Source organism: Sminthopsis crassicaudata, chromosome 1 (assembly GCF_048593235.1).
Source record: "Sminthopsis crassicaudata isolate SCR6 chromosome 1, ASM4859323v1, whole genome shotgun sequence".
Lineage (NCBI taxonomy): Eukaryota > Metazoa > Chordata > Mammalia > Dasyuromorphia > Dasyuridae > Sminthopsis > Sminthopsis crassicaudata.
This window is the reverse complement of record NC_133617.1, coordinates 406,701,111-406,905,723: the sequence shown is the minus strand read 5'-3', so window position 1 is coordinate 406,905,723 and position 204,613 is coordinate 406,701,111. Positions and strand designations below refer to the sequence as shown.

Genomic DNA, 204,613 nt, shown 5'->3' with positions numbered 1-204,613 from the left:
GAAGAAGAAGAAGAAGAAGAAGAAGAAGAAGAAGAAACAGAAACACTATATTTAAAGATTCTATATGTAGATGCCTCTCTGCTCTTGCCTAGTAAGGGTCAAGCAGGGGCTGGAACCTGGGAATTTTCTACAGATATACCCATCTCTAGGGAATTCTCACCTCAGTGATTTCGAGTCCTACTTTACTACATACTGGTTTCATGGCACTAGACAAGTCCTTTAATCTCTCAGGGCTCTAAGTAACTGAAATCATAAATTGCAAAAAAGGTACTGACTTAAAATGGTAGAGAATGTTTCTTCTCCTGGAAGTTCCTTACAGGAAAGAAATCACAGGTGTGATCCTTATTTCTATCCTATCCATATTTACAAGACTAGACCCTATCCATTATTGCTCTTGCATGATTTTAAACAAATTACTAATCCACTTCTGAGTCTCAGTTTCCTAATGATTGGTCTTGCTGACCTTTAAGTTCCTTTCCAGCTCTAGATCTATGATCCTACTTTCCACCAAAGCCTGCTCTCTCTAGATTGTGGGATAGTGAAAAGAAATCAGCCAGAAATCCAAAAAGAAAAGATGATCAGATTTGGGAAGATATGGCTTTTAGGAAATAAATCAGTATGATACCAACTGCTTATAAAACACGGCAGGTGTCTAAGACAAAGAACAGTTTTCTTCAGAAGTTATTCTGACCTTTTCCTTCTACATAGAGGTAGGTATTGATTTTCTTTTAACAACTGAAAGCACAGTGTGGCTTTGGCACAGACTGGTTTATAATCACAGGGAATCAATTAACCTCTTAGTGTGTTAGGCAACCAACTATCTTAAATGTAATTTGCAGAGAAGTTGCAGATCTACATCTGTGAAGGGAGCTTTACACACTGAAGGAATCATCTGATCAGGAAAAGAAAGGAAGGAAGAAAAGGGAACACAACTTCAGTAAAGGGAACAGTTTCACAGGAAGGAAGGAAGGAAGGAAGGAAGGAAGGAAGGAAGGAAGGAAGGAAGGAAGGAAGGAAGGAAGGAAGGAAGGAAGGAAGGAAGGAAGGAAGGAAGGAAGGAAGGAAGGAAGGAAGGAAGGAAGGAAGGAAGGAAGGAAGGAAGGAAGGAAAAGAAAGAAAGGTGATGCAGTGGGAAGTACTCTTTGAGTCTATCACTCAACTACTTTCAGCTGCTGTTTCTCCATCTGTAAAATGAGGGGTTTGGATTTGATCATAAAAGAAACCAGAAAGATTTTAATTCAACTCTTTCATTTTCCACATGAGAAAACTGAGGCCAGAAAGATTAAGTGACTTTTTCAATATCAGACAGATAAGAAATGGAGCTGAGATTTTGAACCCATGTTATCCAATACAAATCCAATGCTTGTTCTACTGCTTGGTAATTTGTCAGATCCTTTCTGGCTCTTAATCTTAAAATAATTGACCAAAAAATAAAGAGACACATCTAGATACACATTTCTGCAAGTCAAATCAATATTTCATCATACTCCGAACAAGATATTTCTTTTTAACCTTCAAGATGTGACATGATGCTAAGTGGTTAATTTCCATATGCTAGAGTTTGGTAGCAAAATCCAGAACACATCTCTAGCAGCATACACTGAGCATGGAGTTGGAATTAGGCCACCTGGCCTGAAATAGTATTTGGCCTTCATAGTCAGTGATGCTATGTTTTCATTACCTACTGAAATAAAAAATTAAGTTATTTAAGTTCAGATGAACTCATCTTTGCCAGCCTGAAGTTGGATTTCTTTGCTATTTTTTTTAAACCAAAGCTACAAAAGAATAATACACATAGAATCTGTCTCTTTGGAATTTGTGAAACCTGTAGTTATTTTTGCTAAAGCAGACCTGTTTTTATGTATGTGTGTGTATATATCTATATCTATAAAGGGTTCCTCTGAAATCTCCAGTTATTTATGATGACAGATCCATATGTAGTATTAGGTAATACAGGTTAGCTCAAAGATTTCTGCTCTCAGTGAAAGGGAAATTTGAATGCCTCTGAGACAGAGTACTGATCACAGTCAGCTTTATGCTCCACTTGTTCTCTTTAGGCAGCAAAAAAAAAAAAGGAGAAAAATATGGCAGCTTAATTGGGAGCACCTGGCTCCCAGTTGGTTGGTACCCGGGAAACATTCAACAATCAAAGGGCAAAGTCTGTTTGCTCTTATTTAACTCTCAGACTATTTTCATTCTTTATTCCTTTCAATGACAGAGAGAATAGGGTTGAGTATCAAGCCCTTTTATTCTTGTGCTTGTCTCTGATTATTTTTCATCAAGATGGATAGAGGGCAGGGCAAGTCGTTCTTTGAGAAAATTACTTTTGATGGCACTGCCAAAAGAGGGGGACATTTATTTCTTTGTAGTTAAATACTAGGATTCAGTGAAAGAGAGCAATGATCATGCCCAAAGTTTTAACCTGTTATTTTTGTACCTGTGGCACCATGAAATACATCTTCAAACCTTTAGGGATTAATGGTGAGTCTACAAAGAATCCATCTGAAGTAAAGTTTCAGTGTGCCATTTGGCAGTTTCCTATTTTATATAATTATTCTTGCTAACTAGATGCTGAAAACCAGCAAATGCTTTTTAAAATGCCCTCTAAATGTTGATGTTCTTGGAGCTTTTTCTGTCCTACCATAGTTATGTCTCTGTTCCAAGGTAATTTTTAGAAATTCCCTTAATATTGCCTCATCATTACTTCCCCAGGGAAAAGGTCTAGTCAGTTAAAAAAAAAATAAAATAAAAAGCACCTGTTCAGAGTTAGAAGATCTAGATTTAAATCCTTATTTTGTATCTTTTCCCCTGTGTGATATGATGCTCTTCGATTTGCTTGCTGTAAGTTGGAATTGTAATTCAGACTGTACTGGAATGAAATGAGACTCATACACCATCCTACCTTTTACAAGAAGTTTATTTAACAACGGAATGCAAAGAATATAGCATTTCTTCAAGTTGTGTACCAAGTTAAAAGGATGTGTTTAATGAAGTACCATTATACACCTCTCAGACTGACTAAAATAACAGGAAAAAATAATGATGAATTTTGGTGGGGATGTGGGAAAATTGGGACACATACATTGTTGGTGGAATTGTGAACTGATCCAACCATTCTGGAGAGCAATTTGGAACTATGTCAAAAGGACTATTGAACTGTGATACCTTTTGATCCAGCAGTTTCTACTCGGACCTGTATGCCAAAGAGATCATAAAGGAGGGAAAACGATCCACATGTGAAAAAATGTTTGTGGCAGCCCTTTTTATGGTGACAAGAAATTGGAAATGGAGTGGATGCTCATCAGTTGGAGAATGGTTGAATAATTTGTGGTATATGAATTTTATGGAGTATTATTGTTCTATAAGAAATAATCAACAGGATGATTTCAGAAAGGTCAGGAGAGAGTTACATGAACTGATGTTAAGTGAAGTGATTAGAACCAGGAGATCATTGTACACAGCAACCGCAAGATTATACAATGATCATTTCTGATGGATGTCGTTCTGTTCAACAATGAGATGATTTAAGTCAGTTACAGTAGTCTTATAAAAAAGAGCTATCTGTATCCAGAGAAAGGACCGTAGGAACTGAGTGTAGATCATAACATAGTATTTTCACTTTTTTTGTTGTTGTTTGCTTGCATTTTGTTTTCTTTCTCACTTTTTGCCTTTTTGATCTGATTTTGTGTGTGTGTGTGTGTGTGTGTGTGTGTGTGTATGTGTGTGTGTGCAGCATGATAATTGTGGAAATGTTATGTTTAACATATATTGGATTACTTGCCTCTAGAGAAGGGGGAAGGAAGGGAAAAAAATTGAAACACAAGGTTTTGTAAGAGTAAATGTTGAAAACTATCTATGCATATGTTTTAAAAATAAAAAAGCTTTAATTAAAATTTTTGGATGTGCCAATACCAAGGAAACTACTACTCAAAGGGAGGGCTTTTATACTTAGAAGATAAGGAAGGAAGGAAGACCAACAGTTTGATCTTAGTTTTATGGTTAGGAAATTTCCTTGCATTTTAAGGGAAAACTAACCTATCCTCCATGATGCTGTTGCTTCTTCTAGAACTGAATAAAGAGTTCAATTTCACAGTAAAAATTTATGGAATACTGAGTTAGTTAAGTATATGGAACTGTCCAAAGCATAGATCTAAATTTGGTCAAAATATTTCAATTCTCAAAATTGTATACACAGTTATATGCAATCACTCCAAAAAATGTCTTTGCATAATTGATTTTTTTTGTCTCAAGGATGAAATTCAGTCTGGAAGGGGAAAAGTTAAAATGACTAGTATAAAGACAAAGAACATCAATAAAACATTTTTTAAAATGATACTTCCTTTCTCTAGGAGCATGTAATTGAGATTTAAATAATAATACTGAGAAAAAAAATCATATACAAAAGTATTGATTTCAAATAGATTATATGAAAAAGAGCTGAAGAAAGGACTAATAGCAGTTTATGATATGATATGGTAGACAAAATAGTTAATGTAGTTTTAAGCTATAATTAAGAAAAGTATAGTATCCAGAACTAGGGAGGTATTAGTCAATTAATTTTATTATTATTATTAATTTCATTGTTATTCTTTAGTCCTGCCATAATTTGCCTAGCTGAGACCTGACACACCTAATATATTATGTCCACTTCTAAGTGCTACATTTTAGAAGGGCATTAATGAATATTTATATTGGAGAGTATTCAAAAAACAATGGTCCAGGTTGGAGAGAGAACTTTGGATCATTTGAACACATGAATGTTCATTAGCTTAAAATAAACTAGACTTAGAGAAAATGTAATTGTCAAAATATTTGAATCACTGTCATATATATAATCAAGTATAACTTGATTTCCATCACCTCAGAGCCCCAAAAGAAGAGTAATGGTTCAAAGATACAGGAAGGCAGAGTGAGGATTCACGTAGAAAAAATTTTCTACTATTATAATTAGCACTATCTGAATGTAGAATGGCTCACTCAAGGAGGATATGGATTTACTGTTTAGAGGAGCTCTTCTAAGGGATCTCAGATGACTATTTGTTGAAAGTTCTGTGTATGCTTAATGGTTAGACCGGAGTTCAACTTAATGGTTACTGAGTTCACTTCCACCTATAAAAGTTTGTGATTCTATGAAATGTGGACAGACCATAGAAAATGCATTTTTAAATTAAGAACTTGTCAAAAAGAAATTGTATAGATTTTAGTCTATCTCAGGAGAAAGCTAGAAATATGGGATGGTATAGTCCTGAGATCCCTGGTAGCATGAGTACTGATTATAAATTGTGCATTTTTAAAAATATACACAATGCAAAACAATTTTCATGATGAGAGACTGCTAACAATTGGGAATGTAGGAAAGATTTTCTGCAGTAGAAGGCTCTTACATTGCAATTAGAGGGATTCCAAGAAGCAGAGTTAAAGAAGAGCATTTTCACATAGAATTGGGCAGTTCTAGAGTGCAAGAGGTATAATGATGTCACATATTGTGAAAAGGAAGTTGGCTAGTATCATTAGAATGAAGCATGTGTGTAGGGGACTAATGGAAAATAAGATTAAAAGGAAGATTGGTAGATTTTCGATTAAGATGGCTACATGAAATATCTTAATTTAGCCCAGCTAATGATTTTAAAGGGTGCCATGAAGAAGAAATTATTAATAAAATCAAAGGGGAACACAGTAAGTTCATCCATTTAATTCAGGACTGCAAAAAGTAGATGACCAGAAGTTTGCAGGTAGTATTATACAGAGGAGTTTTGGAGGTGGGTCTGAAGCAAGTTAAACTTACTGGATAATCTGAAATCAGCAGGAACTAACCCATTTCCAAATTAGGGAAGAAGCTAAAATATAATGGGTTACCCACTGGGGCTGAGTGGTGAGCATGCGTGCATCTTATTTATTTATTTATTTTTTAACACTATGTTCTTTTTTTTTTTTTCTTCTAAATATATTTCCACATTTGTCATGCTACACAATAAAAAATTTGCTAAAAATGAGAGAATAAAACAAGCAAGCAAACAACAACCACCACAAAAAAAAAGTGAAAATACTATGTAGTGATCCACTTTCAGTCCCCATAGTTCTCTCCCTGGATGTTGATGGCTCTCTCCATCACAGGTCTATTGGAGTTGCCTGAATCACCTCATTTTTAAAAAGAGCCACTTCCATCAGAGTTGATCATCACATGATCTTATTGTTGCTGTGTATAATGTTCTTTTGGTTCTACTCACTTCAGTTAGCATCACTTCATGAAAGTATCTCCAGGCCTTATTGAAATTATCCTGCTAATTGTTTCTTGTAGAACAATAATATTCCATAACATTTATATACTATAACTTATTCATCCATTCCCCAACATCCACTCAGTTTCCAGTTTCTTGCCACTACAAAAAGGATGCCACAAACACTTTTGTACATGTGGGTCTTTTCCCCTTTTTTATGATCTCTTTAGGATACAGACACAGTAGAGACACTGCTGGAGGAAAGGCTGTGTGCATCTTATTCTTGATAGATCCCAAGGAGATATCAGGGACTCCTGTTAACTCCTTTTATGTCCTTTGGTAGTCTGATAAAGTCCATAATCCCCTTCTCAGGCTAATTTAAAAAAAAATACAAAATGCATAGGATTATAAAGAAAATTAATTATATTTAAGTACAGTTATCAAAATATAATTCCATTATATAGATCAATGGTGTCAAAGTGAGGACTCTAGCATTACACTAAAGAGGCCCAATTCAACCAAGGCATGATTGATTAGTGGGGGTTGAAAAGTTCCACTCTTCCTGGAATACCCAAGCATAACCTCAGGGCATTCAATTATAAAAGGTATGTTCTTATCCCCTACCCCATATTATCTTATAGTTATAGGTTGGCATGCCCCAGAGAATTGGTTCTGCCCTGGGAGGCATTGAATTGTCAGTAAATAAAAGTGCTGCCTTCTCAACAGGTTTAGAGTGAGTCAAATGAGATAAGCAGACATGGCTGGACTGTGTTCTGGAAAAATTGTTAATCTGTCCTCTGAGTTAAATACAACATAAAATTGCCTACTACACATTTCAAACTGAAGATCCCAGAGACATGTCAAATTCAGTATGTCCAAAATAATTGTAGTAGTAATAGGAATATGGTAGTAATAATAGAAGTAGTAGCAGTAGAAGGGCTAGAAATATTAGTAATAGTAGAAGTAATGTTACTAGTAGCAGCAGTAGAAATAGTAGTAATAACAAAGAGAAATTTTAGTAATAGTAGCAGCAGTAGTAATAGTAATTGTTGTAGTTATAGCAATAGAAATAGTAGTAGTAGCAGTAGAAATAATAGTAGTAATGGTAGAATAGTAGTAGTAATGGTAGTAGCAGCAGTAGTAGTAGTGGTAGTAGCAGTAGCAGCAGTAGTTGTAGTTGTAATAATAGAAATAGTAGTACTATCAGTAGAAATAGTAATAGCACAGCAGCAGTAGCAGTAGTAGTAGTAGTAACAGTAGTAGTAGTAGTAGTATGTGGGATGAACTTCTCAGAGAACTGACTCTTTGCCATAGTTTGGGGCTACAGTTCCAGGAGAAAACCCCTTCCTAGTACCCTTGCTTAATCTTGCACAAATAGTTTTGTGATCTATAGTCCTCTTATTCCTCTACCCTGAGAATGGAGTGGATTCCTGTGGTAAGCTGTGAACCCTGATAAACCAGGGACAGCTGGGGCCCAAGAGGGAGTAAAAACAAAATGTGTTAGAGTATAAAAAAGTGCTTTGTTGCCTTTCCTTTGCCTCATTCCATTAGACTATGCTAATGGAGGCAATGTCCTTCTTTCTGCAGATATTGAATAAACTGCTTTCTGTTCTCTGAGAAATTTTTGAATTATTTTGGGTTTTGGTCACTGTCCCACACAGTCATAACAATAGTAGTAATAGTAGTCGTCGTCATCGTTGTCATAGCAGCAGCAGCAGCAGTAGCAGTAATATGAAAGGCACTGTGCTAAGCACTTTAAAAATATTATTTCATTTGATCTTCGAAACAACTCTGGAAGGTAAATGCTATTATCTTTTTATAGTAAAGGATACAGAGGTGACATAGCTTGAGGCTAGATTTGAACTTAAGTTTTCCTGACTTAAACTTATTTTTCTCCCTGTACCCTAGGTTTCAGGAGCTAGGTGGGTAACTAGGTAGAATAGTGTCATGCTGATGAGGTGTAGCTTCTAGGGAAAATGTCACAATGAACCTGAGGTTTCTTGGCCTTAAGAAATGCTATTGTTCTAAGGTTAAACATTTCTTCCCCTAGCTTTTAGGAAACAAAGTAGTAATCCTGAGGTCCCCTAGTTTTAGGAGTACTATAGTCTTTCAAACATTGCTGATTATCAGATAAACAATCTTTTGGTCAGTGATAAAGTTCTTGAAACAATAGTGAATAGACTACCTTTCAAACCTACCTGTAAGCCATAAAATTAGCAAATAAATAACATAGGGGCAGCTAGGTGGCATAGTAGATAGAGCACCAGCCCTGAAGTATGGAGGACCTGAGTTCACATCTAGTCTCAGACATTTACAAGCTATGTGACTTTGAGTAAGTCATTTAATTCTGTTTGCCTCAGTTTCCACATCTCTAAATTAGCTGGAGAAGGAAATGGCAAACCACTCCAGTGTCTTTGCCAAGAAAACCACAAATGGTTTCACAAAGGATCAGACACAACTGAAATGTGACAGTAACAACAAAAAATCACCTCTTTCCCCAAATTTCCTTATTTTTTTTTTTTTTACTGAAGATACCATTTTCTCAAATTCATTCTCATGTCTATCCTCACTTTCCCTCATCCCAAACAATTGCCTTTTATATTTATTCTTTAAATTTATTCTGCACATATTTATATAGATACTTATTGCCTCCATTTGATTGTAAATTCCTTGAGACTAGGGATCTAGTCTTTTGAATTTATATCATCAGCACCTAGCATAGCATGTTCTTTTTTTTTAAATTTTTTTATTAATTTTTATAATTATAACATTTTCTTTGACAGTACATATGCATAGGTAATTTTTTTTTTTTTACAACATTATCCCTTGTACTCCCTTCTGTTCCGAGTTTTTCTCCTCCTTCCCTCTACCCCCTCCCCTAGATGGCAGGCATTCCCATACATATTAAATATCTTATAGTATATCCTAGGTACAATATATATGTGCAGAACCAAATTTTGTTGTTGTTGTTGTTGCAAAGGAAGGATTGTATTCGAAAGGTAAAAATAATCTGGGAAGAGAAACAAAACAAAGCAAAACAAAACAAAACAAACAAAAAAACAATGCTCACAGTTTACACTCATTTCCCAGTGTTCCTTTTCTGGATGTAGCTGACTCTGTCCATCATTGAGCAATTGGAATTGGATTAGCTCTTCTCTATGTTGAAGATTTCCACTTCCATCAGAATACATCCTCATACAGTATCATTGTTGAAGTGTATAGTGATCTTCTGGTTCTGTTCATTTCACTCAGCATCAGTTGATGTAAGTCACTCCAAACCTCTCTGTATTTATCCTGCTGGTCATTTCTTACAGAGCAATAATATTCCATAACATTCATATACCATAATTTACCCAACCATTCTCCAATTGATGGACATCCATTCATTTTCCAGTTTCTAGCCACTACGAAAAGGGCTGCCACAAACATTTTGGCACATACAGGTCCCTTTCCCTTCTTTAGTATTTCCTTGGGATATAAGCCCAGTAGTAGTATGGCTGGGTCAAAGGGTATGCACATTTTGATAACTTTTTGGGCATAATTCCAGGTTGCTCTCCAGAATGGTTGGATTCTTTCACAACTCCACCAACAATGCATCAGTGTCCCAGTTTTCCCACAGCCCCTCCAACATTCATCGTTATTTGTTCCTGTCATCTTAGCCAATCTGACAGGTGTGTCAAATTGAGATATCTCAGAGTTGTCTTAATTTGCATTTCTCTGATCAATAGTGATTTGGAACACTCTTTCATATGAGTGGAAATAGTTTTAATTTCATCATCTGAAAATTGTCTGTTCATATCCTTTGACCATTTATCAATTGGAGAATGGCTTGATTTCTTATAAATTAAAGTCAATTCTCTGTATATTTTGGAGATGAGGCCTTTATCAGAACCTTTAACTGTAAAAATGTTTTCCCAATTTGTTACTTCCCTTCTAATCTTGTTTGCATTAGTTTTGTTTGTGCAGAAACTTTTTAATTTGGTGTAATCAAAATTTTCTATTTTGTGATCAATAATGGTCTCTAGTTCTCCCTTGGACACAAACTCCTTCCTCCTCCACAAGTCCAAGAGATAAACCATCCCATGTTCCTCCAATTTATTTATGATTTCGTTCTTTACACCTAAATCTTGGACCCATTTTGATCTAATCTTAGTATGTGGTGTTAAATGTGGGTCCATGCCTAGTTTCTGCCATACTAATTTCCAGTTTTCCCAGCAGTTTTTGTCAAATAATGAATTCTTATCCCAAAATTTGGGATCTTTGGGTTTGTCAAACACTAGATTGCTATTTTTATTCACTATCTTGCCCTGTGAAGCTAACCTATGCCACTGATCAACTAGTCTATTTCTTAGCCAATACCAAATGGTTTTGGTGACTGTTGCTTTATAATACAGTTCTAGATCAGGTACAGCTAGACTACTTTCATTTAATTTTTTTTTCATTACTTCCCTTGAAATTCTCGACCTTTTGTTGTTCCATATGAATTCTGTTGTTATTTTTTCTAGGTTATTAAAATAGTTTCTTGGGAGTCTGATTGGTATAGCACTAAATAAATACATTAGTTTAGGGAGTATTGTCATCTTAATTATATTCGCTCGTCCTATCCAAGAGCATTGAATGTCTTTCCAATTATTTAAATCTGACTTTATTTTTGTGGCAAGTGTTTTTTAATTTTGCTCATATAATTCCTGACTTTCCTTTGGTAGATATATTCCCAAATATTTTATACTATCGACCGTTATTTTGAATGGAATTTCTCTTTGTGTCTCTTGCTGTTGGATTGTGTTGGTAATATATAAAAATGCTGAGGATTTATGTGGATTTATTTTGTATCCTGCAACTTTGCTAAAATTCTGAAATATTTCTAATAGCTTTTTAGCAGAGTCTTTGGGGTTCTCTAAGTATACCATCATGTTATCTGCAAAGAGTGATAATTTGATTTCCTCATTTCCTACTCTAATTCCTTGAATCTCTTTCTCGGCTCTTATTGCAAACACAGACCTTTTCTGACGAATTTCAAGGATGGCTTCTGTTGGTGATTATTTGTGGGTTTCTTTTCTGGTCAAGCATTAACTCTGAGGCTTGTCATGAAGTAAGTCCTGAGAGAAAACACAGAGCTCAAGCAGCTGTCTGCCTCCACGCCGCCATCTTGGCCGGAAGTCTAGCATAGCATGTTCTAAGCAAGAAGTCATAACTGCTACCAGCAAGCAGTCTCCTTTAGTATGTTAATCCATCCACTTTCAGTAAGGCTACTTACTTTATTTGATTCCATGCAGTTTTTACTATGCTGTTGGTGAGTGAGATTCTTCTTGGTCTCTCAAGAAATTTAAGCTGAAAAATTCCTGATAAAACTTAGGTCCCCTGATTCTCAGTCTTCTTTCTACAACATTTTGCTGTCCTTAAGAGTAAAATTCTAGGGAATTTAATAAAATTCTGCCTCTAAATTCTACCTTTAACTATATTGGCAAAGATTCCTATCACTTTTGATCCTAAACAACTTATGGATCTTTTAAAGCAAGAATAATACTTGATTCTGAGACTATCCTCCTGCAATCCCTCTGCTGGTTTAATCCTTCCCATTCCCAGAGCCAGCCCCACCAACGCTGACCCTAATCTGCTGCTTGTGGCAGTCTGTCCCTTAAGGGCATCACTGCTTTTGCTATTAAACTACTTTTCCTAAATTTTCCCCAAATATTCAGTGGATGAAATGGTTCAAATTATAGAGAAGCTTATCCTTCTAATTTATTTTTTATTTATTTAATTTATTTTTTTATTTCTTTTTAATCTATGAAATAAAATAAGCATTTCCATAACATAGTACAATTTTAAAAAATGATTGCACATGGAACTACAAATCTATTATGTACAACTTGCTATTCTTAAAAATTTATAATGCATGTATACATATATTGTATTTAATTAATACTCTAACATATTTAACATGTATTGCTCGACCTTCTATCTGGGGGGGGGGAAGGAGGGGGAAAATTGGAACAAAAGTTTTGGCTATTGATGTTGTAAAATTACCCATGCATACATTTGGTAAATATATATATATATATATATATATATATATATATATATATATATATATATGTATATTGAAGGTATCATGTACATTTCTTTTTCTTCTTTTCACAGCTACCCCCCCCATGGCTATTATTAGACACAAATGTGTGTGTGTGTACAATACATACACACACATATTTATTCTTTCACTGAATGCATGTAACATCTTTCTATGTGTCCTTTGTAGTTAGCTAATTTGGGTATCCATAAGAGTCAAAATGACTTAATTACTCAAAGTTATTCTTAAAACAATATTGCATATTATGTATGATGTTTTCTTATTTCTGCTCATTTCATTCTTCACTGTTTTGTGCAAGACTTTCAATTTTTTAAAGATCACCAAGTTCCTCATTTCTTACAGCACAGTAGTATTCCATGGAACTATTACTCTTCATTTGTAATAAAAAATGGCAGCAGTCACACCCCGGTATACCCTCCCAGCAGACAGACTAAATCAGGTTGAAAGTAACCCATAGGCCTGAAATACATTGGTGAATTAGGGGAGTGGTTACCCCAAACACGTGAAGAATTCCCCCAGAGGAATGGCTAGATGGGAGCAATTTGTTCCAATGACCATAAGGAAGTTAAAGTAAATGGTATGGAATGGAGGTTGGTCAGAAATAAAAAATGCCAAGGTCAACTATTGCATCCTGAACTTTGCCTCATGTAAATATAATGCACTGGAGTCAAGACATCACCCTGTGATGTCTTTGGTCTTCTTCAAAAATAAAGGACAATTAAGTTAAAAAGTACTTGCATGGTAACTGTATGCTTCTTGAGCCCTGCCTCAAATCACATTTTCCTTGTTATTACACATAATGACCACAACAAATATCTTCCTACCCCAGGCACTTCTAGCTCCCCAACTCTCAACTGGTGGGCCTAACTGCCATTTTCCAAACTAGTTTAAACAGTTTATCTTTTCCACTCCATCCCCAAAGGGCAGCAACTCTGATGCAGTTATGGTGATAAAATTGCTGGGGCTGATTTTCCTTTCTCTTATCCATGAATTTGTTGCTATTGGCTCTAAGACAACATCAAATATAACAGTGTTTTGGTTTTGTTCTTCCCCCTCAGTTTTCATTCTCATTTTCTTTCATATTTTGTTTTATCCTTCCTCATTTCCTCATTTACATCTCATGCACTATGTAACCATTTGCTCCAACATCTCTGAAAGGAAACAGGTGGACCCTGACCCCCATACTTTGCATTATCTATAAATGGCTTAGTAAAGAATGTATCCAAGGACCTGGGAACTCACAACTTCTCTCCCTTCCATTATGTTCACCCTTCACCTCATGGGGAAAAAAGGCCACAACTGTGAAGTTAACCAGTACAGATATGGCATTCTCTTTTCTTTAAACTTCCCTCACTCCCAACTCATACACAGTAATTAAGCTGCCATGCTTTCTTGTTACATCAGTCATGTGGCTAAGTGTTGAGGAAAAGTACTGAGTTTGTAAATCTTCGGTTTCCTGAACAGATTTATTTTGTGTAGCTCAGGGGAAAATGAGCAGGAAGTTTTAATTCAGACTTAGCTTATATATATATATATATATATATATATAATATATATATATTTAATAAGGTACTATTTTCAAGAATCTGAATGAAACAAATAATATATCTTCTTTCTCATTTATTTCTGAACACTTAATACACATAAAATGAGATTATTTTTCCCCCAAAAGAGTTTATTGGTCAAGGTAAATTGCATTAATTGTTTGTTTTCTACCAAAATATTTTAGAGATGGAAGAAGTACTATCAGCTATGTGGTCATTCATTCCACTGACATAAAAGGACATGAAAAAATGATTAGGCAATCATAATTTGGAAATCATGGTGGGAACATTTTGCTTACTATGCCATAATGCTGCAATTAAATTTAGAAAGTTTAATGGAAGAAATGGTAAGAAATTGCTGGTAGATATTAATAGCTAGAGGTTGATCTGGAAGGAGCTTTCTAGTATAGTGCTTCCGGCATTATGTTTTCTTTATGCTATTAACATTTTTTGTCAATCTGAAAAATAGAAAATTGATGACTTGAGTTGATGCTTCCAGATCAAATGCATGTCTTGTTTTATCAATATATAAACTCCCTACTAAGCACAGACTCTTTATGCATAGTTAGCTGAAGCAATGTATTCAGAATACTTTATAAAAGCCATGTAGGCTCAAAATTAAATCAATCCATAATCAGAAATATAATGAGAAAGTCTAGGCTGAGAATAGGATAAATATGGAGCCATAGGGGAAGATGAAATGGGGGGGGGAGAGAAAGAAAGAGTGAAAGGAAGCAAGAGAAAAGGAGGAGAAGGAAGAGGAGGAGGAGGAGGAGAAGGAAGAGAAAAAGGAGGAGGAAGAAATAAAGAAGGAAGAAAACAAACAATGAAACAAAGGAAGATAGGAGAAATCACATTTTGTTTTGGTGTACTGGCCTTACCTCTTTTCTTCAATTTCTTCCTTCCCAAAGATAAAAAATGGCTGTGTCTTAATAGAAGTAAGATTTAAAGCATGGAGCTGGAATGTGGTAGACAGAAAGATTAGGAGAGAGAAATGAAGAGAATAAAATGGGAGCATTTTCAGAACTTAAATCATTGGATAACTTGCTGTATATTAATATATCTACAGTAGTTTGGTTTCAGTACACCCCAAGCAAGGTTACATGATATATGGAACCATACACATTGGACTCTCCTCCTCCTGATCCTGGCCATGATGTGAATGCACTGTCCTAAAGTAAACTCAGAGCATCTTTTGGGGAAGGAGAAGGAGGAAGGAGGATTCAGGGGAGAGGAGGAAATAGAGGCAGAAAATGCAGGTAGATGTTCTGGACTAGGAAGGCATGTTGGAGAAGAGGGCTGGGCCTGACCAGTTCTCCCTGATACAAATATCTTAATAGTATGCTATTTCAGCTTCTTTATTTGGGACAAGGAACATTTCATCTACCACCATATAAACTTAGTAGAAATTAAAAGTGAGGTCCATTTTATAGACAATATGAAAACATTTATTTAAGATATCCACAAAGTTGTGAATGATCTCTAGGTATGTTAAATTGTTGTCACAGGCATTCACAAAGCTCTTTGAAGAGATTGAGACTGGCATCAAGTCAGTATTACTAAATACTTTTGAAGTTCCAACTCCATAAAGTTGTGCTTAAAGTCCTAGACTATGATGATAGCAAGAAGTCCTCAATCAACTTCTCATCATCAAACCACAAGTATTACTTGGCTAGGCAAATCTTGCTTGACTAATTTTGATTAAGAACAAATTGGATTATGGTGATCCCTTGGCGCAGAGCCCATAATGACTCAGAGAGCATGAATATCCCTGAATCTCATCTAAGGATCAGTCCCCAACGAAATTTACTTGAGCCCAGAGTTAGGGAAGCTCCGGAGGAAAATAAATCCCCAACCCCTGACACAGGTATTTACAAAACAGATATGGTACTTTCCAGTGTGAAGACTAGGTGACAAAACTTCAGCTTCAAGTTGCTTTCTGAAGATAAAGTTTCCAAGAAGTGAAAGTGAGGGAAAAACAACAACATTCCAGATAAGAAACAAAAGCCTAGAGAAGTAGGTGACAGATGATAGCGTAATATGTTCAGAACATCCGAAGAATGGTAAAACATTGGAAATTCAGGCTATGTTGACTACTATGTATATGAAAGGAAATGATATTTAAACAGGGTGGAAAGATTTGTTAGAGCCAGAATGTAAAAGGCCAAACAAAAGAGTTTGTTATTTTATCCTAGAGGCAATAGAGCACCTCTCAAGCTTCTTGAACAGGGATGGGGAAGGTCAGATATGTGCTTTTAGACTACCAATTTGCAACAGGGTACATTCAAGAAGCTGGATATAAGAAGATCAATTAAGAAATAATGGCAATAGTCCAAGTGAGAGTTAATGAGAGCCTGATCTAGAGTGGCTATTGTATAAATGAAATGAGCAAAAATATAACATATTATAAAGATAGAACAGACAAAATATGGAAGTGAATGGCTATGGGAACAAGTGAATCTGAAGAGTAATAGATGACTCCTAGATTGCTAAACTGGGTTATTAGAGGTATGGTGGTACCCTCAAAAAAAAAAAAAAAAAAAGAAAAGAAAGGTTTGGGGGAAATAGTAAATTCAGTTCTGGATAAGTTGAGTTTCAGATATTGTTGGAACATCCAGCTGGATGTGTCTAGCAGTCATTTGGAGATGTGGAGATATTGGGTGGGAACTTAAGAGAGCAGTGAGGGCTGAATATATAGAGCTGGTAGTCATCTACATAGAAAAGATAATTGAAGCCCTTGCAGCTAATGGAATTATCAAGAAATAGCATATGTAGAGAGAAAAGAGAAAAGGACTGAGAGTAAAACCCTGGGGGATACTGAGTTAAGGAGAAGGATAAATGTGTTGCAAAGAAGATTGCTAATCTTAATAGTTTCCACAAAGAGTCAGCCATCATGGCTTCATCAAGAAGTGGTCATGACAATTTAACTTCATTTCCTTTTCTAAAATGCTAAGTAGGATGGTAAAACATTGGAGATTCAGAGAAGAGTACAAACAATGTATACTTACATTTTTAACACAACATTTGACCAAGCTTTTCATGCTATTCTTTTGCACAAAATGGAAAGACGTGGGCTAGATGGATCATAAAATTAGATGGATTTGGATGGCCAGACCCAAGGAGTAAACATTAATGGCTGGAGGTTGACTTGGAAGGAGATTACTAGTATAATACCTCAGGCATTGGTATAAACTTTGTGCTATTAATAATTTTTTGATCAATAACTTGGATAAAAGCATAGAAAGTATGCTTATCAAATGTATGAACAACACAAAATTAGAAAGGACCACAATCCTTGTTATATTTAACAGTGAGGATCCAAAAAGATTTCAAGAGTAGAACAATGGACCAACTCTACTAATGTGAAATTTAATTGAGATAAACATTTTATATTTTGTTTAGAAAATTCATCTTACATGTTCAAGGTAAGAAAGCAGATATAACTAGCAGTTGATCTAAAAAAAAATGAACTGGGAGTTTTAGTGGATAGCAAGTTCATCATATGTCAACAAAGTGTTAGCCAACAAAGAATCTAATGAGATCTTAGACTCCATTAAAATGATTGTTAATGTTCAAGATTAGAGAGACAATGATTTTTTGTAATCTGCCTCCTTGAGACCACATTTGGAGTATGATATTCCTTTGTAGGTGACACATTTAGTGAGGGAAAAAAGTATCCAGAGAAACATCAAATCAAAAAAAAATTGAGATGTTTAACCTGAAATGATATCTATTGCCAGGCATTTGAAGGGATATAATGTAGAAGAGGGATTAGATTTGTTCCTCCTAGTCTCAGAGGATAGAAAAAGGAACATGGGTGGAAGCTGCAGAGAAATAGTTTAGGTTTCAAGTAAGGAAAATGATTGCAAACAATTAGAACTATTCAGTGATAAAGTTGGCTGTTTCTGATGGTAGTTCATTCTCCCTCAAGAAAAACATTCTCCATTTAGGGGGTCTGTTTGAGAGGGAATTCTTGTTCAGTGTAGCATTTTCTGTCATTAAGACTGAATTGAGTATAACTGTGTTAATGAATCAGCAAGTATTTGGTATTGCCAAGTAATAGGGCACTGATAAATAGCAATGTTTCCCAAGTGGAGCAAGGAATGGTGCAAGGTTTTGAAGTTATTCATTTAAAGTAATTGGGGATGGTTAAGAGCTTGAAACTTGGGGAAAAAAGACTTAGAAGATGAAAGAATTGTCTTAAAGTATTTGAAAAGCTAAGTCATATAGGTAGGTTTAGAGACAGGTTTAGGCTTGATATAAACTTTCTAATGATTGGAATTATCCCAAAGGGGAAAAGGATGCTTTGTGATCTAGTGGGTTCTTCCTCAGTAGATCTCTTCAAACAAAGACTAGATAATCACTTGCCAGGGCAACAAATGAATATTTTAACAACCAGATAATTTTGGTGTATTCGTAATATGGGGAGACTTTAATAGTATTTTATTTTCCAAATACATACAAAAATAGTTTTCAACATTCATTTTTGTAAAACTTTGTGTTCTGAATTTTCCTTCCTCCCTCCCTTACCTCAACCTCCCCAAGACAGTAAGCAACCTGATATAGGTTAAATGTGTGCAATCCTTTTAGACATATTTTCATATGTGTCATGTGGACAAAAAGAGGAAAAACACCATCAGAATGGAAAAAAAAAGGTGAAAATACTATGCTTTGATCCATATTCAGTTTCCATAGTCCTGTCGCTGGATGTGATTAGCATTTTCCATCCATGGGGAGACTTTTTTTTTTTTTTAAGTGATATTGTAGAGCAGGTTCTTATTCAGATCTAAATTGTATTAGGTCAGAGTTGTCAACCTTTTTCTTTGTCACAGACTGCTTTCATAGTCTGGTGATACCTATAGACCTTTCCTCAGAATGTTTTTAAATGCATAAAGTGCATGATGCAAAAGAAAGCAAATTATGTTGAAATACAATTAACAAAATATTTTTGAGAAAATAAGTTCATAATATTGGGCATGGTGGGAGTAATCCCTGCTGCTATAGAGGCTGGCAAAGAGCTTGAATTTAAGGGTTCCAAGCTGAAGTATGCTAAGCTTATTGGGTATCCATACTAAGGCACCAAAATGTAGAGACCCTGGGAGGGGAGTGGCACAACACTGCTTAAGGAAGGGCAAAATGGCCCAGGTTAGAAATGGAGCATCCAATGAGCAGTGGATTATACCCCTGAATAGTCAGAGGCACAGTGGATAGAATTCTATGCCTGAAGTCTGAAAGACCTGAGCTGCACAAGTCATTTAACCTCTAGTTTGACTCAGTTTCTTCACCTGTAAAATGGGAATAAAAATAGCACCTACCTCCAGGATTGCTTTGAGGATCAAATGAAATAATATTTGTTAAAAAGGGAGGGGGAAGCACTTAGTACAGTCTTGGCACATAGTAGGCATTATATAAATGATTGTTTCCTGCCCATTCTACTTATAGCCTAGGGGTGATAGGACTCAACCTTAAAAACAAAATAAAATATAGTTCATAGTCTCTCAGGTTAAGAAATCCTGAATCAAAGGATTTAAATGTAGAAAACATCTCAGAGATCATCTCCTCTGATACTCCTTTTTTGCAAATGAACAAATTGAACAAAATGAACCGAGATCCAGCATAAGGAATTGACTTGCCAAAGATGACACAGATACTAAGTAGCAAAACTGGGATTAAAAATCTAGGTTCTCTGGCTCCAAATCAAGTTCCTTCTGCCACAGCAGGTAGCTTTCCAACTCTAAGATTTATTTCCTGGCTAGCATCAAGACTGGCTTTTAAACTGCTGCAAACCATATGACTAGGGAAACAGCTTTAAGCCCCTTCCTGCAGTCTTCAGTCTCCTTGAGCCAAGTGACTCCCACGTTTTGAGGTAATTGAAGAAAATGGATTCTGCTCCAAAAGGCAGCATCTGTTTTCTTTTTGAATGTATCTAATAGAAAAAAAAATTAAAAAAAAATCCCAACAACAAAAACAAAAACACATTTTCTTGGGACTTCCTAGAGTCATCTTTATTTTTATTTTTATTTGTTTGTTTGCTGAGGCAATTGGGGTTAAAGACTTGCCCAGGGTCACTAGCTAGGAAGTATTAAGTGTCTGAGGCCACATTTGAACTTAAGTTCTGACTTCAGGGTTGGTGCTCTATCCATTGCACCATCATCTTTATTTTTAAAATCATGAAAGTGTATAAGTTTTAGCAAAAAAAAAAAAATTAATTTTAAGCAAACAAGAAAAATGCATGTTGCAAATTGTCTCCTTGCACTGCAGAACAGCAGAGGTATCCTAAAATCCCAGAAGGCCACCCTGAACCTAAAGGATGACCCAAGTAACATATTTCTTTATACTAAGTAAGGTGGCTTTTAGTTTTCTATGGAGTTTAGCTACTAAAAAGGTTTCTCTTGTTACATATTATATTAAGGACACACTCACCCAAAACCTCTTCAGCCTATTTGGCACCAAAAATTGTAGGTCCAAACAACATAGAAGACAAGAGGCAAAGGAAGTCTCCAGTATCTGCCAGCAAACCAAGAGAGACAATCTTGGGATTCTTTTGCCCAAATAAACCAAACCCTACATGAAAATGGGGCAGCAAATGAACATATTGATAATTAGATTATTTTAGTGAGTTTTTGATGTGGGAAGGCTTTAAAAAATAAAGTGATTCTAGCTACTGAAAAAATGTTAAAATGTTAAATACTCTTTTTTGGTGAAATTAGGGGAATGGGAAAACTTTTAAAAAGATACTTTTTAAAAAAAAAAGGATTACACATATTTAATCTATCTCATATTGCTTGCTGTCTTGGGGAGAGGGGAGTTAAGGAAAAGGAGAAAAATTTGGAACATAAAGTTTTAGAAAAATGAACGTCAAAACTCTCTACATATATTTGGAAAAATAAAATACTATTGAGAAAAAAAACAAACAAAATACTTTCCTCCCTAATTATGATTTATTTTGATATTCTTAAGATATTTTTGAACTTTGCATAAAGAGAAAACAACTCGTACTTTGCACTAAATCCACTCACCCTCCAAACTTCCCAATTTCTCTTGTGGATATCAACATTCTTCCAGTCCCTCAAATTCTCAATATTGTGTTAATCCATAATGTTTTTCTCTTACTTGACTTTTCTGTGGTCATTAAAACAGGTCAATTCTAAGACAACCAACTGACATTAAGCTCTTATTTACGACAAGCACCATGCTAGACATTTGGGGAATAGCAAGAAAGACAGGTGATAATCCTTGCTCTCAAAAAACTTATTGTCTAATGGGGGAGATAGCATGTAAACAACTACATACAAATGAGATATACAAGATGAATTGGAGATAATCAGCAGAAGGCAATAGAATAAGACAAAACTGGAAAGACTTCCTGTACAAAGTGGAGTTTAGAAAGGACTTGAAGACAGCCAGGGAAGCCAGGAGATAGAGATAAAGAGGTATAGCATTCCACTCAAGGAAGAAGCCAGTGGAAATGCCCCATGTTAGGAAATAAGGTTTCTTGTTCAAGAAAACAGCAAGGAAGCCAGTGTTACCATATTATAAAGCAGATAGAGGAGAATAAGGTGTAAAAAGACTAGAAAGGTGGGAATTAAGAAGGGCTTTGAATACCAAACAGAAGATTTTATATTTGATACTGGAAGCAATGGGAAGTCTCTGAAGTTTGTTGGATTGGTGAAGGGATGTGACATGGTCAGCACTTTACTTTAGGAGATCACTTTGACAGCAGAGTGAAAAATGGATTGTAATGAGAAGGGACTCATGGTGGGCAGACCAACCAGCAAGGTATGGCAATAGACCAGATGTAATGTGATAGGAGTCTGCATTGGAGTGGTAGCAATGTCAGAGGAAAGAAGGGGGGGGGCATGTATGAGATTTTTAAAAAGGTTAGCTTAATAGTTATTAGTAACAAATTGGATATGGGAGAGGGAAAGTGAAAGATAATAAGGAGTTGAGGTTTTAAGCCTGGCTGACTGGGAGGATGATGTCCTCAAAAGTGTTAGTTCAGAAGAAAAAGAATGTTGGAAGGCAGCAGAAGATATTGAGTTCCATTTTAGACACATTGAGTTTAAAATACTTATGAGACATGGAGATATCTGATAGACAGTAGAAGATATGAGAGTGGAGGGCAGCAGAGAGATTAGGGCTGGATAAATAGATTTAAGAATCATTACTTTAGAGATTACAATTGAATCCATGGGAACCAATAAGATTAGGAAATGTAATAAAAGATAGAGAAAAGGATGCACACAAAGTCTTGTGGGATACCTATGGCTAGTGTTTATGGCTTGAATGAAGATCCAGGAAAAAAAAAAAAAAAAAAAAAAAAAAGTTAAGTCAGAAGGTGAACCAGGAGAAAGTTGTGACATGAAAATCTAGAGAGGAGTATCAAGGAGAAGAGAAAGATTACGTGTCAGAGATTCCAGAGAAATCAAGTGTGAGGACTGAGAAAATTAGTTTTAATAGTGAAAATTAGTTTTAATAGTGAGGCTATTAGTTTTGATCATCTCTCTTGAATCTTTCCCTTTCTCTCTACTCTGCAGATCCTCTAATTCAGGTCCTAATCATCACTCACCAGGACAATTGAAATAATTAATTATTGCCTTACAGTTAAAATTCCCACATTCTATTTTCTGATCACTTCCCCACTAAGCTGCCAAATTGATATTCCTAAAATACAGATTATACCCTTCTCCTGATTAAATTCCAATCCCATCAAAACATTCTTGATTGGGTCCCCTTTAAAATAAAACACAAAATTCTTTAACCTCTCATTTAAGGCCATTTGTAATCTTGGCTCCCACCTTTCTTTCCATTCTTATTTCATATTACTATTTACTCCTTTCTTGCAGTGAAACTCTCTTCCTAGCGGTTCCCTATACACTCTGTACACAGGTAATCCTCAAGTCTTTAATAATCTTCCTTCCTTACCTCTAGTAATCCCTAATTTCCTTTAAGATTCAGCTCAAATGCTCTCTTCAATGGAATATCTTTTCTGATCTCTCAGTAACTAATGCTGTCTTCTATTATGTTGTAAAAAACGATGAAGGAAATAGTTTGAGAGATGTCTAGGATGACTTGTATAAACTGATACTATGACAAGTGACAGAACCAGAACAATTGATGCAAAACAACATTGACATAAAGATGATCAACACTGAAAGACTTAGGAACTCAATAAAAAGACTACCACAATTCCAGAGGATTTATGATGAAGCAACCTACCCATGTCCAGAAGGAAAGATGATGGATTTGGGACATATTGAGATATCTATCTTTTTGGGGCAAGGACAATGCAAATGTTTTGCTTGATTGTACATTTTGTTGTTGTTGTTGTTGTTGTTTTTTTCCTGGTTTCCTCAGAAAGGAAATAGGAGCAAAAAAGAAAGAAGAGGTGAAAAAATTTTAAAGGTCCCAAAATATTCTCTTTATTTTGAATGATTGTTTTTATGTATATACATGTTATATCTTCCCCAACAGAATGTAAATCTTTGTGAATAAGAACTACTTAATTTTAGCTTTGCACATTAAAAGTACTAAATAATTGTTGAGTGGCTTGAAGCCCAAAGTGGCATGTTGTTATTCTTCCCTTAAAAAAAATGACTGGTCAATTTCTATACATTATCATTTCTTTACCGGTTTAATGCCCACATGTTAGCAATTGCTGGATAGATTTGAAGTTTTTAAGTGAAATGGGTATAAAACATGTGGAGATCATCTGTAAATTCCAAAATTAAGCATATTCAATAAGTACACGTATTTTCTTCCTTTCCAAAACAAAGTAAGTTGTGGAGAAACAACCTTTAAAACAATTTTCTGTCTTGTTTCTTATTCTTCAGAAAAAAAGCTTTACAAACAGATTGATATAGTATGTCTATCCTTCTTGTATAATCCTTGCAGCTTTAAGGACAGTTTCCTCTTTAAAGTAATTCCTTTGCCTCATATAAAACCATTGCAATTGTTTTGTATATACTTGGAGTTCTTTGGAGGAAACAGTGCTCAGAAATTTTAAATGAAACTTTTAGTTCCATTGGAATTTTACTACCTGCCATAATTGTAAGTCTCTCAAAAAAAAGATTTGACATAGTTTCTGGATAATTTAATCATTTTACTAATAAGGACAGTAAGTTATTAATAAAAAGGATGGTCATTTGGCCTTAGACCAGTGACAATCATTGCAATGGGAAGAACTCAGTTTATATACTCTTCAAAACAGTAGGTAGTCCATCAAACAGTAATCAAATCTAACTTTGCTTTATCTGATTAGAGATTAGCTATATTAAAATGAAGGGCTGAGTATCTCTTAGAGGGGGAAAAAAAAAATCTCTATACCAGACCACTCCCAGACTATCTAAACTGAATACAACCAAATTTGAGTAGAACATAATGAGCTTCCTCAATCTACATTGAATTCCTTACAAATTAAGTGGAATGTGACCAAGATGGAGGATAGGCAATGCAATCTCATTATCATTAACATCCTTCAAGAAAAACAGAACCTTTGAAAATGAGAAATTTTTTAAAAAGGAGAGCCTCTCATCTCCCCAATATAATAGTTATTAATAATCATTTTTTCTAATACAGGCTTTCAATCTACACATACTCCTGCTAAGAAAATGACGATAGTAACATTAATAATAACTAGCAATACTCAAACAGTTATTTCAATAAGAGGAAGTGGTTTATTTTTTCCTATAGTTTTTAGAAACCAAGAATGCATATTGGTCCCAGAAGTCCCTCCCCCCCCCACCCCGGAATACTTCATGCTGTCAAATTCCACAACAGGAAATGTGTTTTCTCATCTCACAGGGAAAACAGTTCAGAAACAACATATTTATTCGAATGATCTGCAAATCTTCATTTAATAGCAAAACTATGAAAATAAAACTGTATTCTCTACATTTGCATACCAGAATAGTGTTTAGGATATTACCCCACTTATTTTATCATATGCCATATTTTTTATTTCAAATAGTATTTGTCAAAGGCCATGAAAATAATTCCTGTAATAACTTAGGATACTAAAAGATCTCTGGGTTTAGCAACATAAGCTTATCAAATGTTGTTCATCCTTCATTTTTGAAGAGGACTAGGGATATTACAGCGATGTCTTTTCTTGTAAATGAATTGGATTTAAGTGAGGTAGAGTTACACAAAGTCTCTCTCTTCCAGAGTCATTGACAGTTGGTGAAGTAAGGACAACTGGCAATGCCCAGGATTCAATGGATGACCTGGTATCTTTGATGTCTGACCAAGCTTTAAGTTCTCCACAGCACCTGCTTCAGTGGCCTTCATGGCTGGTGGAACAAATTGTTTTTTTCTGTCCATTCTATTGGTGAAAGTCTTCAGATGCTTGGTATAGACATCCCCCTATCTCAATGATGGATTTCAGTTCCATCAGGTTCCCTCGATTTGGGTTTAGTCCATCTGCCACAAGGTTTCACCAGGGTGTGGCCATTGTGTATGCATGCTGCAGCTTCTTGAAACCTCAAGTGAGAGTTGGGTAATAGATGGACACCAAAGATGGATGAGCAATGCTGAAAAGGATTCAGCCAGCCTTTTTACCAGAGGTGCTAGATCTCCCTGAACACCTCATACTCTCATTTATCAAATATAATTAAGATGGAAATTGTATCATTCACTTTGGCATTAAATATGACTCAATTAAGACTGAAAATAGGACAAAACACTCCCTTTTGATTAAGTTGTTGATGTGAAAATTGGCCCTATTTGAGCCGTATATCTTGAGAAAGAACTACATTAATATGAATATTAAACCTGCTTATCCTAAATCTAAAATTTTCATCAGAAGTCTCAAGACTCCAAGACAGATTCAGAACTGTATCCCTATATAAACTGCTCTGCCAGATAGGGAGGAACACGTAGGACATACTTCCAGGTGATGGGAAACTAAAACAACAGTAAAAGAAGAAGAAATCTTTTGGGATATAAATTTCTAAGTAAGTAGTTTTGGTAGTTGGGGTGGAGGAAGGAGAGAGCAAGGTTGAGAGGCAGCAAAGTATAAAAAATATATATCAGGATTGGATCTTGATCTTGAAAGAAGATGTGGGTTGAAATTATACTTCAGAAACTTACATTTTATTATGTGACCCTGGAAAAATTATCTAACACTGAAGGTCTATTTCTTCATTTGTAAAAAGAAAAAAAAAAGGTTAACATATTTATTTCACACAGTGAGTGTAAGGATAAAAATGAAAATTTATATATTGCACTTTTCAAAAATTAATGGGATATATAAATGTTATTTATTATTAATTGTAGTATCATTCTTTGGCCATTTAAATCAGATAAGCATTTAATATTTACATTTAATATTATTTAGATACCAGAAAAACCTATTTCCCATGTTTTATTTTCTTTTAAAACTCTTCATTGTAGCAGTTAGAAACTGTGTACCTTTGCTATATATTTTTTTCTTTCTAATCTCCCCCCCCCCCATTTGGCCTTTTCTGTATTAGCATTTTTCAGGTGCCCTGATTACTGGCTAACAAATAAATTTTGATGTGTTATGAAAATTAGGTTTTCCTTATGCAAAGATCTAGTGATTAAGAGATACCTCACCATTTTTTGGGTGTCCTGAACCCCTTGGGCAGGCTGGTAAAGTCTCTGGACCTCTCCTTAGCATCATGTTTTTAAATGGATAAAATAAAATACGCAGCATTTTAAAGGAAACCAATTATACTGAAATAACCTTATTAAAATATTACTTGTTGTTCAAAGATACCAGCTTAAAAATCCCTGAAGTGGAGTATGTGCCAATTTTTAATTATTATTCTAGCTTATCTATTTTGTTTGAGACAAATCAACATATTTCAAAGATTTTAGAAACATGATCACTGATATCAGATGAACAAGGAATTAGCATTTTTTCTGAAAAAAATAAAATGAGTATTGAAATTAACTTAAAATATTACGTTAGAAATTCAGGCACTTGGCTTTTATGTCCCCTGAGAAGATATACATAAGAACATTGTATAATACAGAATTTTTCCAACTGAAATAGAAGCTTTGTTTCAAATGGTTCATTTGGAACAAACACCAAATTTCTATCACAATATATACACAAAATATTGTTAAAAGATAAATTGTATCCTTATGATTAGCTGTTGCTTTTAAGTTTAATTCAGTTCAAGAAAACATTCATACTCCAAAGTTTTCCCAATAGCTTCAATATTACTGAAATCTACAGAGTGAAAAATTTCTTATTTTTGGTCCCTGAGCTGAGTTTGCCTCTTTTATCTGCATCTTCTCCAGATCCTAAACCCTCATTCCCAATAATCTGTCCATCTTCACTCAGAATATATATAAAAATAACTTAACATTGTAGAAAGATATGCATACATACATATATACAAATATATATTTACTTCATTTATGCAAATCTTTTTGAAAAATAAGATCATTTTTAGATTATACTTATTAATAGGAAAGATCATGACTCCCTTCTTTCCTTCCCCAAACATACATTTTATTTAACTCCAACCTCAGTTTGATTTCAAAGTATTTCTAACCAAATGCATTCTGTAGAAAACTAGAAGTCAGTGAAAGACAGACAATTTATAATGTGATTTCTTCCATGTTTTTTTCCCCTGAAACACAGAAGACATTCTATACATCTTTGCTATTTTCACTTTTCTCTTACAATAAATACATTCAGTTTTCTATGTGATATAAAGCTTTATGTCTTAGATGCTCCTCTAAGCACTGGACTGCAAAAGAGTCAACATCAATATCAAATTTGTTGGCAAAGAAATGGTGCTGTTGTAGTATCCAGTTTAAATCTCCTACTCCAAATATACATATAGAACGGACATGAATTCCATTACATGGTGGATATGGAGCTCCCTTGAAAATGTCTCCCTCCAAATATTGCCATTTCACAAATCTAGCAACTGCATGCATGTCGGAAGTATCATACTTATTATTGGAAGAGAGCGCACCTGGAACTTCAGGAATTCTTTGAATTGTAGCCCACAAATATTCATCTGGGCTGTATGTATCTTTAGCCCATTCAATAAATTTCAGGATCTTCCCATTGGTTAGGACATACTCTACATACTTCCTACTAACAACAAAGTAGGCACTGCCTGAAAAAATTGGTATTTCAATAGGAGGAAGTGACTTATCTTTTCCTGTGTTTTTTATCTTGCCCTCAATAACTTCATAACGCTTCTTCCACCTTATTTCTTTATGGGAAGGCATTTTTTCAGTTTCTAAGCTGTTTCCATTCACTAAAGACTTCAGCTTCCTTATTATTTCCAGATTGGTTTTAATTGGGAAATCCATGCCACAGAGATTTATCAAATATTTCCATTCTGAACTCTGTCTGTAGAGATCTCTCATGCAGTTGATATCCGCTTGGACCCTACTCCATGATGCATACACAACACTCTCCAGTTGACTGGCAATGAAGACATTATTGAAACAAGATGCAATGCCCTTCACTGCTGCTAAAAAGGATTCAGGAGATTTTTTGTCAACATGAATGCAATAATAATTCTGAGGTGTGTAGATAATTCTTAGGAGCCTATCAAGCATTTCAATTTTGTGATAAACCACTATTGAATATGCAATGGGAAATTCTGCCTCTTCTTTGCTAAGGGGTTCCATGATATATTTGCGGTTCTTAATGAAAGTAGCACAATCTTTGGTCCTATTGATGTAATCATCATTTGTCCACCGAGGGAGATTTCTAAATTTCACCGTTAGCATTGTAAGCTTTGCATTTTGTATTTCTTCTTTGTTACCCAGTAAAATATTGGTACAATTAATGCTACTATATGGATTTTCACTAGTCAACTCTAAATGTCTGCGATTTAAAGAGTATGACTTTTCATGAATCGTTAAGATGGAAAAGCATATGATTAGGGTAAAAACAAGTAAAAGGAAGAATGGTTTGGTCTGACAAGGACCAAGTTTCCTTCTCAAAAGCCTCCTCACCATTTCAAACCAAAACCTGGGGTTCTTGTTTCCTTTGAACGTAAGTTTCTTGAGCTTTGATCACAATTTATTTCTTTTGTAGCCTGTAGAGTTGTTGGTGTACATTGATCAGCGGTGATAAATGATCATCTTGAAATAGCTGGAGAAAAACTCTAGGAAAAAAAAAAACAAACAAATTAATTTTATTGTTAATTGTTTTTAATTTTGATTAATTTAAAATTAAATTTAATTGTTAATTCTTTATTGCTTATTGCTATGTAAATCTTTTCTCAGATTCAGGAAGCTATGATAAGTCTAGGGGTTCTTTTGGTGATATTCAACTAATGTCACCAGCAAATAGCTCTGGAGAAAGATTCAGCTTGGGTCTCAGAGAAAGGGGCACCTCTGTTTTCTTGTTCTAGGAATTTGAGTCTCTGTTTACCAGATACATTTAGAGTTTGAGATTTACTTCCAGTGAAAAAAATCAATCTAAACAGTTTCTTTAAGAATAGTACTCCTTTGGAGACTTACATCAACTGATGATGAGTGAAATGAGCAGAACCAGAAGATCACTGTACACTTCAACAACAATACTGTATGAGGATGTATTCTGATGGAAGTGGAAATCTTCAACATAAAGAAGATCCAACTCACTTCCAGTTGATCGATGATGGACAGAGGTAGCTACACCCAGAGAAGGAACACTGGGAAGTGAATGTAAATTGTTAGCACTAATATCTGTCTGCCCAGGTTACATGTACCTTCGGAATCTAATGCTTATTGTGCAACAAGAAAATGATATTTACACACATGTATTGTATCTAGGTTATATTGTAACACATGTAAAATGTATGGGATTGCCTGTCATTGGGGGGGAGGGAGCATAGGGGGGAGGATAATTTGGAAAAATGAATACAAGGGATAATATTATTAAAAAAAAAAAAAAAAGAAAAGAATAGTACTCCTTTGAAGGGTCCTATTCAGATATAAGAAAAACAACAACAACAACAAAAACATAGATGAGCCTTCAAAATGAAACACATTGTACATGCTATTGCACTCATTATACCATTGATCACCTCAGGAAAAAATAACATATAAAATTTGCCAGGCAAGGAATTACCTCTTTCCTCTTATACTGGGCCCTCAGAGATCATTAGAATCCTACAAAAAGAAAATAACTATATACCTCTTTTGTCATTTACACAAAACCCTTCTCAATACCTTTAAATTTCAGAAACCCAAATCACTTTGTATTTTAAAAGAAAAAAATGTGTTTATTAATTTCAGAATTCAGTTTTACATGGTAATTATCAGATACATATCTGAGTGTCCAAGTGTTTGTTTCTTTTTAAAAAACATAGTTGTCACTAATCACATGCACCCTAAATATTTGAGACCCTGAGTTAATTACAGTGTAACATCAGGTTTTGCAATGGAATATCAAGTAGCTGTTCTATGGTGGGGAAGTTGGTGGGCAATTTTTGGTTCTGCATTTTATTTGTAAATACAAAGCAAGGTGAGATGTGTAAAGGCGATTACTTTAACTTGTCTTGCAAAAAGAAAAGTTAATCAGCTATTTGAGCCGTAGAATAGAGAGGTCTTTGAGAAATTATATGGATTTTAAGAAGGTACCTGCACTTCATGCCATTCCATGAGGAAGCTTTCATCGTAAAATTCGGTTCCAGTGGAAGCCAAGCCCATCGATGCTTATGATGCCAATGGCGGTTGACATGAAAGTTCAGTGTTTCTTTCTGGCAATCAGATTTCTTAAACATGCTGGGCAGCAAGCAACGATAATGTCACCATCAGGTTTTTTGAAACAAAGACCTATAAGTTTGTAAGACAAAATAATAGAAGAATATGGGCACATGGAAGGAAGGGCCTTTAACCTCCATCACCTTGATAAAGAGGGCAAAGTATCTATTTTAGGGAAGGGGAGGGACTATAGAATGCCTTGGAAAGAATCCTGTATCTAAAGCCAAAAAATTGAGGATGGGGTCCCTGTACTATCTTAACTGCTTTAGATCTTCTTTTACTCATGTGTAAAATGAAGGGGTTCAATTAATAACATCTTCAAAGTACTATCCAGCTCTGAATCTATGGCGGCCAGGTGGCAGAGTACATAAAACTTTGGACATGGAGTCAGCAAGACATGAATTTGAATGCTAACTCACAGACTTTGAAGATCAGTGACAATGAACAGTTAGTAATTTGACCTCCTTTCATCTTCAGTTTTCTCACCTATAAAATGGGCAAAATAATAGTGCTTGTATCATAAGGTTTTTTTGATGATCAATTGAGATAATACATTAAAAATTATTTGAAAACTTTTAAGGGTTATATAAATGCTAGCCATTAATTTTCCTATTGTTTGCAATTCTTAATTTTTTATATATGGAGCAAATGTCATAATATATACCTAGGCCTAGAGTCAGGAAGTCTTATTATCCTATTCTAGGTGACCCTAGGCAAGTCCTTCTTTCTTCAGTTTCCTCATCTGTAAAATGAGCTGGAGAAGGGAAGGGCAACCCACTCAGCACCTTTGCCAAGAAAACTCCAAAATGGAGTCACAAAGAATCAGACATAATTAAAAAATGACTGAGCAACAACTTCAAATGTTTTAAGTAAGACAAACAAAAAATTTCTAGATTGTAAATTGTTTTATCTTTTTGTAATAGAAAACTCTGGACTAGAAGGCAGGTTATCTGCTTCATTTGCTTTTAACTTGATGAATGTTAAAGATAAAGGCATTAGATTAGTTTATGTTTAAGGCCCTTTCCTTAACACTCTGTGAGTCTAGGGGAGAAAGCACTTTAGCTATCTAACAACTAAGAAAACATACATGGTTCCTAATAGCTGCCCTCCCAAAACATTTCTGAAATTATGTCCTTTATAAAATTTAGTTCATTTATTAAATAATTGGACCTATTAAGTAGTAAATTTGAAGATACAAAGGCAAAAGTGAAAAAAAGTTCCTGCCCTCAAGAAGCTTATACTCAATGAAGAACGATTCAATATGAATACAGATTAATCTATTAAAAAGGAGGGCATGAAAGAGAAAGAGTAGGAAAGAGAAAGGGAGGTAAGGGAGCATTCATTATGCATCTACATACCAAGTACTGTACTCAGGGTTTTACAAATATTTTCAAATTATTACAATCCTGTGAAGTAATTGTAATAACTACCCCCGTTTGACAGTTGAAGAAACTGAGGCAAAACAGAGGTTAAATACTTGTTCAGTACCACATCGCTACTAAGTAAGTGTCTGTGGATGGATTTGAATTCAAGTCTTTCTTACCTCAGACCAGAGTTTTATCCACTATGCCAGTTAGATGATTAGAGTTAAAAGAAACATCCAAATAAAATGTTCCAATAATATTTAAAATGGGAAAGTATGCTGTCAATATGAGAAGAGGTACAAAAAAGACTACATAGAATTTAACACTTAGAGATAATTTTTTCTCTTTTTTTCCTCAAGAATATTTTATTTTTTCAAATACTTGTAAAGATAATTTTTGACATTCATTTTTGTAAGACTTCATGTTCCAATTTTTTTCTTCCTCCCTCCCTTAGCTTCTCCATCCCCCCAAGACAGCATGTAGTCTGATATAGCTTAAACATGTGCAATCCTTTTAAACATATGCTCATATATGTCATGTTGTACAAGAAAAATCAGACCAAAAGGAGAAAAAAACCCACAAGAAAGGAAAACAAACAAATGAACAAAAAAAAATTATTACATTTTGTTCCACATTCAGTTTCTATAGTTCTGTCTCTGGATGTGAATGGCTTTTTCTATCCTAAGTCTACTGGAATCATCTTGAATTACCACATTGCTGACAAGAGCCAAGTCCATCACAGTTGATCATCACATAATCTTACTATTACTGTGTACAATGTTCTCCTGGTTCTGCTCATTTCACTCAATATTAGTGTCAGCTTATGTAAGTCTCCCTAGACTTTTCTGAAATCAGCCTGCTCATCATTTCTTATGGAAAAATAATATATCATTATATTCATATGCTATAACTTATTCAATCATTCCCCAAATGATGGACAGTCACTCAATTTCCAATTCCTTACCACTACAAAAAAGCTGCTACGAGCATTTTTGTACATAGGGGTTCTTTTCCCCTCTTTTATGATCTCTTTGGGATACAGACCCAGTAGTGAGACTGCTAGATTATAGGGTATTCATCTGGAGCTAAATCTTAAAGGAAGATAAAGATCTGAAAGGTGGTCAAATGAAGACATGTTTTGCAAGCAAGGAAGATCTCTTGTATGATAGAGGGTGGAAGGAAGTTTTAGACATTCTCAGTATTAGGACATTCATAAGGACATATATTTCATGAGGGCATGTGAGATTGGGGTGCAGAGAGAATGACTGCTGGGAGCCACATGCATGGAGCTGGTCACTGAACTACTTCTTTGGGAGCACATGAGGGCACCTGAGGAGGAAGAAGAATGCAGACCCAGATGAGAAAGAACCCTGGGCAATATCCATTGGAGATAGGCAGAAAATAGAGACTGATTCAGCAAAAGAGACTGAAAATAAGCAATTAGGCAAATAGAAAGAAAACCAGGAAAGAAGACTCACATAAAGTAGAAGGAGAAAAGAATACAAGAAAAGGGAGTGTTTAAATGTTGAAAGGTGTGAAAAGTCAAGGAAGAAGAAAGATAAAGTAAGGTGTCACTGCCTGTAATCATAGATATTTCAAACCCTGCTTTAAAGTTATCTGCATCATACTTTTATAATTATTTCATAACTCCTCAGGTAAAGTTAAAGTACTGCAGATATCATTTACCTGTTTTACAAACCATAGGCTCAAAGATTTTCAGTTGGAAGGGATCCAAAAGGTCATGTAGTTTGAGCCTCTCATTTTACAGATGAGGATATGTGAGCCCCAAGCTTGCCCATGAGCACAGAAGGAGCTGAAGGGACTTGCTTGGAGTTGTCAGATGACTTGCCTTTGATGACAAAAGTAGTTAGTATGAGTGGCTGCACTTATACATTGGTTTCTCTTGACCTTCTTACTATGTCATGCTTCTATCCTAAACATTTTTATAAGCAAGACTCAAGAGTTCACTGATGATGTTTGAGACAACTATTTCATTAAAAAGAGGGATTTACTATTACTTTCAGCACCTTAGAATATGTTTGAAAAGTGCCAATATCACAAGTCAGTTACTGGTGTGAAAGTAAGAAGTTTGTGATATGGAGGCAGTACTATTGTCATTTGATTTTACAATTATTCACTCCCATAAAAAAAAAAAAAAAGCACAACCCTGGCCCAAAAGAAAGATTTTTAAAAAATTATATTAAGATGAATAAAAATTAATTTTGTTTTGACAATTTTGCAAGTGATGGCATATACACAAAAGGAAGAATAGATCCAGATAGAAATATAAAATATATATCAAGAGTCTTCTTTAATAAAAACAGATGGGAGGAAAGTGTTAACTATCCTAAACTGTTACCTTTGGGAAAAAGTTAGATGGAATAAAACTCTCAAATATACACTATACAGTAGGGGATAAGGACGGTGATAATAATAGGGGCTAGCCTTGTTATTTCATTGGTAAAGGGAACATTAGAGTAAGGATATTCCATCTACAAATTCAAGGCAGCATTTTCTAGGCAATTCACTTGTTAGAGGGTTGTCTAGAGCACTGAGCCCCACAAGTGATTTCCCCAAGGTTGTGTAAAGTTTGTAACATGAGATTTGAATGTAGTCATTATAATACTTCAAGCATTAGTATTTTCATATTCAAACACATAGTGGTGTGGTAGTACCAGGGGTCCATTGTGATATTATAGCAAGAATAAGCAAGAAGACTGGATTTAGCATCAGAGGTCCAGTAAGTAAGAGACCCTGGTTCAAATATGGGCTCTACTACTTACTATTAGGCTGTGTCACTTCCCATCTCAGATACTCCATTTTCTCACCCTTAAATTAAGGGAGCTGGATTAGATGATCTCCTAAGTTCCTTTTCAATTTTAGATCTTATGAGTCAACAAAACTTTCAATTCTCATCCTTCTAATCAGTCTAGTGGGGGGGGGGAAGGAACGTTAAAATATTTAGAAAAATTAAAGAGAAAGAGAGAGAGAGAGAGAGAGAGAGAGAGAGAGAGAGAGAGAGAGAATATTAAAGGCAAGTAGTAATTTAAAACCAAAAACTACTGGGAAACCATTTAAATATTCAAATTTCTATGTTTGAAATAAAAGTAAGCCAAGTGAAAAATTATATCTCATTTATGCAACTGGGATCAGAAATGAAAAATGTTGAACGGGCAATGTTTTCTCAAATATTGTGGCTCCTAAATGCATGGAAACATTTTTATAAATAATATTTCCCTGCCAGTTGACAAAAAAAGAAAAAGGAAGGAAGGAAGGATGGAGGAAGGATGGAAGGAAGGAGGAAGGAAGGAGGAAGGAAGGAAGAAAGAAGGGGGAAGGGAAGGAAGGGGAGGGAGGAAGGAAGGCAGAGAGGAAGGAAGAGGGGGAAAGGGAAGAGGGAGGGAGGAAAGATGGAAGGGGAGGAGAGGGAGGGTGGAGGGAGGAAGGAAGGGAGGAAGGAAGGAAGAAAGGGGAGGGAGGGAAAGAGAGAGGAAAGGGGAATAGGGAGGGAAGGAAGGGAGGAAAGAAGGGAGAGAAAGAGGGAAAGAGGGAAGGAGGGAGGAAGGAAGGGGGGAGGGAAAGGAGGAAGTAAGGAAGGGAAGAAGGATGGGAGGAAGAGAGGGAGAGGGAAGGAGGAAGGGAGGGAAGGAGGAAGGGGGGAAGGAAGGAAGAAGGGAAGGAAGGAGGGAGAGAGGGTAAGAAAAAGGAGACAAATAGAGAAAAGAAATTCCAACCAGTATTAATACACAAAAAACCCCCAAACATTTCAAATAATAGTATGTTTTAGTTTTTTTGATCAAGGCTTATGATTTCATCAACAGAGGGAGCAGCTCCTTGATTAACATTTCATCTTCTATTTAAAATGTTAGAAAGTTTTCTGGGGGCAATGAGAGAAGAGGTTATCTAACTTGCGCATGACCATATAGTTAATGTTGTATTACTATTAGTTTAAGGCAAAACTTGAAGCCATCTTCTGAATCCAGTCAGCCTTTCATCCACTACAGCATGTTATATATATACATATATATCTATCTTATATAAGAATAAGTTAAGAGAGTGGAAAACTGAATGTGCCATACTATTTTACCACTACTCTTGATCACTCATTTATATAATGCTTTCAAGGTTTACAAAAGATATACTATGAAAGCTCATTCCAGATAAGTAGATCAGCAAATATTCCACAAACTACAACATTCAGGACTTCATGCCCACAAACAGCAACATTAAATTAAAAAAAGAATTCATGTAGACCATAAGAAAAATGCAAACAACAGCCTTAGGTCAGCTTAACTGGAACCGTTGTTCGCTGACCTTCAATTTCACCAAAGAAGTAAAATTTATGAAAAAAAATGGAGGAAGGAAGAAAAAAAGACAGGGTTGTTTAATGAAGTGGATAATTAAACAATGAGAAGTGTTGGAAAAATTCTCAAACATACAGAAAAATAGGCTCTTAAATAAAGATCATTATTAGCTTAACAAAGCTCACAGAAGCAGAATTTGACTTGGAAAGGACATTAGCAGCTATCTAGTCCAATGCAAACATGAAAAAAATAACCACTATCACATACTTGCCAAGTATTCATTCAGCTTCATCCTGATGACCTCCAAAGAGAGGGAACCCACAAAATCTCAAAGCAACGCATCCCACTTTTGGCTTTGTTCATTCCTGTCCCTCCCCTGGAAATTTAACCTAAATTTATAACTTTGTAGCTTTCAGTCATTGCTCAATTTGGCCCTCTAGGGTCAATGAGAGTCTCAATTTTCTTCTCCATGTGACATCCTTTCAAATACCAGAAGATAAGTGTCCCCATCCCTATCCCTACTCCAATCTCCTTTTCTTTAGGCTAAACAAGCCCAGCTCTCTCAACCAATCTTCACATGTTGATCAGTGAGCAAGTGCATCTGGGATGCTTTGTTAGGTATAAAAGAAAGGCAAAAAACGCCACCTCTGCTTTCAAGATTAATATTCTAATGCGGGGGAAAAAAGTACAAATAATTTTGTATATACAATGTAAATGGGGGGATATATATATGAGCAAGATCAAAACCTCACTAAGACTTTTGAGATACTTTGATCTCTCTCTCTCTTACACACACACAATGGAAAGTATCTTAGACAAAAGACACTAGAAGTAGTGGGATCAAGAAAGGCTGTTTTCAGAAGATAGGATCTTACATGAGTCTTGAAGAAGGCCAGAAAAACCAAAAAGTAGATGTAAGGAGGAAGAGTAGTCAAGTGAAAAGGCAGTCAGGATATGGAGCAAAATGCAAAGAATAGTGAGTAGAGCAATATAACTGATATTTTTGGGGAAAAGATCAGTTGTGGGAGGGATGCATATGGAGTAGTGAGGGATGTGCACAAGAATTATCTGGTAAAATCAGGTAGTGATGAGTGAATTCAATTGTAGTAATCAATTGAGTTACTTTCCATTTTCAGTGTGTGTGTGTGTGTGTGTATAAGACATATGTGGTGGCCAGATGGCTCTTCCATCCATGGATTTCATCACGTAATTCAAGCTATCTTTGGGATATTTAATAATTCAGAGTTTTTCAAATTAACATTTGACCAACACCAAAGATTTTTTAAAAAAATATGGAACCAAATACCCCCTTCCTTAACAGTTCCCCTCCCATCATAAATAAATACCATTCTATATTACAAATTGAGTTTACTGAGGATCAAATCATGTCAGATAATTCATCTTTCACAGAAAATTTATAAGACAAAGGACAAAATAAGGTAATATATGGATCACATAGTATACCTTCCTGTCATTTTGATAAGGACCAATTTCTAAGTCCTCATTTGCACAAAGTCAATCATCAAATCCTCCTGATGCCAACCTCTCACTAATTAACCTGTTAATGAAATATATATGTACATGTACACAGAATCTACCCATCCACCCATGCATATGTACATCCCATTACATACAGATGCCATTATTCATGCAGAATGTTAACTAAAAATATATAGAGAGATCTAAGTGGTAAGGGAAGGAGAAGACAATCATCATTTATTAAGTGCCTACTATGAGTCAGACACTGTGCTAAGGACTTTACAAATATCACCTTATTTGATCTTTGCAATAACTTTAAGAAGTAGGTGTTCTTACTCTCCCCATGCAGTTAAGGAAATTAAGGAAAAGTGAAGCTAAGTGATTTGCTTAGGATCACATGGCTACTAAATGTTGTCTGAGACCAAATTTGAACTCAGGTCTTCCTAAGGTCTTTCTAAGATGAAAGCTTGAAAGACTGATGAGTTGAGACTAATAAGAGAACTCAAAGAGACAATGTGAATCACCTTTATAATTAATATGTTGCTATTATCAATGGAAGATATATTGGGAGAATAAAAGAATAAAAGATTATTCAAGTAAAAGTCATACTTTTATGCCACAAGTCAACAAGAACAACACTATTCTAAATGAAATCAAAGAGCTCTCTCTGTTCCATTTTTGTGAATGCTCACCAATAGAATTTTAGCACAGGAATATTTATTCCTAAGAATAGAGCCTTCTTAATGCATAATCCTGGGAAAAATCACTTATTTATCTCAGTTTCCTTAATTGTAAAATGGGTGGTGGTGGGGTTTAATAACAGCACCTACCTGTAAGATTGTAGTAAGAATCAAATGAAATAATATTTGTAAAATGTGTCACACAGTGCCTAGCACATAGTAAGCACTTAACAAATGCTTGTTACCTTCTCCCCCTTTTACTGTTATTGTAAAAGCTTGTGCTTATTATTATTTTTTAATATCCACTAGAGATTTACATGAACTGATGATAAGCAAAATGAGCAAAGCCAGGAGATCATTATACACTTCAACAACAATATTGTATGAGGATGTATTTTGATGGACATGGCTCTCTTCAACAATGAGATGATCCAAACCAGTTCCAATTGTTCAGTAATGAAGAGAATCAGCTACACACTGAGAGAGAACTATGGGAAATGAGTGTGGACCACAACATAGCATTTCTACTCTTTCTGTTGTTTGCTTGCATTTTTGTTTTCCTTCTCAGGTTTTCTTTTAATCTTCTTTCTAGATCCTATCTTTCTTGAGCAGCAAGATAACTGTATAAATAAATAAATAAATAAATAAATAAATATATAAATAAATAAATAAATAAATAAATAAATAAATAAATATATATTGGATTTAACATATACTTTAACATATTTAACATGTATTGGACTATCTGCCATCTAGGGGAGGAGGTGGAAAGAAGGAGGGGAAAAGTTGGAAAAGAAGGTTTTGCAAGGGTCAATGTTCAAAAACTACCTGTGCATATGTTTTGTAAATAAAAAGCTATAATTTAAAAAAAAGAACAGAATTAAACCAATATAAATAAATTCAGCCTAAAAAAAAGAGTTTAAAAATTTAAAAATATCCATTGCAATTAATTTCCCCAGAAAACCTATGAGGTATTTCAAGAATTGCCATCCCCACTTCAAAAATGAAGAAACTTTGGCTTAGAGAGAGTAAGTGAATTTTATACTTATTCAAACATTTAAGTATCTACTTCCAATTGTATCGGATATGGAGGATGATTGAAACAAAAGAAAACAAAACTGAGTAAAACATAATCCATGTTCACAGAACTGCCAGACCAATGTCCAAAATAAATATAAGAATCCAAATTATTATTATTATAAAAAGACAACATGCTAACTATAGAAGAAAGGTACAAAGTATTCACCTACAATCAGAGCTCTAAGGAAACATGTTCTAAATCAGGTAGAGAATAGTTACAACATTTAAAAACTGTGTCTCTGTTTAGTATTCTACTCCTAAGGGAACCATGTGCATGAGAGATTCTACTTTAATTATGGCATACATGATTGGAGAGGGATGGGGAAAGGAGTGTCTAAATTTTCAGTTTCAAAAATCTTGCATTCACATTATAGAATCTGGCTGAGCCAGAATTTTCATGTGCTTGCCCAAGGTTCTAAATAGAGACAACAATCCTTAGAGAGACAGGGAATTAACCTGAAGATTAAAACTCAATTAATTAATTTTGATTATTATTCTCTAACGTTGATATTAGCTGAAGTTTAGTGTTTTCCATTAAAAATGAACAACTCAAATGACAATATAAGTTTAATGTACAAGCATGGTTATTAATTTTTTTTTGTAGTTTGTCTTTTTTCTCTTCTTTAAATTCCTTTAACTTTGGAAAATATCCTTCTGTGAAGTACCAAGGTCGTGGGGCAAAAGAAAGGCACAAGAAAGATGAAGGAAATAGGGCTGAAGGAAATAGGGCTAGAGAAAAGATTGGCTTCTACTCATAAAAGAAAGGAAAGAAAGAAGAAGGAAATATCCAGATTGGCTAAAATAGCATCCAGGAAGAAGAGAAGAGAGGACTCTTACTGAACTTGCTGATTGCCTTAACCTCCAATCTGACTGTTTCAGCATTAGGAAGAAGTCTGCAACAGCTTGAGCAATTAAAACTCATGTTTAAAAAACATTAATCTCCTCTATTTCTTTAAACAAACCTGATTTTAGGCACAGCTCAAAAAAGACCAGGAAAGGAAGAAGAGATGGGGACATCAAGATGCTGGTCAGAAATTGTAGCCACAAGATTTGTTCTTAAGAAAAAGAGTTTTGCTGATTTACTTTGAGGACTTTACCAAAAATAATTCCCAATCACTTAAATGTATTCCCTAACAAGTTGATAAGATCACTCACTTTTTAAAAGAAAGAACAGTAGTTGTATAGAATTTTATCCAAACTCTGGAAGGGTGTATTTGGATTTAAGATTACTACTTGACATTTCCTCCTTTTGACATATGATACAAATGCTAATTGAGTGTATCAGCATTTCACAAGAGCAACAGTTGGAAGATAAGTAGAGAAACAAACAAGTCTACCACGAAGCCAAATTCAGTAAGAGAGTGTGTTCCGTAGAATAACTGAGCTAGCAGAGAGAATTTACCTACAGTGTAAACAGTAAACAAGGCAGAGTCAGATAATTTCCACTCTTGTGCCTCTAACCACCTGAGATTTCCTTGGTGTAGCTGCTACCTCCACTGATACAGATCTCAAGTTTTAAGTAACTTTTAATATCTTCAAGGGGAGCTAAAAATAAGATGATGATCCTGAAACCAGCCCATTTAGAGATGAGATTTTCTGAACCTGGTTAGCCAGGTGCATACAATGTTTGACTCTAAGCTTTTCTTGCTCGGGAAGACCTGGAAGCTCCTATGATTCACTGGTTCCCAAATTGGTTCAACTTTAATATCCGGGGTCACCTGAATCCCCCCAACACACACACTCCCACACAATGAATCATCACAGGGGGTATTAGATGACCTCTCTCTACTACAACAGATCTCCTAAAGCGGGAGGGAGGGAGTAACTCAAAAGCAATACGTGAATTCAGGTAAGAGAATATATATTTCATTTTTCTTGCCTTTCTTCCCTCTTTGCTTCCGAGTTTTCAGCCAAAGTGACAGTCAATGGTACGAGAAATTAAACTATTAAAAAAGGCAGATTTTGAGAAAATAAGTTGGGTAAGTTTTCTATGGGAAGCTCCATTTCTCTGTAAGTAACTCGGAAACACACATTTCCACGTTTGGGTGAAGAGGGCGCTTTCTTTATCAAATCTCAGTCCCCAGTGCTTAGCAAAGTGTCTGGCTAAAATTAAGTGCTTAATGAGTGTTTGTTAACTGATGGGACCGACAAAAGAAAAAATAAAGATGCGGGAAAACACCCATCTCCGAGACAAGTTCCATCAGCTAAACCTTTCAAAGGGCTTCATCATTTCAGCTATAAAATAGGTTTTAAGCAGAAAACACTAGAAAGTGCACTTAGAAAAAGCAGCCTGAAGGTGAGATTCCGTTTGTACTGTGCATCACATAAAAGGCCGGGCAAGTGGGATTTCGCTACTCCGAGAGCGCCCAGAAAAACCCAGCAGAGCTAGAGAAAGCTGCAGGAAAGCTCCGACTTGCACTTTTTTCCAAGAAAGCAAAAACCCACTCTTCTCCCATCCCCCCAGGGAATGAAGGTTACCTGGGGTAAACACGTTGGCTTCATGGGGCGCAGAATGCGACCGAACCCTTTACCACCGCGCAGCTCTTGAGAACCCACTACAGTGCACACGCCGTGGGAAGGGGGCTTGCTGGTGCTGTGGCCACTGCTATCCTTTCCGCTGCCCGCTGTGTTTCATACAGGGAATCCTCCTTTTCCGAGATCCAGGCAACTTCCCTCAACACTCCACCTTTTTCCTTTTCTTTTTTTTTTCTTCTTCTTCCTCCTCCTCCTCCTCCTCCTTGCCTCTCCCACCTCTGAGGAGGGGCTAAGAGCCAGAGGCGAGACCTGGGGTGAGGGCGCCCTCTGGTATCACTAGAGCAAAGATAGATCTCTCATTCTTCCTGAAACTCCTCGCAACACAGAAGGGATATTTCACAACCGCCCGAGTACATCCGTTGTCTGCTGTAGTCATCGCCTCAGTTCTTCCTTCTCTTCCCTCTTTTCTCAGTTCCCTTTAGCTTTCATCCTCCCATAAGAGCCATCTAAATGTACAAGAGAAAATGGAATATTTTACCTCCCCCCGCTTAACAAATGTTTTTCCGTTTCCCCATCCAACTCCAGGTGCAAAAGGAGAAACCTAAATTCACACCAATTTTTGTCTTCTCTCCTCTTCTTAGGACAGTGGTGATAAGTGGCAACAGATCAAAGAACGAAATAATCAATACAAATAACTGAAAGGAAGCATTTCTGTGAAATCCAGGCAGCAGGTGTTTTAAATACCCTATATTAAATCAAACAGTATAGGCGATCCCCCAGATTTCAAAGCAAAAACCGGAAAGCCTTCATTCTCCTGACTATAAAGCAAAGATAGGTTTCACGGCTTTAAAAAGCATATAAATGCCCAGGAATTTTCTATAGATTGTTATCTTTTAGATGATTTACAAATATATATATATATATTCCCTCCTTAATACATGGAAATCTTATTCATCATATTTGGGCATTTAAAAACAACTTTTCCTTATGCAATCCGGAAAGAAAATGACACATTTTCACGATTACTATTAACTCTATATTAATGTGCCACAATTCTAGAAATGAGGTGGTCCAACAGATAGATCTTGGAATCATAAAGATCTGAATTTAGAGAAAACTAGCTTTGCGACTCTGGACAAGACACTTAGTATCACTCAACTTCAGTTTCCCTTTTTGTAAAAGGAGGATAATAATAGTATCTCTCTCACCAGGGCTATTATTAAGATTCAGGTGAGAAATAAGATGACAAAGTACCTTTCAAATCTTAAAGAGCTATGTAAATATTAGCTATTATTAAACCAGAAAAGCCTCATACTATTAAGACCTCAAGTGGATTTTTTAAGAGCAAGAGATACAATGTAATACTGCTTTTTATCTGTGGATTTTCCCATATCATTAAAATAAAAACCATATACCCCAAATAAACACAGGATATGCTGTACAGTTAAATAGCTATTTACAGTAATATTACTCAATCGGCATCTGACTATGCAAATTCTTTTTGAATTATTCTTAGTCCATGAACAATTTTTATTTCTACCTCCTTCCTCTACTATTCAGTATAATCTTAAGCTGAAAAGACTTAGAAATGATCTGATTTTAATTTATTTTTAACTGATTTTTAATTTATTAAGTAAAATAATCAAGAGGGTAAAATTATCATAAAAATATCTGTCCATGTATACATATATTGTATTTAACTTATACTTTAACATATTTAACATGTATTGGTCAACCTGCCATCTCGGGGAAGGGGTGGGGGGAAGGAGGGGAAAAGTTGGAACAAAAGGTTTTGCAATTGTCAATGCTGGAAAATTACCTATGCATAAATTTTTTGTTAAAATTAATTAATTAATTAAAAATATATCTGTCCATTTGAAGAGGTATTTTGGAAAGTTTCTAGGCCTAAAGTCAAAAGAAACTGGCCTAAAGTCCAGCTTTTCTACTTACTAGCTCTATGACCATGGATAAAATATTGAATTTCCATTTCCCCTTCTGTAAAATGGGCATAAGAAGTCATGTCATCAGTTCTCTTCAAAAATGAAGAACCACCACCAACTACAAAAACAACAGTAACAACAAAGTTGGGATAAGAATACTTGTTAGTTATATAAATGAGAATTGTTTTTTTTTTCTTATTTCCACGGGGAAAGAAACATGTTGGAGATGCATCATTCTGCTAATTAAAATGTATTAAAAATAGAGGGCAAAATGCTTTTGATGGGAGATAAATGCTTAATGTTCTTTGGTATTTCAAACTAGAATCAAAATTAATTTATAATTTATATATTTATACTGGCACCTTGACTCAGGGTATTGAATTTTAGGGGGAAATGTTTCTTCCCCAAGTTGTCAGAGACACTTTGAAGTGATCAGTAAGGCAATACTATTTTCATAATTATACTAACACATTTTAAGTTATAATACAGCAAATATTAATAATAGAACCCAAATAAACAAAAATTCTTTGGGATCCTCAATAATTTTGAAAAATGTAAAGGAGTCCTGAGACCAAAAAGTTTGGGAATCATTGGGCTAGCTATCATGACATTCCAACATATACAATTTGAAGTACACCTACCAGGCTACCTTGTCTAGGCCACTTATCTCTAAGTCAAGGAAGAAGGAGGATACTGCCGCCTCAACAACTTTCCCATTACTTCAACTCAATTCATTTTTCCTCCTTATTCCTTCTCTGAAAATGTGGGAGCAAAAAGAGCTGTATCTCAGATCTTTGGAGATTTAGGTTCAACCTTCTAGAAGACAAGGCTACTCATCCTTTAATACAATCCCATGTGACTAGGACAGATTGCACAAATCAGGGGCTTCCAAAAAAATCATCTGTAGCACAATGGGAAAACCAGTGCATGCTAGCCAAGGAAAGGTATTTGACAAGAATATTATGAAGGACTAAAATTATATAAAGAGAATCCTCTAGTCATAGTATATTTGAATTTCAATATTTGAGGAAGTTCTTCAAAATATACTTGTGGGCAAAATGGAGAAATGGAAATTGGCTAATGTGATATAGTTAGGCAGGATTCAGAATTGTTCTCAGAGAATACAGATATATTAGTCTGGGAAATGTTGAATAAAAGGACAAAAGATTCAGACTTTGACTCTGTTTTATCATCAACATCTTTATCAGTAACATGACTGGAGGCATATATGAAATACTTAATAGATTTGTGTTGAAAGGAACCTAGAAAGATAAGTTAACACTGGATGAAAGAATTATAGTCTACATGTTATTTTTGTTGTTATTGTCCTTTGTTTTCGAAGAGAACATCGGAGAAGTGATACCATGACATTTAGGTGAGTTGGACTTAAGTGAGAAAGTGTTGTGCAAAGCCACCTAACTCTGCTCTAGAGCCATCTGGGTCCCGTGGCCAGATATAGAAGAGGATAACTGGGGATGACTTTGGATGCAATAGGAGACTTTGGCCTTTTTAAGTTTAAGTCTTCAACTGGTCTTAGTATGATTGAGGTCACACCCATTCAGAGATTAAGTAGCAATTGAGGCAAATGGCCTCTTTCACCTAGTCAAAAAAAAAAAAAAAATCTAAATAATAATTAAATCTGGGAGGAGAAGTCCTTCAGCCTTTTTGGCCAAAACAGAAATGATTGCTGTTTACATTCACTCTGAGTCAATCAGAACTCAAGCAATGACCAAGGGGAGCTATACTACAACTGGATAGAATAATAGGCTGAAGTTAATAAAACAGTCAGTTAAATGTGAAAACCTACCCTCAGATTAAAAAATCAGCTGGACAAATATAGAGCAGGGTGAAATGGTAAAAGATTTAGTAAGATTATGATCTGTGACAGCCAAGAGAAGAAATGCAAAGTAAAGCTGAATTCATTTTTTTTTTTAAATTCAACTAGCATTTTATATAACACATTTAAGTTTCTAAAGCGCTGGATAGACATTTATCCTGTTTGAGCCTAACAACAATCATGTTGTGGAGCAGATATTCATATATATTATTATCCCCATTTTCTGGAAGAGGACACTGAGTCCCAGTGGCTCCTGGTAATATAACTAGTGAGTGTCAGTCTGAGTCTAGCTCTCTTGGGACTCCAAGGCCACTCTGCCTCTAATAATCTCAAATGTTGGAAGCAAAGTAAGCAATTCTCTTTCCATATTATGATCTCCTCAGACCACATGTGGAATGCTATATCTAATTCTGAGTGTCACATAAGAGGGATATTGATGAACTAGAGCACATTTAGAAGAAAACAATCAAGATGGGGAGGATTCCCAAAACCATGCTATGAGAAGAATCAGTTCAAGGGACCAAAGGTGTCTGTCCTGGAGAAGAGAAAACTTAATTAAGGGCTAATAGATATCAGTCTTTAAGAAAACAAAAAGTTGTCAAAGAAATGAGGAACTAATTTGTTATGCTCAACCAGAGAGCAGAAATAGTATTTGTGGGTGGAAATTGCTGGGAACTGGATTTTAACTCAACATAAAGAGAACAAATACAACTTCCTAAGAATTAAAACTATTTTGAAAGGGGATCTTTAAGGTAACAATAATAATAACTTAAAATTATAAAAGTGTTTTAAGATTGGTATAGTGGTTTACATTATCTCACAGTTGATCCTCACAATAACCCTATGAGATAGGTGTTTATTATTATCCCAATATTACAAATGAAGAAATTGAGGCTCAGGTAAAAATGACCTGGCTGGGGCCCTACAGCTCATGAGTGACAAAGAGGATCCTCTTGACTTCAAGTTCAATGATCTACCCACTATGCTACAGAGTTCATAAGATGTTTTCTCAGTGAATACTTTTGAGGTTTTGGAGAAGTAGTTGGTTTAATTGACCTTCCAGGTCACTTTGAACTCTACTCTAATTTTCTTTGTGAAGTAGCTATGAGGGGAGATAATTTATATTTGATTTTGCAGAAATGGTAAAGATGTGGCAACCTGAAAGAACGCACATGACCATACTTGCATTTTGAGGAAAAGAAGCATCAAATAGGGAACTAGGTAAAGAAATTGATAGACTGTTGGTTTGGAGTCAGAAAAACTCTTCTTTCTAACTTCAAATCTGGTTTCAGATACTTATTAGCTGTGTCACCCTGGAGAAGTCACTTAACTCTGCCTCAGTTTTATCATCTGTAAAATGAGCTGGAAAAAGGAAGAGCAAACCATTCCAGTACCTTTGCCAAGAAAATTCTAAATGGAGTCAAGAGAGTGAACAATTACAACATGAAAGACTGTTCAGACGTTTGATAGGTGCTATAACTTCCTTAATCTGCCTTTATGAGTGCCTGATTTGCAGATAATCATGTAGACAACCAGTGAGTATCCTTATTTTATTCCTGATCTTAATGGGAAAACTTTGAATGTATGTCCATAAATTATTCTAGCTTTTAGATTAATTTTTTCTGATTGATTCTAAAAGCATTTCTGGATCTTTCATTGTCTCAAGATTATTATTATAAACATTAATTACCATGAGACAATAAAAAGAGAATATCTTAATAGAAATAAGGCTTGTGCCTTTATCAGTATAGGGAATTATATAGATGAGGAAATTTGCTCTACTAATGCACATTGATACCTTCTCTCCACTTAACTTAATAAGTATCCCAAAACACTCAGGTTAAATAACTTGCCCAACATCACATAGAGAGTATGTATTAAAAGGTAGAACTTTGCTTAGGTCTTCATGACTCTAAGGCCAGCTCTTTATCCACTAAGCCACACTGGTTTTCATCATCTTAGTAAATTCACTAAGATTATATTTGGTTGCTTACCCCATTTTACCATAGAGTTATTATGGCTTCTCAAAGGCTATGCTAAAAGAATGTAAGTTCCTGTGGTTCCTAACCATTGCTAAAGACTTCAGTTACAACATATTGCTAAACTGTATGTATGTCTTTTGAGGAAGAGCTTAGATAAGCTTTGAGATAAGCAATGAGTTTATTCATTATACTAACAAATGATGAATATTTGGGGATATAGGCACTAATCAGCAACTGTGTACTAAAGCATGGATTAAAATCTTCATCACAATTACAGATCTTTCAGAGTATAAAATTAACAATGAGTTTTAATGATCAAATATGTCAATACTCCAAAGAGCTATGATTTTGTTAAAAGTGCATGTTTTCTTTCTGCATGTGCATATCATACTTCCATGATTTGATCAATGGCTTGCAAGAATTTTTGTGACTAGAAAATTCATCACTCTGTGGCCAGTTTGGTTACTAGACTATTTAATTTTAATTAGAATGGTTTCAGACAGAAGATGTTAAGGGCTGGTGCCAGGACTACACCTGCAATTTTTCCATGCTGATGAGAGCTGCCAGACTTTTTGTTCTCTTGATATAACTTTTGTGATCCCATAGTCACCTCTTTGCCATTTGACTTCATTGAAATAGCAATGGTAATGATTGATGCCTTAAAAATCAAAATAGAATACAGGAAATTTTAAATCATTCTAGAAATGTTTAACAAAATTTACAGTGAAATGGTTTATGACTGGAAGGTTAAGACCATTTCTTAAAAAGGAATTATGATAAGCACAAGATGGGAAATATGACTTCAGGAACAAATGGTAAAAATTCACTGGTAAAATCAATATTTGTACTACTGAGAAAAGTTTTATAAATAATTAGCCAGAAAGGAATTAGTGAGAAAATAAAACATTAACATAATATTAAATGAAAGAAAAGTTCTATGGAATAGTATCCAATAGTCATTAAGAATATAGAAGAACAACAGAAAAAACAAATCAAAAAGATCATGACTCAAACAGAAAACTATCTTAAATGACCACCACTATGTCATTTAGAAAGAGATTCAAATGCCAAATATATAAAATGCAAAAAAAGTTTTTGAACTTGAACATGCCATAGTGGTTAGATTTCTAGACTTGGAGCCAGAAAAGCCTAAATTCAATCCTGCCTCATGGACTTAGAGCTCTGTGTCACTAGATAAGTTATTTAACCTCTCTGAACCTCAATTTCCCCACATATCAAATAAAGTGATTAAGCTCAGGGGCTCTTACAATCCTTTTCCATTTCAAAATCTATGATCCTACCTTCAGTATTTTAAATTTTATTTTTATTAATATTATAATCAGAAGCTGAATGCCATCTTAAAATCATGGTATAAGGGAATTCTATAAGTTAAGTGCTAAGTTATGTGGAATAGATGATAAAGATGATAGTTCAGAGACTGTGATCTGAGTGATCAGGAAAGAGGGAGGGCTTAATTATTATAATATTAATCAATTATGTTAATTATCATTTTAATATATAATTATTATTACTATATTACTTTACTGCATGCCAAATACTATGCTAAATAATTTTAAAATATTTATATTATTTAATTTAATCCTCACAATCCTGAGAGATATGTGCAATTTTGCCCTATTTTACAATTGAGGACACTAAGCCAAACTGAGATTAAGTGACTTGCTCAGAGTTACATGGCTGAACCAGATTTGAATTCAGTCTTCCTTATTCCAGGGCTGTACATCCTATCCATTGTATCACCAATTTATCTCCCCTATGGGAGGATGTAAGACTTAAGATGGGTCTTGAAAAATAGGTAGGATTTTTTGTGAAGAGAGCGGGGAGGTGAATTTTCAAAGCCAGAGCAACAGAATGATCAAAAGTAAGAAATACATAGAGTGGCTATGTGGCCCCATGAATAGAGTAACAGTCATGGAATCTGAAAGACCTGTATTCAAATCTAGACTTAGAGACTTGATACTAGCTGTGTGATGCTGGACAAGTTACTTAATCCCAATTGTTTTGTTGAAAATAAAATAAAATAAAAAGTACAAAATTAGCAAAGAATTGTAGGGAGGGCAGTGAAGATTGCACCTAAATGGAAAGGAGGGCTCAAGTTGGAAAGTCCTAATATGGAGTACCTTGAAATATGGAATAAAGTTAGATTATGGAATATCTCAAAAGCTAAGCAGAAAAATTCAGACTTAATGAGTGTAGGGACTTGATTTTTAAAAAAAGAAGGTGCATTGTTCAAACTATAATAAGCTAGTGAGCTTTATTTGGATTTCCCAGTAAAATTATTAGGTATTGTAACAGATATGGTAAATGAGCATTTAAAAAGGGAAATAGTCATCACCAAGAGCTTATAAGATTTCACGAGTAGTAAGTCATGTTAGACTAGTTTTACTTTCATTTTTCCTTTATATTCCAATACTTATTCTTATATTTTATGTTGATATTGTCTCAATCACCATTGCTTCCCAGTTACTTGCTCTTTTTAGCTTCCATGACTTTTGTACCACCTTGGCCATGTATAGTATCACACCTTGAATCTCATCACCACAAAGGCTCACAATCAAGAATTCTAAAATTCCTTTATCTGACTGTGACCTCTCCGAAATTTTTATTCCTTCAAAATTCATTCTGCCAACAGTTCTGACAAAAATTGTGGCATTTAATGAACCGCAAGCTCAATATGAGTCAGCAGTACAATTTGGCAGCCAAAGAAGTGAATGCTATCTTTGCTTGCATACCAGGAATACGGAACTAATAGTGTCAGTGTACTCTGAATTCACGGGAACATTAAGCTGCATTATGGGCACCACAGTTTACAGAGGACATTGATAAATTGTAAAGTATACAGAGAAAATCAAGTTGTTTGGTAAAGGGGCTTGAATCCATAACATATGAGATTTGGGTGAAGAAATTGGGTATGTTTAGCTTGAAGAGGACTTCTTGAGAGGAAACAAGCATTTGAAGGATTTTTAACTGGAGAAGGGATTAGGTTTGTTCAGTTTGGAACATAGATGGCAGAATCAGCAATAATGAGTAGCAATTTTTTAAGGAACAGATTTAGTTTGTCCAAAAGTGGAACAGGCTACCTCAGAAGATTACACCCTTCTTGGAGGTCTTTGAGCAGAGACTGGATGACTACTTTTAAAAGTGTGTTATATTGGGGATTACTTACAAATTTAGGTTGTACATTTGGCTGCCGAGGTCACCTTCATTCTCAAATTCTGTCATTCCTCCTCAGTTTGATTTCTAGTCCCTCTACCTCTCAAGTATTATCCCAGGCCACTCTCCCTGCTCTGACTTCACTTTCCCACCTTTCCAGTCCTGACGTTAAAATTAAGCAGTTCGGTTATATATACTATACTATTTTTGACTTTTCAATTCCCTTGTCTTGCTTATACTTTTCCAAACCTCATCTCTGCCTTTATTCCTATCATAGCTAGGCTTAAACATACACACACACACACACCAGTTTCTACTACGTACTAGATACTGTATTAAGAGTTCAACCAATATTATCTCACTTAATCTTCACAATTACCCTTGGAGGTGGGTGATGTTATTATTCCTATTTTATAGACAGGAAAACTGAGGCAGACAGAGGTTAAGTTGCTGGCCTAGTGTCACACAACTAGCAAGTGTCAGAGGCTGGATTTGAACTCATATCTCCAGGACTTCAGACCTAGCACTCTGTCCATTGTTATATCTAACTGCCAATTATTTCTTGTTTCTCCTCATATGGTTATGAATACTAGTGAAAGGTATTGGAAGAAGTCATGTAACTTTTACTAACTGATTCTACTGCAAATTTCTAATACCTAATATCATTGTAGCAAGGAAATCCTTCAAGTCCTCCCTCATTGAGTTTCTATTTCATTCTGCACAGAGGCTGCTCCAAACCTTCTTCTTAGCTCCTTGGTCTTCAAAAACTACTTCTCCAACTACACAGCAGATGACCTTGCCTCATTACTTTACTGAGAAAACAAGCTATTTGGCCGAATTCCTTCTTGTCTCCAATTCTATATTTCAAAATCTCTTGACATGCTTTCGCATTCTCTTCTTTATTCTCTGATAGAGACTGCTCTTCTCACCAAAACCATCCCCTCTACTCATGTCTTTGATCCTATCACCACCTGTATCCTCCAGGAATTTGTTCCACAATTACCTCTCCTCCTAATTTTCAATCTCTCCCAATCTACACTATCATTCCTTTCTACAAATATACTCAGGTCTCCTCCATTCTTAAAATAATAGTGTGTGTGTGTGTGTGTGTGTGTGTGTGTGTGTGTGTGTGTATGTGTATTCTTATTTGACCCTACTATCTTCTCAAGCTATCTTTCTACATCTTTTTTTTCCTTTTGTTGAGGGATAAAGCACCCCCACAACATTTGGGGGTCCTCAGGTCGGTGTTGCAGATATGTGAACAAATTCGCAGACCCAGTCTCCAAGTTAAAGGGGCAAAGGATTTATTGGGCCAGATTCCAGAAGACATTAACAAGGGATCTAGGGAAAGGAGATAGCTGTATAGGGCAAAGTTGGTCATATTACTTCATATTACTAATTTGCTAATATTATGACTTTTACAAGTAGATTTGAGGGGTGGTCTATTCACTATTGTCTCAAGAACTTGCTTATCACTGACCAACGGATTCTCTATCTGACAGTCAGTAATGTTATAATGTTTTAAGTTATTGACAGACAAATTGTTAGAATAAGAGCATCTTAAGGTTAGAGAGTCTCAGGATCACTACTATATCTTCTCTAAAATCTAAGGGAAGAAATATTATTATATTCCCCTACAATTATTGACAGACAGGATTGTTAGAACAAGAGCACTCTTAGGTCAGAGAGCTTCAAAATCATTGCTGTCTCCCCTAGAAGCTATATTACATCTCTTTCACAGCCAAAAGCATAGAAAAATCCTTTTTCCTCTCTTAGTCACTTCAATTTCTTTGCAATCAAACTTCCAACCTTGTCACTAAACTGATTTCTCTAAAGTGATCTCTTTGGGGACTGCATGGCATGACTTTTCCCCAGCCCTTTTCCTTCTTGACCTCTGGGCAGCATCTGAGACTGTTGACCATTCTCCCCTCCTGGATTTTGTGACATACCTGTCAGTTCTTCTATTTGTTAACCCCTCCTTAACCTTAGTTCTCTTTGTTGTATCATCATCTATATTATGACTCTTCAATGGCAGTCAGTACCTATGAAAGTTCTGTCTTGGACTCTTTTCTCTCTCTCCACTTGCATATACACACATACACAGACATAGACAGACACACTGACACAGACACACACCCCTTCTCTGTGACCTCATCAGTTCCATGGGTTTAATTATTATCTTTATGCATCTTTATCTCAGATATTTGCATATCTAGTCCTAGTGATGTGACAGGTCTGGGACATGGTCTACCAGGTATTCCATTTGGCTCCTCTTTGAGTTCACTGATTTCCACTCTCTTTGGACCCCTCTCCCTCTTGAGTTCCTGACTTTACTTCCCTGAGAAACCCCAAAGTTGTATTTCCCTTATAAAAGCTCTGCTTATGATGAAGATGTTTTGCTAAGTTCTTTTTAGAACTAAACCCAGTATGAGGTTATTCTCTCCCCTTCCTATCCCCTCTCCCTCTCTCCTCTTTCCTTTTCCCTTTCTCTCTCTCTCTGGCTCTCTGTTTGTCTCTGTATCTCTCTGTCTCTAGCTTTCTCCCCCTCTCTCAATGCTTTCCTTCTAATGGTATCTGCTAAAATCCTCTATGAATCTAATCTGCCAGTCAGTAGCTACCTCATGGAGTATTTCATTTCTCCTATTCTTCATTTCATTGTGCATTCCACTGAGGAACTTGTATGTTCTCCTACTTTATTTTATATTTACCATTCTTGGTGTCTACTGTAACCTATTCCCCTAAATAAACATGCCTTTTGCCAAAGAGAATGGCTATTGTGAATTTGTCACATGTTTATTTCGAACTAGGAATTGCTACCCTGACCTCATCATTAGACTTACTCTGGAACTCAACTTCACATTACTGATATTTTGAATTGGATGTCTCTTAGGAATCTCAAACTCACATTTAGTAAATGAATGTACTACCTTTTACCACCCCCCTCCAAAATACTTTTCTTCTGAACTTTCCTACTTATATTGAAGGCAACACCATCATTCTAATCACCCAAATTAGCAAAACTAGAGTTAGTCCTTACCCCCTCTCCCAGTCAATCTTCAAGTTCTACCAATTCTATCTCCTCAACTTCTCTCAACTCATATGGTCACATCTCCCCAATTTCAGACCCTTCTCTCCCCTTAATTGAATTTTTTACAACAGCCTCTTAATTGTTCTCCTTGCCTCATCTCCTCTCTCTAGTATACCTTCCAGTTGCCAAGATCAGTTTCCTAATGTGTAAATCTGACAATACCATTTCCTTGCTCTGTAAACTCCACTGATTTTCTACTACCTCTAAAATCAAATATTAACTTCTTTTGACATTTAAAATATATTTCCTCCACAACAGAATTACCTCTAGGATCAGAAGCAATGCAGAACTACTCTGACTCTCATTGATTGGCCAAAAATAGGTCTCAGGCCAAACCCCAAGTGGTCATTATTTGAGTCCTGATTGACTCAGAGGATGTAAATACCAATCATTTCTGTTTTGGCCAGAAACCCCGAGGATCTTCCCCTCCCAGATTTAATTATTATTTATTTAGATTTTTTTTTTTTAAGTAGGTAAAAGAGGCCATTCTTTGCCTCAATTGCTACCTAGCCTTAGTCACTGAATATATGTGGCCTCTATCAAATGGAAACCCGTAAAAGACCTTCGCTTAAAAAGGCTAAGATTTCCCATTTCATCCAGGACCATCTCCTCTCCAGCCGATCTATATCTGGCCACTCATCCCCAGATGGCTCTGGGGATGGGGTGGGGGAAAGTGAGGTAGATAGGTGACCTTGCATAGCCCTCCCTATACTTCAGTCTAATTTATTTGCATGTCATAGAGGGTATCACCATCCTGATGTCATGGCCCTTTTGGGAATGAAGAACAAACAACAGGACCCTAAGAGAGTTTGAAGATAACCCTAATGAAAGAAACCTATCTGGTGACTTAGATCTAATAGTGTGAGAGAAGATTGGAGGTGTAGAAATATCCTGTGCAAGGGGTGAAATGGTATAGATATAAATATAGCTATGGATATGTCTAAAGATGTGGATATGGATATAAAATGGATGTATATATATATATATATGTAGATAGAGATAGAGTATGGATATGGATACAGATGTTCTGTGACATTGTGTTTCACTTCACAAAGAAGAATTAGAGTTCTATATAGATCTATAATGACCTGTGTAGATATTTATACCTCACTGTCTGCAGTCTCGCTGTGTTGCCATACTTACTGAATTACAAAAAGAATATTAAAATGATGCCCTGCTGTGAGGAAATATAATGATTGATACTGTAATGCAGTATTAAACTGAGGCAAGACAGAGATTGGTTTTAATCTTTTACTTATGGAGAGTTTAGGGTATAGCCAACTGGGATGGGACTCATGTCCAAAAATCATTGCAGCTCTGAGCAACTGAAACAGGGAACCTTTATAGCTAATTAGGGTATACAATCTTATAGGGGAAACAAAGGTAGATGGGGGGGTGGCAAGGACACTGGATGAGTGGACAAGCCATAATTCCGGGAAAGGATAATCACTTAGTCCTGACAGGATAAGGGTCAAGATAAGGTCCAGGGCAGGAAACAGTGAGGGGAGGGGTAATACTCAAATGGAGGGGGAATTATCCTAGCAAGGATTGAGCTAATGTACCTGTATTTTATGGTACAATGGAATGTAAAATGGCCAGAGCTTCAAGGTTTTTCTTGACTCAATTCTTCTAGTCCTAATGGCAAGGAAAAAGGGGGCTATAATTTTATTCAGAGCATAGCAATTCAGGGCATAACAATACTGGCCATAGAGAAAAGATGAGGAAATGTACCTTTCTTTCCAGTAGAGAGATATGGGAACAACGGGTTCAAAATGTTGCTATATTATGTTCAGCTATTATGTTAGGGTTTTTTTTTTTTTTCTTATCAGTTCTTTGTTTAAAAGGGAGACTATTTTAGGTGAGGAGGATACATATGTTTGACTGTGATATACAACAACATGCACAAATAAAGCTTTTTTTAAACAGACCTGTGACTTGTTTGGTCCTTCAGGGTTCTGTCCTGAGCTCTCTTCTCCCTCTATAAGACTTCAGTGTGATGTCATCAGCTCCCATGGATTTAATGACCATTTCTATGCTGATGATTTAAATCTATCTTTCTTGTTCCAATCTCTCTGTTAACCTCTGATCTCATGTCTTCAAATGATCTTCAAATGATTTTCAGACATCTCAAACTGGATGACTAGTAGATCTCGTAAATTCAGGTCTGCCAAAACAGGACTCTTTCCCCCAACCTCAAACCACCCCCACTTCCTTCCTTATTATACTAGAGGACAATACCATCCTCCCAGTCCTTCAGGATCTCCACTCAAGAATCATGCTGCAATCCTGTCTCCCCTAACCCCCAATCCACTATGTTGCCAAAGCCTGTCAATTTTACCCTTGCAACATCCTTCTCAAATATATTCAAAATATTCTTTCTTCTGACACTATTATTTACTTATTCTTTTCTTCCAAAAAAGACATAGCTCACTGTGACTTTTACCCAATTCCTTTCAGAATTTTATTATTAAAACTACTTAAAAAAAAAAAAAAAGCTGTCAACAGGATGATTTCAGAAAGGTCTGGAGAAACTTACCTGAACTGATGCTAAGTGAAGTGAGTAGGACCAAAAGAACATTGTATATATCAACAATAAGATTATGTGATGATCAACTGTGTCATGGACTTTGCTTTTTTCAACAATAAGGTGATTCAGACCAATTGCAATAGACTTCCATCTGCATTCAGAAAGAGGATTATAGAGATTGAATGTGGATCACAACACAGTATTTTCACTTTTTAGTTGTTGTTGTTTGCTTGCTTGTTTATTTTTTTCTCCCATTTTTTTCCTTTTTGATACGACTTTTGTTGTGCAGCAGGATAAATGTGTAAATATATTTAGAAGAATTGCACGAGTTTAACTTATATTGGATTACTTGATGTCTAAGGGAGAGGGAGGGAGGAAAGGAGAGAAAAAATATGGAATACAATATTTTGCAAGGGTAAATATTGAAAACTATTTTGCATATGTTTGGAAAATTAAAAAGCTATTATTAAAAAAAACCTTCAACAGATTAAAATTAGACTATCTGGCTTTTTGTAAAATACTATCCAGGGGAATGATACAATATTATAAGGAACATCCCCTCATGAAACAGTCAAACAGTTGAGGAAAATGAACCTGCAAAGATGGTTTTGTGTGATAGTTAAGCTATAATAGCTAAGCAATTTTATTCCCAAAGTATTTGCAAATTAAACTGAAAAGAGAAAATAAATCTGTATAAAATGGAATAGGACTGCTGGTGTTTTTGTATTGAGCTACTCTTATTGGAAATCATAGTAGGAGCACTGCATATATCCATATTAGGACCATTTCTGTAACCTCCCACCGAGGCTACTGATTGCCAGGGCCACACATACCAAACTTTCCCAGAAACACATAAAGACGAGCTGATGCTAAGGTGCCAAACAGCCTTTCTTTATTGGAGGGGTTAGCAGGAAGCAAGAGCAAGTGTATGTATGTCTCTGCCTCTCTCTACTTCTCTCCACATCCTTCTTCCCCTGTGGATTCAAAGCTGATTAGTTATATTTACTCTCCTCTGGGATTATCTCCTGCCTAACCCACTCAGCACTGTGTAGGTGGATCTGCAAAAGGGAATCACCTGGAGTTAGTGCTAAGTCTAAGAAAAGATCTAGCAAAAGGACACACCCCTCACCATCTCAAGGAAACACCTGTTAAGACACAACCTTCTGCCTCAGAGGCCAAGCCCTTTTTTACTTCCTCGGTCCACCGTACCAGCTGACATGGCATACATGGCAATTCTCTGAAGGTAAGTCCCTAACACATTTCCATACATCATATACTGAAATCAGGACCTGGATCTGATGTTCCTATATGTTCCAGAAGGAATCTATGCTAGGGGCAATACAATTCTAAAGAAATTCATTGAATCTCAAAGTATCTCAAAAATGGAAATATTCTAAAAGAACAGAATCAGTGACGGATGGTACTTTTACTTAAAATTAAAATGGTAACTGAACAAATTATCTGCTATAGTTCATCTGTTTTTTCATCTGAGTAAAATCTTTATTAGCCTTGTTTATTTAGAAACATAATTATTTGTCATAGTAAGAAAAGTATCAACAAAATATTTCTTCCATAACTTAGAGGCACATTCTCCCACAAATACACACACCATCCATAGGAAGAAGAGATATACAGAGAAAAGGAACATGCATGGGCAGGCATGTAGAGAGACCACTCCCTTTTTGGATAAAATGGGTTCTTGAGATCTTCAGTGATGCCATTATACTTTTCCTACTGAAGATTCTCCCTGCTGGTCTTATGTAGCATTCAGTCTGGCAGGCATTTTCTGCACTTTCTGCTAGGAGTCTTTGCCAGGGCATGGAATGCCATCTTTGCCACATACTGCTCCCTGCTAATCTTATATGATCACTGTTTGATATCATCAGTTGGCCCTACGGCTAAGCCTGGAAATGAGCCAATGGTGAATCTACTAGCACAAGGTAATGCAGCTTCTCTCTGCTTTTAGCATCAAAAGCAGGAAAAAAAAAAAAAAACTTCCACAATCTCATGTCCAGTTTCAGAACCACATTTTGTCAACAATCAGCAGAAACGATGAAATCAAAGGATTCCCAGAAGAGGCTGTTACACACCCCTCCCAAACTCCTAATAAAAATATAAATGCCACATAAGCCAAGGGAGAACATATCCAGCAGAATCAGCATGTGATACTGTGGCATAAAAGGAACGAGTTGGCCTCTCTATCTCTCTTCCCTATATACCTGCCTCTCCATATTCCTTACATGTATCTACTCTTCCTATTGATGGTGTGTATGTATAGGTGATCAGGTTTAATGGGAGAAATGTGTTATTATTGCTTTTCTATTATGGTATTTCTTAAATGCTTTTGTTTTTAATTAAATTCCTGGGTGACTAGAAAAAACAAGAAGATAAATGAGGACTCATGAGCTTCGTTTGGTTGTTGTTTTGTTATTGTTGTTATTTTGTTTTCTTTTGGAGTAAATCCAGATCGATGGAGTGCTTTGAACATGGAGTAACATTGTCAGGGGTACCTCTCAGACAAGTTAAGATACCCCTATTTGCTACTAAATAATGATCGAAATATATATGAAGTACTCATCTAACATTGAATATGTATTCTTGAAAAGTCAACTATCACACATACATTGATAGATATACATATATTGTCTATATATTAAATAGAAACAAATGAGATATTTATATACCAGAGACAGTTTTAGTACCAAATACTTTCTCTAGTAGTTTTATATATATATATATATATATATATATATATATATATAGAGAGAGAGAGAGAGAGAGAGAGAGAGAGAGACAGAGAGAGAGAGACAGAGAGAGAGAGACAGAGAGAGAGACAGAGAGAGAGAGACAGAGACAGAGAGAGAGAGACAGAGAGACAGAGAGACAGAGAGACAGAGAGACAGAGAGACAGAGAGACAGAGAGACAGAGACAGAGAGAGAGAGAGCTCGAGTGCACTGTGGGAACTTAGGGTGGATCACAACATAGCATTTTCACTCTTTTTGTTGTGGTTTGCTTGAATTTTGTTTTCTTTCTCATTTTTTTTTCACTTTTTGATCTGATTTTTCTTGTGCAGTAAGATAATTATATCAATATGTATGCCTATATTGGATTTAACATATATTTCTACCCTGTTTAACATGTATTGGATTACTTGCCATGTAGAGGAGGGGGGTAAAGGGAAGGGGGGAAAATTGAACACAAGGTTTTTCAAGGGTCAATGCTGAAAAATCATCCTTGCATATGTTTTGAAAATTAAAAAAAATTATTGTTGTTTCCCCTAGAAGCTATATTACATCCGTAGGAAGTGATTTGCCCAAAGATATCTAGATGGGATAAAATAGAAATGCCATTCAAACCTAAGGCTTCTGATCTCAGATCTAGTAGTTCTTCCTGTTTAATTAGGCAATGTATTTAGGCAATCTGATCTTAACAGCAACTATCCATGTTTTGATCTGAGTAACACTTCTGTAAGAGTCGATAGAAAGGTAGGACAAAGTGCTGGATTTGTTCTCAAGAAAGACTGAACTTTACTTCTGACATGTATGAACTGTGTGATATTGATATAATATAACTTCTAGGGGAGATAGCAATGATTTTGAAGTCCCCTGACCTTAGGGGACTTCTGTTCTAATGATAAATCAGTAATTCTAAATCTTCTGGCTTTGGAGTCTGCCTCAGGGAATTCCCACATTCAACCTAAGAATACAATTATTCTAACAATCTGTCTAACAAATATTACTGTCTGTTGGGTAGTGAAAATCAGATTCCAGAAACTACCCCTTGGTTCCACCTCTAGACCATAAATTTAGCATATCTGTAACATGAAGAACTAGATAAAGGTGTCTCCTTGCTTCTGTTTCTTTGCTAAATTCTCTTGGAATTTAGACCACTTGTAATGGCATTGTAATTACAATAAACTGTGCCCCTTGACCAGGAAATGGGTTCAAGCCTACAAATTTTTTTGAGATACCTTGCAATGCTGATCTGTGACCCCAATATTTTGGAATTCCCTTTCCAACCTCAACTATCCTTTGTTTTCTCTGTGTCTCAATGTACTCATATGTAAAATGGGAACAAAATTTCTATCATATTTAACTCAGAGATTCATTATATCAAATGAGAAAATGTGTATAAAGCACCATATAAATGTTACCTATGTCTTTGTATTTGTTCCAACAGGTGACATCTCTATAAAAACAAAATTATGACTTCTGAAACATATAGGTTTAGAGTATTGTCTGGAGGATCCTAAGAAGGCAGGAACCTCTAAGAAGCCTGGAATCAGAAAGACTCATCTTCCTGAGTTTAAATCTGGCCTCAGATACTAGCTATATGATTCTGGTCAAGTCACTTAATCCTGTTGGCTTCAGTTTTTTCATCTATAAAATCAGCTGGAGAAGGAATGGGAAAATTCCAGTGTCTTTGCTAAAAAATAAAAAACCTCAAATGGGTTCGTTAAGAGTAGAAATAACTGAATAACAACAATTGAGAAACTAGGTTATTTCTTCAGAGTCATACAACCATCAAATGAGGGTGTGGAAGACATGGTTAATGAACAAAATAGTTACTTGTGATTTCTTAGACATTTTTATAAAGAGAAACCAGAAATCTCTATTACAATTCCAGAAAACTGGGGATAGTCGGGGATATGATTTAAAAGAAAAAAAGTAATAAAATATTTTATATCTTAAAAATTATGAATTTAATATTAATTACCATTTTATTTTACTCACTAGTGAGTAAAACTTTTGTTTTAGTGATTGCAATGTCATCAATATAATTGTTGATATTAAAATCCTCCCACTTCTTGTATATTGTCTTCCCCCATTAGGAAGTAAAAAATGGTTACGTCCATCTCTCTTTCACTTAGTATGGTGCCTGGAACAAAACAAATGTCTAATGAAAATTTGGTGCCTTATCTTTTCATAATTTCTCAGGACCAAATTTTTATTCCTTCATAAAGCAAAGTGAATTTTGGAGTTCTGTTTTCATTGTTCATTTGTTAATAATGCTAAAGAAAGGGAAGTCAGAAATATAAAGTGGTAATACTCCACCTGGTGGATAATAGAGGAATGAATTGTTTTGGTTGTGGAAACACTATAAAATAGTTTGTTAAATAAGTTGTATTTGACTCTACATGACCCCATTTGAGATTTTCTTGGCAGAGATAATGTAATGGGTTGCCATTTCCTTCTCATTTTACAAATGAAGAAACTGTAGCCAAAAGGTTTAAGTGACTTGTTGAAGGTCTCCCTCCCTCCCTCCCTCCTTTCCCTCCCTTCCTCCCTTCCTCCCTCCCTTCCTCCCTTCCCTCCCTCCTTTCCCTCCCTTCCCTCCCTCCCTTCCTCCCTTCCCTCCCTCCTTTCCCTCCCTTCCCTCCCTCCTTTCCCTCCCTTCCCTCCCTCCCTTCCTCCCCTCCCTCCTTTCCCTCCCTTCCCTTCCCTCCCTCCCTCCTTTCCCTCCCTTCCCTCCCTCCCTCCCTCCTTTCCCTCCCTCCCTTCTTCCCTCCCTCCTTCCCTCCCTCTCCTACTTCAATTCTAACTGATATCTTTAACTTAAAAGAAATTTCCCTTGAAATAGATAACAATTTCAGCACCACAATTCACTAGCAGCTCAAAATTTCTCCCATGAGAATAATAAATTTCATTCCAGATAAATATGAATGAGATAAGCTGTGTAAAGATCTCTTATAAGAATGTGGCTTTGACCTATGCCTTAATTGTGACTTGAGACTTTGTAATAACAAGTTGAGCCACAGCTTAAAAAGCTGCAGGTGTTCAGTTATCTTGGATGAATATTCCCCTTCCCACCTCTTAATTAGCATTTAAGTACTTAGTGGGTAAAGAGTTTGTTATTTACTAATTTTTTTGTTGTTGTTGTTTCTGGGATAGATTTCTGCATTTAGAGAGTTAAGCCTGGACTCCTGCAGACAATGGAAGAAAAAGTTAAGGGAGAATGGGGGCTTCTTCATTTAAAGTCTATATAATCTTGTGTTTTGCAATTTGTGCTTTGTACTTCTCTACTGATACCTTGTCTGTTGGGAGTTGCCCTTTCTCCTGAGATTGCAATAAATCTTTTGTTGTTGTTGTTGTTGTTGTTTTTTACCTTGAGAGTCTCTTATTTTAATTTGGGTAAGGGTCACTGTCCCACACAAATGAAATTCAGAAGAGCCATTAGAAAATTATATAAATGTGAACTGTTCTTTTTTTTTTTTTTTAATATATTTTCCCCTAAAATGGTGAGATTATGACCATAAAAATGTTAAAATGGAGTTCCATGAGAAATGAAGATGAGAACAAAAAAAACTTCATAAGACTTTGCTCCTAATGTCTATAATTCTACACCAAAAGATTATCATTTAGTTAAACCAGTTTTGATTATATTGTTCCTGGGCAATCAAAAAACTAGACATAATATATCTTAGATGATTAAAGATTGTTATCAAACTAAAAACATTCTGACTTTATCAAACAGACCTTAGTTAAAACCACTGATAGAAATAGTTGGCTTTGAATCTTTTTTTTTTTTTTTTAATTAGAAATGCCACTTAAAAACATTAATAAATTGTAGTGGATTTGTTGAGTTTAACTGTAACTTTTGCATCAGAGGCTTTCACATGATATAAAGGACCTTGATAAATTTTAGGGAATTTTTTCCTTCTCTAGATCATTGTTGTTATTCGAAATCTTGGAATATCCCCCAATCTTGATGCAGTGTAGCCCCTATGGCATCTTATTGACATCTCAGGGAAAGTGAAAATAGGCAAGTGTTCCCTCAGACCAGGTGTCTCCAGTCAAATGAAGCATGCCAAAGGAGCTCACTGATTACCCCAATAAGTCTTTCTGTGGGCTTGGGGGTATCCCAGATATAGGAGAGAGGGGAAAAATGGGGGACTTATCTTGACAAGGAGAGGGAAAAACCAAGATAAATTAATAGAGAAAAGTGAGAGAGACCAAGTGCTTCCTGTCACTGATATGCTAATTTTATGGCTTAGAGGTAGCTTTGAAGAGTGGTCTGGTTCTGACTTTGTGAGCAGATGCAGTACCCATATTTCTAGGCAGAGCTGGGAGTGGGAGCCTCCCAGAGATGTGTTTTCAAAACTGAAACATCACTAGGATGAGTGGTGGACACTCAATTTGTTCTGTGACTTTGTTAACTTTAAGCACCTCATTATTATTTCTCATTAGTCTCAAAGAATCTGTCATCAGTGGCCAAAAGGTTATCTGACAATCAGTAATAATTGTGGTCATCCTGGTCATATAAAGTAAACTGGGGCAGGGTAGCCTAGAGAAAAAATAATTTCTAACTATATCATTTCCAAGGCCAGGTGGCTTTAGGGTTATTGCTACATCTTCTCTAGGAGCCTTACCACATCAATCTCAACCAGTTTCCAAAGCTATCTGAAGAAAACAAAGAGAATTTATAAATCTTCATGAGAAATACTGGCAGTCAACAAGGAATGATCCTTTCCTAGAAACTTGTAAAGCCTCAGCCACTTGTATCATGTGCAATGTATGGATTCAGGAAAATGCCATGAGGTGTCCCCTGTGGTCCCTGACATCTCTTAGAAGATGGCACCAGTTTTTGGTCCATGTTCTCAGTTCCCTTGTTGTTCTTCTCAGTTCCCACTAGACTCTCTGACAGTTTCTTTTTGTAGTTCTTCATGTTAAGTGGGATACCAACTAACCCCATATTCTCCTCCTGCAATTCTGCTTTCCTGCTGTTCTTCAAAGCTCCCCATCAAGTGAGATTTCTCAATTGTGTTGTTATTGTTGGATCAATTTATTTACATCTAATTTTTTGTGGTCCTATCTGGAATTTGTTGTTGTTTCTGTTTTTTATTTGGTTCTGGACGATTTTGTTTTTGTTTTTGTTTCTGCTAAGGTACTAGAAATGTTTACCATTTCCTTCTCTAGCTTATTTTACAGATAAAGAAACTGAGACAAACAGGGTTAAGTGACTTTTACAGGTTTACATAGCTAGTAAGTGTTGGGGACCAGATTTGAATTCAGGAATAAAAGTCTTCCTGATTCAGGCCTTGCGTTCTATCCACTGCGCCACATAACCACCCTTGTGGGTCCTATCCAAATACTAATAAGGATTGAAACTTTGGAATTTACTTTTGGATGGAACATGTATCTTCTTCCTGTGCAATGGTACAAGTGCCATTACAAGTGAAGGGAGTGTGAAACTGATGAGAGTTAGGGAAGGGAGAACCCCCTTTTGGGTCGGTGCAAAGATAGTCTCATGACAGCACAGAGTCCTCTGTAAAAGGAATTTACAGGCCCGAAAACCTAGATTGATAAAAAGGTTTATTTGGGGTTTGGAAGTAAAGTTAAAGGTAGAAAGACACTAGGGCCAGAGGTGGTCGTTGGGCGGGCAGGAACCCTTACATGGCCAGAAGGATACCATGTTTGGGGGGAAGGGCTCCTGCAAAGAGAGAGAACTCCAGTTTGGCTCTTTTATACCTAAAGGGGCTTGTGGGTGATGTCCCAAGTTAGCTCAGATGGGGGGGGGGGATGGGGAAAGCCCACTGACCAGGATTTGTAAATCAAAGGTCAGCCATGGGGGAAGGTTCTTAAAGGGACCTCAATATCCCCATCAAAACTGTGTTCCCTTTAAAATTATCACTCTTAAACTCCGTCCCCTTTGATCCCTCACCCCCAGACTCAAGAGAGTTTATGAGAGCAATTCCTCCTGGCTGGCCCTTTCTAAGGCAAATCACCCCCATTGATAGCCTGATAGCCAGATTCCCATTCAAATTCTTTTGGAAGACTTGGGCCAGATATTGATAAGCATCTAGGCCTGGGGACTTAGCCTCAAGATTCCTTTTTAAAGGGCAATTTCTAAACTCATTCTTTGCAGAATGTCCAAAGCAGGACTATGCCTTGTCCCTTGGTATAGCTGTCTGCTAGGACCCTGCCCACTGAGAAGGCATTTTCTTCTCAGTGCCAGTCTCCATTTCCCTAATAGGACTTTTCCACTGAAGAAGTCTGTTTTTCTAGCAAAGCGGACTTCTTTATCCAACAAAAAACTTCCATTTTTGCCCTCTAAAAGTCTTTGGGTTCATGAATTCTTTCACAAAAGAACTTCATTGACAAAAAACAGATTTCCACAATTCTCTGACTGCCACTAACCTCTTCACAAAGACCTCCACTCTTCTCCTTTACTCACAATGCAATTCTTGCTGAACTTTGGCTCTATGTCAGGAATGCATCTTTGGCTCCCTGTATCTAATCAGCAATGCTAAATTACAAAACAGTGATCCTAAAGTCTGATGCCTTCTTTTTATCTAAGTACCCCAAGTAAGTATTTCCTCAAGGTCTAGAAATTACTCTCTGTTACTCCCCCATTGTCTTTCAAGCCCCATGAACTTTTCTAATCTACTAGACAAGATTATTGAAATTACCTGGAATTACTGATCAGATCTAGAAGGATAGGTGAGTGGCAGGAAGCCAAGTATTCCCCTGGCATTACTAGGTACCAGGAGAGTATAGAAAGAAAAAAATAATTAAGCTCTCACTGCATAGTCATTTGGAGCAATGACAAATGGCAGATAACGCACTCACCCATAGTATGATTTTTGTCAGGGAGAATTGTGGATGGCTGGGTGGACCTTTCTCCCATGCTTTTTTCTTTGCTCTTTGGTTCATTCTACTTAATGCACTGTCAATTAGTGATCTGCCCCTGGTGTTCCACTTCCTCCTTAGCTCTTGAAACCCTGATTTCTCTTGTCATTTACCAAAACTAGTGCAGTTTTATACAAATGTGCAAAGGTCACTAATGACTTCTTTCTTGCCAAATAAAACGGCATCTTTTTAACGATTATTTTTCTTTGCCTCTCTGTGACACTGAAAACCACTAGTCATACATTTCTTACAATTCTTTCCTCCTTGACTCTAATTATTCTTTACCTTGTTAATTCTTTCCCATTGGTGCTTCTATATTTATAGTTGGCTTCTCTTCAGCCCTTAAATCTAGACATTCTTCAATGCTCACCTTCTAGGCTTTTGCCCTTCTCTTTTCACATTCTCTTTCTAAAGCCAGGGCCATCCCCAGTCATCTACGTTTATAACTTGTCACCTGACCATATGAATCCAATTCACTTGCATGTAATAGTATCATTACCCTGAGGTCATGGTCATCTTCCAGAACAAAGTAATAAGCATTGGGAGATGAAATCATAGTGGTGTTCTCTTTGCCAAAAGATATGTTTTTTTGTTTTTTTACATGAAAAGATCATGGACAAAATCCAAAGATGATTTTCTGACAAGCTTTTGAGAGGAATGACTAGCTACCACAGGCTCAAAGAGAGGAGGGGGGGAGGGCAGAGTCTAGGGAGTGACAAGATGTGTTGACAGTTAAGACTAAATGCTAGCAAGACAGTCTGGAAAAACTAATCTCCTTTTGTATAAGATTATGGTTGATGGAATTCACATTATGATTGTCTTAACTATGCTAATTAGTCTGGGAAAGTTAACCTTTTTGTTTGATGATTGTGATTGATAATAGGATCTGGATGGGCTCATTTTAGTGGGAATAGAATAATCTAGTTTAGAGTTCACATCAGAAGGACAAACAACAACATCTGTGAGGGGGTGAGGGGGCACTAAACACCTGGCAACAGCAGCTTCCTTTCTCTCTGTCTCTCTGTCTAGCATTCTTTCTCATTTTCTCTTTTCATTCCCCTTCCTGTGGGAGCTCTGACCAAAGGAAACCTCATAAGATATTTTAGGATTCTTACGCTAGATCTTTCTTAAGGACCATGCCTTAACCCAAAATTACTCTGATTCTCACTAATTAAACAACAAAAAGTCCCTGGACAAATGCAGCTTGTTCAGTCTTTGGGTTCTGAATGCCTCAGAGTGTATGTAAACAGCAATTGTTTCTGTTTTGGCTAGAAATCCTGAGGGCCATTTCCTCCCAGATTGATTCTTTGCCTCATTTCTTTCTTGCCTAGCTTTAATCCCTGAATGGGCAATTGCCTCCATCAAACAGAGACATGTTAAAAACTTTGGCTTAAAAAGACCAACCTTTCCTGCTGGATACATGGATCTGGAAAAAAAAAAAAAGGGCTGGTGACTTTAGACAGCCTTCCCTCCCTTAAATTCAATTCACTTGGCTTCATCTCCCTGATTATCTTTGAGAACAAAGGACAAATAACAACCTCTTCCTAAAGCAGTTCATCCATTAGCTCCTTGAAAGCAAGCCTCCATAGCTGTGGATCGTAAGATCCTGGTAAGACTTTTAGTTGGGGTAATTAAATGGCCCAACACATCAAAGGGCTGAACCAGGAAACTGATGAGAGACTTAAATGCACGTTCTGACGATAGTTCTCTTCTCTGTTTGAAAGTTTGCCTCCATGAGATCAACACCTGCTATAGCTCTCCAGAAGTGATAGTGCTTGCATTCCTCAGTGTGTGGACCATGCTATGGGGGGAAAATAACAGCAAAAACCCCCCAAAACCAGGGAATTGTTAAGGTGCAGGTCAACTCTCAGAGAGCCTTCACAGCTTTGGATCATAGAATCTGAAAGAGTTGCAAGGCAGCCTTTGCTGACACAGATATTATGGATTGGGAATGAGATAAATTGGAGGCAGAGGGAAGAGAAGAGAGGTCAGACAATTCAACGGCCTCTCAGTGGGGAGGTCAGAGAATAGCAACTGCCCCTCAGTCTCTTGTTATCATCCTCTCACAAGAGGAGATCCATTCTGCAGGTCTGGGTTGGATCTCCAGTAGCCACTGTCAAGTGGCTCCCATGTAGTCCAACAGCTCCTGTGTATTTTTTTTTTTTTTTTTTTTGCTGTTACTGGTTTTTTTATATTAATTTTATAATTATAACATTTTTTGACAGCTCATATGCATAGATAATTTTTATTTATTTATTTTTTACAACATTATCCCTTGTACTCCCTTCTGTTCCGAGTTTTTCCCCTCCTTCCCTCCATCCCCTCCCCTAGATGGCAGGCATTCCCATACATATTAAATATCTTATAGTATATCCTAGGTACAATATATATGTGCAGAACCGAATTTTGTTGTTGTTGCAAAGGAAGAATTGTATTCGGAAGGCAAAAATAATCTGGGAAGAAAAACAAAACAAAACAAAAATGCTTACAGTTTACACTCATTTCCCAGTGTTCCTTCTCTGGATGTAGCTGATTCTGTCCATCATTAATCAATTGGAATTGGATTATCTCTTCTCTATGTTGAAGATATCCGCTTCCATCAGAATACATCCTCATACAGTATCATTGTTGAAGTGTATAATGATCTCCTAGTTCTGCTCGTTTCATTCAGCATCAGTTGATGTAAGTCTCTCCAGGCCTCTCTGTATTCCTCCTGTTGGTCATTTCTTACAGAACAATAATATTCCATAACATTCATATACCATAATTTATCCAACCATTCTCCAATTGATGGACATCCATTCATCTTTCAGTTTCTAGCTACTACAAAAAGAGCTGCCACAAACATTTTGGCACATACAGGTCCCTTTCCCTTCTTTAGTATTTCCTTGGGATATAAGCCCAGTAGTAGCACTGCTGGATCAAAGGGTATGCACATTTTGATAACTTTTTAGCTCCTGTGTATTTTAACAATCATGTACCATTCTTTATATGCTACTTGACAGTTGAAGCACATAGTAGTCAGGTACTGGATTTGCCACCATCACTAGCCTCTGGATAGAGTTGCAAGATGAGGCTGAGGCATTTGCCTACTTTATAAGACCATAGGATTTAGACTAGATCTTGATATCTAACTATAGTTTAATAGTTACAGTGCCTTTCGTAAAGTGTTCAAAGAATATTTAATGCAATAACCAAATTATTGTAGTTTTAACTAAAGCCTTTATAAGCATTAGTCTACTTTTATATTATCAATTATCTACTAGAAATTTCCATATGGATATTTTATTGTTAATTCACAATGTCTTAATTCTGATTTATTAACTACCCTAGAAATTCAGCTATTCTTCCTAATTTCCTTCTTCTCAAGACTAGTTTTTAACTCTTTCTTGTTTATTCTCTTCACCTAAGTCTTTATCATAATCCTATCATTTTTCCCCAAACATCTTTCAGTTTTATTTCTTCTTTTCATTCACATTGCTGCTAACTCAGTCCAGGCTTTTATCATTCTATTATAACACCTTTCTAAATAGTCCCATCATCTCTGGTCTCTTTACACACTCAACTATTTTTCTCAGAGATAAATCTTCCTACAAAAAATATTTTCATTATGTCATGGCCCTCTTCTAAAACTTTAGAGACCCATAATATTGTTTTTAGGATGACTACCATGATACTCAAACAGAATTTAAGTAGTCACACTATAATGCCATTTAAGTACACTATTTAGGACCACTACACCACTACAAATGTGTTCTCTAGCCTCATCTGGGTCTTCTCCTACTGCATGTTCAAATGTTTATTCTTCTTTGATTGACTCTCTAAGCCATTCCTCTCCATAGCTAAGCCAGACCTTCATTTCTTTATTCAGATCCCACTTTTCTTACCTCCTTTACTCCTGCTGATGAGGTCCTGAGTAACTGGGTGCAGTTGGTAGAGAGGGACTCAAGTGTTGGCAGAATTGCTCCCTGGAGCAGTCAGGGAAGGGGGATCATTTTAGCCTCATAGTTCCATGCTCTATGGAAGTCATGAGTGGTCCCACCTTGCTATGTTCAAAAAGAAATCCAAACCCCTGAGGTTGAATTTCCCCTATAAACCTGTCTATGGCTTAATCATCTTTGTTGAATCCCTCTTAGAGTGATAGCTAACCACAGAATACTGCCTTGTTGTGTCTCTCCTCTCACCCTACTATGAAGCAAAGGGTCTTCTTCTTATAGCTAACTAGCTCTTTTAGGATGCTAATCTCCTCTATAGATCTAATGTGGGAAATGAGTGTGAATCATAACATAATCTTTTCATTCTTTTTGTTGTTGTTTGCTTGCATTTTGTTTTCTAATTTTTTCCTTTTTTTGATCTGATTTTTCTTGTTCAATATGATATTTGTACAAATATGTATAGAAGAATTGCACATGTTTAACATATTGGATTACTTGCCAGCTAGGGAAGGGGGTGGGGGAAAGGAAGAGAAAAAATTTTGGAACACAAGGCTTTGCAAAGGTGAATGTTGAAAATTATCCATGTATGTATTCAGAAAATAAAAAGCTTTAATTAGAAAAAAGAAATTTAGCCTGCCAGCTAAGGACATACTCCAACCTCTTGGGGTTTTCCCTTTCTCCTGGTTAATTTTGAATTTCATTAGCGAACTTGTATTTTTCCATCACTAATTATTAAAATTCATTTCCTTACTATGCCCTCTCCCAACTCTATTTCATATTTACCATTTCTGGTGTTTATAGTATCTTTTCATTTTGTCTGTAACCTTCTCTCCTAAATAAACTCTTTTGTCAAAGAGAACAGCCATTGTAAATTCATCACATGATCAAATCTCAACATTTGGTGCCTATAATCTCATCATTTGATGTTAAACCCCAAACACATCATTTAGAATCATCAGTTGCTCTCTTAAATCATACTAATGGGCTGCAGCTTCTAGGGGATATGTCTCAGTAACACTAAGGCTACTGGCCTTATCTCTAAGGCTACTTGACTTTGGGAGTGCTGTAGTTCACAAACAATGCTGGCTATAATAACAAAGTTTCTGAGACAATAATGAGAAGACCACTCTTCAACTCTACTTCTAAGACCACTCCTCAATTTTATCTCTAAGCCATAAAATTAGCATTTCAGTGACATGAAGCACTTGATCTCTCTAACTTTTTCATATAAATCTTTTTGCTCCTGGTTCTTTGCTAAATTTTTTTGGAACTTAGCCTGCTTCATTTGAAGTACAATTTTAATAAACTTTGCCCCTTGAGTTGGAGATGGGTTCAAGACTGCAGATTCTTGTGGGATGTTTTGTGACATCTGTCTGAAAACCTTAACTTTTTGGGGTCTCCTTTTGAACCTCAATATTTGGTGGCCCATATGGGAAGAGCCTGATATCCCCTGACTTCACCTCCTCCTTGTCAAAATAAACCTCTATTTTTTCTTTTCCTTCCTTTCTTTCTTTCTTTTTTCCTTTCTTTCTTTTTCTTTCTTTCTTTCTTTCTTTTTTCCTTTCTTTCTCTTTCTTCCTTTCTTTTCCCTTTCCCTTTCCCTTTCCCTTTTCTTTCCTTTCCTTTCCTTTCCTTTCCTTTCCTCTCCTCCTCCTCTCCTCTCCTCTCCTCTCCTCTCCTCTCCTCTCCTCTCCTTTCCTTTCCTTTCCTTTCCTTTCCTTTCCTTTCCTTTCCTTTCCTTTCCTTTCCTTCCTTTCCTTTCCTTTCCTTTCCTTTCCTTTCCTTTCCTTTCCTTTCCTTTCCTTTCCTTTCCTTTCCTTTCCTTTCCTTTCCTTTCCTTTCCTTTCCTTTCCTTTCCTTTCCTTTCCTTTCTTCCTTTCTTCCTTTCTTCCTTTCTTCCTTTCTTCCTTTCTTCCTTTCTTCCTTTCTTCCTTTCTTCCTTTCTTCCTTTCTTCCTTTCTTCCTTTCTTCCTTTCTTCCTTTCTTCCTTTCTTCCTTTCTTCCTTCCTTCCTTCCTTCCTTCCTTCCTTCCTTCCTTCCTTCCTTCCTTCCTTCCTTCCTTCCTTCCTTCCTTCCTTCCTTCCTTCCTTCCTTCCTTCCTTCCTTCCTTCCTTCCTTCCTTCCTTCCTTCCTTCCTTCCTTCCTTCCTTCCTTCCTTCCTTCCTTCCTTCCTTCCTTCCTTCCTTCCTTCCTTCCTTCCTTCCTTCCTTCCTTCCTTCCTTCCTTCCTTCCTTCCTTCCTTCCTTCCTTTCTTCTAAAGCTTTTTATTTTTCAAAACATATGCATAGATAATTCTGCAACATTAACCCTTGGAAAACTTGGTGTTCCAATTTTCCCCTGATTCCCCAGCCTCTTCCCCTAGATGGCAAGTAGTCCTATATATGTTAAACATGGTAAAAATATATGTTAAATCCAATATATTATACATATTTATAAAATTATCTTGCTGTACAAGAAAAATCAAATCAAACCAGAAAAGAAAATGATGAAGAAAATAAAATGAAAGCAAACAACAACAAAAAGAGTAAGAATGCTATGTTGTGAACCACACTCAGATCCCACAGTTCTCTCTCTGGTGCAGATGGCTCTTTTGATCACAGGATCATTGGAACTGGCCTGAATCATCTCATTGTTGAAAAGAGCCACATCCATCATAATTGGTTATTGTATAATATTGCTTTTGCGGTATACAATGATCTCCTAGTTCTTCTCATTTCACTTGGCATCGGTTCATGCAAGTTTCTCCAGGTTTCTCTAAAATCATCCTTAAGCACCTATTTTTTCCCTCAATGCTATAGCTGGAACATTACAGCTATAACTGGAATTTTAAGGCTTGTTTGGGTCATCTTGAGTTTTACAACTCAGCAAAGTTTTCTTGACTGGGGATGCCAGAACTTGGAAATTCTTACAATTTTTGACAAAGTTCCTAGGGAACCATTGCCAGGGAAGGTGAGGTGCTATAGGGTGGCTTTTAACAAAAACTTTGCCACTTTTTTCATGCTGAAGGTGCAAGAGATATTTTATAGCTTTTGGCAAAGATGGGACAGTCCTCTTCCATGTCATTTTTGTTTGGCTCTGTGTCTCTATGCAGATTGTCTGTGTCATGTTTCTGTGAGTTAGAACTTGTTAATATTGATTTATAATGCAGCCAGCAAGGAAAAAACTTCTATGCTGTAGTTAGAATTCTGAGAAAGATTTCTTAACATCCTTGACTCCCACCTTAAAAGAGGGAAAAAATCTGACTTTTTCCTGTGGATCCCAGTTATGGCTAAGCTGGGGGCTACAGAAATAAAGCTAGCTAATTAAAATTATAGAACCACTAAAATAACATCTTAGCAGATTCTCAAAGTTTTGTGAGCAATGATTAAGGAGTTTGGCGATTAGTCATTTTAAGATTCTAAGAAAAAATTCCTGAGACAGGGGACCACATTCTGAAATAAGAGAGTGAAAAAAACAAAACAAAACAAAACATACAAATAGGTGAATAGCAACTTTTTGCTAACCCTTCCTTGACTATTTTCTTGTTTGAAGTCCCCTTCTGTTCCACTGGGAAAGTACCCCAGAAGCTATTTAGAGATCCTCCTCACAGCACTGATCACTCAGCATGCTCCACTCCCTGTAGTCCTGAGTGCTTCTCAATTGTGGGAATTGCTAACAAGATCAATATAGTCCGTGTTCTTCTCACATAAGATCAGATTAAGAAAAGATCTTGCTATTTTCAATCTGAAAATATGTAGTCATTATATCTTAAATATTTAGGTTAAGGACTAGATATATATACCTGTATGAAATTAGAATTCTAAATTAATACACTGTCTATGGGACCTAACTTATTCTATTGATTATTGAAACAAAATCTGAAACATTTTCAGTATGGTTAGATCTTGTCACTCCATGAACCTGCCTCAAAGAAACAACTGCTTACTTTCCTGGGCATGGCTAGTAGCTATTCAAGACCCTAACACACTTTCCCTCCATTGGGGCTCTGATTAGGTCAAGGCTTTTTAACTTGATGTCCTCCTGCCTTAGAGCAGTGGCTGTCACAGTCCTTCTAATTGAGGAAGCCTCCAAGTTCACTCTAGGCCAAAAGTCATCAGTGGCTTACTAGGGGGAGGATTGCCAGATATCAGGCTCTCCTATTAGACACTCCTGACCTGACTCTCCAGGTGTGTCACACTATCAATCTGCCACCATGCTCCCTGACAGCATTCAGTTGGATGACGACATTCACAATTGTGAGGAAGCTTTAGATTCTGTCTATCTGACTTGAGGGGCATTCTTCTCACAGCTCAGATGGTGAATGGTTTACTGATGTGTCCAGTTTTCTTGAAAAAAGGGAAAGGCAGATTACGCCATAGTGAGCCTTAATAGTATCTTGGAAGCTAAACCACTACCTGCCCTCCCCTGAACCTCAGCTCAGGGACCATATTCATTGCATTCACCAGAATTGGGGTAACTAATTGGGTAAAAGTCTTTCCTTGAAGAACTGAAAAGACTGACTTTTTGCTAAGGATATAATGCCTCGTTTGGCCTATGATTCCTTTCAGCTCCAGTGAGTTTGTGAACCAGGGAGTGAGGTGGGGGTGGTCCCTACTGTCAATCATGCTCAGGAATACAAGAGGAGATGAGTTTGGGAACCACTGCCCCTACTACAAATTCTGATCGTTGTGCTAAGTTCCAGTATCTGAAACTAGTCCCTTTTCAGATCTCCAGGCAAGGGGGAATCGAAACCTACCTGAAGATCTAGTCCACACCTGCAGTTCCGTCCTTTCTGCTGGGCAACTGCTCCACCCTGGTTCTGAGAAGACCCAGGTGCAGAAGACGTCCATATTAATCCTTTCTACCCTGGAAAGCTACAAGTAAGACTTAAAGGATTGCCTCAAACAAGTGCGGTCAGTGACTTCTTTGGCCCAGATAGGAAGACATTTCTGTCCTTTTTCTCCCCTGAGGAAGCCTAAGTTCTGTCTGCTAGCAGCTAGGTGTAATTCTTTCTGATGCTGCTAGCTGCCTGGCTTTGCCCATCCTTCTCCTACAACACCCATCCCTCCTTTCTTTTGCCTCTGACAGAAACTTGCAATATCTAATGGCCAATTGACTGCACCTCAAGCATTATCTTGGTTCATCCCCTGCCTGCTGCTGGACCGATGGGAAGGCACTGTCCTAGTTGGAACACCAAAGCATTTGTTTTACTCTATGAGACCATAAAGACTTAACTCCTTTGTTTGATAAATGGGAAAATTGAAGCATATTAAGGCATATTAGTGACAAGGTTATACAACTAGTGTGTAGTAAAGCCAGGTTCCTATTCTCTTCCCCAGCTCCACATTTTTGCATTTATAAGGGAAAGGTATTTCCAGTAAAGGCCCTGTTTTCAGTGTGAACACCTCCCTACTGCCCTTGACATAATCTGATTTTTTCCAGTAAAAAGAGGTTGATAGGGGAAACTTTTACCTTATCTTTTTAGGGACCAGGCTTCTACCTTACTTCCCTGCTCTTTTCACAGTTCTATCAATCTTCTTCCTCTTTTCAATTCCTTTATGTACCTTCCTTCATTAGAATATAAATGAGAGGCTATAGATTTGTTTGATGTATGTGTACATATCCCCAGTGCTCAGTACCCGAATATGATTAATCCTTAAATGTTTTCTCTTTCTTGCCTGAATCCTGGAGAATAAAGAAAGACATTGTGAAGTAGTCCTGAATTCTGCTGAGGTTCAGAAGGAGATCCCAAAAGATTGATGGAGTGTTCTTGGCTGTTTTTCTGGAGATCTTGGACCAGCCTTTGTTTCAGTTCAGTAATCACTAGGAGAATAGCCAGGGATAAAGTTCAAATTCTTTATTGTCTCTTTGCCTTGGGCTGGGCAGCTTTCTGGAAAGCTTTTCAGACTGGCCTTGGTTCTCAGTGGGGGAAGTGCAGGAAGCCAGTCACCACAGTGGTTGAGATTAAGTGAATGAATCTGGCTCCGAATCTCCAAGGTTATGCTTCAGCCTCCAGCCACCACAAAGGTGGAAGATGGAATGAATCTGTCTCTGCCTCCTCTTGTCTGGCTGAATTTGTCCCAGCTTCTATGCTCTACACTGAGTATAAACCAATCATTATATCACTAGGAAACTATTATTTATTGTAAGAGTAAATCAATCATACCGAACTTAGAAAACATTAAGCACCATGCTAAACTAGATAGTCCATTGTATTAATCAATTCCACTGAATTAGCACCTTGTAAGAATCCTTTAAATACAAGAGTTCTGGTCCATAACAGATTGGGGTTTCAGACCTGTGTAGTGAGGTGTCTCAAAAGAATTTGCAGGCTTGAATCCATCTCCAAGTCAAGAGCAAAGTTTATTTTAATTGTAATGCCAAGTGAAGCAGGGCAAGTTCCAAAAGAATTTAGCAAAGAACCAAGAGCAAAAAGATAGATTTATAGGACAAGATTTGACCAGAGCTTACTGGGTAGGTTTGAGAGGTACCCTATTCACTATTGTCTCTGACCAAAAGATTATGTGATAGTGATAAATGTAGGACTATTCTAAGGCTAGAAGACTTTAGAATCATTGACAGATTGTCAGAACAATAGCATTCTAAAGTCAGAGAGTCTCAGGATCACTAATGTATCTTCCCTAAAGTCTAAGGAAAGAAATATTATTATATTCCTAGGTCAGAAGACTTTTACAATTGTAAGGGATTATGTGGTTTCTTATAAAATCACTAAGATAGACTGAACCTACCATTAAGATGTTAATGTATGAAATAAATTGGTGGGTTTGGGAAATGAAATCCTTTGTATAAATATCATGCTAAAGGACTTAAAATAGTATTATGACCAGCTAAGCTTGAGCAAACGTTTGTAATAAGTCAACCATATCAGTTTGTGCAAGCATTGTAGCAGACTGAAATGTAACAGTATTACACTTTATAACACTTTAACCATGGATGAAAGGAGAAACTGAGGATTTCTCAACACCAAGAGTTTAATTATAAGGCTCTGAAAAACAAAGACTCTCCAAGGGAAAACTTTTTTTTAATAGTTTTTATTTAACAGATATATGCATGGGTAATTTTGCAGCATTGACAATTCCCAAAAATTTTGTTTAAAGTTTCCCCTCCTTCCTCCACCCCCCCCCAGATGGCAGATTGACCAATACATGTTAAATACGTTAAAGTATAAATTAAATACAATATATGTATACATGACCAAACAGTTGTTTTGTTGTACAAAAAGAATCGGACTTTGAATAGTGTACAATTAGCCTGTGAAGGAAATCCAAAATGCAGGTGGACAAAATTAGAGGATTGGGAATTCTATGTAGTGGTTCATGGTCATCTCCAGAGTTCTTTTGCTAGGTATAGCTGGTTCAGTTCATTACTGCTCTATTGGAACTGATTTGGTTCATCTCATTGTTGAAGAAGGCCACGTCCATCAGAATTGATCATCTTATAGTATTGTTGTTGAAATATATAACGATCTCCTGGTCCTGCTCATTTCACTCAGCATCAGTTCATGTAAGTCTCTCCAGGCCTTTCTGAAATCATCCTGCTGGTCATTTCTTACAGAACAATAATATTCCATAACATTCATATACCACAATTTATTCAGCCATTTCTCCAATTGATGGACATCCACTCAGTTTCCAGTTTCTGGCCACTACAAAGAGGGCTGCCACAAACATTCTTGCACATTCAGGTCCCTTTCCAAGGGAAAACATTTGAGAGATAACTTTTTAGAAAAGAATCTGACTAGTTATTTAATGCCCTGGAGATATTTGAGAGGTCTATAAACTAGCTAATCTCTCTTTGTTGATTAGGCAAAACCAAGTCTCCTTAAACCATTTTAAGTGGTTAGAAATTAGAAGCAGAACAAACTCTTTCTTTCTTTTGGAACAAGTCTTACATAACCAAGACCCTAGAGCCACAAAAGCCCACCTATATTCCAGAAACAAAGGTCGAGTTTGCCAATGATTTTAGGACCATTTAAATCATCTCACAGCCTTTGTGAGACTGACCTTCTCCCTCTGAGACTTCAGTGAGAGGACCATCCATTTCTCCTGAGATCCCAATAAAAACTTCTGTTCTTCATTTTGAGATATCTCTAAGTATTTTTGAATTGGAGTTTGCCATACCACACACAATCCTTGATGGACAGATTGTTACAACAATAGCACTCTCTAAGGTAGAGGGAACCTCAAGATCACTGATTCTAAAGCCAGAAAGAAAACTTTAGCATTATTAACTTTGTTAGAACAGAAGCACTCTCAGGTCTGGGCCCCTTCCCATTATTGCTGTTTCCCTTAGAAGCTATACTCTGTCACATCCATGTGCTCTTTCAGTTTCAGGTTCACTTATGGGCCTCCTTTTCCATCAAGAGTTAGTTCAATGGACAGAGATATCTTCTCTTTCCCAGAGATTTCATGGCCATTTCATAAAATTTTAGTTTGAAAAGGATCTTCTTATATCATCTAAATACCTACCCAGGACTTTTAACAAATGTTGAGACTAAGGTACACTGGGTTGCAGATAGAAAAGGTAGGATGAAAGGGAAAACAGGTTTTATTTTATTTTATTTTTTTTGGGGGGGAGGCAGAATTGTATGATTTCCAGTTACTCAAATTGTAGAATGTTGTAGAACTAGGGTCATCTTGCCCCTGGGATTTAGCAACTATGTTTTCTGCCTATGATCCTCTTTGATCCAACTTGCAAAGCCATCCCTACCTAAGTGGCCTACCACCTGCCCTTTTTGTTTTGCTGACAGGAGGAATGTAACAATAAGCACTTGTAGTTTGTTCTTGTTCAACCCAGTTTTACTTCCTCATTTTTGTGGTTTCTACATTAATTACACACAATTTAGAAAATCTGTGAAGCCAGCAAATGGAACAGTTCTAGTCTCCGTGCTGCCAAAAGAATTATTTCTCAATTAGGATCTAGAGAGGTTGTAGACCAAAATCCTTCTACCTAGTCTTGGAACAGTAGGGCACAGTTCTAGGATTTGATTTTCCTCATGGTTATTATGACTATGTCAGAGACTGGAAATGGAATCCTAAATGTCATAAAATATCATAATTTATAGCTTATATGTTTCCTTTAAATCAGCAAATTCAGCAAATATTTATTAATTATTAAATACTTGTTATGTTCAATTCACAGCACTGGGAACTGAGGACATACAGATCAAAGAATGATAATTCCTGATCTAAAGCTTATATGGAAATATGGAATATGACATATAGATATGTGCCATATAGAGAGTTAAGCGGAAGACAAGGAAGAGTGTGTTGTGGGCATGTTACACAAATCACGTAGCCTTTTACATGAACATAGACTGGGGCAGGGTCTGGAGTTTGGCATTCATTCTGGATTCCATCAGGAAGGAAACAAGTGTGAAGCCTGTTTTTTATATCAATTTTCAAAGCTTGAAGAAATCTCAGTTCATGAGAAGTTCCCTCTCTAATCCTGACAAGTAGTCACAATTATCTTCTACTTGAGTCCCTCCAAAAACTTGAGGAATTGGCTGCTTCCCAAAGGAGCTCATATTAGTATATTCTTTCTTGGACTGAGCTAAATTTTTCCTTTTGGCAGTTTTTCCAAATTTTATCTTGTGAATGTTCAGAATAAATAATCCCTTTCCCAGATGACACTGATGGGATACAGCTTCTAGGGAAAACATGTCAGTAGCCCTGAGACCACCTGGCTTTGGCAGTACCTAGTTACACAGATAATGCTGGGTGCCAAATAACAGTGTGTTGGTCTGTTGATAACAGGGTTTCTGAGACAAATGGTGAGGGGCGTACCAGACCACTCCTCAGTTTTTTCTATCTCTGGGCCATAAAATTAATATATCAGTGACACGAAGAACCAAATTTCTCAGTCTTTTTCTATAAATTTATCTTCTTGCTCCTGGTTCTTTGCTAAATCCTTTTGGAACTTATCCTTCTTCAATTGGTGTGACGATTACAGTAAACTTTGCCCTTTGACTTGGAGATAGATTCAAGCCTACAAATTCTTTTGAGACATCTCATGACATGTCTGTGATCCCCACCTCTTGGGGTCTCTTCTGAATCTCAACATTTGATGGCCCTGTACAGGGAGAGTCTGCCCTCCCCTGGATTCATCCTCTCCTTGTCAAGGTAAGCCCCCCATTCTTTTCTCCCTCAATCCTACAGCTGGGACACTTCAAATTACTGGTAGAAAATTTGTTTTTGGTTGTCGTAAGCTTCATGTTCAGCAGATTTTTCCTTGACTGGGGACATCCAAACGTGGAAATTTTTGCAATGCTTGGCAAACTAAACTTTGCCACTTTCCCCCCTCTTTCTGGGACACCAGAGAAGAAGGTAATGTGTTGTAGGATGATTTTTGGCAAAAAACTAGAAATTTTATGACTTTTGGCAAAGATGGGACAGTCCTCTTCCATGTCATTTTTGCCTGTGTTTGCATCTCTGTGCAGAATGTCTGTGTCATGTTTGTTCTGTGAGCTGGATTTTGTGACCTGGAAAGAATTAAAATGTAGCTAGCAATTTTCTCCTATTTCTCTGATAATTAGATGGGCTATCAGACAAGCAGCCCACAGAAGGGACCTGTTGCATTTCTTGCTAAAGGCCCCATTCTACTGAATGTCACCGTCTCTACCCTGGATGACACTCCACTTTTAATCTGTTCTAGGCTTCACACTTTGGATTCTCATCTGGCCTTTCAGCCTGGGGAACATTGACTGGGGACAACTGACTGGGGACAACTGACCAGGACACCTCCTCGATGCCTTGCTGCCATCCCCCACACCTCACACCTCACCTCCTGGCATGAAACCCCAAATCTCTACGACCCTTGTCAGCTCGAAGCAGTTAAGAGGAGATCGATGCCCCTCTTCCCACATGCATCTGGATGTGATGGTTTGAGGGGGGGAACAAGACGAGAGGACCCCGCTACTCTGAAGATCTGTGGAAAAAATCTTCAACCTTGTCTTAAATGAAGGACACTGCCCCAAATTTTCTTTTTTTCTTAAATGAATTTAAGTCTCAAGTGGTTAAGGGGGGAAATGATGGGAGTTGAGATCCCTTTAAGATTCCTTTCTAATTGCCCAACCCAGGTTGACCTTGATTCACAAATCCTGGTCAAAGGCACCCTTTGAATATCCAGGCCCAGCCCCCACCGGATCTGAGCTATCTGAAAAGCCCACCAAGAACTTGGCACCACCCACAATCTTTTGGGTATAAAAGGGGTCAAGCCAGAGCCCTCTTTGTAGGAGCCCTCCCACCAACACATGGTATCCTTCCAGGCATGTAGGGGTTCCTGCCCGCCCAGCAGCCACCTCTGGCCCTGGCGTCTTTCTAACTGAGCTTTACTTCCAAATTTCTACAATAAACCTTTTATTTATCAATCCAAAAAAAAAAATGTATCTAGCAAGAAAAAAACTTTTATGCTATAATTATGCTAAAAAAAGATTTATTTCTTAATATCCTAGAATCCCACCTTAAAAGGGGAAAAAAAATCTGACTTTTTCCTGTGGACCCCTGTTTTGGCCAAGCTGAAGGTTACAAAAATAAAAGTTAGCTAATTAAAATTATAGCAATAATCTCTTAACAGATTCTCAAGGTTTTGAAAAGTATGATTAAGGAGTTTGGTAATTAGTCTTTTTAAGATTGCAAGAAAAAATTTCCTAAGACATTGGGAATAATTCCAGAAATTTAACCTTTTCTGAAAGAAAAAGAAAAAAAACTAGGTAAGTAGCAACTTTTTGCTAAATCTTTGATTCCTGTCTTGTCCAAAGTTCCCTTCTACTCCATTGGGAAAGCACCTCAGAAGCTATTAATAATGTTATATGGCTTCTAGGAGAGACAACAATGATTTTGAAGTCCCCTGACCTTAAGAGGCTTCTGTTCTAACAAATAAGTCAATAATTTTAAGTCCTCTGGCTTTGGAGTCTGGCCCTGGGAACTCCCATACCCAATCTATTATAAAGTTTCTGGCTTTAGGATAGTCCCACAAATCAAACTCCTGAGACCATAGTGAATAGACCACTCCTCAGTTCCTTGCTTACAGTCAGATAGACTTTTGTTTTTCCCCTGAGGCTGGGGTTAAGTGACTTGCCCAGGGTCACACAGCTAGGAAGTATTAAATTAAGTGTCTGAAAGCAGATTTGAACTCCGGTCCTCCTGAATTCAGGGCTTGTGCTCTATCCACTGCGCCACCTAGCTGCCCCTATCAGATAGACTATTAGTGAGAAACAATTTCCAGAGACCACTCCTTCACTCCTTAATTCTACCTCCAGGCCATAAAATTAGCATATCTATAACATGAAGATCTAGATAAATGTGCCTCCTTCTGTTTCTTTGCTAAATTCTCTTGGTATTTAGACTGCTTCAACTGGCATTACAATTACAATAAACTTTGCCCTTTGACTTGGGAATGGGTTCAAGCCTGCAAATTCTTTTGAGACACATGTGACCCCAACCTTCTGGGGTTTCCTTCCCAACTTTAATATTAAGGAACCCTCTCCACAATCCTGATCACTCAATATGTTCCACTCCCGAGAGTCCTGAGTATATCCCAGTTGTGGGGATTGCTAACAAGATCCTTAAAGCTCAAGTCTCTCTGTTTGCTAACCCCTCTCATCTCAGATCAGATTAAGAAAAGAGAATCCTGAAGAACTGTAGGGAAATTCAAATTCTGCCCCACTTGTAGACATGGGAGAAGCCACAACAGTAATGGGGACCTCATACACCTTGCCCAAATACCTCCCCAACTCAACTTGAGGGAGTGGGGATAGAGTGGAGATCAGCCTTTGTGGTCAGCATTCCTTGAGCACTGGCACCTGAAAATACCATCAAAGGGAGATCCTGGCACCAACCATCCCAGCCTTTAGCAGGTTCTGTCCAGCAACTGCCTGGGAAGAATTCAGATGACCTGGAAGCACCCAGCATGGCGGTGTGAGCTGAGAAAGTCGGTCAGCCTCTGTATTTGGTAAGTCCACTATTCTCTGTTTCAGTTATAGAAATGTACAAGCTACGTAATTTATGGCAAATTATTTTCTATCTGCCCTGTTTATTGAGTTGTAAAGAGAAATAATGATTGTTTTGTGAAGATTACTATTGCAGAAGTGCTTATCATAAAACAGATGCTATATGAATGTTAACTGCCTTATTTGATATAATTGCTTCATACTGGATAATTTTACATTGGTTTTTAGACATGACCTTTATCCCTTTGTCTCAAATTAATTTATGGTTCAAACTGCTGAGAGGGGAGTGAAGGGGGTACAGCTGCTAAAGGAAATATAGCAGTAAGTCTAAGGTCTCCTGACCTTAGAGTGCTATTATTTTACAATCTGTCAATGATTCCAAAGTCATCTGGCTTTAGGATACTTCTACAAACATTGCTAATTGTCAGGTAGATAATCTGCTAGTCAGTGATAACCAAGTTTGGGAAACAACAGTGAACAGATCACTCTCAGTTCTACCTCTGGGTCATAAAAATAGCATATCAGTGACATGAAGAACCAGATCTTTCTGACTTTTCCTACAAATTTGTTTTCTTGCTCCTAATTCTTTGCTAAATTCTTTTGGAATTTAGCCCACTTCAATTGGCATTACGATTACAATAAACTTTGCCCCTTGACTTGGAGATGGGTTCAAGTCTGCAGATTCTTTTGTGACTCCCAACCTTATGGGATTCCCTTCTGAACCTCAGCAGTACCATTTTTTTGGTACAGTTTACAACTGAGGAAAATAAGGTCCAGATAGTTAAATTATGGCCCATGGTTAAGTGCTATCCTGTCCCCACTAAGTCTTCTCTATGCTAAACAAAACCAGTGCTTTCAGCTGATCCTCTTCTGACATGTTTTCAGGTCTTCTCATTATCCTAGTTGCCATTCTCTGAATTAAGCAAACAACAAGTATTTATTAAGTATCTATTGTACTACAATAATTGTTGTTCTCTTTACTATTAATATTCCAAATAAGTCTTCTAGGCTTCTGCTTCCATTTCCACTTATTTAACTTCCTGCAATCTAGCTTTCATCTCTGCTACTTTATTAAAACTGTTTTCTTGAGGTCATCAGAAAACTAAGCCAAGTAGACTTTTCTCCATTTTTATTCTCTTTGGTGTCCATGTTGTGTTTGACTTTGTTGAGTAGCCCTCTTGCTTAGATTAATTTCCTTTCTGGGATCATTCTGTAACAATATATCATTTTGGTGGTTCACCTACCACTAAATGTTCTTCTTCAATTTACAGAATATTCTTTTCCCAGCCTTTCAGTAGGTAGTATAAGTAACGTTCTCTCCTTTTTGTAAATGAAGAAACAGAGACTCCAAAAAATTAAGGAATTTGCAGAAGAGGAAAGATGCTAACCCATATCTTCTGACTCAAAATTCAGTGTTTATCCCTTTCTCCTAAATTTATGTAGCGGGAAGCCAAATATCTAATATTTGAGAAAAGGAAATCCTCATATATATTTGTGTATATATGTGCACATATGTACATATGTTAAAAAGATGTTGAGAAAAAAAGAGAAATTTTCAATAATTTGAGTTATAGGTCTAGAGTTACTTGTTGCTTTGTTCTCAGAGAAGGGATACCCTTGGAGTAAAGGTGAAGGGAGGAAAGGAAGAGAGGATGTTTTCTATTTTTTATTTATGTTTCTGCTCCATGAGAAAACTCAATCCGTGAACCTCTGTTTTTCTCCTTCTACCTTATTTTTTTTTTTCTTAAAAAGCTTATCCATTTCCATGGCTTCTATTATCACCTCTATTCTGACATTTAAATATAATATCAATCCTGAATGCTCACTTGGGCTTCTGCTTTAGACTTCCAACTTTTCATAGATCCTATCCATATCTTATCCAAAACTGAACTTTACTTACTATGAATTTTACTGTTTACAATTTCCCTGAAGGTATAGAAAAATGAACATATTTGCTACTGCTAACTGAATTCACTTTCCAAAACTCAACATACTTAATATGTGCTTTGCAGATTCCGGCTTAAAATCTTTGAATCACTTTTGATGAAAACTGTCTTTTAATTTTTTTAAATTGTAAAATAGTCTTAATTTTTCTTTGGAAAAAAGAAACAATCCTTACTTTCCAAGAGCTTAGAGCAGAAATGTATAGAATGGTTGATAATTAAGTCCTTATTGATCTTCCATTCTCTGTATCTTGGTGGCAATTTGCAAGCCAGCCATTTACACCTACTGGCTCTGTGACAGCAGGCAAGACATTTCACCTCTCAGTGCTCCAGAGCAGTGGAGTCAAACTCAGGTAGAAATGGCTGTACATAAGAATCCCCACAGCACGTAGTGACTGAGAAAATGACATTAATATTGTGTTCTATTTTATTTTTATTTATCTGTTAAATATTTCCCAATTACATTTTAATCTTCTTCCAGCAGCACTTAGAAAACCACATTTTAACATTATGTTCTATCATATTTTTATTTATTCTGTTAAATATTTCCCAATTATTTTTTGATCTGTTTCCAATGATACTTGAGAGTAATTGACATTTCTTCTCTAGACAACTTCTAATTCTCTAAATTGCAGAGAAGTTGCTAACAGGGACTGACAGGAGGAGGTTCATCTCTATACCTAAGAAATCACAGGATCAACTCCCAGCCCCAACTCTATGTAGCTTTTATTCATATACTCTCATCATACTCTTCACTCCTTTATATATGTTATTGTTATACTCTTTACTACCAATGTTCCAAATCAGTCTTATTTCCCTCCAAGTAGACTGAAGATAGGAATCATTTTCCACAGTGTCTGGCAAATATTAAGTGCTTAATAAATGATTGTTGACTTCAAATTTTATCTGGTTTGCTCAGTGTAACTGAATGTCTATTGATACTTTGACTAAATCTTAAAGCCTATTTGATAATTACAAAGACTGCTTACTTTTTTATGAATGATACAGTATTCTTCAGAAGTTATTTTAATTATAAACATGCCTTATATGCATGCATTCACCTTCTCTCACTCTTGTCTTCTACTTATTCAGCTTTGTCTTTGGGAGATGCTCTTTCATTTGGTTTAGGAAAGAAACATTCTTGCTGGTTTCTCCATCTTCCTATCCATGCAGCAAGGAAAAGGGAGAGTTCTTCTTAAATAGCTGGATTAGCTATTGCTGTTTTCCTTTTGGCTGAATGCATAGAATTTTAGCAGCATTAGGAGCAAAGTTTGGCCACATCTGGAAAATGGTGTTCTGTATAATAACAACCAATCTCCCAAGCTTTAAGAACATCCATTCTGTGCTACCTCTTATTAGGAGCTGGTTCTTCTTGCCTTGTCCAACATGTGGTGGCTACAGATGGAAAAGATAAAATGAGGGACATTTTAAAATTCACAAAAATATGGCATTTCAGAAATATTATCTAAAATAAAGTAGTATTCACATAATTTCCAGACCCAACCAATATTGCAATACTAACTATATAAGTAAAAGATAATATTTTAAAATTTGTAAAAATTAGTGTTTTTATTACTAAATACAAGTATTAGATTATATTGTAACAATGATAGTTTATTTTTTCTAAAACAACAACAACAACAACAACTGTGGTACATCTATTAACTGGAATCAAGTGCTGCCTTTGACACATACTAGTTATCTGACCACAGATAAGTAACTTAAACTGTCAGTGCTCCAAAAAACTAAGATTATAAGTTACAGATTTGTTCTTATTTTTATCAATGGAAGTAGTCCCTAACAGCAATGCAATCTCAGGTCCACACCAACAAAATAAGCAAAGAACTCTAATAGATTAGCTATGCAATAAACATTACTGAAATACTGATTTATCACACAAGTTATTTAAAATCTGTGACTTCATCAGCAGAGAGAGTTCCCAATGAAGAACTAGCTTTACCAAGATCAAGTTTTGCAAAACATAGTCTTATAAAACTGCCTGGAAGTGACACGTAGATGATACAGTGGATAGAGTACCAGCCCTAAAGTCAAGAAGACTGAGTTAAAATCTGCTTTCAGACACTTAACACTTTCTTAATGTTAAGTGTCACCCAGACTCTGGGGAAGTCACTTAAACCCAATTGCCTCAGAAAAAAAAAAGGGGGGGGGGAGAAGAAGGAGAAAGAGGAGAAGAAGGATGAGGAAGAAGATTGCCTGGATCCACACACAGTGTATATGTTTCAGAAGTAGGACTTGAAGCCAGGTCTTTCTGACTCTGGGGACAACTCTCTATTTTAAAGGAGAATAAGGGCTTGTTAATATATACATATATATATATATATATATACATATGCATATATATATATTTGCTTTTGAGTATCATATTTAAGACCAGAATATTTTCCTTGTTATCATTTTTTTACCCTGAAATAAAAGAAATCCTGTCCTAGAATAAATATACTTCGAAACCTGGATTTCACCAAGTCATACATTTTCCCCTTAGATACCAAAGCAAACAGTTTATAAGCTAGAAGAAAAATGTATGTTTTATACAAATGGGCAGAGTTCCATATTCCTCAGGCTTACTAATAATCTTACAAAAATTTTATATATCTTGAAAGTTGTCAAATAAGTAATTTTTGGGAAAAGAGGAAAATAAACCAGACATTATGCCCCAAAGACCTCTGAAAAGCAGCCAAAAAAATTAGGATTGGAGAAGACGGCAGAGCTACTAGAGTCAGCATCAGTGACAATAATATTTCTGAGAAAAAGGAAACCATAAAAAGCAGACAGCTCAAATTGTGCTTTCAATAGCAACATAGGACTATTTAGTGTAGCAAACTCTGCTCTGAGTAACTTCTGAGGGCATAATTATATTGCTATATAGTCACTAATATTTTGGACACAAATATTCTAGAAAAGGTTAAATTATCTCAGCATACTCTGTTTAAGAAGGCAGAAGAGTCAGTAATACATTTCAGAAAGATTTCTAATAATTTTAATAGATTTTTATTTAAAGTTTTCAGTTCCAACTCTGAGATACCACTATACACCTGTCAGATTGGCTAAGATGACAGGAACAAATAATGATGAATGTTGGAGGGGATGTGGGAAAACTGGGACACTGATACATTGTTGGTGGAGTTGTGAAAGAATCCGGCCATTCTGGAGAGCAATCTGGAACTATGCATCAAACTGTGCATACCTTTTGATCCAGCAGTGCTACTACTGGGCTTATATCCCAAAGAAATACTAAAGAGCGGAAAGGGACCTGTATGTGCCAAAATGTTTGTGGCAGCTCTTTTTGTTGTAGCTAGAAACTGGAAGATGAATGGATGTCCATCAATTGGAGAATGGTTGGGTAAATTATGGTATATGAAGGCTATGGAATATTATTGCTCTGTAAGAAATGACCAGCAGGATGAATACAGAGAGGTTTGGAGAGACTTGCATGAACTGATGCTGAGTGAAACGAGCAGAACCAGAAGATCTCTGTACACTTCAACAACGATACTGTATGAAGATGTATTCTGATGGAAGTGGATATCTTCAACATAAAGAAGATCCAACTCACTTCCAGTTGATCAATGATGGACAGAAACAACTACACCCAGAGAAGGAACACTGGGAAGTGAATGTAAATTGTTAGTATTACTGTCTATCTACCCAGGTTACCTATACCTTCAGAATCCAATTCTTAACGTGCAACAAGAAAATTGGATTTACACACATATTGTATGTAGGTTATACTGTAACACATGTAAAAAGTATGGGATTGCCTGTCATCTAGGGGAGGGAGTAGAGGGAGGGAGGGGAAAATTTGGAAAAATGAATATAAGGGATAATGTTATAAAAAATTACTCATGCATATGTACTGTCAAAAATTATAATTATAAAATTAATAAAAAATAAAGTTTTCAGTTCCAAAAAAATTAAAAATAAAAGTAAAAGAAATAAAGTTTTCAGTTCCAAATATTACCTCTCTCTCCTCTTCTAAGACAGTAAGCAAAATAGGTTATACATGTGCAATTATGTAAAATATTTTCATTAGTCATTTTGTACAAAAAGATTCAAAAGGAAAAAATGAAATAAAGTGAAAAATAGTATTCTATGTAAGATTATTAGTTTTCAATATCAGTTCTTTCTCTGGAAGTGGATAGTATGCTTCATCATTAATTCATTGGGACTGTCTTGGATCATTATATTGCTGAGAAAAGTTAAGTCATTCCCAGTTCTTCACTGAAGAATATTGTTGTGATGGTGTACATGTTCCTGATTCTGTTTACTTAACTATATATCAATTCATGTAAGTCTTTTCAGATTTTTCTGAAATCATCCTGCTGCTGGGTTGCTGATGGCCAGCTCCAGGATGAGTCTTCACTATTGGTCAGCAATGGGATCAAGGTTTCACTAGTGGCTTTGTTAGAGGGGAGTAAAGTAACTGGGGTAGGGGAAGGGAGCAATGTCTTGATGTACTACATAGCCTGTTCATTTGACTAAGGGTCTTATTGATTTGCAGAAGGACAAAGCCTCACTAGTGGACTGTCCTAAGCTTGGAGCCTTGCTGTAGGTCCCTTGCTTTAGACTAGCTCCTGCTGTTTCTCTTAAATATTGTTCCCCTCCTACCTCAATGAGACAGATCTTACTTGGTAAGCTGCTTTCCTATTCCTAGATCAGTTCTGAAGCAGTTTTATAGTTGTTTGGAGGGGGAATATGGGAGGGCTTCAAAGGAATCCTTCCTCACCCTGCCATCTTGGCACCAGAAATTAAAATTATTTTAAAGGTTTATAATACATAAAGAGGCAAGCTTTTATTGTCTGGATAATGCAAATACTGGCAAATGCAGCTGAAGCTCAGAAAAGATAATCAATTTGCCCCATATCACACAGCTAGGAAGGATTGGAGTTGGTACTCCATATTCTATGTGCAGATTGCTACAGTGCTAAGGTACCACAGAAGTCAAATGAAAACTATATGCCCAAATTACAAAGTACTATAAAAGCATAGGCAGATTGTACAGTAAAATTTTGCCTGTTTTATTGTTATTATTAACGAAAATAATGCTATCTAACATTTCTGTATTACTTTAAGATTTGCACATTACTTTACAGTTATTACCTCATTTGATGTCACAACAATTCTGAAAGGTAAGTATTATTATTCTCCCTATTTTACAGATGAGGAAACTGAGAAGACAGAGGTTAAATGGTTTGCCTGGGGTCACACAAATAATAAGTGTTTGATCCTGGATTTGAATCTGCATCTTCCTGGCTTTAGATCCAATACTCCATTCATAGTGCTACCTAGCTGCTTCTAGTGGAAACATTATTTGTGTTCACTGTCTAAAATCAAAGCAGCCAGGAATATAAGAGAGTTTTGCGATGTCCAAACTGTCCATGTTCTTTGTTCTCATTTGTCTCTCTCTCATAATACCTAGAAGGTTTCTAAGTGCTAGTGTGTCAACCAAGGTATAGCAGAAGGATGGAGAAAAGAGTTAACTTTGTAAAGAAGTGGCTCATTTTAGTTCTCCTAGACAGTTAACAGTTTTGTACATTTTTCTTTTTGTAACTCTGAGACCTTTTTTTGAAAAATGAAATTTATGTGCATACTCTTTGATCCAGCAATGTTTCTACTGGGCCTGTATCCCAAAGAGACTTACAGGAAGGAAAAAACCCATATGTGCAAAAATGTTTGTGAAAGCCCTTTTTTTGGCAAGAAACTAAAAACTAGGTGGATGCCCATCAGTTGGAGAATGGCTGAATAACTGATGGTATATGAATGTTATGGAATATTATTGTTCTGTAAGGAATGATTAGCAGGATGATTTTGGAGAAATCTATAGAGACTTGTGTGGATTGATGTTAATTGAAATGAGCAGAATCAGGAGATCATTGTACATGGCAACAACATTATACGATATTCAATTCTAATGGATGTGGCTCTTTTCAACAATAAAATGATTAAGGCTAGTTCCAGTGATCTTGTGATGAAGAGAGCCATCTACACCCAGAGAAAGGACTGTGGGAACTGAGTGTGTATCACAACTTAGCATTTTCACTCTTTTTGTTATTGTTTGCTTGCATTTTATATTTTTTTCATTTTTTTTCCTTTTTGATCTGATTTTTCTTGTGCAACAAGATAATTGTGGAATTGTGTATGGAAGAATTGCACATGTTTAAGATATATTGGATTATTTGAAATCTAGGGAAAGGCATAGGGGGAAGAGGGGAAAAATTTAGAATACAAGGTTTTTCAAGGATCAATGTTGAAAAATTATCCATGCATATGTTTTGAAAATAAAAATCTTTAATAAGAAAAAGGGAAAATGAAGTTTATCACAATGTGAAAAATAAAATAAAAACAAGTCAGCCACTGGTTTTGAAAAGACTGAGTCACATAAGAAAATATAGTTGAACACCAAAGTGCAATCTCAGTTTTGAAGATCAAGATATTTGAAATATTAAGCCTACATTAAAGGGATATCAAATCCTTTTCACCAGCATGCACTGTTATTGTATCTTACTTTCATATTTTATAATAGCTAATAATAATATCTATTATTATTGCTATAGTACTTCAAGGTTTACAAAGAACTTTACACAGAGTAACTTATTTAATCTTCATAATAACTCTAGAGGTGGGTACTGTTATTATTCCATTTTCACATATGAGAAAACTGAAGCACATATTAGTTAAGTGATTTTCCCAGGTTCACATGGTTAATAAGTATATAAAGCTAAATTCAAAGTCTTCCTGACTCAAAATCCCACACGTTATATTTACTATGTCAGCTAGCCACCCAAAAATCCTGAGTAAATTTAGGAGTTCACATAAGCATACTTACACTGACAGTTCCCAGGAGATCTGGTATTGCTGGCACTGCTCTCAAAAGAAGAATGAAAGCTGTGAATGGTTTCCTGTAATATTTGCCTCTCACGTCCCTGCAAAGGAAATTAAAAACATTTAGAATTCATATTGGAAAGTCCACAAATGTCTTGGGAGAATAGGTTAATGAAGATAAAGAGTATCTGATTTAATAAAAACACAATGAAACAGTCTTGTTGTCTCTCTTGCTTCTGTGCCCAGAATCCTTATCTACTCACTCTACTGGGAACTCTGCACACAAGTGAGAGGAAGTCGACTTTTGCACGTGATGGGGCTGGGAGGAGGGAAGGTTCTTTTCACTATTACCTACTTCCTTCATCTAACCCTATTCCCTTATATTTTACTTGTTGAGTTTTTTCTGTTATTGAAAACATTTGCATTCCCCCCTTAAATTAATCACTACTCAATTGCCCTGTCTTTCACTTCTAAGATATGAAAGCAATGAAATAGGGATTTCCCCAAGTTGCTCCAGAGGTCTGTTTCAACTTGTCATAGCTGAAGAGGTTAATTAAAATTTTTTTTATTGATATCTTTTCTTTTTTACATAATCTCTATTTTTTGCTATATCTTTTCTATTCCTCTCTCCTACAGAGCCATCCTTTATAATGAAGAATTTTTAAAGAAAAGGAAGAGGAAGTATTCAACAAAATCAATAAATCAATAAATACAAAATCAACAAATACATTTTTAAAATGACATTACATGTAACAGTCTCCACTTGTGGATCCTGTTCTTTACCAAAGGATAGGGCACAGTTTGAAGAGGGTGGGGAAGGAACATGTTTTTGGGTTGTTCTTTATAATTATAAATTTTTTCTTTTTAAAATCAAAACACCCAGTTTCAGTTGTTTTGTTGTTGTTTTCCTTTATACTATTATAATCATTATGCATATTATTTTCCTGGCTCTGTTTATTTCATTTTCTATCAGTTCATGTAAGTCTGCATGCTTCTTTGTATTCATTATATTCATTATTTTTTACAGCACAATAATATACCCTGACATTTAAGAACTCCAATTTGTTTGCAGGTCCCTAATATACAGGCACCTATTTTCTTTGATCCCACAAAAAGTGCTGCGACAAATATTTTGGTCTACATAGAATCTTCCTTTTTACCAGTGAACTCCTTAGAGAATATACTGAGCAATGAACTGAGTAGATATGAATATTTTAGTCACTTTATTTGCATAATTCCAAACTGTTTTCCAGAAACAGTTGTGCCAATTCACAGCTCCACTAACAATGTTTTAGGATGCCTATCTTTTCTATAACCTCTCCAACTTTTTTCCATCTTTGCCAATTTTCTGGGAGTATGGAAAAACCTCAGTATTGTTCAAACTTTTAAAATTTGCTTATCTTTTTTATTCATGTGTTGGATTTTTCTTTCATATGGCTGCTAATAGTTTGTGATTCTATTTTGGAGAAGGTTTTGTTCAAATCCTTTGACCATTTTGGAGAGGATAAGATCTGCTTCTGAGCACCTAATGCTAATTTTGAGGAATGCCTGAACAGTGTGGAAAACTTGAGAAGACAAGACAAACCAAGTCATGATTGACAATTTTCAATCACATAAGAGTTGCCCTATAGATGAGCAAGTTGTCTTGCCTTCCACAGACAAAAATGTTTACTTAAAAAAAAAGTATCTTCTATTTGCAGAGCATTTTTCTAGGCTTGAGTTGGAATGATACTGGAGAAAGATTAGAGAAAAAACCAAAGAGAAGAAGGCCACAAGAAACCTTGGGGAATTCCTGAATTAAAGGATCAGAAAGAAAATATGCATGACAGTGAAGAATAAATTAGAAAAATTAGAAAAGAACTAGAAGAATTTCCTGTCTCTAAAGACAAGAGAAGAAGAAAGAGGTTGTAGGAGAGGGAGATCAATAGAAACAAACACTATAGGGTGGTCAAAAATAAAACTTTAAAAATTTTGGCTAATTGGTAACCTTAGTATGATTCCAGGAGTGTGGAAGGTTGAAAGTAAGTTTGATTACAAGAGGTTGAGAAGATAATGAGTAATGAGGAAGCAGAGCCATTGAGTGATTCCAACTTTTTTGAGATGTTTAGCAGTTTAGGACAGGAGAAAAATGGGACAAAAGGGTCAAAAGAAAGACTTTTTCTAACTGAGAAGCATTCCTTTCCAACAGCAGCTGGGAAGGAGTTAGAAGAATGAGAGAGCTTAAAGCTCACATTGGATTCCCTCAATTTTGCTGTAGTAAAAGGCTAAGTAATCCTGCTTTTGATAGTTACGTGTATTATAATGAGCAAATCATTATTACCTTCCTGTGAAGAAACTGAGGTTTCTTCATCTCTAAAATTAGAAATACTTCTGAGATCACTTCCAAATCTAGGTTATTTTTTAACAGATAATTAGGTGGTTCAGTGCTGGACTTAGAACAGGACAACATGAGTTCAAGTCCAGTTTTAGAAATTTACTATCTGTGCAATCCTGGACAAATCATTTTATTTCTGCACAGTTTTCTCATCTATAAGATGAAGATAGTTAGCTCCTAGTTTCTGGGGTAGTTATAAGGATAAAATACTTTAATATTTATAAAGAACTTGTAAAACTTTAGAGTACTATATAAATGCTAATATAATAATAATCTATGATTCTACCCACTTTAAGGCAAGACTTTTTAAATTTTTTCCACTCACGACCCCTTTTTGCATGAGGAATTTGTATGTGATCCTGGGTATATAGGTATGTAAAATAGGTATATATGTTTAATTTACTGATAATCACTAAGAGATTTATTTTAAAATAATTCTTTGGCATTTATAAAATTTTACCATTTATTTAAAATGAAAGCAAATTTGCATACTGAGATGGATGTGCTTGTTTATTTTTACATAAAGAATTAAATTTTGTTGGAATATTTGATCCTGCAGAACACAGAACATTCAGAAACCTTTTATTGTCGCCAACTTTTTTTTTTTGTAAGCCCTATATTCAGTTATGTGACATCATATGGGGTCATAGCCCATAGGTTAAGAAGCTTTGGTCGAAGGGAATATAGGAATACTTTTGGAAGTGAAAACAGAGATGAAAATTCTAAAGTACTTGCTATGGCGATGAAATAAGAAGATGATAATATAGAAGTACTTTTGAATAGCAGTGAAGGCCTAGCTAAGGTTATGTATCATATATCTCTAATGGGTAAAGAAACCAGTTTGAGTTTGTGATTTTTCTCAATGTCACTCAGCAAGCCAGAATCAGCAATAACAACAACAACAACAACAACAACAACAAAAGATAGACCTTACTCAAAGATAAGAATTCAGAATTTGGGGTTGGGAGTGGAGAGATAATTAAAAGATAATATCTAATAAAAAAAAAATTAAAGTGGCTATGACCATAAAGGTCAAGGCTGAGTAAGAAAGTAAATGAAACTACAGTTGGAAGGATAGATTGGAAGTTCACTGTCTGAGGTGCTGAAGTCTAAAATGGTCTCAATTTATATCCAGATATGGCTAATGAAGTGGTTTGGAGCAGATCACTAAAGTTCAGAAGACTGAGAAACTATGCAGTTATGTTGTTGATGGGCTGATAATATGAATACTGTTATCTTTAAGCATAAGAAAAAAAGGATAAGATAGAGGGGAAGGTCAATGACCAGGTATTAAAATGATATACACAATTTGAACAGTATCCTGGATGTAAAAAAGAATGGAAGAATGGAAAATGAGTAGTAGAAAGAATGGAAGAATGGGCAGTATAAAGCAGATTGTTTACAAATTATAATAAATGGTCTTGAGGCAGATTCTGCACACATATAATAAAAGTTTCAAATTATTACTGCTCAATTACAAATGGCATATATCTCAAATGTTATTCAAGTATAAACTATGGATGATCATCTGACATACATGTTAGAAAGAATTCCTACAATGAATAGGGAGTTGGTGTCTAAGATCTCATCAAGTGGTAAGATTATCTGGTTGTATTAAATATTTTAGTTTTTGGAAGGAAAAAAAAATTATGGCAATACCTTGCCTGCATTCAGTTCAGAAATAGCTGCCAAAATTTGCTGCCTGGAACCATCTGTCTTAATACCCAACTCTTTTAAATCACCATCAGTAAGTGTGAGGAATGCTTCCATGTCCACCTACAGAAAGATAAAATGAGAGATATATGATTGAGACTATTGTGATAGAAACACACTGTGATTTTTTTTTTCAGCCAGTATATGCCAGTAAATGTACCAGCAAATAACAGATATGCTTTCTAGTACCTTGTCTCTTCTGAACTTAAGAAGGAATAAAGATTGATACTATGTTGGACATACATTTTTCTTCCTTTCATCTTGTTTCCAAATTGCTCTTGTGTTTTTCCCCACAACTAAATGTTTTTAGGGGTGAAATAGCATGAATCAATAGTCACTTTGAAATTGGTGAGCTAATACTATATGGTGAGCTAATACAATATCTTTGAAGATTAGTTCAATTTCACATTTTACTCAGTATTGTTTAATTAATCAGCATAAACTATGGAATTATCAAATGAGATAATATATATAAAATGCTTTGCAATTTTAAAAGTGTTAGTTATTATTCAATATATTTCCCTCATTTCTGGTACTTGAGAACATTTAAAAGGAATCTTTTTTTAATTCAAAATGTCTGAATTAGTATTTTAGTAACAGTACTAGGAAACATTTTTAGAATTTTTGCATATTTTAGGTTCCCAATTTTGTTTTTAGAGCTTGATTTGATATTATAGAAATACTAACTTCTAAACTATGGTTCTTGATACATGAAGTCCCATGAGGGCATGCAAAAATTTTATATATGTTTATTGTATTTATGTATATATATTAATTAATCCCCCTTTTCCTGGTATTCCCCTTTTTATTGTCTATATCATCCCTTTTTATATCATCTCCTTTTTCCTGATATTTTACTCCCATTTTGTTTCTCTCGGTCTTTGGTAGTTTTCTGATCACTCCTTCTGTCCTATTCTTCACATCCACTCTTATGGCTTAAAAAAAAAATCATTATTTCTATAAAGATGATTCTCAGTCTCTATTTTCCTTACCTCTGTGTGTCAGTTCTACATAATAAGACCTAGCAATTTAGCAATTTACCCAGCTCTTTAAAGTTTGCAAAGCTCTTTATAAATATTATCTTATGTAATCCTCACAACAACCCTGGGAGGTAGGTGCGATTATTCCCACTTCATAGATGAAGTAACTAAGGCTAAAAGGTTAAGTGATTTGCCTAAGACTAGACAGCTGGCAAGAGTCTAAGGCAAGATTTGAACTCAGATCTTCCTGACTCTAAGTTCAGTCTATTACACCCCCTTCTCCTAACTACCCCCTACTTCAGATCTCCATTTTCAGTTCCAACTTTCCCCCTATATTTCATTTCCACATTTTCAACTACTTATTCAATTTTTTTTTTTTTACTATCCCCAGATACCTCAAATTCTCAAGTCAAACTTATTTTCCAGCTTTCTTATCTTTCCAACTTTCATATTTTTATTGGTGGTACAAGGGGACTGAAAACTTTGGAATTACTTTTGACTTTTCCTTTCTTCATCTTTTAATCAATTAGTAATTCTTGTTCATTCTGCCTTTACAACAAGGTTGATATACATCCCCTTCCTTTTTACTCCCATTGCAATAACTAGTGTAGGCCCTCATACCTCTTACCCCAGCTATTATAAGCATTCCTGATTTCCCTGCCTATTATCACTTCTCTTTTCCAAAACAGTATTACAAGGCATGGTCAAAGTAATCTTCCCATTATATAGGACTTATCTCATCACTTCTCTAGTCAAAAAAATCTTCATAGGTTCCTCCTTATAAGGTAATAGATGTTTGTTTTATGTTAAAGGGCCTCTATAATGTGGCTCTAATTTGCCTAACTTTATTGCATACTATTCCTCTTGGGCACTTCATATTTCGGGGTAACTGGACTATTAGTCATTTCACAATATCAATTTGCTATATCCTAGGTTTGTGTGTTTGTAAAGAGTATCTATCTCCTCATACCTGGAATAATCTCTCCATACATCACTACCTATAAAAATCTCTTCCTTTAAGATCCAGTTGAGGTCTAACTTCCTAACCTGCCTTAGAAATGAATCTTCTATCCCCAGTTTCTCATCTCTTTCCATTTGATTTGTTTGCATTTTTCACTTTTAACTTGTATTACAATTATATATATATATACATATATATATATATATATTTATATATATATATTTATATATACATGTCTTATATATCTATTCAACTGTAAGCTCCTAGAGAGCAAGATTTTGTCATTTTTTGGGCAATTCTATTTCTAGTACCTAGCATAGTAGGAATTTCATAATGCTTGTTGAAACAGACTGATTTGATTTATGCTTCAGATTTCATATATACCAATGTTCAATAAACATTTGTTGAATACAATACTATATAATACAATTCAACATTTATTAAGTTCCTAGAGTGGGCCAATACTAGACTCTCTCAGTATAGAGTGACAAATGGGAGAAAGTCCCTCTGATCATAAATATCTCTTTGATTCAATGAAATGATTAAGAAAATTTGTCAAGTCAATTATCTTAGTGGCTAGAAACACGGAAATGAAACTCCCAAACTACAACATTTTTAGACTTAAGACAATCAAAATTGACCATTTTAATTGTTCCCATGTCTAATGATATTATTTCTAAATTCTGTTGCTTGGCAGTACTTACCATGATCTCCCCAAAGAGGACAAGAGAGATGAAGACTGTAGAAAGACAGAATATGAACTTAAACAACAGAAGCAATAAAAGAAAGAAGGACTATGGATCAGAAATGTGTGTTTTTCTCTAGTTATCACAATACAAGATAGAAAATCTGTGATCTTTTTAGCTTTAGTATTTTTCCCCACAGACAAATGTAACAATCCCTCTATACTGTCTCATCTCCTGTGACTCTCAGACACATTCTCTCATTTCTTTCATACAGCATCAACCCAATGGTTAGTGTAAATAAGCCTACATGAGCACATTATAATCTTTCATTTCAACAATTCAATAAATGAGAGCTTATATCCAGTCTATTGGACAAGCAAGCAAAATTAGTGGCTGCTAAATACCAATAGGAATGGAAACATACCCTTTCCCTGAAAAATGACAAAAAGTTGGATTAGAAAGCTCCCAGCTATCCATCACTCACCACAGGCTTCATGAGGCAATTAGAGGAGCAAAAACTGGAATTAAAGTGATGATTTTTTTTTATTTGAAGTAATTCCTAATATTTTTGTTTTTAAAAATAAATATCATATATTGACATTTTTTTACTTGATTATATTCTTGGTTGTTTCACTATGAAAAACGTGTGTAAGTCAACTGTGACCCTCTTTAATTCTTTACTAATAATAAACAGCTATTTAAAGAAAGCTGATTTAAAGTTAAATGGACATTCCTTGGAAGTTCAGGAGATTCCCTGGTTATCTTAACCACACAGGGTGTCATAATAAAGGATTAAAAGAAAAATACAGTGCTCAAACATGTGTCCTGTTCACTCTATGCTGATAGTTCCTTCCTTCTTATCTATATAGTGTTTTCCCCTCTATCCTACTCTTTGAATTTGTTATACTATCATATTCTTTCATATAAATATATGCACCCATTTTACATATATGCATATATATGTATATAAGCACATACAAACATACATACACTCACATATTTGTGTATGTATAACCTTGAAATTATTCTCTAAACTTTTTTTTATATAGGTATACTATTATCTATAAATAACTAGATGGTGAAGTAGATAGGGTGCCAAGCTTGGAGTGTAGCACATCTATCTTCCTGAATAAAAATCTGCCCTTGGATACTTGCTGGTTGAAAATGACTCCACAACAAGAAGTAATAATATAAAAATAAAAATAATACTTTTACATTTGTCTCATTAGATTGGTTTAATATATCATTCTGCTGATCAGAAAATTTCACTAAGTATTCTTATTACTACAGTCTGCACCAGATTATGGTTGTAGAATATACATTCTAGGCTGTATATTCTATATACTACTTTTATACAAGTATACAAGTTAATAAAAAGAATATTTTAAAATTGAATGAAGGCAATGTAGCTTTAGCTTTATCTTCCATATTTTATATCAATAATTAAATAATAAGCAATAAAATTCAAGATCATGAAGCATCTTGTGACTTATTAGAAGAACACAGATTTAGGTGAGGGGGTTGGTCATTTAGTCCAAGCTTCTCATTTTACAGTTGAGGAAACTGAGGCCTTAGGTGAAGGACTTAGCCCCTTGGGCACATAAATGCCACACAATTGGAATTTGAACCAAGATCCTCTGGTTCTTAATCCAACAATCTTTCCATTGTGCCACATTTCTTTCCCCAAAATTCTGAAATTGTTTATTATAATTTCAATGTACATTGATTTTTTTAAAAACTGTATCCTAATTCTTTAAAAATCATGGGTCTGAGTCCAACTTTGCTGGTTGGGGGCCTCTTGCTAATTCTCTGCTCCAGATCTATAATAATCTTGCTCCTCTCTGACTTAGCTGATCTACCTGGACTTGACTTTTGTTTGCCTAGATTTCCCCTACCTGCCAGTTCCTCTTATTTGACTGGATTTGCAATTCTGGCTTGGGTAAAGCATAAAGAGAAGAGTATTAGGAGTCATTTTTTTTTTTAAATAGAGAGCAAAAGTTGAGAGTGATGACAAAGAGAGAAACCCATAATTACCACGAAATTCTGAAAGTGATGCAAAAAGCTATTCAAGCATTTTAATATACAATATGCTACAAGCCCTATCATTACTTAAGAACTCCTTCCTCATCAATGGTTTTCTAATTTCTCTTGAGATACTTTCATGAGAACTTATATCCAATTTCATGAGAATCAGAGGAAAATAAGATCCACTTTATATAAACAAGCTTATTAACATTTCTAGACTGGGCATTTTTACAGACTGTCCTCCATGCCTGGAATCCTCTCACTTCTTGTTTTTACCTGGTTTTCCTGATTTCCCTTAATACCAGCTAAAGTCCCCCTTGCTACAGGAAGCCTTCCTAGTTCTCTAGTTCTCCTTAACCATAGTGCTTTCTATGTTAAATTATCTTCAATTTTTCTAGTCTATATCTTGCTTATACATAGTCTGTACATTGTTTCTCCTATTAGATTGTGAGCATCTTGAGAGTAAGGGTTGTTTTTCATTTGTTTAGTCTTTGTCTCCTCAGCACTTAGCACAGTACCTGGCATACAGTAAGCACTTAATAAGTGCTTGTCAATTTGACTTCAAAGCTATTTGCCATTTGTTGGCACATAACGTATTACAGTAAATGAAGTAAATCTTACATATTTGACTTCTAATATTCCATATAATGTCCTCATAGAAGCTCAGTATGCTCGCTAGTATTACCCAATAAGAGATTCTGTTCTGTCTTCTTAAAGTTTACTTTAAATTTACAGAAGGTCAAACCAAATGTCCCTCAATGTAAAAGATTCTGTAATTTTATAAATGTTACATTTTTAATATTCCATTTAGATTTCTTTTGGGCATTGACTTTTCTGTTAACTATCAGCCCTGACTCTTATTTCTTCAGTGTGTTAGGGATATTCCTTATTGCAGGAGGAAATGGTATTATTATGGTTTTTCCCTTCTCAATCTCAAATAAATTGGTACAACACATTTATTGAATATTTATTGTGTACAAGGCACTGTGCTTGGTGCTGAGGATACTCTTAGTATCCTAAATGATGAGGAAGAATCCTGGCTCTCAAAAGGCTTAAATTCTTTTTTTTTTAAATTTTAATATTTTATTTTTCCCAATTATATGTAAAAACAATTTTTTTTCATATTTTGAGCTCCACATTCTCTCCCCTCATTGAGACGGCAAGCAATTTGATATAAATTATACATGTGTAGCTATGCAAAATCAATTTCCATCTAAGTCATTCTATAAAAGAAAACACAGACCAAAAAAACCTCAAGAAAAATAAAGAAAAATATCTTTGATCTGTGTTCAGGATCCATCAGTTGTTTCTCTGGAGATGGACAGCACTTTTAATTATAAGTCCTACAAAACTGTCTTGAATCATTGTATTGCTGAAAATCTAAGTTTTTCATACTAGATCATCATATAATATTTCTGTTCCTGTGTACAATGTTTTCCTTTTCTGTTCAGTTTACTTTGCATCAGTTCATGTAAGTCTTTTTAGATTTTCCTGAGAGTATTCTGCTCATCATTTCTTAAAGCACAATAACATTCCATCGTAATCATATACAACTAGTTTAGTTATTCCCAATTGGACATCCTTAATTTTCAACTCTTGCCACCACTAAAAGAACTCCTACAATTATCTTTGGGGATGTAGACTTAGTAGTGGTATTCTGGTCAAATGTTTTTTCCATGCATACCCTTTGGGCATAGTTCCAAATTACTCTCCAGAGTGGTTGAATCAGTTCCCAACTCTACCAATAGTATATTAATATTTTAAGTTTCTCACATCTTCTCCAACATTTGTCATTTTCCTTTTCTATCATATTAGCTCAGATTCACTTTAATGTGTATTTTTCTTGTCAATAATGGAAGAGAATTTTTTTATATGATTATAGTTAGCTTTGTCTGAAAACTGCCTGTTCATATTCTTTGACCATTTTGATTCTTGTTTTTTATACATTTGATTAAGTTTTCTACATGTTTGAGGAATAAAGCCTTTATCAAAGACCAAACAGGAGTTAGAGAAACTTATGAAATACAAAATGGATGTTTTGATTATATTAAATTAAAGCCACAAAACCAATGCAATTAAAATTGGAAGGGAAATACAAATCTGGGGAACAATTTTTAGAGCAGTGTTTCTGATAAAGGCTTCATTTCTAAAATATATGGAGAATGGAGTTGAATTTATAAGAATACAAATAATTCTCCAATTGATAACTGGTCAAAGGATAGGAATAGGCAGGCTTCACCATAGCAATTAAAACTATCTATAGTCATATAAAATTTAAAAAAAATTACTATTGATTAGAGAAATGCAAATTAAAAGAACTCCAAGGTACTACCTCATATCTATCAGATTGGTTTATGTGAAAGAAAAGGAAAATGATACATGTTGGAGAGAATGCAGGAAAATTGGAACACTATACATTGTTGGTGGGACTTGTGAACTGATCCAACTATTCTGGTTGGAGCTAGTTGGAATTATGCCCAAGGGGCAATCAAACTGTGTATACTCTTTGATCCAGCAAAACTACTACTAAGTCTCTATCTCAAAGAGATTATAAAAAAAGAGGACAGGACCTACATGTACAAAAATGTTTATAACAACTCTTTTTGTAGTGGCAAAGAGTTGGAAATTGAGGGAATGCCCATCACTTAAGGATGGCTGAACTGGAATGGAATACTATTTTTCTATAAGAAATGATTGGCAGGGAGATTTCAAAAAAACCTACAAAGACTTACATTAACTGATGCTGAGTGAAGTAAGCAGACCCAGGAGAACATTGTACACAGTAATAGTAACATTGTACAATGATCAATTTTGATAAACTTAGCTTTTCTCACCAATATAGCAATCTAAGATAATTCTAAGAGACTTGTGATGAAAGATGCTATCCACTTCCAGAAAAAGAACTATGGAGTCTGAATATAGATTTTTTCCTTTCTTATGATTTTTCCCTTTTGTTCTGATTCTTCATTCACAACATGATAAATGTGGAAATATGTTTAATATGATATTACATGTATAACCTTTATCAGATTGCATGCTATATTGAGGAGTTAGGGAAAGGAGAGAAGGAAAAAGAATTTTGAAGTCAAGTGAATGCTGAAAACTATGATTATATGTAATTAGGGAAAATATTATTAAATGGAGGAAATTTTTATTAGAAAAAACAGTGCATAGCAATATATTCACAATAATTTCTATGGATATGAAGCTGTGGAGGATAGAAGTGGACACAAATATGACTAATCATCAAAGAATAGTGCTAATATATCTATTTTATCTAATTTTTTAGATATTTTCTTTGACTGAGGTAATTGAAGCTAGAGCAGCTAAGAAGATATAATGAAGAAAATTATCCTGTCTTCCAATCCTTTGGCAGATAAGGAGGAAAAGATGTTTTAGGACCCAAAAATAAATACAAGAATCAGGGAAACACAAATTAGAAATTATGTTAGAAATAACAAATTAGAAACATTTACTTCCTATGGAATCTAATATAAGTTATTTAATGACAATGCCTTTGTAGTTCTTAATTTAAAAGAGAATATTTTTCAATTATTTCAATATTATTGTTTTTAAAAACCCATAAAGATGGTAATATGGAAAACATTTTAAGTATTCTAACGTGGCAATTCAAATTTCACTACCCTGAGTATCTTATGTAATCCATGTATTTCACAATCCTTGAATAAGAGGTCCACTCCTTCCAAAAAAATAGCTGTTATAACAACAGTCGAATATAACAGGAAAAAAATATTCCATTAACTTTCTCTCTAATTGAATGACTTGATCAGTTATAATAAATATTAATTATCTCCATATAATGCTTGTTATTCATCTTTCCTGTTTATTATTAATTTTTACTCAACCTTCTTACTGACAATATTATGTTAAAATATACAAATAGATAATATTATTAAATCCATAACAAAGATATATAAAATGGATAAAGCCCTTACCTCTTGCTCCTCAAAAATGGGCTGATATTTCTCAAGTGATAATTTTTTAAGGATTCCAGTCAGCTCATCTTAAAGAGGGAAAGATTCAAAATATCAATTTAAAATTTTGTAAAAGGCATCACATTGTATTAGCACGCAAATCTAGAAGCACCATAATCAACCTTAACTCTGACCTGTTATTTTTAAAATACTAACTCTTAGAGCAGAAATTTCTAAGAGTTTTTCTATACTAGGATAACTTGTTTTTCTTCTAAGAGTAGGTTAATTATAGTGCTTTGTCTATTGATTTCTTTGAACTAAAGAAAGCATTGATGACCTTCTGGCCTAAGCATGAACAAACTACTCAGATACATTAACGAAAGAATTCATATGAAAAGACTGTACCTTAAAGTGAAATTACAACATAGCTGTCAATACTTGAGAAAAAGCTTAAGGATGACTTTAAGAGGAGGGCCACGGACTAGAAGGGGAAAATTAGTAAATATACTGCAGAAATGCTTGTCTGTCTTACTAATTACTAAGCATGTAAAAGTGCAGGAAGAAAAAAAGAATAAAAGATTAGCCTCTGATACTCTGGTGAAGCCTATGAACCTCTTCTCAGATTAATATTTTATAGTATATAGGATTATACTGAAATATAGTTATCAACATATTAAAAACAAGTTCAAGGATTCCAAGTTAAGAATTCCTGTTTTAAAGGCAGGATGAAAGAAATAAAGAATGGAAGAAAATGAACCTTGTCCTGAACATTATAATTCAGATATGTTTTTCAGCTGTTAAAAATTACTGCCATTGGGGTGAATCTCAGGATAAAGTAAACATTGCTTGTAGATATCATGAAGTTCCCACTGATCCCAGACCCTGAACTCATGGAATTTACATTTTTAAAAATTCCTAATTTCTTTAAAATGATCACACTAAACCTCATACAAATATTTTCGTTTCCATGTACTCTGATGTATTCAGCAATTACTTACCATCATCAGTAATAGTTCCACTGCTAGAGCCACCACTCCCCTTAGACTGTCTGTGAGAAGAAGAGGAGGAAACAGAGGATTCTGCATTGTGCCCTTTTGGGGATGGGGATGGGGTAAGTGTTGGTGAAGTGCTTTTGGAGGTAGTTGAGGTTCCAGATAGAGGTCTTTTGCTTGTCTCCAATTTCTGACATAAAAATAAAAGTAAAAATACAATTGGACAAAAACAAAGCACATTAAAATGAATTAGAAATTATTAAAATATACAGGCATGAAAAAGGACATATCCACCAGGTATTGAACTTGACAATGCATTTTCTAACTAAGGCTATGAAAAATATAATTAATCAAATGTAAAATTAAGAGTCATAACTATTTAATAAAACTATAGTTAAAAATCCATTAGAACAAGGAGACAATATGGTATAGTGGAAAGAGCCCTGGAAGCCTTGGGTTCCAATCTGGTTTTGCCTCTATTTAGTCATGTGTCCTTATTTGATATGTCTATAATTTAATGTTCTTCCTTTGCATTAATTGAGTGAGTAAAGAAATGATGTCTAAAGTCTACTTGAATTACAACTTACCTTCTACATATTTTTTACTTATATGTTCATATTTCTCTGAGCTATGTATCTTATATGTTCCTATTTACATAGGTTTTGCCACCCCCATCATTAGAATGTAAGCTCTTTGAGAGCAGGAATGATATTTGCATTTTTTCTCTGAATTCTTAGCACTTAGAACTTTGCCTGGAACATAGTAAGCACTTAACAAGTGATTGTTGCTTGCTTGATGATCTGGTTCAATATCAATTCTTGTTTCCTAATATTTATCTTATGCTAGTTTTTAGCCATTTCAAAAATAAGATTTTTATGTCTTACTATTTAAGTTGATTATATGGAAAATGCAAAATTTTTCTAAATTTTATGCCTGTGACTTTAAGAAATTTATTTTCCCCTCATTTTATTTTCTCTTGCTGCTGAGACACTATATCTTTTGCTCCTTGGAGCTCATGTAATCCTTGTGTTTCTTGTATGCATTTATCCTGCTCCACTTTTATTATGATTTTTAAAAACATGGGTCATTTACCTTCTCCCAGTTTTAACTGTACACTTCATGAGGGACAGAGACTGTCTTATTTATCATTACCACTCGGCACCTACGACCATGATCAGTGTATTTACAATGAGCACTCACAAGTTTTTGAACTGAAATTAAACTGAATTTGAAATAAAATTAATTCACTTTATACTTTAAGGAAATGTATCTAAATACAACTATGTAACTATTTTAAAAACTATATTATTTTGTGTGCTCACCATCACTTATAAGATCACTTGCCTCCAAATGGCTTGCAAGAGTTGATTGATAAATTTTCATTGTGAACATTTATTTGCATCCCAGAAATCAATAAATATTATAAATCAGGGCTTGATTTATTGTTTTTTTTAATTTTATGATCTCTTTTTAATTTCACTTAACAAATGAGTTGGAGAATAGTAGTTCTATACACAACAGTTCTTTTGTATTTGTGTTACCTGAGGATTACAATCAGATATACCTATATCCTAAGGTTGATAGTCAAGTTCTATATCAACGATTTGATTTATTGTTTTTTTTTTTAAATTGTTTTGACTTTTTCGAAAGTAATAGAGAAAATGTTGATGATGCAAAGTCAATTGTTAAATATTTCTTTTCAACTGCCACCACTAATTGCTCCAGCCCAGGCTAGTTAGGATTGCTGAAAATAAATCACAAAATTAAACTGAGGAAACATGTTTTGTTACTTCAACTGGGCACTAACAGCTACTTGATCATCTCTCATCCTCCATGGTGACAGTTCTACTCTAGATCCTAAACCTTCCACCCTCCATCTTTCCCGGCTTATAGCAGATGACTTAGTTTACCACTGCAATGAAACCACTGAGGCCATCTAAATTAACAAGATCTCCCTCAATTACCCTTCTTCACTCTTCAGATATTTCTTCCTCCTTATTTCCTTGGCAAAGGAAGCCTTACTCCTCATCTATATATGCAGATCCTATCTTATCCAAGGCATATATTACAAATAGTATCAAGCCCATCTTACAAATGAGGAATCTGATGTTTAGAGGAGTTAAGGGACTTGCCCAGAGTCATACAGTTGCTAAGGATCATAGGTATAAATTGGAATCCTTACTTCAAGCCTCTTACTGTATCCATTCTATCAAACTAAATCTACATGAGAATGAGTTGTATCCTGCAGGGATGTCTTTCCCCCTATAGAAACATTAAGAAAAGAAAAGAAAAGAAAATCCATTTTGTAGCTTGCTCAGTGTACCACAGTAAATGGCAGAACTCACTTGAGAACTCAGGTCTTAGAATTCAGGAACTGAGCTCTTCAGGGATCTTTCCACTATATTACCTTTTCAACAGACTTAGAAGAACCATCTATATGTAAAGTATTTCCACTTGAAAAATCCCAGGTAAGGGCCCATGTACTAATATTTTATTTCCCTTAAATTTTATTTATTTTATTTTCTTAATTCAAAAATAAGAATCTTCAGCTAGAGCCATTAATATTTTAAAGGAAGTTTGGTGCCACACAAACCCTCTCTTTTTTAGTTTTTGTTAAGCCCAACAAGATTATAGGATTGTTTCCAATCAGGAATATCAATTATTATATATTAAAGAAATGTTTCTTTTAATAATTTTCTCAAATTTGTATTTGGGTGAATTTAGGTTTCCTTTAAGCAGAGTATACCTGTGAAAAGATTATCCTATATAAATAACCATTAAATGATATCATGTTAATATGCAACAAACAGCCTTATTATGACACTGAAATTTATGGTATCATATCTCCTAGCAGAAATAATAGGGCAAAAAGAGAGAAAAAGAGCTTACAGGGGCTGAAGTAACAGGAGCAAATTACTATAATTCAAAGGTTTATTAGCTTCCTAATCAATGAAGAGTGACAGTGACAGCATCTGTGTAAAAAGCAGAGGGGTAAACAGCATGCGCTCATTTGATGTTCCATTCCAACTTGGGCATGCATGTGCTGGGCCTGATTCTACATGGAGCCAGAGGGAGTAAATGGCCCTTTCACCAAGAAAAGATGAGATTTCGCAAAATTATTTTGCCCAAGGTATTAACTAACTAGAGGTATTCACTCAGAGTTCAGAGGAATTCCTTGTTTGCATGAAATACTCCACTCCCCCTGGTTCAACATAAATTCAGGTTCTGGGTTAGTATTGCTGACATAAACAAGGGGAAGGCATACAGTAACAAACACCTTTCCACTATGAATGTTGCCCGAAATTGGAGAAGCCTGGACATCGGGCAGGGTGGACCCAGGAGCTGTACAGACTGGACTATACTGCTGGCTGGATTTCTGTTCGGATAATCCTGCGGCTTTTTTCCTTTGTGCTGCAATTTGGGATAAAACACTATCTATGCTGCCACCTAGGGAATTATAAAGAAATATATAAAACGGGTACATGTCAGTGGCAATAGCATATCACTTAATCTCTCCATCCTAATTCTTATTTTACATGATTATTATAATACAAGGGAAGTGATAAAAATGTTACAAAGAAGGGGATCCCACTATGTAAGAATGTGTTCTCTCCAGCTCTGAATTGGTATAATCTTCTGGAAAGCAATTTGGAATTATGCAATAAAATGGCTAAAATGTCCATACCCTTTGATCCAGAGATTGATTCCATTACAAATTTTATACCATAAGCAGGTCACTGACAAGAAGAAAGATTCCATATATACCAAAATATTGATAGCAGCACTTTTTTGTGATAGCTAAGAATTAGAAACATAGTTCAATTTCCCTTCAATTGTCATGCCCTTCCAGTGAGACATGGTTAAATCAATTGTGGCAGGTCATGGCATATTATTGTGCTGTGCTGTAAGAAACAATGAACATGATGAATAGCATGGAAAAACATATATGAATTGTTGCAAAAGGAAGTGGGAAGAGCCACGAAAACAATATAGACAATGACTATAACATTGTAGATGAAATGTATAATCACCACAAAAAATTTAAACTGAATGTTGCAAAATTTATAAAGAAGTAGCTTTACCTCAGAGAAGAGACATGAAAAATGCTTTCATCCACTCCTTTGCAGAAGTGGGAGATGATGAAATATTGCCTATGATATCAAAATTTCTTTGATATATTTATTGGTTTTGCTGAGTTTTTTTTCACTTCACCTTTTTCTTTAAAAAATTTTTTTTTATTATAAAGATTGCCTATCTGAGAAAGGGGAGGAAATGGATACAAGGTGAAAGCTAGATGATGTAAAACTAAAAGATATAAATAAAAACCTAAGAAAAAAGAGGAAAGCAATGTGTTCCTCTCTTTAAATGCCCTACACCCTTAAAAAAATAAAACCAGGAATGTCAGCTCTAGAACAGCAGAGTTCAGGATAGATCACAGTAGAATGGTATTTGGAGGCATTGGAAAAAACTTTCTTCTGCTCAGCGAAAAACCAATACCAATTTACTACTTGTATTTGTCAGATACTGGTATTCAAGTATAAAGAAATTAATATCTAATAAATGAGAATCATTTCAAAGGATTTAATTTCATATAGCATTTTTGTACCAGTTCTGCCCTAAAACTTTTGTAGAATAGTATAACAGGCATCAAGTTAATGCTGAGGAATGAAATATGAGGTTTGACAAAAGCAACCTACAAATCAATCTACATACAGGTAGCAGAAAGACCCAGCTCATATAATTACCTACATTTTTGAAGCTTTCAAAGCTGTCTCAGCAAAGACTAGAAACATCAGCAAAGACAAAAAAAAAAAAAAGCCCCAGGCCTCCTATACATTTTTTTTTTTACACTTTAAAGGGGGATTTTAATAGAATTCTGCCAAGTAAAGCCCTTTAATGTTTTTCAAAAAGAGAGGTAGTATGGTTTATACTAGATAGAGGATTAGCCTTGGAGTGATGAAATCCTGGGTTTAAATCTTGTCTTTGATATATCCTTACTGTACAATCATAGACAAGTTATTTAACATTGTGGATGTTAAACTCAAACATAATCAACCACATACAATAAGATTCTAGTTTATGTCAACGTTTTTAGGAAATACAGAGGAAACAACCAAGACAAGAGTTATGATATGATTGGTACATGTAATAATCTATAGTGTGTCTCATGTTTATAGCTAAAAGGGCTCATCTGACTAGTGAAAAGTGTTTTGTTTCTTTTGGAGAGAAAATGGCAAACTGGAATGGGTCCAGATAAGAGGCAATGAGAATAATAAAGGGACTCCATACAACAAACCATATCATACGAAAATGGGATATTTGGCTTGGGGAGAAGAGAATGCTGCTATGATAGGGAAAGGGGCAAAAGATAGATACTCTTTACATATCTCTGAAGGTCTATCACATGGATATGTTTGATTTCTGAAGGGAGAGCTAACAACAATGGGTGGAAGTTACAGGGAGGTAAATGTTGCCTTAATATCAGAAAGAACTTAAAATAATTAAGTAGAATACATTCCTTAAGTAGTAATTAGTTTCCTAATACTGGACAACCACTTGTAAGGAATATTATAGAATGCAGAGGTATTTTGGTATCAGATAAAGAGAATAGACTATGCTTCACCTCTCAAGATTCTTTACTTCTCATTGCATACATTTTCAGACTGTTCTTGTGTCAGTTTTGTTTAATTGCTCTTTTCCTCCTTATTATTTAAATTCTGTGTGAAAAGAGGATGACTCTTTCGAGAAGAAAGAGAGAAGGGATACATTTGAAAATGAATGTGATATAAAAGCAAACTTGACAGATAAAAATGAAATATAAGGATTCTGTTTGTATGACATTTGAATGAACATTTTGGCATTTTTATTTCTTATATAATGAAAAAATACTTACCTGATCTGTTATGTAGCTCTCCACCATGTCTGTTAATTCCACCTATGCCACTAGACCCACCAGAAGAGTGGGGTGATTGGTTGAAATTTCCTGAATTTGTAGGAGAAGTAGGACTTCTCGTAACAGATGGAAATTTAACAGGCCTGACAGATGTCTGAAAGAGTAATATAAATATTTAGTATATGTATACTTGGTATATTCTCCAATCCCATTTATACAAATAGAGATATAAAACTTTCAGGCAAGAAAGGAAATAGCATTTATTAAGCATCCACTATGTGCGCAGCACTATATTAAACACATCGCAAAAATTTTCTCATTTGATTGCCAAAACAACCTTGGGAGGAAGGTGCTACAATCAGGTCCATTTTATAGTAGAGAAACCTGAGGCAGAGGTAAAGTGTCTTGCTCAGAGTCCCATAGATAGTAAATGTCTGAGGCGAATTTTCTTGATTCCTAACTCAGCACTCTGCACTATGGCACCATCTAATGGCCACTCTAATATAAAAAAGGAAATCTCTTATTAATACCTTTGAGGATAAATCCTTATGAAGAAGTGATTTTTCATTTCTAAAATTCCATTAAAGTCAATATGCCACAAAATGAAAATGAAGAGTAGTTAAAGTTTAAGTAGTGAGTTACACAAGTATTCTTCAAGAACTGATTTGGAGATGACGCTCACATCAGGACCTCTCCCTTCCATCCTTTCCTGTTTATTAAATTATAATCAGTTTCATTTTTTGGGGGGGATGTTACTTGGCACTTGCCATTGTCTAACATTTCCCCACTTCTTAAAGAAAGTATTGGATCTATGGATGCTTAAGGGAGTCACAAGGCACAAAAAAATCTGCAACTGCTGACCCATATTTTCTAACATATCATCCACCATTATCCTTTATTCTCACCTTTGAAGGAAGAACTCAAGTAATGAAATGTACTTTGATTTAATTGGGAGGTACTTAAGTAATTTATAGACTTTTTCCACTTCTTCCAATGTAATAAATGTTGGAGTAGGGGCAGCTAGGTGGCACAATGGGATATAGCCCCAGCCTGAAGTCAGGAAGACCGGAGTTCAAATGTGATCTCAGACACTTAACACATCCTGGCTGTGTGACCCTGGACAAGTCACTTAACTCCAATTGCCTCAGCAAAAATAAATAAATAAATAGATGTTGGAGTAAAACCTGAAATTATTACAATAGTTTTTCCATAAATGTGTACCATGAATGGTAAGAAGTCCTATTTGTCCAGGACCATCTTGCTTATGTGTATTTGTATCCTCAGAGCTTAATGCACAACAAACACTCAATAAATACTTCATCTATTCATCCACCTATCCATCTACTTACTTACCTACCTATCTACTGTGTCTTAATTTTCTACTTGTGGTAGAATAGATTCTTAGAACCATTTCCCATTTTCTCAACAATACCTTATTTGCCATTTGACTACACAATTGTAACAGACCTACAAACAATTGAGGAAAACTCCACTTTTTTTTTTAGTTTTGTTTCATGTGTTGAAGTAGCCAAAGAGTTCAACACTAAGAAGCTAGGCTATTTATGATAACTCTTTACAACTAAACTAAGCTGGTTCTCAAAGAGCAGCCACAGTTCATTTCTGGGACTTCCTAGTATGGAACAATTTGTCAGATCTTGTGCTCTGAAAGCTAAATCTTCAAGAACCTAAGGTCACTTCAGCATCACACCAAAGCATCAAAGTAGGACTATGTGGCAAAGTACAATGAAAGCCATATCAAAATAGAAGTGGCTGAGGCATTCAAATAAAGACTGGATGATCATTTGTGGTGAGATGCCTGATTTGAGGTTAGGGTCTGATTTTGCTCCACCCCAACTAAAATCCAGTTAAGACTATCTGTATTTATTTGGCCTCTGTGCAAAATATGTTCTGAATATGAAACTAGGTCATATGAAAAGACATCCCATATAAGTACCTCAAGAGTAATAGGATTGTTTATAAATATGGATATAAAATCATCAGAATTAGAAGCTTTTCTAATTGGGCTTATTATAAATTTAAGTTAACTTCTCTCAGCTAAGTGTTCCCTCATAGTCACAAAATAAATTCTCTGACTCTTCCCTAATTGACTCTCTATTGTATTCCCCAAACTGTTCCAAAGCTTCTCTTCTCTCCTCTAGCCTCCCTTCTCCTTCATATTGTAAGGAGAAAACAGAAGCAATTTATCAAAAGCTCTCTTTTTATCCCTATTCTATATCTCAAACTCTGATTTTCTCCATTTCTACCTTTATTCTAGTCTCTGATAAAAAGGTAGCCTTTTGGTTTCCTAAGGCCAATGCTTTTATTTACTCTTGGTTCTATTCCTCAATCTCCCACAACATGCCTCCATAATCATCTCATATATCATTAACTTTCAAACTCTCCCTGTCGACTGATTCATTCCATATAAATATATATGCATCCCTGAAAAACAAAACAAAACAAACTTTTATTGGCTCTAACAACTTTTCAAGAAAAAAGTTAATGTTTTTTTCTCATTTTCTTAAGAATTAAGTAGGTACAAATGCCAACTCCTACTTTATGCCTGATTTTCCCAGTAACTATTGCCTCTGCTCCCAAATTACTTTGTATGTATTTTTAGATTTATTTATCTATATATATGTTGTTTCTATCAAAGGAATGTCAAATCCTTGAGAGCAGGAACTATTTAATTGTTGTCCAATGATGATATGTTAGAAAATATGGGTCAACAGTTGCAGATTTTTTTTTGTGCCTTGTGACTCCCTTAAGTATTCATATATCAATATTCAGAATTCAGCACTGTGCTTAATAAATACTTGTGGAATGAATTATATAATTCCCAAAATGTAATGCAACTTTATTTCAGTTCATTTTTTAAGGAAGATTTTTGCATTAAACCTTTTCCTTCAACTACTTTTAGAGTCATGGTAGAATCTGAATTATTATTTATGCCAATTGATTGGAATAAGAGACTCACGCTGAAATAAAGTTCTTTTACTATTCTGCCTAATTAGTCTTTAAAGAATTTACTGCAGAGGTACTGATGAGATAATTTTTGTCTAGTTGTCCTTTTAAACAATCTTTTTAAAAGGAAGGGATTGGGGGAATCTAAAACCATTTGGTTGAAGTCATCCTGAGTAGTAATTAGCATACTATCTCAAAAGCCTGTCCATATTGCTGTCCTTGATATTAATAAAAGATCTGCCCCAGAGAACTCTTTAAGACCAGGCTGTATAAAAGGGGCTAGCCTGAATACATCCAATGAGTTTCCTTGCTCAGAAATGTCCCATTCATTTAAAATCACAAATTCTGTCCATATCCTTTCCCCCATATCAAAAACAATAGAATATAAGTTCCTTGAGGACCTACAATATAGAAAATACTTAATAAATATTCAATGAAATGAACTGAGAAAGACAGTGTTCCCTGTCCTCACAAAAAAATGTCAATGCTTTCTTGATTCCTGCTACATCTCCAACTGTTTATAAGTCCTTTCTTTTGACTCCAATAATCATAGTTTCGATATATGTTGGGCTTTAATAGTTATAAAGTGCATTACATATAATACTTCAATTAAGATAAGAGAGTAATTCATAGATCATCATCAAAATGTAGATGAAAGATTTGCTAGTTGAGAGAAAATTCCATTTAAGATAAAAATGACCAAATCATCCAGAACATAACCAGTGCTCCAGAGTAATCTCTGGAATTGAGTAAAAACTAAATGTTCATCACATAAAGCATGTTGAAGACAACAGAAAAGCACAGGAAAAAGATTCATACAATTTCCAATGGACTTCAGTCTTGCAGGATCTGCTACCCCCACAGGCATAAGGGATTCATGACTTAAGGCAATAAAGATTACCTCATGAAGTGTAATAGAGAATAATATTTTGAAGACATGAGTGATGACCAAGTAAGAGCCAAGGTTCCTATTATAGGGCTATTGTCCTTAAAGAGGAAAAGAGTTTAATTAGTGTGTCCTGGGACTGCCCAAATATCAGCAATTCAATTTGATTTGATTCAACAAATTTAATTCAACAAATATTTAGTAAGCATCTATTCTCTGCAAGGCAACAAGAGGAAGAAGTTGGGCTCAAAGTGACATTTCATCAATTATACAATTCTATCATGATAACACCATTGTTGAAATGGTAGAAAATTGGTAGGGGGAAAAAAAAAAACAAAAACCAAAAAACAAAAAACAAAAAACTTTGGACCTGACAACTAACTACCTAGATTTCAATCTCAGTTCAGTCGCTCACTGTTTTTATGATTTTGAGTAAATTTTTTAACCTCTCTGGGCCTTATTTCCTCAAGTGACTTGTCTATTACACAACTTAGTAGCTACTATTATAAAGGAGTAAAGAACATAGAATACAATGTTATAAGAGGCAAAAGGTATAGGATTACAACCAATAATAATTTTCTCAGCAAAATTAAATACAATCCTACAGAGAGGGAAAAAACTTTAGCAAAATAGAAGACTTCTAAGAATTCCTAATGAAAAATCTGAAGCTTAATAGAAACTTTAAAATACAAACATGGAAGTAAAGAGAAACTTAAAAAAAAAAGCAAATTTAAGCTATCCTTCAAAAAAGAATTTATAAGAATAATGCATTTACATTCTAATGAGGAGGGAAGGGGTTGTTACACCATGATGGCAGCAGGGACCATAGTGGAAATCAGATAAGATGGAAGCTCTGAGAGTGATTTTTCTTACATTTTGGTGATCTTAAAAGAAGAAAGGAAAGATGAGTACAGGAAGGGAAAGATAAACTAAACAAGAAAAGTTGAAGAAAAGAGGAAAAACATTTCATATAATCTGGTGCATATTGAAAGGTGTACAAATGAGGAAGGAATGGGAAAGGGCAGGTATTACTTGAAAATTTCTTAAAACTGATAGAGTGAAGTAAGCATAACCAGAACATAACCAGGGGAAAAATTTTGCCATCATTTTAAAGTTTCAACAATACACAAAACAACAAATCAAGCTCTGATTTGAAGCATTTGCTAATTTCCAAGACATAAATGCTTACATTGAAAATTTAACAACTGGCTCTCATCAGTTAGTATGAGCTGTCTCCAAATTTGGAAAAACTTAAGAATTTTGATCATGCAATAATCAACCACAATTCCAGAAGAATAATGATTTAGACTGCTGCCCATTGCTTGACACAAAGATTATAGCCTAGTTATGCAAAGCAAGATACATATTTGTGGATGTGGCCATTTTGGGAATGTGTTTTGCTTACCTATGCATAGTTGTTGCATAGGTCTTTGTTTTTCACAGAGCTGGAAGTAAAGAGGGGTAGGTATTGAAGAGAGAGGGGGCAGATGCTTGTTCATTTGAAAAAAATAAATTTAATCAGAAAATTAATTCAAGTGATGTAGCCTGTGGTCATATATTTACTAAGTGGTAGAGCTGTAACTCAAATCCAGGTCTTTGACTCAAATTCCAGTGCTTTTTTCTATGTCGCACAGCAATCACAAGTCTATTACTTACAACGTCAGAATTTCCACTGCCAACAGGATGGTATTTGACAGATCTTTGTGGCAATATTGTCTTCATTTGTTCTGTCTGACCATCTCTATTTATCCGAGTCCGATCTGAGTTCCACAGCTCAAAATTTGAAGGTGGTAAGAAAGGAGGAATCACTGCTTTCAGCTTATCATTTGGGAGTCTAGTAAAAGGAGCACCATTTCTTAACTGAAACAAAAAACAAACTTGATTTTAGAAAAGCTACTGACAGTTTCTTTGGTTCTAGAGTGGAAAGATAAGAGATTTGAAGAGGCTGATCGTAAGGGAAGGTGGGATTGAGAATATCAAAGTATTACAGAAGTGCTTTGTACAGTGATCTTTTGTCCTTGCTGCAATTTACCTTTTAAAAGTATTCTGCATGTAGCTGCTATGGTTTACTTAGAGAATCCAAGAGAATCAGTGAAAAAAATTAATTTAAACAAACTTCAATAAAGTAGAAAGACATAAAGTAAACTCAAAAAAGCCCAAAATGTGTAGACATGTGTATTTCTCCTATTAGATTACAAAGGCAGCATAACACAAAGGATACAGTCCTAGACTTGAAGTCAAGAAGATTTGGGTTATTATGATAATGCTTGAATGCACATATATACTCTATATCAAATTGCCTGCCATCTTAAGGAAAGGGGAAGGGAAGGAGGGCAAGAATTTGAAACTGGAAAACAGTTTTTATTGTTATTTTTGTTTATACATAATTGTGAAAATTAAATTAAATTAAAAGTAACTGCAATGAAGACCTGAGTTATAATCCCATTTCATTTACCAGATATATGTCCCTGTGTAAGTCACCTATACACTCTCTCTCTCTCTCTCTCTCTCTCTCTCTCTCTCTCTCTCTCTCTCTCTCTCTCTCTCTCTCTTGCTGAGGCAATTGGGCTAAGTGACTTTTTTTTCTCATTTTTCCTCATTTTTAAAATGGAGGCTTGGACTCCTATGGCCCTTATCATCTCTAAACCTATGATTCTGATACTATGATTCTAAATATCTTGAGGGAAATGACTAAGTTGTTTTGTATTCCAAGTATCTGTATAGTACATACTTTGGACTTAATTTTTATATAGTAAAATCAATATTGTTTTAAGAATAACTTTGATTAAGTTATTTGACTATTATAAATAGCCAAGTTAATTATAAAGGACATCTGAGAAAAGATGCTGTCTGCAGCTGCTGCTGGGTGACTCTATTCAGAGAAAGAACTGACAAATAGAAGTATGTATGGAATAATTTTATATACATACAAATATATACACATATAAACAACCCACATACCCACAATAGGGTAGCTGTTTCCACAGTGCAGGGGGAGATGCTAGGAGACAGGGAAGGAAAAAAAAGAAATTTACAATATAAGTAAAGAAATAGCAAGTTGTTCATAGTAGATCTGTAGTTTCCTGTGCAATTTTTTTAAAAATTAAAGCTTTTTATTTTCAAAACATATGCATGGATAATTTTTCAACATTGATCCTGGCAATGCCTTGTGTTTCAGATTTTCCCCTCCTTCTCCTCCACCCCCTTCCCTAGATGGCAAGCAATCCAATATATGTTATACATGTTATGCTAAATCTAATATATGTAAACATATTTATACAAATCTTATTTTATATGCAATCTTTTTAATTGTACTGTTATGGAAATACTTGTTTTGACTTTTAATAACCTTTAAGTACCAGTCCTTTCCAGCGCTGCTTTCCATAATTGAGAAAATTAATGTGAAATACATAATAATTTAAAAATTTTAAAACACTTACCATCGTTGTTAATAAAGCATCTTCTTTTTCTATTCTTGTATTTGTAGGACCTGAAAAGCAATATATTTAAGCAAAAATTTAATAATCTATATGCCTAGGACACTAATATGAATGAAAGTATGAGCCTCAATTTTTAAATTCTGAAAATATTTGCTTTTTAATAGTATTCAATTTCTTAACTGAAGAAAAGCATTTAAATTGCAATACATGCTTTTTAGATTATCCTAAGTGACCTAAGAACTACAACATTACATGTGTAGTAAAAGGGTCACCAAGGAACATAGAATCTCAGGGTTAGAAAAGGGGGCTGAGTCTTCGTGCACAAGGCAAGAGTCTTCTGCATGACAGCTCTCCATAGGCAATCATCCAGACTTTGTTTAAATACTTAGGATTCTAAAATTTGGAGCCAGAAGGGATCTTAATCTGGGCATAATCTAGTACAAACACCCTCCCTCCCCCACTCCCACCTTACAAAAGAAGAAACTGATTTCCAGATAGATTAAGCAACTGGATCCTGATAACAGAGGTAATCAGGGGCTGAGAACTAAACCAGATCCTAATCTCTCTGCTTCAAATCAGACCATAGTTGATTCTTAATTGTACCAAGCTTTGATCAGATTTCATAATGTTCACCTCCAGAGCACTTTTCCATTTTACTTCTTCCATGCACTGAAGGTTTTAGGGGGAATGGGAAACTTCCTGCCTCCCAAAGTGGTCCATTCCACTGTATGTCAGCTTTAATTTTCCAGAAAGTAATAGAAAATGGAAATAAACAAAGGCTTTAAGATCTCAACAGCATGAAGCACTCCCTTCATCAACATACATCTTAACCTAGTGATGATTTAATAACTAAATTAAAGAGTTGACTGAGTCATAAAAGTTAAGAGACTTGCTCAGGTTCATTTGGATCACAGGTATCAGAGGCAGGTCTTTCTTAATCAAAGTCTAACTTTCTCTATACTACATCATACTTAACGGATACAAAATTTAAAACAAGATTTTTTTCTCTTTGTCTTCAGAGCAAGAATGAGAAGTATTATATATAAAAGAAACAACTTTCTTTTATATATAAAAGAAACAAAAGAAAAAAAATTTAAACTCTCAAAGAGATAGGGCAAAAAAAAAAAAAAAAAGAATATGTTTTAGAAAAAACTCCCACATTTTACTTTTAATTTTCAATAACCAAGAGGTCCCAGAAACTATAATATGGTACTCAAAAGTAGACTTTTCCTACATATTTAATAAGCTGATAAAATATCAGGTCTTTCAACTTCTGGAAAATCTGTTGTTGCTGAAGTGAATAGAAGTACAACTACCTTCCTCTGTTTTTTTTTTTTTTTTTTTTTTTTTTTTTTTTTTTTTTTTTTAAGCATTTTATGAAAGCCTTATAAAGAAGAGTGAGAGATGAAATTGACAAAAAAGTTAGCTAGCTTTGAGCCACTTGAATGTCTAAATCATATTATCTGATGGATAACTACAAATCAGGAGATATATTTCTAGTGATAAGCCCCATGGATACATCTTCAGCCTCATTTTGTTCAGAATTTTTGTCTAACACTTCACTGAAGGAATCAATGATTTACACATCAAGTGTGTAAATGACAAAGTTGGGAGTGATATTTAATATACATGCAATATTTGCATACTAAAAGATTTTGATAGGGAGGCATAATAGGCTAAAGGGAAGATAGATTCCAACAGTAAAAAAAAAAAAAAAAAAAAATGATGAAGTGTTACAATTGGTTTAAAAAAACCAAAACACCTCATAGGTACAATTTTGGGGCAGTCATAGCTATAAACTCCATAGGAAAAACACCCAAAATTTTCATAGAATCATCAAAATTATGAACTGGAACAAACTTCAAGAGTCCATTTAATCTAACCTGTACTCAACCAAACCTTTCTACAACATTTCCAGTGAGTGTCAACTAGCCTTTGCTTGAAGATCTAAGATGGGGAATCCACTCTTTTCTGAGGTATACCATATCCTAGGCCTTTGAATACCTTTAATTATTAGGAAGATTCTTCCCTAGGTTAAGCTCAAATTTGTCTCTAGAAGTCCTAGATACTGCTCTTTGTTCTGTCATCTATGATCAAGGAGAGCAAGCATGATCATTGCTCTCCAAATACTTGGAAGACAAGTATCTTGGTTCCCTCCAAGTCATCTCTCTGGCCCAGCTCCTTAAGGAATAAATTCTCTGATTTGAATAATAATAAGACTCATACTTGTTTTTTTAAATCTCTGAATTTCAACAAAGATAATAACAGAATCTTAATAACAACTAATGTCAGACTGTTGGAAGAAAAAATAGCTTATACAATTGCACATTTTTTTTTTTTTTTAACTTTACCAGAATCCTTGCTTTGGGTAACAATGTCGGGAATCCTAGAATTTCTTGTCTCATTCTGGGGTGTAGCTTTCATTGTAGAATCCAGGGATGGTTCAGATTCATCCGTGAAAGGCATAGGGTGATTACTGGAAAGCCCCCGATGTAACGTTTGGGTCAACTTAAACTTTCGGAACCTGTTGGACATCCTATTCCACCATGACTGAGGAAGGGACACCAAGAAAAGCTTAGTTAGGCTATAATAAGGTTAGCTATACATTCAAATTTTTCCTTTTAACTATTGTTTCATTAGAGACAGTAATTTTCAAGATTTGAAACAATATGCTTTACACATATTATTTCCATCGATCTTGCAACAATTCTCTGAAGTAGGCAAAGAGGATGTAAGACTCTTCATTTTACTGATGCAGAATTAGAGGACCAGAAGAATGTCATGGCAGTCAGGATAGAACAAAAAACATTGGATTTAGAGGCAGTGAAAACAGGTTTGAATCTATGCTTACATACTACCTAGGTGAAGAGTCACTTAATTTCTTTAAACCTTGTTATTTAGTCATTTTCAGTCTGTCTGACTCTTTGTGGTCCCTTTTGGAATTTTTTTGGTAAAGAAAACAGTGCAGTGGTTTGTCATTTCTGTCTCCAATTTACAGATGAAGAAACTGAGGTAAAGGGTCCTTGTCCAGGGTCATAGCTAGTAAGAATTTGAGGCCAGATTTGAACTCAAGAATAGGAGTCTCCCCTGACTCCTGGCCCAGCATTCTGTGCCAACTCACTGACCTTCACTTTCTTCAATCCACCAAATGAGGGGTTGGATTTGATGAATTCTAAGGTGTCTTCCAACCTGAAACCTAAGATCTCTCATTTTCAATATCACCACACTTAAGAGACAGAAAGAACCAGGACTAGAACCAGCATATTGTGTTTTCTTTAAAAAGCAAACCAAAGAGGGCAGCTAGGTGGCGCAGTGGATAGAGAACCAGACCTGAAGTCAGGAGGACCCGAGTTCAAATGTGGTCTCAGACACTTAACACTTCCTTAGCTGTGTGACCCTGGGCAAGTCACTTAACCCCAGCCTCAGGGGAAAAAAAAAAAAAAAAACCCTAGAAGAAATGTCTCTTTTCTCTCCCCACCATGATTCTTACATCTTATGTTATCTTACAATAACAACAAACAGTAAATAGGGACCTACTATATGCTCTGCACGGTGCTAAGTACTGAGTAAAATACAAAGATTAAAAAGCATTCCCTAGCCTCAAGGAACTTGCAGTTTAATAGAGCTGTAATATATTGGGTTCTGTGTCTGCTACCTGGTGTAAACACAATAATGACATTAGTGAACTGGTGTTCACAATAATGAATAGAGGGAATTCAGACCGTACCAAGTTCTGCCTTTCTTCTATAATTCACTAATGCATCCAGGGCCATCGCCAGTCATCTTGCTCTGTATCTGGCAACTGCACCCAAATAGTTCTGGAGAGAAAGTGAGGCAGGTGACTTTGCACAGCCCTCCCTCACTTAAATCCAATTCACTTGCATGTTATGGCATCACCTCCCTGATATCATAATCCTCTTCAAGAACAAAGAACAAACACACAAATAAAATAACAACAGCTGAATTGGTTAAATCTTTTTTGATTGCTACACAAAAATTAAAAAGGTAAAACATACTAGGGGCAGCTAAGTGTTGCAGTGGATCTGCACTGACCTGGAATCAGGAGGACCTGAGTTCAAATTTGGCTTCAAACACTTGATACTTACTAGCTGTATGACCCTGGATAAGTTATTTAATTCCAACTGCCTCAAAAAGAAACAAAACCTTACAAGAAGAAATTTAAGGTCCTCAAAGAGACTTCCTCTATCCCCCTCCCCCAAAACAGACACATACAAGAGAAAAAAAAACTTAGGCAGGTCATGGGGATGATGGGGGGATTTATAGAATATAAATATATATATTATAATATAAATATTCCCTATTTTCTTCTTCCAAATACCAACTTAGCTGTAGCACAGGTAAATCTTATGGCCTAGAGCCAAAAATCATGAAAAAAAATTTTCTATCAGATGGCAGACATTTTAGAAGCTGGAGGTAGCTTCCCTCTGCTTTCTAAGTAGAGTTTTTCTAGAACAATAAATGGTAAGAGTCATATCTCTAATAATAGCTAGCAAGGACCACTTTAATCCGTTTTTAGAGAGTCTCTATTTCCTTTTTCCATCAAACAATATAAATGCATCTATTCTCCAAACCCAGTAATCTTTCTCTCTTCTTCAAGTCTTAATATAACCTATCTATCTATCATATCTGGAACATACTCTTCCCAAGCCAGCAGACAAATGAAAATTTTAGTTTTATATAAAGGACAGTTCTGGTGTTGTCTCCCACCTGATGCCTTCTTTGATTCCCTTGGCTATTAGCAAAAAGACATTTTTCAATTTTTATGACAAATGGTTCACAGTTAGTATTTCAACTTAATATTATCTATTTAGGTTCATGCTCATTTTCTTCAATTTTTCCTCCCACCGTTGGCAAGATAACCTTCCTTAAATAATCTATTTCCTTGTATAAGTTCTATCTTTTCAATACATCAAAAGTTTGTTTTTCTATTTTTAATCCTTATTACAGTGTCTGAAATATGGAATGTATTTGTTATATATTTATTAAATTGCCCGAATAGTTTTTACATTTTAAAGCAAAGGTAAATCAGAAAAAAAGAGAGAAAAGCAAACACTAGAAGAGATTATTCCATTTACTCAGAATTTGTGCTAGTAAGGAAAAACTTTTACTTCAGGCAAACAGTTTGCAAAAGTTGTCTATCAAGTCATACATTAATGATATGCTCATATTTATTAGACATGTATTAAAAGCAGGTTTGCAAATCAGTTCCATTTGTTCAATAATGAATAGAACTAGCTATACCCAATGAAAGAACACTGGGAAATGAATATGGACCACAACATAACATTTCTACTCTTTCTGTTATTGTTTGCTTGCATTTTTTATTTCTTTCACAGGTTAATTCTACATTATTTCAAAGTCTGATTCTTCTTGTACAGAAAACAACTGTATGGATATGTATACATATATTGTATTCAACATAAAGTTTATTTATTTATTTATTTTTTTAACATATACTTTAACATATTTAACATGTATTGGTCTACCTGCCATCTGGGGGAAGGGGTGGGGGAAAGAAGGGGAAAAACTGGAACAAAAGGTTTTGCAATTGTCAATGCTGAAAAATTACCCATACATATATCTTGTAAATAAAAACTACCAGTTTGGAGCGTGGGGTTTAAATAACTTGGCAAAACCACTACTAGGTCTATATCCCAAAAGAAATAAAAAACAAACAGGAAAAAGACTTAAACATATAAAAATATTTATAGCAACTCTTTTCTGGAGGCAATGATTTGGAAATTTAGAGGATACCCATCAACTGGGGAGTAGCTGGACAAATTGTATTATGTGATTATGATGGAATATTATTGTTCTATAAGAAATGATGAGCAAGATGCTCTTAGAAAAATCTGGAAAGACTTACATGAGCTGATACAAAATGAAATGTACTGTATATAAAGTAACAGCAATTTTATAAAGCGATAAGCTATGAATGACTGCTACTCTTAATAATACAATGATCCAAGATAAGTTGAAAGGGTTTAAGATAAAAAATGCTATCCACACACAGAAAAATAACTGATGGTGTCTGAATGCAAATGAAAGTATACTTAATTTTTCTTGAAGTGTTTTTTTTTTTTTTTTGGTCCATGTTTTCTTTCATAACATGATTATTATGAAAATGGTTTGCATTCCTATAATGAATTATTTGAATTCTCAATGAAGGTGAGAGGGAAGAAAAGAAAGAAGAGAATCTGGAACTCAAAGTTTTAAAAATGAATGTCTAAAATTGTTTTTATGTATAATTGTGGAAAATTAAAACAGTAAACAAATAAATAAATAACTTGGCATAGTGTGTAAGAATCTCTAGAATTGAAATTCATTTATCAATTTAGTTTCTTTTTTCCCCTGACAATCACCTCTCAGGGCATTTGGCTAAATTTCAGACTATCTTTCAATTTTTTTGACCTGATTTCTTTTTTTCTAATTGTCGAATAGTCAGTGTTTTTTCAAAATGATATCTAGCCAACTTTCATTCTCTTCCCTATTTTTTCTCCTATAAATAATCACTATCACCAATGCTTTCTGTTCAAAACTCTCTTAGCTACTACTCCTTTTGACCCATTTACATTTTATTTCATAATCCTTTTTTTGATCCAAATAAAGAACAGCATTCTACAGAATTCTCAGGGATAGAGAAGAGAAGAGAATTATAGGGACAGTATGGAGTTTATGATGATCTGGATTCAAGTTCATCCCATAAACATATACTGAATGTGTGCTCCTGGACAAGTAATCTCTCAATGCTCCAGGAAGAGATCTAAGGATAGAAATTACAGGGCAGTTGCAATCTACATTGACGAGAGATTTTCCTCACTAGAGATGATAGTAACAACAGGTCAATAGAATACCAAAAATAGAACAGATCTTACTAAGGAAGAAAATAACCTCTCTAAACAATGATGATCTGGAGCAGGACTTCTTAAACTTTTCCCATTCACTGGTTGGGTAAATTGTGGTATATGAAGGTTATGGAATATTATTGCTCTGTAAGAAATGACCAGCAGGAGGAATACAGAGAGGCCTGGAGAGACTTACATCAACTGATGCTGAGTGAAATGAGCAGAACCAGAAGATCACTGTACACTTCAACAACAATACTGTATGAGGATGTATTCTGATGGAAGTGGAAATCTTCAACATAAAGAAGATCCAACTCACTTCCAGTTGATCAATGATGGACAGAGGTAGCTACACCCAGAGAAGAAACACTGGGAGGGGAATGTAAATTGTTAGCACTAATATCTGTCTGCCCAGGTTGCATGTACCTTCGGATTCTAATGTTTATTGTGCAACAAGAAAATGATATTCACACACATGTATTGTACCTAGACTATATTGTAACACATGTAAAATGTATGGGATTGCCTGTCATCGGGGGGAGGGAATAGAGGGAGGGGGGGTAATTTGGAAAAATGAATACAAGGGATAATATTATAAAAATATATATATATAATAAAAAAATTAAAAAAAAAACTTTTCCCATTCACGACCCCTTTTCACCCAACAAATTTTTATGTGACCCTGGGTATATAGGTATATAAAATAGTTATACAAACCAAACCTTTAATACTAATAAATCACAATTTTGCACCTCCTCAGTTATTCTCAGTTATAGTTCTCAATTATAAGAACCCATATAGGGTCATGTACTATAGTTTAAGAAGCTGGGATCTAGATCATCTACAGAATATTAATAGAATTAATTCTTCTCTTTGTGTATGTGAATTATCCACAGTAACTTTTTGAATTATAGGACAACTTCCCTTGGATACTCTGCAAGTTATTGGGATTTTTTTTCAATTCCTAATAAATGGAGATATCCTTCAAGTGCTAAAACTTTTATTTAATCATTTTTGATAAGAATCTTTTAGAAATATATCCTTACATACTTTACTTTCTCAAAAGGGATACACATGCACATGATAGAAAAAAAGCCTTGGATTTAGAATAAAAAATTCTTTATTAAACTCTCAGTTCTGCCATTTTCTTTGTGATACTAGATGAGTCACTTAATCTCTGGAGACTTCAGTTTCTTCATTTGTAAGAAAATTGGGTGGAGTAATCTCTAAGATTCTTTCTTGCTCTAAATTTAGGATCCTGTGCACTTGCTTTCAGGTCCTGGCTTTGATACTTATTGGCTGTGTATCCTGAGCTAATTCATTCAAACTCAGTCTCAGTTTCCCCAACTGGGGTAAAAAAAAAATCATGCTACCTACATCATAGATTTGTTGTAAGGAAAGTGCTTCACAAGGAAACTGCTATGGAAATGTGTTACTCCTTCTTACTACTACTGCCTTCCATCTGAGCTATCTCCAATTTGTCCTGAATCTATCTTGTATATACAAACTTGTTTGTATATTGTTTGTCCAATTAGACCATGAGCTCCTTGAGAGCAGGGGCTTCTTTTTGCCCTTCCTATTATCCCTTGTGTGTCTAGGTTCATAAATAAATGCCTTAAAAAAAACTTAGTGAGTGACTGATAAATGTGGTATTATTGAATAAGGCTCACATTTTTATAGGGGACTGACTATCCACAGAAGAATATGTAAGTGCTGATTTTCTAATGACTATAGTATGCTCCTGACTGTAATGTAAAGAAATGGGGGAAAGTAGACCACAGATAATCAAACTGGATGGTATGGAATAATAACCATATTGTTTTTAATTCCTCCAGAAAGATGCAACTTCCTGAGATAGAAATAACATTTTCCATGAAATGCTAAAATTTTAAAAGATTCTTAAAAGAAGAAAACAAGTTTAGAACAAGATTCTATTGGTCAAACACTCCTTTTTCTTTTCTTGAGCAATATATACTTAGATCTGGGATAACCAAGTTTTGGTTAATCATAGCTCCACCATCTATTTACACATGGTATATTCATCACTAGTAAAAAAAGGAAAAAGGCAAACCTTCAATCCACCTCGGTCATCTGGCAACACTGGGACACTCAAAGATTGTCTAATCCTGGACTGGGGCAAAGATGACTGGCTGATTGATTTGCTTTTGTCTTTATTTACTTGCATGCAGACTGATGCCAACAACCGTACAAGTTCTGTATCTATAAATGTAAAAGAAGACATTTTACCACTATTATCATTAGATTAAGATCTATTGGTGTGTCCTCTCAATGGTAGAATTTGAACTCAGGTCCTGATTTCAGAAACAACGTCTTTTTATTATACCATGCTACCTTTTAAGAACTAGAAGGTTGTCAAGTTCAGTGGCTTAGTGGAGGGTCACATAGCATAAATCAGAGGCAATATTTGAAGCCAAATATTCTTAATTCCTAGTCAATGAAATTACAATTAACTGAAAATCTTTCCAGTTAGCAAAAGACAATTAAAATGTAGTTAAGATGGCAATAAGATTATATCATGATCAATTCTGATAGTCATGGCTCTCTTCAACAATGTGATGATTCAGACCAGTTCCAATGATCTTGTGATAAAGAGAGCCATCTATACCCACAGAGAGGGCTGTGGAAACTGTGTGGATCACAACATAGCATTTTCACTCTTTGTTGTTGTTTACTTGCATTTTGTTTTCTTTCTCATTTTTTCCTATTTGATTTGTATTGTATTTTTATGTATATATTGGATTTAGCATATATTTCTACCATATTTGTAGTCCTTTTTTTTTTTTCCCTCCTGAGGTTGGGGTTAAGTGACTTGCCCAGGGTCACACACTAGGAAGTGTTAAGTGTCTGAGATCAGATTTGAACTCGGGTCCTCCTGAATTCAGGGCTGATGCTCTATCCACTGCGCCACTTAGCTGTCCCCTATTTCTACCATATATAACATATGGATTACTTACCTTATGGGGGAGGAAGTAGGGAAAGAGGAGGGAAAATTGGAACACAAAGTTTTGCAAGGGTCAATGTTGAAAAATTATCCATGCATATGTTTTGAAAATAAAAAGCTTTAAATTTAAAGAAAGAATAAAAATATTTTTCTTTTTCATCAGTTAAATATTTAGGCATGGTAAAGCTCTGCCCTTCTCACCTTGCATAAAGATTGACCTGCTGGTGGGTCTGCCTTAAGTCTCTCCCTACTCCAATCTATCTTCCATTCAATCACTAAAATGATTTTCCTTAAGCACAGATCTGACAATGTCTCTGGGGGCCCCATTAGCCATCAGATCTTCACTCATAAACACTACTGCCTCCCATTGCCTCCAGGATTAAATATAAAATTTTCTGTTTGACATTCAAAGTTCTTTATAACTTAGCTCCTCCTGCCTTTCTATCCTTCTTACTCCTTACTGCCCAACTAATTTCCTTCCATTCAGTGACATTGACTTCCTGACTGTTCCACTAAGACGTTCAGTTGTCAGCTTTAGGCATTCTCTCTGGCCTTCCCCCATACCCGGAATGCTTTTCCTCTTCTGTTCTACCTACTGACCTTCTTGGCTTCCTTTAAGTCCTAATTAAATCCCATTTTCTACAGATGGCTTTCTCTGACCCCCCTTAATTCCATTGTTCCCCTCTATTAATTATTTCCTATTTATCTTGTATATAGCATGCTTTGTAAACAATTGTTTCACTAATTGTGCCCATTATATTGCATGCTCTTTGAGATCAATAATTATCTTTTACATCTTTTTGTATCTCCAATGCTTAGTATAGTGTAATCATTTAATAAATATTTACTGATTGATTATATTAAAGAAATTAATTTCTAATGATTAAACAAAGCTATATTTAATTAAGGACAACATTTATAAAATAACATACCAGGGTCATTCAGCAGCATGACTAGGTCAAAAGCTGTATATCCATTTTTTGCTCGAAGAGTAACATCAGTTCCTTGATTTAATAAATATTTAACAACTTCTTTATTCCTGTTTAAAACCAGAACAAAACAAAAATTATATTTGCTAAAAGTTAAAAAAAAATCCTTTCCTGAGTCACTTAGAGATATAGTAGCAGTTACTATAATTCAACACATCAAATGTTTGGAAAGAATATTAGATAGATCATTACTATACAGCACAATTAAGTAGAAATTTTCAAAATATCTCTTTGGAAAGAGATTATAATATTTCTGTCTTTTTAACCAGAACATAGTATGAGTTGCAGATAGTATTTAAAAAATAAATGATTATTGAGTGAATGAATCCTTAAATCTAATTACATTTGATGTCTTTAATTTACTTCAATATTCTAATAGACCTATGACCTTATTGAAGTGAATACTCTAATAATGCAAAATTGCAGTCCATTAATGACCATCCAACTTTTACAGATCTGTCACATGAGGAGCTCACCCTATTGCTTTTCTCAGGCTGTCTGTCTTGATACTGTGAAGTCACTGGAAACACAAAAGGTATCAATTATCCTTCCTGTAACCAAGCAGACTCCCTTTCTCCAAGTCATACATTCTTCTGATAACAATCTTCAATTTACATACTAAAGAAATAAAGGGCCAAGACATTGCCCAATAAGTGACAAAAACCAGATCTTTTAACTTTCCAGTTAAGAGATTTACTGAAAATACCATATAGTTTTGGAATTTCCTCCACCTCTAAGATGTGTTTATGCAGAGGTATAAGCCTGGTTGAATCCATCTGGCTATAAAATTGATCTTCCTAAAGCATAGGTCTAACTATGTCACTACCTTTTAAAGCACCTCAGAACCTGACTTTTCAGTCTGATTACAATGTACTCCTCCTCCCTCTGCTCTCTGTATAAATACTCTGTGATCCACACAAGATACTCCATCTCCTGACTCGGGGCATTTTCATTATCTGTCCCCTATACCAGAAATTCTCTTCCAGACTCATCTTTGCCTCCTGGCTTCCTTCAAGGGCCAGATAAAATCCTTTCTTTTTCAGGAAGCCTTTCCTGATCCCCCTTAATTCTGGTATCTACCTTCTGTGATTTTCTCCAAAGTACCCTATCTGTATCTTGTTTGTATGTTGTTTGCATGTTGTCTCCCCTCACTGAACTGTGAGTACTCTGAGAACAGTGATTTTTTCAAAAAACTTTCTTTCTGTTTCTTGTGCTTAGTAGGCAATTTCTATATTTTTGCTGACTGACTTGTTGAAGTTGCTAATTAATCTAAGATAGTCTATGATGGAAAACTACTACCAAAATTGCTCACCTGGTACTTTAAGTCCCATAAAGAATATTACTACTTTAAATGTTAAAAGTCCAATTAAATCACCTGTTTATGAACAATTGCCTTATAACAACATTTTCTTCAAAAACAATCTCAATAAGTGGTTATGAATATGGCTAAAAAAGAGAAAAATCTACAAAACAAGCAGGATATAAAAAATGCCTCATTAACAATATAGTAAGTGGCAGTGGGTTATAGTGGATAGATGGCATGAAAATCTGGTCTCAAGATACTTGCTAAATTCTAATGCATGATTACTAGGTTACTATGGGGAAAGTCACTTAAGATGCCATGGTGCCAGGCAGCTCTCTTAGTTGAAAAACTGATGCAGATCTATTCAGTAAAGTAAATTCTCAGTGTTAATAGAATACCAGGTCTCTTTCCCAAACTTATACTTAGGAGATTTCTAAGTAGGAAGGGAATTCAGAGATGACCTTATTCAAATCAAGAAACTGAGATTTAGTGAAATTAAGTGAAAGTTATGTAGCAAATAACTAATAGCTTCAGGATTTGAAGCCAGGTCCTCTAATTCTGACTCCAGTATTTTCTCTGCTATAGCATGCTGACTCCTTATTACAAATGCCCTAACATCCCTGAAGAAGATGCCCAAACCCAGATTCAATATAAGAAACAACTTTATAGCACTTAGCTGTAAGAAAGAAAATACGAATTGTGATTCTTCTCAAAAGCAGTTTACCCATGATAGGTGGCCTGCATTAGTGCTGTCCATCCATGAACATTATCCTGTTTATCGACATCTGCATTTCTTTCAACGAGCAGCTGCACAAGAGACAACTGTCCAGTGACAGCTGCCAGCATCAGAGGAGAGGCTCCATCCCCATTAATGATATTTACTTGGTTGGGATCTTCATCTACAATCTCTTTAACTAGCTGAAAATTTCCTGAAAATAGAATAATGTTGCATATAAACATTAGTTGTCTCTTAAATTAATACCTTGTTAAAATATAATTATATATTTTACAAATAAAGTAATAACAATACCTACTTCTTAAGGCTGCATTAAACATAAAGTAAGATATTTGTAAACTTCTTTGCAAACCTTAAAGCACTTATGTAAATGCTAACTTTCATTATTATTTTGATTTATATAATATGTGGAGGAATCCAGGTGGAACAGCAGATGCAAGCTCTGGACCTGGCAACAGAAAGACCTGAGCTCAAATCCAGCCTTAAACACTTTCTAGTTATGTAACTCTATGCAAGTTACTTAATTCTGTTTGCCTAACTTTCCTCATCTGAAAAATGAAAATTGTAACAACACCTACCTCCCAAAATTGTTGTGAGAATAAAATGAGAACACAATTATAAAATCCTTTGTAAATCTTAAAAGTGCTAGCTATTATATATTTTCATATATATATGAGAGAGAGAGGAGAGAGATTCTATACATGTGTAAGCAATATCTAATATCTATTACTATACACCTCTCAGATTGGCTAAGATGAAAGGAAAAGAAAATGAATGTTCGAGGGGATGTAGGAAAACTGGGACATTAATTATTATTATATTATATTTCTATGTAATAGAAATATAAATTGGCTAATGTGCTTGTCCATCTATCATTTGGAAAATAGTTGGAGAGTCAATGAACTTTTTTGGCCAGTTGCCCAACATTTCTGAAAAGCGATGCTGTTCCTTGAAGTATCCTTATTTGCTTTACTTTTTTATGAATATGCCATCTGGTGGCGAAAAAGGGTAGCTGAAATATTAAGGTCAAAATTTTATATATGTGGATATACATACATATATGCATTATATGCAATATATATGTTTAATATGTATACACTTCAAAGTATTTTCCAAAACACTTACCCATTTTCAAAGCGTGGAAAATATCAGGCCGTCTTTTCTCTTCATCTGAACAAACAAAACATTTAGACTAAAAAAGTTAAAAATCAGAACAATAAAATGAAGAATTCAAAATAACACTGTGTAATCTTAAACCATTTGTTTACACCAAGCAATCTTTTTTCTTAGCCATTTCTAAAGTACAATTAAAGTGATTTTGTCCAATCTAGAGATAAAATTCCTTATTTTTAAAGAAGGTGATTTTAATGCTTAAAAAGCATCCAATTTCACTAACTAATGTTGACCAGAGTCAGAGTGTGGGGATCTCCCTAAGAATTTCAAGGAGAGTTAAGAAAGAGAGGGGTTAGGCCTGAGGGATTTTTGTTGTATTTTAGAGTGAATTTCCAGTGAATCATACTCATGATTCTGTCTGCAATCTGAAAAGTGGTAAAGAATGCCTGGATAGCTAGTGAGTTCTCTGCCAGCAATGGTCTTCCAACAGAGGCTGGATAGTTTTTGTGTGATATATTACAGATGGGACTCATGTTTTAGGTTGCATGGCCTTCTTTGAGATTCTGATTATTTTGATAGTCTGTTCCTCATCTGTAGATAGAAGTATAAACAAATGGATATTGCAGATTATAGAATCTCATAGAAGTTCATATTTGGAAAAAACCATCTACATCAATCTACACCTGAAACTGCAAAATTCCCAACGGATGATCATCCAGCCTTCACTCAAAGAAAGAACCTACAACTCTCAGCAGTACATTCCACTCAATTTGGATTAGCGTGTGTGTGTGTGTGTGTGTGTGTGTGTGTGTGTGTGTGTGTGTGTGTGTGTGTGTGTGTGTTTTTAAATAGTTCTTCCTTATTTTAAACCTCCCTGCAATCTCTACCCAGTATATCTGATTCTACCCTTGGTGCTCAAGTCTAATCCCTCTTATACAGTGATTCTCAAACTTTTGGTCTCAAGATCTATTTTCATTCTTAAAAACCAAGAACTCCCCCCCAAACTTTTCTTTAAAAGGGTTATATCTATCTGTATTTTGTTATTGTTATTGTTATGTTCTCAATTATTTCAGTTATGTCTGACTCTTTCTGATCCCATTTGGGGTTCTTTTGGCAAAGATACTAGATTGATTTGCCATCTTTTCAGGATATTGGTATTTGCCATATTAGAAATTAAAATGGATAAATTTAAAAAACACTTATTTATTGATTCATTTAAAAATAATAAACCCATTATATATGACCATAAAGTTTTTGTGTAAAAATAATTATATTTTCCAAAAGAAAAAAATAGAAAAAAATAACATTTTATGTATTTTTGCAAATCTCTTTAATGTCTGAAGATAGCTAGATTTTTATATGTGATTCTGCTTTCAGTCTGCTACATAATTTTGAAATATATGAAGAAAATGTGACCTCATATATAAATTGCTAGTAGTTAGTAATTACTTTATAAACAATATCTTAGTTTATTAGGAAAGTAGTTCTGATGTGAGGACCATTTAAAAGTATTTCAAGCCCCCAGGGGTACACCTAAAGAATGTTTGCTCTAGTAGATCACAGCTTTTCAAATATTTGATAATTGATAAGTGCCCTCTTCTCCCTTGGGTTTTCTCTTCTCTGTACTGAACATTCCCAATTGCTTTTTTTTTTTTTCTTTTGGTTTTAGTTTTGGTTTTTTTTTGTTTTTGTTTTTGGTCTGGACCTGTAATTTCATTAATATAGGGAAGTGAGAAAACCCTTTCTTCTTAGTACATTTCACTACTTGTTCTGTAACTTGTCTTAGAACAGCAGTTTTCAAACTTTTGTTCTCATCTTCCTACTATTAAAAATTATCTGGCCAAAGGAATTTTATGTGGGTTATATTTATAGATATTTATAATGTTAGAAATAAAAACTAATTTTGAAGTTGTAGACCCTCTGAAAGTATTTTAGAGAACCCCAGGGTCAAAAATCCGCAATATGTCAGAATTTGGGCCTGACCCCAGGTCTTCTAGGGCCCAAGGCTAACTCTTTATAATATGCAGCTTGTTTCTTCAATTGATTGGTATATATGCTATGATGGGAAATTCTTTTTGCCTTTGGTCACTCTCCTTGGTAGCTTTCTTTCTTAGAATATAGTACTCAGAACTGAATTAATACTCCAGATGAAATTTAAAGCAAATTCAGTAGGATCATTATTTCTCTTTACACAAGTCAAAATTATATCATAAATTATATTACCCCTTGGGTATTATATTCAATCTTTTCCCTGTTTTTTTTTTTTTTTTTTGAAAATAAAAACTTTAATTAGGAGAGCTAATGGGCAGTAATTCCCTTTTGTATGTCTTTCTAAAATGTAAGTTGGCTAATGAATTTCCGGGTATGGACACTAGTTTCTTTTGGCAATTCTCATTTCCTCAATATCTGATTCACCTTTGCTCCCATCTTTAGAGCTTTATTCTTGATAGCTTCCCCTCCTTTAAGAACTTAATTCTCCTAAAGTATTTTAATTCAATTTACATCCTCCTAACCACTTTCTGAAGTGGACACAGAATAACAAAAAATATCATATTAGCTATATGGAAGAAATGATCATAAAATAAGAGATAGACCCAATGTTCAATTTGGATAGAGTAGTGAGAAAGGACCATGCTAAGGACATCCTTTATCATATAAAGAAGTCTCAGTTCTGCCATGGAGAATATCTTTGGACTAGAATGGGAAAAAACAAACAAATAAAAATATTGAATGGATGGACTGTTGAAATCCCAAGCTTAGTTAAAAAAAAAAAAAAAAAAAAAAGGAGTAAAAGAGCATTTATTGCCTTTGAGTTAAGTCAATAGATTCAGATGAACTGTATTTGATAAACCTAAAATAACTGGTTTACTAAACCATTTTCATTCGTTTTAACAATTAAAAACAACTTTATTAATGAACAATCCAAAAGAGTCAACCTCAAAGTTAAAAGGATATTCACAATCATCAGGTGGTCAGGAAACTCTTGAGAATATCCAGACAGGCAAGGAGAGCTCAGCAGTCCTCCACAGCAAACAATTAGGTGTTATTTCTCACAAGCAGTAAAATCTCCCCATTTTCTAGTCCAATTACCCTTCATCTCTTTCCATGTCTCTCTTTCTTCCTGTGGCAGAAAAACTACTTTCTTAAAGGACTAGCCTCCTTTATTTGTTGCTTAGCTAGGCCCATCTAGTATGTTAAATCCTAGGTGGGAAAGACTATCCATACAAAAAGTTTAAGGAAATGCAAAGAAGTGGAGGAAAAAAGGGAAAGTAAGAAGAATTTCTTGCTTCAGCTACTCTCAAAAGTACATAGGCCTAGCAGTGCAATAGGTGTTAATGTATGGGTGTTAAGAGTTCCTTAAAAGATCCATAAAATTCTTCTGAAAATTCATATGGAAGAGAGTCACCGTCCCAACTTTAAAGCTAGCTCAGTTTCCTTTTTTGAACCTAGAATGCTTAAAACTATGCATCCCAAGCTCCAGATTCACTCTCCTGACATATACAAGCAGTTTGAACACTCAACTAGTTACTTTACTACCCCTCTAAACTTTAGGAATAATCCTGAAGCTGAGCCTATTTTCAGTGACATATGTCAGAGTAGAAAAATGGGGAAAATGTCATAGTACTAAAGGTCAGAAGTCTTTAGGCTGTTGAGCTTGATCTGAATTTCCAGTGAACTTCTAAAACATATTATTAAAAGGGTGGCTAATGAATATCTAACTAAAGAAGTAGTCATCACAAAAACACAACAGGACTTCATCAAAACCAGTTGTGCCAGATTAATTTCATAGTCTTCTTTGACAGTCTAATTAGATTGGCAGGTCAGCAAAATTCTGTAAATACCATTTATTTAGATTTTAGTAAAGAATTTGGTAGTCTGGGGCAACTAGGTGATACAGTGGGTAAAGCACCAGCCCTGAATTCAGGAGAACCTGAGTTCAAATCTGGTCTCAGACACTTAACACCTCCTAGCTGTGTGACCCTGGGCAAGTCACTTAACCCCAGTTGTCTCAGAAAAAAAAAAAAAAGAATTCGGTAGTCTGTCATGTTATTCTTGTAGAAATGATGGAAATAAGTGAGTCAATAGTACAGCAAAGCAGATTTGGTATTGATTAATTCAGTTCAATAAACATTTACAAAATGCTTATTAGAAGGCCACATCAGAGGGGTCATTAATAGTCCAGTGTCAATCTGGAAGGAAGTCTTAGTGAAATGTCACAAGAAGTAGCTTGGGTGTGGTCATCTACTGCTTAGCATATTTTTGTGAATGTCTTGAATAAAGGCAGAGAAGACATGCATCTCACATTTACAGAGGGTACTAGAAAGGAAAGCTAAAACAATGGCTGACATTCAGAATATAAAAATATCTTGACAGAATACAGCACTGATTGGGCAACATAATGAAAAGTGTTTTCAAGTCTATTATGCGTTATAAGAAGATTTCAAGGAAGATAAGTGGGCCACGAAGGATGTACAAAATTTCAATGGGCAAAGAGAGAAGAAAGCATTCTATGTCAGATTGTTCTTTGTTGTTGAACCAAACTTTGAAAGATCTTCAATGCCAAGCTAAGAAGAATCATTAAAATAGCTTCTTCCTAAAGAACAGTGTATATTGTAACAGCAATACTGCTTTAAGAACAACTTTGAATGACCAAATCATTTTGAAGATTATAAATCCCTGAAAGATAAAGGACCTATGAAGGATAACTCTATCTACATCCAGAGATAGAACCAATAAATCAAAGTATGCATAGTATGTTTTTTTTTTCATTCTGATTATTTTTAACTAAGAAGATTCAGATACCCTGAATGGCCAAAGTTAGAGGGCAGAGGAAACATGAACCTTTCAAGGTAAGCATTCAGTAAGGATCTTTCATTAAAACTGTTAGTGGAACAAGAAAAGACAGACTTCAAAGTTTTAACATCTGGCAAAACTGATTAGTGGACAGGTCAAACAGGGCAATAAAGATTCAGAGTGAGTTAGATATAAACCTAAAGAAAAGCATAGTAAACTAAAGAATAAGAACAGTTAAGAATTTGTAGAAAGATGTACCTGTTCCTAGGTGTTTGCATTTCTTGAATTCCTATTCTAAATTATATATCAGATTTGGACTATAACAGCAAATAATTGTTTGGAAATTTTAATAGACAATAACTGAAATGCTTTGATACAATTAGTCATACCTATGGCAAATAGAATTATTTCAAATATGTAACTATAATCCAGGTAACTATCTATTTTGTGGAAACTTATTTGAAATACAAGTATTGTATCTAGAAACTAAATAAAGATCTCTTTAAATGAGACTTACAAAGAGAAATCTAGAAAACCAGAACTAGCTGAGGGAGAGGAAGGGGGAGAGGTATTGAACGGGGCTTCTTTCTCATAAGTCCATGCTTCTTCTCCATAGCAAGCACCACCTTCATACATAGTTTCATAATCCTCCATTGACCTGTGCCCTCTGCATGGGGCAATAGTTTTACATATATGTATGTCTATACACACACACAGAGACACACACACACACACACACACATATTTGTCTCTAATGGTAGCCATCTCTAGTGGGAGGGGAAGGGCAAAAGAGAAAAAAGTTGCATTATAACTTTATTATATATTTAAAATAAAAACAAGAGTATAGAGGCCCTTACCTGTTTTGGGTCTAACAGTTGTAACAGAATCCAAATAGTCTATCATTTCTTTATGTTTGAAATCAAGTGCAATTTCAAAAGAGGTTTTCTCCAGCACATTGACGTGGTCAGGGTTAGCTCCTTTGTCCACCAGTTGCTGAGCCACACTCACTCTCCCATTAAGAGCTGCCAACATCAGCGGACTCCAGCCCATAGTCTTCACACTGTAATTGGCGTCAGCTCCCCATTCCACCAAGAGGTGGACCACTGCCTCATGTCCATGCTGGGCGGCTATCATCAGGGCAGTGATGTCTGGCAGGTCCCCTTTGTTGCCATTCTCAAGCACACTGTGATTAAAATGGTCATAATTGTCAACGAAGGCTCCTGTTTCCAGTAAAAGCTTAACTGCACTGAGATGACCACCTCTGGAAGCCATTGTGAGCACACTTGCCCCCAGTCTGTTCTGTGCGTTGACATCTGCCCCGTTTTCCAAGAGTATGTGAAGCACATTTATATGTCCAAATCTATAAGGAAAGCAGAGAAACAATTAGAGAATTCAACAACTAAATATATTGTAATAAATAATAAGGAAATAGACCATTAGTCAAATTATGTATTTATGTAATTTTATCCATCTATGTACAGCTGTCTCTCTATGTATAAACATATACACATATACATATATTATTTATAAACGTAAAATTTTAGATCAGACTTGTGATTTTATTGGCATAAGGTTTTAAAACTCTCTCCACTGTTGCAGATGAGTACATACAAAAAAGTACAAACAAAAAATAACTGAGATAAAAACTGGACACACAAAAAAACATAACAAATTGTGCTCAGGGGCATATATCTTAAAGTAAACAAAGATAGAACATGGATGTTGTGCTTTGTGAATTACTGTTTGGAGTTTATCAATGTTCTCTGACTGGAATGAGGAAAAGTCTAAATTCTAGAAATCTTTCCCAAGATGGGTCACTGGTGAGATCACAAGCAACCTGAACTTAGGGTCAGAATTTCTGGCCAGTAATGAAATCTATTCAGTGCTTTGATATCATGGAATAAAAACATCAAGCAGTTTGATGACAGACTTGGCATCAGCCATTTAGTGCTTTTCCAGAGAAATATCTAATCCCAATTCAAATGGGAATGATGTTTTACATTCTTCCCAGTCCTCATTTCCTCATAGGCGCCTCCATTGTCCCAGGCAGTCAGACTCAAACACTTTGAGTTATGTTAGACTTTTCCCTTGCCGCTCCATTTCCAACGGATTTTTATATCACATATCAGAAATCCAGCATCCTTCACTGCCACGATCATTGCCACTGATCAGGCCCTGATAGCTTCACGTCTCAACTACATTGCTTGTTGACCTGATCTGCCTGCTCTCATTTCTCCCACTCGCTAAAGTATCCTTTACTGCAAACCTTCAAAAGCCTCTACTCTTAACATACCATTCTTTTGCTCTATCTCAGGGTCTATTTCTATAGCCAATAAATAGCTAAATCCCATAAGTTTTACCTTCTACAACATCTTTGTCCATGTCTGTCTTTTCTTCCCTCCCACAACCATACCTCTAATTCTAGCCCTCATGATTTTTTGCCTAATTCGTTTCAATTCATCTGTCCAATCCATCAACCACATATCTATCAAAATAATCTTCCCAAATAACTGGTCTAGCAATGTCACTCACTTCCTCAAAGAACTTTTTCAATGGCTTTCTCTTGACTCTAAGATTAAATATAAACTCCTCAACCTGGTATTTTAAGGTCCTCCAAACTACACTGCTCTGCCCTACTGCCAATCCTTAAAGTCGATAATTGGGTAACAAATAGATGTAGAGTTCAGAAGGCCCTAGTGCACCATTTGAACAGGATCAAGAAAGATGAAAAATGCTTTTGTATGGGAGACAAACCACAGCTTTGGCCAGGAAGATTGGATTCAAGTTCAACCCCCTGACACATCTTAGTGAAGTGAACTTGGGTCAGTCATTTAATCTTGTCGTGCCCCAGATAATGCTGAGATATAAATGCAGAATAGCTGTTGATCTACATTGGTAGTAAAAGTTTCCCAGATAAATGAAATCACTGGTCTAGGTGGTGCAGTGGATGGAGCACCAGCCTTGAATTCAGGAGGACCCGAGTTCAAATTTGGTCTCAGACAGTTAACACTTCCTAGTGTATGACCCTGGGCAAGTCACTTAACCCCAGCCTCAAAAAACAAAAACAAAAACAAAAAAACTCACTGGTCTATATAAAAATTATAAAGAACAAATAGATTTATGGATATTGGCAAGAACTAAGTGTCTCCATAGAGAATCTGGCTCCACAGAAATAAAAGTCCATAACCAGCAGCTCTTCTGAGAAAAAGTGTCAGAGATCTCAGGGTCCCCTGAGTCATATCACTCCTGTTTCCTGATTAGCACAACCAAATATTCTCGAAATAATCTTCTCAAGTAACTCACCTTGCCTACCCACCATGTCTACCAATTCAAACTATATTACACTAATGTCATTGTGGTCTGCCAAGTGTCTTTCTACACATATCCATATTTTTCTAGAACAAAGAAGCCCTGGAGCAGCAGACACTAAAGTCAAAGAAAATCCAGCATCTATCAAACCATTCAATTGGCTGCAAATATGCTACTGTAAGGAGTGGTCATGTAAATAGGTTCATTATGCTTCCTCCTTCCCCGAATCACTTTTCATTGATCCTGCCATATTTAAAGAGTGTAAGAAACAAAATATCTTACCAAGAAATTCACTGACACACAGATAAATGCTTTTCCCGTTCTTGCATGAATGGGTGCCTTTGTTAGTAGACATATTTTTGAAACCACTAAGTCAATTTTATTTCCTATCCTGAATCACAAGCCCCTCCCCTGAATCCCCATCAATTGGATATTATAGAAGTTACAGAATGTGAATGTAAACCCCTTATAACATAGTCAGTCCCTGATCCCAAGGAGCATACATTCTTACTTTTGGATGAAGATAACCCAGGAAGAGGAAGGGGGCCCAAAGCCAGGGGGTTCCTGTTCAAATATAAAACCTATACCTCTGATTACATTCTTTGATGTCTTTGTGGATTCCAACCTCCCATTCCTTAGGTTTCTATTTTCTAATTTAAGTTTTTTTTTCTGCAATTCAATTTTTCAGAACTCTGTGGGAACTAATTTACCATCTAATTCTCACAAGAGGAATAGTGATCAACCAGAATAAGTACAGAAGAGGGTGATTTAGATGATAACCATAACTTATGCAGATTGCTTGAAAGAACTAAGTATGTTTAGCCCGAAGAAGAAAAACAAAGAAAAGAGATAGATGTAAAATAGTAAAAAAAATTATGTGATGATGATGATGACATTAATTATAGTACCTTAAGGTTTACAAAACATTTAACAAATATGATCTCCTTTTTTCCTCACAACAATCCTGGAAGGTATATGCTTAAATATGAGGAAATTCAGTCAAACAGAAGGTAAGTGACTTGTTCAGGGTCTTGCTTAAGACACTTAGTAGCTGTATCATCCTGGACATGTTATTAAAGATATGCAAAACACAGGTTGTGCAGTTCAAATAGTTCTAACAAACTATTATTTAGTTAATAAATAATTAACTATTTATTTAATAATTTAATAATAATTAACAATTTTTTAAAATAAATATTTATTAGCACCTACCTCACAAGATTATCATAAGAAAAATGTTTACAAAGAACTTTCCAAGCCTTCAAAGCATAATACAAATGTCAACACTATTAGAAGTCTTATAACAGCCAAAGAAATGGGATTTTCTTTCAGTTTCTGAAACCAGACTTTTGTCCATCATACACAGGCTTTCTGAATAAGTCTAGGATCATTCTCTATTCTACTTTTGGACCTCAACCTGTCCTTGCTGCTGTAACTACTCATTAACTCTTTTCCTTCCACCAAGACATGGATTGGTTGCCAATGTTTGTGTCTAAATCCATTGAATTTAGTCTTATAATAGGATTGTGTTCTTCACTCATAATGACTGAGTCAAGTGGTCATTGCTTTTCTATATACACAATAAACTTCCATTGATTGGTTGGAGGAAGGTGGGCAGGTTTGGATGCAGAGTAGAAAATGGTAGATTGGAGAAAACTGACTCCTTATCCATGGCTCTCTTCTAAATCCTGCCCCTATTTCCTTCTGAACTTTCATCTATTAAAAGTGCAAAATATTCCAGGATCTACTTTCTTTGCTCATGATGATGATCAGGTTACAAAAATTACTTGTTGCTGACCACTTCCTCCCCCACAAATCCAGGCATGCCCAAGAGTCTATGACTCACCCGCCCTCTCCCTACACCCAAAATGAATCATATAATATGTGTTCAAGAAATGTTGGCTGGTGTGCAAATCTCCATTTAGCAACAGGACCGAGTCCAACAGCAAAGGTCTCTAATATAATGGGATATTCCCCTCCTCCCACTCTGGAAATGGGTGGCAAAGGAAGGCTGCATCGATAGCTAAGCTGTCCTTAACAGATTACCCACAGTAGTAGTATTTCATGACCACTTGCTTCCCTTAATTTCTTCTGGCCAAAAGTGAAATTGCTGATTGATTCCATAGCACAATGCCTGCTAATTCCTTAAGCATTCACAAATACAGCCAAAAAAACAAAAACAAAACAAAACAAACAAACAAACAAAAATAACCCCTTACCCAGCAATCACAAAACCCTTCCCTTCCAACTATCTTAAAGTTGCTTTGACATTCTCAATTTGATTTATCCACAGACAAACATTGTGATGTATGAAGTAAGTTTGTGTTTAGGATCTTCTACTTCACCAGCTTCTCACACTATCTCCTCTTCTTGGAGTCCTCTGCACCAGACTAGGAATCTAGGGGACGTAGGTTTTTAATCTGGCTCTGATGGAAACCAGCAGTGTGACCTGAAACATGCCATTTGATTACCCCGCCACAATTTCCTCATCCTTAAAATTAAAGGTCTAGACAGTACCTAATATCCCTTACAACTCTAAAATTATATAAATTCAAGGGTTCTCCCCAATCCTCCCCTGCCCGTTCCTGAAACTTACACTTGCTTGCCAAATGTAAACTGCTGTGAACTGGTGAATTCATCTGACTGGTATGGCCCCAATCTCTGGAATTCTGTTAAACTAAGGCTAATAAACTCAGAGATTTGATATTGCCTCTCCCTTTTCTCTTGCTGAATGGCACAGCTAGAGTTGTTTCCTATATCTTTGCCCCTTATTATTCATCCTTTAATATGCAATTTAGAAAATACCCTCATTTCACTGGTCCCAGATAGACTACTGCTGTTCTACTATTGATTAAAGAGAAGTCTCCTATTAGGGTCATGATGCCTCTTTGTCTAAGACTCTATAAAAGTTTGAGTCCCACCATTCTGGATAGCCCAAAGAACTATCAAACTGTGCTTACCCTTTGATCTAGCAATAGTGCTACTAGGGCTGTATCTCAAAAACAATAAAAAAAAACCTTTTTTTCAAAACAAAAAAAAAAAAAAAAAAAAGAAAAGAAGCTATAAAACAAAAATATTCATAGCAGCTCTTTTTTGTAGGGACTAAGAACTGGACATTGCAGGGATGCCCATCGATTGAAGAATGGCAAAACAAGTTGTGATATATAATTGGGTTTTGTTTGTTGCTGAGGCAATTGGGGTTAAGTGACTTGCCCAGGGTCACACAGATAGGAAGTGTTAAGTGTCTGAGAAAGAGTTGAACTCCGGTCTTTCTGACTTCAGGGCTGGTGCTCTAACCACGGCACTACCTAGCTGTCCCTGTGTGATGTATAATTGTGATGGAAAACATAAGAAATGATGAGCTTAATGATTTTAGAAAAACATAGAAAGACTTGCACAAAATCATGAAGTGCAAAATGAGCAGAACCAAGAGAATACTGTATATAGTAGCAGCAATATTGTTTTAAGAATGAACTTTGAGTGAATAAGTTAGTCTGTTATAAATACCCAAATTGACTATGAAGAACATAGGAAGAAAGATACTACCTGAATCCAGAGAAAGAACTGATAAATACAAGTAAGTATATGATAATAATTTTTTATATATACCTATACATGCATAAACATACATATAATGCATGTTGTGTCTAAGATGGGGGGGAGTAAGAAGAGAAGAAAAAAAAAAGAAATTTACATGATTATTTTGTATAGTTAGAAGGAACAGCAAGTTGTGCCTAGCAGATTTGCAAATTTAATGTGCAATCATTTTTTATTGTACTGTGTTATGGAAATGCTTGTTTTATTCTACAAATTAAAAATAAAGTAAATTTATTATTATTAATTGTAAAAAGAAAGAGAAATCGAGAAAAACTTATATGAACTGAAAAAGAATGAAATAAGCAAAACCAAGAGAATATCGTACGCAGTAACAGCAACTTTGTACAATATAGAATTCTGAATAACTTAGTTAGCCTCATCCATCTAATGACCCAAGACAATTCCAAAGGACTCATGATAAAATTTGCTATCTGACTCCAGATCAAACCATGCTTCTTTTTTTTTCTTTCTTTTCTTCCTTTCTTCTTTCTAATTTTTTTCCCACAAGATGATTAATAATGTTCTATATGCTCACGCATGTATTACAGATTGCTTACTGTCTCAGGGACAGGGGAGGGAAAGAGAGAATAGAATCTGGAAATCAAGATTTAACAACCAATGTTAATAATTGTTTTTACATCTAACTGGGAAAAATACTTTTAAAAAAAGTTTGAGTCCTAAAGGTACTTTATTTAATGAGTGTGAAAACTACTGCACTTTTGGGAGAATACAGCAGTGCTGTCTGTAAGTTTCTACAACTAGAGGCTGCCCACAATGGCAGAAGACAATGGGGACCACACACTGAGACTTTTCTTTGTTGGCATCTGTTCTCCTTTTCCCCTTGTTAAGTAAAAATAAAGTTTTGTTATCTGCTTTCCTGTGTGGCTGCATTGCTCTTAATCTGTAATCTCTAGCATTAAAGATATCATGTGATAAAAGCTAACCATGGGAGGACAAAAGGAATAAATTAGGTGGAATAATTGAAATTATAGAATTTTAAGCTTGGAAGGAATCCATATCATCTAATCCAAGTCTTTGACAGATGAGAAAACAGAAGCCTAAAAAAATTAAACTTTAATAAAAATAATATCTATTTGAGGTTTGTAAAGCATTTTACATATATTAACTCATTTGAATCTCCTAATTAGCCTAGGAAATGGGTGTTAAGATTATCCTCATCTTATAGATAAGGAAACTAACACTGAGAAAGGTTAAATGATTTGCCCATGGTCATTGTCTGAGGTAGAATTCAAATTTAGATCTTCCTAATTCTACCTATATTCTGAACCCTGAATTTCAAGGGAAGCCCAGGCTTATTGTAACAAAAAGCTTCTTAATGAGTAGAATTAAACAAACATGGAATTGACAGAGTTAAGAGAAAGAGTTTCCCCTAACTACAAGATGATTGGGAAAAAAAGCCTAAACAGCAGCTTGTCCAGAAAGTCATAGAGGATCCTCTTCTTTAGATGCAGCAAGTTGGACTAGATGTGTGATGATTTGGCCAGATGCTGAATTCAGAGTTAAAAATATCTGGGTTCAAATCCTATTCGTTAATACATAGCAGCTGTGTGACCACGGACAGAATCTAGACCTAAACCATACAGGTTTTAATTTCCTCATCTCTCAATGTTAATATTTGCACTGTTTCACTAGGCTACAGGGAAGTCAATGAGCTAATAATATATATCAAGAACTTTGTAATAAAGCACTAAAGTAAATATCTGACATTATCATCATTATCATCTCATCAAGAAGAATTCCTGTTTCAAATAGAAACTAAATTTAACTCATACCATCCTATATCCACTTTTTGCCATAGTTGTTCTTGGAAAATAGTATTCCAATTGAAACAAGAATAGTGTTTTCTGGTCCATTCTGTAGAGCCATGGTAAAAAACAAAAAAACAAAAAAAATCTACAGCTACCCTTTTTTGTCACTAGATGGCACTCTCCCATCAGTAGGATGCCATGTTACCTTTACAACTGTCCTGGAAACTGACCAATCTGATCAAACTATGAAACTATCCAAAAATGAGAAATATGGATGGAAAATAAATCAGCTCCTTAAAAATCAGACTTTTAATTAAGTGTGTTGAGAAAGATGAAAAGAAAGGAGAGATATGGAGATATAGCTACATCTATATACACATGAGACATCTATTTCATCTATATTATGTGTATGACTTATACTATCATTTAATGAGATGGACCCCTAAAAAGACTTAAAAACAACAATATAGGGAGCTAGGTGCTACAGCAGATAAAGTATTAGTCCCAAGTCAGAAATCCTGAGTTCAAATTCAACCTCAGACACTTGGTAGCTATGTGATCCTGGGCAAGTTACTTAACCCCATTGCTTCAACAAAACAAAAACAAAATAAATAAAAACCCTCATAACATACTTATAGGTACAAAAACACTAATCTAGAACAAACCCTTCATTTTCCTCTTAAGTACTTTCTTTCCTTTTGATTCCTACCTTTCATTACTCTACTTGAGGTAGTTATTATCTCTCACCTAGCCTACAATAATAGCTGGTCTTCTGACGTCTAGTTTAGATTTAAGAACCACACAGTGCAATTTATATTTGATTCTAAAATTGATATGGAATCATATTACTATGTGATTAAAAAATCACTAGGAACTGAAAATTTTATAATCTGTGTTTTGTTAAATGAAAATAACTTTCTATGGATAGGATTATATAGTATTTCTGAAATTAATGTGGATGCTGATTTCACCAGATTCTAATTTACCCTACATATAGCTCTTATTAAGTCTATTTAAATGGCTATTTTGATGATTCCCCATTGCATACATACCAAATAAAAATCCAAGCTCCTTAACTTGGCATTCAATGCCCTTTAAACAATCAAACACCAGTTGATTAGATTCACTCACCTTATTCCTATTCACATAGGATATATTCCCACCAAATCAACTTCTTCCTATCTCCCAAACTAATCATAGTCTTTTTCACATTATATTCTTTCAAAATGCAGAGATTATAAGGTAGAAAATTTCCCATAACTGAAAAACTAAAAAAATAAAGCCTGGATCTAAGTTCTTTGTACCAGACTCCATTCTATTTAAATAATAATAATCACAATGAATAGATCTGCTAAATCCTCAAAAATTGTGATGATGGCCTTTCCCTGTTTATGCCCCTTACATTGAGAGACGGGAAGGAGGCAGCACATATATAGAATAAAATGAATAGAAGATAAAGGGGGAGGATGACGCTAACAATTGGAGGCCTCAGAAAAAGCTTGAGGTAGAAGGAAACCCCTTTAGAGGGGTTTTAGGGGGTTTAGAGACTGGAAGGAAACCAAGGTTTTTAAGAAGAGGAAGAGGGACTTTTTAAGGTGTCTTTAAAGGATCAGTGAGAAGAAAGGTAATGTCATGAAGGAGGAACAGAACAAGGAAGTTGCTCAACATTGCAATTCCATTAAAGTTTATGTTGGGAAGTAATGGGTAATAAGGCTTGAAATGTAGGTTGGAGGGGAGGCTAGGTGGCACAGTGGATAGAGCACCAGCCCTGAATTCAGGAGGACCCGAGTTCAAATCTGATCTCAGACACTTAACACTTCCTAGCTGTGTGACCCTGGGCAAGTCACTTAACCCCAGCCTCAGGGGGAAAAAAAAAAAAAAAAGAAATGTAGGTTGGAGTCACGTTGTAAAGAATTTTAAAATCCAAATTGGGAAGTTTATATCCAATCCTAGAGTTAATAGGAAGCCATATCAAATGATTCAAGAATTTCAAAGCTTGTATAACCTGGTTAATTAAACAGAAAGAACTTAATAAAACTATAACTGTAAACATAGGTTTCTATGATTAGAAAAGGTGGAAGTCTGTGTCACCAGTACTAGCCCAACAGAACCCATTAGGCAGATAGGAAAGATGTAGCCATGATATGTACCTCCCCACCCTGAGAGGCTAGACTCCTATCACTCAACAACTCAAATCTGTCTCTTGACCCCCTTTACTCATGTCCTATCCCTGCACTGTTTGTTATTCTCACTTTTGCTTCTGCTCCATCTAATAGGGCCATCTCCAGTCATCTCAATCTATAGCTGGCCAGAGGACCCACATGGCTTTTGAAGGAGAAAATAAGTAATTTTGCATAGCCTTCTATCACTTAAATCCAACTCACTTGCATGTCATCCTATAAACTCCCTGATGTCATGGTCCTCTTCAAGAATGAAGGACAAATAAACTGGGAAAACATTTTTACAGTCAAAGGTTCAGATAAAGGCGTTATTTCCAAAATATATAGAGAATTGACTCTAATTTATAAGAAAACAAGCCATTCTCCAATAGATAAAATGGTCAAAGAATATGAACAGACAATTCTCAGATGCAGAAATTGAAACTATTTCTAGCCATATGAAAAGATACTCCAAGTCATTATTAATTAGAGAAAATGCAAATTAAGATGACTCTGAGATACCACTACACACCTGTCAGATTGGCTAGAATGACAGGGAAAAATAATGCGCAATGTTGGAGGGGATGTGGGAAAAACAGGGACACTGATACATTGTTGGTGGAACTGTGAATACCTCCAGCCATTCTGGAGAGCGATTTGGAACTATGTTCAAAAAGTTATCAAACTGTGCATGCCCTTTGATCCAGCAGTGTTACTACTGGGCTTATATGCCAAAGAGATCTTAAAAAAGGGAAAGGGACCTGTATGTGCAAGAATGTTTGTGGCAGCCCTCTTTGTGGTGGCCAGAAACTGGAAACTGAGTGGATGCCCATCAATTGGAGAATGGCTGAATAAATTGTGGTATATGAATGTTATGGAATATTATTGTTCTGTAAGAAATGACCAACAGGATGAATTGAGAGGCTTGGAAAGATTTACATGAACTGATGTTGAGTGAAATGAACAGGACCAGGAGATCATGGTATACTTTAACAACTATACTGTATGATTCTGATGGACGTGGCTCTCTTCAACAATGAGATGAACCAAATCAGTTCCAATAGAGCAGTAATGAACTGAACCAGCTACACCCAGGGAAAGAACTCTGGGAGACGACTATGAACCACTACATAGAATTCCCAATCCCTCTATTTTTGTCCGTCTGCATTTTTATTTCCTTCACAGGCTAATTGTACACTATTTCAAAGTCCGATTCTTTTTGTACAGCAAAATAACTATTTGGACATGTATACATATATTGTATTTAATTTATACTTTAATATATTTAACATGTATTGGTCAACCTGCTATCTGAGGGAGGGGGGCGGGGGAGAAGGGGAAAAATTGGAACAAAAAGTTTGACAATTGTCAGTGCTGTAAAATTATCCATGCATATATCTGGTAAATAAAAAGCTATAAAAATAATAAAAAGAAAAGAATGAAGGACAAACAACAACATTAAGTCTGGATTGGCTTACTTGGTTTTCAAAGGACAAATCTATCTCACCCTTTGGATTTTATACAAAGGAAAGAACACTGGATTTGGAGTCGTAGGGCCTAGGTTCAAATCCTGTCTTTAATCCTTGGGATCACAGAGTTTAGGGTTGGTCATTTAGACCAGGGCTTCTTAAACTTTTTCCTACTTAGTTACCCCTTTTTGCCCAAGAAATTTTTACGTGACTCCGGGTATACAGGAATATAAAATAAAAAACAAACATCTGCTAATAAATCAAAATTTCACAACCCCCACATTCAATTATGAGAGCCCATATGGGGTCCTGAACAATAGTTTAAAAAGCTGGGATTTAGATGACCTAAGAGGTTATCTAATACAATCCCATTATTTTACAAATGAGGAAACTGAGGCTCTGGGAGGGAAAATAACTTGCCAAGGGTTGCGGAGGTAGTAAATAGCAAAATAGTCAAGGTCCCTTGACTCTAAAATTAATCTTACCACTGCACCAAGCTGTCAGCAATTCCTTTATTTGAACAAGCCAATTTACTTTTCTGCAGCTTACTTTTTTCACAATAAAATGTGGGAGAGGGATGAGGGAGGGGGAACAATATAATCTACAATCCTTCCAGCTCTAAACTTAGAATATAGTTTACCTTCTGGTTGAGAATTTTGCTTTGCATAATAAAAGCACCCCTATCAGGCATCCTCCTTGAGGCACTGAGCCAAACTGTAATGCTCCTTTGCATGGCAAGTTGTTTTTCTACTTGTCAATTTTCATCCTCAAACTTAAGTGTTTACACCACCTGCTAGCTAAACATCTGGTGCAATTAAATTAGTTGAGAACTAAGCCTCTGAAGGACTCTTGGAGAAGTCGATGTAGAACAGTGGGGGGGCGGGGGGGAGGAGGGCGGAAGGGAACTGCTCTCAAGAGTGGGTTTCTTGGCACTTATAAGTTGTGTGACCCAATTCTGGTCACTTAATTTCTTAGCTTTGGTTTCCTCATCTATTAAATGGGGATAATAATGATGTAAACTGTACTTCTGATCTTTGGGGGGAAGAGTTGGAAAGGCCCTAAATCTAAACCCTTCCTGGCCTTTGGGAAGAGTCCCACCCTCCTGTTCATAGAGAAAACTCCCAGATATTTAATTGGAGCTCTTGATCTGGGACATAACCATCACCTTTCTTGAAAGGTCTCCAGCTCCGGGCCAAAAAAATCCAATATAATCAAACACTGTGTGCTCTGACCTTTGCAAATAATCCTAACAGAATTTTGCCCTCTAAGAAAGTTGTTTCCTTAGTGTAATAAACCCACCTTTTGCCACAAATTTCGCCATTAAGTTCTTTTGCAAAGCCTGTGACCAATCAGGGGACCTCATTGCTGTTAGGGGATCTATCAACCCTTATTTCTCACACCTCAACAATAATACTTAAAGTATCAACCTCACCACCACTGTTAGGTAAGAATTCTGTAAACCAAGTACAAAATCATTATATGATTTTTAATCCTGAAAAGCTGCTCTACAAAAAAACCAGCATCTCAGTTGGCAGACTTTTAACCAGAAGAAATCTCATTTTATAGGAGGAAGAAATAAAAGATCAGACAACTTAAACTGTCCCCCCCCCCAAAAAAAAAGGAAGAATGAAAGAAAAGGAAGGATGAAAGGAAAGGAAGAGAAGGAAGGGAGGGAGGGAAAGAAGAAAAAATATTTATTAAGCACCATGTCTTAAAAACACTTTACAAATATCTCATTTGATCTTCACAACTCTGAAAGGTAGGTATTTTGATTATCTCCATTTTACAGATGAGAGAATGGAGGTAAACAGAAATTGGGTGACTAGTCCAAGGTCACACCACATCAGCTGCACTTAGGTCTTCTACTGCACCCACTTCAATCACCCAGTGCCTCAGAGGCAGAACAGGATTTGATTTGAGGTGAGTTTGAATATTAAAATGGAAATGCCTTGAAAAGACCTTAGGGTCCTGGGGGAGCTGACCTGCCCAATCCCTGGCTTCAGGATCTATGGCTGAAATGCCAGAAATGTTTCTGAAGCAGTTCAAATAATTATTAACTTGAGTCCAGTCCTCCCGCCCAGAAAGAAGGCTCTGCGATTGGTCTTGTTCAAGTGTGCTTGGGACAATGCACTCTTTGTGGGGGAGGCCTTTGTTCTCTTATCTGGTCAGAGGGGGTTAAGTAAAAAGATTATCTCTATGTCGATGAGAATATGAACCCTGCAAGCTTTGTACTTTATTTTGGCTTGTTACTTTTCTTCTCCGTAATTACCTATTAAATAAGATCTTATTATTAACCGTATTGCATTTCTCATTTGATTAAAGAGTTTTTCCTTTGCCTAAAGCTGGAATGCTTAACCTGAGTTCCTAGAATTTGTTTTTGACAAGTGTATTTCATTATTTTATTACAAATATATTAGTATATTTTTAAAACCATGTGGTATTTTTATGCATTTAAAAACACAGTTCTGAGAAGGGGATCCTATGCTTCACCATACTTCCAAAGGAATCTATGATGCAGAAAAGGTCAAGAATCCCTGGGCTAAGGCAAGGGAGTTGGGGAAACAGGAGGAACCCCAAAGCCAGTCTGGGACAGATAGCAGGAAGAACAAAGGGCTTGGAACCCACTGAGATTTGGGGTATCAAGCCACAAGAGAGTAAAGAAAATCTCACAGAGAGAAGCCTGGAGCAGTCAGTTTGGAGTACTCTCACTTTCTCCAGCTAGGTCATTTTCCTACAATGCACAGGGGAGAAGACTTTACATCTCTATTTATAGGGGAAAAGGAAGGATTATTGAAAATAAGTTAATAAATGATAATTTAGAAATGAAATTTAAAATGGTCATAAGCACAGTTACCTTTCAAAATCACAACTATGATTTTAGATACATATATTGGACTACTTGCCATCTAGGGGAGTGGGGAGGGGAAAATTGGAACATAAGATTTTGCAAGGGTTAATGTTGAAAAATTATCCATGTATATGTTTTGAAAATTAAAAAAAACTTTAATAAAAAATAAAAATTAAAAAGAAGATAGTGGTAATAGCAATAGCTAACATTAAATATCAATATATTGACAGAATATATACTAACAATATAATTAATGTTATTTATCTATCAATAGATTTTTTTTGTTGTTGTTGGCCAGACACTGTGCTAAATGCTTTACAATTAGACAATTTCTTGACCAGAATATTAAGCTTCGTGAATGAGGCTTGTGAAAGCATGTTAACATACATTAGTTTTCTCTTCATTCTGATGAGATCCATTCTCTGGTGCTTCCTTTGGCATCAAAACAAAACCAAATCTTTACCCCATGGGTCCACCCCCACCTTTTTGTTATGCTTTAACTGGACTTGTGAAGATTGGACTAGATAGTCTCTGACATCTCTTTCAACTAGAGATCTGAAGTTCTTAAACGGAATTAAATAAGCCTTTTGATTCTGTCATCTTTATTAATATACTGGCACTCAAATACATGTATCTGTGATCTTAAAATGAGCATATTTTCTTCTACCAGGCAGCCTGCAACCCATCTCTGTCCACCCCATTCTGGGTGTTATCCACTAGTAAATAAAATACAAAACTCTGCTTTTCTTTCTGGAAACAGGTTTCTGCACCCAGCCCACCTTTCCATTTGTCCTATAATACAAAGACTCAGTAAAATAATACCCTTGTGACAAGAGATTTACAAGTCCCCAGAGAGCTACAAACAGACAGGATGAGCATACCTCTCAACAAATGAAGCATGATATAATCTAGAGTCTTACTTACATCAGCAGAGAAACAAGAATGAAGTTCAGTTAGGAAATAATTTACCCAAATCATTTGGAAATAGTCTATCTAATCAATTACAGAAAAGGAAAGGAAAGATGGTTTAGAGCTGTTTGTACGGCTGTTTTCATGTAGTGTTCATGAAACTGCTGCTGGAATCCTTCCTCTGACTAAAGCAGATTGCCTCTTTTCCCTTTTCAGGTGGGGCCCCTGACCAAAGATAAAAACCTTAGGTAAAAACCAAGGAGTGAGAGTAAAGGATTTCACACACAAGGTGTTCAGCCTTTAACCTACACTTTCTTCTGAAGTCTAACCAAGATCCCCTCCAAATCAAACCAACATCAGCATCTAACCTTGCCCCAGAACTCTAGTTAGTTGCATTAACCCTTCAATTTTTAATTTCTCTTAGGGACCAGAAAAAGCTCTAGAGCTGGCAGAGACCTTGGAAGTCATCTAGGCCAAGTCCTTCTTCTTCTTCTTCTTTTTAAATAGATGAGGGAATTGAGAGCCAGAGAGTTCAAGTAATTAATCCAAAATTAGAAAGTGTTAGAGGCAGAAGCTTGAACCTCTAACTCTAGAGCAGTGATTCTCAAACTTTTGTTTTCAGAATCATCATATTATTAAAAATTATTGAGGATCTATCCAAAGAGATTTTGTTTGTTATATTTATAGATATTACCATATTAGAAATTTTTTTTAAAAAAATTGAATTTGTAGACCCTCTGAAAGCATTTCAGAGACCCCCAAGATTCTCTGGACTATGCTTTGAGAACCACTCATCTAGAGCAAAACTTCTTAAAATGCAGGTCATAACTCTTTATGAGGTCTAGTAACTAAATGGGGGGGTCATGAAATTATGATTTATTGCCAGTAATTGTTTGATTTATATACTTACTTCACATGCCTATATACCTGGGTTTATGTAAAAGTTTCTAGAGTAAAAAGGTATCCTCAGTAGAAAAAGTTGAAGACCTGCTGTAGAGGCACCAAGTTCTGCTTGGCTCTAACAGAAGCCTTCAGTGGATTTTTATAATAAGGTGTTGCCTACTCCCAACTCCCTAAATAAGACTTTAGCAAAAGTAGAATATTGTAGGGCAGCTAGGTGGCAGTGGATAGAGTGCCAGGCTTGGAGTTTAGAAAACTTTTCCTGATTTCAAATCTGGACTCAGATACTTATTAGGGCTGAACATGGTGTGTGAAGTCCTTTATTCTCACCCCTTAGTTTTTACCTAAGGCCTTTATCCTTGGCCAGGGGCCCCACCTGAAAAGGGAAAGGATTATCTTACTTACTATGTGACTCTAGGCAAGCCACTTAATCCTGTGTGCCTTAGTTTCCTAATTTGTAAAATGAGCTTGAGAAGGAAATTTTCTTTGCCAAGAAAACCCCAAATGGCGTCAAGAAGAGCAGAACATAACTGAAAATGATTGAAGATTATAAAGAAGATTATGGAGGCAACTGAGGAATACAGGGGATAGAGCTGGACTTGAAGTCAGGAAGACCCAAGAGTTCAGCCACTTAACAGCTTTGGACTCTATTGTGTGAATTAGTAGCAAGTCATTCAGCCTCAGCTGTCTCATCTGTAAAATGGAAATGATAACAGCACCTTCCTCCCAGGATTGTGAAGACCAAATAAGATAATTGGAAAGTGCTTGGCATAGCACCCAGCACATAGCAAGGGATAAATATTCCATACCTGAAAAGGGTATAAGAATAGAAAGGCTTAATTGAATATGAAAAAGTCCTTTTGAGGAGCAGAGCCAGCCAAGGGACTTGTCAGGCAGCTAGCACCATGCTAATGCAGAGAAAATGATGACATAAAGGCCCTAGGGAGCTGGAGCTTTTAGTTGCATTAGCCACATGTTTTCTACATCATTACCATGTATCTTTAAATCTGAGCCCACTCCCTCTTACTCACCCAATGGACTGTATATTGGGGGAATAACGTATCCCCGGTTATGAGAAAAATGCTTTATAACTACTTGAGTAAATGCCTTTGTACAAAGAATAATCTCTTTTAAGAAGCAGCATGGCAATGGGAGTAATTACTAGAAATTGTTAGGAAGACAGTAACCTTCAGGATTATCCCCTAGATTCCTACACAAAGCAGAGATCCAATCTGTCAGTGAGAATTGAGGGAATAAGTGCAGAGAGTGTGTTATAACGTCATTCTTTTTTTCCTTTTTAATGCATTTCAAATTACTTTTTAATAATAATAATTAGCATTTACATAGTGCTTTAAAGTTTACTTTACAAATATCTTCTCACAACAACCTTGAAAGGTAGATGCTAATATTAATCCTATTTTACAGATAAAGAAATTTCAGGTTAAAGAGAGGGATTAATTGACTTGCCCAGGGTCACACATTTCCTGAAAGTAAGGCTAGAAGTGAACTCAGATCTTCCTCTTTCCAGGTCCAATGCGCTATTCACCCTACTAGCTAATTATTTAAGTGGACTAGACTGCTTCTATACTTATCATTTCATCTGTGTCCAAACAATCAAGTCTGATGCTCATCCTACCAAGTTGGGTCAGTTATAATCAGTTAGTCTATCGATTGTTTATCATCCTTGCTGTGGGATATATTCATGACTCTTCACATGAAAAACTGCCTCCTGTAAATAGGCACCATCTCTATCCTTTTTGCTAAACTCTTCATCTATAATACAAGCAGGCCAGAAAAAAAATCTGCCCATTATTTTTCTCTTTCCTGTAGTCACAAGCTTCTTCAGCTCATCCACTTGTAGACCAACATGATAATGTATGAATTATTTTTGGACTATACTGAAAATAAACATTTCTGCCCTATTCTCCACAGGTAAATTAGAGATATGAAACAATTACAAAAAAATTAAATGCTAAGCAATTCAGTATCAAGTTCTAGAGCAGTTCATCTAAGAGACATGAGTGTGAGAAGTTGTAAAGCCTCAAAGAATGAGTAAGATTGAAATAAATGAATTAGAAAAGAAAGGGCCTTCTAAGTCAGTACTGAGGCAGCGGTGAAAGGGAGTCAGCAGCAATAAAGCATAGGAAACAACATGACATGCTTAGGAAACATTATTTTGCCTGAGAGGGAGGTTACATTCGTGGTATTGCTGGGAAATAATGTTGAATAGCCTAAGCTAAGGCCAGATCATGAAAAACCTCAAAAGTAAGAGAAGTTTCTACTTTATGTATTGAGCAATGATGAAAGATTAATGAACATTAATCTAGTAGTGTTTGCAGGATAGTTTGAAGAGAAGAAAGTGGAAACAGTGAGATTAGTCAGAAGCTATAAAAATATTAGGATCTCAATTAAAATGATAGCAAAAAAAAAAAGAAAAAAAGGGGGGGGTGAAAATTCAAATGGTGCTTTGAAGGAATTTTAAAAAATGTATCAGACTAGATATAAAAAATGCAGAAAAGAATCAAAGGTGACTCTGAGATATTTAGCCTAGGACCACTAGGCAGTGTAACTCAAAGCTTCATAAACTGGGTAAAAACCCCATATGGGGACTCATAACTGAATGTGGCGGCCATAAAAAATTTGACATTAGTAAAGGGTATCAAAAATATTCTGTGTAGATTTAATTAAAAATGTTAAAATAAACAAACACATCTCATTAGTATGCAAATGTGCTTTCATTTTAAATGGTAAAATTATACATATACACAAAAAGTTTAAGAAGCCCTGATGAAGTGGGCAGAGAAATGAACCTTGAGTCAGAAAAACTTAGATTTAAATTCAGCCTTGGATACTTACTGGACAAGTCATTAACCTCTGTTTGCCTCAGTTTCCTGAGGCATAAAAGGGATAATCATAGCATCTACTTCTCAAGGTTATAGGGATCAAAAGAGATAATACTTACAAAACACTTAGCACAGTGCCTGGCATTATAGTAAGCACTATATAAATGCTATCTATTATTGTTATTACTATTACTATTGAAGAATGATAATATCCCATCCTTGGAAATTCAGAGGTTGATGAATGAATAAGCAGAATATGCTTCCAGTTTGGGGAGAGATAGCATATTAGTAGAAGATAGATGTTGACAATAGAAAGTGGGACTTGGATTTCTAGAACTGAGTGCTGATTAAATAAAGGATGGCTCAAGATAGAATCAGTACTGCAAGAAGATAATATAGTATATATAATAGGGGAAAGGGGAGGTATGAGGTATAGGGGATAGAGCACCAGATCTAGAGCCAGGAAGACTCATCTTCCTGAATTCAAATCTGGTCTCAGACATTAACTATATGACTGGTCAAGTCAGTTAACTCTTAGTTTTTTCATCTGTAAAATAAGCTGAAGAAGGAAATGGTAAACCACTCCAGTATCTGGAAGGTATCTTGGAGGTCATCCAGTCCAGCCAATTTGTTTCAATAAAGTGCCTTTTATTTATTTATTAAGTGCCTACTATGTGCCAGGCACTATGCTAAGAGCTGAGAATACAAAAAGAGGCAAAACACATTCCTTGACCTCATAATTACAAATAAGGAAACTGAGGGGCAGAGGGATTTAAATCTTTTAGGGAAGAAAAGGGCTTTTCCACCACAGCCAGTCATTTTTTAATCATATCTGACTTTGTGATACTATTATTTGGGTTTTGTTTTGTTTTTTTGTTTTCTTCTCCATTCATTCTACAAATGAGGAAACTGGAGCAAACAGGCTGAAGTGACTTGTCCAGGGTCACACATCCAGGAAGTGTCCAAGGCTGGATTTGAACTCATGAAGATGATTCTTCCTGACTTCCAGCCCAGCACTTTATGCACTATGGTGCCACCTACCCTATTCTAAATCCTATGAAGTCAGAAGGGCAGCTATATTAGAGAGGCTAGAAATGTCCGATCTAGTAAAAAAAATTGTTGTGATTAGATAATGGAGAAGATGGAAAATCAAGTACCAGATCCAATATCAAGAGGATCCAAAGATCCAAGAGAAGGTTAGGGTTGTTCAAATGAAATATTTTAAGTTTGTCATTAAAAAAAATCATTTGTGACACACAATGCTTTCTCCAACAGTTTCCTTTCAGCAGTGAGTCAGTAAATGCTGACCATATATATCCCCTTTGGTTTCTTCAAGTCAGCCTCCTGACAGATAGTACTATTAACAGAAACACAGTAGTTGGAAATTTAGTGTTGTTGTTGGGAAGGTGGGGGAACAGGTGGGCAGAGAAAGGGTTGAACTCAATTTTTGAGCCATTGAGCTTAAAGTGACAGCAAGATATAAAAGAGTAGATATAAACAGAATTATGGAATGAAAGAGTAGGTTAAAAAAATTAAGGCCAAGAATGTTTGGGAACAAATGAACAGAGAGATAACTAAGGCTGGCTACTACATTGCCAAGGTTGAACTCAACCTGGGAAAAAAAATAAAAAGAAACATTTCAAGAACATTCTCAAGAAGATGCAAACCAACCAGGCTTAGGGTCTGCTATTACCATGGAGAATTCCCACTGTGATCATGACTGATTTAGGTCCTAGTCTATTTCTACAATACACAGTCAAAAGTGGAAGCTCCCTAGAAATTCTTACTTTCCTAGGACACACACAGACACTATTTATTCCCGATGGTGGTTCAGATCCAAGGAAGAGAACCCACAGACTGCTGCTACATAACTCACATAAAAGGCAATAAAGAAAGAGAAAACTCAACCACCATTATGAATTCAAAAGTACAACTTGATCCTTCTAAGACTTGGCCCCAATAGCTTATTCCTGAAAAGCAATCTAATAATGCTCCAAATTATTCTACCCAGTAAATAATGGGGTTCCTCTAACAACTTCCAGTAGCAGTAAGATTCTGCTGTCATTTTTTATGTAATTATTAAAAATCACTGCCCCTGAGCTCATTACAAGCAGCTAATCCTGGGCTATTGGCTGGCATTATTTCCTGTGCTAATAGCTCCAACACTGACAGCTGAGTAAGTTTATTCACCTCAGCCTTCTCAAGGCCTAGTATACCTTGTAGACCACCGAAAGAAAACACAATAGTGGCTGAATCCACTAAGGAAAGAACAAAAAGCAAACGTCTGGGAGGGAAGGGGAATCTAACAGGCTTCCTTTAATTAAGAATCAGACAAACACTTTGAAAAGAAACTAATCACTCTGGCTTTTGCTTAAGAAAAGGGACTAACTGGAGAAAGTGGCCTGCCTATCAAGGACCAATGAATGGCTCTGAGATATTTAGTCCCCTAGTTTGTTCTTGACCAGGGCTTCTTAAACTTTTTTCACTTGCAAACCCTTTTCACCTGAGAAATTTCTATTCTATCCCTCATACATAGGTATACAAAATAGGTATAATAATCAGATATTTACTAATAATCACAAAAAGTGTATTTTAAAACAGTTTTTTGGAATACCATTTATTAAATGGTAAATTTGAAATATTGTTTATTAAAACCATTTATTAAAAGAAAAGCAATTTTGCATGCTAGTGAGAGGTATGTGCTTATTGTTTTTTACATAAAGAATTAAATCTTGACAAATATTTGATACTTTTTAATGTGGCTAAATTTTTCACGATTTCCATATTCAGTTCTGTGACTCCCTATGAGGTCACACCTACAGTTTAAGAAGATTTGCTCTAGATCAAAGTTTCCCAGTCTTTTTTGATCTCCATACTAAATAGATTTAAATAATCTTTCTCCTACAGTCTTTTCAGAGGGATACAGATCAGACCCAAGAATTCATTTGAATAGAGGATCCCAAAGTAAAGAAATTCCTTCTACCCATATAGGTTAGCACCTCTAGTCTTCCAGAATAGCCAAGAGAAGCAGTTTCGAATTCAAACAGAAATAGGCTACTAATCCATACATTAGAATCCCTCAAGGTTGCGTAATGATTTAGTTTTAATATTATCAGGAAATCACCACTATTAAAGACCTGCCCAAGTGCCACCTCTGGCCCACATCAATGAGAGAAAAAGTGACTTCTTATAACCTAGGGTCACAATTTATCTAACAGGGATTACTCACTCCATCAAGTTCCTTTTCTAAACATTTCCTATAATATTCTGCATTGTCACTTTCCTTACAAAACTTTTAGCTGCCTTACTATGTACCTAATATAGAATCTTAAACTAAATTGCAGATGCATTGTAATCTATGTCAGTCAAGTTTTCTACTGATGAAATTACAGGTCCCTGACAAGTGATATAGATCCTTGAGTAGAGCAGATTCTGATAAAGATATTATCCTTGGCTGTTGCTGTGTACTTCTGGTAGATTCCTCACTTCTTTGAAAAAATTTAGAATCTGCCCCAGGATTGGACAATGTAATATATCTATAAAACAGGAGTTTGGGATCTTTGACCAATCGCATATTTTAATAGTGCCATTGTTTTTATGTTATATATAAGAACAGGTGACTCAGAGAGAATAGGGAGACAGATTTGGAAGAAGCTAACATATGAGTGATCAACTGTGCTTGTTAAAGAAAGGATTGAGCCTGAATTAGAACAAGGTTTGGCATCATCACGATACTTTCCCACCTCCAAACCTTTGTTCACAAAGTTAGTTCTTGATGCCTGAAATTCTCCCCTTCCCTTCCTGTCACACAACCTCCTTATTCTTTAAGACCCAGCTCAAAAGTCATCTGACCCATGAAGTTTTCCCTGATTCTCTCAATTGGCAAGTTTTATTTATCATGTGATTTCAAAGCACTTTGTACTCTCCTCAAACTTATATTCTAATTTGTCTCATTTACCCACATGTGTTTCATTATCCTTATTTGATTTTAAGAACTGAAATCACCACTTGCCTTGCACGTAGTAGATATTTAGGAAAAAAGTGTTTGTCTAATATAATTAGATACACAGATTGGTATACCTCTGTCAGCCTTTCTATTAAGGTTAAGAGAAATAAATTGGTTCTCCTTAAGCAAAAGTTTCTGGTATAACCAGAAGTCTAACAAAAGCCTAAAAATGTGCCAAATTACATAGCACAGATTTTTTATAGCCAGAATAGCACAGATAGAAACACCAAAAAAGCTCAAACTTTCTCCCCCTCCCATAATAGGCTACCATTGATAGAGGGGGATAGAGAACAAGTTCCAGATGAAGAAACTGAAGCATAGGGAAGACTTGTCTAGGATCCCATGGCTATTACAAGTCTAAATTAGTATTTAAACAAAAGTCTTCATGACTACAAAGCCCAGCTCTCTATTCACTACCTTATCTATGAAAGAAGAGTATAATGATATACTTTTCCAAGCTACTATTGAAACTAGAAATCTGGCTACTACATTTGATGACCCAAGCACTTCTTCAATGTAAGACACAGGACAAGGAAAATAGAAGATTCCACCAGAAATAGTACCATTTAGCCCATTTTTAAAACTTCAGCATTCTCTTTCTAGTCTATTTAAGACAGGTAGCCTATTATAAAGAACAGAACATTGGAGGCCCTCAGCTCTAATTCCCAATTCTGCTAATAAGCTGTATGACAGTTTCTAAGTAGACTTTTTTTTTTTTTTTTTTTTTTTTTTTTTTTTTTTTTTTTTAAGGCTGAGTCTCCCTATTTCTTCCAGCTGGAAGGGAAAGCAGTATTCACAGGTTTGATTTCATGACTGACATAGGAGCATTGACATGCTGTTTCTGACATGGATAGATTTGTTCCTCTTTAGGCAACCAATGGCTTCCATTCCTGAGTTGGATATAGACACTCAGTTTAGCCCACTCCCAAATAGAACTCCAAAGTTCAAGAGATTCATGAGCCTCAGCTTCCATGGATGCTGAGATTACAAGTATATACCACTTGGATGCCAAGGAGACTTTCTCCCTGTTGGAGAAGCTATTATTAATAGTTATTTAGCAACTAAAATTGTGAATGCTTGTAAGTGAGGAGGGCAGACCATCTTAGAGAATGTATTTCCTACATCTCTGATTCTGACTTGTCTCAAGCAGAAAATAAATTCATATGACCCCTCTGGTCCCTCCCAACTCCAACAGGCTATCATTCTGATTAATCTTGTCCTTACATCAGTATGTCAACAATTCATGGTATTGTTGGCTGTATAGATGCTTGCTCTCTCTACCAAAGTACATCACAACCCTTCAAAACCTGGAAACAGAATTCCAATGGTCAAAACTTTTTTCACATTGCAGAAAATCTGGTGAAGACTCCAAATTCAATTAGATTGCTCTTCAAATAACAGGCATGAGTCTGTCACTTGGGCCATCCTGGACCAACATTCTACATTGTAAGGCCTACCAGTTGAACACTGCTTTAAGATGTCATTCTGAACCTTGTTGTTTGTGATGATTAGCCATAATCTTGAACAAGTCAAGCTCTCTAGGATTCAGTTTCTTCAGATGAAATAGAAAGTTCCTAGATGGAAGCCAAAATACCTGGCTTTCACCTTTGCTACTTATTATATGAGTATCTATTCTGAGCAATTCAATTCAACTAGAACTAAGAGCCTACTAACTCTAAAAGGGACCACAAAAGATACTAGAGGCCATCTACTACAGATGAGAAAACTAAGATTCAAGGTAGTTTAAGTGACACAGAAAATGGAGCATCAGAGATAGCACTTGAACTCAGATCTTCTACTTCCAGGGCCAGTGGGGATACAACGATCAAAAATTAAACCTTCTTTGCCCTAAAATGACCTTCTATCCTACTGGCATGTCATTTCATCTTTGTACCTCAATTTCCTGAACTGTAGAATTAGAGGATTGGATTAGGACTCTTTAAATTGCTTTTCCAGCATTAAATATGTTTATCTCCATGAATTCAATGAGTACGGTTCTTTCCTGTTCTGTATTTTCAGTATGAATGAATACACTACTGAGCATTACTCAAGCAAATAGCTTCCCAAAAAATCCCTCACCAGCGCATCAGACAGGTGGTGCCCATGGCAACTATGATCTTTGACCGATTCTGTAATCTACTTTGCTACTGGGGAACCCCACAAAGGGAAAAAAAAAAGTCTTTCATTTTGTAAGAGGAAGATAAGCACAGACACACAGACAGATAGACACAGAATGATATACACATAAATATACAGACTGAGCGTACGAACACACACACACACACACACACACACACACACACACACACACACACACACACACACACACACACACACACACGGTGAATACTGCAGAATCCTGCACACAACACAGGCCCCCTAAGCTGAAACAACCCCTTGGCTTCTCGCATCTCTGCCTGGAGTAGAGCAGATGGAAAGGCAAAGCCTGCGGGCCAAGCTGCGTCTCTGCGCTCGGGCGCCTAGGGACCTGGGGTCCGGGGCAAGGTCGTGGGGCTCCCCGGCCCGGCTCCCGGCTGGGCTCACCTCGCCGCCTGCATAAGCGGGCTCCAGCCGTAGTGGTTGCGGCTGTTGACTGAGGCCCCCTTCCGCAGTAGAAACCTCACGAGAGGCTCGTAGCCTCCGGCCGCGGCGAACTGCAGTGCCGTGTTGCCGGCTTCATCCGTGCAGTCCACGGGCACCGGCCCCAGCAGCGTCGCCGCTGTCTGCCCAGCACCCCCCTCCTCGTCCGGGACCCCGCGCTCTGCTGGTTCCACTGCCGCCGCTCCCGGCTCCAGCAGCCGCCTTGCTGTCTCGGTGTCGCCTTGATCGCAGGCGCGCAGCAGCAGCTGGAAGGCTGGGGGGATTCCTCCCTCGCCCATCGGGACAATCGGCCTCCCGACAGCCGGGACCTCAGAGCCTCCTGCGCCCCATGGATCCTGGAGTCCCGACTCCGCCCCCCGGATACCGAGTAGGACTCGCCCTTCCTCCTCCTGCTCCTCTCCTTACTGGAGCTGCCTCCCGGCCCTGGCCCAGCCTCCCAGATTCCCGGCTCACAGGCTCTCCCCCTTTCCCCACCCAAGCTTTGGATCCTCATTTGCCCACTACTCTATCCTTCCCCTCCCTCCTCCGGACCTGCAGTAGGCTGGTGGGTGGAGTGGAAGTTGTTAAAACACACGCAAAATAAACATTTTCTGTGGTCTTCTCACTATGTAGAGAAAACTGTCATTTTTTAAAAATGTAATTTTTTTCTTTTTTCACTTTAAAGAATTTATGTTTCTTACCACATCCTTCCCATTGGGGGAGAAAGAAAGAAAGAAAGAGAGACAGAAAGACAACAAATATGCATAGTCAAGCAAAAAGAAAATATCCCACGTGGGCCACATAAAAATAGATGCAAAAAAGTTATTTTGATACTCCTTGATCAAGTGGAGTCATTCCAATATCTCTGAATTTCAGGTTCCATTTGTAAAATGGGCTCCGTTGTCATAACATGCACATCTATCAACGTAGCTTTTTGCAAAGATAAGTGACTGGTAAGCCTTACACTGGGTATTTCTACATAGAAATTTAAATTTTTATCCGGAAATTTGAGCTATTGGAACCCAGGTTTATTTTGGTAATTTATTATGCTGAAGAGATTTCCCCACAAATTTAGAGAAGGGCATTCATATTTGCATTAGTTATAGAAAGAAAACAGCTGAACTACACACTGGCAAATGCAAATAGAAGCAATTGGGAGGTGCAGTGGTTAAGTTTGGACCAGCCTCAGATGCAAAGTAGCTGGGAAATTACTTAACCTCTCTTACCTTCAGTTTTCTTAACTGTAAAATGGAAATAGTACAGCACCTACTTCCCAAAGTTGTGAGTATTGAATGAAATAAGTGCTTTGCAAATATAGAAATGATATATATGTGATTATTGTTATTATTACACATGGGAAAAAAGCAAGATCCAACTACTTCTAAAGATGTTAAATTGAACAATAACTCAACTTTTTTGCCTGTTGAGCCACAGAAATCATTCATTTTCCTGATGAGCAGTACCTTTAGCTTCTTTTCTCCTAAATTACTTTTCAAATTTCTAGGCATACAGAAATAGATTTGGTTTAAAAGTAGCAAATGTAATTTTCTACATTAGGATATAATCCATATTTGAAATGGATTGAGCAGATCCAGCACTAACCTTTTAAAAGAAACACCCACTCTTTGGTGGATCAGTATGTGGGAATATATTGAATACAAAAACAATCAGAGAGTCTCAGAGTAAGAAAAAATTAAAAGGAATTTACTAAGATCTTACAAGAAAGGACGTCTTCCCTCTGACAAGTTGTTTGTCAGTAAAAGGAGAGTGAAAAACATGAACTGCAAAATACCAGATTACATAGAAAAGAAACCCCCCCCTTTTCTCCCAGTGTTTGGAGTGAAGGTTGATACCCTAAATCTGGAAATCTATCTGCCAAGCTAGGGGCCAACTACAGATGAATCTGAAAGACTGATTTTCAATTCAATCCAATTCAAATTTGAATGAGATTACTTATCTGGGTGTTGCCCTTATGAACAGAAGGGTGTGCCCCTTCTAGAGGAGGATTTGAGACCCCCAGTCATCTTCCCCAACAGATTGAACGGGACACAGTTTCAGGGGCCCCTCCAAAGGTTAAAGGGGACACAATTTACATCACTCAGCCTGAGAGCACATACATATCAAAATAAAGCTTCCTCAGCTCAGTTTAACAATTCCATTTTATAGCCAAAATCAGGAATAATCAGGAGGGTTCTTACACCACTGGGAGACTGAGTCAGAAGGATCTCACCTTAAGTGGAGGCCAAGGTTGTCCCTCCCAACCCTTGCCCAGATACTAACAATTCAGGATCATATTCTTTTGAGTAGCTTGTAGCATATTTCTCTCAAATGGTGAATTACTAACTTGATGACCCATCAGATAATCATATCTGAATTCAAAACTCCAAATAATATCAGCTATAATTCCAAGAGATTTTATACCAAATAGCAAGTCTCATTAATCAAAGCTTCAGGTGAATTTAGCTGTCAAGGATCACATATCCTAAATAAGTATTGACTATACTTACAATGATAACAATAAGAGATTCATCCTAGAAAGTTCACAGGTTAGCTTCATATCTAAGTAGATGGATTTCAGATTCACATTCAACATTACACATTTTTTTTACTTTAAGATGCTTGATAACCAGTCTAAAGCAAAACATGTTCAGATATTAACCATGTTCAAAAGGATAAAGACCCTGTTCTCAGAATCTCCCTAAACAGTGGGAAGTTTAAAAATGACTCAATAAAGCCTAATTTCACCGACCTAATTTCACATTAAAGGATTCTATCAGAATTAACAATAATTTCTTGATTCTAAAAACCTTTTATTCAACTTCTTCCAAATGAGGAATCCCTATAAAATATAAATAAACGGTACAACATCAATATTGTTAAATTTTCTCTAACCACAAACATTCCCACCTTCCACCAAAACATTCTTATGTGGAATTAACTGAGGGAAGACACTCTCATGGGAATATAGCCTTAAACTATACTTTAATAGTGACTTGAGACTTTATAATAACAAATAGAGTTATAGCTAAAAAGTTGCAGGTATGTTGGGGGCAGCTAGGTGGCACAGTGGATAGAGCACCAGCCCTGAAACCAGGACCTGAATTCAAATCTTGTCTCAGACACTTAACACTTCCTAGCTACATGACCCTGGGCAAGTCACTTAACCCCAATTACCTCAGGAAAAAAAAAGTTGCAGGTGGCTATTCCCTCCAGTTTTCCATCACCTCTTTGTGTGTGTGTGTGTGTGTGTGTGTGTGTGTGTGTGTGTGTGTGTTTAACTTTTTATTGACAAAACATGTACATGGGTAATTTTTCAACATTGACCCCTGCAAAATCTTGTGTTCCCACTTTTCTCCTCTTTCCCTCCATGCCCTCCCTTAGATGGTAGGTAGTCACATACATGTTAAATACGTTAAAATATATGTTAAATGCAATATTTGTATACATATTTATACAGTTATCTTGTTGTACAAAAAAAATTGGATTTAGAAAGAAGGTAAAAATAATCTGGGAAGAAAAACAAAAATGCAAGCAAATAATAACAAAAATACTCTAAATTGCATGTTGTGGACCACACTCATTTCCCAGTGTTCTTTAGTTGGGTGTACTTGGTTCTGTTCATTACTGATCAATTGGAACTGATTTGATCCTCACATTGTTGAAGACAGTCACGTCATCAAAACTGATCCTCACCCCCAACCAAAAATTAAACTTGAAATACAAAAATTAAAAGGAGAAATCAATAATATTGAAAGTAAAAAAAACTATTGAATTAATAAATAAAACCAAGAGTTGGTTTTATGAAAAAGCCAATAAAATAGATAAACCTTTGGTAAATTTGATCAGAAAAAAGAAAGAGGAAAATCAAATTGATAGTCTTACAAATGAAAAGGGGGATCTTTCCACCAATGAAGAGGAAATTAGAGAAATAATAAGGAGTTACTTTGCCCAACTTTATGCCAATAAATTTGATAACTTAAGTGAAATGGATGACTTCCTCCAAAAATATAGGCTCCCTAGATTAACAGAGGAGGAGATAAATTGCTTAAATAGTCCCATTTCAGAAAAAGAAATAGAACAAGCTATTAATCAACTCCCCAGGAAAAAATCCCCAGGGCCAGATGGATTCACATGTGAATTCTACCAAACATTTAAAGAACAATTAGCCCTAATGTTATATAGACTATTTGAAAAAATAGGGGATGAAGGAGTCCTACCAAACTCCTTTTATGACACAGACATGGTACTGATACCTAAATCAGGTAGATCGAAAACTGAGAAAGAAAATTATAGACCAATCTCCTTAATGAATATTGATGCTAAAATCTTAAATAAGATATTAGCAAAAAGACTTCAGAAAATCATCTCCAGGATAATACACTATGATCAAGTAGGATTTATTCCAGGAATGCAGGGCTGGTTTAATATTAGGAAAACTATTAATATAATTGACCATATTAATAATCAAATTAATAAGAACCATATGATCATCTCAATAGATGCAGAAAAAGCATTTGATAAAATCCAACATCCATTCCTACTAAAAACTCTTGAGAGTATAGGAATAAATGGACTATTCCTTAGAATAATCAGGAGCATATATTTAAGACCGTCAGTAAGCATAATATGCAATAGAAATAAACTGCAACCTTTCCCAGTAAGATCAGGAGTGAAACAAGGTTGCCCACTATCACATTACTATTCAATATAGTACTAGAAACGCTAGCCTCGGCAATAAGAGCCGAGAAAGAGATTCAAGGAATTAGAGTAGGAAATGAGGAAATCAAACTATCACTTTTTGCAGATGACATGATGGTATACTTAGAGAACCCCAAAGACTCTGCTAAAAAGCTACTAGAAATAATTCAAAATTTCAGCAAAGTGGCAGGATACAAAATAAATCCACATAAATCCTCAGGATTTTTATATATCACTAACAAAATGCAACAGCAAGAGATACAAAGAGAAATTCCATTCCAAACAAATGTTGAGAGTATAAAGTATTTGGGAATCCATCTACCAAAGAAAAGTCAGGAATTATATGAGAAAAATTACAAAACACTTGCCACAAAAATAAAATCAGATTTAAATAATTGGAAAGACATTCAGTGCTCTTGGATAGGCCGAGCGAATATAATAAAGATGACAATACTCCCCAAACTAATCTATTTATTTAGTGCTATACCAATCAGACTCCCAAGAAACTATTTCAATGACCTAGAAAAAATAACAACAAAATTCATATGGAAGAATAAAAGGTCGAGAATTGCAAGGGAACTAATGAAAAAAAAACTCAGAGGAAGGTGGTCTAAGTGTACCTGATCTAAAGCTATATTATATAGCAGCAGTCACCAAAACCATTTGGGATTGGCTAAGAAATAGACCAGTAGATCAGTGGAACAGATTAGATACAAAGGACAAAAAAGGGTACATCTATAGCAATCTAATCTTTGACAAACCCAAAGATACCAACATTAGGGATAAAAATTCATTATTCAGAAAAAACTGTTGGGAAAACTGGAAATTAATATGGCAGAAATTAGATATGGATCCACACTTAACACCATATACCAAGATAAGATCAAAATGGGTCCATGATTTAGGCATAAAGAAGGAGATAATAAATAGATTAGAGGAACAGAGGATAATCTACCTCTCAGACTTGTGGAGGAGGAAGGAATTTATGACCAGAGGAGAACTAGAGATCATTATTGATCACAAAATAGAAGATTTTGATTACATCAAACTAAAAAGTTTCTGTACAAATAATACTAATGCAAACAAGATTAGAAGGGAAGTAACAAATTGGGAAAATATTTTTAAAAACAAAGGTTCTGACAAAGGTCTCATTTCCAAAATATATAGAGAACTGACCCTAATTTATAAGAAACCGAACCATTCTCCAATTGATAAATGGTCAAAGGATATGAACAGACAATTCTCAGATGAAGAAATTGAAACTATATCCACTCACATGAAAGAGTGTTCCAAATCACTACTGACCAGAGAAATGCAAATTAAGACAACTCTGAGATACCACTACACACCTGTCAGATTGGCTAAGATGACAGGAACAAATAATGATGAATGTTGGAGGGGATGTGGGGAAACTGGGACACTAATACATTGCTGGTGGAGTTGCGAAAGAATCCAGCCATTCTGGAGAGCAATCTGGAATTATGCCCAAAAAGTTATCAAACTGTGCATACCCTTTGACCCAGCAGTGCTACTACTGGGCTTATATCCCAAAGAAATACTAAAGAGCGGAAAGAGACATATATGTGCCAAAATGTTTGTGGCAGCTCTTTTTGTTGTAGCTAGAAACTGGAAGATGAATGGATGTCCATCAGTTGGAGAATGGTTGGGTAAATTATGGTATATGAAGGTTATGGAATATTATTGCTCTGTAAGAAATGACCAGCACGAGGAATACAGAGAGGCCTAGAGAGACTTAAATCAACTGATGCAGAGTGAAATGAGCAGAACCAGAAGATCATTATACACTTCAACAACAATACTGTATGAGGATATATTCTGATGCAAGTGGAAATCTTCAACATAAAGAAAAGCCAACTCACTTCCAGTTGATCAATGATGGACAGAGGTAGCTACACCCAGAGAAGAAACACTGGGAAGTGAATGTAAATTGTTAGCACTAATATCTGTCTGCCCAGGTTGCATGTACCTTCGGAATCTAATGTTTATTGTGCAACAAGAAAATGATATTCACACACATGTATTATATCTAGGCTATATTGTAACACATGTAAAATGTATGGGATTGCCTGTCATCGGGGGGAGGGAATAGAGGAAGGGGAGGATAATTTGGAAAAATGAATACAAGGGATAATATTATAAAATATATATATATAATAAAAAATTATTAATTAAAAAAAATAAAAAAATGAAACTATCATTCAAAAAAAAACAACTGATCCTCATATAGTATTGTTGTTGAAGTGAATAATGATCTCCTGGTTCTCCTCATTTCACTCAGCATCAGTTCATGTAAGTCTCTCCAAGCCTCTCTGTATTCATTTTGCTGGTCATTTCTTACAGAACACTAATATTCCATTACATTCATATACTACAATTTACTCAGCCATTCTCCAACTGATGGGCATTCATTCAATTTCCAGTTTCTAGCCACTACAAAAAGGGCTGCTACAAACATTTTTGCAAATAGAGGTCCCTTTCCCTTCTTTAATATCTCTTTGGGATTTAAGCTTAGCAGTAACACTGTGATCAAAGGATATGCAGAGTTTGATAACTTTTTGAGTTGTTCTCCAGAATGGTTGGATCCACTTACAACTCCACCAACAACACATTAGTGTCCCAGTTTTCTCACATCCCTTCCAACATTCAGCATTATCTTTTCCTGTCATCAGCCAATCTGAGAGATGTATAGTGGTTATCTCAGAGCTATCTTAATTTGCATTTCTCTGATCAATAATGATTTAGAATATCTTTTCATATGACTAGAAATAGTTTCTATTTCTTCATCTGATAATTGTTCATATCCTTTGATCATTTGTAACTTGGAGAATGGCTTGATTTCTTATAAATTAGAGTAAATTCTCTATATATTTTGGAAATGAGGCTTTTATCAGAACCTTTAGCTGTAAAAATGTTTTCCAAGTTTATTGCTTCCCTTCTAATCCTATATGCATTAGTTTTGTTTGTAAAAAAGTTTTTTAACTTAATATAATTGAAATTTTCTATTTTGTGATTAATAATGACCTCTAGCTCTTCTTTGGTCATAAATTCCTTCTTCCTCCACAGGTCTGAGAGGTAAACTATCCTATGTTCTTTTAATTTATTTATAATCTCATTCTTTATGCCTACATCATGAATCCATTTTAACCTTATCTTGGTGTATGGTGTTAGGTGTGGGTCAATGTCTAGTTTCTGCCATACTAATTTCCAATTTTCCCAGCAGTTTTTGTCAAATAATGAATTCTTATCCCAAAAGTTGGAGTCTTTGGGGTTGTCAAATATTAGATTGTTATAGTTATTGACTACTGTGTCCTGTGAACCTAACCTATTCCACTGATCAACTAGTCTATTTCTTAGCCAATACCAAATGGTTTTGGAGACCACTGCTTTATAATGTAGTTTTAGATCAGGTATAGCTAGGTCACTCACCTTCATTTGATTTTTTTTTTTCATTAGTTACCTTGAAATTCTTGACCTTTTGTTCTTCCAGATGAATTTTTAAAAAATTTTTTCTAGGTATTTAAAATAGTTTCTTGGGAATCTGATTGGGATATAGCACTAAATAAATAGATTAGTTTAGGTAATATTGTCATTTTTATTATAGTAACTTGACCTATCCAAGAGGACTTAATGTTGGGATTACTAGGTGAGAACTGAGGTTGTCTGGATGGTGACAAGGTGAGAATTCAGGTTTTCTGGACAATTACAAGGTGAGAACTCAGGTTGACTTGATAGAGGGGGCAAGCTCATTGGCTGGGGTGGTTCTTCCCAGAAGCCCTTGCATTATCCCACGCCCATTCTCTGGGAGGATAAAAAGAGACAGCACTGGGCGCAGAGAGCAGATCGGCCTGAAGAAGGATAAGAGTTGGAGGAGATTCAGAGCCAGGATTCAAGAGAAAGACTCTGCATTGCATCAGGCTTGACGGGGCTCTCTGCAGGAAGGGAAGTCACTTCTAAGGACAAGAGTTAACAGCAACTGCCTGGAGACAACGGTTCACTACAGGAAGAAGAATCTGTCTGAGAGATTTGAGTAGACACAGCAGATCTCTTCCCAGAGAGCGATCCAGCAGCTTCTAGAGACGACAGCTCGCTACAATTGGCGCCCAACGTGGGGCCAGGACTTTTGCTTATCCTGATAAGAGGAGCTAGACCAGACCTTTGCAATTTGGCGCCCGAACAGGGACAGACACAGTCCTGATTCCAGTGGAAAAGCTTCCGATCTAGATCTCAGTCTCTCTGACCCAGAACCGTGAGTAACGAGGAAACTTTGTTAAAGATTAAGTGAGCGTGCTAATAGATAAATAAGGAACTTAACTTGTTAAGGGCTAAACCAGGAATCTCTTATAGCTGAAATGGGGCAGATGTTAGCTATATTCAATCCCTGGACCTCAGCCGACTCAACCCCAGCCCCAGAAGCAACCTCAGCTCCACCATTCAGGAGTGGTACTATAGAGAGTATAATCAAGATAATTGAGGAGCAGAGTTTACTTGTAACCTGGGTACAGATTGCTAAACTCTTGGCTGCATTAAGACGCACATCCCCTTGGTTCTTAGAGGAAGAAAAGATAGATGTAGATAAATGGAAGCTAGTGGGATATGAAATGAAAGAATTTCAAGCAAAAAATGGGCCTCGTTCAATTTCTGCAGAAGTATTTTATATCTACAACATAGTTCAATTAGCCTTAAACTATCAAGCAAGTTGTAGGAGAAGGAAAAGTTCTAAAAATGAACAGAGGAGGAAGTGTGAGGAAAAAAGGAAAGATCAAGATCTTTCCCTAGAGCAAGAGGATTTAAATGAGGAATTATGGTATGATTCTCTTGAAGAAGCTTCAACCCTGCCTAGAGAACAGATTATTGACAGGCCCACATCAACCCCACCTTCAGAGATGGAGGAAGAAAGAGGGGAAGAGGCAGAAACACAAACAGAATTGCCTGTGAAGAAGCCTAAGCCTATGACAAGATTAGAAAAAGCATTGGTTAAAGCTAAGAGAGAAGGACAGGATATAAGTGATTTTATACATGCATATCCTGTGATTGAAAATACTGACTCTGTAGGTAAAAAAAGGAGAAGATATGCACCTTTAGATTTGAATACAATTAAGGATTTGAAAAAAGGTTGTACCCTTTATGGGGCTACATCAGCTTATGTCAAAATGTTACTAGATGGTTTGTCTTATGAAGTCCTAACCCCGAATGATTGGAAATCCATAGCAAGGACATGTCTGGAACCTGGAGAAAATTTATTATGGCTTGCGGAATTTCATGAATTATGTAAAATTCAAGTCAGATGCAATTTGGAAATAGGAGTTAACGCACAATTCACTTTTGAGCACTTAGCTGGTGAAGGTCAGTATGGAGAGAATTCGGAACAGATTAATTATACCATGACAATATATGAGCAAATTGCTAAGGCTGCAATAAAAGCTTGGGGTGTCCTTCCTGGACAGAAAGATCGTGGAGAGGCTTTCACTAAAATACAGCAAGGTCCCAATGAACCTTTTGCAGATTTTGTGGGACGTTTGCAAACTGCTGTCAAAAGAACTATTGGAGAAAATTCAGCTACAGAAATAATGACCAGACATCTGGCTAAGGAAAATGCCAATGAGATTTGCAAAAGAATTATATGGGGATTAGACAAAGATGCTCCTTTAGAGGAGATCATAAGACGCTGTGCTACAGTGGGAACAAATGCTTTTTACACCCGGACAATGATGAATGTGGAAAGACAGGGTCCCTCCTGGCAAGGGACTTCTATAGAAACTCGGCGATGTTTTCAATGTGGAAAAATTGGGCATCTAAGAGCTCAGTGTAGGTATGGAGATACAGTGAGAAGACAGGGTGAAAGAAGACCTAAAACGCCATGTCCAAAATGCAACAGAGGACTCCATTGGGCATCAGAGTGTAGAATAATTCAGGAAAATGGGATGAGGGGCCCAGATCCAGGGCCCCAGGCAAAAAAGACTTGGGGCATGATGGCAGCTGATGTTACACCCAAAGAGCCTTTAGAAGGCCAGGACTCTGATTTAATCAACCAGAAGAAAAGCAATCACATGGCAGAAAGGGATTACCCAATCAGTGAGCCAAAAGGCAATCAGATTGTAAAAATGGATTACACTTGGGGAGAATACAGGCCTTTTAAACCAACAGGGCTGTGTCCAGTGCAAACAACTCCAATGTAATTGACAGATGATGAGAAGAGATTTAGAAAGTGGTAAATAGAAGAAAATTAGATAGGTTAACTGCCTGGGAGAGAGGGTTTGCTAGTATTTTAACAGACAGAAGAAAACAGATGAAGAAGAAATCAGATGGGTGCCAACGAGTCATATTCGCCTTGTCCATCAGAGAGAGACAGAAAAAGAGAAAGATCTCAAAATAAAGGAGAAGATCTAAGAAACATCTGATACTGAAAGAGCATGGATAATAAGAAGACTGTTAAAGAACTTTAAAAACCAGCAGGAATCATTGGACTTCCTCACACAAGATGAGAATAATGGACAATGGACTTATGGACATTTATAAATTTTCAATTTATGATTATGATTATGTTATATACTTCTAGCATGTGTTATGTTACTATGTTACTATGTGCTTATGTAATTTATGTAATTATCTGTAATACTTCCCATATTGATGGATTTATGTTTCAAGGTCATGACTGTCCTATGTTCTAAATCAAAAGAAAGGGGGAGATGTTGGGATTACTAGGTGAGAACTGAGGTTGTCTGGATGGTGACAAGGTGAGAATTCAGGTTTTCTGGACAATTACAAGGTGAGAACTCAGGTTGACTTGATAGAGGGGGCAAGCTCATTGGCTGGGGTGGTTCTTCCCAGAAGCCCTTGCATTATCCCACGCCCATTCTCTGGGAGGATAAAAAGAGACAGCACTGGGCGCAGAGAGCAGATCGGCCTGAAGAAGGATAAGAGTTGGAGGAGATTCAGAGCCAGGATTCAAGAGAAAGACTCTGCATTGCATCAGGCTTGACGGGGCTCTCTGCAGGAAGGGAAGTCACTTCTAAGGACAAGAGTTAACAGCAACTGCCTGGAGACAACGGTTCACTACAGGAAGAAGAATCTGTCTGAGAGATTTGAGTAGACACAGCAGATCTCTTCCCAGAGAGCGATCCAGCAGCTTCTAGAGACGACAGCTCGCTACAACTTAATATTTTTCCAATTGTTTAGATCTGACTTTATTTGCATGGAAAGTGTTTTGTAGTTTTGCTCATATAGTTCTGACTTTTCCTTGGCAGATAGATTCCCAAATATTTTATATTATTGACAGTTATTTTAAATGGAATTTCTCTTTGTATCTCTTGCTGTTGGATTTTGTTAGTGATGTATAAAATGATTTATATGGATTTATTTTGTATCCTGCAACTTTGCTAAAGTTGTGGATTATTTTTAATAGTTCTTTAGTAGAATTTCTGGGGTTCTCTAAGTATACCGTCATATCATCTGCAAAGAGTGATAATTTGGCTTACTCATTACCTAATTTAATTCTTTTAATCTCTTTTTCATCTCATATTGCTGAAGCTAGCACTATTGAATAGTAATGGTAATAGTGGGCAACCTTGTTTCACTCCTAATTTTATTGGGAATGATTCCAGTTTATCACCATTATAATATATGATACAGATGTTTTAAGTAGATGCTACTGACTATTTTAAGGAAAAGTCCATTTATTCCTATACTCTCTAGTGTTTTTAATAGAAATGGGTATTGGATTTTATCAAATGCTTTTTCTGCATCTATTGAGGTGATCATATGGTTTTTGTTAATTTGGCTATTGATATAGTCAATTAGTTTTCCTAATATTGAACCAACCTTGCATTCCTAGTAGAAATACTACTTGGTCATGGTGTATTATCCTGGGGATGATTTTCTGTAATCTTTTTGCTAATATTTTATTAAAGATTTTTGCATCAATGTTCATTAGGGAGATTGGTCTATAGTTTTCTTTCGGTTTTTGTCCTACCTGGTTTAGGTATCATTACCATGCCTGTGTCATAAAAAGAATTTGGTAAGATTCCTTCATTCCCTATTTTTTCAAATAATTTATATAGCATTGGAGTTAATTGTTCTTTAAATGTTTGGTAGAATTCACATCTAAATCCATCTGGTCCTGGGAATTTTTTCTTAGGGAGTTGATTAATAGCTTGTTCTATTTCTTTTTCTAAAACGGGACTATTTAACCAATTTACTCTGTTAATCTGGGCAACCTATATTTTTGAAGGTATTCATCCATTTTATTTAAGTTATCAGATTTATTGGCATAAAGTTGGGCAAAATAATTCCTAATTATTGCTCTAATTTCCTCCTCATTAGTGGAAAGTTCTCCCTTTTCATTTTTAAGACTGACAATTTGATTTTCATCTTTCTTTTTTCTAACCAAATTTACCAAGAGTTTATCTATTCTTTTTTCATAGAACCAACTCTTCATTTTATTTTTAGAATTTCAACTTTAGTGTTTGATTGGGAGTTTTTAATTTGCTCTTTTTCTAGCTTTTTTAGTTGCAAGCCTAATTCATTAATTTTCTCTTTCTGTATTTTTTTAAAAATTTTTTTCTTATTTTAATTTTTTTTTCTCTTTCTGTATTTTATGCAAGTAGGTCTCTAGAGATTTAAAATTTTTCCTTATTACTGCTTTGGCTGCATCTCACACATTTTGGTATGTCATCTCATTATTGTCATTCTCTTGGGTGAAATTAATTGTGTCTGTGATTTGCTTTTTACCCAATCATTCTTTAGGATGAGATTATTTAGTTTCCAATTAATTTTTGGCCTATTTTCCCTTGGATTTTTATTGAATGTAATTTTTATTGCATCATTATCTGAAAATGATGCATTTACTACTTCTGCCTTTCTGCATTTGAATTTGAGGTCTTTATGTCTTAACATATGCTCAATTTTTGTATAGGTTCCATGAACTGTCAAAAAGAAAATGTCCTCCTTTCTGCCTCCATTAAATTTTCCCCAAAGATCTATCATACCTAACTTTTCTGGTGTTCTACTTACCTCTTTAACTTCTTTTTTATTTATTTTGTAGTTTGATTTATCTAGTTCTGAGAGTACAAGGTTGAGAACTCCCACTATTTTAGTTTTGCTATCTATTTCTTCTTGCAGCTCTCTTAACTTCTTTAAAAATTGAAATGCTATACCAATTGGTAAATACATGTTTAGTATTGATACTGCTCATTATCTATGCTGCCCTTCAGCAAGATATATAATGAGTTGTTTTGTTGTATGGAAGATATATGTAATAATTTTATTTTCCTCTTTCCTTTTTCTAAGGGCACTATATCTTGCTATATATACTATATTCTATATAGTTGCCCTTTTTCTAATCAAATTTACCAAAGGTTTATCTATTTTATTGGTTTTTTCATAAAACTAACTCTTAGTTTTATTTATTAATTCAATTTCTTTTACTTTCAATTTTATTAATTTCTCCTTTTAATTTTAGAAATTCAAGGTTAGTATTTGATTGTGGGGTTTTTAATTTGGTCTTTTTTCTAGCTTTTTAAGTTGCAGGCCAAATTCATTAATCTCCTCTCTCTATTTTATTCAAATAAGCCTCTAAAGATATAAAATTTCCCTTTATTACCGCTTTAGCTGCATCCCACAAATTTTGGTACGATGTCTTATCGTTGTCATTATCTTGGGTGAAATTATTAATTGTTTCTATAATTTGCTGTTTCACACAGTCATTCTTTAAGATGAGATTATTCAGTTTCCAATTAATTTTTGGTCTATTTACCCCTAACTTCTTATTGAATATAGTTTTTATTGCATTGTGATCTGAAAAGAAGGCATTTACTATTTCTGTCTTCCTGCATTTAATTTTGACATCTTTATGTCCTAATACATGGTCAATTTTTGTATAGGTTCCATGAACTGCTGAGAAGAAAGTATACTCCTTTCTATCACCATTCAGTTTTCTCCAAAGGTCTGTCATACCTAATTTTTCTAATGTTCTATTTACCTCTTTAATTTCTTTCTTATTTGTTTTGTGGTTTGATTTATCTAATTCTGAGAGTGAAAGGTTGAGATCTCCCACTATTATAGTTTTGCTGTCTATTTCTTCTTGCAACTTTCTTAACTTTTCCTTTAGGAAGTTAGATGCTATACCACTTGGTGCATATATGTTCAGTATTGATATGGCTTCATTGTCTATGCTACCTTTTAGCAGGATATAGTTTCCCTCTTTATCTCTTTTGATTAGATCAATTTTTGCTATTGCTTGATCTGAGATCAGGATTGCTACCCCTGCTTTTTTGACTTCAGCTGAAGAATAGGAGATTCTGCTCCTTTACTCTGTATGCATCATGCTGCTTCAAGTATGTTTCCTGTAAAGAACATATAGTAGGATTCTGACTTTTAATCCAGTCTGCTAACTGCTTCCTCTTTATGAGGCAGTTTACCCCATTCCCATTTACGGTTAAAATGACTAATTCTGTATTTCCTGCCATCTTGTTAACCCTAGATTATGCTCTTCTCCTTCCTTTCCCCCTTATACTCCTCCCCAGTAATAAATTTATGAGCACCATTTGCCTCATGTAGCCCTCCCTCTCTAGGATCCCTCCCTCTCCCTTTTCTTAAACCTTTCCCTTACAATTTTTGTATTCCCTTCTATTTAGCCTACCTTTTCCCTTTTTGCTTTTCCCCTCCCACTTTTCAATGAGGTGGGAGAAGTTTCTGTAAACTGAATATATCTAATATTTTTTCTGAGGCAATTCTGATGAGAGTAAGATTTACACTATGTTCATTCCCCTCCTTTTTTTCTCTCAGATATAATAGGTTTCCTTTGCTTCTTTGTGAGATGTAGTACCTCCACTTTTCCCTTTTTCTGGTACAATTTCCTTTCCATCTCTAGATCCTTTTTATATTATAACAGTAAAACCAAATTATAATGTACTCTTTATGTATATCTATAACAGAAATATAGTTTTCAAGAGTTCTTTTTATCTTTTTATGCTTCTCTTGAGTCCTATATTTGGAAGTCAAACTGTTTAGCTCTGGTTTTTTCATCAGAAATAAATGGAATTCAACTATTTCATTGAATGTCCATCTTCTTCTCTAGAAGAAAGTGCTCAGTTTGGCTGGTAAGTTATTCTTGGCTGCATACCACATTCCTTTGCCTTTCAGAATATCATATCCTGAGTAATCCTTATTGTGGCTCCTCAGTATTTGAATTATTTTTTTTCTAACTACTTGTAGTATTTTTCCTTGGTCTGATAGTTCTGTAATTTAGCCACAATATTTCTTGGAGTTTTAATTTTGGTATATTTTTCAGTAGGTGATTGATGAATTCTTTCAATGTCTACTGATTCTATGACATCTGAGCAGTTCTCTTTAATGATTTCCTGAAAAATAGTGTCTAGGCTCTTTTTTTTTCATCATGATTTTCAGGGAGTCCAATAATCCTTAGATTATTTCTCCTAGATCTATTTCCCAGTTCTGTTGTTTTCCCAAGTAGGTATTTAATATTTTTTTCTATTTTTTCATTTTTTTTGTTTTTTCTTGACTGATTCTTGGTGCCTCCTTGAGTCATTCATTTCCATTTGTTCAATTCTGGTTTTTAATGAATTATTTTCTTCATTTACTTTAAAAATTTCTTTTTGTAATTGTCCAATTGAGTTTTTAAATGAGTTGTTTTGTTCTATGGAATTTTCTTCCATTTCACCAACTTTATTTTTTAAGGAGTTATTTTCTTTTTTCCAATTCAGAAATTCTGTTTTTCAGGGAGTTGTTTTCTTTTTTCCACTCTATCTTTTAATAAGTTTAATAAGGCGTATCCAGACCCTCTTGCAAAGCTTCCCTTTCCTTTCCCCATTTTTCTTCTAGCTCTCTTTTAAGAGCCTTTTAAATTTCTTCTATAAGAGCCTTATGTGGTAGGGACCAGATCATATCTACCTTTGGGTTTTCATATGGAGACATCTGCTTTTAGTCTCCTCAGGGTTTGAAATCTGCTCTCTTTCAGTAGAGAAGCTATCTATAGTTAGAGCCCACTTTGCCTTTTAACTCATTTTAACAACAACAACAACAACAACAAAAGCTGCATTTTGCTTTTGGAGCAATGAGGGGTTACTGTGCTTCCTCAACAGACAACAGGAAGTGACAGCAAAGCATCAGTGGCTGCACTGGGATTAGCAGTTGCCCACTGAGATTGTGCTGAGTTCCTCCCTGTGCTGGGTGAGTGTGGCCAGATCCTGAGAGACTCTAGTGTTTTGGGGTTATAGTCTTTGCCCTCTGGTGTTACAGTCTTTACTCTCTGTGTTTATAGCTTCTCTGCTGACATACTGGCTTGCTGCAGGGGCAAAGTAGCTGACACTGTGATAAAGTTCTCCCCTCTTGTTGGCAAAGACCACACCCCTCCCCCCCCCACTGGTTTGCTCAACATGAGCTGTTCTCTGTGCTCTCACTGCCTATCTTCCTGAGTCTGCACCTGGCCTAACCCTCCATTCTGTCCCAGCATGAGAGCAAAAACAGACCTTTTCTGGTGAATTTTGAGATTATCTTCTATTGGTAATGTGTTGTACTCCCAGTATTCATGGGTTCTGATAGTTAAGCACTAATTCAGAGTCTGAGTTTCATAAAAATAGTTTGAGTGTAGAGAAAAGCTTAAAAAGACTAGTATGTCCTCTCTGCCATCTTGACTCCACCCCCACCTCTTAATTATCATTTAAATACTTCTTTTAAAGGTGATGATGGCTTTGAATTCTCTTATCCAAGGATATCTGCTTGCATAGCAGTTCTCTAGTGAAATTTAAATCAAGAATTTATTATTATTGACTTGTATTCCTTTTTTTTCTGGAATAGATTTCCGGGTGTAAGGTGTAAACTTGGACTCCCCCAAAAAATGGGAGAAAAGGTCAAGGTGGAAGAGCTTTTTTCTATTTAATCTGGTGTTTTGCAGTTTATGCACTCCCAGTTACTGACAAATATCTTGTCAGATGGGAGATGCCCTTTCTCCTAAGATTGTAATAAAACTCTTTTTTGCTTTTTCTTACTCTGAGAGTCTCTGATTGTGGTCAATATTGTTCCACACAATTTCTAATTGCAAAGTCAATTTTAGAGGTGATAAATTGTCCTTAACAGAGTCCATTATTGAGGTTCCTTCACAGGTCTTTTAAGCCTGGTGTTCTCAACCTCCAGACTGCAGTCTCATTCATGTATAACATCTGGTAAAGTACTTCTACTCTGCTTCTTTCAGAACATAGTAAACACCTACTCTTCTACAAACTGCAAATCCCAAAAGTGTGGTCTAGATCAGTAATCCTTCTTTCCTACAGGCTAATAAGGGATGAGGACACAGTTAGTATACAATTTCTTAAAAACTTATTCTTTGTCTGAAAAGATGGGACCCCTCCTTCCCCCCACCTCCAAGGCATTCCATACAACATTTTTTGGAATCAGGTTCCCTTCCTCCCAAAAGATACCTTCTTCTCTATCTCTAGACATATTACATACCCTTCAGACACAATTTGGTTCTGCAATTACACACATCTCTATATGTCAAATTTTCTTGCTTTTATTTCTTTGATAAAAGGAGAAAGTAAGACAAACCTTAAAGATTATTTTCACAAAATTTACACCTTATATCCAGCTGGGCTGACAAAATGTTAAAGCACAGTTCATACAATTTTGCAAATTGCCCAATATACAATTTAGCAAGCAACATAATATCTTGAATATATTTCATCTAATTAGAAAATACAAACATATGACCTCTGTAAATTAGTTACCAAAAATTTTAGCTTAAAATTAAATCAAATAAAGATTTAAATTTCTAGTAACAATACTTCAATATCGATACACACATATTCATACCAAGTTCACAATTTTAGTTTGAACTAGTTAATAGTAATTATCTTATACAATTTCAGAATCAGAATTCCAATCTAAACACACAGTCCCAGAGTTTAAGGTGGCAGAAAATTGCCCTTTAAAGTCTGTCTACAGGGTTTAAGAAATTGTTGGACTTTAGGGCTCTGGGGGAAGAAGGTCAGAGAAATTTGGACCCAGGTGTGCAGCTGCAAGTCTGTGTGTGGCTCAATGATTACTCACTCTCTATGCCAGAATGCCAGTGTGGGATGCCCATGTCAAAGATGTTGGGGCACCAGTACAAAATCTCCCTAGCCAACATAGATTCTTGGAAGCTTGGAAAATCCTGGCGAGGGTGTTTTTTTTTTTTTTTTTTTTTACTTCTGCAGTTTTTCTATAAGCCTCAAATTCTGAGAAGCCTTTTAATCATGTAAATTAGGCCTACTAAAAATACACTAGACCAACTTAATTTAGTTGATAGTGTCAAGCAACTTGGAACTCAGTCTCAAAACCCCCAGAATCTGCTAAAATGTTTTAATAATTCTGGAACTTTTAACTATTTTTGCAAGCTGAAATTGGTCAGTAAAAGGGTAGTGCAAAGCATAAACTGTGAAATGCCTGATTAAATAAAACAGAAGCCCCACCTTGATCTTTTCTCCCATTATTTGAGGGAGTTCAGGATTATACCCTAAACCCAGAAATCTATCCCCAAACCAAAGAATACAAGTCAATAATAATATTCTTAATTTAAATTTCCCTGGAGAAATCTTCAGATATCCTCAAATAAGAATATTCAAAGAGAATTCATCATCTTTAAAAGAAATTCTTAAATACTAATAAAAAGGTGATGCAAAATTGGAGGAGACAAACACCTGGAACTTTTAGCTATAGCTCTATTTGTTATTATAAAGTCTCAAGTCACAATTAAAGTGTTGTTTAAGGCTATATTCCCAGGAACAGCTATTGCAATGGATAGAGCACCAGTCCTGAAGTCAGAAGGGTTCAAATCTGCCTCAGATACTTAACACTTCCTATCTGTGTGACTTTGGGCAAGTCAATTAACCCCAATTGCCTCAGGGGAAAAAAAGCCATATTCCCATGTGAGTCTCACTATTCTCACAAGTGGAATAGATTAGATATACATGACACAATAATAAAGATCTATAATCTAGTATTTGATAAACCTGCAACCTTCAGTTTCAGGAAGTGAGAAGATCACACTATTTGACAAAAATTGCTGGGAAAACTGGAAAATAATATGTCAGAAACTAGACACTATTGATTAGAGAAATGTAAATTAAAACAACTCTGAGTTTCCACCTCATACCTCTCAGATTGACTAAGATGACAGGAAAAGATAATGAAGAATGTTGGAAGGGATGTGGGAAAACTGGGACACTGATACATTGTTGGTAGAGTTGTGAAATGATCCAACCACTCTGGAGAACAATCTGGAACTATGCCCAAAGGGCTATAAAATTGTGCATACCCTTTGACTCAGGAGTGCCATTACTGGATCTGTATCCCAAGGAAATCATAAAGGAGGGAAAAGGATCTACATGTGCAAAAATGTTTGTAATAGCTCTTTTTGTGGTAACAAAGAATTGGAAAATGAGTAGATGTCCATCAGTTGGGAAATGGCTGAATAAGCTGTAAAGTATGAAGGTAATGGAATATTATTGTTCTAAAAAAATTTTGAACAAACTGATTTTAGAAAGAGATTTATACAAACTGATGCTGAGGGAAACAAGCAGAACCAAGACCAGATGTGTCCAGATTTAGACACCCAGGACCCTCACACGGCATCCCGTGGGAGTTGGCAAGGGTTATTTTTTTTTTTAATTTTTTTTTTTTAGCACTGCATCCAGCTTACCCCACTTGCTACAGATACAGGAGCACTCACCAGACCAGACAGGCAGCTGCAAAAATGATCAGACAGCTGCAGGAGCCCCTCAGAATCTTATTAATCAGAACTGGCTTTTAGGATGCTCTATGCCAATTTTGGACCGAATTCAAAATGTGGGTCTCACTCTCCTGGTCTGTAGGAAGAGATTTCTGGAAACTGGGGCCAAGGAACATCTCTTGGTGGCCACCCCCTAGGATCCATAACCTCTTTTGCCCTCCAGGGAGAGGGACTGGCTGTCAGATTGAGCCAAAGGCTTATCTCAGTGGAACCTCCATATGAAATAGCCCAGACAATAAAATTTAGGATAGCCAAGGTGGTTGCAATTTAGAGAGCAGTTTATTCAGCAGCTGGGTTGGATCTCTGGATTGAGTTCTGTCCCAAATCCAAGCAATTCTTGTTCTGCCTTGTGGTTACAACAGTGACTCAACTTCTCACTTGAGAAGGGAGATGCTGGGGAGCTTACAGGATGTCTGACATTGTTAGGCAAGCATTCTGTCTGAACAAAAAAACAAAACAAAACAACACTTCCCTTAATTTAGTTTAAGCAACATTTTCCTATAAGCCTGAGCCCCTTAACCCAAGGATGAGCGGGCCAATCTTTTGTCCATTTCAATGTAAGTAAGATAGGATCCAAAGGATGACACATTTTACCTTCCATGACCACCTTGGGTCTCACTATTCTTGGCCCAAGTAGTAGTCTAAAATAATACTAGACTGAAACTCTTATGAGTGCACAGACTATATCCTACCTATCCTTTACATTCCGCACGGTACCAAAGACTCAATAAATATTTCCTTCTACTATCCTTTATAAACCTTCTTGTTCTTTAGGGGCAGTTAGGTGGTACAGGAGAAAAATCATTTGACTGGAGTCAGAAACATTAGAGTCCAGACTCCAACACCTAACTGTGTCACTTGAGACAAATTATTTAACTTCTTTTTGTCTCAGTTTTTTCTTCTGTAACATGTTGCAAGGAACAAATATGTGCTTAGCATAATACCTGGCACTAAGGAAATGTTATGAAAATTCAAGCTACTATTATTATCTAATCAGACAAATCTATTGACTCTTTCCCAGGAAAGTTCTTATCTAGTTCTACCTTCATTCCTCTATCTAAAATGCCCTCCTCCTCTTCCTCATTTAGCATCCTACCTTTTCTGAGAGGTTTTACTTGACTATCCATGGCGCTGCCTTTTTGCTAAGAATAATTCATTTGATACTTATTAAACCACCTTTTGTTGTGACATCTTTTTACATGTGTATAGTCTGTCCTAAGTAACTATCATAGACTCCCCACCCTCATCCCCCTCCTGTTCTCAAATATGGGAATTATCTCTATAATATCCCTAAAAGTGATGGTCTAGGGGCTAGTCTGTGCTTGGATACTGCCAGTGACAAAGAATTTATTATCTCACAAGGCAGGGCATTTCATTGTGGGAGAACTCCAATAACTGAAAAGTTCTTCAGAAGTAGGGTCAAGATATAATATATACAATGATTGCAGTCAAGTAAATGAAAATCATCAAAAACAAAGGTTACAAAGTTACAAAGAACAAGCTCAAACCCAAAGATACAATATAAAAAGCTATTTTTTTCTAATCCTATTCCTTTGCAGAAGTAGGGAATCCATGAGTAGGGAATATTTGCATGTACTGTGTTGAAACTGATAGATAAATAATGTTTTTTAATCCTTGCATAAATTGAATTTAAGTGAGGCAGAGCTGCATGGAGTCTTTGTTTCCACTCTCCCTGAGTCAGGGACAGGATTTAGTCAAGATAATTAATGATGACTCCAAATACAGTGGATAATTTTGTGTCTTCAAGCTCTAGTCTAAACAGTGCTCCACATCACTTGCTCCACCTGCCTTCATGGCTGATGGAACAACTTGCTCTCATGGCCCATTCCTTCAAGGAAAATCTTCACAAGCTTGGGTAGACTCTCCCTCTAACTCATCATAAGGTTTGAAACCTCTTGGCTACCCTCAACTTGGTTTAGTCATGTGCTAAAATGGCTGGATGGGGTGTGGCCACTGTGCATGCTACAGCTTCTTGGTGAAATTTAGGTGGGTCAGGTGAATAGTAAAGGTGGAAAGAAGCCCTGTAAATGGTTCAGCAGCCCTTACTCCAGAGATACTAGTCTTTTCTGAATAAATCCTACACCCTAGATAGATAGATGGAATGGATAAGTAGAGATATATAAACAAAGATATATAAGTTGGTTTTGCTGTTTTACCCCGCTTTCTATTTTTTCTTTTTTAAAAAGTCCTTGGCATAAAGGAAGACTTTCTTTTTAGATAAAGGTTTTTGTTTTCAAAATACATGTATAGATAGTTTTCAACATTTACTCTTGCAAAACATTGTATTCCAATTTTTTTCTCCCTCCCTTCCCCCTACCTCTTTCCCTTAGATGAAAAGTAATCCAATATATGTTAGATATGTGCAATTCCCACAATTATCATACTGTATAAGAAAAATCAGATCAAAAATGAAAAAATTAGAAAGTAAACAAAATGCAAGCAAACAACAACAAAATAAGTGAAAATATTATGTTGTGATCCACACTCAGTCCCCACAGTCCTCTCTCTAGGTGTAGATGGCTCTTTCCAAAGAATGACTTTCTAAGACATTAATTTTAAAATTATTTTAAAGAAAGTTCTTTATACTCAGCTGAAAATTGCTTCCATGTAAATCTTCTCTACTGATTTTAGCTTTTTGAATTAGTTCTACATATATAGTGTGATTTTTCTACATGACAACTTTTAAAATATACAAAGATATTTATTATTCTTCACTATCTTTTCTATCCCAATCTTTTTTTTTTCCCTTCAGTCTAACCATGCCATTTTTCTGTCAACTTTTCCTTCATATGACACAGTTTTGAGTCCACTCACTACCCTGTTCTTATTCTGGATATGATTCAGCTTTTCAGTATTTATCCTAAGATATGGCATGCTGGAATGAACACAGTCAACATGAAGAAACAATAAGTTATCTTTTCCAGAAAGGTCAAACCAGAAGAATTTTCACCTATCTACTCGTGCCTGGATTAAAGCAGGATATATAATATACTTTTATTTATTAATATATATATATGTATATTATATACACATATAATATATATTATATATACATATACAATATATGTATTCTGTAGTATATATACATACATATATAAAAAATATACTAAATATAAATACCAATACTCTGCCTAACCTCTTGCAGTATAGATTAGTTTTCCTCTAAAGATAATGAAATCATCCTCAATTTACTTGGTCCAAAGAAGTAAGACTTGAGACACTGATATAGTCTCCTAGTCACTTAAGTATAAAAACCCATATTGGATTAACCTGTGTTGGATTTCTTGCTGTCTAGGGGAAGGGAGACTGGGAAGGGAGGGAGAAAAATTTGGAACTTAAGATTTTGTAAGGTTGAATGTTGAAAACTATCTTTGCATGTATTTTGAAAATAAAAAGTTATTATTAAAAAAATGAAAATAAATAAATGCTAGATGTTCTACAACTGTGCTATTTCCTTTCAATCCCAATCCTGAGCCAATTTATTGGATAGACTCAGGTTTGTCCCAGAATTCACTCCATACCTGCTGCTACACTTTGGGAAAAGCAAGAATCATAATACTACAATAATTTAAGAACGAATTTAAACATTGATCACTTTCTACATTGTGCTGACAATTATATCACTAAAAAATAAAACGAAGGATGCTTAACTTGGGGTCCATGACCTTGTCTGATAACTGCATTTCAACATAATTAGGTTTTTTACTTTTGTTTTTATTTTTTTGTTAGGAGTAGACTTGACACCAGCATGCTGTTAGTTCAAGTTTGATTGGGGATGAAATGAGGCACTAGTACAAGTAAATGAGAAGGTAACAAAGAGGATTACTTAGTTTTAACATGGCAAGGATATAAAAAGGTTCTTTATAGAAGGTATTTACCTTCTAGAAATGTGTTCTCCCTTCATCCTCTACTCTTAGTCCCCACTACTCTCCATATAGAAAGCAGACTATACTTATTTGCATGGTCTTCAGATATTCATCAAGCTGAATGGGCCCTGACTCCATGTAAGTTGTGTTTTTAGTTCCTTTAATTGATCAAGGGGCTTTTCCAAGAAGGCAGGAGTCAATCAAGTCACAGGACATTTTTGTTGCCTTTTGAGGAAAATGACATCCTGTTTTGGGGAAATTTTTTTTTGGGGGGGATTAATTATACCTTCTGAAACCTATGTGTTTTATTTTATGTATTTAAATTTAATAAAATATTTGCACTCAGAGAAGAGAATCTGGATTTCCCAAAAGCATCTATGATCCTCAAAAATGGTTTAAAACCCCTGCGTACTTTAATTTTTAAATATACAATAAAACCACCTCATGTTTCTCTCTCTTTTTTTCTGTGTTATAAATCTATTTATTGCTTCCTAAGGCAGAATGTTGATTTTGGGGGTAGAAGGGAACTGGTGCTTTTGGTTTGAAGAGAGAAAAGAGATAAGATTTGTGTGAAACTAGAGGGATGTGGATGCATATATTAGGCTGGTTGATTTGCAAAAGGTTGGCACTTACTGACATAAGTTGACCTTACCTTGCTCCATAAACTTATGTCAGTATATTCTGACTTTGTCTTCTCAGCCACATTTAGTAGCAAAAGGAGCAGCTGAATTCTATAGTTGTTGTATGGTTGTTTTTCTTTTTTTCCATTGGTAAATCTGTGTATTGGTCTGGCTTGTTTTCTGCCATATATGGTGATTCTGAATCACCCCATGCTGGGTGTATGATCCAATTTCTTGCTGTAGGACTGGTTATATTGTGTTTCACCTCATTTGTTTCTATTCCATTTTTACACAGTATTCTGGTAATTTGTGCAATTCTTATCTAGATGGAGACATTTATAATTAATTTTTTCATATTTCTTTTTCTTTTCTCTTTCTGATGCATTTTCAGAAGTTTGTTTTGGGTATTTACAGAGTGTCCAGGCTCCTCTTCATTCTAACACGACATTATATTGCCACAATTGTGGTTATGCTCAAACTTGATTGACAAACTATTCTTAATTGTAAATTTTTAGTTTGTATTTTTTGGAATATAATTTTCCAAGATATTATCTTCTTTATAATTGTTGTCTTGTGTCAAGTCTTGTGTAATCTTGATTGGTTCTTAGCATTTGATTTTTTTTTCTTTTAGGCAACTAATAATATTTTTTTCCTGACCTAGAAGCTCTGTATTTTGTTTGTAATATTACTGAGAGCTTACATTTTGAGATTTATTTTAGAATGTGATAGATGGATTTGCCGTGGGAGAGTGTTTGCTTCAGAATCAAAGTGATAACACTCACACAGGATTCTCTTTAATTAAAAGTTTTATTTTCCCAAAGAGAAAGGAGGTGGGACAAATAGCATGAGTAATTAATTGGCAATTAGGGTTCAGGGGAAAGAAATCTTATAAACCATGATTTTGGCTCCAAGCTATATTAGGAATACTAATGCTACTAAAAAAATAGAATCTTTCGGTAGAATTTGTTTTAAAGGAAAATAGTTAAATTCTAAAAGTAGATGCCAAGATTAATAATTTCATTGTTCTAGAATAATGAAGGAAGGCAATTGGTTTAAACATAAGTCCAGAGTGAAGAAAGAAAAGAAAAAAACCTAGGCATATAGTTTGCACCTTATAGCAATCTCTTGTTAACCATTCTTTGACATTTTTTACCAAAAAAAAAGAAAAAAAATATTGTTTAAACCAGAAATCCCCTGTGACTCTTCCAGATCAATAGATCTCCCTGCTTACCACTTTTTATCCCAGATCCCAAAATACAGGTTTTGAAAAAATGTAGAAGGCCAGGAGGCAAGAATCCATTCCAGGTCTTAAATCCTATCATAACTTGGCTCACCAATATTTCTTTTCTTAATAGCAGAGACATACTTAATACTATAAATTGGGATTTTAGTGAGTGAAACAAATTATTCAACAGACTAAAGATAAATTTTGAATTTAGGACAAGAAAGAATGTCCACAAGGAGACTAAAAGCATTTGGGAGAAGGGTACCTGAGTTAATGGTATAATAAATTTTACACTAATGCCTATCTCAACTATTTATATTTCTAAGTAATTAAGATTCGGGGTTTAAGGGGTTTAATCATTCACATCATAGGCTATAAGAATTTTAATAGAGTGTACTTTGTATCAAACCTATAAGCATTTAAGGTATATATATTTGTGGTCCTGATAAGTAAAAATGGAAGAGTTCTAACTGAATTATTTCCCCTGGCCTCCTGATTATCACACTCTTCATTTTACTACAGAAGCTGGACTTCAACAAAAAAAAAATGCTGGAAAAATGCAGAGAATCTTGAATTACATTCTGTCTCTATAGTTATGCAGAGCCTACCTGGTGGGAAAGAGGGACAGTGGGCAGTAGCTGTAGCAAGGCCTCCACTGGCAATGGCCCAACTGCCCTATGTCACAGGAAATTCTGCATCCCAACCCTCTACGCAAGCTTGGCTACAACACTCAGGTCTAAGGATATCTTCTCTATCCTGCCTCAACAGCTCCATATGGCTCCAGCCCCAGCAGTGCATAGCCCCAAAGATGGAGCCATTGGGGTCATGGTCATCATCTGCTTTGTCCTGCCACCAGGAACTACCATCCCAACCATCCCAACTCTTAGTATTCCCATTCTATAGCCAGGACCCTTTGCTACATTACCCCCAAAGCCCAGTCAGTGTCAGTAGGCCCTGCTCAGCTGTTTTTTTGTGAAGGTCCAGGTTTCCCTGGCATCACATAATGTGGCAGTATCAGGAGGGGAACCAGTCAGCATCTGCCATTGGTGTGCAGGTTGTTCTCTGTTCCAGGTGTAAAATTTATTAACTGTGTTATCTTAGGCAAGTTGTCTTAGCTCTGTTTGTTCAGTTTTATGATCTATAAAGAAAAAAAAATTATAAAAATATCCTTCCAGGCTTTTTGTGAGGTAGAAACAATATGATTGGAAAGTGCTTAACATATTGACTGGCATATGTTAAGTATTTTGTTTGTATTATTATTGTATGTCTAAATTCTCTTATATTGTGAAATTTGAGAGACTATTGTAACAGAAATGCTGTTAGACAAAACAACTTTATGATCTAGTTGCTGTTATTCCTTAATTAGATTTTTAAAAGGATGTCATAAAAATAGATATTTTAAAATGTAAAAATTTAATGAGGTATATTTTGTTAGAAAGCAGATGATAATATATAATAAAATTTAATTAGGATTTTGGGCTATTATGAAAATGGAAAGAATGGTTTAAAGGTACAGCATCAACATGTTAATGATGAGTTAATTATCAGGAATTTGCTATAAGTCTGAAGTCTCAGAATATGGGTAATTTTAACTTATGAGTAAAGGATTAATGAAATATAAACTGTTAGGGAAACATTGGGAAAGACACTCAAACCTTAAATTGTGGTTAGTGAAATTGTATTACTTAAAATAAAAATTCCTGGGACTGTCATTATTATTGTTTTGAGCTTTGATTACAGGAATAGAAGCCTGAATCATTGAGGCCTATAGTAAAAAATGGCATATACTGAAGTCTGAGAACTGCTAAAGATGGACATCTATGTCTGGGAAAAACTTTGGAGATGACCTGGGCACAGTGTAGGCAAGGTTCTCATGACTCAATTTTAGCATTGTGCTAATTTTTTTTTTCTGAAAAACAAATTTCTCTACTTGATTAATCCTGAATCTTTCCCTCTATTATTAACTGTCAGATATGCCTGGAATCAAACTAAGAGAGTTTTTCCTTTTGTTGTGATAAATGACATTGCTATAATTATGTCCCACTTTTTCTTTTTATAGCAAATTTCTATAATCAACAAGTTTTGTAATAAAATACTAAATTTATTAAATAATAAATTAATACTGGAACATCTCTAAATTACTATAATAGGATACATTTATAAACATCTTACAATTTTAATCTATGTTTGTGGCCAAATTATAACATAAGAATGATGTCTACTTAAGGGGGAAATGATTAAAAATATAACAAAACAAAGATGTAATGGGAAAGTTTTCTAAATAAATGAATAATAAATATTTTTATGATTCCTATTTATTTGCTTTTTATTTAATATTTTTATTTTTCCCAGTTACATGTAAAACTATTTTTACACTTATTTTTAAAACTTTTTGGGTTACAGATTCTCTTACTTCCCCTCCCCCACACTGAGAATACACATGTGAAGTTACATAAAACATTTACATGACTTTTATGTTATGGGAAATATATATTTCCCCCCTATATACACTTTCCAAAAAACCCTCAACAAAAATAAAGTTTAAAAAAAAGTATGCTTCAATCTTTCTCTAGGTATGGATAGCATTTTTCATCGTTAAGCCCTTCAGAGTATTCTTGGATCATTGTATTGCTAGAAATAGCAAAGTCATTCCTTGGTTGCTCATCTCACAACATTGCTATTATTCTGTACACAGTACATTTTCCTTTGCATGAGCTTGTGCAAGACTTTTAAGTTTTTCTGAAAGCTGCCCATTGACATTTCCCCCACCAATTAGGTCCTGCACATCTAGAGGGACAGAATGTAATTCAGGTTTCATTGCATTTTTCTAGCTTTTTTTTTTTTTTTTTTTTTTTAACACCTGTATTTTGGAAATCTGATTTGGGATGAAAGAGGTTAACAGGTTTCTAGAGTATCTCTTGACCTGGGGAGTCATTGGGGATTTCTGGCTTAAACAATATTTTTTCTTTTATGGTCAGAAATGTCAAGAAAGGGGTTATCAAGAGATTACTATAAGGTACCTAGGGTTTTTTTTTTTTCTTTTTCTACTTGCAAGCAAATGATTCTTAGCAATAATACCTGGGACACACCAATAGGTCCTCTCAATGAACTAATTCCTTGAGCTTAAATGTCTTATATTCTGGCTTAAAGGGTTTATGGTAGCATCTTGACATATGTCTGCCTCTCCTTTATTGACCATTGGCCAAAAGAGGGAAATGTCAAGATATTAGGAGATGCCCTGTTTTCTAAAGCTCAGATGTGGCAAGCTGGCTGTATTTTGAACTTGCCATAATAATCCTTTGCATTCACCTTCTGGATAATCTTTGCCACAGCAAAATCTTAAAATTGTTTCTAATTGTGAAACTTTACTATGAATCAAAGTTGTCACATTGTTGCTGTTACCTTTCACTGTCAAAGTTACAGTTCACTATGTAGCCATAAGTATCAGTATTGACATCTTCCCCAAACTTCCTTGGACCCCACCCCCACATATGTCCTTGATTGCAAGATGTTTCCCTCAATTTAAAATTAAACTTTTGTTTGATTTTTACTCTTCTGCTGCTTAGGTTTGGCTGGCTCTGGCCACCCACAGGTTAGAGGCCAGTTCTGTTCAGTTGAAAACTTCATGGTTTATCTTTCCGTAATCTCTCTACCCATGCCAATTTTTTCTCTAGACCTTTATTAATAATTATAGGGTTACTCTTTTTTATGTATTTGTCCTTTGGTTGTCTCTTTATCATAATATTTCACCACAGTCTTCTTTTGTTTCCTCTCATCTCTAGCCCTTGGTTCCTGATTTGGGACAATGTGCCAGGCCAGGAGAGTCCTCCCACACTCTTCAGAAAGATGTGTGGAGGCAAATTTAAAAAAATAAAACAAAACTTCCTTTTTAGTTTCTCTAGAAATATTTTAAAAGTATTTTCTCCACCCTGAAATCTATTTCCAGATTTTTTTTTCCTTTAAGAAAGTTGGCCCCAAGATCAATGTAATGGAAGTATCTGCTTTTGCATTCAAGTTTAAGATTTTGATTATAGAGAGAAAATCCTTTTTCATCCTTGAGGTGAGTGGCCCAGGATAAAATGGTGATTTTGTAACTCAACTCGTGTGTGTGTGTGTGTGTGTGTGTGTGTGTGTGTGTGTGTGTGTGTGTGACTCAACTGTTAACCCCCAAACTGTATTTTAATCTCTCTTTTCTATCTTCAGGATTCTTATGTTACCCTAAATTGTTTTTCAGTAGAGACTCATTGGAGAAAATGGGAAAACTATGCCTGTTTAGAATCTTTATCTCTTGTCTTTTTTTTAAAAAATAGTTACTTATTTTTCCAAATACATGCAAACATAGTTTTCATCATTCACCTTTGCAAAATTCCAACTCACTCACTCTCTCTCACTCTGTCTCTGTCTGTCTCTGTCTCTCTCTTTCACTCTCTCTCTTTCTGTCTCTCTGTCTCTCTTTCTCTCCTTCTCCCTTCTCCAAGATAGCAAGCAATCTGATACAGGTTAAACATATGCAATTGTTCTAAACATATTCCCATATTCATTATGCTATACAAGAAAAAGTCATATCAAAAGGGGGGAAAACATGTGAAAGAAAAAAACAAGTAAACAACAAAAAGGTGAAAATACTATGCTTTGATCCACATTCAATCTCTACAGTTCTCTTTCTGGATGTGGATGGCACCTTCCATCACAAGTCTATTGGAATTGCCTTGAAACACCTCATTGTTAAAAAAGAACCAAGTCCATCACAAATGATCATCACATAATCTTTTTTTTTATTGTGTAGAATGTTCTCTCGATTCTGCTCATTTCACTTAGCATTAGTTCATATAAATAAGTCTGTGCTTTACTGAAATCAACCTGCTGATTACTTCTTATAGAACAATAATATTCCATTACATCCATGTACCATAACTTATTTAGCCATTCCCCAACTGCTAAGCATCCACTCGATTTCCAGTTTCTTGCCACTACAAAAAGGGCTGCAACAAACATTTTTGCATATGTGCATCCTTTTCCCTTTTTTAATGATCTCTTTCAGATCTACACTCAGTAGAGACACTGTTGGATCAAAGGGTATGCCACTTTGATAGCCTTTTGGATATAGTTTCAAATTGCTTTTCAGAATGGTTAGACTATTTTACAACTTCACCAACAATGCATTAGTGCCCCAGTTTTCCCACATCCCCTTCAACATTTAACATTATTTCAGGCTTCATTCTTCAAAAAAATCTAGTGAGGCTAGATTCAGGTGAAGTATATAAAGTCAAACTACAAACATACTTCCTGCTTCTTTACCTGTGTTTATAATGGTTTCTCTAGAATGATCTCTTTGTTATTGTTTACAGGTTTCTGATTGTCTTTATGTACAAATCTGTTTGTATGTAGGAACTTAGTGTTTTACTCTTTGGATTTCTTGATCTTCATTTTATCAAGAGCCATGACACCCCCACTCTCACCCTGATTTTTAAAATCTTTGTTGGAATGTATATAGAAAAGTTAGGTTCCTCTGTGATCTTTAATGTCACCATTTTTAACAGGAAGTTTGAAATGTGAGTTCATGAAGCACTCCTGAGCTCAAATTTCTTACAGTATTTCCTATGGCCCTACTCTTTGGACTTATTTAACTGACATTCTACATATATATATATATATGTGTGTGTGTGTGTGTGTGTGTGTGTGTGTGTATAATATATCTACATATATATAATATATATATAATATATATATTAATATATATGCTATATCCTCTATTAAATTATAAGATCTCTGAGAGCTGAAATTGTATCTATTTCATCTTTGCAGTTTTAGCACCTAATGCAGTATCCTGCACATGACAAAAAGTTTGATAAAGGAAAAAGAGTATTTGCCACAGATTGATTAAGTGTTAGTTCCCATGTACGAAAGCTTAATCTCACTTGAATAAGACCTGCTATCATTAAATAACTTATTATATCATACTAAATAACAACAAATCTGTAGAGATGATGGAAGAAAGTAGCAATGAGATCACAGGAAATCTGGAAGTATGGTTACTGGATATTCAACATAACAACAACCATAACTCATAAAGCACCTTAAAATTTGCAAAATGCTTTATGTTAATTATCTTATTTGAGTCTTATATTAGTCCCATAATATAGTTATTATAAGTATTTTGTCTTCATTTTAAAAGTGAAGAAATGGAGTCAATGAGGTTATTACTACTAGTAGTAATAAAAGCAAACATTTATATAGTGCCTTAAATTTGCAAAGTACTTCACATACATTTCAATTTATCCTCACAACAACCCCAGGAGGTAGAAGCCATGATAGAAGTGAAGAAATTGAGGTAGACAAAAGTTAAGTGAGTTGTCTAGGGTCACATAGGTAGTGTATAAGGTTGGATTTTAATTCAGATCTTCTTAACTCCAGATTTGGCACACTATCTATTGCACCTAGTAGTTATCTCTAAATAACTTGCCCACAGTCATACAACTAATAAATATTGCATCAGAATTTGAATGATCTTCCTCTTTTATTTATTCTATCTTTCCCATCATTGCCCAAGAGAGAACAATCATTGCTATTATTCCTTTAGATAGTTCTCTTTGTGAAGAATTAATCTGTATAAATTTATATCTGCTATTTACACATATTAGGTTTCATTGGGTAAACAGGGAAAATAATTGAGGGAAGGGAAAGAGGTATTAGCTGAGGGACAGATATCCATGTCATAAGCCGGAAGAGAGATAGTAAGTTATAGCAAAGCAAATCCAGATTTGAAAATCAGACTCAAGTTGGAGGAGAAATACAAATCAAGTTCTAGGTACCTGGAGATAATATCCTCTGTTAAGTCTCGACTTGACTTGTGATATGGAAGTGATGAAAACCTTGGGGTTTTCATCATGTCCCATTTGAATTTGTGATAGTCATGGAAGAGAACATGGAGAACACATGGTCAGCTATTGCTCCTAGATTTTAAGAGAATCAACTGAAAAGTGTTCATAAAACATTAACAATGATCTCATGATTTGTTGGCTACAAAGAAAGATGTCTCAAGATGGATTAGAGGCTCCAAAAAAGAAGGATTAAAGTCATCCCCAGTATTCTGCAAAAAGTGTTTTTTGATTAATATCCAAATTCAATGACTTTACCACTCTTGTTCTCTTTTCATCATTTGACATTGACTTCCCCTTTCTTCTTAATCCTTTCCAATTTTCTTGTCTTTTATTAAATGACATTTGTGATCTTGTGGTTCTCACTTCTGTCTGACCATTTCTATAGTTCTACTTCATCCTTTTGTTCACCTTCCAAATGTAGTCATTTATCTTCTGCTGTATTCTTTTTTTATATTCTTTTCCTTCTAATCTTATACCTTTACATAGCTTCACTCTCAAACAAGACATCAAAATCTAAATCTATGTGTCTCCATTTTTACTTCTCTTTTAAACTTTAGACTGTCCTGTCTCTTAGATATTTCCATCCAAATGATTTATCTATACTTCAAGCTCAATATTTCTTCCATAACTTCTTCCATACTTCCCACATTGTTCAAATACCAAATGTATACTTACCAAGAAAATTATTTTATGGAGAACTCACACAGGGCAAGTACTCACAAGGTCAGAAAAAGTGATATAAGGACATTCTCAAGGTCTCTCTTAAAAGAACTTTAGTATCGATTGTATGATATGAGAGACATGGGCACCTCAAGTGTTCATATGAACTATTTGTGGCAGACCTATGATAGAACATTCTGAACTCATATTAGTCTGATCACAGGGACAGGGTACAACTTGATTCTAATATAGTGATGTCACTTTGGTCATCTTCTAAAATGAAGGACAATTCCTATGCTCCCAATTTTACATTTCAAGTACAAGAGCTAGGTGCTATGCTCAATCTATTTTATGTCTATAATATTTCTTCTTTCCAACTGTCACTGGTTCCAGCACTTCACACAGTTCTTGACACATAGTAGACACTTAATATTTATTGACTGATTGATTATTACCATCCTTTATTAAATGTGTATTACCTCTTGCCTAGAGAATTGCAATAGTCCCTTAACTGGTTTCTTTGCTTCTAGCAATAAACTCTGCCTAATCCATTTTGCACACTCCTTTCAAATTAATGAACCTAATGTGCAGTTATGGTCACATCATTACCATACTCAAAAATTTACAATGGTTCCCCATTGTTTAGAGAATAAAATTCAAACTTCTTGAGTAATTGATTGGAGTAGGGAAAGATTGAGGCAAGGAATGTGGCCAAAAGTGCAAATGGCTTCTACTAGGGTGGTGGCAGTATTAAAAGAGAGAGGGGAGTTTATAAGAGATGTTATAAAGGTAGAAATTACAGGACTTGAACAGCTGATTGGATATAAGGAATCAGAGAGAGTGAGGAATCAATGATGAGACCTCTATCAAAGCCTGTGTGACTAGGAGAATGATGGTTCCCTCCATATAAATTAGAAGAAAGGGAAAGTTTAGAGAGAGGATTTTGGAAGATGAGTTTTGGAATATGGGCTTGAGATTTCTAAGGGATTTCCAGATTGAGAAGTCCTATAGATAATGGAGATTCAAGATAAAAGTCAAGAAAGAGATTGGGGATGGACAAATAGATCTGAGATTCATGAGAATATGTGATAATTCAATCCATAGGTTCTAATGAGATCACTAATTGAAACAATATAGAAGTAGAAAAATAGAGAGGGTAGGACAAAATCTAAGGGACCTCCACAGTTAGTGGGTAGGATATAGAAAAAGATCCACCAAGGAAAAAGTGATCAAATGGGTGAGAAAATCAGAAGAGAACCATGAAAGATACCATGAAAACATAGAAAGGAAAGGAGAGTATCAAGGTGAAGACAGTGATCAGTAATGTCAAAGGCCCTAGAGATCAAGAAGGATGATTCTTTTAGGAATCAAAATGTTCATCTATTACAAAGGGAATATTTTATGTATTTTTCCAGTTGCATCATTCTCTTTATACAAAACTGAAGACACCAAGCATTTATTATCACTAGGTGTTCTACACTGAGATACAAAGCAAGGCAAACAATCCTTTTCCTTAGGGAACTCACATTCTAATAACTATGTACATGTAAGATATATGTAAAAGAGATAAAAGGTAATCTGTTGAGGAGAGGGAAGACACTCATTATTGAGGGTCAGAGGGAATTGGGAAAGACTTTTTATTTTAAAAATTTATTTATTTAGGATTTTCCCAGTTACATTTAAAACATTTTTTTTTTTTTAACATTCGCTTTGAGTTCTAGGTTCTCTCCTTTATCTGCACTCCAATTAAGAAATCATATGTGAAGTTATGCAAAACATTTCAACAAAAGTCATGTTGTGAAAGAAAACATAGATCTATCAAAATGGGAAAAAACCCTCAAGAAAAATAAAGTTGAAAGAGTAAGAAAGAGAGAGAGAGAAAGTGAGAGAGAGAGGAAGAGACAGAAAGAGGCACACAAAGAGAGCCAGAAGGAGAGGAGGTAAAGAGAGAGAGACACACCCACACCCACACAGAAAGAGACATACAGAGAGCCAGAGAGAAAGGAGGTGGGGAGGGGGAGAGAGAGAGAGAGAGAGAGAGAGAGAGAGAGAGAGAGAGAGAGAGAGAGAGAGAGAGAGAGAGAGAGAGAGAGAGAGAGAGAGAGAGAGAAAGAGAGAGAGAGAGAAGTTGAGAGAGAGAGAGAGAAAGAGAGAGAGAGAGAGAGAGAGAGAGAGAGAGAGAGAGAGAGAGAGAGAGAGAGAGAGAGAGAAAGAGAGAGAGAGAGAGAGGAGGTAGAGATGGGGGGATAAAGAGGGGGGGAGAGAAGGAGGAGAGTGCCCTGTTTGGGCACCAAAATGTAATGTCTGGACTAGCTCTCTGGAGGATCTCTGGACCAGCCTTGGTCTCAGCAGAAAAATCACCATGAGAATAGTCAGAAATAAAGTCCAAAGTCTTTATTGTCCCCTTCACACTCTGTGTCATAGTCTGACCCTGTCTTGTCTGTCAGTCTCACTTCTGTCTGACTTCCTGTTTCCAGTTCTTATATACTCTATTACAATTACATCATTACAGCATACTGAATATGTGTGAACTAGAGAACTATTACATCACCATACTAAGTACTAAGTATATATGTGAACTAGAGAATCATCATCTCATGAATTCCGATGAGTTAACACCTTGTTTCAAGTATACTTGTTTTAAGTATACTTCTCCAAAGTTCTGCCCTCTACTCTCAGATATCTTAACATGTGGACTTAGATAACAGCTAATGCATGAACTTACTGACAATGATGTGGGGGGAAAATAATCGTGTTTTCATAAAACAAAAAATGGGGAATTGTTAAGGACCATGCCTAAGTGAAGGGGCAGGTCAATTCTCCTAAAGCCTTCAGTTGTGAATTATAAACTTGAAGGAGTTGCAAAGCAGCCTTTGAAGATGTTCCTTGTGGACTGGGAATGAAATAAATTGGAGACAAGAGGGAAGAGGAGTGAGGTCAAACAACACAACTGTCTCTCACTTGAGAGGTCAGAGAACTCAACTGCTTCTCAGCCTCCTTGTATCATCATCATCCTCTCACATGAAAAGATCAATTCTACAAGTCTGAATTAGACCTCCAGCAGGCCCTGGCAGGTGGTTCCCATATCACAACCACAGAGTTTATTAAACAGTAATTTAAAAAAAATTATTAAGTGCTTTGCCTCCGATTATCTCCTGAAATAATTTCAAGTGCTGCAGAGGATATATTTGGGATTCCAATCCTAGGTCTCTAGTCACATCAAATTTAAAACTGGGGAAGTGTCTGTGAAGAGAGCTTTCTTCTCCATATCACAAAGCAATGGGATTTTGAATCACTGTTTTAGTGCTTACTGCTTCAAATATACTTCCATTGCTTAGGTTTCCATCTGTTGTACATTTGGGGAGTTTTGGGCTATAGAATGCTCATCTTATCCTCTAATGGAAGACAGAATGTTGCGCTGCCCTAGCTTATGTGGACACTTGGAAGTTATTACTTAGACCAACAGCTCTTTGCTTATGTGTTAAAAAGGGCCAATCTAACACTCTCCCAAAGGGACAGAAGAAGAAAATGAAAATGCTTATTTTTTTATTCATTTTCTTGATAACTGCCAACTTGTTCAAAAGGAAATGAAAATGGAAATCATCAAAAGTTGGACTCCCAATGGGGATTTGTGGGTGACAGAATATTCTATAACTTGTTTTATTTAAATCATTATCCCAAATCCAGGGGAAAAATCAATTGGACATAAAGACATGGAATGGGCACAGATCAGGAGAGTGAGAATAAGTTATATCCTTTATTCAGTTTCATTACAAATATATTCAATATCTTCTGCCTCAGTTGATTCTCCCACTCCTCTATTCCCTTCCCACACTTTTTCCTTGCTTCGTGAATTGGTACTGCTCATAAAATGTCATCCTCTATCTAAATATTTAGCAAATTGAACCATTTTTCTAATGAAGTCAATTGAGTTTTCAATTCTAGCAGCTTCTAGGCTTCTCCCTCATAATCTCTCTTGACTATAGTCACATTCATGCCAAAAAAAGTGTTTTAGCTTCTTGAGTCTTAGCCTTCATTGTGATGTCTCCTTTGCATTAGTTAAATTTTTCCTGGAAAAGCAACTGGTGGAGTAGAAAAAAAATTACTTTTGGAGTCAGAGGAGAAAGGCCAAATCTAAGATCAATTAGGACATCAAATATGGCAATCAGGAGATCATTGGTAGAAACCTAGGAACATCTGTATGAACTGATGCAGAACAAAGTGAGCATAACCAGAGAATAGCTTATATAGTAACAGTATTGTTAAGATGATTTTGAAAGTTGTTTGATTAATGAAATGACCAATTGTGATTCAATGATTAAACATGTTACCCACTTTCTTACAGAGAGGGGATGGACACAGAGTATAAAACAATTTTGTCAATTGATAAAACTATTTTTTAAAAAGAGTTTCTTGATAACTTTGGAGAAAGAAATTTCAACTGAATGATTAGGCCAGAAACCAAGAAATGGAGCAAGTCAGAGAAGAGGGGAAAATGAAAAGAAAAATTATTGTTTATTTGGCTAAGAAATGGAGGAGAGATATAAGATGGTAGTTTGAGAGCATTTAGGGATGCAGTAAAAGACTTTAGTTTACTTGTATTTTAATAGGGAAGATGAGCATGTTTGAAGGCAGCAGGAAAGGAATCAGTATAAAGGAAGAGGATAAAGATTTATAGATATGGAAAGAGTTATTGATTGAGGTTTCAGTCTGGAGAAAAACAGGAGGGAATGGAATCAAGGGCATCTATCTGGTTATCTTTGGCAAGGGTCTCATTGACATACTCAGATAATTATGAAATGTCTATGTGAGTAACCAGCCATTTCTTGCAGGAAAAAAAGATCAATTTCATTTTTTGAGGGATGTGTGGTGTTTCCAACTCTTTTCAATTTTATTTTTTCATTTACATATCTTTCCTTTCCTTTTCATCTCTCCTTCCTTAAAACAAAATAAAACAAAACCTTAATAAAAAAAAAAAACAAACATGTAAGGTTACGTAAAATGAATTCCTGCTTTGACCATATCTTTAAAAAATTATGTCTCTTTTTGTACTTTGAGTTTATCACTTTTCTTTTCAGAATGGGGGAAGTAAAAATCATAATTGGTCTTCTGGAATTGAGATTGATCAGATGTGATCCAAATGCTTCAGTATTTAAAGTTGTATTTGACTTTCTTCTAGAAATAATATTCACAACACTGGTATAAGGCCTTGTAGAAGAGTCCAAAAGTATTTGATCTCTTATTTTTTAAATTCCCAAACCAAACTATGTTTCCAACATATATTTCCCCCTCAATTTTCTCCTTTGTTCATCTTTGCATTGAAGTCACCAAATACCAATGCAGGGCATTTATAAAGAAATGTGAATAGGAACTCCATAGAGGAAAATCTGCAGAGAAATTAGAAGTACATTGGGTGTGGAAGAGAATACACACATAAGCACATATCTGATAAAACTGCACCAACAGGCTAGAGAAAGTAGAGATTCTGAGGCATCCATTAACCTCAAGAGTAATCTTTGTATCCAGAAAGAAAGATAAAAAAGATGCAGCCCAGAGGCCTGGGCTGAAGAACATCACATTCATGCTGAAAGGGTGACAACAGGTGGAATTCTGAAATGATAGCTAAACAATGAAGCAATATTAAATATTTGCAAGTCATATCTGGGTCTTTGTGTCAGAAGTCTTACTTAGACATCAGCATTATATCCCAAATGGCATCTCCTGCAATGAGGAGCCAGTTATAACTTTGAGGTTATCTCTCACAAAAATTTTTATCTTATTTAGACTCCCACCCAAGGAAACCCTTGAAACTTCAGAACTGGCTCATTTTGTTCCTCAAACCAATTTTTGGTTCCCTTGTATAAGCATTCAGCCTAACAAATTATTAAATAGAAGAGGTTTATTTACACAGGAAGTTGAAAAATTCATATTCATAAGAAAGGAAGAATGACACTGGGGGCTCAATGGTTTCATATAGAGCCAGTTGCTTTTTTTTTTCCTAAGGACCTTAGAAACAATGGCTTCAAAGAGACATAATACCCTTTCTAGATCTGTGTGACTCTGTTTTTCTGGGACTTGGTTCATGGCAGTTCCTTCTTTTCAGGACAAATGGTCATGAAGTTCCTTTCATATAGGCTACTCTCCCTGACCACATGTACCTTGACCTCTCTGTCCTCCAGTTCTACATGATGAACTTGCTTTCTTCTTTGATCCCATCATGCTTGAGTGTCTCCTTTGAGAAAGAAGCAGCTCCCCTTTTGTGCATGTACTCCAAAATCTTTCTACATAAGAGTGAGGAAGGACTTGCCAGACTCTTTATAATATATAACTTTTATATTCACAACTTTTGTTGATTGTTTTGAAGAATCTTGTTGAGTTGATCATAGAATTTTTTGCAGCTGATATTTATATATAATCTACAATTATCTTCTTGGTGGTCATTTAGCTTTTATCATGTATGAATAATGCAAGCTGAGATGAGCAAGTGTTTCATGAAATGATGTTTTTTGATGCTTTTGTATTGTGATGGAACCAACTCTGCCATTATCTTTATTTGCTTCTCTAAAGAGGTATACACTTCCATTTAGTTTCCACTTTATTTATGGAAAAGAGACTTGATTTTGGATTTAGAAGAACTTAGTCCAAATTTTTCCTTTGATGCTTTCCACCTTTATGACAGTCACTCAATATTCTTGGGCCACAGTCAAAAACAAAAAGGACTTGAAGATATCTAGGAAGAGTAGAAACTGTCCATCGGTGGCCAGTCCACCCAAAAGAGTTGCCCTCTATTCCATTCAAAGGGGAAACACTGACTTCTCTTATACAAAAGAGATCTTTGATACTTATCATAGGGAAGTTCATTTGTCGGCAAATCTGACCACAAACCCTGGGTGTGTACTTCAGTGCTTCCACCCCTTTCGAAGTTAATTAGTGGGACTCCATTTCCAGTAGAAAAGGCCGGCCTGGAATTGTGCACATTGTTATAATTCAAAATAAAGACAACTTTTTGCAAACAAAACAGAACAAGAAAGTTTATCTTCATCTTAACAACAAAGAAAAGAAAGTCGCTG

The 204,613-nt window shown here is 35.6% G+C and overlaps 2 protein-coding genes and 1 long non-coding RNA gene across 10 annotated transcripts; 1 reads left to right on the top strand and 2 right to left on the bottom strand.

The window, feature by feature from the left end:
• Positions 1–24,662: 24,662 nt before the first annotated feature.
• Positions 24,663–52,964, bottom strand: GCNT1 (glucosaminyl (N-acetyl) transferase 1). 5 transcript variants are annotated; one of them, XR_012484475.1, is made up of 5 exons: positions 52,807–52,821; positions 41,928–42,430; positions 33,593–33,755; positions 30,420–30,614; positions 24,663–28,957 (listed from the first exon to the last, which is right to left on the bottom strand). XR_012484475.1 is itself a non-coding variant. In XM_074280099.1 (5 exons), exon 5 carries the CDS (start codon positions 28,806–28,808, stop codon positions 27,519–27,521), a length of 1,290 nt encoding a protein of 429 aa, XP_074136200.1. In that variant the 5' UTR covers positions 28,809–28,957; positions 29,908–29,948; positions 30,420–30,614; positions 41,928–42,430; positions 52,807–52,923; the 3' UTR covers positions 24,663–27,518. The 5 variants fall into 5 exon arrangements, 4 of the variants coding, with proteins under 4 accessions (XP_074136200.1, XP_074136198.1, XP_074136197.1 ...); XM_074280099.1 differs by lacking the exon at positions 33,593–33,755 and adding an exon at positions 29,908–29,948 and having other exon boundaries at positions 52,807–52,923; XM_074280097.1 differs by lacking the exons at positions 33,593–33,755; positions 52,807–52,821 and adding an exon at positions 52,900–52,964.
• On the top strand, positions 40,742–99,651 carry LOC141549993 (uncharacterized). Of its 3 annotated transcripts, none has more exons than XR_012484478.1 (4): positions 40,742–41,298; positions 74,743–74,896; positions 80,691–82,988; positions 98,495–99,651. It is a non-coding gene; the product is annotated as an uncharacterized LOC141549993 (long non-coding RNA). The 3 variants fall into 3 exon arrangements; XR_012484476.1 differs by lacking the exon at positions 40,742–41,298 and adding an exon at positions 57,498–57,715; XR_012484477.1 differs by lacking the exons at positions 40,742–41,298; positions 98,495–99,651 and adding exons at positions 57,498–57,715; positions 92,406–93,085.
• ANKS6 (ankyrin repeat and sterile alpha motif domain containing 6) lies at positions 84,716–164,191 on the bottom strand. Of its 2 annotated transcripts, none has more exons than XM_074280095.1 (16): positions 163,735–164,191; positions 138,239–138,741; positions 132,600–132,644; positions 131,463–131,667; positions 129,379–129,485; positions 127,556–127,704; positions 120,970–121,168; positions 118,619–118,668; positions 116,835–117,038; positions 111,329–111,482; positions 108,713–108,882; positions 105,442–105,625; positions 104,465–104,532; positions 95,803–95,919; positions 91,774–91,870; positions 84,716–86,324 (listed from the first exon to the last, which is right to left on the bottom strand). In XM_074280095.1, the coding sequence occupies exons 1-16, from the start codon at positions 164,067–164,069 to the stop codon at positions 86,275–86,277; spliced, it is 2,637 nt and encodes an 878-aa protein (XP_074136196.1). In that variant the 5' UTR covers positions 164,070–164,191; the 3' UTR covers positions 84,716–86,274. The 2 variants fall into 2 exon arrangements, 1 of the variants encoding a protein (XP_074136196.1); XR_012484474.1 differs by lacking the exon at positions 84,716–86,324 and adding an exon at positions 98,502–98,536.
• Positions 164,192–204,613: the final 40,422 nt, after the last annotated feature.

What these genes read in the sequence shown, in the direction of transcription:
- GCNT1 (XM_074280097.1), bottom strand. Translation starts at nt 28,808, where the DNA reads ATGGTGAGGAGGCTTTTGAGAAGGAAACTTGGTCCTTGTCAGACCAAA.
- ANKS6 (XM_074280095.1), bottom strand. Translation starts at nt 164,069, where the DNA reads ATGGGCGAGGGAGGAATCCCCCCAGCCTTCCAGCTGCTGCTGCGCGCC. An exon ending in AACTGTTAGACCCAAAACAG is followed by an intron (nt 132,645 to 138,238) that starts GTAAGGGCCTCT and finishes TTGTTTGTTCAG; the next exon opens with ATGAAGAGAAAAGACGGCCT. An exon ending in ATGACCGAGGTGGATTGAAG is followed by an intron (nt 121,169 to 127,555) that starts GTTTGCCTTTTT and finishes TCCCTTCCTCAG; the next exon opens with TCATGGTGGAATAGGATGTC.